General features: G+C 39.5%; 2 protein-coding genes and 1 non-coding gene across 8 annotated transcripts; 1 reads left to right on the forward strand and 2 right to left on the reverse strand.

Moving 5' to 3' along the window:
• Positions 1 to 57562: 57562 nt before the first annotated feature.
• On the reverse strand, positions 57563 to 92642 carry RRM2B (ribonucleotide reductase regulatory TP53 inducible subunit M2B). Of its 2 annotated transcripts, XM_070383068.1 has the most exons (10): positions 92132 to 92365; positions 82331 to 82423; positions 81518 to 81673; positions 76767 to 76883; positions 75889 to 76022; positions 75222 to 75316; positions 71919 to 72052; positions 68288 to 68392; positions 66434 to 66547; positions 57564 to 61516 (listed from the first exon to the last, which is right to left on the reverse strand). In XM_070383068.1, the coding sequence occupies exons 3-10, from the start codon at positions 81557 to 81559 to the stop codon at positions 61364 to 61366; spliced, it is 894 nt and encodes a 297-aa protein (XP_070239169.1). In that variant the 5' UTR covers positions 81560 to 81673; positions 82331 to 82423; positions 92132 to 92365; the 3' UTR covers positions 57564 to 61363. The 2 variants fall into 2 exon arrangements, with proteins under 2 accessions (XP_005899436.2, XP_070239169.1); XM_005899374.3 differs by lacking the exon at positions 82331 to 82423 and having other exon boundaries at positions 57563 to 61516; positions 92132 to 92642.
• Positions 82997 to 83103, forward strand: LOC138990816 (U6 spliceosomal RNA). The gene has a single exon (XR_011466929.1). It is a non-coding gene; the product is annotated as a U6 spliceosomal RNA (small nuclear RNA).
• An 8303-nt stretch (positions 92643 to 100945) lies between the features above and the next one.
• UBR5 (ubiquitin protein ligase E3 component n-recognin 5) lies at positions 100946 to 238651 on the reverse strand. Of its 5 annotated transcripts, none has more exons than XM_070383073.1 (59): positions 238055 to 238651; positions 193651 to 193695; positions 193001 to 193082; positions 192449 to 192525; positions 191626 to 191745; positions 182042 to 182231; positions 181332 to 181491; positions 180577 to 180726; positions 178628 to 178839; positions 168296 to 168412; positions 168101 to 168211; positions 167333 to 167487; positions 165707 to 165824; positions 161485 to 161669; positions 159170 to 159279; positions 157932 to 158044; positions 156483 to 156626; positions 156277 to 156388; positions 155955 to 156109; positions 155464 to 155661; positions 150927 to 151137; positions 149814 to 149940; positions 145758 to 145909; positions 145232 to 145276; positions 144733 to 144856; positions 139350 to 139447; positions 138539 to 138687; positions 138130 to 138221; positions 137147 to 137293; positions 136935 to 137053; positions 136724 to 136850; positions 136512 to 136641; positions 135450 to 135610; positions 135094 to 135333; positions 132759 to 132882; positions 132034 to 132145; positions 130878 to 131009; positions 130244 to 130501; positions 129439 to 129707; positions 129057 to 129268; positions 128053 to 128283; positions 127499 to 127572; positions 126147 to 126319; positions 125944 to 126057; positions 124929 to 125149; positions 123369 to 123489; positions 123141 to 123245; positions 120584 to 120827; positions 119132 to 119243; positions 118388 to 118532; positions 117016 to 117146; positions 112381 to 112441; positions 110239 to 110414; positions 109958 to 110042; positions 108475 to 108630; positions 108026 to 108139; positions 106467 to 106611; positions 104791 to 104876; positions 100946 to 101559 (listed from the first exon to the last, which is right to left on the reverse strand). In XM_070383073.1, the coding sequence occupies exons 1-59, from the start codon at positions 238114 to 238116 to the stop codon at positions 101347 to 101349; spliced, it is 8352 nt and encodes a 2783-aa protein (XP_070239174.1). In that variant the 5' UTR covers positions 238117 to 238651; the 3' UTR covers positions 100946 to 101346. The 5 variants fall into 5 exon arrangements, with proteins under 5 accessions (XP_070239174.1, XP_070239173.1, XP_070239172.1 ...); XM_070383072.1 differs by having other exon boundaries at positions 123147 to 123245; positions 145232 to 145327; positions 178628 to 178821; positions 238055 to 238650; XM_070383071.1 differs by having other exon boundaries at positions 145232 to 145327; positions 178628 to 178821; positions 238055 to 238650.
• Positions 238652 to 288358: the final 49707 nt, after the last annotated feature.

The raw sequence follows: 288358 nt of genomic DNA on the forward strand, positions 1-288358 counted from the left end.
ATTGGAATGAAAACTGACCTTTTCCAGTCCTGTGGCCACTGCTGAGTTTTCCAAATTTGCTGGCATATTGAGTGCAGCACTTTCACAGCACCATCTTTTAGGATTTGTTCATAGTGATGCTTCCTAAGGCCTACTTGACTTCTCATTCCAGGGTATCTGACTCTATGTGGGTGATCACACCATCATGGTTATCTTGGTCATGAAGATCTTTTTTGTACAGTTCTTCTGTGTATTCTTGCCACCTCTTCTTAATATCTTCTGCTTCTGTTAGGTCCATACCATTTCTGTCCTTTATTGTGCCCATCGTTGCATGACATGTTCCCTTGGTATCTCTTAATTTTCTTGAAGAGATCTCTAGTCTTTCCCATTCTATTGTTTTCCTCTATTTCTTTGCACTGATCACTGAGGAAGGCTTTCTTATTTTTTCTTGTTATTCTTTGGAACTCTGCATTCAAATGGGTATGTATTTCCTTTTTTCCTTTGCCTTTAGCTTCTCTTCTTTTCTCAGCTATTTGTAAGGCCTCCTCAGACAACCACTTTGCCTTTTTGCCTTCCTTTTTCTTGGGGATGGTCTTGATCACTGCCTCCTTTACAAGTCTCGAACCTCCCAGAGGTTACCCTCAGTTTCTGTCCACATGGGCCTCTTCAATATGGCAGCTTGCTCATCAAAGCCAGCAAATCCACTAGCATCTAGAAGTCATGACAAGCTACAATCTAATCACAGAAGTGATATGCCATCACTTTTGCTGTATTCTTTTGGTTAGAAGCAAGCAACTAGTTCTAGCCCACACTCAAGGGGAGAGGATTATATAAGGATATGAATACTAGAAGGTGGGGGACCACCGAGGGCCATCTTAGAAGTCAGCCTACCGTATTTGGACTGCACATATGTGAGATAAAATCTATAAGGCCTTGCAGAGACTGAATATTAAAGGGCTGAAAACTGGGAAAGCTAGAATGGAGAGACCTCACTGATAGCCAGAAAAGCCCCAAGTATTAGGAAATTAAACAATGCACTTAATAGCCCAAGAGAAAAAAAAATCACAAGTAAAATTAGAAAATATTTTGAACAGAATGCTAATGAAAATACAACATATAAAAATTTGTTGGACCTAAAGATTGTCATACAGAGTGAAGTAAGTCAGAAAGAGAAAGCCAAATATTGTATATTAATGTATATATGTGGAATCTAGAAAAATGGTGTGTGTGTGTGTGTGTGTGTATGTGCACTCAGTCACTTTAGTCTTTGTGACCCCATGGCCTATAGCTTTCCAAGCTCCTCTGTCCATGAGATTTTCCTGGCATGAATACTGGAGTGGGTTGCCATGCCCTCCTTCAGAGGATCTTCCCAACCCAAGGATTGAACCTGTGTCTCCTGCCTTGGCAGGTGGATTCTTTACCACTGAGCCACCAGGGAAGCCTGAAATGGTATAAATGATTTTATTTGCAAAACAGAAATAGAGACACAGAAGTAGAGAACAAAGATATGGACACCAAGCGTGGAAAGGGAGGTTGGGGTGGGATGAATTGAGAGACTGGGATCGACATGTATATGTCAGATAACTAATGAGAACCTACTGTATAGCTCAGGGAACTCTACTCAGTGCTCTGCTGCTGCCGCCAAGTCGCTTCAGTCGTGTCCGACTCTGTGCGACCCCGTGGACTGCAGCCTACCAGGCTTCTCTGTCCATGGGATTCTCCAGGCAAGAACACTGGAGTGGGTTGCCATTTCCTTCTCCAACTCAGTGCTCTATGGTCACCTAAATGGAAGGAAATGCAAACAAGAGGGGTTACGTGTCTATGTATAACTGGTTCACTTTGCTGTATACACTAGAAATTAACACAGCCTTGTAAGGCTACTATACTTCAATAAAAATTAATATGAAAAAATATATAAAATAAAACTCTGTTGGCTGAAACTAAAGCCTTAATTAAAAGAAATGTTATAACCTAAATGTTTATATGAGAGAATAAGAAAGATTTAAAACGTGATGAAACTTGACACCTAAAGACAATAGAAAAAGATACTCAAGTTAAGCCTAAAATAAGTGGGAAGACAAATATGATAAAGCTATAACAGAAATCAATGAAATAGAAAGACAATAGAGAAAATTAACAAAATCAAAAATTGAGTTTTTTGAAGAGATCACAGCTAATGACTCTCTAGGAAACCTTATCAAGAGAAAAATAGAGAAAACACAAATTACCAATATCAGAACTGGAAGAGTGACTAGCACTACAAAAAAACACAGTATTGAAAATATAACAAGGGAATAATATAAAGTTTATGCCAATAAATTCAATAAGAAATGAAATGGAGAAATTTCTTGAAAAACCTGAACTTACCAAGTGATGGAATTGGTACATGTACGAAGCTTTCTTGCCCCCTGTTTGCCACAAGATCTTAAACAGCAGAAGGAAAGTTATAAGAAATGCTAAAGGAAATGCTTTGGAATAAAAGGAAATGACACCATATGGTAACTCAGATCTACAAGAAACAATGAAGAACACCGAAAATGGTAGTATATGGATGAATAGTAAAACTGTGTGTTTTTCTTTCTCTTAATTTGTATAAAAGTCATATTTGACTATTTAAAGCAAAAATTATAAAAGTATTGTTAGGTTTAAAATATATATAGATATCACATCATTCCATTTACAAGAAATGTTCAGAATAGGAAAATCTATAGAGATAAGAAGTAGGTGAGTGATTGCCAGAGGCTGAAGAAGAGGGGAAAGGAGAGAGGCTCCTAGGGGGTTTCTTTTTGGAGTGATGGAATGTTCTGGAATCAAATAGTGGTGATGGTTGTACAACTTTTTGAATATAGGTTTTAAAACACTTAATTACATAGATTAAAGGGATAAATTTTGTGGTATGTGAACTGTATCTCAAAAAATGTATACAGATGTAATATATTTATGGTACAAAGAGCAAAAAGAAAGGGAGAAATGCAATTATATTATTGCAAGATTTGTACATCATGAAGTAATTCAATAGAAAGTCTAAGAAGGTCATGATAATTAAAGATGCACAGTGTAATTACCTAGAGCAACCAAAAATAAATAAATCAATAAACAAAAAGAACACAGGACAGTGGTCCATGAGAAAAGAAAATCTAACAACTGGGCCCTATACCTACCCCAGCTTTTTGCCTAGAGGCATAGGGAAGATCTCCTGGAGAAGAAAATGTCAACCTACTCCAGTATTCTTCCCTGGGAAACTGTGGACAGAGGAACCTGGCAGGCTACAGTCTACAGGGTCACGAAAGAGTCAGACAGAGCTTGGCAACTAAACAGCAGCAATTTCACAGTCACTGGTACAGCTAGGGGAGTCAAACAGAACCTATGGCCTCAGTGAAACAGATATGGAGTTGGAGTCTGGGGAGACCAAGGCAGGTAGGAGTTGTGGGCCTGGGATCTGCCCTGGAGGGAGCAATGCAAGAAGACTTGGTGATTTGCTCATGGTCTGCTTGAGTCTTTGATGAGTGCTGGGTTTGGCATGCATAGAGTAGAATTTCACAGAGAGGCAAAGGATGACCAGAGAGTTGCAAACATAAAGTTCCCCCAATATAGCCAATATTTTGTAATAACTGCAAATGGAATATAATCTTTCAAAATTGTATGGTTAATTAATTTAATTTCCCAGAGTTCACATCTAGTTGACAGACAAGAGATCTGACCAGCCACGGTGTAAGGTCCTCAGTGATCACCCAGAAAATCCTTAAATATGATCTCAATTACAGTGTCTTGCTTGGTGGGTAAAACCTAAACATCTAGCAAAAGAATTAATCCCAGTGTAAACTGTTTTCACCTCAGGAAACTAGATCTTTCTTCTCTTCTAATATATAGACACTCTCACACATTACTGGTGGGAGTGCAAAATGTTACAGCCGCTTTAGAAGACAGGCTGGTGGTTTCTTACAAGATCAAATATATTCTTACCATACAGTCTGGCAATCATAACCTTTGGTATTTACCCAGAGGAATGAAAACTTAGGTCTACATAAAAACCAACACATAGATATTTATAACAGTTTTATTCATAATGCCAAAACTTGGAAGCAACCAAGATGTCCCTCAGTAAGTGAATGGATAAATAAACTGTGGTACATCCAGGACAATAGAATATTAATCAGTACTAAAAAGAAATGCGCTATCAAGCCATGAGAAGACACGGAAATACCTTAATCATATTACTAAGCAAGAGAAGCCAATCTGAAAAGGTTACATACATACTAGCCATAGGACATTCTGGAAAAAGCAAAACTATAGAAACAGTAACAAGATCAGTGGTTGCCAGCGGCTGGTGAGGATGGCAGAGATGAATAGGCAGAGAGCAGAGATGACACCACCCTGATGACAGAAAGAAAAGAAGAACTAAAGAGCCTCTTGATGAAAGTGAAAGAGGAGAGTGAAAAAGTTGGCTTAAAACTCAACATTCTGAAAACTAAGATCATGGCATCTGGTCCCATCACTTCATGGCAAATAGATGGGGAAACAGTGGAAACAGTGGCTGACTTTATTTTGGGGGACTCCAAAATCACTGCAGATGGTGACTGCAGCCAAGCAATGAAAAGACACTTGCTCCTTGGAAGAAAAGCTATGACCAACCTGCTGCTACTGCTGCTGCTAAGTTGCTCCAGTCATGTCCAACTCTGTGCGACCCCATAGATGACAGCCCACCAGGCTCCGCCATCTCTGGGATTCTCCAGACAAGAACACTGGAGTGGTTTGCCATTTCCTTCTCCAATGCATGAAGGTAAAAAGTGAAAGTGAAGTCGCTCAGTTGTGCCCAACTCTTCGTGACCCCATGGACCGCAGCCTACCTACGCAGCATATTAAAAAGCAGAGACATTGCTTTGCCAACAGAGGTCCGTCTAGTCAAGGCTATGGTTTTTCCTGTGGTCATGTATGGATGTGAGAGTTGGACTGTGAAGCTGAGCACCGAAACATTGATGCTTTTGAACTGTGGTATTGGAGAAAACTCTTGAGAGTCCCATGGCCTGCAAGGAGATCCAACCAGTCCATCCTAAAGGAAATCAGTCCTGAATATTCATTGGAAGGACTGATGTTGAAGCTGAAACTCCAATACTTTGGCCACCTGATGTGAAGAACTGACTCACTGGAAAAGACCCTAACTCTGGGAAAGATTGAAGGTGGGGACGAGAAAGGGACGACAGAGGATGGGACGGTTGGATGGCATTACTGACTCGATGGACGTGAGTTTGAACAAGCTCTGGGAGTTGGTGATGGACAGGGAGGCCTGGCGTGCTGCAGTCCATGGGGTCGCAAAGAGTGGTACACGACTGAGTGACTGAACTGAACTGTACAGTGTCTTTGCAGCATGTACAGGATTTGATAAGTCAGAAAGGAAAGTGATCAACCCAACAAATGAAATAAACTATATGCAGAAAAAAGTAGAAATGGGAACTAGTAGCATGTCGTTTCTGAAGCAAGGCAAATAAATCATTCTGTCCCCCTGAGTGTGACTCTGGGCAGACACAATGGGATAATGATCCCACAGGTGGGATGATCAGGACCAGACTATAAAGGATTGGTGGATTGGACTTACTCTGGGAGGCAGAACAAAACCATGAGAAAGATTCTGGCAGGGAAATGACAAGATGAAAGGCAAAAATATTTTTGGAAGATAAATCCAGCCACAGTATGGGTTTAACCTCCAGGGCATGAGTGCACAGCTGCCTAGGGTTTAGCAGGTTGAGAACAGCAGAAAACAACTAGAGTTATTGTTATTTCCCACTTAAGGGAAAAATGAAGGTAGCAGAGCTTGGCAGGGAGGCCTGAGGCAGAGGCCCTGAGCTAGAGGAGGAGGAGGTAAGAACGGAGGCAGGAGGGGAGTCAGGGGAAGAGGAAAGGAGGGTGGCTTTCTCATCCCAAGCCACTGGATTGGAAACCTGGCCACATTTCCAATTCATCTGAGAACTCTAAAAGGACAGATCCTGGGACTTCCCTAGGGGTCCAGTGGGTGACCCTCTTGACCAATACAAGGGGCCCACATTCGATCCCTGGTCAGGGACCCAGATCCCACAGGGTTCAACTAAGAGTTCACATGCCACAACTAAAAAAAATCCCATGGCCACAACTAAGACCCAGTACAGTCAGATAAATAAATAAATAAAAACACAGAATTTCTCTTCCTGTCTTAAATCTTCTCAGTCGGAAGTGGAGAGAGGGAGAGGCAGTAAAAATATAGATATTTATACCATTTCCACCACTAGCCATCATCTCCCACCAAAAATATGAAAGGCCTGGGCTGGTCTCCACATCTCCATCCCTGCTCACCTTCCCACGGTGTCTAGGGTCTTCCACTGGATAATCCGAGTGATCCTTTAAGAACCAAAGTCAGATCTTATCACTCATCTGCTCAAAGCTTTCCATGCCTTCCTATTTCACCCAATGTAAAACCCTAAACGCTTTCAGTGGCCTCCAATCCACAGCCAGCCTCCCACTCCCTCTTCTCATTTACTAAGTCTCCCTCTATCCTAACTTGCTCCTCTTTAGTTGCTGGCCTCACTGCTGTTTCTTAAAGAAGAAGAAGAAGGGGGAAAGAAAGTGTTCTCCTACCTCAGGACCTTTGCACGTGCTTTTCTTTCAGCATGTTCATGCATGCTCAGCTACTTCAGTCATGCCTGACTCTTTGCAACCCTATGGACTATAGCCCACCAGGCTCTTCTGTCCATGGGGTTTCCCAGGCAAGAATACTGGAGTCAATTGCCATTTCCTCCTCCAGGGGATGTTTCTGACCCAGAGATTGAACCTGAGTCTCCTGCATCTCCTGCATTATAGCCAGAGTCTTTACCCCTGAGCCACCAGGGAAGCTCCATTCTTTCTGCATAATGGTTCTTAGTTCAGATATCTCCCCTCCCAGATATCCATATGCCTTCTCCTCTCCCTTTCTTAATCTTCTGTTCATATGTCACCTTATCAGAGAAGTCTCCTGGAATCATTTGTCCAAAACAACATCCCATTCTGTCCATGACCCTCCCTCTGCTTTATTTCTCTTCATAGCACTTGTGATCATCTGACATATTATCTATTTATGTGTTTATCACTTGCCTCCCCACACTCAATGTAATCTCCACATAAGCCAAACTTCGTTTTGTGAACTGCTGCATTCCATGTCTAGGTACATGTTAGAGACATAATAAATATTTTTGAATGGATAAAATTGTTTACATGCTCCCCCAAGTGAGTCTTATGCAGCCAGCCTGATGTGCAAGTACTGGTGTAGCTAATATAAGGTAAATTCTCAAATATTAAAATGAGGATTTGGTACAGTGTTTCTCTCAGCACTGCTTTCGTTGATATCTAGGGGACAGACATTACCCAAGTCTTGTCTTTTAAAACTATGCCTCCCCTTCCTGTGGAGTCAGGCATCAGCTTTGGGTGCATCATGGAGCAGAACTTCTGTTCATTTTGTTCCCTGTCTTGTTCTCCAAGGCAACCACATCTTCTGTTCTCATCTGGTTGGGAACAAGACAGCATCCCTGCAGACTCGGTGAAGGGAGATGGGCCAGCTTATCACAGGGGTCACAGACAGCTTGAAGAATTCAGAGCTGCTGGGTGCTACTTACTTTGATTGTGAAATCTGTCTCTTTTGATTTTTAATTATCTAATTTCATAGCCTTAGAACTTAAATGACATATCAGGAGTAACACAACAAGAATAAAATCACACTGAATATCAGTTAAAGGTACAACCAGATTAATAATACTTTCTATGTAACTAGGAGCTTCCCAGGGGGCACTAGTGGTAAAGAATCTGCCTGCCAATGCAGGAGATGTAAGAGACATCCCTGGGTCAGGAAGATCCCCTGGAGCAGCAAATGGCAACCCGCTCCAGTATTCTTGCCTGAAGAATCCCATGCACAGAGGAGCCTGGTGGGCTATAGTCCATGGGTCACATAGAGTTGGACATGATTGACCATCTGAGCACACAGAGCATGTAACCAGAGCCTTCTTGTTCACAAAAGGTTTCCACATATCTTATTCCACCTTGACTCTTGCAACAGTCCTGTGATGGAGAAAGTACCAGCATCAAGGCTCCCATTTTGTAGATAAGGAAACTGGGGGTCATAAAAGTTGCTTGCCTTCCTCATTAAAAATAAGCCAAAGACCCTGGAAATTCCCTGGCAGTCCAGTGGTTAGGACTCTGCGCTTTCACTGCTAAGGGCCTGGGTTCTGTCTTTGGTCAGGGAATTAAGAAACCACAAGCCATGCAGCAAAAATAAATAAATAAATAAAAAGTAAGCCAAAGACCTTAACAAACACTTCATCAAAGATATATAGATGGCAAACAGCTGGCATCAGTGGTAAAGAATCTGCCTGCCAATGCAGGAGATGCAAGAGACTTGGGTTGGATCCCTGGCTCAGGAAGATCCCATGGAGAAGGAAATGGCAACTCACTCCAATATTCTTGCCTGGAAAATTCCATGGACAGAGGAGGCTGGTGGGCTACAGTCACTGCCCTACAGGAATGAGTCCTAACCTGCTCTTTGAGGTTCATCCTTGCAGCTTCACATCACTCAGCCTGTGCTGCATCCCCACCACGATGTCACCAGACTTCTCTATGCCTTCTTACATAGCGCTCTTTCGGCATGAGATGCTCTTAACTGTCTTCTCCATCTGGCAGACTTGTACTCACGTGGACCAGGAGGTATAGTTTAGGTTGTGCTGTAGAAACAAGCAATAAACTGAGTGTCATAAAACTACATTCAATCTCGGTGACATCACACTACATGCTGATGATGAGTCAGCTGGGGGTTCTACTCCGATTTCTCCTTACTCCAACACTCAGGCTTATAGAGCAGCCCTCATTTGGAGTGTTGTCAGTCACTGCAAAAAAAAAAAAAAAAGCGATGAATTGTGCATTGATTTTTAAAGCTTCCTTTCAGAACTAACACACATCAATTCCAATCACTTTCATTGACCAAAGCAAGTGCAGGCACAGAGTCAGCACATATTGAATTTGATTAGGTTTGGGATTAGGTTAGGAGAGTGCAATGGAGGAAGACAGCCAAGGGAGGAGTGTTTGAGATGATGGACTTTGGTGTCTCACCTGGATAAGGAAAAAAGCTCATGATGAGTTGTTTGACAGTGGTGGGGGCCAGTGGACTGGGGACCTCCATAAGGCTGAAGATGAATGGTCTTGGGAGGAACCTCATGTTTATAAGGAAGGATACATGTAAACAGGCTTGGCAGGTGGACACAATTCAAACCACGACTACTATTTTCCTAGTACATACATATATATGTATATACATATATATGTATATTTAATTTTTCCCAATTAGAGTGTAAGCTGCACAAGAGCAAGGACTTTGTCTTACTCATCATTATTTCCATGATGTCTAGAACAGAGCCCAGCACAGAGTAGATGCTCAGTAAAAAGCTGATAATGAGTAAGTGAATAAATTAATGAGCAGTAGGTGTCTTCTACATCTATAGCACTCCTGAGAAAAGCTGATAAATGACCTCATCACCCTGGCATGATAGATAGACTCCAGAGATGATATTACTAGTTCTCCCCTCCTTGTGCCTTTCTCCCCTTGACTAGTAGAGTTTATTTTTCCTTCTTTCAACTCTAAGAACAACCTAGGACTGCTCTGATGAGCAGAACACAGTAGAACTACATTCTGGGACCACTCAGCCCAGGCCTTAAGACTAGAAGCTTCTATCCCTGACTTAGAATTCAGTTGTCATATTGTATAGATAAGCCACGTGGAAAAACTATATGAAGGAGAACCAGGTCCTCTGACAACTACAACTGACAGCCAGCACCAACTACCAGCCATATAAATGAACCTTCTTAGACATACCAGCCCAGTCTAGCCCAGTAACACCCCAGGGAAGAAAGCAACCTCTCAGCTAAGACCAATAAACCATCACCTTCACACACAAAAGTCTTGAACCACTAAGTTTGGGGTGATGTGTTGATTTGTTACACAGTGATGGATAACTGAAACAGCAATTGGTACCCAGTAACGCCACCTGGAAAATCCCATGGACGGAGGAGCCTGGTAGGCTGCACTCCATGGGGTCGCTAGGAGTCGGACACGACTGAGCGACTTCTCTTTCACTTTTCACTTTCATGCATTGGAGAAGGAAATGGCAACCCACTCCAGTGTTCTTGCCTGGAGAGTCCCAGGGACGGGGGTGCCTGGTGGGCTGCCGTCTGTGGGGTTGCACAGAGTCGGACACGACTGAAGCAACTGAGCAGCAACAGCAGCAGCAATGCCGACAAAGGTCCGGATAGTCAAAGCTGTGGTTCTTCCAGTAGTCATGGATGGATGTGAGAATTGGATCATAAAGAAGGCTGAATACCAAAGAATTGATGCTTTCGAACTGTGATGTTGGAGAAGACTCTTGAGAGTCCCCTGTCCTGCAAGATAAACCAGTCAATCCTGAAGGAAATCAATCGTGAATATTCACTGGGGGGACTGATGTTGAGGCTGAAGCTCCAATACTTTGGCCACCTGCTGTGAAGAACTTACTCATTAGAAAAAACCTTGAGGCTGGGAAAGATTGAAGGCAGGGGGAGAAGGGGACAACAGAGGACAAGAAGGGTTGGATGGCATCCCAACTCAATGGACATGTGTTTGAGCAAGCTCCGGAAGTTGGTGAAGGACAGGGAAACCTGGCGCACTGCAGTCCATGGGGTTGCAAAGAGTCGGACATGCCTGAGCACCTGAACAACAACAATGAAATACTGCTCTAAGAAAGATCTAGAACATGTAATACTGGTTTCAGTGGATAGAGGCCTGAAGACTTTTTTAAAAGGAGTATTAGTGAAGGCTGACGGAGCAGTGAGATCACTACTGATTGCTAGAGGGAGGGGGATGCCATGTATATACCAAAAGAAATTTTATTGAAACTGTTGCCTGTGGTAACATCACAAATAGAAAGGATGCCTCATGAACTTGTGGAGCTGACTAAGGAGATCTCCAGGAAAAATATAGGAAATATCAATTGGCCTCTTTTAGCTTCCTATGCTATGATAAAATACAAGAAGAAAGGAATGAGTGAAATAAAGAATCATTTGAGCAGAACTTAGAGGAAATATAGATGGTCCAGGGAAATCTCGGCAGCAAAATGAAATCAAAGTAAGAGACAGCCTTAAGGTAAAGATCAGATCTAGGATGCTGCCAGGAAAACACAGCTGCAGTGCAAAATTCAGATCAAAGGTGCAGCTCCAAGATCTTTTGCAAAGACCTTAGAAAAGATTTAAATTGTGACCAAGAGGCCCTTAGGCCAGACAAAAATACTTCTAAAAATCTTAAGGGCATGACTTGTAGACCCCCAACAACAGAGCTTCTAAAAAGGTTAAGGTTGTTTTTCCTCAGCACCTCAAATCAACTTTGATGCCATTGTATATCAAGTAAACTGGCAAAAATAAATAATAACATTAACAATCAAAGTGGATGTGGCTTCAGGGAAACATAGTGTTGATAATGGGTTGTAAAACAGTTTCAATCTTTTTAAATAGCAGTCTGGCAACAGGTAACAAAATGTTCATGTCATTTTTCCAAATATTTTATCTTTAGAAATATTGACCTAAGGAAATGACCCCCAAGAGATAATTTTAAAAGCCATTGGTCTAAACAATCCTTCACAGTCACATTATTTATAATAGAAAGAAACTGGAAACAGCCCAAATGGCCAAAAATAGAGATATGGATGAGCAAACTGCGGCATATTTACACGATGGATGGCTCTATAATCATTAAAAAGACAGGTTTATGGATTGTGTTGATTCAAGGTTATGTGGGCTTGAAATATTATTAATAACAAGCAAAGTACAAAATGGTAAGTGCAAAGCTATTTTAACTCCATAAAAATAAGTATTGTCTATTTTTAATAAAATATGTAACAATTTAACAATTTAAGGTTTAGTTTGTTTTAAACTTAAAGTGCTTGATACCCTAGCTTGAAAGGGGAAAGAGCATACTTTTGGTAATTACTAGGAAAAAAATTAAGGGAAGTTCACTTCAGTTCAGTTCAGTCACTCACTCGTGTCTGACTGCTTGCGACCCCAGGCACTGCAGCATGCCAGGCCTCCCTGTCCGTCACCAAATCCTGGAGTCCACCCAAACCCATGTCCATCGAGTCGGTGATGCCATCCAACCATCTCATCCTCTGTCGTCCCCTTCTCCTCCTGCCCTCAATCTTTCCCAGCATCAGGGTCTTTTCAAATGAGTCAGTTCTTTGCATCAGGTGGCCAAAATATTGGAGTTTCAGCTTCAACATCAGTCCTTCCAATGAACACCCAGGACTGATCTCCTTTAGGATGGACTGGTTGGATCTCCTTGCAGTCCAAGGGACTCTCAAGAGTCTTCTCCAACACCACAGTTCAAAAGCATCAATTCTTCGGCACTCAGCTTTCCTCACCGTCCAACTCTCACATCCATTCATGACCACTGGAAAAACCATAGCCTTGACTAGACAGACCTTTTCTGACAAAGTAATGTCTCTGCTTTTTAATATGCTATCTATATTGGTCATAACTTTCCTTTCAAGGAGTAAACATCTTTTAATTTCATGGCTGCAATCACCATCTGCAGCAATCTTGGAGCCCAGAAAATAAAGTCAGCCACTGTTTCCACTGTTTCCCCATCTATTTGCCATGAAGTGATGGGACTGGATGCCATGATCTTAGTTTTCTGTTTGTTTTTTTAAAATTTTATTTTATTTTTAAACTTTATAATATTGTATTAGTTTTGCCAAATATCGAAATGAATCCACCACAGGTATACATGTGTTCCCCATCCTGAACCCTCCTCCCTCCTCCCTCTCCATACCCTCCTTCTGGGTTGTCCCAGTGCACCAGCCCCAAGCATCCAGTATCTTGCATCAAACCTGGACTGGCGACTCATTTCATACATGATATTATACATGCTTCAATGCCATTCTCCAAAATCTCCCCACCCTCTCCCTCTCCCACAGAGACCATAAGACTGATCTATACATCACTGTCTCTTTTGCTGTCTCGTACACAGGGTTATTGTTACCATCTTTCTAAATTCCATATATATGTGTTAGTATACTGTATTGGTGTTTTTCTGGCTTACTTCATTCTGTATAATAGGCTCCAGTTTCATCCACCTCATTAGAACTGATTCAAATGTATTCTTTTTAATGGCTGAGTGATACTCCATTGTGTATATGTACCACTGCTTTCTTATCCATTCATCTGCTGATGGACATCTAGGTTGCTTCCGTGTCCTGGCTATTATAAACAGTGCTGTGATGAACATTGGGGTACACGTGTCTCTTTCCCTTTTGGTTTCCTCAGTGTGTATGCCCAGCAGTGGGATTGCTGGATCATAAGGCAGTTCTATTTCCAGTTTTTTAAGGAATCTCCACACTGTTCTCCATAGTGGCTGTACTAGTTTGCATTCCCACCAACAGTGTAAGAGGGTTCCCTTTCCTCCACACCCTCTCCAGCATGTATTGCTTGTAGACTTTTGGATCGCAGCCATTCTGACTGGTGTGAAATGGTACCTCATAGTGGTCTTGATTTGCATTTCTCTGATAATGAGTGATGTTGAGCATCTTTTCATGTGTTTGTTAGCCATCTGTATGTCTTCTTTGGAGAAATGTCTATTTAGTTCTTTGGCCCATTTTTTGATTGGGTCATTTATTTTTCTGGAGTTGAGCTGTAGGAGTTGCTTGTATATTTTTGAGATTAGTTGTCTGTCAGTTGCTTCATTTGCTATTATTTTCTCCCATTCTGAAGGCTGCCTTTTCACCTTGCTAATAGTTTCCTTTGTTGTGCAGAAGCTTTTAAGTTTAATTAGGTCCCATTTGTTTGTTTTTGCTTTTATTTCCAATATTCTGGGAGGTGGGTCATAGAGGATCCTGCTGTGATGTATGTCAGAGAGTGTTTTGCCTATGTTCTCCTCTAGGAGTTTTATAGTTTCTGGTCTTACTTTTAGGTCTTTAATCCATTTTGAGTTTATTTTTGTGTATGGTGTTAGAAAGTGTTCTAGTTTCATTCTTTTACAAGTGGTTGACCAGATTTCCCAGCACCACTTGTTAAAGAGATTGTCTTTAATCCATTGTATACTCTTTCCTCCTTTGTCAAAGACAAGGTGTCCATATGTGTGTGGATTTATCTCTGGACTTTCTATTTTGTTCCATTGATCTATATTTCTGTCTTTGTGCCAGTACCATACTGTCTTGATAACTGTGGCTTTGTAGTAGAGCCTGAAGTCAGGTAGGTTGATTCCTCCAGTTCCATTCTTCTTTCTCAAGATAGCTTTGGCTATTCGAGGCTTTTTGTATTTCCATACAAATTGTGAAATTATTTGTTCTAGCTCTGTGAAGAATACCGTTGGTAGCTTGATAGGGATTGCGTTGAATCTATAAATTGCTTTGGGTAGTATACTCATTTTCACTATATTGATTCTTCCAATCCATGAACATGGTATATTTCTCCATCTATTAGTGTCCTCTTTGATTTCTTTCACCAGTGTTTTATAGTTTTCTATATATATAGGTCTTTAGTTTCTTTAGGTAGATATATTCCTAAGTATTTTATTTTTTCCATTGCAATGGTGAATGGAATTGTTTCCTTAATTTCTCTTTCTGTTTTCTCATTATTAGTGTATAGGAATGCAAGGAATTTCTGTGTGTTGATTTTATATCCTGCAACTTTACTATAATCATTGATTAGTTCTAGTAATTTTCTGGTGGAGTCTTTAGGGTTTTCTATGTAGAGGATCATGTCATCTGCAAATAGTGAGAGTTTTACTTCTTCTTTTCCAATTTGATTCCTTTTATTTCTTTTCTGCTCTGATTGCTGTGGCCAAAACTTCCAAAACTATGTTGAATAGTAATGGTGAAAGTGGGCACCCTTGTCTTGTTCCTGACTTTAGAGGAAATGCTTTCAATTTTTCACCATTCAGGATAATGTTTGCTGTGGGTTTGTCATATATAGCTTTTATTATGTTGAGGTATGTTCCTTCTATTCCTGCTTTCTGGAGAGTTTTTATCATAAATAGATGTTGAATTTTGTCAAAGGCTTTCTCTGCATCTATTGAGATAATCATATGGTTTTTGTTTTTCAATTTGTTAATGTGGTGTATTACATTGATTGATTTGCAGATATTGAAGAATCCTTGCATCCCTGGGATAAAGCCCACTTGGTCATGGTGTATGATCTTTTTAATGTGTTGTTGGATTCTGATTGCTAGAATTTTGTTAAGGATTTTTGCATTTATGTTCATCAGTGATATTGGCCTGTAGTTTTCTTTTTTCGTGGGATCTTTGTCAGGTTTTGGTATTAGGGTGATGGTGGCCTCATAGAATGAGTTTGGAAGTTTACCTTCCTCTTCAATTTTCTGGAAGAGTTTGAGCAGGATAGGTGTTAGCTCTTCTCTAAATTTTTGGTAGAATTCAGCTGTGAAGCCGTCTGGACCTGGGCTTTTGTTTGCTGGAAGATTTTTGATTACAGTTTCAATTTCTGTGCTTGTGATGGGTCTGTTAAGATTTTCTATTTCTTCCTGGTCCAGTTTTGGAAAGTTGTACTTTTCTAAGAATTTGTCCATTTCTTCCACGTTGTCCATTTTGTTGGCATATAATTGTTGATAGTAGTCTCTTATGATCCTTTGTATTTCTGTGTTGTCTGTTGTGATCTCTCCATTTTCATTTCTAATTTTATTGATTTGATTTTTCTCCTTTGTTTCTTAATGAGTCTGCCTAATGGTTTGTCAATTTTATTTATCCTTTCAAAGAACCAGCTTTTGGTTTTGTTGATTTTTGCTATGGTCTCCTTTGTTTCTTTTGCATTTATTTCTGCTCTAATTTTTAAGATTTCTTTCCTTCTACTAACCCTGGGGTTCTTCATTTCTTCCTTTTCTAGTTGCTTTAGGTGTAGAGTTAGGTTATTTATTTGACTTTTTTCTTGTTTCTTGAGGTATGCCTGTATTGCTATGAACTTTCTCCTTAGGACTGCTTTTACAGTGTCTCACAGGTTTGGGGTTGTTGTGTTTTCATTTTCATTCATTTCTATGCAAATTTTGATTTCTTTTTTGATTTCTTCTGTGATTTGTTGGTTATTCAGCAGCGTGTTGTTCAGCCTCCATATGTTGGAATTTTTAACAGTTTTTCTCCTGTAATTGAGATCTAATCTTACTGCAATGTGGTCAGAAAAGATGCTTTGAATGATTTCTATTTTTTTTAATTTATCAAGGCTAGATTTATGGCCCAGATTGTGATCTATCCTGGAGACGGTTCCATGTGCGCTTGAGAAAAAGGTGAAATTCATTGTTTTGGGATGAAATGTCCTATAGATATCAATTAGGTCTAACTGGTCTATTGTAACATTTAAAGTTTGTGTTTCCTTGTTAATTTTCTGTTTAGTTGATCTATCCATAGGTGTGAGTGGGGTATTAAAGTCTCCCACTATTATTGTGTTATTGTTAATTTCTCCTTTCATACTTGTTAGCATTTGTCTTACATATTGCGGTGCTCCCGTGTTGGGTGCATATATATTTATAATTGTTATATCTTCTTCTTGGATTGATCCTTTGATCATTATGCAGTGACCATCTTTGTCTCTTTTCACAGCCTTTGTTTTAAAGTCTATTTTATCTGATATGAGTATTGCTACTCCTGCTTTCTTTTGGTCCCTATTTGCATGGAAAATCTTTTACCAGCCCTTCACTTTCAGTCTGTATGTGTCCCCTGTTTTGAGGTGGGTCTCTTGTAGACAACATATGTAGGGGTCTTGTTTTTGTATCTATTCAGCCAATCTTTGTCTTTTGGTTGGGGCATTCAACCCATTTACGTTTAAGGTAATTACTGATAAGTATGATCCCATTGCCATTTACTTTATTGTTTTGGGTTCGAATTTATACACCGTTTTTGTGTTTCCTGTCTAGAGAATATCCTTTAGTATTTGTTGGAGAGCTGGTTTGGTGGTGCAGAATTCTCTCAGCTTTTGCTTGTCTGAAAAGCTTTTGATTTCTCCTTCATATTTGAATGAGATCCTTGCTGGGTACAATAATCTGGGCTGTAGGTTATTTTCTTTCATCACTTTAAGTATGTCTTGCCATTCCCTCCTGGCTTGAAGAGTTTCTATTGAAAGATCAGCTGTTACCCTTATGGGAATTCCCTTGTGTGTTATTTGTTGTTTTTCCCTTGCTGCTTTTAATATTTGTTCTTTGTGTTTGATCTTTGTTAATTTGATTAATATGTGTCTTGGAGTGTTTCGCTTTGGGTTTATCCTGTTTGGGACTCTCTGGGTTTCTTGGACTTGGGTGATTATTTCCTTCCCCATTTTAGGGAAGTTTTCAACTATTATCTCCTCAAGTATTTTCTCATGGTCTTTTTTTTTTTTTTGTCTTCTTCTTCTGGGACCCCTATGATTCGAATGTTGTAGTGTTTAATATTGTCCTGGAGGTCTCTGAGATTGTCCTCATTTCTTTTAATTCGTTTTTCTTTTATTCTCTTTGATTCATTTATTTCTACCATTTTATCTTCTAATTCACTAATCCTATCTTCTGCCTCTGTTATTCTACTATTTGTTGCCTCCAGAGTGTTTTTAATTTCATTTATTGCATTATTCATTATATATTGACCCTTTTTTATTTCTTCTAGGTCCTTGTTAAACCTTTCTTGCATCTTCTCAATCCTTGTCTCCAGGCTATTTATCTGTGATTCCATTTTGATTTCAAGATTTTGGATCAATTTCACTATCATTATTCAGAATTCTTTATCAGGTAGATTCCTATCTCTTTCTCTTCTGTTTGGTTTGGTGGGCATTTGTCCTGTTCCTTTATCTGCTGGGTATTCCTCTGTCTCTTCATCTTGTTTAAATTGCTGATTTTGGGGTGTCCTTTCTGTATTCTGGCAGTTTGTGGAGTTCTCTTTATTGTGGCGTTTCCTCGCTGTGTGTGGGTTTGTACAGGTGGCTTGTCAAGGTTTCTTGGTTAGGGAAGCTTGTGTTGGTGTTCTGGTGGGTGGAGCTGTATTTCTTCTCTCTGGAGTGCAATGAAGTGTCCAGTAATGAGTTATGTGATGTCTATGGTTTTGGGGTGACTTTGGGCAGCCTGTATCTTGGAGCTCAGGGCTGTGTTCCTTTGTTGCTGGAGAATTTGCTTGGTATGTCTTGCCCTGGAACTTGTTGGCCCTTGTGTGGTGCTTAGTTTCAGTGTAGGTATGGAGGCATTTGATGAGCTCCTGTCAATTAATGTTCCTTGGAGTCAGGAGTTCCCTGGAGACAGGGTTTGGACTTAAGCCTCCTGCTTCCAGTTATTGGTCTTATTTTTACAGTAGTTTCAAAACTTCTCCTTCTATACAGCACCATTGATAAAACATCTACGTTAAAGATGAAAAGTTTCTCTACCGTGAGGGTCACCCAGAGAGGTTCACAGCATTACATGGAGAAGAGAAGAGGGAGGAGGGAGTTAGAGGTGACCCGAATGAGATGAGGTGGAATCAATAGAGGAGAGAGTGCACTAGCCAGTAATCACTTCCTCATGTGCACTCCACAACTGGACTGCTCATAGATGTTCACGGAGTTATACAGAGAAGAGAAGAAGGAGGAAGGAGACAGAGGTGGCCAGAAGGATAAAAGAGGGGAATGAAAAGGAGGGAGACAGATCCAGCCAGTAATCAGTTCCCTAAGTGTTCTCCACCGTCTGGAACTCACAGAAATTCACAGAGTTGGGTAGAGCAGAGAGGGGTTAGGGGGGAGACACAGGCAACCTGGTGGAGAAAAAGGAGAGTCCAAAGGGAGAGAGAGCAGTCAAGCCAGTAATCTTGCTCCGTAGTGAAAAATGGGTACTGAAGATTGGATTCTTAAAGGTATAAAATTGGTAACAAATACATAAAAGCGAAAATTAAAAATCTAGAGTAGAGTTTGGAATTTCAAAAATATGATGTTAAAGAAAAGAAGAAGGAAAAGAAAGAGAGAAAAAACGAACAAACAAAAACAAACAAGGTCACGAAAATTATAAAGAAAATATAGGTACAAAATTGATAACAAATACCAAAAAGCTAAAATTAAAAATCTAGAGTAGAGTTTGGAATTTCAAAAATACAATGTTAAAGAAAAGAAAAAAAAAAAAAAAAAAAAAAACAAGGTCAAAAATTATAAAATATATATATATGAAGTTTGCTGTAAAAAAAAAAAAGGTCTTTTTTTTTGGCAAAGTAATAGGTTATAAAAGTGAAAATTAAAGGAATAATAGAGGACTTAGAATTTTTTAAAAATTGAAAAAAAAAAGAATGAATGATTATAAAAATAGTAAAAATATATCTAGGACTTTCTCTGGTTTTGTTGTGAGTATTGTGGGTTCAGTTCATTTTTGGCTAGTTCCTTGGTCTGACTTATATTTCTCAGGATCTATAGGCCCCTTCCTATGTAGTCGGTAGTAACCACAGGGTTTTAATCTATTGCCTGTAGCTTCCAAGGCGATTCCCTCTGTTATAGCTTCTTCTGTTTGCTGGTCTCTTCAGTGTCTGGTTTCCGCCCTGACACAAAGGGGACGGTGGAGGACACTTTTTTTTTTTTTTTTTTTTTAAGGCTCACTTGTTCAGTCGCTCTGTGGGGAGGGAGGGAGGGATGCTGCAAACAAATAACACTGGCGTGTGTTCGCAGTGCCTCAGCCACTCTGGGTCTGCCCCCGCTCACGGCGCGTGTAGCCTCCCTGCCCACACTGCTCGGACTCTAGGTTGCTCCTCCGGGAACCATTCGTGGCCGGCCCTGGGCTGCCTGCACCTCCCAGGTCCAAGCCGCTCAGGTTCAGGCACTCGGGTAGTCCTCAGAGGTGCAGACTCAGTTGGGCCTGCGTTTTGTGCCCTTCCCAGGTCCAAGCAGCTCAGGTGATGAGGTGTTTGGCGAGTGCAATTGCTGCGACTTATCGCCTCCCTGCCGCTCGGTTATCTAGGTGTACAACCGGCGCACCTTCTCAGGCAGATGTTGACCGTCCAGACCCCCAAGAAGTTTTAGTTAGCAAAGAAGCCTGCTTACAGTTTTATAGATAATGTCTCTCTGGGGCTGCGATTGCCCCCTTCCGGTTCTGGCTGCCTGTCACTGGAGGGGGATGGTCTGCAGCCGGCTATCTCTGTTCAGTCCTTTGTTCCGTGCATGGGGCTGGTGGTGTCTTAGGTTAGGGCTGGCTTTTCGTGTGGTAGATATCCCACAGTCTGGTTTGCTAGCCCAAATTATTTCGCTCAGATAGCACTCAGGGTATTCAGGCCAGGTCCTTACTCTAAGCCATGCAGCCCGCGCCACGCCTCCCTGCCCAGCCCCCGCTTGCTAATGGCGTGTGCAGGCGTCTGCGCTGCTTCTCCACTGGGGGAGTTACCCTAGGTCTCGCAATCTGCGGGTTTTAATTGTTTATTTATTTTTCCTCCCTGTTATGTTGCCCTTTGTGCTTCCAAAGCTCGGCACAGATTCGGCAGTGAGAAGGTTTCCTGGTGTTTGGAAACTTCTCTCTTTTTAAGACTCCCTTCCCGGGATGGAACTCCATCCCTCCCTCTTTTATCTCTTTTTTTGTCTTTTTTATTTTTTCCTACCTCCTTTCGAAGACTTGGGTTGCTTTTCTGGGTGCCTGATGTCCTCTGCCGGCCTTCAGAAGTTGTTTTGTGGAATTTACTCAGCATTTAAATGTTCTTTTGATGAATTTGTAGGGGGGAAAGTGTTCTCCCCGTCCTACTCCTCCGCCATCTTGGCTCCTCCTCTTAGTTTTCTGAATGTTGAGCTTTAAGCCAACTTTTTCACTCTTCTCTTTCACTTTCATCAAAAGGCTCTTTAGTTCTTCTTCACTTTCTGCCATAAGGGTGGTGTCATCTGCATATCTGAGGTTATTGATATTTCTCCCGGCAATCTTGATTCCAGCTTGTGCTTCCTCCAGCCCAATGTTTCCCATGATGTACTCTGCATATAAGTTAAATAAGCCGGGTGACAATATACAACCTTGATGTAGTCCTTTAACTTGAATATTGTGATATAAATTTAACTTTTACTAATATAGCTTATGTTTGATGATAAGGGGATAGAGAGGGAAGAAAAAATATATTTGCTTAACATATATACAAACATATTCATAGAAACTAAGGAAGAAATACTTAAAATAAGTAGTCCTCATTCTTGCAACTGGTCACCCAATCATAGTATTTATAACTACGTTCTTCAACTTCCCATTCCACATTCTCTTTGCCCTCAGCAAGCACCTCAACTGGACATGGTTCTTTACCTGGTGGGGTGACCCAGGCTTTCTTTCCTAAAGGGTCAGGCATTAGCAATCTAGCCTGAATGGGTTGTTTTAGTTTCCCATTGACCTTGATTACGGAAGTGGTAGTACAAAGAGACACCCTTAACTTCTTCTGATTCCAGGCATAACCTTTCTCAACTCTCTCATGTAATGAATGCTCAATTTCTCCATGGTAATCAGAATCAATTATCCTTCTTTGCCTACTGATCTGGAGACATGGGGACCCCAAAATGACCAGGTGACCATGTCAACTTTCAGTTCAAGGAAATCATTGTGTCTCTTGGTAGAACTATACCTCCCTTTGAAATTTACATCTCTAGACCAGCAAAGCCTAAAGACACAGGGATGAGAAGAAAAAATCTGCTAGTGGATTACCAGCCACTCACATATCTACCGTTTGATAGACTCATGAATCCTGGCTATAGGAGACAGTCTCATATATTGGACACAGCTTTAGAGCATAATCAGAAACTTAGGGGTCCTTTCCTAGCCCTACAAGGTATTGTCACCTACTGGGTACTGCAATTGAGTCTTCAAAAATCCATTCAACTATTTTATCATGACAGCTGCTTCAGGAGGATGGATACTGGCAGCAAAATGGTGGCATTTAATCTCCAAAGGCAAGGTGGACATGGTTACCATGATGGACAACAAGTCAAAGCAGTAATCAGGATAGTCTGACTCACAGAGACCTGTGAATTTGACTAGTTGATCATGGGGTCACATGGAGCAGATCAGTAGTTGCCAGAGGCTTACAAGGGAACGGGGTTGTGGAGTGATTGTTAATGGGCGCAGGGTTTCTTTTGAGGGATGACAGAAATATTTCTGAAATTGGATAATGAAGATTATTCAAAACTACCTACAAAATCCCTAAACTGTGCACTTTAAAAGGGTGAATTTTATGGAATGGAATGAATGATATGCGGTCAAGTAAATAAATAATATTTGTTATTATTATATTATAATATTATAATATATTATAATATTGTATATTATATATATTATAATAATATTTATAATATTTTTATTTATTTTACTTTTAAAAAAAAGATATATCTAATATAGGCTCATTTTAGAAAGGAAGTACAAATAACACAAAAAAGAAATAAAATCACTTGAAGATTAAAATAAAAGGACAGAAGAATGAAACATAATTTCAACTTTGAAGGGACTTGTATTTTGGTACTCTATATCTTAATACACAAGCTAAATGCAATATGATGCAAAAAGCACTATTAAAACTATGACCAGTATACTTCAGGGATTAAGTGTATCTGGATATTCTTTTCCCAAATGTGCACAGATGGCATAAATTGCCTGATAGCTTCCCCACCTCCTGCAACCATCCATTATAATTAATGGAAAAGAAGCTAACAGTTGGTCCTATCAGTGCAGATCCACCCTCTGGCAATGGCCCATGCCTTAAGTTGGCTCTTGGAGTGGTTGCTAAACCAGCAGGGGATCTAGCAGAGAAGACTGAGGCAAGAAATATCAATGAAACTAACTCTAGTCAAAGGACTTTGCTAAAGCATTTTTGCCTTGTGTCATTTTTGTTACTTCATCTATGGTGTTCAGTCATGCCCACTGCTTGAGTTTGCTGCTGCTACCCAAGCTCTGGGGGAAGCTCCGAGGACAAACCCTGCAGCTTGGCAGGACCTCCTCCACTTTCCAAGGTACTCACAGCAATCATGGCCCACCTGGCAGCTCTCCCGACGGAAGGCGCTTCAGCAAGGCCTACGAGTATCTACCATTGTCCAGGATACCTAACGACAATGTTCACAGATGGAGTCAAGTCAAACGTCCTGCTAGGTCACCTTAGAGACTATTGTGGAGTCTCTTTCTAAAATGGCAATGAGATGTTCTGGAGCTTCAGAGACTTTCTATCCAGAGAAGCTGAGAAGAGATTCTCTGTGATCACTTTTCTCTCTTCTTTCAATGTCCTCCCCTCTCTTTCTTCCACTGCACAAAGTTCTCCCAGCAGCTACCACCACGTCTAATATGTGGGAGGCAGCCTGCAAGCAGTTCTCTATCAAGAACCTTGGGGTTGACTTATACACACTGCTGATACTGTGTGTAAAATAGAGAGCTAATAGATAGCTACTATACAGCACAGGGTCTCTCATCAGTGCTCCGTGGTGACTTAAATGGGAAGGAAATCCAAAAATGAGAGGAGATATATATATAATGGATTCACCTTGCTGTACAGTAGAAACTAACACATTGTAAAGCAACTCTTCTCCAATAAAAATTAATTAAAAAAAAAAAAGAACTTGACTACTTAATTGTGCATTTTCAACAGAGGATGCTGTGTTCATGATTTTGTTTTCTGATTCACCCTGCTTTCACTTTTGTGGTATGAGAACGTATCCCTTCCTCTGTTCCTTGAAACAGTTTTTTGCTTCTGATGGGTCAGCTGAGCACAAGGAGAATTAATTGGCTTTTCATCATGCGAAACTGCATTACAAAAATTTTAATCAAGTATTATTTGTAGCAAGAAAGAAAAAAGAGAGAAGTGGTATGGCATCTCTGGGAGGAGGCAGGAAGAGGCCAAACCTCCAGGCTTCAAAGCCCTATTTCCTAGTGTTCACTTCCCACTCGTTGCTTTAAATATCTATTCTTTTGTGTTTCTGCATCCTTGTAATCACTCCTTGTCAGTAGCTGTATTGTGAATTCACACCTTTAATTCCTATTTCTGTGGCTAGATGAGTTCTAGGACCTAAAAGATAAACCTGAGTAAGGTTCTAAGAGGAAAGATGGGGATAAAAAGCAAGTGAGAGACAATGGAGTGGCTGTCCCCAAGAGAAGGAAGCGACTTAGCGCTGCCCAAGGTCCAGGAGAGAGTGGAATGTTCAACGTGCGTGTGTTAGTCGCTCAGTCATGTCCGACTCTTTGTGGCCCCACGGACTGTAGCCCACCAGTCTCCTCTGTCCATGGACTTCTCCAGCAAAGACTACTGGAGTGGGTTGCCGTTTCCTCCCCCAGGGGATCTTCCCAATTCAGGGATCAAACTCGGGTCTCCTGCATTGCAGGCAGATTCTTTACTGTCTGAGCCACCAGGGAAGTCCAATATCCCTAATAAAGTTAGCAAGCTAGGGTTCTTGTTGGGATGTCAATTACATGCTGATCCCATAGAGCTGTGAAGGCATTATGTTCAGGGTAGGGATACAAGCGGTCAAATCAGACCTACTCTTAGTCGAAAGGGTCCAGCAATTGGACTAGTTTGCATCAGAATCCCTGGGGCAGGCTTTTAAATGTTATACACACACAGAGATACTCCAAGTGATTCTAGAATAGATCCCGGTACAGAAGGAAAGCAAGAGTGGTTTGCAAATCTCCCTGAGTTATCCTGCTGTATGACCTCATCCACAGCCAGCCATTTCCCTGGCTTAACCTACAAAGCCACAGGAAACTCTCCTTTCCTTCTCAACCACAAACACTGCTTCAGTCAACGTACCATTTACCACACTAAAAACACTAAGACGGCAGGCTCACTTGAGCACGTGGTTCAGGAGCAACCTGATCTAAGACTCAAACGATGCTCTCCATTTCGGTCTCCACCTCCTTGACCTAGGTGGTCACAGATGGCTGCAGCAGTTCCAGCAACCACATCCTTCTTTTTTCACATCCAATGAGAAGAGAGTAAGCCTTTTCTCCGGGATCCTTAGTGACTGTGTCAGTGCACGGCGTTGGCTCATTTCTGAACTGATCACTGTAACCAAGAGCGTGTGATCTGCTAACTAGCCAATCAGCCCACCTCTCCAGCTGGGCTTTGAAGTCAGTGCCATCCAAACTACACAGCTGGGAAGAGGAGAGGCAATTTCCTGCGAGAAATCTAGGACGGTTTTGTCAGAAGGAGAGATGGATGCTAAGCATCAAGTCGCTGGTGGCCACTGCATTCCACTCCACCCTCCTCCACTCCAAGTGTACAGTGAACCAAAGCAAGCAGCTCAGGGATCGCACAAAGCAATGTCAGACTGGCCTCATCTGGTTGTTCTGTATGATGTGCCATTTTTCTGACACATTGATGTAAGGCTGACAGAAGACAAACGTAAAGGAGACGTGCCTCTTGACCTCCAGCAGCTTACATTGTAGCCAACAAATATGTTTTTACTTTATAAATAAAAAGAGAAAGAAAGAAAAAAAACTGGTCCATCTAATTGGATATTCCCTTTCCTGGGGTTTAATTCTTAATGTCACAGCAAAGTTCTGAAAGCAAAAAAATATTTTAAGGGGCTATTTTCTTCAACCAGGCATTTAACCTCATTCATTTCAAATTGTCCCTCTGAGATTGCCCCCTGTTAAAATTATGTGAACTACCTCCACAGAGCCACCCGATGCCCTCACTTTCACATGAGGACATCTAGTGATGGGATTCCATGGACAGAGGAGACTGGTGGGGTACCATCCATGGGGCATACGGGGGACACTACCGAAGTGACTGAGCGCGAGCATAGTGGCAAGAGCAAAGAGTAATGAACTAGAGGCAGAAGACCTGGCTTCTACCCGCTCCTTAGCCATCACTAGTGAAGGGATGCTGGGTGAGTGGCTTTGTTCCCTGACTAGGAAACAGTTTTTAAAACTTTATAACAATATGGAAATCAAGGGATTGTTGTTCCTCTTAAGTAATGAAGCTACTCCAGTTTACTCTTAAAAGAGCTGAAGAAGAAAGGGCCTTCTACTTTCAGGAATATAAAGAGACTCATCAATATATAACTGTTGAGCACCCCCTAGGTGCAGGCCCAGTGCTGGGTTCTAAGATTAGAAAGATACAAAAGGTCCAGCTGCTGTGCTGGATGAACGCCCAGGTTGATCAGGGAGACAGATGGGTAATAAACAATTACAATGCAATGTGTTTCATGTGAGATTGAAATCTACACAGGATACTATTTGAATTGAAAGGTAGGACGTGAGTCTTGATGGTTGAGAATGAGTTATTATGTGAACAAGGCACAGGAAAAGGGATGGGGTCAGGTAAGCCTTTCTTGTTTCCCTTTCTTTTTTAAAAAAAATATTTAGTTACTTATTTATTTGGCTGCACAGGGTCTTAGTTGTGGCATGCAAACTCTTAGTTGCAGCATTTGGGATCTAGTTTCCTGATGAGGGACCAAACCCGTACCCCCTGCATTGGGAGCACAGAGTCTTAGCCACTGGACCGCCAGGGAAGTCCCCATGCAAGCCCTTCAAGCAGAAGGAAAAGCAAGTAAGCACAGGGGCTCATTGATGAAGCTGCAATGGGTATGCTCATATTGTTTGCCTCTCCAGAGCCACTCTACCCCTGTCTATCTTGCTCTCTGCCTGAGACTGGCCTCTGCAGAGTGCACCTTCAGAGCTCCCCTGCCTGCTGGCCTCTAACTGAGTTCAGCCAAACAGGATACACCAGGTGCGGGATGGAGGGAAGTGGGAGACAGTTCCCATCTTTGGCCCCCAGCTCCCTCCCTGCCTAGCAGCAGCGAGGCCACAGCTCTAGCCCAGAGATGACCCAGCTCATCTAGGTCCTGGGAACAGCTCCCTCACATTGGCCCCTGCAGCCCTAGAAGTGTAATGACCTTCCATTCTTGTTTCCCCTCGCCCTGTCTGCACCTTTGTAAATAGTCTAGTAAACTCTTCAATTATTGCTCTTGTGTGTCTCATCTATTTCCTGCCAGCCACCCTGACTCATAAGTGTGTGGATTTGGTGGAAATTGTAGGGCTAGAACACAGCCTAACATCTGCATGTGTGAGTGTGACGAGGACCCAGAGTTGGCAGGAGCTGGGTCTTTGAGGATCTTGGATTCTCTGGGCAGAGGGAGTGAAGATTTTATCTTGACAGTAATGGGAAGCTGTTTTCTGAATCATTAAATTACTTTTAGAAAAGTCATTTGTCATCATTATGGGTAATACATGCACTACGCACAATTCAAAAGCAGCTACTTGCTGCTATTAGGCCTTAAGTGGGTCAGAGTATCTTATCTTAGTAGAGTTGGAGCATGGAACAGCAAGTGAGCACACAGCCAGAGCTGCCTCTCATGAAACAGGTTCTGTCAAAGGTGAGCAGTGCATCCTAAGGGGGAAAGATCAGGCAAACCAGAGCCTGAGGCTACAAGGAAATGGCAGAAGCAGAAGGCCCCGAGTCCCTCTACTTCAGTTCATGTTTATGGCTAGATGGAGGAAGAGGGGAGCCGTGTTACCAGGTGAAAGGGGAGGGAAATAGGCTAGTCTTGGTTCTTGGGTGGGTTGGCTGGTGCTATGGACTGAATTGTTCCCTCCCCCAAATTTATATATTCAGGCCCCAGTGTGATGGTATTTAGAGATGAGTCCTTGGAGGAGTAACTAGATCTGTTGAGTTATTTGTTGTTTAATTTATTTGGCTGCCTTGGGTCCTAGTTGTGATGTGAAGACTAGTCGTGGCGCATGGGCTCAGTAGTTGGGGTGTATGGGCTCGGTTGTTCCATAGCATGTGGGTGGGATCTTAGTTCCTCTACCAGGGATTGAACTTGTATCCCCTGCACTGCAAGGCAGATTCTTACCTACTGGACCACCAGGGAATTCCCAAGAAGTAACTAGATTTAGAGGATATCATGAAGGGCTTCCCAGAGAATTCCCAAGAAGTAACTAGATTTAGAGGATATCATGAAGGGCTTCCCAGCTAGCACTAGTGGTAAGGTAGTACAGGAAGGTAAAGAATCTTCCTGCCAATGCAGGAGATGTAAGAGACAAAGGTTCAATCCCTGGGTTGCGTAGATTCCCCTGGAGGAGGACATAGCAACCCACTCTAGTAATTCTTGCCTAGAGAATCCCATAGACAGAGGAGCCTAGTGAGCTACAGTCCACGGGGTCACAAAGAGTCGGACATGACTAAAGAGACTTAGCATGCATATGTGCACGAAGGTAGGGCCCCCATGATGGGACTGGGGCCATTAAAAGAAGAGACACCAGACATCTTACTTCCTCTCTTTCTCTCCACCCTGTGACAAAGCAGGAAAGCAACTGTCTGCAAGCCAGAGAGCCTTCACCTGAACCTGACCATGCTGGCACCCTGGTCTCTGACTTTCAGCCTCCAAAACTGTGAAAACTAAGTTTCTGTTGTTTGAGCGACCCAGTTTGTGGTCATTCATTACGGCAAAACTGAGTGGGCTAACACAGCTTGACATGTTGACGTGAGTCTGCTGCTGACTTATGACACCACTTCGCAATGGCTCTGAAGGACAGGGAAGCCCTCTCGTGGCACAGCATTCCAAACAGTGTGCCCGGTTGCCCACTGTGTGTGAATAGAGAAGAGATCTGGGGTAAGAACATGTACAAACTCATCGGGAGTGGCCGCAGTTTGGCTGGTCAGGAAACTTGAAAGAGAACAATTAGAATAGCAGGGTCAGAAGAGCTCAGAGAGAGACATATGGGCTTGTGGGAATGGAAAAGTGTATCAGTGTAGCTTATGCTGATACATGACAGAGACCGTCCACAGTGGGAAAGGAACTAAACAATCAGACAGAATGACGGGCCAAGGGTCATCAGCCAGCCTCCAGCATCACCCATCCCAGTGCTGACACAATGGACTCGTGAATGACAGTCCTGCTGGCCAGGAGAGATTATGCCAGAAGCATGGACTTCCACTCACCAGAGCTCAGTGTCCAACCAGCCAGCAGCACAGCTAAAGCCCTTGAATAGAAACTATCTCTCACAGAGAACAACTATTCCCCCCTTGGAGAGAGGCAGCGAGTTGTATTGATGGACTATTTCAGACATAAGTTCGTCTTTGCTTCCTGCAGAGCCGTGGCCCAGAATCACCAGCCAAGGACTTGCCGAGGATTTGATCCACCAGAGCGTTAAAATGCCACATAATATTGCCTCAGAATGACGGACAGACCCTTCCGGAAAGAAGGTAGAACAATGGGAACATGACCGTGGGTGGCACCCATCAGTCTCACCACACTGCACGCCACCAGAAGCCATCAGCCTGAGTGGCAGGAGGGTCTCGTAAAGACGCAGCTGAGGCACTGATTTAAAGATAATAAACCGAAAAGGGTTGGGTGCCATCCCCAATCAATGACCGCTGTATGAAGCCATGTCTCAGGTGGTAGAATTCACGGGTTCAGGAGACCAAAGGATGAAATGGGGAGTAGCTCCACTTATCCCCACTCCCCGGAACACAAGGCCAACCAGAATGCCATGAAAGCTGTTTTGAAGTGGGGCAAACTTACTGTAAGAAGCAAGTCAATAGGAACAGTGCAAGCACTGGCTGCCATGGGTTCAACAGTGTCCCACCAAGATCTCCTCTTGGGGGCCATTCCCCCAAGCACCTCTGCACTTATTCCCCCATCTGCTACTACCAGCCACAGGCAACTCCCTGTTGTGGCTGTCACTGAACACTGTCCCCAGCCACAGGGACAAGGCTTGCTCTGCCTTGCTCAAGGCTATGCCGCTGCCCAGAGGGCAGCCCTCAGCCATGACTGGTTGATGCAGGTACGAAGGCCAGAGCCTTTGCCTCCATGAGAGACAGTTATGAAGGGCCTTCCCACCTCCAGGAATCAGCAAAGAAAGAACTGTAACCACATTGCTGGTTAGCTTCTGACTCTAAACAGTCCTGCCTTCCTCATGTGCTTACAAGTATGTGTCCCAAGACAACCCCCACCAAATCCCTTGCGTGCAACTCCTTGTCTCAGAATCTGTTTCCAAGGGAACCCAATATAAGATCTAAAACTTGCACTCAGTCTAACAAAGCAAACACAATGGAAAAGAAAACAAGGAATTACTTTAATTTTAGGTTAGTACTAGGTACAATTAGACTTTCATTTCAAAGTTAGGCAACTTTGTTGCTTTTTTAAAGGGAAATGTTATGCATAGTAACTATGTGAGATGGTCCTCTGTCCAAAGAATTTTCCAGGCAAGAGTACTGGAGTGGGTTGCCATTCCCTTCTCCAGAGGATCTTCCCGACCCAGGGGTCAAAACTGGCTCTCGCATAGTGACTAAAATTTTCACAGCCACCTGTACCTGCTCTTCCTTGACATGCTAGGCATCCATTAATGTTGTTCAAGCCATCTAATCAATGGCAATTCATTATGGGTAGTCTACACTAAGAAATACAGGCATCCCAGAGACTAGCCTGAAGGGTTTTCAGAAATATCCCAACATGGAAAGGAACGCTTGGTTCTAGCCAGCAAGAGAGAAAAGAATGTTGAGAATTTGTATTCCATATGGGTTTTATTATATTAAATTCGAAGTCTACTGTTTATCATCACTAGAAATTTATTTTGTGGCTGCCTCTTCCCTAGAGAGTTTTGCAGTGGCAAATGAGAGCGGGTATGTATCAGTGATGACAGGGGAGATTATACCAGGGCAGTAAACAGCTCTAAACACCTCGGTGGCTTACAAAAACAAGCCACCTTGTTTCTCCCTTATTCTACTTGTCAAGTGAGGGTCAGCCATAGTTTTGACCCAATTAATAGAACTTTGGACTCAGTCTAATGGGGAAGTCTCACTGTGGAACTGAACCACACATGCTGTCTCTCACAGCCTCTGCTCAAAAGAGGCCCATGCTAGATAGGCCAAAGCAAATCTCATGGCCACTGCTGAGTTCAACAGGCCAGGGACATATAATCTTCCCATTGACAAAGATACCACACAGAGGAGCACCAAAATTATAAACAGTAATATAGTCTACCACAATAAGGTGGTTTCTTTTGCTCCTTAAAGACTGGTCCATATATTCAGAAATCCAATCAAAGTAGGCCTATAACCATAATGATCTTTATTCCTGAGATTTAAAGATGAACAATACAGACATTTACTCTAAAGACACCACTTTTTTTTGGATGTGTGGTAGATAGCCTATGATTTTTCTCCTAAAAGAGCTTTCTTTTATTGTCTTAACATGTGATAAACATATTTTTATTTCTAATCATCAGAAAATTTGAATCTCAGAATTTGAACTATAAGGGGAAAAGTTAGTTAGATATACATATTTTTCCTGTAACATCTCCCTAATTCTTAAAAACATAAAGGGAGGGAGAAAAAAAGAGAAAAGGAAGGAGGGAGGAAAAGAGGAGAAAGAAGGAGAGGCCTAGCTAGAAAGTCAGCTCCATGTCTAACACCGGAAAGTCCTCCTTTGGCTTGGGAGTTGTTCAAGCGACCACTATGGACAGTTGCCATGGTGGGCTTCGGAGGCAGAGAAAGCAGCCATTCTTCTAATCATTGAGAGGTGCGCGGTCCTGGGATAAACTTTCCAAGTAGGTTTACCAGGTTCATAGCTAGGTAATTTATCATCTTTCCAAGTAAGAGGTCCATTTGAGTCATGGAAAGTCACCTCTAGTATCTAAAAATCCACATATACTTGGGATAAAAGCAGGGTATCTCCAAGTCATAAGGATTTTGACAGAGTTACAAACAATGCTGTATCTTTAGGTATCAGAGAAATGCCTGAAAAGTGATCCTGACAAGGCAGAGGATAATAAAAAGGTCTTTGTCTGTGATCCTATCTTGGCTATGTCCCTAGAATCAAGATGTGAGATTCAGTCCTGCTGAGTAGCTCAAAAGCTAATACAAGATGGTGAAGTTACATGACTTGGTCTAGCAAAGTCTTTGGAGTCAAGCATACCTAAATCTGAATCCTTTGTGGGACACTTATTATCCATGTGACCTTGAATAACCTAATTTCTCTGAGTCTTGGATTCCTCATCTGTAACATGAGGATAATAATAACTCTTATTCACAGAGTTGTGGTGAAGATTAAAGAAGATAGTACTCCTGGCACATGATTTGATAACTCTTAATAAGGTATAGCTATCATTATGATCAACTTCATCTTCATCATCATTGTGAAGAGCCAATCCATTGAAAGAGTTAGAGAGGTATGGAGATAGCTCCATCATGAGACGTTCCACACACTGGGGAGCCCATGTTTGTTTTCACAGATATGTTCATACTGTAATTACAAATGCTAGACTTCTGATTTCAAAAATATTGTGACACTATGTGTCCATGAACAGATAAAGAAGACATGGTACATATACACACACACGCGCGCACACACACACACACCATGGAATACTGTTCAGCCATAAAAAAGAATGAAATAATGCCATTTGCAGCAACATGGATAGATCTAGAGATTGTCATACTGAGTGAAGTAAGTCAGAGAAAGACAAGTGTTATGTGTATCACTTATTATAGAATCTAAAAAGAAAACGATACAAATGAACTTATTTATAAAACAGAAACAGATAAACAGACACAGAAAAAAAAATTATGATCACCAAAGAGGAAAAGGGAAGGGGAGGGGTAAATTAGGAGTTTGGGATTAGCAGATACACACCACAGATACAAAACAGAAAACAGCAAGCTCCTGCTGGATAGCACAGGAAATTATATTCAGCACCTTAGAATAAACTCCAGTGGAAAAACAATGTGAAAAAGAACATACCTGAATCACCATGCAGTACCCCAGAAACTAACGCAAATTAGAAATTGACTAAACTCTCAAAATTCGTGATAAATCTTTCCAGCAACCATTAATTAGCCATTAATTAACTGGCTAATGACTGAATGCTCTGTGTAAAAGGGTTTAGGAAAATCTGTGTATTACAATCCTAATTGTTTCTCCCATTAAATTTAGCATCAGTTGCTGCACCACAAAAATGAGTGTCTTCATAATCAAACTATTTCCATTCTCATTAAGAAGTGTCTGAAATTTGTGATTTCATGAACTGAAATGATTTCTTTGTCCTTGTTCAGAAAGAGAAAGCATCTGCTCACTAATAATAATGCAATGGAAAAAATTACCACAGAAATCAGTATTTAGTATTTCCTCCTTGGATACACTTGCAAAACTTTTAACTTTGTAGGGTTCCCTCAAGGGAAAAGACAGATTGAAATTCATCAAAAAAAAAAAAAAAAAGTTACCTTCTTAATTTAATTGCCATTAAGCTATTTTATTTGCACATGCCAACGGTACTGGGTGAAGCACAACTTGTGGGATGGTGTTTTTCAGAAAGTCACAGTGAAGAAAAATTAATTGCAGAGCTCCAGAGTTCATTCACCCAAGCACACAGAAAATATACACTAATAAGTGACTAACAGGACTTCCTGGTGGTCCACTGGTTAAGAATCCACCTTGCAATGAAGGGGATGGGGGTTTGATCTCTGGTTGGGGAACTAAGATCCCACATGCCACACAGCTTGGCCAAAATAAGAAAAATGGTTACCTATATTAAAAATAAACAAATAAATTGGCTTTAAAAAAATAAGTGACTAAGATTCATAGACATACGAGTATTTCCCTTCTTGAGATAGGAGTGAAGTCTTCTTAGGTGCCTTGATAGGGGTGTATAATCAGGATATAGTCCACAAATGGTTAGGTCATTTAGGCTTCAAAATGCCATTCTATGTCAGTTCTCTGTGTGGCCATTTCACTAAGAGTTTAATATAATTTAAAACTTATTTCTTACTCGAAAAGACAAAAACTGGAGACACATCCCTCACTAGTTCCCCTCTCTTACCATAATACCCCAAGAGAGTATTACCTAAACATGGACTGCTCATTAAAGAGGAAATACAGCTAGAAAAAAAATATCTGAAGGCATATTCAAAGAAGAACAAATTTTAGAAATTGTGATTTTACTTACTTGTACATTTATCACTTTAAAAATATACAGCCAATACAGGTAAGAACGTTGAGAAATAGTTTCCCTTATCCACTGTTGGTAAAACTGTAAACTGATTTAAAATAAAGAAAATCACTTTTTGAAAGGTCAGAGCTATGTCTCCACAACCAAGAATCTAGAAATGTTATTAAAGGTAGGTTCAGACCATGGGCTCAGGATTGGGAAGCTGCTGTATAGCACAGGGAGCTCAGCTCTGTGCTCTGTCATGGCCTAGAGGGCTGGGGTATGAGGGGAGAAGGCTCCAGAGGGAGGAGATATATATACTACATGGAGCTGATTCACGGGCATCCCTGGTAGTTCAGCTGGGTAAGAAGTCAGCTGCAATGCAGGAGGTCCCTGGTTTGACTCCCCAGTCAGGAAGATCCCCTGGAGGAGGGCATGGCAACCCACTTCTTATTTTTGCATGGAGAATCCCCATCGACAGAGGCATGGAGCCTGGCAGGCCATACAGTCCTGGGGTCACAAAGAGTCAGACACAACTGAGCAAGTAAGCACAGTACAGCATAGCTGATCCACACTGTTGTACAGCAGAAAAATATGACATTGTAAAGCAATTGTACTCCAATTAAAAAAAAAAAAAAAAGTCATAAGATCTGGCTTTTTTTTTTTAGTTCCTACTCATCACCTGCTTTGTGGCTCTGGGAATATTTCTCAACTTCTCTGAACCTTAAAATCCTCATTTATAAACACTAGAATAATATCATAAACTTCCTAAGGCTGCTGCAAAAATCAATTGAGATAATATCTGCCAAGTATTTATTACAGAGAATATTAGTTTTCTACTGCTGCCTGACAAATTACCACAAACTGTGCAGCTTACAACAATACATATCTCTTATCTCAGTTTCTGTGGGTTGAGAGTCTAAGCAAGGTTTGCCTGGGTCCTCTGCAAGATTTTAATCAAGGAGCCAGTCAGACAATTTTCATCCAGAGGCTCAACTGGAGAAGAGTCTCTTGGCTTTCGAATGAAAGACTTCTGTAGCTCTATGCCACATGGACCTCCAAGCACAGCCACTTACTCTTTCAAATCCAGCCAGGGACAAAGTCTCTAGAATGAGTAAGCTAGCAAGATGACACACACGACATAATAACATCCCATCACCATTATCATATCCTGTTGGTTGGAAGTAAGTCACAGGCCCTGCTTATACTCAAGGTGAGGAAATTACACAAAGCTGTAAATAAGTACCAGAGTTAATACCAGGACAAACACCAGGACTGCAGATTATGGGTGTTATCCTAGGGTCTAACCACCACAGAGAGCCTGGTAACAAATGTCAGTTACATGTGAAGAAGTTTGGCACAGAATTTTTTGTGACTTTGAAAAATGGGAAACAAACAGCTAACATTTAAGAAAAGCAAGCTCAACGTGGCTGGAGCTTACTGTGAACTGCCCGAGGACAGTGGAACTACCCAGCCAGAAGGGGCACATTAAAATTCTCCTAGCTCCCCCACTAATACTTTCGGACCACAAAACACATACTATTTTCTGAGAGTTGGCCTGGGTATAACAGTAGCACACTCGTCCAGTAGTAACAGGAGAAGCAATTAATAGTAATGTAAGTATAGCCTTCTTCACACACAGGCTATACCTGTCTCCTTCTCTCCTTTTCACTGACATCAGACCTCTTTTTCCATCCCTTCATTTCTTGAGGACGATGTCAGATGCCAAACTTCTGCTCTGCAATTCGGTGCTGTTATTATCCTCGATTCCATCAAAATCTGAGCAAAATACCCATCCGATATCCTGGCTTCACAGATCCTTCGATTCTCACCACTTCCGCCATCTTACGGCTGGGCTCTCCATTCTGACAGCATCTTGTAAATCCTACGTTCCATCTCTTCCTCCCTAAGCATACTGGTTGATCCTTCCAGTTCCCTCCATGTCTCACTCCCATTTCACCAACTTTCTCGTCACTAAGGCTTCCACAGACTGGGTCTCTTCTTTACCTCCTACTGCGTTAGATTCTTTCTATCTCTGTAACTTTCCCAATCCAACCAGGTCCAGTGGCCCATTCCTTCAGACACTCTCAACTTTGACTTTCTTGTCTTATGTTATTTTTACTTTCATATTGCTATTATTAAAACATATGCTTACATACACTGGTTATTCTCCTTTCTTCCTCTTGCACTTCCAACCCCGAATCTTCTCCACTCTTTTTTTTTTTAATTTTATTTTTAAACTTTACAATATTGTGTTAGTTTTGCCAAATATTGAAATGAATCTGCCACAGGTATACATGTGTTCCCCATCCTGAACCCTCCTCCCTCCTCCCTCCCCATACCATCCCTCTGGGTCGTCCCAGTGCACCAGCCCCAAGCATCCAGTATCGTGCATCGAACGTGGACTGGTGACTCGTTTCATACATGATATTATACATGCTTCAATGCCATTCTCCCAAATCTTCCCACCCTCTCACTCTCCAACAGAGTCCATAAGACTGTTCTATACATCAGTGTCTCTTTTGCTGTCTTGTACACAGGGTTATTGTTACCATCTTTCTAAATTCCATATATATGCATTAGTATACTGTATTGGTGTTTTTCTTTCTGGCTTACTTCACTCTGTATAATAGGCTCCAGTTTCATCCACCTCATTAGAACTGATTCAAATGTATTCTTTTTAATGGCTGAGTAATACTCCATTGTGTATATGTACCACTGCTTTCTTATCCATTCATCTGCTGATGGACATCTAGGTTGCTTCCATGTCCTGGCTATTATAAACAGTGCTGTGATGAACATTGGGGTACACGTGTCTCTCTCAGTTCTGGTTTCCTCAGTGTGTATGCCCAGCAGTGGGATTGCTGGATCATAAGGCAGTTCTATTTCCAGTTTTTTAAGGAATCTCCACACTGTTCTCCATAGTGGCTGTACTAGTTTGCATTCCCACCAACAGTGTAAGAGGGTTCCCTTTTCTCCACACCCTCTCCAGCATTTACTGCTTGTAGACTTTTGGATCGCAGCCATTCTGACTGGCGTGAAATGGTACCTCATAGTGGTTTTGATTTGCATTTCTCTGATAATGAGTGATGTTGAGCATCTTTTCATGTGTTTGTTAGCCATCTGTATGTCTTCTTTGGAGAAATGTCTATTTAGTTCTTTGGCCCATTTTTTGATTGGGTCATTTATTTTTCTGGAGTTGAGCTGTAGGAGTTGCTGGTATATTTTTGAGATTAGTTGTTTGTCAGTTGCTTCATTTGCTATTATTTTCTCCCATTCTGAAGGCTGCCTTTTCACCTTGCTAATAGTTTCCTTTGTTGTGCAGAAGCTTTTAAGTTTAATTAGGTCCCATTTGTTTATTTTTGCTTTTATTTCCAATATTCTGGGAGGTGGGTCATAGAGGATCCTGCTGTGATGTATGTCGGAGAGTGTTTTGCCTATGTTCTCCTCTAGGAGTTTTATAGTTTCTGGTCTTATGTTTAGATCTTTAATCCATTTTGAGTTTATTTTTGTGTATGGTGTTAGAAAGTGTTCTAGTTTCATTCTTTTACAAGTGGTTGACCAGATTTCCCAGCACCACTTGTTAAAGAGATTGTCTTTAATCCATTGTATATTCTTGCCTCCTTTGTCAAAGATAAGGTGTCCATATGTGCGTGGATTTATCTCTGGGCTTTCTATTTTGTTCCATTGATCTATATTTCTGTCTTTGTGCCAGTACCATACTGTCTTGATAACTGTGGCTTTGTAGTAGAGCCTGAAGTCAGGTAGGTTGATTCCTCCAGTTCCATTCTTCTTTTCTCAAGATAGCTTTGGCTATTTGAGGTTTTTTGTATTTCCATACAAATTGTGAAATTATTTGTTCTAGCTCTGTGAAGAATACCGTTGGTAGCTTGATAGGGATTGCATTGAATCTATAAATTGCTTTGGGTAGTATACTCATTTCCACTCTTAAAATATCCATGTGCCTGGATGGACCTGGAGGGTGTTATGCTCAGTGAAATAAGTCAAAGAAAGAAAATTATTGTGATATCATTTATATGTGGAATCTAAAAAATTAAACAAATGGATGTACCAAAACAGAATCAGACTCACCCACAGAGAGAACAAATTAGTGGTTACCCATGGAGAGAGGCAAGGGACGAGGAGCAAAGAGAGGGATCAAAGATTAAGAGGTACAAGCTACTATATATAAAATAGATAAGCTACAGGGATCTATTGTACAGCACAATATATACATATATTATATAGTTACTATTTTGTAATAACTATAAATGAAATATAATCTATAAAAATATTGAATCCCTGAGGTGTTACACCTGAAATTAATATAATATTGTAAATCAACTGTACTTTAACAATATATTGATAGATATCCATGTGCCAAGAAATAGGAGGAGAGAGGCAGAAGAAAGGGAGAAAAAGAAAAAATACTAACTGGGCTCTCAGTAATGCCTGGCAGAGTTCTCAGTCTTTACATGTATTACCTTATTTAATCCTCACAGCAGCCTTGCTTTTATTTCATTTAACACATGAGGCACAGAGGTTGAATAATAATCCCAGTATCACCCACCTAAGTATCTGAGCTACGATCTCAAGCCAGACATTTGGCCCAAACTCCTTCTCTTTCCCACTATGCTATATTACTTACAAAGAAGGGAGGAAAAAAGAACCCCTGTGTCCATAACCACTCATATCTCAGCAGCAATGGAAGTCCAAAACCTTAAGGAGCAATAGATGCCCCGACTTTTTTAAAAGAGACTGACAAAGGTTTCAGATGGAGGGCTCGTGACACTGACTTTCCATGCGATACAGGCACGTCCAACCCAGGCTCAACTCCACATCTGGTTTCCTTCGAAATGGCCATGCTAGCCCTAAGGTCACGTGTCCTCATTCAACAGCATCCCGGTACTTATCTATAGAATCCCCCTTACAGAGTAATACAAGTCACCTAGGAGGGCGAGGTTAGTCATAGAATATTTAAAAATAACATGTCATTTCTTTAGCCATAAACATCATTTCTATCAGTCATAGCAGAATTTGGCTCTAAAACAGTGGTTCTGAACAGAGAAGAAAGTTTATAAAGGGAAAAGTGAAGTCGCTCAGTCGGGTCCGACTCTTTGCAACCCCATGGACTGTGTAGCCCACCAGGCTCCTCCGTCCATGGGATTCTCCAGGCAAGAATACTGGAGTGGGTTGCCATTTCCTTCTCCAGGGGAATCTTCCCGACCCAGGGATCGAACCCAGATCTCCTGCATTGCAGGCAGATGCTTTAACCTCTAAACCACCAGGGAAGCCCCTATAAAGGGAAACAGCAAGATATAATAAATTAAGCATCTGTTCAGTGGCAAGAGGGACAGTCTTCTTAACAATGCTCCATCTCAAACGTATTTTTTCCTGCCAGAGATAATGGGATAAGTGTGCTGAGCATGTAGAAGTAAAGAATAAACAGAGCTTTGCCTTGTGTTTTGATTTTATTTTAACCACTACAGAAGGGAAGACAGAGGACTGGTATTTCACATACCAGAAATTAGAACATGGTTTTTAGAGTGTTAGAACAGGGAACTTAGCTTTTGGCAAGAACAAAATTTAAAACTCTCGGGAAGGTTTATTTTAAGTTCAATTATATCTGAATTGACTACCAAGCATAGTTAACCATTATTACCTCCTACACCAGTTGAGTTTTGTGACTTCTCATAATTATCGGAAACATACTTCATGGTTCCTGAGGGGCATACACATATGGTAAGTTTACAGATCAGATGACTAAAAATCTGACATCAACAGAGTCCTTACACTAAAGGGCAAAGAACTTTACCACCTAGAGTAGTAAAACCAAGTTCATTCAAGACCTTGCCTCCGTCTGTTCAATGAGTAAATACTTAGCTTTTGAAGGTCAAAAATATACTAGCTCCTTTGGTTCTTCTTATCAGCAGACAGAAAAGAAAGCAACTTACAAGTGGTGCCAGAATAAATAATTTGAGTGTCTCCTTCTGCTGCTGCTAAGTCGCTTCAGTCGTGTCCGACTCTCTGTGACCCCATAGATGGCAGCCCACTAGGCTCCCCTGTCCCTGGGATTCTCCAGGCAAGAATACTGGAGTGGGTTGCCATTTCCTTCTCCAGTGCATGAAAGTGAAAAGTGAAAGTGAAGTCGCTCAGTTGTGTCCGACTCCTAGTGACCTCATGGACTGCAGCCTACCAGGCTTCTCCGTCCATGGGGTTTTCCAGGCAAGAGTACTGGAGTAGGGTGCCATTGCCTTCTCTGGTCTCCTTCAGAGTTTTCCTATTAAAACTGATCTCTTAAAGGAAGACTTACATTCCTGTTTCCTATTGAATATTCTTCTTTCTCAAAGAGAGAACTCGTATTGCTCTCTTTCTAGAGAAGATAAACATACCAACAGACAAATGGGGAAAGGCAATTAGAATAAACTGTAGGTATGTGAGGAGCTTCCGGGGTGGGGCTAGTGGTAAAGAGCCCGCCTGCCAATGCAGAAGATGTAAGAGGCACAAATTTCATCCCTGGGTTGGGAAGATCTCCTAGAGGAGGGTATGGCAACCCACTCCAGTATTCTTGCCTGGAAAATCCCATGGACAGAGGAGCCCATAGGGTTGCACAGAGTCAAACACAACCTAATAGACTTAACATGCACGTAGGTATGGGACCTAAAGGGCAGGAACAAGAATACAGATTCCTGCTCATTAGGTCTGAGTGTCACCTGAGATTCTGCATGACTAACAAGCTCTCGGGTGACATCTACGCTGGTGGTCCGAGGACCACACTCAGAGTAGAAAAGGTGTGGGTAGTGTGAAGCCAGAGTTGGCTGAGAGGCTAAGCTGAACTAAGTGGACAGCAGAGCCCAGTGTAGTCAAAGAGGTAAGCAGGAACAGAAAGAGCTGGGAAACCAGTACAGACATTAACCTCACGGCCGTGTGATCAAGGCAGGCTCTACTAGAGCTGAAGACCCCACAGTCCCAAGACATGATCCCTTGACCTTCAAGTGACTGGAGTCCCAAGCCCCACCCTCTGCAGCCCCCACTGGGGCTCCATATCCATTCCAGTTTGTCGAAGTGGAAAACAAAAAATTTCATTTTCTTGGTATTCCGTGATTGGTAAAAGGTTGGGAAACAATTCTTTAAAGGTCTGAAGGCTGAAGATTGGGCTTTTATGAAGATGTGCCTAATAACAAGTCTTCAGAGGCCATGCAGAGGGTATGTGAACAAAATCAAGCCCAGCAGGATAAAGGCCAGGGAAAGTCAAGACTAGAGGAGCTGCATAGGAATGCGTTGCAGCATGGTGGCCTTAAGAGGTAAACATCAATGTGAAATTCTAGCAGTGAACACAGGCCAGGACAAGAATGACAGGGTTTGGAAAAGGTGGGCTAGAATCAAATTTGAGATTAGCTACTCATGGCTAGAAAAATTTGCCAAAACCTCTAGAAGGAATTGAAATTTAAGCAAAAAAAATCTATAACATATATTATATTTATTATTGACATGCATAGAATACTCTTTTTTTTTTTTAAGCAAACTGTATATCATTAATCCGTAGCTATGTTTTTGTTCTCAGCTAATTCCTTTTATTGTTTCCAAAGACTGCATGTGTGCTCACTCATGTCCGACTCTTTGTGACCCTATGGACTTGCAGCCTGCCAGGTTCCTCCATCCAGGCAATTTTCCAGGCAAGAATACTGGAGTGGGTTGCCATTTCCTACTCCAGGGGATCTTCTTTTCAGAGGGCTCAAACCCAGGTCTCTTGCGTCTGCTGCACTGGCAGGTGGATTCTTTACCACCGCGCCACCTGGGAAGCCCTTCCAAAGACTGGAGCATTAAATAATGTCTCCAGGACTTCCCTGGTGGCCCCATGGTTAAGAGTCTACCAGCCAATGCAGGGGACACGGGTTTGAGTCCTGGTCCAGGAAGATGCCATATGCCACAGGGCAGCTAAGCCCAGACACCACAATTAATGAAGCCCACGGACCCTAGAGCCTATGCTCCACCACAAAAGAAGCCACTGCAATGAGAAGCCGAGCACCACAGCTAGAGAGTAGCCCCCACTCACAGCAATACGAGAAAGCCCACACCCAGCACTGAAGACCGAGAGCAACAGAAAATAAATAAATAAACATTTTGAAATGTCTTCAGACATCATAAACCAGTCCTAGGTAGTGAACTCTGGACAGATCCAGCCAAGCACCTGGTCTTAATCTTGATGTCTTGGGTAAGGACTCTAATTAGGTTAGCCATTAGGTAACCGGTATTTGTAAGGGATCTCAGCATCTGGTTGCCAGCAGCAAAGGAACTAAGGGCCAGCACTTACATTCTCCTTTCAGACTTTTCCCTAAAGTCCTCTACCAAATTGAATCTATCCAGCCACCAGTTCCCACAATGAGGATGGCAGCATCGAGCCATGGTATTTGGCACGCTTAGTGTGACAATTCTATTCCCTAGAGAACCTCATCATCTCTCTCCCAGCAACATCAGTTGGTCTCTTTTCAGAGGTTCAAGTTTATCTTTCTTCATTGCCTTCCCCAAATCCTCCTTGATTGCTTGTAACTCTTCAACTTAAAGTCCCGCTACATGAATTAAACCTGTTTGCTATATTTTTTCCAATATAGACAACTGTTCAAATGTGTAAGGTCAATTCATTCAATTTAACCCACTTAATATTTCAGTCTCTGCTTTCTGCCTCCTTTTTTATATGTTGTTGCTGCTGTTTTAGTCACTAAGTCTCATCCGACCTTTTGCATATGTTAAACAGGCACAAACTGAATTGCAATCAAAACTTTTTGTCACCTCATGACCTTTTAAAAATTAATTTCATGAGCATACTATTTCCCTGGCCCTGGATGAAAATATTCCTATTCCTTGGATTATACCCTCTCCCAGTGTCCATAAATTGCAAATCCAAATCAACCCAGTGATGTTCAGTCTAAGATATTAATTAAAACTTCTAACTTGATTTAGCATGCTGCTGCTGCTGCTGCTAAGTCGCGTCAGTCATGTCCGACTCTGTGTGACCCCATAGACAGCAGCCCACTAGGCTCCCCTGTCCCTGGGATTCTCCAGGCAAGAACACTGGAGTGGGTTGCCATTTCCTTCTCCAATGCATGAAAGTGAAGAGTGAAAGTGAAGTCGCTCAGTAGTGTCCGACTCTTAGCAACCCCATGGACTGCAGCCTACCAGGCTCTTCCGTCCATGGGATTTTCCAGGCAAGAGTACTGGAGTGGGGTGCCATTGCCTTCTCCCAAATGCACCAAATACACCTCTTCCCCTCCCCCGTCCCCCAGGTCAAACGGGTTTTCTTACAATTTTGTCTCAGGATCATCACTTAACAAGTGTGCAAATGGAGTGCTGAACAATGCAGAGGGGGAGGGCAACCATCCATATTCACGGTGTTTGGCGTTTTAGTCGCTAAGTCATGTCCGACTCTTGCAAACCCATGGACTGCAGCCTGCCAGGTTCGTCTGTCCATGGGATGCTCCAGGCAAGAATACTGGAGTGGGGTGCTATTTCTTTCTTTCCCCTAATTTTCACAAAGCTGTTGGGCAAGGCACTTACAGTTCCTTCTCTCCCTCTTCCCCACCCAGGGAGGAAGTGTGGTAAGGAACTGGAAATCGCTTCCAGAAATTGGCTCTTCGCTCAGTTAGATTGGCAGCTGTTTAGCGCTTGCTCTTTCTTTGCGGGAGGTCTTCTGAAGATTTGGGGAAGAGTCCCTCCTAGGGGACTACCATTGTAATCCCACAGACTAAGGGAGGCAGCCTTCCTCTATTTGGCAACTTTCGTTTACACCCGCATTCCACCCCCTGCCTGACCGCCTCTGCTTTCCTGGGGGTCCACCCCACATGCACCCTCACTGATGGTGTGCCCTTCCTTTTAGCAAAAACCATCTTGGGTAAAACTCAGGCAGATCCAAGACAATCCTTTCTTCCTGGCCCATGGGAATTCCTGCAAGTTCATTCCAACATAACCACCTCAATTCTGAGCCACCACACTTGCATTCTCTCGCTTATGAACATAGATCCCTCCCCTGTGTTTCTCAAGTGCAAAGAGAACAGGTCAAGCTTGCCAGGGAGTCCCTTGAAGTGCCCTTGCTAGCCTTGAAATGGAAGTTCCTTCCCCTCTCCCTGCAGAGGAGCGGGGCTCACAACAGCAGAGCATTTCTCTCCAAAGAAATCCACCCAAGGTGCCTCCTCGTTCCACCCCATCCCTATCGTTCATCTGATCAAGAAGCCCAAGCGTCAAACAATTGTGCGTGATTCCCTATCTGGATGCTGCCTATGGGGGATTGAGCTCACATTCATTCAGACATCTGAAGCCCACTGTATTGTGACCTTTTGAAATTAAGCCCCCATTACATCCATTTTAGAGTCATTCCACTTTTTCCTTCCCTTCCTAACAAAATTATTGAGATAACTTTCAGAGAAAGCCATGATCCTCCTTTTAGATACAATAGGAAAGAAAGCAGCAGAATTCACTGGATAATGAAGCTTGTCCAGGTCCCTACAGAACCCACTGGGCAACTGAAGGACAGCTTGAGATTCTCTCGGACACCAGCTCCGTGAAAGACAGGCTGTCCTCTGGTCCAGTACATGATGATGTGATTCTGTCAGATTGATTACTGTCCCAGGGCTAGAGAACCAAGTGTTTTTTGTTTGTTTGTGGATTTTTTTTTTATGAAAGTATGATAACATACTTACAGGAGACTTGGAAAACACAGAACAAAGTTACATATAATTCTACTGTATATTGTAATTATTTCAAGAAGATAAATATTTTAGGTAGATAGATTTTTAGTTGTAGTTTTAATACCAAACTCTCAAAAATTAATAGAATGAATATACATAAAAGTAGAAAGATATAGTAGACCTGAAAACACTGTGAACCAATCCAACATAATTAAAATTTATAAAATTTTCACACAGCAGTAGGATACAAATTATCCAAGTTTCCACATACTATAAACTAGGAGACACTAAAACATATTCAGGGACATAAAACAAGACACAAAAACTTCATGGTCTAAAGGTATTGAAATCATAGAGTCTGTCCTCTTATCACTGTGAAATTATGTTAGAAATCAGTATTGTTCCTGGGAAAAAAAGAAATCAATAGCAAAAGATACTTGAAAATAACCCATATATTTTCAAGTGCAATGTGATATTTACCAAGAGAGATCATTGACTTAGCTGAAAGGCTTTGGTCTAACTCAATTAAGTTACAAGACTGATTTCAGACAGTGATTGCAGAGAAGAAAGCATTTAAATGAGAAATTAATATCAAAGTGAAAAATTAATACCATAGATACTTTAAAGACCCCATGTATTTGGAAATTCAGTGTCCACTTTTAAATGATGGATGTATCTAAGAAGCCATAAAGAGGAAAATTAGAAAATATTTTTAACAGAATAAAGATGAAAAGAGAATATACCAGAGAAGAACCAAGTGTTAAAACACCAAGTTGAAAACAAAACAAACACCCTACGAGCGAGACACACATACTCCAAAGCATTTAGCTATGAGATGAAAGCAAATTCTTATAATTACATTTTTATTTAACATTTTTAAAAGTCCCACTCAGACTCCCCCTTTTAACCACAGAAATATCTCCAAAAAGTATCTCTTCTCTGGTAGGGCAAACTTCAGCATCAAAGGGCTCCAAAGAGGCCATCTGTGCTCAGAACCCTATGATCAACCTTCCTGGGTGGATCTGAGTTTGCAGAGCAGATTTACCAGCTGTTCTCAATTGTGAGGGACCTGTGTAGGAAGGAAAGAGAACTCTGTGGCTACTGGAGTCCTGGCTACACTAGTGGACACTGGACAGGGAAAACTAAGGTCGGAGCCTTTGTGTTCTGCATATACCTAGATACCAGTTGTCCTGGTTTAGTCCAGACTGGAAAATGAAGTCTGGATCCTTGACAATTTCATGCACTCTTTAGGTGTTTATTTGCACGGGTTGGTAGACCTAAGGGGCTTTTTGTGTGTGTGTGTGTGTGTGTGTGTGTGTGTGTGTATGTGTGTGAAAGAGAGATATAGAGAGAGAGAAAATGTGTACAGCTACCCAATCCCCAGGACTATTTTTAAGCCTCTCTGAAGAAAAATTGGAGGCAGATGCTGGAGGAAGCATTTTCACGAGGGAATTTGTAAGACCCTGTGCACACACAGTTCTGCTTTGGGACTTTGGTGATAAATCAGATGAAAAGTTTTAGATGGAACGATTCTCCCCACCTCTGCGTTAAGATGATACCTTGACACAGGCGCTGGTGTTCTCACACTGGGCACCTCTGGAGTCTCTCGCTGAATGGAGGACAGTGTCAGGGCAAGTCAGGGACAGAGAGGAAATAGCAGCAGACTGCTGTGGTGGCCATGCCTGGATCATGAGCTACAAGAGGTGGCGTTTGCCCACTTCTCAAAATATCTGGGTCTGAGGGTTTCACAGGAACAGGTGACGGCAAGAGCAGGAAAAGTAGAAGAATGACTTTAGTGGGGCTTTTCTTGTGCCCACAGACTGACTCGGCCTTGATTTCCCAACAGCCAAGAAAAAGCATTTACAAAATGGGGGCATTTACAACAGTTGAGCCTGGTTGCAACATGACTCACACTACGTGGATTATTCTGGGTTAAATCCTGACTAGAAATAAATCAAATATTCAAACCTTGGGGGTGCATAACAAATTACTTCCAGATTCTCTCTAAGCACGTGAATTCTGGGTCCACCCTCAGAAAGTCTAAATGAGCAGGTCTGAGCTGAGGCACAAGAATCTTCTAGTCACTCAGGCACTTCCCAAGCCATTGAGTGAAGGCCGATGTTTTGACAAATATTGGCTTACAGCTGTATCCCACCAGGCTTGCACACATAGCCAAAAGTTGGGGTCATTTTCACTTTCACACTGAAAGTAAACGACATACCTCAATTGCCGGTAAGGCTCACCAGCCAGGCCCTCTCCTCACACAAGTTACCTCTGGTAGCAGGAATAACCTTTGAAGAAAATGATGCTGCTGTGAGTCTCAAAGGTAACAAAAGTTCCACCTGGCTACCAGGTGAAGAGCTGTCCTTTTTAAACAGCAACTTCTCATCAGAGGGCCTCGGCAACTCCCCATAGAGTTGCATTTTTATTAGAACGAGATCACAAGTGAAAGGATCCTGGAACAAATGAAGTAAGCAGATAAGCCAGGTGCCATTGCTTTGCTCTGAGGGTTGGATGAAGAAAATGTAACTTTGGATTTTCCTGGCAATCCAGCGGTTAAGACTCTGCACTTCCATTGCAGAGGGTGTGGGTTCAATCCCTGGTCAGAGAATTAAGATATACCACATGCTGCAAGGTGTGGACAAATAATAAGATTTTTTAAATTTAATTTAAAAAAAGAAAGAAAATGTAAGTTGCCCCATGGTAGGGAAGACAGAAAGGGGGGACACAAGGGAAGTTCCAGTGATGGGAACGTCTGTGTAATCATTTCCATGAGCTTGTAAGAGAGAACTAAATGTTCAAGGTGCTAGGCCTCCAGGATTTCAGAGACGCAGAACCAAAATCCAGGGTGACAGGCAGGAGGAGGCTATCTAGAAAACAGTGTTACCAAACTGAGGGGCTGGGGTCTGCCTCAGCTTAGGGAGGAGCCAGAGTGCATGAAGGGCCAGCAAGAGGCACTGAAAAGCAAGCCAGGCAGAGGCCCAGAAGCCCTAGATGGCAGGGCAGGGGCCAGGCAACAGCCCAATGGGCAGCCCTTGCCAAGATGCCAAGCTAAGTTAAGCTAATGTGCAGGGCATGCTACGTGTAGCATGTCTGGCTATATCACAGCTAACTTACTTCCTGCCATTATCTAGCTAATATTCCAACATTCTCCCACAGGCATAAATTACTGATTTACCTCTATTCCATAGTCCGGTAGTTCTCAAACTTGGATGTGCATCAGAGCACCTGGAGAGCTTGGTAAATCTCAGATCCACGAGCCCCAGCCCAGGTTTTCTGACTCAGTAATCCAGGCAGGGCTAGAGAATTTGTGCCTCACAAGTTTCCAGGTGATGCTGATGCTGCTCACCCAGCTACCACACTTTAAGAACCACTGATGGGGGGCCTTCCCTGGTGGGCCAGTGGTTGAGACTGTGCTTCCGAGGTTGGGGCTGCAGGTTTGATCCCTGGTTAGAGAACTAAGATCCCATGTGCTGCAGGGTCTGAGGCAAAAAAAAAAAAAGTAAATTTATTTTGTAAAGCAACTATACTTCAAGAAAAATTAATAATTAAAAAAAAACTGCTGATTCAGTCCATTCTTCCCTCAAACAGATGAAAAGAGCAGGATGGTAGGAGAAAGAAAGGAGAAAAGGGCCTGAGAAGAGGCAGTATGTGACAATGTGGGCAGGGCAGTTTACTCCGTGGATACTGTGATTTCACTGGCCATGGAAAAGTTAATATAAAGAAAAGTTTGTACCAGCTGATTGATGCAATAAATTTTATATGCAGAATTTATTGCACTGATTTGACAGTAAATACTTCTGTGAGAAAATACTCAGACATCATCAGTCTTTTGCACTTTATTGTGAACAAGTTTAAACATTCATATCTACATGTAAACTTGTCAACTGCAAAAGAGACAGTTTTACCTCTTCCTTTCCAATTTGGATGCATTTTATTTCATTTTCTTGCCTAATTACTCTGGCTGGAACTTCCAGAATTATGATGAATAGCAACTGTAAAAGTGGACATCCTTATCTTGTTCCTGAGTTTGGGAAGAAGATTTCTATTGAGTATGAGGTTAGTGGTAGGAAAATTCATAGCTGAGAAAGTTGAGAGGGTAAGGAATGGTGGGAGGGCGTGAAGGGTGGGGATTGCCTGAAATTTATTCATTTTACCCTTTGTGGGCTTGAGACTGAAAGCTTTAAAAGTCAAGTTATCAAGCAAGGTTTAAAGTTAAAACTGATTGCCTAGGTCTAGTTCCAGTTATTGCTGCTCTAACTTGAAAAAGCTGTGAAACCTTGAGCAAGGTTCTTGACTCTTCTGAACCTTAGTTTCCTTTTCCGTAAAATAAACCCGTGGGTGGCACGAGGTTATCTTGAGAGTAACACAGCTTTAAAGTAGGCCTAGCATAACCACCAGAGAAGGCAATGGCACCCCACTCCAGTACTCTTGCCTGGAAAATCCCACGGACGGAGGAGCCTGGTGGGCTGCAGTCCATGGGGTCGCTAAGAGTCGGACACGACTGAGCAACTTCACTTTCACTTTTCACTTTCCTGCATTGGAGAAGGAAATGGCAACCCACTCCAGTGTTCTTGCCTGGAGAATCCCAGGGACGGGGGAGCCTGGTGGGCTGCCATCTATGGGGTCGCACAGAGTCGGACACGACTGAAGCGACTTAGCAGCAGCAGCAGCAGCAGCATAACCACACAGGAGTCAGCCACCACTTTAAACTATTTAACAGTTAAAACCCACCACCACCTGCTAAGGCCCAAACTGAGACCTGACTCCTCTCCCACCTCAGCCCCCTTCCCTTTCTACACCCAGATCAGATCCAGGTTCCTTATTTTACTTCAGTGAACTGTTCACCTCATACTCTTATAAACCTCAAATCAAAAGGCATCCCCAGGATTTCCCTGGTGGTCCAGTGGTTAAGGCTCCATGTTCCCAATACAGTGGGCACTGGTTTAGTCCCTGGTCAAGGAAACTAAGAGCCCACATGCTGTGTGATGCAACCAAAAGATTTTTTTTTAAGGCATCCTCACTTTACAGATAGGAAAACTGAGGTGTGGAGGAGCTTAAACCACTCATCCAAGGTCACATGGCTAATGGTGGATCCAAGATCGTTCCTCATCTGTCTGACCAAAGTGTTTCATCTTGCCACTTTTCTTTGTGACTCTCAACCCGGCAATTTTCACCGTACCACATGCTGGGAACCTTGATCCCTGCCAAGTGCACCCGCGATATCTCCACCCGAGCCTCTGCCTGACCTTCCACTCTCTCCTTGGGTATCCAGCCTCAAACCAGGAAGGGGGCATTCCTTACCTGCCTGCTCCTTCCCACTCGACACAAGCACATACTTCCACAGTCTCCCGCTAGGCCGCTTGTTAAAGGTCTAAGCCCTGTCATTTATTCCTGTCACAGGAAACTTGAATATTAGTTAAATCACAACAGGAAACCAGCCATTCAGGGGTAATGCAGTCAAACATTTCACTCAGTCCAAACATACCTGCGGAAGGGAAAATGATTCCGGCTGCCTTTGAAAGAATCCTTGAATTCTTTGTATTCCAGGCACAAGCACCTTATGTACTATTTTCAGAACAAAGGTTCTGGTTTGAACATTAAGTGTTTCTAACATGGTCTCAGTTAGAGGCAGTAGCATGGAGATCCCATCCACCGTGAACTCCTCCTCAGGAAGGAAGGGCGCTGGGCTTCAGCCCCCGAAATGAGAAGCAGGCAGCGTAGCCCAGTAGCAGGACCCAAGAGTGCCTTGCACACCCCTTCTGGCCTAGCTGCCATGGGGAATGGGGAGTTGGCGGGGTGGCCGAGTGAAGCCACGAGGAAGATAGCTGACTGCTTAGAGCTGCCTTCTGTCCTCTGCCAAAAGGTGGGAAAGCTGGGCGGAGCCAGAACTGGGTGGGAATGAACATGAGTGAAGGACACCAGAACTGCTGAGAAAGGGACCTGGGTGTCTTCACCTTTTTAGATGTTTTGTCAAGAATGTAATCGCAGTGGGAGTATTGAGACCACGCTATGGGTAAGGAATGCAGGATGAGAGAAGAGGGATAATGATCTCAACTTAAAGTGTTTAAATTTGCTTTTTTCAGTTAAGATACAGTTGTTATAAGTAATAGAAGCCATGGGCTTTTCTGGTGGCTCAGATGGTAAAGAATCCGCCTGCAATGTGGGACACCTGGGTTCGATCCCTGGGTTGGGAAGATGCATGGCAACTCACTCCAGTATTCCTGCCTTGAGACAGGAATCCCCATGGACATGGGAACATGGAAGGCTCCAGTCCATGGGGTTGTAAAGAGTCAGACACAACAGAGTGACTAAGCCCATGATAGAAGCCATGATTAAGAATAGCCCAGGTCATCTTGATACTTACTGTCTCATAAAACAGAAAATAGGAGGTAGGACATGGCCTAGACGTGTAACAGCATCTTCAAAACTCAGTCATCTTTTGCCTTTTACCTCTTCCATCACCAAAATCTTACCCTTGCTGTTCTTCCACGGGCTTCTTGCCTCATGGTCACAAGGTGGCTGCCACTGATCTAAGGATGCGATTCTTTGAAGGTAGGGCTCAAAGAAGTATTTTTGGTAGAGCTTTTCTTTTCATAAGACTCACTCTCAGTGGAGAGGAAAACTTTCTCTATAAAGCCCCAGAAGATTTCCTTCATGTTTTATTAGCCAAACTGGGCCGGTTAGCCATGCCTAGCTACAAGGGAATCTGGGAAAGGAAGTACATGGCTTTTCAATTTCTGTCATTGGAAATAGGCAAGGGTTGGGGATGGCTTTGGAGTAGACAGCTAAGACTATTTGCCATAGGAATAAGTAGCTGCTGCTGCTGCTAAGTTGCTTCATTCGTGTCCGACTCTGTGTGACCCCATAGACAGCAGCCCACCAGGTTCCCCCATCCCTGGGATTCTCCAGGCAAGAACACTGGAGTGGGTTGCCATTTCCTTCTTCAATGAATGAAAGTGAAAAGTGAAAGTGAAGTCGGTCAGTCGTGTCTGACTCTTCGAGACCCCATGGACTGCAGCCCACCAGGCTCCTCCATCCATGGGATTTTCCAGAAGTGTGGCTAAAACAAAAATTCCTCTTCTAAGGCCAAAGAAAAGGTTTTAGAATATGTCTACAGTTTTAGTTTTTTAAAAAAGGAAGTTTTGTATATAAACATCTCTATTATTTAAGGAAAAAAGACAGACCTATCTATGTGTGCATATTTCACTTCTGTACAGTTTTTTAAAGCAGGACAGCTTCAGAATCCTGCATTTCTTTGACCCAGTTTGTCCCAGGGGAAAATCGTAAATATGTATAAAGTTGTATATGGATGCATCTATGTATTAGAGTGTGGTGTGTGTGTATCTACAACAGCAAGAAGGTGGAAAAACCAAGCACATCCACTTTTTACTGCTCTGCCAGGCACCAAAGTTGGCTACAAGTTGGCCTGGGAGGGCCCCTGGACCTCTCCTTTTCGTATTCGCCTCGGTGTGGTTTGTATCGTAACATGGGCAGGATGAAGCCACTCTTTCTAGCTCTACCTTCACCCTTGTCCTTCCTGGGGGGGTTTGATTCATGCCCTCCACACTACATTCAGAATCTCTGCCTCGTCTCAGCACTTGAGTCAAACCCAGCAGACCTGTCTCCTTGCCCCAGGGTTGATTCCCTCCCAGGAAATCCCATACAAAGAAACTTCAGTTGAGCCACCACATAAGTTCTCTCAAAATACCAGTCATTCCCCCCATTGATAGGGCCTAGGCTCAAACTGAGGTCCCTACTGCAAATGAAAGCCAGTCTGAATCCCAGCTGGTGCCATGAGAGGCTTCATAGGCCAAGGAGCAGCAAATCTGGACCCTCAACCTCTCAATCCAGTTGAGGGAACAGCAGGGGAATAATCTCCTGGGACTGAGGTCTCTTCTTAGAGCCATGATATATCGTGGCACTAAAGTTACTTTGCTGCTTGTAAAATGAAATGGGAATTATTCATTATGAAGGCTTGTGATTTGTTCATTAGCCTTAAAAGGGAATGTTAGTAAAAACAGCAGTTGCTGCTGCTAAGTCGCTTCAGTCATGTCCGACTCTGCATGACCCCATAGACGGCAGCCCACCAGGCTCCCCCATCCCTGGGATTCTCCAGGCAAGAACACTGGAGTGGGTTGCCATTTCCTTCTGCAAGGCATGAAAGTGAAAAGTGAAAGTGAAGTCGCTCAGTCGTGTCCGACTCCTAGCGACCCCATGGACTGCAGCCTACCAGGCTCCTCCGTCCGTGGGATTTTCCAGGCAAGAGTACTGGAGTGGGGTGCCATCGCCTTCTCCGAAAAACAGCAGTAAGGGTTGCTAAACCCATATAGGTGATTAAGGTGAACTGAGTTTCACTTGCTCCTGATGTTGTAGGCAGAGTAAAGCTATCTTATTTGCTAAGGAAACACACAAATATATTTCCTAGCCAACTAAAATGCTAGATACTAAGACCATTTAGAAATTTATACTAAAAAAACCCAACAGTCTGTACAATGGAAATGAAACCTAGCCAATGATGAAATTATTAAAGCTGACATAGCCTTGCAGAAACTATTGATTTTAAGGTCTCTCTAAGCTAATGGGAATGTTCCAGGCATAGAGTTAGAATTTTAGAGCTAGACAGAGCTTTGAGATAATAACATCAATTGTTGAGTGCTTACTATGTGCTGGGTGCTATTTTAGGTGTTCTCTATACTTACACAGCAACACAAGTCCACACTGTTTTTCTTCCTACTTTTACAGATAGTGACTTGCCAAAGTCCAGCCAGTAAATGGTCAAGCATCAGGATATGAGTCAAGTAGTCTATGGGTCGCACAGAGTCGGACACGACTGAAGCAACTTAGCAGCAGCAGCAGCAGCAGCAACAGTTTAAGTCTAAAGCCTGTGCTCTCTCACACCTCACAACAGCACAGTGTCCCACATTTTGAGGTACTTTCTGTGGGCTGCAAATGGGTTAACTGGGTCAAGACAGATTTAGGCCAGAGAGAGGATTGCACAATGGTGTCCGTCAGTGTCTGTCTTTAGGGAGAGCTGCAGTCTCCAGGAGCTCTCCAAGACCAGCAGATATTCCACCAAATTCCACCAGGAGCAGAATTTCCAAATGCAGATTCTTGAGCTCACACACATGAGAAGCAAACACTGGGAGGCCCAGCTCTCTGTGTTTTAATAAGCTTGTAGCTGTGCCGCAGGTGTAGAGGGTTGTCAGTGGGGTCCTGCTCTTCACAGGGAGTAATAACACAATATTGGACACAGATTCACTCCCAAGTAATAAACCTAGAGCTTCAAAAATAAAATTTGTTAAGGAAAAAAAATTAGGTTTCATAGGATGAAGCATCATTCAATGGCCCCTAACTCTCAGGAAATCTGCTTCCCATAACCTGAATTGTGAAAATACCCCATCCTGCCCCAAATGTAGGTATCACCCTCCTCAGACCAAAGTGGAGGAGAGTGTTGGGTATCCAGGGCCAAAGGAACACACGTGACCTTTTCAGGCGCAACAGATAAGAGCTAGTATGTTGCCTCCATCCCCAGATCCTCCCAGAAGGGGCTAGAGGGTCAGCACCCCCTTTCTGCCATTTCCAACCCTCCCCTCTCCACCACCTCCTCCTCCAAACTGATGGAGAAGAAACACCAAGTCACAGGTGACTCTGTGACTAGTTCTGGGGCTCCTGATATCTCACAAGAGGTGTGTAGTTTGTCAGTTGTGTTATAACTGCGTGGCATCTGTTTATAGAATGAGATTTCTCCTCTTTCAGTGGCTACCAAAATTTGCACAACCTCCTCGACGTTCATCTCTATACAGTCATCCAGGACTGAAATCCCCTGTGGGCTCCTGCTGGGAGTTTGCCCTTCTAAAGGGCCAGTGCTGAGCGTGAGTTTCTTGCATGTTTCTGGGCGCCATGCTCCGGCCAAGCAGCCGAAGCTAAACTGGAAACAGAATAGTCCCTTAAAATCTAACTCCTCAGCTCCTGGGTAAAGAAGCAGCACCTGAGCTGAGAAACCAGTGGCTCAAGGGCACCACCATGAGGAAGCCAGGAGATGTGACCCCAGGCAAAAACGTTTCCTGAATCTTCCAGAGCGAGTACCACCCACAGGAAGCCAAGGGCTTCCAGCAGTAGAAGGAATAGAAATTTGGGTGCACTCAATGAAAACATGGGATTTAAAGCCACAACAGCTGGGTTGGAGTCTTGCCTCTAACTTTTACTAGTTGTGTGGACTTGGGCAAGTAACTTGTCTGAGCCTCAGATCACTTAAAAACTACCGGTTTGGCTGAAAATTTCCTTCAGGTTTTTCGAAAACCCCAAAGAACTTTTAGGCTAAACCAATATTACTATGATACAGTAATTCCGCATAAAATCAGGGAGCCATTGAAATGATTGCAATAATATGATTGCAAAAATCACCTTATGGTATGTACAAAGAATATTTTATTAAGAATTAAGTGTTCAAAATACAGTGAAGCACACATTTTTCCTCTTAGAACCTGGACACCGTTGTTACTGGTGAGGCACCATTGAGAGCATACTCACACACACTGGAGATGCTTTTTTCCTATGATGTGTGAACATACCAACCTGGAGAAATGAACAGAGAGCAGCTATGGTTGTGAGAGGTGGCATATGGGGCAGAAAGCCCAGATGCACAAGTCACCTAAAAAGGTCACGTAAAGCAAGGACAGCTGGTTTTTGTTTTTTTTTTTTATTGCCAACTGATCATACAGGCCTCAGACACCACATTCTTTTGAAACAGTTGTGCTCTTCTGAGACTCACAACTCAGCTCAGCTCCTCTCTTGTCCTCCAGACAGTACTTCCCTTCCACTGAAGACTCAAACACCTGGCTCTCGGGGTCCACCCAGGTGCAGATTCCAGACTCTCAGCTCCTGGACTGAAACACACATGAACACCCAGTTTCTTTCCCGTCACTTGGTTTCCAGAACCATTTTCTTCTCTAACTATGGTCCTTTTGGTTGCAAATCAAGAAACCTGGGCTTCCCGGGTGGTACTAGTGATGAAGAATCTGCCTGTAATGCGGGAGACACAGGAGACAAGAGTTCGATTCCTGGGTCTGGAAGCTCCCGTGGAGGAGGAAATGGTAACGCACTCCAGTGTTCTTGCCTGGAGAATCCCATGGACCGTGGAGCCTGGGGGGCTACAGTCCAAAGGGTCACAAAGAGTTGCACAAAACCACTGAGAGACAAAGCACACACAAGAAGCTTAACTTGAACTATCTCAGGCAAAATATAGGCTTTTATTACCTACACAATGAAAAGCAGCAAAGAATTGGGATAAGATTGGACTTTGCCATTAGACGTAGGACCTTTTCTCTAGCTTTGTTATTAGAATAAAAGTGACCTTTTCCCTTTAGTTTCATTTAGAAAACACCTTAGCTAAGGACCTGGCCCCGCGAGGATCACACACATAATGCTGTGCCCAGACAGATGCAGTGTGCTTTGTGCAGACGAAGGAGCTTTGGCAGCCCTGTGAGAATCATGTGGTGGGAACAGAAGCAAGACCTCCCAGGGTTAAATGGCTGTTACTCCTGGAAGGGGGAGCAGAAGAGATATTCTCCTCGATCACTCTCTGCTTGTAATGAAGCAGAAGTCATGCATAGAAATTTGTATCCTGGATTCTACTGCCAACTTCTTAGGTTCTAGGTTCAGAACTCCTATATTGTTAATCTTTTCTTCTGAGAATCTCTAAGTGCCCAGAGCCCAAAAAGAAAAAATACATGAGAGCGGTACTTCTTTGGGGAGCAAGGGTAGGAGCAGAGCGTGGAAACTGTGAAAAAGCAGTTGTGGAGAATGGAGAACAAGTTCACCGGGAAATTGTAGTATGATTGTCAGACAGTGCTGACGTAGGTGCTATAAACTGTATGTTTGGGTCCCACCAAAATTCATATTGAAACCTAGTCCCCAAACAAAAAGGAAAAAAATTTTTTTAAAAATGAAACCTAATCGCCAGTATGATGGCATTTGGGGGTGAAGCCTTTGGGAAGTGAATGGATCATAAAGGCAGAGCCCTTATGAATGAGATTGCTGTTTAGTTGCTAAGTCATGTCTGACTCTTTTGTGACCCCATGGACTGTAACACACCAGGCTCCTCTGTCCATGTGATTTCCCAGGCAAGAATACTGGAGTGGGTTGCCATTTCCTTCTCCAGGGTATCTTCCCAACCCAGGGACTGAACTCATGTCTCCTGCATTAGCAGGCAGATTCTTTAATGAACTGCACGAGGGAAGCCCATGAATGAGATTCCATGAAGTTGCTCAGTCATGTCTGACTCTTTGCAACCCCATGGACTGTAGCCCACCAGTCTCGTCCATCCATGGGATTTTCTAGGCAAGCATACTGGAGTGGGTTGCCATGTCCTTCTCCAGGGGATCTCCCCGATGAATGAGATTAGCGCCCTTGTAAAAGAGCCTTCAGAGATCACCCCCCTCATGTGAGGGCACAGCCAGTAGACAGCTGTCTATAAACCAAGAAGCAAGGTTCACCAGACATTGGATTTGTTAGCATCTTGATCTTTGACTTCCTAACCTGGATAACTGTGAAAAATAAACGTCTTGCTTAAGCCACCCACTCTACAGCAGTTTTTTGTATAGTGGCCCAGATGGACTAAGACAGTAGGTAATCATGAATGTAAAGTAGATCCAATTTGTCTTATACAACTTTTTCTCTAGCAGTATTTGGCTGCAGGGGTACAAACAGGGAAAAACTGGATTGTTGTTTCATAACAGAATGGAGAATTGCTTTGAGTTTTCTCTGTAAGGTAGAAAACGCAGATAAAGAACAGAGTTCAGGGTACTGATAAGAATGTTACTACTAGTAATATGATATATTGTAGAATCTCAGCTGGATACCAAGAGACAGGAAGAAAGGCTCATGGATTGAGAGAAAGTAGATGAGAGACAGCTGAAGGGGGTGCCACTTAGGTCAAAGAGTGGTAGGAGGAATAGTTAAAGTAATACCAACATGTTTATCTGTATACACAAATAGGAAATATATACAGTCCTTCACTAGGATAGCCCCTGCACCTTTAAAGAAACATTCTTACTCAAAAGGCCATACACGAAATGACAGAGACATGATACGGTTTATTTCAACGTACTAACGCAAAACAATGAACAAAACAACTCATTTGTCAAATTGCATATATGCAGGGTTGGCTTGATTTCACCACAATGTAAAATACATTAAAAATGTTTGCATATAACATATTCAATAAAGCTTTCTATGTACATAGTAGATACTTGCTTTGCTAAATGACCAGACATTTGGAAAAATCAAAACACAGTTGTCAAACAGAGTCAAATACATAAGATTCTTGTAAACTTAGAAAAAGACTGAATTGTTCTATTTTTACCTGTATAAAAAAAAATTCTTCAGCCTTTCATTTTCACCTGTATTTTCTTTAATAGAATTAAGCCCCAAATTTGAAGGCTTAAATTCTTTCATCCTAATGCCTTGGGACTATCAGATTTTCCTTTGAACCTGTAGCTGTCTAAAAAAGGAACAGACCATTTAAAGGGAGGGAAAAATAAAGATATCCAGATTTCCAATCTGTGCCACTCATGTAGATTATGAAGAGTTCCTGAGTTGGCTACCCATTCACTCATCTTAGTTCAAAAACATAACAGCTGGTTACAGGATTAAACTGGCATTCTCGCAGCCCATCAGCTTTCTTAATCACCAAAAATTATTGACATGTGGCCCTTAGCTTAATCTGAATAACTGTAATTTAGGAATTCTATGACATGATGTTAGCATATTTAAATGTAAAATTCAAAATTCTGAATATTAAAGAATTTATTTTTTAAATATATAAGATGGTGTGTTTTCCATGAACAAATGAAAATCAAAATGGCAAAAGAAGCTGAAACATCTGAATGTTTCAAAATGAGTTAAAGGAAGCATTTCATATACAAAAACATGACTGAGGTAAGCTTAAATTATAAGAACAGTTGTTTATTTCACTTCGTACATAACTGAACAGCAAAACAGCCCTGTCTGACGCACTGGAGCAAACAGTCTTCCTGAGTCCTTTCAAGTCATAATTTCTACATGCTACAATGAAACATTTTTAATAAATGCAATTTGTCATTGAATGACTAGTTTTTACATTCTTAAATAATAAACTTAACTTTAACTACTATAGCAATGATTTAAATACATGTGCTGTTAAAACAAAAAAGTTATAAACATGTTCTGAATTACTTTCTTTGCTTGTGAGATAATATCAAAAAGAGATTCTACAAGTTCTTGACTCCCTAAGAACTAAGAACCAAAATACTAAACATAATAAATAAATATGAAACCTGGAAGCTCGGAAAAGGGGATAGAGTACTGAATATAATAAACCAGTGTATTATAAAATCCAGTATTTCAGTATTAAAACTTCATCTCACTACAGTTAGGTTTATTGCTATGATAAATAAGCTTCATATTAAGGCACCTGTCATTACCTATGAGAAAGAGGTGGATTCAAAACAAAGGGCATATACAATCTAAAACTTTTTTCTTTTATTCTTATGTCACTACCGATATATTATCAACTTTAAATGTAAGTTTTTGTGTTAGCAGTAGATGAATATCTTTGAACTACTACCTGAATATAGTTATGTTTATGATACAATAATTAATATATGTGATATCTTAATTGAACTATATGATACTTTAATGGGAAAATAGGCAAAATCAAGTCAAGATGAATAGAAAGGACTAAAAATTAGAAACATGGTAACTTCTAAGAAAAAAATGATATATCGTAGTGACAGTGACTACGAGCAGATCTTGGCCAAGCCATTGAACCTGACTGAGCCTCACCCCCTCCATCTATAAAATTCCAATCCTGCCTGCTCTGGCAAACTCATAAGGCTGTTTTGAGATCAAATGAGGTGATATAAAAACACTCAGCAAACTCTGAATCCTTGAACAAGTATATGGTATTATGATAGGCCAAAATAGCTCATTTCCAATATTCTAACAGATAAAGTCATGGCCTGTTCCTTTGCATCCACTTGAAAACTCCCCGTTTTAATGCATTAGGTAGTTGTGGACTGAATGGAGCAAAAATTATTCAAAGAGAAAATCTCTAATCCTTATTAACCAGAATTGTACGCAACAGTTGGCTGTGAGTGGGGAAACCCACTGCTTGCTTAGGCTCAGACTACCTCTTGACACTTCCCTCCCATAAAGGGAGCAGACTTCTCAGAGACCTCGTGGGCTGGCCTTTCCTCAGTCTCCCTCACCATCTGCTGTCCTGGGACATGCATAGTTCCAGAAAAAAATTGAATCTCAATAACAGCATAAGAGAGTTTTAGGAGTATAAGAAATATAGCTGCAGTCAAATACAGGGACACTTCTCAGCTTGGCACAAAGTGGAAATGGCTCAATAATCCCCACCAGGCCCTCCCTTGCTTGGTCCACAAGCCCTTCTTCCATGTAGAAAATAGTCCTGGGGCAGCTTTTTCCAAACTATGTTCTGAGGAACATTAGGTGAGATGTTAACAGGTGAAAAACAGATCTTTGTTAAGTAGGTCTGGAATATGCAGTGGGGTATACGTTGATGTCCCCACTCCGGTACTCTTGCCTGGAAAAATCCCATGGATGGAGGAGCCTGGTAGGCTGCAGTCCGTGGGGTCGCTAAGAGTCCGACAGGACTTAGCGACTTCACTTTCACTTTTCACTTTCATGCACTGGAGAAGGAAATGGCAACCCACTCCACTGTTCTTGCCTGGAGAATCCCAAGGACAGGGGAGCCTGGTGGGCTGCCGTCTATGGGGTCCACAGAGTCGGACACGACTGAAGCGACTTAGCAGCAGCAGCAGCAGACATCGATGTACTGCAGAATTTCTCAGTGTTTGACGTACCAACTCCACATTCCAAAGAGGAATGGAGCACAGAACATTTCCCAAACTCATTTGACCACAGAATCTTTCTTTTTCTCCCCACAAAATACCTAGACAGGCTAACAGCTCTTACAATACTCTTTGAGAAATGCCATTCTAGCTAATTCACCCTGGTTTTAAACATTTCAGGGCTACATCTGGCTAAAATGATCCTTTTGATTTCTAAAGGAGCAGAATCATTTTGCTTACAAGGTCAACTCTCATGAAAACGTCAAGGATTCCACTCTTAAGTATTCTGCCCAAAGCAGCTAAGAACCAAATTTCCTTAACTATAACACTGAGAAATTCAAAGAAGTTATTCTCATATTAAAGAGAAGTACAATCTTTTTGAGGAAATATTTACATTCTTCTAAAACATTAAAAACACAAAGATATAATTCTAGATCTTAGGACCTAGAATCACAGTTACTTTGAGGAGATGGAGAATTTTATCCCATCACTGCAATTAACACTATTAATAACAATAATAATAACAGGAGAGGGAGAAGGGGGAGAGAGGAGGAGGACACAACAGCAGTATTGGCTGAGACCCATGCTGTGTCTCATCCTCATACATGCTCTATGAATTTAGGACCTGCTATCACATTCACCTTAGGGTTTACATTCATCTGAGGTTTAGACAGATTAACTGACTTTCCAAGGGTCACACAAAGAAGGACAGAACCTCAAATTCTATCTGACCCCTCACCCCATGCTCTTGACAACTACGGAATGCCATCTTATATTTTAGGGATGAAACAAAAGCATTTGGAGGTCATACTCTGACTGATAAACAGTAAAATTAAAGGGTATTTCTATAAATCCAACTTGATTGATATTTGGTTTCAGATTTCCTTTTGAGCAAACTCCTAAGCCCTAAAGGAGATACTTTAGGTTTGTGTTTTGTTTTTAAGCAGAGAAAAATAGGCTGTTATTTACCAATGATTAGTTTCGATATGGGGAGGGTTTTAAAAATCTGCATCTAAGGTGAAGACATTATCTGTAGTTTCTGCCATAACTGCAAAACGCTGATACTCTGAAACTCGTTTCTCAAAGAAATTTGTTTTTCCCTCTAAGGAAATGTTTTCCATAAAGTCAAAGGGATTTTCTGCTTGAAAAACCTGAAAGGAAAAGAAATATTGTTAGACATTCTGAAGAAGCAAATTGCATCACATAAGAAGAGCAACAGATAACTTGGGTCTCCCAACACCATGTATCATCACCTGGACATCACATATTCCCTAGGGTCCTGGAGGCAGTCAAGACTGATACATTTTAGGATGACTAAGATCGCCTGCTAACCTCTTAAAGGAACTATACTAGCAACTCTGGTATTCTCAGAAATTGAAAGAAAAAAAAAGATTATATCAGGAAATAGAAGATTTAATACCAAACTAAAATGTTTTCACAGCTTGAGAACTCTAAAACACCAAAGGTATTATAGGCATTTTCCACAGGTATTACTACTATGCGAAGAGCCAACTCATTAGAAAAGACCCTGAAGCTGGAAAAGATTGAGGGTGGGAGGAGAAGGGGGCAACAGAGAATGAGGTGGTTGGATGGCATGACTGAATCAATGGACATGAGTTTAAGCAAACTTCAAGAGATAATGAAGGACATGGAAGCCTGGCACACGGCAGTCCATGGGGTCCAAAGAGTTGGACATGACTTAGCAACCGAACCACCACTGCTAGGCTGTCACATCTACATGATACCACAGAATATTACATTATCAACAATGTACTGTGGACCTACATGCTTCTTAGTTCACAGGAGACGTGTAATCTTCAAACTGCTGTTAAGGAACCATGATCAGGGAAGACAGACTAAATGCTATCTATTGTAACCCCAAACAAAAAATGGAACACATGTTGACAAGAAGCTTTTTCACTGCTTCTGAATTCAAGAAGCAGGCTTGGAGATACAGCTTGATAGGCATACTGATGATTCATGAGGAACAATAAAAGAGAATTCTTTAAATTTGGAATATTCAGGCAGTAATTATGAATATCACAGAAAAGAACATATTCGAATAACCCAATTAAAATGGGCAAAGGATCTGAATGGATAAATGCTTCTCTAAAGAATACCTACAGAAGGTCAATAAGTATATGAAAAGATGCTCAAAATCATTATCCATTAGGGAGATGCAAATCGAGACCACAATAAGATACCGTTTCACACCACATCACACTAGGACGGCTGTTGAGGCTTCCCTGAAGGTTCATATGGAAAAGAATCTGCCTGCAATGCAGGAGACCTGGGTTCAATTCCTGGGCTGGGAAAATCCCCTGGAGAAGGAAATGGCAACCCACTCCAGTATTCTTGCCTGGGAAATCTCATGGACAGAGGAGCCTGGCAGGCTATGGTCCATGGGTCGCAAAGAGTTGGACATGACTTAGCGACTAAGCACACAGGATGGCTGTAGGTGTGTAATAAAACAGACAACTTATTGTGGTCATCACTTCATGATGTATGGAAGTCACATCATTATGCTGTATACCTTGAACTTAAATGACACTATATGTCAATTATATCTCAAAACTAGAAGGAAAAAAAAAAGACAGTAACTGTTGGTGAGGATGTGGAGAAACTGGAACCCTCATATACTGCTGGTGTTAATATAAAATGATGCAGTGGCTTTGGAAAACAGTCTGGTAGTTCCTCTAATGATTAAAGATAGAGTCACTATATGACTCAAGAGTTTCACTTCTAGTTATGTATCCAAGATAAATGAAAACATATTTTCCCACAAAAACTTATACAAGAATGTTAATAGCAGCATTATTCATAATAGCCAAAAAATGCCAGCCAAATGCCACCATCAACCAATAAATGGATAAACAAAATGAGGTATAATCATACAATGCAATATTATTTGGCCATAATAAGGAAAAAAGTACTGATACATGCTAACATGAATGGAACTTTAAAACATTATATTGACTTTGTATATACCATATACCAGTATACAGTATATACTATATATTGTATGATTCTATTTATATGAAGTAGGGATTACAGAATAGGCAGATCTAAAGAGACAAGAACTAGATTAGTAATGCCTAGGCTATGGTGGGGGCTTCCCTGGTGGCTCAAGGGTAAAGAGTCTGTCTGCAAGGCAGGAGTCCGGGGTTCGATCCCTGGGTTGGGAAGATCCCCTGAAGGAGGGCATAGCAACCCACTCTAGTACTGTTGCCTAGAGAATCCCGTGGACAGAGGAGCCAGGCAGGCTGCAGTCCATAGGGTCACAGAGTCACACACAACTGAAGCAACGAAGCAGCAACAGCAGGGCTACGGGGGATGGAAGAAGCAAAGGCAAGTGGCTGATCGCTAACTGGGATAGAATTTTTTTGTGGAGTGATAAAAATGTTCTCAAATAGATTGCTGTGATAGTTGCACAACTCTGCAAATATACCAAAAACCATTGAATTGTTTTTCAATGTTTTTCAAATAATAAAAAAACATTTATTAATAGGCATATTGCATGTTCTGTCATTTATATCTTAATAAAGCCATGTGTATTTTTTTCCCAAAAAAAAGCAGACATGCTGGGTGTGGTTGATGTAGTGGAACTCTGTGAAACTGTGTCAGAAACAGTGTTCAAGGCAGTAAACATGTGAGTTTTCACTCACGGCAGGAGACAGTGCAAAGTACACTGGACAGTGGTCATAGGTTCACTAGACTTTACAACTGAGGCTCTTCCCAATCATTCATGGCGGGAGCAAAATAGCTAAGACCAGCCTAAATCAAGCAGCTTGGTTGTGACACACTGAAGTACTTGAATATTTATTGACTAATCCAAAACTAAGTTGAAAACAACATTAATGTGGCTTCTGCTTGGAATTCTGTATGTGACAACCATTCGCTAATTTAAATAACCTCTTATTTTACCAAAGTGTGTCGGTCCCTCAGTTGTGTCCAGCTCTTTGAGACCCCATGGACTGTAGCCCGCCAGGCTCCTCTGTCCATGGAATTCTCAGGCAAGAATACTGGAGTGGGTTGCCATTCCCTTCTCCAGGGGCTCTTCCCAACCCAGGTCTCCCACATTACAGGCATATTCTTTACTGTCTGAGCCACCAGGGAAGCCCAAAAATTATCATTATAAGAATAATTTCTTTTCTAGCTCCTTGAGTTCAAAGTTTTTTAGCTTATGCATTTTAAATTGTCTTGCTTTCTTAATATATGCCTATAAGGATACAAATTTTCCTCTGGGGATCTGTTTGGTTGCATTCTACAGATTGTGATATACAGTAATCTTATTGTCATTTAGTTTATATTTTCATTTTTAATCTCATTTTAAAGGACACAGTTTTGACTTCTAAGTAGATGGAACTTTCTGGTAATCTTTTATTATTCATTTCTAATTTTATTGCATTAAAATCTAAGAGTCAGTATAATTTCTGCTTTTTGGAATTTACTGAGATAGTTTGAAGGCCTGTGGAGACTGAGGTTTTTGTACTGTGTCCAGATTTTCTCCTTAGGAGGCATGTTTTGTATACCTACAATTAGCAAACTTTCCAAGGAAGACTAGACCCACAGGTCTGTAATTTTCCAATAAGTAGAAGGTGGATGTGTGGGTGTAAAGATATGGTGGTGGGTTAAAAGACAGTGAGTTCATTTTAAGGCTGTAAGTAAGCAAATTAATTTTATTATGATAAACATGTAACTTAGAAACAGAAACAATTTCTTTTAATACACAAATTATAAATTTCAGAGGTCATATTAATATAATTAAAATCTTTGTTTATCTCATTAATGATCAGCAAAAGAGATGATCTTGCAACAAAAACAATATAAATAGTGATATTTTACAATTTATAGTTACCAAAAACCTTTGTCCCATCTGATTCTCATCACAATATTTTTGTAGCTACCAGAAAATAAGTGCATTATCAAGAGAGTTAATGATTACCCATAAGCATCATGGATTTTATAAGGCTTCTCAATAATTTAAACTTCCATTTCCATGAGAAATCAGAACCTAACATTTCTAATTAACAATAGTAATATACAGGAGATTGTGATGAATGTTACACTTATGATGAAAACAACGTGACCACTGAGTGTTCATTTACTGTGTGTGTGACACTATTATAAGTGCTTCAGGTGCACCAACTCATCAGCAATCACTTGTGGTGTGTGTGTGCTCAGTCGTGGCCAACTCTTTGTGATCCCGTGGACTGTAGCCCAGCAGGCTTCTCTGTCCATGGGATTCTCCAGGCAGGAATACTGGAGTGAGTTGCCATTTGCTTCTCCAATAATCTGTGGTAAGGATTATTACTATTATCTTCATTTTACAGATAAGGAAACTGAGACAGTGGTTAAGCAATTTGCCTAAGGTCACATTGCTAGTGAGTGGTGGAATCAGGACTCAAACCCAGTTAGTCCGGCTGCAGCCTCCATCTCATGTGAAAGACACACATGAAAATTCAGGTACATTATCTCTGATAAACAAGAAATAACTTAAAGACAACTGAGTTCAAAGAGTCAAATTATGACAGCTAATGTCTTCCTAATAATGATTTCCTATTTAAAAATATTAACCCTCAAATTACAACACAGACACATGGGGATCTACCTGAGGATAAACATATATTGGCATGTTAAATCCAATTATTTAAAGAGAGTCCTATTAAATAGTACCTACAATTATTATAAAATAATTTATTGAGCTTATTAGTTCTATGATTTATCAGCCTCCTACTTCTGTTAATGAATTTCATTTTAAGTTTCATTTAAGGATTTTGCAAAATCAACTGGTTCGGGTAAAACAAGCCTGTCATGGACAATTTACAAAATAGACTAGTTTGGGGAAGAATGGATACATGTATATGTACGGCTGAGTGCCTTTGCTGTTCACCTGAAACTATCACAATATTGTTAATCAGCTATACCCCAATACAAATTAAAAAGTTTAAAGTTAAAAAAAAATAGACTAGTGTGTTACAAACGCTTTCAGTGAAATATAGTATGTATTTTAGAGTCCTTACCTGACTATAACATTTTAGCTAGTAGTAATGTTTGAAACACCTTACCTTTGAGAATCCAAGTTCTGTAAGCAATCTGTCAGCTACAAACTCAATATACTGTTTCATCAGAACACAATTCATTCCAATGAGGCCAACTGGCAAGGCTTCTGTTAAAAACTCCTAAGACATAAATAAAAACAGAATAAAGTACAAAAAAAGAACAATAAATAGTATATATTTTCCAAATAAAAAGAGGGTTTTAGCTTTATTAACCTTCTAAATCACTGATCTTGTTTGAGGAAAGTACACTAGCATAAATTCTTGCAACATGGCAAACAATGCCCATTTGCTTAAAAGGTTTGGGGTGCTGCTACTCACACTGATTCACATTCTCAAGTAGCCAGAGTAAATTGAAACTATTACATTACTGGTATTTTAAAGTAGCACTTGTAGGACCCAAATTTATATGCTTTCTCAATAGAAAGAAAGGAGATATTTTGTTCTGAAATATCTAGAAAAAGATTCACCTAAGATGATTGCTGTGGTGAACATGACTTAAAAGGGAGCTGGGAAAGAAAAAACAATTAACAGAGAAAATGAGAAAGAAATAGAAATGGATCTGAGCATTGGGAGATAATCTGAATTCCAATTGTATTGAATGACAGTGAAGTGAAAGTCGCTCAGTTGTGTCCGACTCTTTGCAACCCTATGGACTATAGCCTGCCAGGCTCTTCTGTCCATGGAATCCTCCAGGACAGAAGGAGTGGATTGCCACTCCCTTCTCCCTCCCAGGGATCTTCCCAACATAGGGATTGAACCCAGGTCTCCTGCATTGTAGGCAGATTCTTAATGACAGTGGTAAAGTGTTAATAGAGAAAAAATAAAAACATATTAACCATTTGGATTTAGTTCTAAAAGTGATTCAAGATACCAAAATCTGGGATTTCCCCGGTGGTCCAGTGGTTAAGAATCTGCCTTGCAATTCAGGGGTTGCAATCTGATCCCTGGTCGGGGAAGTAAGATCCCATATGCCTTGGAGCTACTGAGCTCTCGGGCACATGCTGCACCTAAGACCCAACGCAGCCAAAGCAATAAATAAAAACTAGACTAAAAAAAAAAATCCATTTTATGACTTTTCTCTCTTCAAATATGAAAGCTATTTTTTTTAAGTTTAAAAACTTACTTATTTTTCAACTAGCTCTTTCAAATGATAAAAATACATTCTAAAGTGAAGCATCCATGTCTTTCTAGTTAGAGATCTTTACATGCCCATAAATCACATTTTACTATTCACTAATTCATTTATTTCCTCATTCTATGAACATAGGATGCATGCTTAAAGCTAGATACCTTGCTGGTTTTTTAAGAATACAACCAACAAGGACCTACTGTATAGGAAAGGGAACTCTGTTCAGTGTTATGTGCAGCCTGGATGAGAGGAGAGTTATAGGGGAGAATGGATACATGTACATGTATGGCTGAGTCACTTTGCTGTGTACCTGAAGCTACCACAACATTGTTAAGCAGCTATGCTCCAATTTAAAATAAAAAGTTAAAAAAAAAAAAAAAGAATACAAAACAAGAAACCATCACTGCCCTCTAGTAGCTAAAAATCTAAAGCTAAGATAATTAGAATAGTTTGGTATGGCACGAAATTTGATGTATAAATGAAATTTAAAAATAGTCCTGAAACAAATTTTAGTATACATAAAATCTTAATATATAATAAAGACTGGCTTATAAGCCAAATTTTAACATGACATAATAATTGTAATACATCATCTATTGGTACTTCCAGGTTGACCATATAATATTTCTGATATCTATTCTGACCTACAAAATAGCAATTTCATATGAGTCAATCTAATGCAGTCAAACATCAAAGAGAGATGTGCTACTTATATAAGCGTCCCTGCTTACCTGCTCAATTTCAACGGCATTAACAATGATCTCCCTAACCCTTTCTTCCGAAGGCTTATTTACCAAGTATTGAAACATCAGGCAAGCAAAGTCGCAGTGAAGCCCCTACAACAGAAGAAAAATACCACTGTCAAAGAAAATTTCATCAGTTATTTTCACACAGTGATATATCAGGCTTTATATAAGCTAGGAATGCAACACTGAACTTCTGGAAGATGGAAGAAGGATTAATAGGGCCAGGATCTTCTTTTCTCCAAATCTTATTAAAATGCCAATCATAATAACCTATAATGAAAAATTTTCAAGGCCGGCAAATCTCAGTTAATTAACATGAAAGAAGAATTAATGAACAACAACAAAACCAACAAATCTGCAATCAAAAGCATTTTGGAAGGGAAAACAAAGTAAGAAAAACCAAAAATAAAATTAATTCATTTTTAACTTTTTAAAAATTAAGACAGATTGAAAAACTCAGATTTCAAAAACACAACAGTTATATTAAACAAGAATGGTTCGAGATAAAAATAAATTCAGTGCAAGGAAAATGGAAACTGAAGAATTAAGGATACCATCTGAAGCTGTGTGAAGCAGAAATGACATTGCAGGAAACTCAAAGACAGAAGTAAACAAATTTGTGAAATACCTTGAGAATAGAAGTGTTGTGCAAATACATGAAACGTTATAGAATCTTAAATAATTGGAAAACAGTGCAAGGAGGCTCAACCTACAATAACTGGAATTTCAAAACACAGAACAGATGGTATAAAGCTGAAAACAACTGAAAAAAATTTCAAAAAGTCAAAACAAAAAAGAGAAGGAGGTCAGAGACAGAAGGATGATGGAGTTCTAAACAAAATTAACAATTAGATACTGACAACAAGGCAGAGTCAATTAACATTTCTAAACTACACAGAAAAAGAAATAATTTTGTAAGCCAACAAGGGAGGAGAGGAAGGAAGGAATATGCACTTTAGAGGATTAAACATCAGAGCTGTCTACCTTTTCCTAAAAGAATCAATAAAAAACCAAAGACAGTTGAAAGATGAGACTCAAAGGCTGTATTCCAAGGATTATTTTCCAAGTTAAATTGTCATTCCCAGAAGAAATCATTAAAAAGACAAGAAAAAGCCTCTTTAAATAACTAATCTTAGAAAATTTACTAGTAAAACATACCCCTCCTACTCGACTCAAGAGGATATTTCAAATTACCAAAGGCAGAATTTCAGATATAGTGCTGAAAGGTGATAATGTAAATATCGATTAGAACCAATAGCTACCTACCAATTACAGAGCTGAGTATGAAAAAGGAAAGCACTTGTAATTGTTAAATCAATAAGAGAATAAAATTAATTTTCAGGTTTAAAGCGACGCCAATCAAAATCCCAGTGGGACTGTTTTTAAGTTGAAACATTAATCTGCAAGACTAAATGAGCAGAATCTTTTAGGAATACTTTAAAAGAAAAGTTATGAGATTTAGCCTACTAATTATCAAAACATAAGAGACTGTAATAATGAAAATAGTTTGTTACAGCATGAAATTTGTCACACAGGTTAAAGAAAAAGCCCTGAAATAGGTGTTAGTATACTTGAATCCTTAGTATATAATAAAGAAGATACCAGAAGTCAATGGAGAAGGAAGGATTACTTAAGGAGAATTGGGAAAACTTCCCAATTGTGGTAGAAAAGACATGTTCATATATTGTTAGGTGGTGCTACAAATTGTTATTGTATTTCTGGAAAGAAATCTACAAGTAAGTATGATGGCCTTTAAAATGTTATTGTTCAGTCACCTAGTCATGTCTGACTCTTTGCAATCCCATGGACTGCAGCAGGCCAGGCCTCCCTGTCCCTCACCATCTCCTGGAGTTTGCCTAAGTTCATGTCCATTGCATTGGTGATACCATCCAGCCATCTCAGCCTCTGTCACCCTCTTCTCCTTCTAACTTCAATCTTTCCCAGCATCAGGGTCTTTTCCAATGAGTCAGCTCTTTGCATCAATTGACCCAAGTATTGGAGCTTCAGCTTCAGCATCAGTCCTTCCAAAGAGTATTCAGAGTTGATTTCCTTTAGGATGGACTGGTTTGATCTTGCTGTCCAAGGAACCCTCAAGAGTCTTCTCCAGCACTGCAGTTCGAAAGCATAAATTCTTCAGCGCTTAGCCGAGAGATTGAGGGCAGGAGGAGAAAGGGACGACAGAAGATGAGATGAGATGAGACAGATGGCATCACCGACTTGATGCACATGAGTTTGGGTGAACTCCGGGAGTTGGTGATGAACAGGGAGGCCTGGTATGCTGCAATTCATGGGGTTGCAAAGAGTCGGACACAACTGAGCGACTGAACTGAACTGAAATGCAGAAAATAGTCTAGAAGGAAATATCAATACAATATGAAAGGTGTTTTGAGACTGAATGATTTTATTTTTTTAATTCTCTGTAATAATCATACATGACATTAATTAAAATTACTAGAAATTTAAAGACATGAAACAACAGAAATGTAATTACACAAAGCATTTTGTTGCACTTGAAAAGTACTTTCATATATACTATTTCATTGCATTTTAACAAAACCCTGTTAAGATGTATAGTTGAAGAAACTGAGGCTCAGAGAAATTAAATAACTTGACAAGGTCAATATGGAAATAAGCTAAGAAGCCAGGATAAGTCAATCAATGTGAGCAGAATGGCTGTAACAGTCTAAACCCTGAGAAAATAAGATCAATGACAAGGTTTCTGCACTTGAGGAGCTTAGAGAGACAAGTACAATATATGTTACTACTACTACTACTATTACTACTACTATGTCGCTTCAGTCGTGTCTGACTCTGTGTGACCCCATGGACGGCAGCCCACCAGGCTCCGCCATCCTATGGAACCTAAATAGGGACAAGCTCAGGTTTCAAAGGTATATGTAGAAGAAAGAGTGGTTAGTTTTCCTTAATTGGGTCAGGAAAGTTTCAAGTGGCAACTTGTGAGAAGGTAATCAAGAGCTGGGAAAAAAAGGTGGGTAGTAAAGATGGAAAGAGTGTTGCCGACAGAGAGAGACAAGATTTAGTTACTGAATGTGGCTAAAAAAATAAAGAAGCAATCTAAAATGACTCCCAGATTTCAAATTTGGATGATTGGATAGAAGATGGATTTGCTCAATGACATAGAGAAGACAGGAAGAACATAATTTGGGAGAAAATGATGAGTTTGATTTCCTGAAATACTAGGCTTGAGATATCTATGGAGCCTTCCAGGAGGAAATATCTAAACATGCACTTGAATATATGGGTTTGGACCTCAGGAAAGAATGACCAGGCTAAAGGTAAAGTTTTAGCTTTTATAAGCACCTAAGTGGCAGCTGATTCCATGGGAATAAATAAGATCAACCAGGAGGCCATGTAGAGGGAAGCAGAGAGGCTAAGGTGCGAACTCAGGAGTACTTTGGTGCATAAAGATGCTCAGAGGCTGAGGAGGAACACTAAGAGAGCTAGGAGGAAAACACAGACTTAAATCCAAGGAAGAAATGACTTCTTATTTTAATCACCAGGATATTTGTGTCACCATAAGCATCTCCAAGGGAAAGAAAACTAAATGAACACCAGCTAGGAATACAAATAGAACTAGAAGAACTTCACTCCTTACTTCATCTCTGCTGATGAGCTCATTGGAAAAAGTGAGTCCAGGCATGAGTCCTCTTTTCTTTAGCCAGAATATAGCAGCAAAAGATCCCGAGAAGAAAATTCCTTCTACAGCGGCAAAGGCCACCACCCTTTCCCCTAGGGGAGAAAAAAATAGCTTCACTTTCTGAAATATTAATATATACTGCAGACATGTTCAAGCTTACCTATGGATAATATATATTTTTACATATATATTTTTTTAACAACCATATCACAACTGTTTTGCCAAGAAATAAAATCAACAAGGTCGTTGATTTTAAAATCAACAAGACAGCCAAGTCTTCGGTGGAGAAAACTTGCTACTTTAACCTACTAGAGCAGAAAAGCACCTCTACTTCAGGTGCTATGTCCAACACTGGACTCCTGCAGGTCTTGAAATCTGGAGAGCCTTCCACACTCAAAAAAAGAAAAAAGAAAAGGTGATTTATCTGTGCTACACATGCCTGTGGGTATGGGTGCGGGTACATGTTTTTGAATGCAGTATGTATATACATGTATGTTTGCATACTATGCTCTGTTGACCCCTTTGAAACAAAAATAACTCTTTAGACTAGTGAACTGCTTGTTTTAGGATGGAGCTTTATCATTTATTTACATAGATTACTATATTTTCATCTTACTGTTAATAAGAATGGATAGTTAAAATTGAGACATTTTTAATCAACATAAATGTGATGTCATGTGAACATTTATCTGTAAAGGAACAAGACTATAATTTTATACATCTGTGATTAAGAGGAACATTGTCCTTTTAACTATTCTATGCATTCACATGAATGCTACAGAATGAAAATCATAACAGAAATAATTACAGAAGGATATTCTTTTTGGAGAGGATTATAGGATGATACGGGGTAAATGTTACAAATTTTTCTTTTTTTTCTTTTTTTACAAATTTTCAAGAATAGATGTGAACCACAAAGAGACTTTCAAAATGCTTCTTATAAAAGCTATAATGAATTGCAAAGGCATCATGATTTGTCTTAGAGATAGGGAAGTACTATGTATTTTTAATATACAGCTAACCTCTATGATGCAATGCATTAAGATTGTGTAACTCATACTTTTTTTGATGTTTGAAATGTAATTTCATCATATATATTAAAGTTGAATCTGTATATTTAATGTTTTAAAGTTCTTTAAAGATATTTTTAAAGTAAGCAGTATATGACACTTTTTAAAAAACTAAGCAGATTGCCATGGGATGACTGCTGCCCTCCTGCATTTTCTCTCTTTCTAGGTTACTTCTCTGGTGGTGTCATGACAACATGCTTCCTGCGAGGCACACCATCATTTTCCATCATTTTCTAGACACGCTAATCTTTTCATTCCATATTGAACACTCATGTTTCCCTTTGTTTTTCTCTAAAGCCAGTTTCTCACCATGTGCCTCTCAATCAATTTTGAGATAATTCAGTTTAGTTCAGTCTCTCAGTTGTGTCCGACTCTGCGACCCCATGAATCGCAGCCTGCCAGGCCTCCCTGTCCATCACCAACTCCCGGAGTTCACTCAGACGCATGTCCATCGAGTTGGTGATGCCATCCAGCCATCTCATCCTCTGTCGTCCCTTTCTCCTCCTGCCCCCAATCCCTCCCAGCATCAGAGTCGTTTCCAATGAGTCAACTCTTCGCATGAGATAATTAGCTGGGTATAAAATGCAGATCACTCTCTGGTGAGAACCAGGAATCTGCAGAATTTTTCCAAAATTCTCCAGGTGATTTTTATGCACATTGAAAACCACTGCTTTTCTCATCATCAAAATGAACTGAAGGCAATGCCACATTTATGTTTCTTCCCTGATATACTACGTACTTGTCCACATCCTACACTGATCACTGGTTCTCAATGTGTTAGCCAGGAATCCCTGGAGATCCACAGACCAGGAGGTCTGTGAGGTGAAAACAGTTTTCATAGTGATACTAAGGCATTATTTATCATTATTACTATCATTCTGTCATTAATATAGAGTGGTGTTTTTCCAGAGGCTACATGACATATCATAACAATCCGAAAAATCTGGTAAAATACTCCTCCCTTTTGTAACTACGTATCTGAAGGGGGCTAGATTTTCTTCATATAATTCAACCAAAACAACAGTCTGCAAGAAATTGAATGCAGAAGCAGATATAATCCAGCCATCCTCCTATAAAGCAGACATTAAAAAGATTTGCAAAAATAAAAAAACTAGGTTATTCTCACTGATTTTTTTTTAAATACAGTGTTTCTTTGCATAAATATACATTATTTATTTTAAAATATAATGGGTTGTTACTGCTAATTTAATATCCATTAATTAGTAAATATTTTGAAAGTTTCTTGGTTTTAATTTCTAATATGTAAGTGTCTGCAGCCTACCAGGCTCCTCTGTCCATGGGATTTTCCAGGCAAGAGTATTGGAGTGGGGTGCCATTGCCTTCTCCGCAATAGATACAACCATATAAATAAAAGCAGTTTGGAGTCCTCAATAATTTTTAAGAATGCAAAGGAGTACAAACTGAAAATTTTTAGATCTCCTTCTGCGCATAATGAATAAAACCAGAAAGTAAAGACAATCAATTATGAAATAGATAAGAATAAGAAAGGTACTTAGGGCTACTTATATTAAATATCTGAATATTTTAATTAAATGTAATAAATATTTATTGAGCAACTACTGTTTATGAGACAATGTTAATTCTTTCCTTAAAAAAACGTTATTGGATCTCAATTAATCCTACAGGGTGTCTGCATTTAACTTATTTGAAAAATAAGCCTGTTATTGCAAACTGTTCTTGCCTTGAGTGTACTAATCTATATATTTGTTCCCTGAAAAATATTAGGACTCTGACTTGCTTTATTTTAGGGAAAAAAATAAACATTACTCAAAGTATATAGTCTTGCTCTAATATTCTTGTCTGAGTCTATGTGACTGATTCTTTGATTCTTCTTTTTTTAATTAATTAATCTATTTTAATTGGAGAATAATTACTTTACAATATTGTGATGGTTTTTGCCATACATCCACATAAATTGGCCACAGGTGTACATGTGTCCCTCCCTCCTCCCTCCCCACCCTATCCCTCTGGGTTGTCCCAGATATTCATCTTTACCTGAAATTATGCACTGACCTTTTACTCTTTCAACTTTTAATTTAATAAACAGAATATATAACAGATTTAGATTATTTTTTCACCAGCTTCCAATTAATTCTTAGGAATAGTGATATTACACCATGTAAAATATAACCTAAGCAAATTTGATCAAATATAAATTAAAGTTACATACCAAAAGTAGATTTTCTATCTGCTATCCACCGCAAGGCCCAATCTGCTTTTTTCTTAACATATGGCATTGTTTCAATTGCATTAAATAAAAATTCTCTGTAAAAACAGAATTAATGGCAAAGTTATTCACTTGGGTTTTTTTTGTTTGTTTGTTTTCATTTTTGGCTGCACCACGAGACCTGTAGGATCTTAGTTCCCCAACCAGGGATCAAAACCTGAGCCCACAGCAATGAAAGTTCCAAGTCTTAACCACTGGACCACCAGGAAATTCCCAATTCACTTGTTTTTAATCCTACTATATTTGATTCTATGAAAATTATGGTATGCATAGAATCTGGAGTTTCTCTGTATTTTGGCAAGTCCATAAACTATAGAAGTCAAAATAAAACTCAAATTAGTGGTTTGAATCTGGTCTGATACAAACTGACTAAATTAGAATATTTAATTTCTAAACAATGTGTTGATGAACAGTTTTTTAAGTTATAATTTCCAAAAATTTATTGGTCCTATGCAAGTTTTTTTTTTAACCCAACACATTACTGAGTAATAGAAAATAGTGTATTCCTAAACTCCCATATTTGAATAATCTTTCCCTATATTTAGTTTCCTAATATTAACATAACCAAGTGATAGACAGAGCTTTGTAAATAAAATCTCAGCAGTAATACCTTTTCTTGGGATCTCTGATGTAAGTGTCTATTAGCAAACTGTACATCTCTGAGTGAACATTCTCGATGAGAATTTGAAAGCCATAGAAACAGCGAGCCTCTGGAACCTGTACTTCCTGACTAAAGCGCTCCACCTAAAAAAACAAGGGAAATAAATACATCCGATTCTATGGGCTCTCATTAAACACTGCAAATCAGAACCTGAACATAAGAATTATCACATAAGAATCACCTGTGATGCCACAAACAGGTCAGAAAGACCTTATGAATTATTCTAAGTGGTACTGTTTAATCCATCAACCCTCCACAATTAGTTGCATACTGTATTCTTAAGCAATTAAATAAATTGACCTGTTAGTTGGAAATACTACCTATAAAGCCAAATAAATTTTAGAATATCTACCAAAAATAATTATTTTGCTTTGTAGAATTGACCTTAAGTAGATCTACTGAAGCCTCTACCAGTTGACAGCGAAAGTTTGCATCTTCCCATTCTTTTTAGTAAGAAAGCATGCCTTCTAACCAACCATAATACAGTGGGGAGCCAGACCCAGTGTTCTATTAAAGAGCTCTGGAAAGGTTATTAAGGTGCAGATGCTTTATTAGGATTACTATCTAAGAGTAAACACAAACTCATGCTTATGCCTTGTAAGCAGTCTTCATTGGTACAAAATGCTTGGTTTGATGATATTTGTGGGGGGTGGGGTCAAATATAAATGAAAACTTGCCTTTGACACTTCATCAGAAAAAAATTTTTCAAGAGTTAAGCTTCATCTAGTTCATTTCTTAGACTTTTTTCAGGTTCAGTCTGATTATCTTACTGCCATCACTGTCATTTAACTGCTGAATGAGAACAAAAGTAGAACCAAAAATCTCACCAAATTTTCATTCACAATTCCATCACTGGCTGCAAAAAAGGCTAAGATGTGAGAGATAAAATACTTCTCTTCCGATTTAAGCTTGTTCCAGTGAGGAAGATCCTTTGATAAATCAACCTGAAATAAAAAGATTTTCAAAAAATTTAACTTCTTCTCAAAGTATAGAAAACTGACTTCTGTCCCAATGTTAAGTGGGACATCTTTGCAGTAAAATGTGAAAAATGAAAAAAGTCATCATTCTTGCTAAGACTATTTGTGCCCCCTCAAAATCCATATTGAAACTTAATCCTCAATGTGATGATATCTGGAGGTGGAGCCTTTAGGAAGTGCTTTGTTGTTATTGTGCAGTCACTAAGTCGTGTCCAATTCTTTGTGACCCCATGGACTGTAGCCCACCAAGCTCCTCTGTCCATGGTATTTTCCAGGCAAGAAAACTGGAGTGGGTTGCCATTTTGTTCTCCAGGGGATCTTCCTGACCCAGGGATTGAACCCACATCTCCTACATTGGCAAACAGATTCTTTACTGCTGAACCACCAGGAAACCCTGAGAAGTGATTAGATCACCCTCATGAATGGGATTAGTGCCCTTATACAAGAGACCTCAGAGAACTCCTTTGCCCCTTCTGCCATGTGTGGACATAGTACGAAGACAGCTGTCTATGAACCAGGCAGCAAGCCCTCATCAGATATCAAAACTGTAGGCACTTGATCTTAGGATCTCCAGCCTCCAGAACTGTGAGTAATAAATTTCTGCTGTTTGAAAGCCACTCACTCTATGATATTATTATATCATCAGCTCAAACTAAGACAATTACAAAGGAACACAACAAAATCAAAACATTATGAAGAATTCTATCTTTTAGCTAATTGAGAAGCTGGCCAGGATGTCCTTTCAAAACATTAACCTAATCTATTCTCACCACAAAAAAGAAATGGTAACTATGTGATGGGATACAGGTGTTAGCTAACACTATGCTGGTAATCATTTTGCAATACATAAGTGTATTAAAGCAATATGTTGTATACTTTATAATTACACAATGTTATATGTCAATTATAGCAATAAAGTTGGGAGAAAAACTGCAATCTGGAAGAAATGAAGGAAGGGGCAAAATAGAAAGAGAGAGTAGAAACTGATCAAGAAGGAACTGAGGTGAATATACTAATGATTTTCAGCAGCCAGGGCTTTAACATTTTATATAATACTTACCATTGTGTTAGATAACTAGACACCTGTTAAGCAGTTGTACTTGCTACTTTACTGCTAGTTAATCTACTTTTATACCCAGAAGTAATGTCAGACAGGTAATAATCTGGGTTTTAAAACAATTTATAGGTACAGCTTTCTCTGAGAGTAGAAATATTTTGAAAAGTGTTTATTGGAACTAGTCCTTGGAATTAATAGTAATGTACTCTAGAGTTTAGTAGAATCTACAATTTTAAAATTGTCTCTAAATGTACCTTGTAGATTTTGTCTCTGGAAAATCTCTTACAAATGTTTCATAATAATCTCACAAACATTTGAAATGTGTTTTGTCAACAAAGGTCTGTCTGTCAAGGCTATGGTTTTTCCAGTAGTCATGTATGGATGTGAGCGCAGAAGATACTTTTGAACTGTGGTGTTAGAGAAGACTCTTGAGGGTCCTTTGGACTGCAAGGAGATCCAACCAGTCCATTCTAAAGGAGATCAGTCCTGGGTGTTCATTGGAAGGACTGATGTGGAAGCTGAAACTCCAATACTTTGGCCACCTGATGTGAAGAGCTGATTCATTGGAAAAGACCCTGATGCTGGGAAAGATTGAGGGCAGGAGGAGAAGGGGATGACAGAGGATGAGATGGTTGGATGGCATCACCGATTCAATGGACATGAGTTTGGGTAAACTACGGGAGTTGGTGATGGACAGGGAGGCCTGGCGTGCTGCAGTTCATGGGGTCACAAAGAGTCTGACACGACTGAGCGACTGAACTGAACTAAATTGTCTTTTGCTCTTTATTTATTTATTCTAAAAACCCCTAATCTCTTTGACCCTTCCAAAAAAGACTAAAGTTTCATCTCTTCAATCATTTGTGTTCTTTTCCAAAATCCTTTCCCATTACTTTATGTTTTAAATGTTTACTGAACACCCACTACATGACAGACACTGTGCTAAATGTCGGGGATACAACGGAGAAGAGAGGAAATATTTGCATACGTCTTTTAAAATATGCAAGCTAAAAGTCAGGTCCTATTCTATAATGTTAAGAGTTCACTCAGGTTAAACTGACATCTTCCTGGTTTTTGTGTATTATACTCCTAACACTAAATTTTAATATTACAATATGCTCCCTCTTAAATATTAAACTTATCTACATTATTTTCCATTCCTAAAAGGTAAATGTTTTTGCCCAGCTTTGTTCATTTGAATAAATTCCCAATTTCACAATCTGAAGATTGATTGCAAACTATTGGTAACAGAACTTCCTAAGTAGCTTTAAAAAAAAAAACAAACAAACACCAGAACTTTGTCTTCTGAATCAAGTCTTCAATGACCAGTCATATTTAATAATAAAGGTAAATCACTGGTAAAGCAATGAAATCTAAAGATGATTAAACTGTAACTTACATAATTTGTTTAAATGAATAATATATGGAACTAAAAATGTGTTTGACTTCCCAGTTAATTATGTATTTGAATCTTCCTGTCAGCTGTCTGTAAAAAATGTGCATGCATGCGTGTGTGCTAAGTCGCTCAGTCATGTCTGACTCTTTGCAACCCCGTGGACTGTGGCCCACCAGGTCCTCTGTCCATGGGATTTTCCGGGCAAGAATACTGGAGTGGGTTGTCATTTTCTCCTCCAAGGGATCTTCCCAACCCAGGAATCAAATCCACATTTCCTGCCTTGACAGTTGGATTCTTTACCACTGAGCCACCTGGGAAGCATAAAATATGTACCAAGCTGTACATTTTAATTTTTAAAAAGTAGTATTTTTAAGTCGTAGTGCAACACATAGTACAGGTCTTAAAAGATGCAAGAAATGTCTTGATGAAATGTAATTACACAAGTATCACAAGTACCTTTTTAACATGATGACTGAAAAAGCCACCTGTGTAACCTATTTGTTCTCTTAATGACATCTAACGAAAAGCTTTCTAAAAATCACGGTTAGGGACAGTCAGGTGTGCCTACCACTATGGCTCGATATGAAAATACTGGGTTTTTGGTTTGGTTTTTTTTTTTTTTTTTTTTGCTCTACATGCTAACTACAATATAACAAAAATGTTAATAATGTTAACAGATATAAAATAACAAAAATGGGTGGGGGGATAAAATTAGTGTAACAGAAGGTTCAAAAATTGGTACCTTCTGATATCTAGTATAAATCTCCTCCATTCTGTATAAACTAGTAGCTTGCATTTATTTGGTTCTCACTACACGCCAACTACCATTCTACACATCTAATGAATCCACACAACCACCCAACGAACTAGGTACTATTAGCCCAGTTTACTGACGAGGATACAGAGCGGCTTCCCAGGGCAACTTCCCCAGTGGCACAGCTAGTACGTGGTAGACCCGGGATTTGTACCTCAGCTGGCTCCAGCACCTGCATTCTTAACAGTGTGTATAAAGAGCCAATCTCAACAACAACAACAAAAGTTCTGATCGATAGATATCAATAGATGGATAGATCCAAATATATCTACACAAATAGTTATATCTATGTGCAGTATACAGGCGAATATCACACCCAGAGAACAGAGTGATACACAGGTATCATCCATCATATTCAAATACGAAGATAAGGATTATTTGCAGACTATGGAGCAACTGCTTGCATGACCAACTGTCTTTACCAAACAGCGAGCATTTTCTAATTTGCTGGGTTCAATTCATTTCCTAGGCAGAAATTGCCACACTAAGAGAAAACATTCCACAGCTGTCCTGTCTGCTCGGGCAGTTGTGCCAGGTTTGATGTGGCTGAGGGCAGAGCCAGACAGGGTGGAGCATGGTGAGTTCCGGTACAGTAGTTCAGAAGTTGAGTACATTGCCCGGGCAAATTCCTTGTGTGGCAGCTCTTTCAGCACCATCAGCTATAGCTGCAAATTTATTTATTTATTCGTTTATTCCACTGACTGGAAGTAAAAACTAGTCTTATTTGGTCACAGCAAACCAAAAGTCTGTTCAAAAATGGAAAATGGGACTTGCCTGGTGGTACAGTGCATGAGAATATGCCTGCCAGTGCAGGGGACAAGGGTTCGATCCCAGGTCTGGGAAGATCCCACATGCTGCGGGGCAACTAAGCCAGGGCAGCGCAGCTACTAAGCCCACATGCTGCAACTACCGATGCCCACGTGCCTAGAGCTTGTGCTCCAGAATAAGAGAAGCCACCACAATGAGCAGCCTGTGCGCTACAGCAAAGAGTAGCCCCCGCTGACCTCAACCAGAGAAAGCTCGTGTGTAGCCACAAAGATTCAGCTCAACCAAAAATAAAAAATACCAAAAAAAAAAAAAAAAAAGGAAAATGTTCAAAAACATATTAGAGGTAAAAATCTGGCAGACTGAGATGACGTTTTTGCAGAAGAAAACTTGTTTATAGGTAGAAGTCTAAACACAAAACATTGGAGAACCCTGTATTCAGTCTCAGGAATTTCAAACATTATCATATACAACTGATCTTATCCAGGGTACCTTACAATGTAAGTCCTGTGATAGAAAATGTGAACACTACCCTAGAGAACATGTTTCCTGATGACGGCGATGCTACTTACCTCTTCTGCTGTCCAGAAGGATGCCTGTGCCTTTTTATACATTTTCCAAATGTCAGGGTACTGGATTGGAAAGATGACAAATCGACGAGAACTCTTTCTCAGGAGCGGCTCTTCATCTGACTTTGCTTCATTTTCATTGGTATCTGAAGATAACCTCTTTGAAAAATAAAGTACAAACACCCATTTTATGTAGAGATTCCCCTTTACTCACATCTAACACACGTCTGGGAGAGTTAGGGAGACAGCACAGTTTGGGAGCCCGTCTCCCCAGCTCGAATCCTTACTGTGATCTGGTAGCTGGTCAATGGTGTTGGCTTAAGTGCGTGGCTATAGGAAGTTCCTTAACTTCTCTGAGTCTCAGTTTCCTCATCAGTAAAATAACACCTACCTTAGAGATTAATTTTGATGATAAAAATGCTTTAAACAGAGCCTGGTGCATAATAATCACTCAAAATATTATTGCCATTATTATTACTCTGAGGATAAGCATAAAAAACTAGACCCATAAATGTCACGGGGGCAAATTTCTAAAGTTGTGGACAAAATGTCCCTTCAGGGCCTCTCACTGAGACAGAATGCTGGCATGAATAGGCTACTATTACAAGCTGCTTTTTAATTTTAAAGTTTTCTTGTCTAATCTTAACTGAAATATTATCATACTCATCTGAAAACTCTTTACCAACAACTTAGCAGTCTTTGTCTGAGCCTTCCCATGTACCAATTGGTTTTTGCTATTTACGTGTTAATATTCCTGTATGGCATATGGTCTCACTGGGACTGTCTCAAAGCTTTGTGGGATAAAGAAACACATACCTAAAATGCATACTGCTTGGAAAGAGGATGGCACTCTAAAGGAGGAAAATGTCTTTTCATGGCTGCAATCACCATCTGCAGTGATTTTGGAGCCTGAAAAAATAAAGTCATATGTCTGACTGGAGACCAGTTTTTATATATTGTGGTATTTCCAGAGTACTATGTCAAGTAAACATTAGTTTCCCTGGTGGCTCAGCAGTAAAAAATCCACCTGCAATGCAGGAGCTGCAGGAGGCAGTTTCAGCCCCTGGGTCAGGAAGATCCCCTGTAGGAGGGCATGGCCATGCACTCCAGTATTCTTGCCTGGAGAATCCCATGGACAGAGGACCCTATGGGCTACAGTCCATAGGGTCACAAACAGTCAGACACAACTGAAGCAACTTAGCACCCATGCACAAGTAAGTGAATGGACTGTTAATCTCTCTTTAGCCTGTGCTCTGATTTTTGGATACCTTTAGATTTTAAAAAATTTAACATAAGACCGAAATGTATCAGTGAAATAATCTAAAACCATTCAAATCAAGCCTCCTCTGAGTACCCTCTCAAAATCCTCCCCTCAGCACACCAAAGGCCTTGATTATATGCCTAAGAAAGCATATAGATCACTGCAATTTAATTCTCTGTCTACAGTTTCCTCTAGACTCTGCTTCTTAACAGTAAAAACCAGTGCTCGCTTCGGCAGCACATATACTAAAATTGGAACGATACAGAGAAGATTAGCATGGCCCCTGCGCAAGGATGACACGCAAATTCGTGAAGCGTTCCATATTTTTAATTAAATCCTATTGGAAATGTAGAAATTATTAAAGGAAATTTATGCCAACAAAAAAAAAAAAAAACAGGAAAAACCAGATTTATACTTGTGGAATCCTTAGAGCTTAGCATACAGTTTGGTATTTACTCAATATTTATTCCACAAATATTTAGGTAAATTTCTAAAATGGAAGTGGTCAAGTTTTTTGTTTATTTGTGCTGCCATTGAGGACTTTGCTCAAAACTGTAACTTGTACTCAACTTCTAGAATCCAGATTACCGGGAGAAGTATCAATAACCTCAGATATGCAGATGACACCACCCTTACGGCAGAAAGTGAAGAACTAAAGAGGAGCTTGATGAAAGTGAAAGAGGGGAGTGAAAAAGTTGGCTTAAAGCTCAACATTCAGAAAACTAAGATCATGGCATCTGGTCCCATCACTTCATGGGAAATAGATGGGGAAACAGTGGCTGACTTTATTTTTTCAGGCTCCAAAATCACTGCAGATGGTGATTGCAGCCATGAAATTAAAAGACACTTACTCCTTGGAAGGAAAGTTATGACCAACCTAGACAACATATTAAAAAGCAGAGACATTACTTTGCCAACAAAGGTCTGTCTGGTCAAGACTATGGTTTTTCCATATGGATGTGAGAGTTGAACTATAAAGAAAGCTGAGCACTGAAAAATTGACTGTGGTGTTGGAGAAGACTCTTGAGAGTCCCTTGGACTGCAAGGAGATCCAACCAGTCCATCCTAAAGGAGATCAGTCCTGAGTGTTCATTGGAAGGACTGATGTTGAGGCTAAAACTCCAATACTTTGGCCACCTGATGCGAAGAGCTGACTCATTTGAAAAGACCCTGATGCTGGGAAAGATTGAGGACAGGAGGAGAAGGGGACAACAGAGGATGAGATGGTTGGATGGCATCACCGACTCAATGGACATGAGCTTGGGTAAACTCTGGGAGTTGGTGACGGACAGAGAGGCCTGGAGTGCTGCGGTCCATGGGGTTGCAAAGAGTCAGACACAACTGAGCTACTGAACTGAACTGAGGACTTTGCAATCTCAAAAAAGCTGTAAGATTCTGAGACACTGCAGTTCCAGGCTCTAGAACAGGAGGACACATAAGAGCTCGTCCTCTAGGTCTGGCACTGAGGCTGCTTTTGAACTGACACCACACAGATGCTTTATACACATTTATTCTGCTTCATCTGTACAACAAGTTAGTCAAATAGTTATAGTATTCCAATTTTACAGATGGGAAAACTAAATCTTGAAGTAGGTAAATAACATACCCAGGATTCCACAACTGGTAACTGGCAGAAATAAGATTAGAACTGAGATAGGTCGGAATTCTAAGCCTTGCCTTACACTACATCTCTGTATGTGTGGATGGCAGCTAGATTAGGGCCAGTGTGACGTGAAAGTGTTAGTCCTTCAGTTGTGTCCGACTCTTTGCAACCCCATGTTCTGTATGTATCCCGCCAGGCTCCTCTGTTCCTGGAATTCTCCACGCAAGTATACAGGAGGGGGTAGTCATTCCCTTCTCCAGGGGGTCTTCCTGACCCAGGGATCGAACTCAGGTCTCCTGCACTGCAGGCAGATTCTTCACCATTTAAAAACCTGAATTCAAAACAATAAGATAAACTAAAGTTAAAAAGAGTGCATGCATGCTCACTCAGTTGTATCCATCTCTTTGTGACCCCATGGACTGCTGCCCACCAGGCTCCTCCATCCATGGGATTTTCCAGGCAAGAATATTGGAGTGGGTTGCCATTTCTTCCTCCAGGGGATCTTCCCCACCCAGGGATTGAACCTGTGTCTCCTGCATTTTCTGCATTGGCAGGTGGATTCTTTACCACTGAGCCACCCAGGAAGCCCCTAAAAAGTGTATACACTACAATTAACCCTTGTGCAACACAGGTTTGAAACACATTGGTCCACTTATCTGTGGATTTTTTTCCAATAACAACAATACTATTCCATCTGCAGTTGATTGAATCAGTGGATGCAGAACAGTAGATATAGAATGCCAACTGAAAAGTTATATCAGGATTTTCAACTGCCAAGAGTCAGTGCTCCTAACACCCCTGCTATTCAAGGACCAATTGTACTGTCTCCTGCTAAACAAAGTTAATTTAACAAATGGTACTGATGTAACTAAACCAGTCAATCTTAAAGGGAATCAACCCTGAATATCCATTGGAAGGACTGATGCTGAAGTGCCAATACTTTGGCCACCTGATGCGAAGAGCCGACTCATTGGAAAAGACTCTGATGCTGGCAAAGATAGAGGGCAGGAAGAGAAGGGGATGACAGAGGACGAGATGGTTGGATGGCATCATCGACTCAATGGACATGAGTTTGAGCAAACTCCTGGAGGTGGTGAAGGACACAGAAGCCTGGCGTGCTGCAATCCATGGGGTTGCAAAGAGTCGGACACGACTGAGCAACTGATCTGATCTGATCTGATCTGATCTGACGTAACTAGTGAAATGACAGGAGGACATCATCAAATATGACTTTAGGAAAAAGTAAAAATAAAGATGAGTTCATTAGAAATAAAGTTGAAAGAACCAAAGTGATGTGAAGCTGGTGAAAACCAGCCAAACTGATAAGGCTTAAAGCAGTGGTTTTTAACTGGTGCAAATTTCAAAATAGAGTAAAACTTTCTCAGAACGCATTTGCCTTCCCCTTCACCAGATTAAAATCACCATGTACAATGAGATCATGAAGTATGTTGTTGAGGAGGATGTGTTTCACAGGTGAATGATAAGACAGTAAAGATGAGATTAAAAATCAACATTTTGGAAACTGCTACCTCTACATCAGAACATGAAGTAAACCAAATGACCATATTTCACTCCACAGTGTTCATTATAGTACAAAATCATGTTCACTTACAGTAAGCACTTAATATTATTATGCATGCTTTCAGGCAAGTCATTTAATCTGATCATCATCACCTGTAAATTAAAGACTAACATTTGTCCTACTTGTTTAAAAGGAATGTTATAAGGATCAGAGGAGCTAATATAAATAAAAGTGCTTTGCATACTCTCAAGTGTTACGAACGTTTTAAATTGTTATTGTGTTACTATTAATTGTTGGGATGTTTCTGGCCTTAGAAAGGTGGTCTTCTATAATTCATGAAGTAATTAGAAAATTGCTGGAAAGGCTTTAAAAGTGAAATATTCAAATCCCAATTTAAAACGTTGAGATCTGCAGTCAACAAATACTGCAAACTTATCTTGGCCTGCATTGTTCTTCCTTGAGTTCTTGTAGACTGCACTTGCTTTTATCACCACTATGCAGCATTTTGATACGGTTTTGCATTTTTCTTTTTGTTATGTATTTTGTCCCAGGGGTACAGATCTATATGCAGAGCTAGAATTCTTTCCTTTCACTCTATTTGCTGTGTGCACCATACTGACAATTGGGAATGACAGCGTAAGCAGCAACCCTTTGGCACCAAGCACCCTTGCTCTGAATGGAGTTTGAAAATGCTGATAATTGATCAACATCTGGATCTGCAAAAACTGCTGACGACAACTATCTTTAAACAATTTTCAAATGAAAGTCACATTTGAATACACATATTCTTCCTGTTCCATCATGGTAATATGTGGATTGTTAAGAAGCTGAATTAGGAGGCTATTGGGAAAGATCCTGCCTTGTGAAGTGAGGAGCTTTAACGAACACAGATCTTTGAACTGGGCTATAGATGATAATACTGCTTATTTTCCTGATGATAAAAATCCACACACATTTTAAAATACCATCAAGAGGATCATATATCCCCAAATTCTAGGCTCTCCAGGGCATTCTCTGTGGATGTGGGCTAAGAACTCATATTTTAGAAGTAAAGAACAATATGAGAAAAGTCACGATGGCATGGGCCATTTTTAAGAACTGGAAAACTTTCTAAATCTGGACTTATGGTATGTGGGGGACAATGGAAGAAAATAAAACCAGAAAGAAGGCAGTAAACACTTCACAATTTTTCCAAGTGTGCTCTGAAGAACTGTGTGGTCTCTCTAATGTCAGAAAGTGCTCAGCACCTGGAGAATAACTGAATAAATCAGACAAAAACTCTTGCTTCTCACATTACATGTTTAACAAGAATTTAATATGAATAAACACCCCCACCAACCCAAGTCATTAATAACAGTAAGAAGTTACAAACACAAAAGCTTTTAAAAATCAATTTGATCAATAAAGAAGATAAGGGGTTCAGTTTCAAGATATCAAGAAGAAAGCTGAAAATATAACACTATGGTAGGTAGAGCACTCTCTCCACTCCTCTCTCAGGGCGTGAAGATCCTATTGCTGCTGCTAAGTCGCTTCAGTCGTGTCCGACTCTGTGCGACCCCATAGATGGTAGCCCACCAGGCTCCTCTGTCCCTGGGATTTTCCAGGCAAGAACACTGGAGTGGGTTGCCATTTCCTTCTCCATTGCGTGAAAGTGAAAAATGAAAGTGAAGTCGCTCAGTCACATCCGACTCATAGCAACCCCATGGACTGCAGCATACCAGGCTCCTCCATCTACGGGATTTTCTAGGCAAGAATACTGGAGTGGCTTGCCATTGCCTTCTCCAGAAGATCCTATTAGTAGTTGCCAAGAGGATGGATATGATTATTCAGGGAGAAGATACAAAGCAGCAGTACAGCTGAGAACACAGACCAGGGAATGCAGGTCTCTTGACAGAAAGAGAAAGGGCAGGTGGAGAAAGAGGTAGCTGGGATTAAAAGTGACAGAAAAAGACATAAAGCAAAGGCAGCGGTGACCTGACTTGGCTAAAGCAAACGATCGAGATGAGATGAAGAGGAATTCCCTAAAGTATCCACTTTGTGGGTATCAATGGGACTAAGGCATGAGGAATTTTCTGGGTCAAAGGTTTTCAAACATCTCGGGGAGCTAGGAGGCTCAGACTTCAACTCTTCCCACTTGCCCCCACCCCCAGGTGCTGGCATTCATTGTGGAGCACAGTTTAAAATCATTCCTATGGAGAGTCGTGGAAAGTTTCTGAGTAGGAATTAATACGAACAGGGGTACCACGAGAAAGAGAAATTGAATATCCATGTGTAGGCTGAATTAGAAAAGAGAAAATCCTAGGTTTTGGTAGCATCGATAGTGTCCATTTCAGAGGTGGAAATGACAGCCTGAATTAAGATGTAGCAGTTAACATGAAAAAGCTGCTTTGCCAGTCCGAGGAGCTGGGCAGTTTGGTGTGGGAATTAAGACTCTTTGAGGAGTATTTTTGAGGGACGTGACATGGAGGCATAGGTTTATTGATGGACTAATTTGGCAGTGGTAAACAGGATTGGACAGCTGGTAAGACTGAAAGTAGACAGACAACTAATTTGTTGTAACTGCACAAATGCTGAAGTGAGGAAAACGTGAAACAGTTTCTCATAGGCATTCCTTGGTAACTCTCCATTGTCTTTTTCAGAATGGTGCTTCCTGATTCTGGACACCTGGTCCCAAGAAGTGCCAGGACATGTGAGGGCAGCCATCTGGGTTAAGACTCCCCAGCTGGCATTCACCCTGCACTGATCTAGACGGGCATTCTACACAGCCCCTTCCTCCCATCCACCTCCAATTACACTACTTTCATTTGCTTGCCTTCACCTCTCCTTCTCCTCGGGTGTGGTAGAATGTTCGGATGCCGTCAGAGTTATACACTATTCGTAGGTGTTTTCACTTTCATTTTCCTATTCCCACCAAACCTGACAAAACAGGTGGACTACTGGCCCAGGAGTGAGAACTTGCTTTTAAACCTGGATCTTGGTTTTAAACTTGAGTTGTGTGGTCCTGGGTATATCATTTCGAAAACAGGGACTATCAGTTAGATTAAAGATAGTTCATTTGGGGAAACTATCAAAATTTTGGACCCCCTTTCTCTAGATATTCACAACTGCACATATGACACCTACAAACTTCAGGAGATTCATAAACCCCCTTCAAGCTCATCTATAAACTCCTCAAGACAGTGTTCTTAAAATATGTGTACCATGATCCAGTGGTTAAGACTGTGCTTCCACTGCAGGGGACACATATTTGACCCCTGGTAGTAGTTTTACATGCTGCTTGGCATACCCTAAACAAAACTGTGTACCAGGATCATCTGAAGTGCTTGTTAAAAATGCAGTCCCAAACCCATCCCAAGAGACTTTGATTCACTATATGTGGGGCGTAGACCCAGATATTTACATTTCTCACAACGTTTTCCAGGTGATTCTGATGCAGGTGGCCCAAGCTGCACCAATATATCTATAGAAATAAAGTACTTAAGCCATCCTTGCATCTCAAGTTAAAAACTGTGAAACAGGTGCTCACTGAACTTCATTCTAGATCTAAAGTTCTGCCTCTGTCTTTGTGGGTGTGTACCAAGATAGGCATAACAAATAAAAATTAACTTCCAGGTCTTAAGTCTGAACTGTTGGAGCTACCACCACAAACAAAAATATCTGAATTGTTCCATTAGAGTAGGAAAATGTTTGTTTCAAAAGAGGAAGAGAAAGTTTGAGGGCTATTTACAATTTGTTAGTTACTAAATGTTTACAGAGTCAAAGTAAAATCCCAAATCTGGAATCTACAACTTTCTGAAGAAATGTAAGAATCTCTGTGAATCTGAGAGCTGAATCTCTGTGAGCTGAAACTCTATTAAAAATAATCTTTATTTTTAATCCATTTTGAGTTTATTTTTGTGTATGGTGTTAGAAAGTGTTCTAGTTTCATTCTTTTACAAGTGGTTGACCAGTTTTCCCAGCACCACTTGTTAAAGAGATTGTCTTTAATCCATTATATATTCTTGCCTCCTTTGTCAAAGATAAGGTGTCCATAGGTGTGTGGATTTATCTCTGGGCTTTCTATTTTGTTCCATTGATCTATATTTCTGTCTTTGTGCCAATACCATACTGTCTTGATGACTGTGGCTTTGTAGTAGAGCCTGAAGTCAGGCAGGTTGGAATGCAAACTAGTACAGCCACTATGGAAAACAGTGTGGAGATTCCTTAAAAAACTGGAAACAGAACTGCCTTATGACCCAGCAATCCCACTGCTGGGCATACACACTGAGGAAACCAGAACTGAAAGAGACAAGTGAACCCCAATGTTCATCGCAGCACTGTTTATAATAGCCAGGACATGGAAGCAACCTAGATGCCCATCAGCAGATGAATGGATAAGAAAGCAGTGGTACATATACACAATGGAGTATTACTCAGCCATTAAAAAGAATACATTTGAATCAGTTCTAATGAGGTGGATGAAACTGGAGCCTATTATACAGAGTGAAGTAAGCCAGAAAGAAAAACATCAATACAGTATACTAACGCATATATATGGAATTTAGAAAAATGGTAACAATAACCCTGTATACAAGACAGCAAAAGAGACACTGATGTATAGAACAGTCTTTTGGACTCTGTGGGAGAGTGAGAGGGTGGGATGACTTGGGAGAATGGCATTGAAACATGTATAATATCATGTAAGAAACGAGTCGCCAGTCCAGGTTCAATGCATGATATGGGATGCTTGGGGCTGGTGCACTGGGATGACCCAGAGGGATGGTATGGGGAGGGAGGTGGGAGGAGGGTTCAGGATGGGGAACACGTGTATACCTGTGGCGGATTCATGTTGATATATGGCAAAACCAATACAATATTGTAAAGTTAAAAAAAATAAAATAAATAATCAAAGATACCACACACAGCAACAGGTTTAGAAATATTTACAAAATAACAGGCTAAGAAAATTATAGCACAACAATTTTAACTACCCTACAGTCTAATGAATCCCAGTGTGTTGACTGTTGTTATGTACCTCTACTAATATAGACGGAGAAGGCAATGGCACCCCACTCCAGTACTCTTGCCTGGAAAATCCCATGGACAGAGGAGCCTGGTAGGCTGCAGTCCATGGGGTCACTAGGAGTGGGACACGACTGAGCGACTTCACTTTCATTTTTCACTTTCATGCACTGGAGAAGGAAATGGCAACCCACTCCAGTGTTCTTGCCTGGAGAATCCCAGGGACAGAGGAGCCTGGTGGGCTGCTGTCTATGGGGTTGCACAGAGTCGGACACGACTGAAGCGACTTAGCAGCAGCAGCAACTAATATAGAAGGGCTTCCCTAGAGGCTCTGACGGTAAAGAATCTGCCCGCAATGCAGGAGACCCAGGTTCCATCCCTGGTCCATCACCCAAGGAAGATCCCTTGGAGAAGGGAATGGCTACCCACTCCAGTGTTCTTGTTTGGAGAATCCCATGGACAGAGGAGCCTGGTGAGCTACAGACAGCCCATGGGGTCGCAAAGAGGCAGACACGACTGAGCGACTAACACTTTCACTAATATAGAAGCCAAGAAGACGAACACGTTAAGGTAGGTTTTATTAAGCACCCACAACTTCCGTGGCACTTTGCATAAAGCACTTAATTCTTTGTGAAGCAAGCATCATTTCCACTGTAGAAATGAAGAAAGTGGTACCCCCCAAAGATTCACAGCTCGTTTAGCGGGGTCTGAGTAAAACTGGTCTGCTAACCTTATCGTTGCCATTGTTAGGAGGATTTCCTGAAGTCTTTCTACTGATCAGCTAACCCCATCCACTTGTGTCAGTTTCTACACGCATCCTTCCAAGTCCTATTAACCATCCCAGAGATGGAATGCATTTCTCCAGTAGGGCTACCAGTCCTCGGCCCTAGCCTCAACCTCCCCTGCCAGGGCTCCAGAACAGGGAAGGATGGAAGAGGGTGCGCCTTGCCCGGATCTGAAGTCTCAGAGTACTGCCCTCGGGTCGCCCCAGAGCAGTGGAGCAGAAACCCGGCTCCTTCCTCACCCCTCCGAGGGGACGGCCTTCAGAGCGCTCGAAAAGACGAAACCAGGCTGCAGCGAGAGCTCGAGGCCAGGCCTACCCCGGGTCTCAGGAGGCAACGAGTAAAATCTACTACAGAGATCCTGCACTTCGCAGGTCCCCCCCGCAGCTCGCAACCCAGAGGCCCGGCGTGACCGCGGGGCGGGAGAGGAAGCGACAGCGCTGTTTACCTCCTCTGGCTGGGGCCTGGCCGCTTCCGGCCTTTCCGGGTCTCCCATCGCGCAGACTCCGCCAGAGCTACCGGAGCAGAGGGAACCGAGAGCCTCGGGCCACTCCAACTGGGACAGAACCAGGTGGCCGGCGGGTGCTCTGAGTAGGCCCCGCCCCCTGGCGCAGGGACCGCTCCTACTCCGGCCGGTCCCGCCCCGCTCCTCGGCGCTGGCCGATCCCGGCTTTCTCGCCTGCCCATTGAGGACCTGGCCCGGCTCGGGCCTGGCCCCGCCTCCCCACCCACACTGGGACGCGCCCACTCCGACTGCCCCGCCCCACCTCTCTGCGCCGGCCCCACCTCCCGCCGCAGCCAGAGTAACATAGTCTCGCCAAAATTCGCCCAGCGCCACTGCGCGGGCACCGCCTTCCGCCTTCTCAGTGAAGGTCTCTTCTTTGAGCCTGCCAAACTCCGCCCACTGAACCTCGGGCCCCGCCTCCTCCACTAGGTCCCGCCTCTCCAGCCGGCCCCCCCTCTCCTCCCGGCTCGCTGCCTTTGGCTCCTCCCGCGTCGCCGTCTTCTAGCCTCTCAGTGCGGGAGGTGCCCGGACCTCCTATGATCGAAAGTGGCCAGCTAGTTCTGGCCGTGCGTCAGGAACACGGTATATGTCGCGTTAACTCGGCCTAAATTAAAAGACGCTTGCTCCTTGGAAGAAAAGTTATGACCAACCTAGACAGCATATTAAAAAGCAGAGACATTACTCTGCCCGTCTAGTCAAAGCTATGGATTTTCCAGTAGTCATATATGGATGTGAGAGTTGGACTATAAAGAAAGCTGAGAGCTGAAGAATTGATGCTTTTGAACTGTGGTGTTGGAGGATACTCGAGAGTTCCTTGGACTGCAAGGAGATCAAACCAGTCCATCCTAAAGGAAATCAGTCCTGAATATTCATTGAAAGGACTGCTGCTGATGCTGAAAACTCCAATACTTTCGCCACCTGATGTGAAGAACTGACTCATTGGAAAAGACCCTGATGCTGGGAAAGATTGAAGGCAGGAGGAGAAGGGGACCACAGAGGATGAGAGGGTTGGATGGCATCACCGACTCGATGGACATGAGGTTGAGCAAGCTCCAGGAGTTGGTGAAGGACAGGGAAGCCTGACGTGCTGCAGTCCATGGGGTCGCAAAAAGTCGGACACTACTGAGCGACTGAACTGAACTGAACTGAACTCGGCCTATCCTGAGAGGATGCGGGGTGGTGGTCGGACCGCACACTGGAAGAGCTGAAGAGGAGAGAGCGCTCTTCGAGTGTGGAGCGGTGGCAGAGGGAAGCCACGCTCTGGGTGGGAAAAGGGGACGTCCCTGTGACACCGCGAGAGAGGAGAGAAGGCTGCCCAGCTTTTCTCCGAAGCTCCCGAGAAGCAGAGGTCGGGGAAAAGTGTGCGGGACGAGGCGGGGGGCGTGCGGAGGAGGAGGGGGAGAATAACGGAAGAGGGCGTGACACTTGCCGAGCTCTTAGCAAGTGCCAGGCGCCGCGCTCGCTGTGAGCCGGGCCGCAGGGTCCCGGGACGCCTCTGCGCCCTGCACAGAGAAGCCCCCTCCCTCGGCCGGCCCACCAGGAGCCCGGGCTTGGGATGAACGACTGAGGTTACCCAGCCCGAAGTAGAAGGCGCCCGGGCTTCCCGCGAAACGCTCTTTTCCAGGCCCAGAGTCGAGGAGCGGACAGAGAGACAGACGCTGGGCTGCCCATGGGCCTGTTTCTCAGGGGAACTGTCTACAGGTAAGTGCCCACAGAAAGAAAAAATAGTGGGGTCTAAAAACCAAAACTGAGGCGAAAGAGATTTGCTTAAGTCGTCTGAAGCTGAAATGTCGAGGGAACCCTTGTCAGGCCTTGACAACAGGCACCTGCTTTGTGATTAGTTGAGGGAACTGTGGTTCAGACAGGATAGATAACTGAGCTTTGAAAATGATGAAGGTTTATTCTCAATCCTGCCCTAGAGTGGGGGATGAGCAATATCCATTCTTACTTAGACAACTACTAGGGGCCACGTGCTGAGTAAAATAAATTCCCACAGGTTAACTTTAAATAATAGTTAAATAAGTTCTGTGAGGAACCTGAGTCTTGAAGAAGCTAGAAAATTTATCACAGGCCATGTGGAAAATAAACTAAGAGCAAAGATTCTACCATTTAAGTCATCAGACAGTATGTCTCCTATTTATCAAGCTTCTTATGTGTATTGAACGTACAAAAGTGAATGAGTCTAGTGAAAAAGAATGTGGATTCTGGAGCCATATCATCTGGGCATGAATTCTAGCTCCCTTATTTATTAGCTGTGCTGCCTTGGACAAGTTACTTAGCCTCTCTGAGACTCAGTATCCTCAGTTCCTTCCGCATAAGACTGTTGCATGGATTTACTAATATATTACATGTAAAGAACCTACTGGGGCAGAAAATTACAATGGTAGCTTTCAAGTACACTACTCATCAGAGTATCCTAGAGGTCATAGAACAGAAAGGCTCAACTGAGTCGCTTGAATCACATGGTTTATTAATTGAAAACATACATTAAGGGGAAAGAGATGGAGTAGCTAACCTATGTAAGATGGGATTCAGAAAGGGAAGGAAGTGGAAGGATCATTCAAGTTAATCATTCATACTCATATATCTTGTCTTTGCTGCATCAGCCTTCCCAGCTGGTGGAATGATTACAAAGGCCAGAGTTGAGGATGGGCATGGGGAATCTCCGCAGTAGAGCCAACATACCTTTGCTCTTTTGGAGGGATGCAGAAGCTAGTAGGCCTGGTGGTATTTTGGGGATCTCAGTTGTCAGTTTTCTGGATACAGCCAGCCTGGGGTCTAGTGCTGTTGATCAGCATATGGTTAACTTCCTCCACCTGGTTGGGATTTTAATGTCTGCAGAATAACTACAGGGTTTGTGGTAAAGAACCTGGCTGCCAGTGCAGGAGAAATAAGAGATGTGTTTTCGATCCCTAGGTCAGCAAAGATCCCCTGGAGCAGGGCATGGCAACCCACTCTTACCTGGAGAATCTCATGGACAAAGCAGCCTGGCGGGTTACAGTCCATGGGGTCACGAAGAGTCAGACACTAATGAAGCGACTTAACACATGGCTCAGGATATTAACTACAGCCCTTGAGAACAATTAAAGGTCCTCAACTTTGTTTTATAGCCAAATTGTTATTATTTTGTCTTGTTTGCCTGCTTTCCTTTGTTTCTGCATTTTCTTACTTCTCTTATTAAATCTGCTCTTTGAAACGCAGGGAAGGCCTAGGAGGCTAAAGTTTTTCTACCAACAAGAGTCAAGGGTCACAGGAGTTCTGTCCTTTAGAAGGCCCTGCAGGGTCCTGCTTGGTTTCAGAATTGCTGGATCATATAGTAGATCTATTTTTAAGTTTTTGAGGAATCTCCATACTGTTTTCCATAGTAGTTGTATCAATTTACAATCTCACCAATAGCACACAAGGGTTCTCTTTTCTCCACATTCTTGCCAACATTTGTTATCTCCTGTCTTTTTGGTGGGCTTCCCTGGTGGCTCAGACAGTAAAGAAGCTGCTTACAATGCAGGAGACCCAGGTTCGGTCCCTGGGTTGGGAAGATCCCCTGGAGAAGGGAATGGCTACCCACTCCAGTATTCTTGCCTGGAGAATCCCAGGGACAGAGGAGCCTGACAGGTTACAGTACATGGGGCTGCAAATAGTTGAACATGACTGAGCTTTTTGATGCTAGCTATTTTAACAGGTGTGAGTTGATATCTCATTGTGGTTTTGCCTTGCATTTCCCTAAGGATTAGTGATGTTGGGCATCTTTTCATGTACCTTTGGCCACTTCTACATCTTCTTTGGAAAATTGTCTGTTTTGCCCAACCTTTGCCCAACTAAAAATTGGCCTGTTGGCTTTTTTGCTGCTATTTCAGTTTTCTTACTTTGGATATTAACCCCTTATTAGATATATGGCTTGCAGATATTTTCACATTCTATGGGTTATCTTTTCATTTTGTTGATCACTTCCTTGGCTATGCAGAAACTTTTTAGTTTGATGTAGTCCCACTTTTTTTTTGCTTGTGCTTTAGGTATCATATCTGAAAAATCATTGCCAAGATCCGTATCAAGGAGCTTTTTTCCTATGATTTCTTCTAGGAGTTTGATGGTTTCAGATCTCACATTTAAGTATTTAACCCATTTTGAGTTAATTTTTGTGAGTGGTGTAATATTCTAGTTTCATTCTTTTACATGTGAATACCCAATTTTCCCAGCACCATTTCTCCATTCAGTATTCTTTCTTCCCTTGTCAGATATTAGTTGACTGTAAATGCATGGGTTTATTTCTGGATTTTTAATTACGTTCCATTGGAATGACTGACTTTTAACAAAGAGAATACATGGCTTTTAAGTCTAGTACATAAAGAACAATATGAACAGCTTTTGCCTGGTTTTTTCTACCTTTTGGAAAGTTTGCCTTAGAACTAAGGTACCATTCTACAGGAATCCAGAAACTGGCCTACAAAGAAAGATGGCATAGAGAAGCCATAGGAAGGAACTGAGGCACCCAATCAATAGGTACTATCAACTTCTTGATGTGTGAATGAACAAACCATTAGAGGATTCCAACTAGCAGCCACCAAGTCTTCCTTCCACTTGAAACATCAGAGGCAAGCCATCATGATCATGTCCTGCACAGATTCCTAATACAGAGTCCAGGAGCATAGTGAATGATTGTTTTATACCACTAACCTTGAAGATAATTGGTTGTGCAAACGTAATAACTGGAATAACCTCCATTGTACTTACAGAGATATGTGTGGTATGACTGAAGCAAGCAGCTGAGCCTCTGGTACAGAAAGTGTGTAATTTCATGCTACTGATGGCTTACAGTGTACCAGTTAAGATGCACAGACCCTCATTTCTCCAACTTAAATGATGTCTTAAATTCTTTTAAAATTTTAGTATATATTATGTTTATAATAAAATGATGTACAAACATAAGACAAGTTATAGACTATTTCATTATTCTATGTGGTATTGTGATTTATAATAAGCAATACGTATTTGGTCTTTTATCCCTGTTTCTGGCACTAAGCTCCCCAAATCCTCAGAATTTCCTAATAATAAAATGGTGACTTTTTGGACCACTCATTAGGATAGGTTCTGGTTGCCAGGGGCACCAAGCAACTTTCCCTTGAACTCCCTGTGGATTGGTTGTTGGCTGTTTGTTGGTTTAGTCGCTAGGTCATGTCCAACTCTTGCAGACCCCATGGATTGTAGCCCAACAGGCTCCTCTGTCCATGGGATTCTCCAGGCAAGAATACTGGAGTGGACTGCCATTTCCTCCTCCCTCCAGGGGATCTTCCCAGTCCAGGAATCAAACCCGGTGTCCTGCATGCAGGCATTCTTTACCAACTGAGCTATAAGGGAAGCCCTATGGGCTGGAGGTTGAATCAATCACCAGTGGTCAGTGTTTTAATCAATTATGCCTGTGTAACGAGGCCTTCATAAAAACCCGGGAAGACTGGATTCAGACAGCTTCAGGGTTGGTGAACACACAGAGTTGCAGAGAGAGGGCATGGAAGCTCCACACCCTTTCTCAGGCTTTGCCCAGTGTTAATCTTCCACCCAGCTGTTCCTGAGTTATATCCTTTTATGTTATCTAGTAAGTACAATGTTTTTTGAGTTCTGTGAGCCACTTCAACAGATTCATCAAACCCAAGGAGGTGGTCATAGGAACCCCTGATTTATAGCTATTCAGAAGTACAGGTAACAACTCGGGCTTGCAATTGCTTTCTGCAGTGGAGGCTGGGTCTTTGCCTTGAAATTTGATGCTATCTCTATGTAGATAGTGTCAGAATTGAGTTGAATTATAGGATCCCCTGGAGAAGGGAAAGGCTACCCACTCCAGAATTCTGGCCTGGAGAATTCCACAGACTGTATGGTCAGTCCATGGGGTCACAGAGTCGGACATGCCTGAGCAACTTTCACTTTCATGTGGTGTCAGCACATTGCTTGGTAGTTTGGGGGAACCCCTCGCCATATATACACACCTACATGTTGGAACTGGGTGCTCAGGACCTTTAATGGCCATGACTGGCAACTCACTTAATTATAATCATACATTCCAAAAACTAGTGTACCTGATGTTTGGGAATGCAATCTCCAGAAGGGCTGGAGACATCTGACTTCAGCACTTACCAGCTCTGTAACCTTGAACAAATTATTTTAATCTGTGCCAAATTTCCTCTGTGTGAGGATGGTAATAGTGCCACAGAATAAAATGATATAAAAGAAAGCATTTGACAAGCTGCCTAGCACACGGTAAATACTCAATAAAAGAGAGCTTTCATGTTTGTGAACAATCCAGTGATTTTTAATTTTATGAGGTAATATATATAAGATTCTTTGCTTATACTTAATTCATGGTATTTTGATATGACTAAGTCACATTTTAAATACATTTCTGTATTAATCAAACGATGTTTAGGGAAGAATTAATCTCTATGTTCATGCCTATCTTTAGGTTAATGTAAACAGTGAAAATCTTTTTACCCAGGCACAAGAGGAAGAACCTAATCCAGGAGTAGATGATTTAAAAGTACTTTTCCCTAAGAAGGAATAATAAGAAGGAAAGGTTTGGCTTTGGGGTATTTACCAATAGGGGGCTTTATATTCACGAATACAACGAGTGCTCTGGACAGTGTTTCAGAATCATCTGGGATGCTGTTAAGAATAACGATTTCTTATATGAGTTACTAAGTCGAAATGGGATTGAAAGGATGAGCAAAGCTTAGAAATTTGCATTAACAAGACAATCACACCTTCAGAAATATGAGAACTACTGCCTCAAGGGAAGCTCTCCGTTTTAGACCTAGACATTGGTTCATTACCTCTAAATAGATAAAAATATTATCTTTAGGAGATAAATTTATCTTTAGGGGCAAGTACTAAATAGTGAAATTAGCTATTTAAAAAGCCTCTCAAGTATTCCCCAGGAAGCCATTTATAGGGAACAATCTTGATATTCAGATAATTCAGGGGGGAAAAAAAAAAGTAACAAAACTTTGAAAACCTTCAGTAAAGTTCATTCTTGGTCTTCGCTTCCTAAATTTGTTTTCAAATCCATTAGATTTAATCACTAAACAAGACCAAAAGAGAACTTTATTTTATATGATTTTATTTTACATTTAGAACCATTTTATGCTTTACTTTAAAAAAAAAAAAAAAAAAACTCACTCTGCTTTTAATACTCCTAAAAGCATTTTAACCAAATCTTGATTTAGGAAGACTTAAGACATTGTGCATTATTTTAAATACTTTCATTCTTTCAATAACTATTAAAAATAAGTTCACAATTAGGTTTTCAAATGTCCTAATCATATCTAGTTTGTTCTCATTTAATGTTTTATCAATTCCATCATGTGCATACAGAAGTTTTTCAGACACACTGATGAAAATCAGTTCTTAATCTAATTACTATTTCATTTATTCAGAAATAGCATTTAGACATAAAACCAATGTCTCATTTTGTAAAATAAACTTTGGTTAATTTACACATCTAATACATCATATTAAGTTTTAAGTAGTACAATGAGTTTCACCACTGTTGCTTTAGTTTTTAATATTTATTGTGTCAGCAGGGCTGAAAATAATGTGGTTCAGTCTTCTGAAGGAAGTTTGTTTTTTATATATATATATATATATATACACACACACACACACACATATATATATACACATACATGTATAATAAAGCACAGTGCCTTTGAATGTGAAAAACATCCCAAAGGCCAGGAGTCCTACAAAGGAACTACAAAGAAGGAAAGACTCCAGAGACTCTCTCCTCATTTTCAATATGCAAAGTGACTGGTTTAAGTCACTTTATTGAAGACATGGTGAAGAAAAGTGTTCCTTATTATGCCACTGAATAAAGCTACTAAAACCACAAGAATTTAGAGATAATGATCCTAAACTACATAGTTAATGGATCATCAAAAAAGAACTTCTCAGTTATTAAATACAACTGGATTGACTTCTGATGCCAAGTAAGGCTCATTTTACTTCCCCCATTTGTATAAAAGAAAATGTGGCCTGGCCAGTGCCATTCAGGATTCTCTGCTAACTGTAAAATGTGGACCAATTTCCTTCTGTTTCTTATAGTCCGTGTGTACATTCAGTTTTTTAAAACAAAATTTTTATGCACATAACCGTGTCAGGTACTGTATTGCCCTTAGTTTAAAAAATGTACAACTACATAAATAAAAACTATTGTTTCTTCAGTGTTACTTGACATTTCTTCTGTAATTTATTTAAAAAAGTAAATGTAACAAGATACTTTAAAAAGGCTAGATACAAAAGTAGTTAAGCTGCTCACGAACATTTAAAATTTTCCAAAATGTATCTTCAATAATCATGATCTTATAAAACATTTTACAGTTATCAGAAAGTGCCCAGGCTGAGTTTACATAACTGAAATGCCTTAGTACAAATGTCTAGTTAGAACTGAAGTGCAGTATACCTGACTGACTGCTCATTGAAATAGGGATACAAAGAAAAAAGTTGATTGTGATAAAGTACTGTGCATTGGCCCCCATCGTATGTACAAAAAAGTGCCCTCAAATGAACAAATTACATGCAAAATATTAGTGATATCATTTAATATCCTAGAGCTCAATGCAGTCAAACCTCAATAAAAGTGGTTTTTATAGGTAAAAGTGATTTCATTTCTTAAGATCTGAATGTTCAGAACTTTTTTACAAGTTCCATATACGATACACAACCGCAGCCAACCACAAATTAAACACCGTAAAAAAAGTTAAAATGAAACACAGAACATACTTAATTTTTTATTTTGAAATTCCCTATTCCCTCTATACAAGAACCTTTGCTGAAACACTTTCCACAAAGGCAGCAGTGAATTTTCAGAACGTTTTACATTTTTTCCCCTCAGCAAAAAGATAAATCACAGTGTAAATTATGTTGTTCTGCTGTCATCTTTGGCTGGGGTTAGACCCAGAAGTTGTTGACTAGCAAACCATTATAGTCAAATGTTGCTAGTGCTCCTCAGGCCTTTAAGCTACAAACTCAGCAAGGAATGTTTGCATTCATCTCTTTAAGGTAAAGGTACCACAGGGTATGCGACAGCATCAATTTCCATAAACTCTTATAGACAAATGGGAAAAATCTACAAAATTAGCGAGTAATATTACACAGCAATACACACGTTTTATACTCTACACAAAACCAAAATTCTTGGTCTTAATGGCGAGTAGCAATTTCTGTTTGAGAATCTGTTTAGAGGAATAGAGTGGGACGTAAAGTCGAGAAATGCAAGTATTTGCAGTAGGAAGGTGCTGGTCGTCTGGTGGTCTTATTGTGATGGAGGGCATAGGCTGAAATCCTTCTTCACTGGCTGGTAATGACGGGCTTGATGTCCAAAAGTAAACCTAAACAGGAGTATGATAATTACAAGTTTGGCTTTTAAGAGATTAACCCTTAATTCTGGCAATTATACATACAGCCCCATTCTTGTGTTAAAACCTACGAAGAGGTATTATTTAGAAGTGTCTTTTAAATTTCTTGTATTGAAAAGGAAAGTTTCAGGGTTGGAAAAGAAAAAAGTGTCAGGTATGTAGAAAAGTGACTATGTTTCAATGCTTCAGCTTCTCATTTGCAACATGAGGCTACTTGATCAAATGCTGTCTAAGGGCCCTTCCTGTTGCTAAATTTCGCAGGGCATGTCTTAGTAGGAATAAGGTACAAGGTCTCTGAAAAAGGTTCAAAATTCACAGAGGCTATCAAAAAGTTATTCTGCATTTTATCTACTAGCAAAACCACCCAATACTTTTCAGTGGTGCATTGTGATACACAGTAATTTTGTAACAGTAATTTAGTGTCAGACAGCATCTACTGTACATCAAAATCCACGCAATAAGCCATGCTAACACTGAGTTTTAAAACACATCTAATTTGTGTAATATAGTGTAAATTACTTTTTCTTTAAATATAACCAAAGATATACTTTCCTGAAATATTTTTATTAAAACATACTTTTCCTCATTGATAGTAGACAGTGACTATCTCTTAAGGTAAAGCTTTTAAAATCTTGCATTTATAGTACACAACTAAACAGACAAACAAAAGGGCTTCCCGAAGGTGGCACTAGTGGCAAAGAACCGGCTTGCCAATGCAGGAGAGCTAAGAGCTGCAGGTTCAATCCCTAGGTCGGGAAGATCCCCTAGAGGAGGACACAGAATCGTACTTCAGTATTCTTGCCTGGAGAATCCCACATACAGAGGAACCTGGCGGGCTACAGTCCATAGGGTCACAAAGAGTCAGACACGACTGAAGCAACTTAACACATACAAACAGACAAATATATTCATTATCTCAGAGTGACGAGGAACCCTAAACTAGTTATGTGAGAAATCTCATCTAGAATTCTATAGGAGGAGGCAGGGAAAAATAAAACTCTTCAAGTGTCAGGGTCTCCAAAATCTTCAAAGAATTTATAAAAGGGCTGGAAGGTACTGTAGACATACACCTGGCCCAACCTACTCATTTTACAGGTAAAAAACAATGTAAAGTGTTTCTCCAAGGATAAATGTGGTTACCCAGAGCCAAATTACTACACTGCTGGACCTCCAAGAAGTTGGAAAAAGATAAATACATAACAGAGGACTTCTCAAAACTTTTACTAGTGAACTATGACTTTCCAAGAGGGAAATATACTATGTGTATAGTTTTGCTGCATAACCCTAGGGCCAATAATTCAAGGGAGAAGAGTTTAGGAAACCCTCTTATATTCTTATGACCCTGAGACACATATGGAAAAGCCTAACAATATGTGAAGGATAACCTCCCAAAAGAGGAAGAGGAGGAGGTAGAAGACACCACGATATACTGCTGCTAAGCTGCTAAGTTGCTTCAGTCGTGTCCAACTCTGTGTGACCCCATAGACGGCAGCCCACCAGGCTCCCCTGTCCCTGGGATTCTCCAGGCAAGAACACTGGAGTGGGTTGCCATTTCCTTCTTCAATGCATGAAAGTGAAGTCGCTCAGTCGTGTCCGACTCTTCGCGACCCCATGAATTGCAGCCCACCAGGCTCCTCCGTCCATGGGATTTTCTAGGCAAGAGTACTGGAGTGGGGTGCCATCACCTTCTCTGATATACTGCTAAGCCCAAAGAATACAGGAGTTTAAAGAGTGAAGCTCACAATTAAAGCTGTTGCTGGACATTTTGAGGCCCCCACAGAGGGAGGTAGTCTCTGTCTCTCTTTTGTAAACAAGACTGAATAGTTAGCAAATTTCTCTTCTAGGAGATGGCAGAAATGCAGTGAGATTTAACTTGACTGACTAGACAGGACACACTGGTTTTGCTCTGAATCCAGATTGACTACAGAAACCCTAGTAAGCAACTCAGGTACTCCTAAAACCAAAAGGTGCAGATACAGTATCTGCATTGGTAGGGACTTCAGTATTGGTCTACAAGTTTGTCAAAGTCAAAATACATGGAATTATAAGGAATGAACCTAGGGAACAGCCTAGGAAACTACCAGATGGCTACGTCAAGAACAAAAACCAGCTGGCAGCTAGGACTGCTGGACAACCTGTTGTGCTATAGTAGGGAAACACTGGGAGGCCTGGGGCCACGTGAAGATGAAGGAATGCTAAACACGTGGCCCCTACCCCATAAAAAACAAGTTACTAACTACCTTTAAAGGTAAATCGGAAACTGCATGCTTTCCTGCCCAACTATTTCCCCCTCTCAAATAAAATTGGGGGATATATCTAGAAATTGTATCATTTTTTATACATTCCATAGAGGTTTGGTTTAGAATACTAAGAACTAAGGCTGGTTCAACAGGGGAAATGTCACAGGGAACTATGAGGTATGAATAGAGATTTTCTGGATAAGGAATGTCCCTCAAATTTCTACAACAAAGTCTAGAGGAGGCTATCTTTTAAGGCCACTGGACAGGTTGATTCGGATATACTCACAGTTGGACATAAACTTCACAGACTTGATAGACTTCAGTATGATCAAAGTTTATACTGTCTTAATTTATGATCTATTAATTTATGTCTTAATTTATTAACTTAAGTTAATAAGTAATAAGATTAAAATCATAGACCATTCCCTTCTCCAGGGGATCTTCCCAACCCAGGCATCGAACATGGGTCTCTGGCATTACAGGCAGATTCTTTACCATCTGAACCACCAGGGAAGTCCTACTACTTTAAAGATTAAAATCATAGACCTAGTACCCGTAATTAAGTTACTCTATTCATAGTATACAGAGCAATTACGATTTAATTAAAAAATTTTGCAAACACTTGCAACTAGTGAAAAAGATTAAGGATGGACGAAAGAGGCCATTAACATACATCAGCACTCACTATAGGCGGAAAAACAGGTCTCAACAGTAAGCTGGTATTATATCTTCAGGACTAAGGATAGCATTTTAATAGCTAAGATGTATTTCACTCTATTTATAGTTTTACTCATACTTCAGATGTCCTTATTATAGAATAGAGAAACAAAATTGCCTTTTATTTCTGACCTTCAATTTCCTTAGCCGAAATTAAAATCATTACCAATTTAAAACAAAAGGCTGTCTTTCATACAGTATTTAAGGTTTTTACAGTTTTTTCTACAAATTTTATGAAAACACTTACAAGATCTTGTCGTTCTGTCATGCTCATCTTCTCTACAATTGACCAGAACCACCGCTTGAACTGCAAGAGCTTCTCAGCATTTTCTCCTACAAATAAACATAAATTCAATAAATACTATGCATCAGTTGTATTTTTAGAATACTACTTATAAAATTAAAATGTGAATGGGGGGGTGTCTAATCCTAATACAGGAAATTAAGACCATTTGTACAATGTGAAACTTCTACAGTTCATTAGCCTATCCCAATGACCAAGAAAAACAAACCACTAGCCTCAAAAAATCACATGACTTTAATTCCATCACTAAGTCATGATTCTTCTCCTGATGTTAAACCAGTGCTTCTCAAAGTTTAATGAGTTTACAAGTCACTTGGGAGATCTTTTTAAAATGCAGATTCTCATCATTCACTAAGTATGGAGGAAGAAAGGGGAAAGAAACCAGAGATTCTGCATTTCTAAAAAGCTTCCAGATGATGCTGATATTGTTGATTTGAGGATCATACTTGGGAGTGTCTTTAGATATTTTTTCCCCTTCTAGGTTTTTGGTTTATATCAATAAATAAACCAAATTCTTATGTCACAAATATTGTAAACTATATTATTATTTAGCACAAAAACTATTATGCAGTGATCTGCATGTTACCAAGCATGAAGGAAAAACAAGAAAATTTACCCAAATTTAACTTACTATTTGGCTGAAGCTGTTTGCAAAATATGAAGAATAAAAGGGAAAAAACTGGTACATTCATGCATGGAATTAATCTTGGACTAGAAGTATAGTCTTCTCATGAATTTCTTGGAAGTTCCAGTATTTTATTGTATGTGTTAGTCACTCAGTCTTGTCTGACTCTTTGCAACCCCAGAGACTGTAGCCCACCAGGTGCCTCTGTCCCTGGAATTCTCCAGGCGAGAAAAATGGAAAGGGTTGCCATTCCCTTCTCCAAGGGATCTTCCCAACCCAGAGATCAAACCCTGGTTTCCTGTACTGCAGGCGAATTCTTTACCATCTGAGCCACTAGGGAAGCCCATTTTATTGTATAGTCACAGCTAAAAAGTCTACTCCTAGAATATGGGACTTTGCAAAGAAAAAGTTGCAACAAATCAAGCACTGAAGACAAATATTATTCTAGAATTATCACTACCTCTTGTTACTCTTTCTAGATTTTTCATGTGGTTGTGTGTTATATATCTTTCTAAGTGTGCTCTGGGTTCAGTTCTGAAGTTCTAAAAAGTGAAGTTCTGTATTTTTGAGTTTCTTATTAACAAATTCAAAAGAGAGGCAGAAGGGAAAAAAGGCTACATTATGCAATCAAATTCTTTAGAGGACTTAAGAAACATGAATTGGGAAAGGCCAACAGAATTGTCATATGGATTATTTTTTTCTAAATAAATAAAAACCCTTTCAACACAGTTGTTCACCACAAAGAATTTTTACTATTTCATACTAAACCATACATTCTTTAAAATATAGAAAAATAAAGCAATAAAAGAATTAAGAATAACCTAATAATAAGCTATCATAGTTCAAACATATCTTAAAATATATAAAAACCCAAGTAATAAACAGCATTTCCTAAGTCCCTATAAATAGATTAAGAATTAGAAACCCAGAAAACTGACTGACCAAATTATCTGTATAGTTTATTTGTTACGTAAACATTTAATAAATTTCATACCTGATTCATCATTGAAAGAGGTGAAACTGATCAGCATCTGCACGTTAACCTCACCACAGCCATTTACCAAAAGCCTAAAGTCTTCTGCTGTTAAATCTTCTAATGAATTTTTTGGAAGCACATCCAGTAGACCTTTCCTCATTGCCTAGAGGATTTCAAAAATTACCTATTTATTACTATCAGTACTTTATTTTCTACATAGCAGTTATTATCATTAAAGCCCAATGTCTAATTTTAATAGCCTAAGAATACTAAATAATACTAAAAAGTGAAGTTCTGTATTTTGAGTTTATTAACAAATTCAAAAGACAGGCAGAAGGGAAAAAGGGCTACAGGTTCAACAGTAAAGGACTATTATTTTATCTCACGAGTTAAATAGTATTTAAAATTATGCTAGTAACAAACAGGCTGGTCCTTAAGAAACAATCTGTTAATCATGTTATCCTATCAATATCCTAGGAAAAGTATGATGATGACAAAAACCAATATCCCTGACACAAACTTACTGAGAAATGCCAAGAACTGTTCTAAGCACCTTACATATGTGAATTAATTAACGCTAACCTCATCCTCATTTTGCAGAGGAGGGAACAAAGGCATAAAGTACTTGAGTTGTTGCTAATGTTATACAGCTAGAGCAGGCTGCAGTCATGATTTGCACCCTGACAGTATTAATTCCAGAGCCCACACAATTATTCCCAGCACAGGGATCCAAACCACTTCATAAACACTTTTCACCAGGAGGAGAAACAGTTAACGTAGTGGGCCTGATGCTGCTCTTTAGAAGAGTATGATGGGAGGATGGTCCTTGACAGGCATCTGGAAACTTGGCTTTTGGAATGTTCCCTACATTATTACTAACTGATGTGGGAATAAGCTCTGCAGTAACAGCTTGCCTAGACTATCTGTGCAAAGGTGATTTATGATGAACATGTGTTTTTCCTCTGGGAGTCTGACAGGACTCTGATATTTCCTCTGCTAGTAGGACTGGTCTCCAATAAAAAAGCTGCGCCCCGACTCTTAAGTAGGCTTCCCTAAACACAAACACTGCATACGCACTGCTGTAATTCACTGCTGGAGGAAGAACATACTGTTTCTCTGTGACAACTCATACCCCCAGAAAGAGAGCTTTGAAGCTTGTACCTGGATTCCTCCAGACTCCATCTGATGTAAATCTCCCCTTGTGAGAGTCCTTTTGCTATAATAAACCATACCGATAACTGCCTCCGAGTCTAAGGAATCCACCTAGTGCGTCACCAGAGGCATGGATGGTTGCAGGACTCTAAAACAAAATCATCTGAGTCCCATAAAGAATCCTTTCCAAATTTTTACTCACCAGATCTACTTTCTGATGATTACATGGTTTTTCCAAGTAGTTTTACCCAAAAAGAAAGGAGTTGGTCTGGACTCAGGTACAATTTATACTGTGCGTAAACTCATTTTGGTTTTAAAAATTTTGACCCTTCATAAGCAAGCTGAATACACTGTAAGCTAGTTTAAAACACAGAAGATACAAATAGCCTCATCAGATCAAGTAACATTTTTTGGAAAAAACTTACATGTAATGGCTGTTCTGCAACTACCAACATTCTATGTTCAGCATATTTCCGCACATACTCATAAACATTCTGAGGAGTGACTGGTATATTTACACCATTAGGAATAAGTTCAACCTGTGGAAAATTTAGCAGTGCCATTTAAAACCAATTTTGACAAAGCAGGAGTAAGTTAACAGTTCATAAAACAATTTCCTGAAATTTTAAAATCTAAAGATAATTCTGTATTTGACAACTAAGAAATGCAGACATTCTAGGCCTAAGTAACTATAAACTCTTCAACCTCTCAATCTGTCTCACTAACTCTCCATCCATTCATATCTTTCTCTCCATCTCCTACTGTGTCTTTGTGTGCATGTGTGTGTGTCTCTTTCTCTTTCTTGGTCCCTATCTATCTAAATTGTTTTTCTATGTATCAAGCACAATAGACTAACCAAATTCATTTGTTTTACCTGTCCTCCACCTTCTTCTTTACACAGGTCAATTGCAAATGCCAAATCCATTGCTGAGAAAACAGCATCAGCATCTGAACTCTGAGAAGCAAGAATAAGTTGCCGCAAACTCTCGTACATCACAGGGTCAAAAAAAGCAAAATCGTGCCAATTGACCTAAGAGAGTAATCATATGAAAACGAATTATGAAAGAAACATCTTAATTGAATTCATTAGTTAAGTTGAAATCTATGATAAAAATTTTATCTAATTTGAAGATACATGATACACTGATATAGAATAATATCCCACTAATATAACTGATCTAAAGAGGTAAAATTTTAATAAGTCTTTGGCTCTGATAATACATTTAATTTTCAAAGTATGAAAAGTATATATTTTTAAAAAATTTAAAGCCAGGAGTGTAAAGCTTTAAGTTCTAAATTTTTTGCAGGAACCAGCACTAATTATTAAAAAGTGATTATGCTGAGCAGCTGATCCTAAATACACATCCTGTAATTCCAGATGATAAATCTAATGCTCAAAGAAATTCAGGAACTTGCTGAAGATCATATATCATTGGGTTATAACTTGAGTCTGTTTGATTTCATGACCTTTTCCATAAACCTTGCTAAAGGCTCAACATTTCTATGCTGCTAGCTTTTAAGTCCAGTTCTTTCTCTGCACAAGAGCATTTTACCTGGAACACGTCAACAGAGTCAGCATTTAAAAAAAAAGGAAAAAATATATATTATAGTATGATATGCTGTAAGAGAAAACAATATTCACTATTGGGTTTAAGCAGAGAAAATTACTGATAGACCACAGCGTTAACAATGCTAACTCATATCAGATGTGTGGTGTGCATCTGTAGCAAAGACCATACAATATTTTGTTGTTATAGTGTGTAATTAGTATTATGCCTTAATTTAAAGAATGTGTTTTTCTCTTCCTACCTTCCCCATCATAAAGGAATGTACAAGTTGGCAAACTACCAAAACACAAAAGAAAATATGCTAATTCTGTCACCAAGAGATAATTATCAAACACTGCTGAGCTAGATGTTCTTACCTTTTCTCCCTTCTACCAACATACATCTTACATACAGTTTTGAAGCTAAGAGTGCTCTTTTCAATACAATGCTGCTTCTATTGCCATTACTTGCTAGAACAAATAATAATAACACTTACTGAACACGTACTATGTGCCAGGCACTATACTGTTGTCTTTACCATTGTATAAATGAGTAATAAATGTCCAAGGATTTGTCTGCAACAGGATCCAGGTCCGCCAATCCCTCTAAACTCACCTCTGTGTTTCTCATTTTCCTATGCTGTCTCCTCCATGTATTGAGATTTTCCCCCATGTCATTAAATGCTTGAACATGACTTTATAATGACTAGAATGCTTTAAAATTTAATATTAAGTTAATGCCATAACTATATATTTTATAAAAAAAATTTTTGCAACTGTAAAAGCAGTTAGATTCATTAAAATCACTTACTTTCCTACCAAGCAACACTTTAATCACATGTCTATTCAATGTGATAGGACACAGTTCATTCTGTAATAGACACAGTCCAAGAATCCTAAAAATAAAAACAAGCAAATAGTAATTAAATAAAAAATTCTAGACCACATAACCCCATATACATAATATACACACTTAAATAAATTTTTATAGTGGAAGATATATATACACATTTTACAGACTAAAATATTTTAGAAAAATCTCATAAACTGAAATTTAAAAAAAATTCAAATATAAGATTAGAGTGACTTTACCTGCCAATATTTCTGAAACAATTCAATCTTGCTTCTGTGTTTTTGCCAGGCCTTGGAGTATAAAATCCTCTTTTTCCAGGTTGATAAAACAAAGGGGCATTGTCGTCACCATCATCTGTATCATCTAAATCCATATCTACTACACTTCGACTAGAACCATGACGCTTTCGGTTTTCCTAATAACAGAGTATCAGAGATCAAGTCCCAAGATTTTATTTCTATTTTAGTATATGTGTATACAAGAGAATGATTATTATTTAAAAATACCATTATAACCCTCTTTAAAATTAGTAATAATCCAGGTACCCACTCCAAAAAAAATGAACAGTAATATTTTTAACATTACCGAAGACTGATATTTAACAAAGCATACAAACTGGTTCTCTTAAATCACTTAAATGTAAAGTTCGATAAGTAAAACAAGTTTCATATTTAAATGTAAATAAACTTTATTCATTCTTTCAGAATTGTGATATACAAAGCTTGTGCCTGTTAATTTCTCTGTCCATTCAAAATCACTCAATGAAACTCTGGTAGCTTCTTTTACGTTGATTCCTTAAATTTATTTTCCCTTGATAGAATTCTGGATTGACAATTTGTAAGGATGATGCTGCAACTGTCTTCTGGCCTTCTGATGAGAAATCCACTGCCTTGCACATTACTGTTTCTATGTAAGGCACTATTATTTTCCTATTAGTTTCACAGCAGCTTGATTATCCCTAGTCAGATTTTTCTCTCAGTTTATCCTGTTTAGGGTTCACTAACCTCCTTGAATCTGCAAATAAATATGTCGCGCACCAAATTTGGGAAGGTTTCAGATACTATTTCTTCAAATATTTTCCTGTAGCAATCTCATTCTCCTCTTCTGGGCACTCCAATGACATTAATGTTTAACATAGTCCAACAGGTCTCTGAAAACTTGTTTGAGATCTTTTCTCTTTCTATTCTTCAAAATGGATAGTTTCTATCTTCAAACTGACTGATACTTTTCTATATCATCTTCGTTCTGCTATTGACCTATTCAGTGAACTTTTTAATTTTCATAAGTACTTTCTATAATTTTACCTTGGTTCTCTTTTTCTATTCCACTGTTGTGAATCTTTACCTTTCCATTCATTTGCTTATCTTACAGAACATGAGATAAAGTGTTTGATAATTCCAACAAGTGGGGTCACCTCGAGGTTAGCATCACTTGGTTCTTGTCCCAGGAGAATTGGTGAGTCTCTGCTGGTTCTTTGTATGTTGAATAATTTTGGAGTGTATCCTGGACATTTTTTTACTAAGTTATAAAACTCTGGGTCTTGTTGAAATGATATAGAGAATGCTAAATTTTTTGGCCTAGGTAAATAACCAGATAATAACCTGGTTAGGTTCAGACTGGAAGTATCTTCTGGGTGCGGTGGTCCCAGTGTCTGCCTCTTTGTGACCCCATGGACTGTGGCACTCCAGACCCCTCTGTCCTCCACTATCTCCTGAAGTTTGCTCAGATTCATGTCCACTGAGTGAGTGATGCCATCCAACCATCTCAACCTCTGTCACCCCCCCTCTCCTCCTGCCCTCAATCCTTCCCAGCATCGGGGTCTTTTCCAATGAGTTGGCATCAGGTGGCCAAAGTATTGGAGCTTCAATAACAGTCCTCCCAATGAGCAGTCAGTGGTTCCATTACCAAAAGCCTTTTAATTCCACTATGGGTCTGTTCTGCATATGCACCATGTGGCACAGTCTGGTAGTATAGTTTATTTCTTAAAGCATGTGCTATCTTCCAGTTAAGAGAGAGCAATGGGGATCAGCTTTACACTCCTGCCTGAAATAATGCCCCAACAGTTGTTTTTCAAGTTTTGACTTCCCTCCAATTTGTGTGCTGCTGTTTATTTTTCAGAATTCTCAAGCAGTTCCTTTCTTAATTTTTTCCAGAGTTATCAGTTAAAGAGATACGATTATCACTGGCCCTGAAGTTCTTAGGGAGCTTACAAATTGAAATACAGCATGCACTTAACAGACAAGAAAGAATACTAGAGTGGGTAGCCATTCCCTTCTCCTGCGGATCTTCCTGATGCAGGGATTGAAAACCTGGGTCTCCTGCACTGCAGGTGGATTCTTTACCATCTGAGCTACCAGGGAAGCCCACAAAACATCCCTTACCTGTACTTTTTCTGAAGAGTCTAATAATCCAAGATCCAGGATACTATCAGCTCCATTTTCCCTAAAAACAAATAATATTCCAGATAACTGAAATTTCTGAATTTAGTGTAGAGAAAACCATATGCATTTAAATTTGTAAGACTTTATCAACATACTTGTTTTGAAGTAAATAAGTATCTAGGACACTTTACTCGTCTTAATGCAGTTCTAGGAGCAGAAATGTCAATAATATACACAAAGATACTACATGTATGATCCAAGACAATGAACTAAAGGCTATCCGATTTAAGACAAAGTAAATGCAGTCTTCATAGGGGACTGAAATTTGAGCTCAGGGAAAACACTGTAAAAGAACAGGAAAAAGTTCAGAAGGCAACCACAATAGGAATCAAATGTTCCAGTGTATTTAACTGTTCTAGAATACTAACAAATTCACTGTTCAATCCATAAAGGCAGGTGAAAGCAGTCAATATTCTGTATTCTTGTATTCAACAGAAAATACTACTAAAATAGCAACTCTTACATATATTTACAAATGTCTTTCCCCTCCCCCCAAAAAAGGCACATTATTTGCAACTTTTTATATAGCAGGCTAAGCTATACTCAGATCAGATCAGTCCCTCAGTCGTGTCCGACTCTTTGAGACCCCATGAATCGCAGCACGCCAGGCCTCCCTGTCCATCACCAACTCCCAGAGTTCACCCAGACTCACGTCCATCGAGTCAGTGATGCCATCCAGCCATCTCATCCTCTGTCGTCCCCTTCTCCTCCTGCCCCCAATCCCTCCCAGCATCAGAGTCTTTTCCAATGAGTCAACTCTTCGCATGAGGTGGCCAAACTACTGGAGTTTCAACTTTAGCATCATTTCTTCCAAAGAAATCCCAGGGCTGATCTCCTTCAGAATGGACTGGTTGGATCTCCTTGCAGTCCAAGGGACTCTCAAGAGTCTTCTCCAACACCACAGTTCAAAAGCATCAATTCTTCGGCGCTCAGCTTTCTTCACAGTCCAACTCTCACATCCATACATGACCACAGGAAAAACCATAGCCTTGACTAGACGGATCTTTGTTGGCAAAGTAATGTCTCTGCTTTTGAATATGCTATCTAGGTTGGTCATAACTTTCCTTCCAAGGAGTAACCCTCTTTTAACTTCATGGCCGCAGTCACCATCTGCAGTGATTTTGGAGCCCAGAAAAATAAAGTCTGACACTGTTTCTACTGTTTTCCCAACTATTTCCCATGAAGTGGTGGGACCGGATGCCATGATCTTTGTTTTCTGAATGTTGAGCTTTAAGCCAACTTTTTCACTCTCCATTTTCGCTTTCATCAAGAGGCTTTTTAGTTCCTCTTCACTTTCTGGCATAAGGGTGGTGTCATCTGCATATCTGAGGTTATTGATATTTCTCCCAGCAATCTTGATTCCAGTTTGTGTTTCTTCCAGTCCAGCGTTTCTCATGATGTACTCTGCATATAAGTTAAATAAACAGAGTGACAATATACAGCCTTGACGAACTCCTTTTCCTATTTGGAACCAGTCTGTTGTTCCATGTCCAGTTCTAACTGTTGCTTCCTGACCTGCATACAAATTTCTCAAGAGGCAGATCAGGTGGTCTGATATTCCCATCTCTTTCAGAATTGTCCACAGTTTATTGTGATCTACACAGTCAAAGGCTTTGGCATAGTCAATAAAGCAGAAATAGATGTTTTTCTGGAACTCTCTTGCTTTTTCCATGATCCAGCGGATGTTGGCAATTTGATCTCTGGTTCCTCTGCCCTTTCTAAAACCAGCTTGAACATCAGGAAGTTCACGGTTCACATATTGCTGAAGCCTGGCTTGGAGAATCTTGAGCATTACTTTACTAGCGTGTGAGATGAGTGCAATTGTGCGGTAGTTTGAGCACTCTTTGGCATTGCCTTTCTTTGGGATTGGAATGAAAACTGACCTTTGCCAGTCCTGTGGCCACTGCTGAGTTTTCCAAATTTGCTGGCATATTGAGTGCAGCACTTTCACAGCATCATCTTTCAGGATTTGGAATAGTTCAACTGGAATTCCATCACCTCCAGTAGCTTTGTTCGTAGTGATGCTTTCTAAGGCCCACTTGACTTCACATTCCAGGATGTCTGGCTCTAGGTCAGTGATCACACCATCGTGATTATCTGGGTTGTGAAGATCTTTTTTGTACAGTTCTTCTGTGTATTCTTGCCATCTCTTCTTAATATCTTCTGCTTCTGTTAGGTCCATACCATTTCTGTCCTTTATCGAGCTCATCTTTGCATGAAATGTTCCTTTGGTATCTCTGATTTTCTTGAAGAGATCCCTAGCCTTTCCCATTCTGTTGTTTTCCTCTATTTCTTTGCATTGATCGCTGAAGAAGGCTTTCTTTTCTCTTCTTGCTATTCTTTGGAACTCTGCATTCAGATGTTTATATCTTTCCTTTTCTCCTTTGCTTTTTGCTTCTCTTCTTTTCACAGCTATTTGTAAGGCCTCCTCAGACAGCCATTTTGCTTTTTTGCATTTCTTTTCCATGGGAATGGTCTTGATCCCTGTCTCCTGTACAATGTCACGAACCTCATTCCATAGCTCATCAGGGACTCTATCAGATCTAGGCCCTTAAATCTATTTCTCACTTCCACTGTATAATAATAAGGGATTTGATTTAGGTCATACCTGAATGGTCTAGTGGTTTTCCCTACTTTCTTCAATTTAAGTCTGAATTTGGCAATAAGGAGTTTATGGTCTGAGCCACAGTCAGCTCCTGGACTTGTTTTTGCTGACTGTATTGAGCCTCTCCATCTTTGGCTGCAAAGAATATAATCAATCTGATTTCGGTGTTGGCCATCTGGTTATGTCCATGTATAGAGTCTTCTCTTGTGTTGTTGGAAGAGGGTGTTTGTTATTACCAGTGCATTTTCTTGGCAAAACTCTGTTAGTACTTGCCCTGCTTCATTCTGTATTCCAAGGCCAAATTTGCCTGTTACTCCAGGTGTTTCTTGACTTCCTACTTTTGCATTCCAGTCCCCTATAATGAAAAGGACATCTTTTTTGGGTGTTAGTTCTAAAAGGTCTTGTAGGTCTTCACAGAACTGTTCAACTTCAGCTTCTTAAGCGTTACTGGTTGGGGCATAGACTTGGATTACTGTGATATTGAATGGTTTGCCTTGGAAACGAACAGAGATCATTCTGTCGTTTTTGAGATTGCATCCAAGTACTGCATTTCGGACTCTTTTGTTGACCATGATGGCCACTCCATTTCTCCTGAGGGATTCCTGCCCGCAGTAGTAGATATAATGGTCACCTGAGTTAAATTCACCCATTCCAGTCCATTTCAGTTTGCTGATTCCTAGAATGTCGACATTCACTCTTGCCATCTCTTGTTTGACCACTTCCAATTTGCCTTGACTCATGGACCTGACATTCCAGGTTCCTATGCAATATTGCTCTTTACAGCATCAGACCTTGCTTCTATCACCAGTCACATCCACAGCTGGGTATTGTTTTTGCTTTGGCTCCATCCCTTCATTCTTTCTGGAGTTATTTCTCCACTGATCTCCAGTAGCATATTGGGCACCTGCTGACCTGGGGAGTTTCTCTTTCAGTATCCTATCATTTTGCCTTTTCATACTGTTCATGGGGTTCTCAAGGCAAGAATACTGAAGTGGTTTGCCATTCCCTTCTCCAGTGGACCACATTCTGTCAAATCTCTCCACCATGACCCGCCCGTCTTGGGTTGCCCCACGGGCATGGCTTAGTTTCACTGAGTTAGACAAGGCTGTGGTATACTAGTGTTGCTGTATCCAGAAATGAGGAAGAGGAATGAAAATGTAGTACATAAAAGTCAAGAAGTGAAAAATAGTTAACAGCAAAGAAAAGAAACTTCTAGCAATAGTCTTTGGCTTGGACCATTCAAAAGCTCTGAGACTGGTAAATAGCTAGAATAAATTAAACGGCTGTTTACTTCAGGATTTAGCCAACCCACTTATCCATTTCTAGGACCATATCTAATCTTGAAGTTCCTCATTCAATATCATGACTAGGAGGAAAAAAAAAACACATCTTCATTTAAAATAACACTTCAAAGCCTCAAACTGGATATTAGAGTAGCCCCAGGATAGAAGGGCACAGATTAAATGTATCTTCTTGTCACTTTAACCTGTCACTTGGGGAAAAGAACAGTAAGTAATTTAAATTAGGTATTTTTAACTTTTATATTAAAACAAATATATTGCACAATAAAAGCAAAGATTTGCATGATTTCCAAGATAAATCAGGATGCCTAAAAGAAATTTCTTATTTACTACAAAGACTCAGGGATTACACCCAATTCCTTGAGGTATCTGGCCTTTGCCATTAGAGGTATTCAGGTGGAGAACGAGATGTACTTCTTATAAGTTAATTTATAAATAAGGTTCATAAAATTTATCTTCAAACCTAAAGTAACTGCTAAAATTCAACCCTTCTAGTAACATGTGAAACTTGGCTGTCTCACTCAGATTTTTAAGCCATCTCCTAAAATTAAAACCATTCAAGTCTTGCACTATTTAATATAGATGATAAGATATGCGAACACCTGTATCCTAAAAATAAAGTAGCTAATGTTTTTTAAACTAAAATGTCTTCCCAAATGTGCGTATTACCGTCCATGTGCAATAATGAGTTCCATGGCTTCATCTACTCTTGCTCTCAGAGAATCTTCACTTGCTAGAAGCAGCAGCAGCTGAGCTGGGGATAACTCCAACAGCATGCCAGTGATTTTACTTGCAAATGCCTGTAAATGACAAACAAATGTTACTTGCCTCTACTCTCTGAAACCTCTTGTTTAAATTAGCAATGTTTTATCAAGGGGCGAAAAAAAAGGAGAAAATATAAGAAACTTGGATAACAAACTAAAAAGTTTCCAAAATATTTTCTAAGTGGAATCTATGAAGAAGAGAAAGGGAGGAGACATTAATTTTCCTGATAAGGAAATTATTAATTAGCCTGATAAAGGACATCTATGAAAAAGGCCACAGCTAACATGATACTTGATGATGAGAATTGTAATGTTTCTTCCCATTTGACATTGTACTGCAAGTTCCACTTAGTACAAGAAGGCAAGTAAAGAAAATAAAAGTAATCCAGATTGGAAAGAAGAAGTAAAACTCCTTTTTTACAGGCAACAGATTCTCCATGTAGAAAACAATGACAGATATCTACAAAGATGTCACTAGAACAACACATGAGTTTATATTAGGAGATTAGAAACTTAATTATAGAAAACTTTGGTAAGGAATAAGTAGTCTATGCATTAGCAGTCTTATTAAAGCTAGTTTAATATTTATTTGTTGACAAGCCTTTTTAAAAGACTTCTGATATTCATGAGTAAACATAAAAATACTCAAGGTCCTTTTTTCCCCCTTCTTCATCAGAGGCCTGGAAACATTTTTTTTTTCATTTAGTGTAGGAAAAAAGAGAGGGAAGAAGTGAAGGAAGGAGAAGCAGAAAGAAAAAAGATGCCCATACTTAAGGCTAAGGATTTACTGAAATGTAACTTATTTATTGTTTTATTATTCTTTTGCTCTAGTATGTACATGTAGTTATGTACAAACACAAAAATGAAAACTAGATTATGTTTCATATTATATGAAAGAAACCCCTGACAGAACATTCAAAATAAAACCTTCCTGTCATATTTATGGAGTGACATTGTTCAACATGTTCCAGCTACAAGCTGATAACAAAGTTAGCTTTAAAAAGCAACAGTAATTTGTACAAATAAATACAATGCACAGACAATTCCTTAGCATAAAAGGAAATTATTAGGTAGAATGTTAACCTGGCATATGTAGTAAAATAAACATCAAGCTATATACAATTACTCTCCAGTAAATGTTGCTTCTTTCCCTCCTAAGCTTCCTTTTTTGGCAGTCCTCAAATCACAGTAGCTGACAACTTCTTAAGATATCAGCCTTAATTCAAAACCTAAAATGGCACAGCCAGTTAAGAGGTAGCCAAGCACGCCATACGTACTGGTTGCATTGCTTGTACACGGGGGTAAAGTCTCTCTCCGAGCGCCTGACGATGTGCCGGCAGAGGGTCAGGGTCATCACTAGGATTTCCTTCAGAGGCTGGTCTGAAGGGCCTAGTGTCGATGGAAAGCTGTCTTCTAAAATCCCTGAAAGATGAACAAAGCTATGATGACTTCATTTCCCTTGTCTGCAAGATGGAAAATATCACTGCGACAAAGTGGGAAACCAGAGCATATAGTTAGCTCCAGTTATGGTACCAGGGCGGAAGAATGCCTAAAAAGAATGATGCTTGGAAAATAAAATTTATCTAGATTTTGCCACTTAAAAATCTGTAAGTCTGCAATGCATGTATTAATTTGATTTTAAGAGAACAGGACCTTTAAATACCAGAAGTCAAGAGCCCACCCATATTTCCTGGAAATTTTAAGACAAAAGTAAAATGCCACTCATTCTAACATGTGAAAAACTGAACCTTTTAAATAATACAATTGCCACAAGTTAAAATTTTTAAAACAAATTTAGGAACTTGGGTGATAAATAAAAAGCCAATGTAATTTCAACTGCCCCTGGGTTTTTAAAGCAGAACATGTTAACAGTTGGTTAGACTATTTTAGTTAAAATGCATCACTTATCCAATTATTAAATTTCATTTTCTAAAAGTTCACAATTGAGACTCTTATTTTCAGGCCTAGCTCCAATTCCTCCAAAACGATGGTACTCAATAAAAGATACAAAATCACCTCACCTATCCCGATCTCTCCGAGAACCTGCTCGCAAGCCGCTACTCCTCCTCATTTCCCTTTCTCTCTCTCTTTCCCGATCCCTCTCTCCTCTGTTTCTTAATCTCTGCATTAAACCTGGAAAAAAGTGAAATACACTTTGTTTAGATGAATGTAAATGCAACTACTTTAAATGTTAAAAGTCAATGCGAGGAAATGAGACAACACAGTAAGAACACGACAACTGAAGATCATTCTCCTTAGCATCTGTGTTAGTGCCTTTCTGCTATTCTCCCTATGGTTTTGAGTGTTGGGAGTGATTCTGTAGAATGAATTTATCTCCTTGTCATGTCAGAGCTGTGAAATAAAATGTAGCAACCAGGACTATGTTAGTTTCAACATAAACAATGCTGATATTTCTTACATATTTGAGTATCTTCTCTATTCTTAGTTTTGGGCATTAAAAGCATTTAAAGACACTCGGCTATTACTCTTTTTAAAACCTTAAGCGCAAACCAGGGTATGGTTTCCTAATGACTGTGCAGAAAAATGATTTCTGAAATGTCATGACTTCCTAGGTTTCCTCATTCACATTTTACAATTTTTTAAAAAACTGTAAGACTATAAAAAGTCAAATGGTTAAACTAATAATGAAAGGCTGGGGTACGCCCCCCCATCTTTTCATCCTTAATTCTTTCCAGAGCTCATTCAGCTTCTATGGTGCAGTTTACAGAACCACAGTAAGATACAGCTATAGCCTAGGTATTAATAAAACACAGGATTCTGTTAGTTAACTCCTTCTCCCTCAATTAGTGGATCCATTCACCTACGAGATTGACAATTTCCTTACATGAACCCCGAGTTTCAACCTTTTGTAGTTTTCACATTTTAAAATACACTATCATAATCTTGAAAATCAGGTGAGAATCCTAACCCCAAAGTGGTGATCATTCAGGAGGTAGAACTTGCACCAGGATGTTAACATAGAAAACCTTATTACCAAAAAACAAAGTCTTGTTCAATTAAACAGTGAAGTTAGTGACATAGCCAATTTACCTTTGGTTGCAAAATCCACCTCACTGGAGACTGGTAGAAACTGTGCAAATCATACTTTAAAAAGCACTGTTCTAGGTAACAGCATTTTCTTCTCAATATCTGTACTAATTGGGAAATCCTGCAGTTTGCTCTTTGAATTTTTACATTGCCTTAAACCTCCCATTTCCCAAACATTAAAATGGAGATGAAAAACTCAATCGTACAATCATAACCATTTATGAAAATGAATGTGGCAGTAAAAGAGCCAACTGGTAAGCTGTCAATTAGAGTAGTTTTAACAAGGTTAAGTAATTGATCTAGAATAAAATAGTATAAAAGAATAAATATAAACTTCTCCAACTAAACACACATGTAACCATGATCATCGTTTCAATCAAACAAGGAAAGAATTTTTATGAGCTTGTTACCTCTAGGGTACTTACTTGTATGAGTGCCTTTGTTGGCATTTTGAATACAGTCTAAATTTGGCAGTTTTTCATTTGACAAAAAAGCTTGTGCAATGGCTGTATAAAAGCTTCGTGCTACGCCACTGCCCTCTCCTGGTTCATCCTTAAATGTGACTTTTACTCTGTGTACAGCCATAGGTGTGGTAGCACATCTTCGACCAAAGTGATTGTTAAGTTGCCTCATGGTCTGCTGAATAAGAAGATCTCTATCCCGATCAACCTATTGAAATTCAACAAAAAGCAGTAAATTCAGTGCTGGAAACCACCTTGACATTTTTCTGTGTAAAATCTGAAACTAATTTTTGCTTTTCCTTGACAGTTGAAATAGCTATGAAGTATCTGGGTTCTCAAGAGCTTATATATTCCAAATAGGACTCTAAATCACACAAGAATATCTTACATTAAATCAAGATAATGGAATTTAACTCAATTAGAACATTTTCTTAAAAGATCTACCAGAACACAGCAATTCATCCAGTTTGGGGATATAGCAAGATAAATTGCAAATAGATCAAAGTGTGAAATTTTTTTCATAGCAAATCCTTAAAGAAAAGATAGGATATTCCTTTGCTATAGAATACCATAGCAAAGTAAAAGAAAAATGACAAACTGGTAAAAATATTTGCACCTTCTATTATCAACAAAGATTCATGAATAGTGTATATGTATCACTTAGCGCTTCTAAAAAAAAAAAAAAACTGAGGAAAAAACAATAGGAAAAATGGGCAAAATATGTCAACATACATAATAGTTACCAGAAAAAGCAGCAGCCACGGTACATGAAATCTATGTAACAATGTTTAACTTTGATCAAAATAAGAGAAATACAAATTAAAATTATACTGCCAATCAGATTGGCAAAAATCTAAAAATCTGACAACAAACTGCTGGCAAGACTTTGGAGAATCAGGCACTCTTGTATTGATGCAGAAAGTGCACAAATACACAGACATTATGTAGGAGTATTTGCCAATATTTAACAAAATTATATATACACATGCCCTCTAACCCATATCTAGGATTCTATCTCAAAGACACGCAAGCCAAATAGAGAAACACACATAAAGTAATTCATCACACCACTATCTGTAACAGCAAAAGCACACCACTATTTGTAACAGCAAAAGACTGAGACCGGAAACAAGCCCAAATGTCTATCAACAGGACACCGGTTGAAAAAAAAACTGATAAAGCCATAAAATGTGGTACTAAGACTACTAGGTAGTTAGAAAACAGAAAGCAGAACAGAACATTTCTCTCTCTATAGCCACGATTTTCTCTCTAGGATATACTGTTAATTGGAAAAATCAAGATGGAGTAAAATGTGTAACATTTCACTTGGGGTGTAATGCTCGCAGTGGGGAGTGAGGGACAGAGATGAACACATATACATGATTAAGTTTTTTAAAGGTGGGAGGGAAATAAGCTGGGGGTGGGGGATCAAAAAACAAACAAAAAATCCCAAAAGGGGGCAGGGGGAACCCAAAGTAAAGAGATAGAAATGTAAACTAGATTTCTCTGAATATAAACTTCTTCTACAGAGTTCACTTTGCAACTGTAGATATTTTACATTATGAAACAAAACAAAAAAAAAAAAAAAAGGACAGCAAGCCCTAAAAAATGAAGGCAAAATGAACCAAGACCGTAACTGTGTGGAAATAAGATGGTAGGTACGAAAACCACACAACAGAAATCATCTCAAGTGACTTTAAAACAATGTAATTTGACTACAATCTCCAACTGGAAATGCTCTAAGAACAAAAACTGCAAGTAAATCTTAACTCTATTTTCAATACTCGTTTTGTTAGTAGTAGTGTTGACATTACGATTCTAAGACTGCTATATGCATGCTGTGGTATAAAAGCAAATGAGTGATTTTAGCGGTGTTGCTGGAAAGCTGGATATTATCAGTTCAGAAGAAAGGAAGACTAAAGGGTGAAAACAAAACTTGTATTTCTAAATCTTAAATATGAAATGGGAGTATCAGTGTGAACACATGGTATAATTTTCTTATTTTTTTAAAGAAGCATTTCCTAGTTCTATCCACTAAAAGGTCTGGAAACAATGACCAACCCTATAGGCAGTGAACAATTTAAAGCCCAGATTATAATCTCAAAATACAATTTCCTGTTAAAAGGAATGGCTGATTTAAAGACTGTGACAGAAAATACCAGAAAATGAGACACATAATAGTAGGGAAGATATCAAAGACTGGATGGACTCTCACTACAGTGAGAGTCTCACTTTCTCAGCTAAAGAAAACACTGTTTGAGCATCAATGAAATGAAGCACATTAACAGTTTAAATCTGTGTATTCACGATACTTAAACAAACCCACTGTTCCTCATTACATTGATAATGGGAAACCAACTGCCAGAGATACCCACTACTCTAAATTCGGTGACTACCATTTTCTTTAAATTTTTAATTACATAGTATGCATCTACTATTTTTGTTCTCAAACTTTATATAAATACTACATGTATAGTATTGAATAGTATACTATATGTATATTATAAGAAACTCTAAATACCTTTACCTCTAGTGATAAATCTCTTGACTGCTGATTTCTCAGTTTTTCCATTTCTCTACGGAATTTTGATTCTTTTACCTCAAAACCACCCAATTCAGTTAGGATCTTTAAAAAGAAAAGGAAAAAAAAAAACACAAAATGAAAAAAACCCATAAATATATGACAGAACTATTCTCTGAATATGTACTTATCAGGCAGAATAGAATGTAAAGTGTTCAAAATACATACTGATCCAGGTTCTGCTCCAACATCTTCCATGAACACCCGGCCAAATAGTTCTAAAGAAAGGCGCCAACGTCCTAGCAGCATATCATGGGAAATTACCATTCCCATGAAGCTACACTGTGGCCTGTGAGAAATTTAAGGGGAGAGGAAGAACAGTTTAGCCAATTCTTAAAAATTTCCTTGTTTTTGGTCAATAACAGTAACTTACTTGGTCTTTTAATATTCTGAGATCTTAATTTATAACCACATACTATCTAATGGCGAATTTTCCTGTAACTACTTGTTCCTTGCAGAACTTCTCATTTTTACTCTATTATTCCTTCTGTCCTTTATGTAAGGATACATCCCCAGGCTGCCTCCTTATCTTCATCTTTAATTTACCTCCTCTCCTTAAAGTCCCGTGTCCATCTCCACTGGGTGATTCCCAGACCCCTTTAGTTCAAACTTTCACAATGGACCAGAATTTCATTGCGTGAAATATATCCACTTCGATTACACTTAACTCATACTCAAAATTAGTAAAACTGAGCATGACCTCTTCACTGCAATGACACTGCCTCCTAATTTCCTTCAAAAGTACTGTCTATTTTTCTGTTGCACAGACTTCAACAAATTTTATTCTTCCCTTGGTTCTTCCAAAGTGATCAAGCCCCTCATGAGTTTCTTTTCTTACCCCATGGTTTCTTTTTCATCCCCAAAGACAATATTCTACTTCAGTCCCTTTTTCACCACTAGCCAGAATGAATAATAGCTTCTCTCTCTACCTCTAAGTTCTCTCCTTTCAGTCTATCTGCTTCTACACTTTCTAACCATCTCAGTTCAAATCATACTGTCTCTAGGAAGGTGGGGCCATCTCAGTCCATAATTCTTGTTTTTTATGGTTGTAGATTGCTAGACTGTGTATATATGATGTACATAGTTTCCTAAACTAGCTCAACTCCTCCTAAGCAAAAAAAAAAAAAAAAAAAAAACCTGACATTACATAACCAAAAAACCAAAGAGCACAAAACAGTTACTAAACAGATCATTAGGTGATGAGCCATACTGAGTCACACTATATACTAGGGCAAATTTTTACTGGGAAAGCAAAAAACCTATCCTCTTACAAGAGAATTACTAAGTGTGAATTTGGTAAAGGAGTGAAACCAAGCAAATGTGAAGGTCATAAATCTAGAAACTCCTTTTTTCACACGCCATCCTCTCCCCTCAACCACCACATCTGAGCTCCTGCTAACAAGCGTGTAACTGGCAATTTGATGTGGATATATACTTTAACTCAGCACTGAACATTAAAAACAGAGTCAGAATTTCTTCAATAAACAGAGAAAATCAGAACGCCAATCAGTGACAAAACAGTCACAACCCCCTCCCCCAAAATCCAGAAAACTTAATATTTTAAATATCTGATTATAAACTAGGGAAACAAAAATAATAACATTTCATCCTATTATTTATATACAAATGAAATACATAGATTATAAATTTCCTAAAGAAAAACTCTTATAAAAATTATAGTAGCCATAAAGGAATAGCACAGAAAAACTGCCTTCACTTAACAAATACCTGAAAGATGTGAGAGGTGGCCCTTCACTCTCAGTCAGCCCTATTTCTGCCAGTAAACTGCTTTTCAACTGTGCCGCGAGGTCATGAGCAGATGGGCCTGGCTTTGAACTCTCAGCTTCCTCTGGCACCACAGTCTGTTCTTCTCCTTCCTTTTTTTGACGATTTTGCATGTTCATTACATTTTTCAAATTGGCAGCGTAAGACATTTTAGTTGGAAGAACCTATGAATTTTTACATTTAAATGTTAGACATTAAGAACAAATTGACTATAATGTCCTTTTCAACTTACTAATATTCAACAGAAATCACATGGAAGTTCAATAATCCCTTTCTGGCACTTCTAGTTAGGAAGATGCAACCTATTTCTTGTCTGATTCCCACAGCTGAGCACCAATTCCATGCATTTACCACAGCAGCCTTAGAGAACTTTAAAACGCATCTTTATAACATTTATGGTTACTTAAGTGTCTTAATGTACATCAAATCCTCCCTTGTCACTTAGATAATGAAGAAAATTCCATTAAATTCCATTCTTCTATATGCCTGCTCTTAAACATGTTATTACTTTTTCACTGGAGAAACAGGACAGTGTAATTTCAGGCTCAAAAACTAGATCTGTCTAGGCAGTGCCCAGGAGATAGAATTTTTTAACAAATATTAGGTATCATTATTAATATTACTTTATTTATTCCCATTCTAGATTCAAAAAGAAAAGTTACAAGTCAATATATATGTTCATATGTGCAAAAATTTAAATATTCAGTAGCATTACAACAAACGACCCTGAAATAGGTGAAGCACAAAATGAAACTACCATTTTATAGGTGCATTAGCCTGACATACAGCAAGCCTCAAAGCAGACTAATAATACTGTTGAATTCATAAGGAAAGAATTTCTGATACTTCTATTTGGGTAAATACAATATTCTGAATTAATGCATTTCCAAAAAACTGAATGCCTGGATAAGTGTTCAGCTTACAAGCATCATACTGCAATGATTTTTTACTATCTTACCTCAAGGCAGTTTCTATCCACTGTAACCTCCATTAAGCATTTCCCACTGCTGGCAGATGAAGAATAAAGACCCTGACTTGGGCGGCCAAAAAGATCCTCCTTTCTAGCATTTGGCTGGAATTTTAACAAAAATACTACAGTTACACTGAACACTTAAATAAGTTCAACTGAAAAGAAACCTTAAGGTAGTTCCTTTAAATCACCTGCAACAGATGTGGCTGATCAGCCAAAGGGATGGCTTCAGCCAGAGGCACTTCAAATGGATTTGGGGGTATACACCCAAGGAACGTCATGGAGTCGGAGCGTCGGAAAAACGGATGGCTTTGGCCAGTTTCTGCGGGAAGAGAGTCATCATCCTTATCATTCAAAGTAGCACCTAAACACGAAGAGATAAAATGTGTTTTTTTTAGAAAATTACCTATTGGGGAAGGGTAAAAGAATTTTCATCTGCTCAATCCAAAAATCCTATTATCTCTTGATAAAATTTTAAATGTCACTCAAAAACAACAGTCTAAAATTGTGTTAATATTTTCAAGTGGTAATTCAAAATACTGGTTTTAAATGGTTACAGTGATAAAATTTAAGTGTATTTCAATATAATAAAAACTTGCAAAAAGTATTAGCAGTAACAAATACTGTTCCATTTTGCATTGGGTGGACACCTGCCACATCTACCTCTTAGCTCCCTGGAGATTCAGACCTGAATATAGCCAATTTCCTGAGCATATTCAGGATCTGGCGCACTGATGACTCCAAAAGGAGGAGAAAATAAGGAGCTAAAATTTAAGCATTTGCTTACTTCTAAGTTCTGCTTCCTCTACAAGCAGATAAAAAGAGAAATGTCTGGGCAACTCAAGTAACCCAACAGGAAATCAGCCCACCAACACCAACTCCCATTAAAGGAATAAAACTTTTGTCAGTGCTTACAGTATGCTGTGAAAATAACAGTGAGCTATGGCTGGGTTCTCAAAAAGCAGAAATTAAAGGAAAGCTGTCTTTCCCAGGGTTGAATAAAGTAATAAAGTACAAGGTGATATTAAATAACAGGTAAGTGGGCCGCACTAGAAAAATATTTTAATTCTACTTGAAATAATATCAGAAAACTATGAAAGTGCAGAAGGTCCCAAAATTTCTCAAATTTGGGATATTTTCTCTCTTTTAATTGCATTAACTGTTAAGTTCCAATGAAATTTATGAGTTCCATTTTCTTGACACACTCTATTTTGCAGCAATATTAACAAAAGTTCTGCTAAAATTCTATTTAAATGTATGTATTACCAACACACGTAAAAGTAAACATAAAAGATGCAAAGGAGAGATACAAAATCAAAACAGAAAAAATATTAATTATTAAAAAGTTCATTAATTCTTATTTATGAAGTAATTAATGCAAGAACATATAAGGGAAAATGGACAGAAAACGCAAGAAACGGGACACAGAGAAGAAAAGAGAAATTCCCACCCAGACAGAAAATAATGAAGTTAAAAAGCTTGAAGGGGAAATACTGAGGCAGCCATTTCTTGAAGTAGGTTAGCAGATTTTCTGTACACTAACTTTGATTGGTGTCATCATCATTTTCATGTTCTGAATCTTCATTATCAATACCAAGTTCCAAGAGTTCTCGTGTCCTTAAAAAGACAAGTGAGTCATTTTACATGAAGTATTTCATGCTGTATGAACAGGAGCAAAGATGATATCAAAATACTGAAGAGGTCAGTTTAGTACCTAACCAATTTTGATTAGTGTGATAAAAGTTTCAGATTCTAGGGATGGCAGACTGATCAGCCAAATGTACTACAATTACAAAATAGGCTCAAAAGAAGCAAAAGGCTAATCACATCAAGAAAGAGTTGAGTCCTTACACAAACTCAGAAACATGATAAACAAATCGGGACAAACTATCTCAAACATAAAGCCTAAATGGATTCTTAGGTTTCATAATTTAAGTGAGGAGTGGCTATAGAGAAAGGCTGGATGGACTCAAGCTAACCTGCCTACGTGAAATATTCCTGTACTATTTCTCCCTACTCCAAAAATCAGACAGTGTACTAATAAAGATCACACTGATCAAGTATTTCTTATATCAATTTCACAGCAGGTATGAATACCTTTTGCGTTCCAGTTGAGGTGTATCCAATGTTGTCTGCTGATTCATCGCTTTAATCCAATATATAAGTGCTTGAAAAACATAGGCCACATGCTTCAGGGAGCAAACATCCAAAACTGGAAGAACATCGGAATGCTCATCATTATGAGACCTCATTAAAGACAGAGCGTAATTGAGGAAGTCACCTCGAGCAGACATCATTCCCTGACGGGCACTAAGCAATGTGGCACGTCTACAGGGATAAAAAAAATACACGATGTTTACAAAAAGAACACAAATATCAAATTTACCACTGTTATAAACATCCAAAATCACGAACTGAGACTATCCATAAATAAAAGCTAATTACGCCTGGGCTGTACTTTAGAAATAGAATCACTGAGTATTATTTACAGTACTGTACATTTATAAAGGTAAGAAATTCCCATGTCCTTTGGATTGCCAGAAGGTATTCCTTCCCTAGATACAATGGTTCTCAAACTTGTGTCCACCAAAATCACTTGGAAGGGTTGTGAAAACAGCTTGCTGGACCCAGCCCTTAGTGTCAGAAGAATGGGGTGGGACCAAAAATTTGTATTTTTAACAAGCTCTTAGGTGATCCTGATACTGCTCTTCTGGGAACCACACTTTGAGAACCACTGCCTAAAATGACACCAAAAGCAAAAGAAAATGAAGAGCACTAGCCTTTACCCAAATTAAAAAACATATGTCCTTCAGAGAACACCTCAAGAAAGTGAAAAGACAACCCACAGAACAGGACACAGTTTCTGCACATCCTGTATCTGATAAGGAACTTGTATCCAGAATATATAAACAACTCATAAAATTGAATAACAGCTTGGATTATAACTTGTTTTGTTTCAACTACACAACTATTTAAAAGAAGTAACACACGGCATGTATTTCCCCCTTTACAACAGAGTGGGGTCTCATATAATGGCAATCAAAAAACTCTCAATTTCTAGGCTAGAAGGTTTCTGTCTAAACAGACAAAGAATTTCATACCGTCTGCCTTCAAGGGTTCGTAAACTAGCCTCTTCTCGTGCGGTCATCCTTTCTCTTCGAGCTGAGTTCTGAGAAGCATGGAGAGGGTGATTGGGATGTCCTGGATCACCAGCAGATGCTAATGCAGAACCATAACGTAATTGAGCTTCAGTAGAATCCATAATACTGACCATCCAGTTCCAAGTGGGAATAAGCTTTTCTTCTACATAGTTCTACAAAGACCAAACTAGAACAGTTAAAACTACCCAGATAAAGTTAAATTTGATAGTTACATGATATAGACATTTAAGTACTTGTAACATTCACTCCCATCATACTGGAATTCTCATAACAGATGGCCAAAAAATATATCTGAATGAGTAATTTTTCAGTGGTTTCATACCTGTAAATTTACTGCATCTTGGTAAGTCAGCTTCACAGCTGCTGGAATCTGAGAGTAAACTAGGTGATTATACTTAGGAATAAGGCCCATCAAGTCCGAGATTTGTCTGATGACAATGCTATACGCCCTGGCTAAACTGCTTGCAGATGTTAAGTAGCTGCTGGCATTGCTAGCTTCCAAAGCAGCTGCTGCAGCGGCAGCACTCGTGCTGATGGTACCGCTCCGGCGTAGGTTGGAAGGATCGATATAAATCAAACCCGCTGAACTTGCTATCAGGAAAGAAAAGACAACCACAATAAATTAATGTCACATGCTAACAGTTTCTCTAACACGTACATACGTGAAGTAAAAGGTCAATTATATTAGTAAATATGGCAAATGAGCATTTCCTTTAAGCCACACTAATTTGGGGAGGGGAATGATGAAGGTAAGAATTATTAATATTGTAATGTTCTCACCTAGGGCAATTCTGCCACTGCCTCCCTATGCAGACACGGGCAGTGCTGCAGACATTTTTGGTTGTCACAACTGGGGAGAGAGTGCTCCTGGCATCTAATGAGTACAGATCAAGAATGCTTCTAAACACCCTACAGGGCATGATCATAAATTAATTATTCAGCCCAAGGTAGCAATGGTGCAGAGACTGAGAAACCCTGCCATGAGCAATAAGTAAATAATTCTGTATTTGAACTCAGCAAAACAAAGAAAAATTATTATGAAATTATTTAATTTGTTCTTCAGAGGAAAACGTGTGATTTTTAAACCTATTTAAGCTCTCTCAGGAACACCAAGTTTAAAGACTTGCCTGCTGGAGTGGATGTGCTAGAAGGCGCTGTGCTAGCTGCCCGCTGGTGCTGGGTGTTGCGGACAGCCCACTGCATGGACCGAGGAGCTTGGGCAGCACCATTGGCATGTGAGCTATTTGTGGTTCTCTCCAACGGCTCATCAAGCATAAATGTCTCTTGTTCTATGTCGTCACTCTGACTACTGCTGCTATCAGAATCACTTGAATCATTTGATTGCGAGTCATCTTCAGAAAAGAAGGCAGGAACACTGCTTGCACCTAAATTTTTAATTTTTAAACCAAAACCACTGTGAGTTTGTTTGTATTTAAAATTACACTGTACCCCTCATTTAGGAAAATATATTAAACAGAATGCCAGACTATGTCCAATATTTCACAAAACCCATCATTGAAATATTCTGGAACTCTTCAATGAACCTTAAAATTAATTCATTGTTTAAAAATCATAAAAATGAAACAGAAAAAAGAAAAAAAGAGTCACTGAAATAATAATCTTCTTCACTAATATCTCTGGAGAAACAAAGTTTTAAAAAAAGGGTTAGCCACCCTTGGGAATATCGTACTGAGCACAGTTTAACCAGTTCTTCACACATAACCTTAGTATAAGCAAGAAAACTGCTAGAAGGTAACATACCTGCTTCTGAGCCAGCAGTTGCTGCAGTGACAACACTTCTACGCCCACTAGCATTATCTTGGTTGCTATGGTTACTTTCACTGTCACTTTCTGTTTCAGCTGCTGCTAACAAGTCCAGCTCCATGTCGCTCCCTAGCAAATATATTTAAATAACAAGAAAATAAGGTACAAACTCACTATCGATCAAGACAGGATGATAAGACAGAATACTGTAAGGGTAGGAAGGGAGAGGAGCGGGGCAGAGAGAATTGGTAATACTAGAGTATGCATAACTGCCCACTTAGCAGAAGAATGACCAGGTAAATCATGGTACTCAGTGAACACAGACACAAAATTTGGCCTGCATAGCCTTAGGTGAAAAATATTAGGCAGGAGGACTTCAACAAGTGGACAGAGCTCGGGGTTAGGGCCACTGCTCAATTTTCATCAATTTTACATACTGGGATTCCAAGAAGGGAAGAAGGCTAATAAACATGTGTATCCTTTGTATTTCACTGTATATACACACACGTCATAACATACTAAGTTATGAATTTTCAACATATGTAGTTTAGTGCATGTCAATTAAACCTCAATAAAGGTGATCCCCAGAAGTCTATCCTATGGCTATTAAGAAGAATGATGACTATGTAGCAAAAAGGCCTACATGAAAAATCAAAGTAAAAAATGTACACACAATATGAATGACACGCATGGCAATGGGGCAGTACAGGGGAGGACTGAAAGTAAAAACACAGCTGTTAGCGTCTGGGTGGGATTATGGGTTGTCTTCCCTTTTTCCAATTTTCCAATGTTATGTTGGTTATGATTATTTTGATTTTCAAAAGACTTTTAAGAAAATAGAAAGTGTAAACCAAATGGTAAATAGAGAGATGATAAATTATTTTATACATGTAAACATATAAAAGTCTATACATTGGGTTGGCCAAAAAGCTTGCTTGGGTTTTCATAAGATGTGGAAAAGCCCAAGTGAACTTTTTGGCTAATCCAGTATTTATATTTATGTATGTAAAATTCTGACAGATACTACAGAATCCCCTGGCAGAAGTATGCTGAACATTTCACTATACATCAAGTACTATTTCCTCTGTATTAATATCTCTTTAAAGGCACCCGGTTTTCTCATACTGAGTAATTTCGCCAATAACCTGCATACCGTCTTCATCATGCTCGTCGTGCTGTCCCTCTGCCTCAGCATTTTCTTCCCCATGTTCTTCCTGTTCGTCATGGTGATCCTCTTCTCCAGCCACACCCTCCACCACCTCAACCTAAATCCAGATCTTATTTGTAGACAATCAAAGTACATAATAAACCCACATCTCTACTGTATTCCCCCACAGCATTTAGTAACTAAAATACAAAGATCACTAACTATAGGGAACTGTAACACTAAGCAGTTTTGAAATTTTTCATTTGCTAGCAAAAATTTGGTATCAAAAATTATGCCAACATATCCCGAAGTTTATGATTACTATCCATACCCAGAACCCTAAAATTAGAAATATAAAAACTGTGGGGAGTACATGTTTTTAAACTTCGGCAATTATAAAATTTATATAATAAATACACAGCAGCCTCTCTACCTCCGAATACACTGCACAAAACTACTAAAACTTTTTTAACATTGAGAATATCTTTTCTGTGAACCCTTAAGTAGAGTTACGTTTATTTCTAATTTCTTATTAGCCAATGAAATAAGGATTATTAACATATTTTAATATGTATAACTACAAATGAGAACATATAACAGAAGTCTAAAAGGTAGAAGCATATACATGTAACAGTGGTAAGCTACCATTAATAAAACTTCTAGTGACTACTTTCCCCTTCCCTCCCAAATAAAAGCCTCTCATGTACCACAGTTAAAACAATTAAAACCACCTCTTCCACATCTGCTGAAACAATATCATCCTGTTCTTCATCTCGGCCACGAACAGGCTGTGACTGGCTGATGCGCCTCTGCTGTGGGTTCCGGATGATGTAGGACGACTGAGACTGACTGGAGCTGTAAGGAAGCAGCTTATGAGCACGCTGCGGCCACCACCCTGACAGACAGTGCAGACCTCGAGGTGTTATTCAACGTGGTTCACAACCTGCTCTTTCCAATCTGACCAAATGTTTCTTGGAAACTGACAATAATTAATCTATGGTATATCAGAAAATGTGTAGCCCCAAAGAAATCATCTGACCTGGTGACTGCAGCCATGAAATTAAAAGACGCTTACTCCTTGGAAGAAAAGTTATGACCAACCTAGACAGCATATTCAAAAGCAGAGACATTACTTTGCCAACAAAGGTCCATCTAGTCAAGGCTATGGTTTTTCCAGTGGTCATGTATGGATGTGAGAGTTGGACTGTGAAGAAAGCTGAGCACCGAAGAATTGATGCTTTTGAACTGTGGTGTTGGAGAAGACTCTTGAGAGTCCCTTGGACTGCAAGGAGATCCAACCAGTCCATTCTGAAGGAGATCAGCCCTGGGATTTCTTTGGAGGCAATGATGCTGAAGCTGAAACTCCAGTAGTTTGGCCACCTCATGCGAAGAGTTGACTCATTGGAAAAGACTCTGATGCTGGGAGGGATTGAGGGCAGGAAGAGAAGGGGACGGCAGAGGATGAGATGGCTGGATGGCATCACTGACTCGATGGACCTGAGTCTGGGTGAACTCCAGGAGTTCGTGATGGACAGGGAGGCCTGGCGTGCTGCGATTCATGGGGTCGCAAAGAGTCAGACACGACTGAGTGACTGAACTGAACTGAAGATTTAACTTATAAATCTGAGAATGGTTTTTACTTTTTAGTAAGGCATTTCAAATTGTGTTAATGCACATACTTTTTCGAGTTCTCCCCACTGAAATATTTCTACAATGTTTCCTTTTCCATCACTAAACCTTTCAACTTCCAAAGGCTCTGGTAGCAGCATTCACCCGCTAAAGAGAGTTCCTTATTTACAAGTAACCCACTCTTTAAGAGACTTGACTAACATGACCTACTTTGCATCAGCTTATTAACCACTGACTTGCTGATGAGTGTGGGGAAAAAAATAAGTTCAGAAGTACAATTATAAAATAAATCATAACAAAAGATGGGGTGGCAAAATACTGGGTTGGCCAAAAAGTTCAAATTTTCTGGCCAAACCAGTAATTTCACTTTCTTAAAAATGTGACTCGGAAACAGCCAAGAATGGACAGATGTCTCCATTATAAAAGATGTCTAAGATGTCTCTTGTACATCTTAGAAACTTTGCAACTCAAAAGTGTGGCCTTGAGAGCAGCTGTATTGGCATGGTCCTATCTGCGAGTTCACAAGAAATACAGACTCTCAGGCCCCACCCAGACCTCCAGAATCAGCCTCTGCATTTTAATAAGATACCCAAGAGTTCTGCATGCATGTTAAAATTTGAGAAGCACTGTGATAAAAGACACCAGAACATTTTAGTTGCTAAACACTCTGACTCAGCCAACTTACAGCCTAGTTAGGTAAACTATTAAACAAATGGAAAAATGAGATTTAAGATTAATGTTGTAACTAGAATTGAATTGTTTTAGTCTTATCCTATATAACAAGGATCCCCGAACTTCAGAATTGAATGTGGGATAGTCTGAGGTGGAGCTGATGTAATAATAACAGAAATAAAGTACTTAAATTAGCCTCACTCCAGTCCATGGAAAAACTGTCTACCACAAAATCGGTCCCTGGTGCCACAAAGGCTGGGGACCACTACTATATGAGTGCACAGAATATTTTAAAATTCCATCATTCTGTTATTTAGATTATATAATAACCTGCCCCCCTTGCCCAAAGCTTTGGACACAGAGAAAGTTAAGAAGTCTTTTCATTCTTCAGCTTGGCCTTCTAGCAGGCTATATTTAAAGGTAAGGAAAAAAAAAAAAACAAAAGTAATGAAGCACAGAAGCCTAAAGTAAACTTTCTTACCTGATTACTTTTTTGGTATAATAAAAAGTGCCATTCTGAACAAACAAACAAACCAAATTGCACCCCCCCGTTATATGTCTATTACTTTAGACGTACAGACATGTAGTTTTTAAAGTGCTTTTCACATGTTCCAAACAAGATAAAATCTTTACCATTTGTTAAACAAATGATCCTGTACATAACCAGAGTGCCTATGCCTCAGATTTAGTTCAGTTTTAGGTTTTAGTAACATCTGTAACGTTTGCAGAGAAATAATCAGAATGTGTTACCAGATAGAAATTTACCTGCTAGACTGATCAGACGAAGGCCGTGGTGGCAGTGGTTCCACTGAAAATAATTCCTCGCTGCCTTGCATGGCATCTATGCTGGTGCTTGCCAGAGTAAAAGGGGCAGTTGGACGAGCAATACCCATTCTGACAGGAACAATCAATGACTCTGCTACATTGCACAGTTCTTCTACTGCGTAAGGCAGCAGTGCTTGGAATACACGCTTACATTTTCCTATTGGCTGTGGAATAAAGTTGCTAGAGCAAAAAGGGAAATATAGAAATCTTCTGAATCTTTTCATATACATAATTTTATCATCACAAAAAAATGCGCATAAAAAATATAAAAGCCAAAATCAAAAAGAATGCCTTACTTTTTCTTTTTAGATGAAGCCATTTCCACACTGAGAATGACAAAAACTCTTGCAACTGATCGCAAAAACCTCATTGTCACAGCAATCGCTTCTTCTCTACGTCCTGGTGTGTACTTGTTCTGGAGTTCTTTTACTAGTGTACCTAGCAGAGTATCTAAAAGCTTTAAAACCAGTAATCACTCTGTTAATGTTGAGACATCTTGTAAGATGTAGGCATTCATAAATAAAAAGTTCTAACATGTTTTCAATATTAACATTTCATGATAAAAATATAAAAATATATTGAATCAACACAATGCCAGTGATTAACTTTGTGCCACACTCACTACTATGCTTGACTTATAGTGGGTCTCAAATGTCTGATTTCTTGTTTCTTGCCTTAAACTCCTACATATAACCATTAATATTTAGAAGACGAATACCTAATATGTCCAATCAAAGAAAGAATATACTTCACTCAATATATAGGATACTTAACAAAACATCAAAGTAGACTCAGATGTTTATTTTGATGAATTCATAATCCCGTCCATCTCATATTGTTTTGTGACATAATGTTTCTCTTTCTCATATCATAGATAACTTCTTTAGGACAGTTTCTAAGGGCAATGTTAGTTTTATGGCTCCTGACATTGCCAAATTGTTTTCCAAAGGAGTACCAAAAGAAGGGTCTCCTCATCGGTGTATAAGTATGTTCTTTTTTCCATAACCTCTCCAGCAGTGGGTTTAACAGTTTATATTCTTTTCTAAATTCATAGCAAAAGGAGATATTTTTTAAAAATCTGCATTGAGTTATTACTAATTTAGAACCCTGCTTCACACATTTTTATACTGTATTTTTAATACACTCTAGGATTTGTATTTAGAATGAAAAAAAGGAGCTCTCACTGATTGACTGATTTAAAATGAGAAATTTAAATCACCTCCAAAATTCCATCCCCCTTAATGTAGTATTTGATTAGTGCTTACTGGTCCATGGGAGCTTGAATTAGTAAAATTTTGGGAAACTACGTAACACGTGCCCTTTTCATGTGCTTGTAAATAACCATTCAAAGGACTTACCAAAATGTCTGCTGTACACTTGACTATAAGGCAGTGAGTGAAACAGTCCAACCGAATTGTGCCACTTTGTTGATTGAGGTACACTTGCTCCTCTGGCAAAAGATGGCCTATCCTGCTGCTGGCACTGAGACTTGAGGGGAAAGAAAGAATGCACTGTAATTGCCTACACTAACACAGGAAACAAGTCTAAAAAACTTTCAATGGATACATACGGGTCTTTATTCTCCTGTGACCCAAACATAATCATAGATTTCAAAGCATTCCAGTCCTGCAGAACACGCTCCAAAGCAAGCTGGGCAAATCTTGGGGGCTCTAAATCATGATCAGGCATATCTGAATCTACAAAGAAAAGAAGAAACTGTGGGTAAGGCAGAAATACACATGCTGGTTTTCCTGGGTGTCATAAGCGTCAAATCAACTCACCCTCAGGACTGGCTGTCTTCCGGTTACGATCCTCCCTGATTCGAGGCGGTCTGTACTGGCAGTGCTCCACCGTCTGCCTCGCAACTGTCTGCACTAAAAAGAGTAAGAGGTGCTCTCCTCTGCAAGACAGAACATTGTTATGAGGAAGAAGGCTATTTACCTGTGCTGTGCTTTCACAACTTAATTTATGCCCTAAAAATCCCACGACTTGCCTGCTATTTGGCAGAGTGACCAAATTAGTAGCAGTGAGCAGGCGATAAAGTAGATCAAGACGAGCAGATTTCTGTCCAGCAATTAGAGTTTTACATTTACATTTCTCCCAACAATCACAATAGGCTGTCGGTGATGTACGTTTGAGTCTAGAAAGAATTCATATACAAATACAAACACAGAAATTTTTAAAAAATACAAAGGCCTATACTGATATTACAGAGGCCTAACTCATTGAAACTCAAGAGAAACCTTGTTAACTTTCAAATAATGCAGCAAGGATCACTTCAGTGGTATACAGTCTGTAAAGCAGTACGAGAGACGAGGCATCTTAACTGTTTTGTCCACCACCACGTAGTATCTAGCACAGTGACGGCACTTGTTAGTAAGCAATCAGTAAATAAGCAGATTATCACTTTGAGATATTTAAATAAGATAAACATATTAGCCAGAATTCTTTTAATAAAAATTATAAGTATCAGTATAGTATCTATAAAAAATTTCCACTTCTCCCACATATTTATTTATTTTAAAGCACAATAGATGGTTTTTACAAACCAGTTCTCTATTAACTATTACATCTATAGCACAGCCATAGGTGATGTCCCTATTGAGACCCTGAGGCACTGCAAATGTTAGTGCTGGGGTATTTTATGCTTCTTAGGTCTATGAGTGTGAAAACTAACTAGCCATAGCAACTCTATTGCTAGATGAAGGTTATTATATTTAGTTTAAGAAATAAACAAGGCACAGGCCAAACCATGACTCCCTTAATGCCTTAATGCCAGCTAACAGACCACACTACAGGGGACCTGAGACTTTGGCTGGAGAATACAGACAAAAACATTCTGTATATATATGTTTCTTAAAAGACTGATCCTAGTTACAATGTATGATCACATATTTCTTGCATATCAGGCTATTTTTAATACGGCAGTATGAATCTAAGTAGTTTACAGCATTAAGAAACTAAAATCGCACTCACTTGCAATCATGACCTTTATGACAAACCCTTGCACATTCCGTACAACAACAGAGCGACTCCAACAAGCCACAAGTACGACACTCAAAAATATCCTAAAATTAAAAGGATATACTTTTTAAAAGAATGATATGTATATCTCAAAAGGATTATTTCTGGTATTTTCTAAATTCAATCACAACAACAGTAGAGCAAAATTAATATGCTCTGGAAACAGTCACAAATGGATACACAAATGGGAATCAAAAATTACCAGAAGAGCAAAAATAATTTATATCATCCAAAAAAAGTAGCATAATTAAACATTAGACTTCCAATTCCAAAGCTAAGAGCTATAACTCCAGTGATGGTCAAAGAGAAGAAAAGAAAATCTGAAGATAGCACAAATATAGGTAAATGTAAAATAACTTACCTGGTTAATGTGCTCTGCTCCAGTCCATGTAAAACTGCAGGTATCATTACAACATAAGACATATAAAGGAGAGTCATCAGGGTTGGTACCTGATGGGCAAACCATGCCCATAAATACATCTTCCTCTTTTTCACTTGAGGATACTTCAGCTAAGATTAAAAACACAGTAGTTCACACATCAAGAAAGAACTTAAGCACTACTTTCCTCAAATGGAAAAGTTCTAACATGTTCACAGTATAAATCAGAAACTACTACATATTAATAAAATAAAATGACATACAAAGTTAACATTGCAAAGAAATCCAGTCAATTCTGGTGCAAAGTAAAGCAAAGTGTAATTACATCATAACCACACAAGAGAACAATACAAATACATCAAACATCAGCCATCTAAGTGCTCAACTCTACATTATGCAGTTAAGATTCAAGTTCTAGCTCTACTGAACAAATTATACAGATAATCACATAAATTAGTCACAGCCACTATTTTTCAAAAGATAGTCAAACTTTTACAGATTCACAAAACTACTGAATCTTTTAAAGGCTGGACGGCAAGAACTGATATTCCTTAACACTTTCTATTAGGCGGTAAATCCCAGTCAGAAAGAACAATAAGACATCTGGTCTGTTCTTTCCATAAAATTTTATCACCAATACCAATTAACAGGCTGACAATATATGCTTGAAAAAAGTACATGAATTTTATACATATACACAAAAGAATTAACTTGATAGTTTCTAATCAATTATAGAAGAGAATCTAGTCAAATTAAAAAATAAGCAACTCATTTAGAACTTGAAATAAATTACCTTTTGCAATTTTCTGGGCTGTTTCTAAGATGGTAATTGCAGCAGGATAAGCTCGGCCACTTACAGCAGACATAAATGGGGTCATACCTCTTGCATCCCTAAAATAAGAAAAATTGTATATAAAAATAGTATCAATTATTTTCCTTCCTGATATTATAAAAGAAACATATGTTCAGGATGAAACAAAAAACTAGTTATGTTTTAGTAAATAATGTCAGTGCTCAAAGAAAATCATTGGTGATATTTTCTGATCTCATATTATCTCTTAAGAAAGTCACTTCTGTGGAATCTTTGTGTCTCTAAACCACGCTTTCCTTTTTTGGCTTTAGTGACTTTAAAGAATATAGCAAGGGTTCTGGAGTAAACTAATACTTTCTAGATGTGGGCATAGTAACAGGCTCTATCTCATACAATTTTGAGGAAGAATAAAAGAATTATTACTTCAATTCAACAGACTGCTTAGCAAAACACATGTATTCGGTAAGTGTTAGCTATTATTATTACTAAGAATTTTCACTTTAAAATGTACTTTAAATATTCTTCACTGAATTTCTATTCCCTTCTAGACCCTTGCATTTCCCAAAAGTCAGTTTCTCAGCCATTTGTACCTCCCTCTCTTCCATTATAGCAACTACCACTTCTCTCACAATAATTCAGTTCCAACATCTACACTTGCTTATTTGATAAGGCTATTTAAGATTTCCCAATGATACTTTACATTCAACATATCTAAAACTCAAATAATCTTTCTCTTCAAAACCGCTCTCTATCTAACTTATTTATGTCACCCAACAGTATCACTGTCCCAAGTAACTTCAGACAAAAAATGTGGATTCTTCATGAAGTCTTTCACCTAAACCATGTTTTAATGCATCTTTCTTTTCCACTTTCAACAACTCTTTAATTCAGTTTATTGCAACACACACATTAAAGGTTATAACAAACATATAAAACATACTTGACTTGACTCTCCTTTTTACTCTTGCCTATTTTAATCTCTTTTATACCACCACTTTGATAATATTACAGTCTAACAAAGGCAGTTATTCAGAGCACTGAAGCTCAAAGAACAGAGACCAAAGTGGTGATTGTGACCCATTTTTTTTTTCCAGATTCACTCGCAATTGTTCTCTTCTAATCCTTCACTCCGAACTGGATGAATTATGATTTCTTAAAATACTCATACTTCTCAATGTTGTTGTTCCTTCTCCCTATTTTTCATGGTTCTACTCAAACTTAATCTTCATAAGGCTGCTTTCTGTATAATGAACACATTTCTCCCTCCTGTTACTCCAAAGTATACTTATGTGTCCTTTTAGCCAGAGTCAACCAAGGAAAAAGTTCAGATAAGTAAAATCAGAATTCAAAGAGAAGTTATACCAAACAAGTAACAAAGCATCGTAAGAGACTTACTACAAACAACTGTACACCAATAAAATAGACAACTTAGAAGAAATGGATAAACCGAGAGACATACAATCTCCCAAGACTGAATCAGAAAGAAATAGAAAATATGAACAGAATGATTATCAAGAATGACACTGAATCACGGGTTCCCTGGTCTAGTGGCTAAAACTCTAGATAAAATACCAGCAAGCCAAATCCAGCAATACACTAAAAGGATTATATACTATGATGAAGTGTGTGTGTGTGTGTGTGTGTGTGTGTGTGTGTGTGTGTGTGGGGGTGTGTGTGTGTTGGGGGCGGGCACGTGTGGCTTTATCCTAGGATGCAAGTACTGTTCAATATCCACAAATCAACCAACATAATATACTATATCAACAAATTATAAAATAAAATGGTAAGATCATCTCAGTAGAAACAGAGAAGGACTGAGACAAAATTTAACATATGATAAAACCCTCTAGAAAGTGGATATAGAGGGAATGCATCTCAATATAATAAAGGCCATACACTGACAGGCCCACAGCTAACATCACGATAAAAGGTGAAAAGTTGAAAGCAAGTCCTCTCAGACCAAACAAGGATACCCACTCTCACCACTTTTATTCAACAAGTATTTTAAGCCCTAGCCACAGCAATTACACACACACAAAAAAAAACAAAAAGTATCCAAATTGGAAAGAAGTAAAATTATCACTATTTGTAGATGATATATACTATATACAGAAAATTCTAAAGATGCCACCAAAAAGCAATTAGAACAAATAAATGAATTAAGTTGCAGGAAACTAAAGTAATATGCAGAAATCTGTTGCACTTTATACACTAACCACAAACTATCAGAAAAAGAAATTAAGGAAACAGTCCCACTTATGATCGTATCAAAAATAATAAACTACCTAGGATACATCTAACCAAGAAGGTAGAAGACCTATACGTGGAAAACAGTAAGACACTAATGAAAGAAATTTAAGATGACACAAATGGAAAAATTAACCTTGCTCATGGATTGGAAGAATTAATATTACTGAAATAACCATACTATTCAAAGCAATCTACAGATTTAACGCAATCTCTATCAAAACAGACATGACATTTTCCACAAAATAATAAAACAAAACCATGAAACATCCCAAACAGCCAAAGCAATCTTGAGGAGAGAAAAAAAAAACAAAGCTAGATGCATCATGTCCCCTGACTTCACGCAGCACTAACAAAGCTACAGTAATCAAATGGTGTGGTACTGGCACAAAAACAGACACATTCTGTCAATGGGACAGAACAGAGGACCCAGAAATGAACCCACACTTACATGGTCAATTAATCCACGACAAAGAGGTAAGAATATACAAAGAACAAAAGACAGTCTTTTCAATCAACAGGACTGAGAAAACTGGACAGCTAACAGCAAAAGAATCGAACTGGCCTACTTTCTCACAATATATAATGAACTCAAAAAGGATTAAAAACTTAAATGTATGACCTGAACTCATAAAACTCCTAGAAGAAAAAAGAAAACAAAAATAATATGCTCTTTGACATTGGTCTTAGGGTTTTTTTTGGCTCTGTCTCCTCAGGAAGGGAAACAAAAGCACAATCAAACAAATAAGACTACATCAAACTAAAAAGCTTTTGAATACCAAAGGAAACCATCAACAAAAGGAAAAGGCTGCCTACTGAATGGGAGAAGATGTCTGTACATGGCATATCCATTAAGGGGTTAATATCCAAACTATACAATTTAACATCAAAAAAAACCCCAATCTGGTTAAAAACTAGGCAGGAGACTTGAACAGACATTATTCCGAAGGAGATGTAACAGATGGCCAAAAGACCCATGAAAAGATGTTCAGTATCACTAGACATCAGGGAAATGCAAATCAAAACCAAACCATAGTAAGACATTACTGCACACCTGTCAGAATTGCTATCAAAAAGACAACAAATAAGACGTGCTGGCGAGGATGTGGAGAAAAGGGAAGCCTTGTGCAGAACAGACTCACAAATACAGAGAACAAACTGGTGGCTGCCAAAGGGGAGTGGGTTAAAGGAATGTGTGAAATAGGTGAGGGAGACTGAGGTATAAACTTTCAGTTACAAAATAAATAAGTCATGAGGACCTAATGTACAGCATGCTGCTGCTGCTAAGTTGCTTCAGTCACGTCAGACTCTGTGAGACCCCATAGACAGCAGCCCACCAGGCTCCCCCGTCCCTGGGATTCTCCAGGCAAGAACACTGGAGTGGGTTGCTATTTCCTTCTCCAATGCATGAAAGTAAAATGTGAAAGCGAAGCCGCTCAGTCGTGTCCAACTCGCAGCGACCCCAGGGACTGCAGCCCACCAGGCTCCTCCATCCATGACATTTTCCAGACAAGAGTAACGCAGTGGGCTGCCACTGCCTTCTCTGAATGTACAGCATAGGGAACTATAATCAATTATACTGCAATAACTTTCTATAGTGGGAGATGGTAACTAAACTTATGATCATTTTGTAATATGAAAAAAATATCAAATCAGTATGTTGTATACCCGAAACAAATATAATTTTAAGTCAATTCTACTGCACTAAGAAAAAACAAAACAAAACTGAGTTATCTCCATGGTAAATAATACACCACACAGGAAACTGTTAGCAACTCTGGAAAATTCTCCTATTTTGCAGTATAAAAAAAGCAAAAAAGGGCCAGTTTGATAATCTCTACACTTCTCACCTAAATGTCAGGCAAAAGAACACCACCTGTCTTAATATCAGCTTATTAACACATCAGTTTATTAATCCGGTGTTTTCCAGATATATATTTTCTTAAAGAGGAAATAGTAAACCGTTTTGAGGGTACTAAAATAAAGGACTAGCGAAAAAGAAATTAATTGCAGAAATACAAGATGGATTAATAACAAAGAGAAAGGGAACAAGAACATAGAATAACTTTTCAGACACCACCACGAGAAAATCATAAAAAGATAATATACTTAGAAATACCATAAATGCAACAAAAATGACAACTGAAATGAAAGCAGAAAGTTGTATGTGTGTGTCTATATATATATATTTTTATCTATGCCTCAAACTACAAATTAGTAAGATGCTTCTGTAGTAATAACTATATTTACAATCCAAAGACTTTATCTTACTAATGGGGCAGCCTTCATTAAAGTAATCAAAATTTCATAAATGTGGTCGTTCTCATCCTAAGAGTAGTAAGGCTTAAACAGGAAAACTCCCTTGCCCTCAAAAATACAAAAAACTCAAAACATCTTCTTGTACTTAAGTAGGAAAAGTGGCATAAGGGTTAGGCATAAGGGAATTTCAGTTCTGTAAAAAAGACACAGACCAGGTCTGAAATTCCAGCTATGCCACTCACTAGGTTTTGGGATCCTGAGCAAGTTCCTGCAAACTATCTACTCCAGACAGTTATATCTAGAATAAAAGAATTAATGCAAGTAGAATTTGGCACAGATTAATAACTATTAATCTGTTATAATCATTAGTAACTATTATATAATTATGAGTCTGTAAAGGAAGATAAACAACCATACTAAAAGTAGAGATGTAACCTATTAATGGTTAATGAGCATTTACAACAGAATATTTACCAAGAAAGTCATACTTCTAGTATAAAGCTTGGGAAAGAATCTGTACAATTTTTAAACTTCTCCAGGTGACAGTGATATAACTAACTTATGGATTCAACATCTACGGGTAACTATACTGTGATCTTTTTAACAAATAAATATACACCCTGATCAATCTAACATATAAAGATACACCCTGTATTCACTTAGTTTATCTGTATTATATTCAGAAAGCTTTTTTCACTAAAGATAGGTTAGTAACAGAGAATACAATGCTAAATTGTGATAAATTATCTTAAATTCAATTAAGATAATTGTTGTTCCATATACTGCAAAAAGACTGACCTAACAACACAAAAAGGAGTTAAGCCAAATCTTTATCTCAAAAGTATATTAAACTTCTTACTTGGCAGAGAGGAGTTCTCGAAGATAGGGCTGCAGAACAACACTATCACATAACAATTTTAATATAAAATGAGCATTGGCCTTTCGATCCTTGGATTCTACTACAGCTGGCTCTGTGGAAGGACCTGTAATTAAGCACATCCATTTGGTAACAAAACAAGAGTATACAAAACAAGAGTGAAAGACTATTCTAGAATAACATACCAAGGATCTTTAAAATATACCACCAAAACAATATTCTGGTATTAGTAACAAGTTAATAACTTCATGACAGAAAATTTAAACATACTAACACATTTTACAAATCTCAACTGATGAAATGCATGCCCATACACACCTTAACTTCACTGACATATGGAAGGTAAGTCAGAGGATTAGACATATTTCAAGCCAAGAAAAGTCTCCTTGAGATAAAGTGTAGATCTCTAGAAATATATATATACAAAGTGTGTACTTTATCTTCCAAATACACAGGTAGATAAAATAATAGAGATTCTCACCTGGAATGGTGGAGGTGCTTGGTCCTTGACCGGTGCCAGTCGCTGCTGTGGTAAGAGATCCCACAGCAGGGGCCAGGATAAAATCAATGTCACCATCTTTCAGTAAACAGAACAGCAGGATGTACATCATTATAGGAAACATATCCCTACCATGCTCATTTAACTGGCCTTAAGGCTTTTCTCTGCAAGCCAAAGGTCAAATCGGACAGAGGTTTCAGTGGAAACTTTTTTCCCAAACTATAAGAGGATGAACACACTAGACAAATTATTGACTTGATATAATACTAATTGGCTTCTTATCAGTATAGAAATACATATTTCAGTAGGAGAGGGCTATCTAACAAGACTTTCTAGAATTTTAATTTTTAACTTACAAACACCTTAAACCACATCTTCATAGACTAGTTATAATACTCTTTATGCCAATTTTTAACTATTTCAGATTTCTAAATACCCCACTGAAATGTTTCTTTTCTTTCATGACATTATCTTTTTGTTTAACACTAAACAAAATAACAGGTCTTACCAGGATCCATTGCAGGAGGGTCAGGAACCCAACTAGGGGGAGCTATAGGAGGTGAAACTGGATCTTGGTGGTCACTGGATGAAGCTCCAGCTTCATGTCTACCCAAACCAGCTGCTCTCAACGAACGTCTCATCATTTCCCGTAATCTCAAACTAGAAGAACATGGACAAAATCAGAGCTCACTACTATGTCTAAATGTAACAATAAGGTGCACAGAACTTCTCATCTGAGAACAAAGTTTGTTCTACAAGCAAATACTCCAAGCAGGAAAGTGACACAAATGCCAATTCTGGAATCACGAAATAAGTCAGCAAGGAACAGAAATTCAACTGGGGGATCCCAGAACCGAGTTCAGCACTTAAAACCACTGTATTAAGCTCCCACACAAACTTAAGCACAGGGAACAAAAGTTGCGGTGAAGTAAAATTAGAAATAATCTTTTATACAGTAAAGATAAACGAACACCTGAACCTTAAAACAAAAAATTCTGTCCCCTGCTTATTACCAGTAAGAATTAAGTTTAATATATACATTAACAAAACATATGTATTAGCACAAAACCAATATTTTTACCCCACCAAATCCCTTTTCTGTGATCTCAAAAGCAAGTGAACTAATATCCACACAGTAAGTAGTTTTCAAACAAGACCAATTTAGATTAATTTTTTTTTTACAAAAAAAAATTTTTTAACAGTACAACTTCATCCCAAGGAAATCAAATAATGAAATTGGAGCTTATAAAATATGTTATTAGAATACTGTCTGGGCATGGATATATTTTTCTTCCTGCTATACAGAAAAAAATATGGCACAGGTGTGCACATCACTAAAAAATAATCACAAACACAAGACTTCATTCGGGAACTAGTGTATTACTTGTACAAAAATCTGTACCTCTGAATAAAAGCTTACAAAAGCTACAAAATTAATACATTAAGAACTAGCAGCAATTGAGAGAGCGCATAAGGCAAATCCCTTCACTCGGCCATGATTTTAGAGCTTTTAAATGAATAAAAAGTAAGAATTTAGATTTAAAAGCCAGGCCACACATCAGGGACTTCTTTCTCCTAGGCAGATTTAATCCCAAAGACATGACACTTCTGATGTGAAAAACCTAACATCTTACCACGTACACATTATATGTCTGCAAATAAGTAATTCGGAGTAATTTGTATTAATGCTTGAATTTAATCCAAGGGTAAATGTGTTTCTCCAGACCAATACACTTTCAGTTTCATAAAGAAAAAAAATTTTTAAAGCATTTACCAAAATATCTTTTAGAAGCTACCTTCAGGAACATACCTACTTTATAAGGCTTGTATATGATAATATATCTTTCGTTAGAGTAACTTTTTTGGAAGATTCTGCAAAGTAAATTTTAATGTCTAAAAAATATGTTAGTCATTATAGTATGCACTATTAAAAAATACCTACAGTTAATTGTTTTATGGTAACATGTCTTCTCTCTCCCAATTTAGAAGCTTTTATAATATGGAGGGGAGCAGGGCACAGTGATTTATTTCAGTCAAGGTCACTTCCTGTCCAAGACATCACCCGCAGACATTGGCAGTGCTACCCAAACAGCACCGCCCGGGTGACTGTTCACACTGTGATGCTCCAACACAATTGTAATTAAGCTCAACACAGACATTTAGTGTCCTGATGTGTCTTACTCAAAACAGAGAGAGAGAGAAAGAGTCAGCAATAATTGGGAAGCAGTGCAAATCACCTGAAAATAAATGCATGTTTTGGGCTTATCAAGAAGGCTTACACCAGGGTCACAAACGCAATGCCTACTGGGCCTGGAAAGTAAATAAATTGAGGAAAGGACAGTTAGGTGTAAGAAGTAGGGGGTCATGGCAAACTAGAAGTGTGCATGCTCGTCTAAAGGCATTCAAATGTTAAAAGAAAAAAAAAAATTTTAACATTGCACAGGCCAAACAAAACATATGGGCTATTTTCCAATCTCTAGCTTAGAGCAGATTAAGTATGAAGATAAACTGAGACCATAGTCTCATCTTGAACTTGCAAACTCCCAACTTTGTTGTTGTGATGTAGTCAATTCAATATTAAATGAGGGGTCATTCCTTGTCATTTAAAAAAATTGTCCTTAACCTCTTTTCTTCATTAGGTCTCGGGAACATTTTTAAATACAATGCCCAGCTCCTCTTACCGATTCTTTCAAAACAAAAAAAACAAAAAACAAAAAACAAAAAAAGAAAATTATTCTTCAAGATGTTGTACACAATTCATGAAGATTCACCTGTATCCTCAGTGGCTGAGGACAATACTGAGGAGATACCACCTTGGCTGCTAAGATTCAGAGTTTTGACATTTCTTCGTATAGGCTTGCCTGGAGTCATCGTATTTTCTGACAATATGGAAGAATTCAAGGATGATGTAATTTCCTCTTTGTAAGCACGTTATATCCATGCTACAGAAGCCTTAGAATCCAGTCATGTTCAAACATACCACTGTGACAAAAAAGCGAAGGTCATGTGTCTTCCAGATTAATAATCTCTAGAGTACATACACCTGTAATCAGATGCATCAATCAAGCCTTCCACTAAATCTGCCCTTTGAACTCAGGCACTATTCAGTCACATAACAAAACTTCTCAGTCAAATCATCATCTGAAGGCATTTAACAGTACTCCATTCAATATTGAAACTGCATCGGTTTTGAGCTTACAGCTCATGAATCCCAGCCTGCATAATCATCAAGGGGCATCGCCTAGAAAATCCATTGTAGGCTAGAGGAGGGTTTCACTTCAATGAAGCAGAGTCTGTGGACTTCCTACTGCCCGGCGTGGATAATAAGACTCCTGTGCTTTCATCTGTTCAACCGGCAGCCCTGAGTTTGAACTGGTTAAGAGCACTGCAGTGAAATCTTCGGCAAATGCCTCAAAGGAGCTTACTCTGCAAATTATTTCTGTGAGCAACACATCACCCACTCTTGAAGCTCCTTTTAGTCTTTGCCTTCAAAATAATCCTTACATGAAAAAAGATGGCAGCACTGGTATTGGACAACCATATCAGAGTCCAACTTGATTTCAACCTGTGTTTTCCCTGAGGAAATGAAATACCTGAAATAATTCAGACACTAATTTCTTCATGAAGAATTTAAGTCGCTTTCCATTTTAGACCAAACACTTTGTCTGCCTAGTGAAGTCCTGAATAAATAAGCTGGTGATAATTTCCATTTTGCATAGTCTAGATAATGTTTCTGTATGGTTTTAAATTATAATTTGGTCATCCATAAATAGTTTTTGATAAATCTCACCTCAGAATGTTTTTGAACCTGGGACGCTCTCAGGTTGGAACCAATTTTAGAAGAATCATTTTTAAAAGGGAGAGTTGAATATAGAACAGCAAATAGGCAAAGAGAGTCTTCATTTTAAGTTGACTTTACAACATGAGCAGAGTAAGCAGTGCTTCCACATTAATGATTTGTGAAGCATCCAAGAATTCTGGCTCTCATGTCTAATATAAATGTGCTTTTTCTCTTCAGGTAAAAAAAGAAACACCTATATCCTGAACTCTTTATAGTCTTCATCTATTCAAACATCTAGTAATTTTTAATGTGTTGTAAGTTTTGTCCATCCCAGAACTCTGAAGGCCTGAAAATTTTAAATACCGAACATTCATAATATACACCAGCTTTTCTTTTCTTCCCAGATCATTAGTACATCTGAGAGACTGAGCTAAGTAAACAATCTGAAAATAAAAGATTGAGGTTCTTTCAATTATTATTTGTTCTCCAACTAAAGAAAATAACTTCCTAGGAAAAAAGAATGACGAAAAATTTAAAACACATTCAAAGAATCAAGTTTAAACTACTTGTCTAAATTACCTCAAATTTTTTAAAGATCCTAGGTCCTACTATTCTATACCTAAATATGAGATACTGTCAAATATTTTTCCCAGACTGATATTGGTAGGAACAAAAAACAAAAGGACCCACCAATTCATGTATACGAGAAGTAACAGATACGTTTCCTTCTGTACTTGGATTACATTTCCATCAACTGAACTTCCCTGGTAAAAATCACATTACCTTCGGCTACTTGATGATCCAGCCCGATTACCTGGGCCATTACTTGAAACAACTGATATTGCATTTGCAATGGCCTCAACAGCAGAAAGTCTTTCTGCAAATGTGTTTCTTTCAGAGCGCTCTGCTTCTGAAACATAAGAGAAAAAATCAGGATCAATTTAAACTTCAAAAAATAACTAAGAGATTAAGTATGTACAAGCCATCAAATGCTAACTGCTGTTTTAGTGTTCTAATTCACATACTAGGGATAACAGCTTAATTTTGCCTCCTCAAAGGAATAAACACTTAAGCTACATTGAACTATGACTTTTAACATGAATTATTTCCTTATTCTGCCTTATTTTTCAACCTCAAAGATAAAAAGTATTATTCACAAGTAGGAGGAAATGTAGCTCTCACTACCAAGGAAGAAAAGACTGACATACCAGTATCTCAGTCTTAGTTTCTACACTGCTTAGAATCCTTTAGTCAGTCAATGATAATGAATAAAAAGTCAGAAACTCGCAAACCACTCTTCAAAAATGTAGCTACCAGGATGTCATCAGTAGAATTCAAAATAAGGAAAACCATTATGAATTACACAATTGCACTTCAGGTTTTCAGTTTCCTCCCTTTAATCAGCCAATTAAAAACTTTATGGCAAAAAGAAAAGCTTATTTACTTCTCCAAAAACATCTAAAAACTATTTCATTTTCTCCTCTACATTCTAAAAACTGGGATAAAAGTTGCCTCCATATAATTTGACTTAACTTGCTAAATAAGTCTCATGGTAATAAAAGTCACCTGTAATTATAAAACCAGTCAAGCTCTTAAGGATTCTATGTATATAGTTTTGTACTAAACAAAGAGAAGAGAATTTAAGACAAAAGAAACACACTGATGAAAAATTTACTTACTCATGTTATATACTCATCCTATCAAAAGAACAGGCATTTTTACCTTTTGAGAATGTTACCTTCTGAAACTCCAAGATTTTACAAAGCCAAGTGAAAATACATATACAAAGCCATACACAAATTCTTTACAGTGATTTTCTTTTCTTTCAGTAATTTTTCTACTTTCAAAACTGCCCAAAATTCCTTTTAAAGATCATGTTATAGTTCTTAATCTCACCCTCTTCTTCTTTAGTTTCCTTATTGCTGGTTGGAAAGCAAACGGATACACAAGCATGCAAAATATTTCGATTTCCATCACATCTGTGGCTGATGAATGTCTGCAGCATCTGTAGGTTCTGCTCTAAAACCACCGCTTGCTCAAGATTCATAAGATACTGTCGACAGGCCTCATAGTCACAGCGCAGGATGTGCTGCATCAAGGTTTGTTTCTGTGCTCAGACAAATTAGGAAAAAAACTTCAATGCATTTGCATACCACAATACACATGTCAAAAATTTCACATGGCCAACACAATAATAAAATCGGCTCTGCAGAAAGTAGACAATTTAAGGTGACCTGGCAAAAGAAGCTGAACTTAAAGATACCCTTAAGCAGAGACAACAACTGACAGGAATGGAAGAGTGATCTGCAAAGGATCAATAAATATTTTCAGCTTCTGCAACTAACTCAACTCAGTAACTGCAGCAGGAAATCAGTCAGATACACAGTGTGCAAATGATGAATGGGAGAGGCTGGACTGGACCTACAGATGGCAGTTTGTGTGTGTGCTGTTGCTTCAGTCATGTCCGACTCTGTGCGACTCTATGGACTGCAGCCCGCCAGGCTCCTCTGTCCATGGTTTTCTCCAGGCAAGAATTACTGGAGTGGCTTGCCGTTTTCTCTTCCAGGGCATCTTCCCGACCCAGGGACTGAACTCGTATCTCTTAAGCCTCCTGCGTTGGCAGGTGAGTTCTTTACCACTAGCGCCACCTGGGAAGTCCCACAGATCGTAGTTTATAGAACTCTTATTTACGTCATATACAAATAGCAAACTAGAACCCTATTACTATTGTTAGCCAATCAAGCGCAGGGTATACATTTCACTCCAAGCTTATTCTCACCCTCCTGTGTGCTCCAAGGTTACATCACACTATGAAAACGAAAACCTTTACCTCCCCAGAATCACGACAGATGCACCTCCCCAAAGGTGACAGCTAAATACACATTTCATTGTCAAAGACAAGGTAGTAATGATAAATTACTTATGGATCATACCATTTTCTACCTGAGAAACAGCATGCTAGGTACTGAGTATCTGTTCCCTCCCACTTCATGCTGAAGCCTAATAATCCCCAAGGTGATGGTATCTGGAGGTAGTGCCTTTGGAGAGTGATTAGGTCGTGAGAATGGAGCCTTCATGAAGGTGATCAGTGACCTTAAAGGGGCCTGAAGAGACCAGAGCTCCCCTCTTGCACTGTGTGAGGACACACGGCCATCCATGAACCAGGAAAGAACACATCAGACCCCAAATCCGCCCATGCCTTGATTCTGAACTTCCCACCTTCCTGAACTATGAAAAGCAAATTTCAGTTGTTTAAGTCACTCCGACCTTAGCAGCCTAAACAAACCAAGACACAGCATTAATATATCAAAGAGTTGAAATGTATTTTTTCACCATGTAAATTATAGTTATAGGGTACTTACTGGACTGAATGTGAAGCCTTAGGTTACGGAAAATAAGAAAATTTGTTTAACTAAAATTAGGAACTAGAGGAAAGCAGGTGGGAAAAGAATATATGGAAATACAAAGGAAAGAAGAGAGATGCTTCTGAACTTGCCACCTCTTTACAAATTACCAAAAAAACTGTTTTTAGTATGTGACACATGTGAGACACGCCATTTGGAGTGTGGGACTGACTACGGCTCTGAAGGGACCCCATAAATTACAAACTCCAGTTTAAGAACATGAGGTGGGCCACAAAGGACTAAACTTGTCAAAATCTAGTGGCAAACACGCATTAATCAATACACTGAGAGAGTATGTCAAAACCTCTCCAAAGAATAAAAAGCACAGTACATTCTGAAATAACTAAAATTAAGATATTTTGCTGCACATGGCTGTGATATCGAATGTTTTCAAACAAATCGGTCGTCTGGTTGGAAGCAGCTACTCTATAGGAGCTCTCATCTCCAACCTGCTAGACCATGCAGTGGCCATTATGCTGACAGTATCAATACCTCACTTACTATGTCTGAGCAAGACAGTTTTTTCTGCATCACTATATGCTGTCACTTATTCTTATAACAAAAGGCAGCATGTGTGCATGCTCAGTCGTGTGTGACTCTTTTACAAACCCATGGACTATAATCTGCCAGGCTCCTCTGTCCATGGGATTTTCCAGGCAAGAATACTGGAGTGGATGCCATTTCCTCCTCCATTTCCTTCTCAACTCAGGGATAAAACCCACGTCTCCTGTGTTTCCTGCACTGGCACATGGGTTCTTTACCTGAGTTACCTGGGAAGTCCAACAAGACACAGAGTTTGGCAAAAATTTCTTGCATGTCTACTGTGCATCAAGTCCTGGTAAATGAGGTACAAAGATAAATGATGACACGCTTCATCCCTACCCCTAGGATGACAGCATGTTTTATCTTTACCATTGAGACGCTGACAAAGTGCAGGGTTCATAGAATTATTAGGTCTACAGAAGCACTTGGAATAGTATAAAATGAATGGAGGAAGCTGGCTGAAAAAACAAGGTAACATAAACCACGTAATAAATGGTGACTGACACTGAATGCACAGCAACAAATTTTAAACATTCTCTGCAATGAACTGGAGAGACCATGCATAGCCCCCTGAAAGGAGCAGATTAATGTTCTGTGATGGCCCAATGTCATCAGGTCTTCTAATTTTTTAAGAGCAACTGAAAATCTGATTTTAAATATAAATCCTGTGACTTGGAATGTTGGCAACAAATCAAGAATTTTTAAAGGATGTGAAGGCTCACTGGCCTACAGCACCACATGATGCACTTGAAACAACACATCCTGCTTGACACATGCTCTTGGCTTAGCTTCCAAGACAACACTCATTCTAGTTTTCCTCCAACTCCTTCTCAGTCCCTTTATACAGGTTCCTCTTTATCTCTTGGCATTTAAATGTTGAGACTACTCCAATGGCTAAGTCCTTAGGTTTTTCCTTCTCCAAGACTTGAGTAATCTCATGCCATTTAATTCCTTTAAATATCACAGATATCCAGACAGCTCCTAAATACACTTCTCCAGTTTGGTCCTCTCTCTTCTGGTCTTCCAACTTTCACACCCAACTCTCTCTTCACTAACTCCTCTTAGATAATCTAATACAAAACTTAGAGACTTCCGTGGTGGTTTAGTGGATAAGAATCTGCAGATTCCATCCTGATTGGGAAACTAAGATCCCACATACTGTGGGGCAACTAAGCCCGAGCTTCACAGCTCAAGAAAGCTTCTGTGCCACAACAAGGACCCAGTGCAGCCAAAAACAAAAGAAACTTAAACAAACTTGATGTTACCCTCCTGAACCTGCTTCATTCATCCTTAGTGTCCTCATCTCAATAAATGGCAACATCATTCTTCAAAACCGTTCTCCCTCTTACTTCCTCTAAGAGACACCCTGTATTTGGCCATAAGTAAATCCTGTTGGATCTACTTTAAAACATTTCTAGTATATCTAGAGTCAAGTCACTCATCATTCCACTTTCTGGGCCAAGCCAACAGCACCTTCCACCTAACTGGCCTCCTTACTTCCAAACTATCCCCCATGTATTCTCAGCATGTCAGCAGTGGTATTCTGAAAATGTTAGGCAAATCAGGTCAATCTCTGCTCAAACTGCTCCAATAACTTAGAGCAGTGTTGCCTCCACATCTAACAAATAAAAACATCTCAACCACAGTGTGTTCAAAACTAAACTCATCTCGCCTTATCCCATTTGTTTCTCCTATTTCTCATCTCCCCATCAACCACACCTAAATCAAAGCTTTAATAACCCCTTCCTTTCGTTACTGCTGCCATCCTGTCATCAAGCTTCAAAGCTTCTACTTCCTTAAGATCTCTTAAGTCCATCCCCTCCTCATTTCCAAGACTTCAAGCTTACTTTGTTTCTAACATGAATAATTACATTAGCTTTTTTATCTGGTCTCTAAACTTCTGCTGCTTCTCCATCCACTGCTCATCTTCTTTAAAAACAAAAACAAAAAAATACAGCAGCTTAAAACCCTCTCCTCCTAGCTTTCAGGGGAATGTTCAGGTCCTGTAGATTAATACACAAGGCACCCCAATCCCTTTCCCTGCCTTATCAGTTGCCACTCATAGATCCATATGAGCCCTATCTTCTAGTTTTAAAGAATCAAAAGAATGTATAAGTTCTCCCAATATATTACTGAGATTCACAAAGGCTACTCTTCATGCCTGGGATAACACCTCCTACCTTTATCCTGTGTCTAGGAAACACCTACCTGACTATTTCAAATTATGTCTGGGTAACACCTCCTCAGAGAAGCCTCTCCAGTCACAGTCTAATTTAACCCCTCCCTTCTGTGCTTCTACACCTTTGTCCATGCCTTACCAACACTTGTATCACACTGTGACCAACGGCATACTCCTCTCTCTTATCCTAATATACTCTTAGCTCCTATAGGGAAGGGGCAATAAATACTCTACTGAAAACTGTCTCCCTAGACTCCAGCAGGGTCTTCTCAATTGAAATGCTAAGTAGTTTAAAAAACCAGATTACCTCTACAGCCATGATGATAATAGCAGCTTTCTTTTTGATTGTTGAATTGGCAGGAAGATTTATTAAAGAATGTACACCCATTCCAAGACTACTAATAGGTGGAAGATCAAGCCAATCGGGATCCCTTATTCCTCCCATGCAATCTTTGGCCATTGGGTAGATAGTACCATTTCCATCTCGAAGAATAATAGGAGACTCCTATAAGAGAGGGGAAATCAAGTTTGGCTCCCAATCAAATACATGTCTGATTTTTACAAGAGGTGTATTTATTTTTAAATTACATTTTACATATGCTTGTAACAGTGACCAAACAGAAACTTAATATTAAAAATGTGCTGAGTATTCTAAATTCTTCTGTTTAATTCTTCTAGTTCTTCTAATTCTTCTAAATTCTTCTAGTTTAATAACAAGCAAACTAGAACCAAACTCAGCTTCACAAAAAAGCTGATGTTGTCATATACATTTTCAAAAACAAAAATAAGCCTCTATACCTGTCCAGCAGTGAAAATAGCTACATTCCTCTCGTTCTGACCAAGGAAAGCAATGCTGCTTGTAGGGAAATTATTCTCCTGTTCGGCTTTTCCTGTGGCAAGATCAAAGATGCAGTACCGTACCCAATTTCCAGTCTTCAAAACAGCATGGACACCTTCAGAAATACACGGATGTTAAAAAAAATTTGTTACACATCTTTAGTAAATGGCAAGTACCCACCAAATTATATATCCCCAGTCACATTTCAAATACAGACACATTTCATTCCATACTGTTACACTTCATAGAGTACGCCAGTTGGAAAAGTTACAAAACCTTTACCTTTGGAATCCACATTCACTGCTAATATTTCTGTCTTCTCAGGTATACAAAGCTTCTTAGGAGTTCTCTGGAAGCAGTCAGGAACTTTTGGTGTTCCACCAGTTTTGACAACCTGTGTGACACAAAAATGAATTTTGCTCTCAAATCTGTAATATGCTCAAGGTCCCAACATTCAACTGGTGAGTGGGTGACTCCTTCATACTTACCTGCAGTTCATCAATTCTAAGTAACCTACAATCCTGCAGGAGAGAAGAAGGGTCAGCATCTGAACCAGAGTTGCTCTGACAGTTGGTATTGCTGGATGTTCCTGGAAATTTTACAGCAACATAGGCTCCATCCACTTTTAGCACCTAGAATACAGGTAGATATGATAAATGTTAACACTAACTCATATGAAATCAATATGCAAGTTATATTATTGAGTAAATTTAACACTGAAGGCATTAAATTCCTTATGAGTATATTTCTTCAATGATCATAAAGTTATAAAATTAATCTGAACACACTCAACAAATTTATCGTTGATGTCTATATCCAAGACATATTTTCTGTAGGAAAACTGACCCACACAACCAGTGATTAGCATGTGGATGTTTAGCAATCAAGCACAATCCACAAATTCCTCCTACCCTCCCTCGTTATTAGTTTAGAACTCCACTGTGCAAAAGAACTTCTATGATGATGGTCTAACACTCTACATCCATGCTGTCCAACATGACAGCCATTAGCCAGAAGTGGCTACTGAGCACATGGAGCTGATGTGACTGGAGACTGACTTTTTAAATGTTACTAATTTTAGTAAGTTTAATTTGCTACATACACCTGGCCAGTAGCTACCATAATGGACACCATAAGAGTGAGCAATGCACACAAAGCCGAGCACAGCACTTGAAATCAGAATACCTGAGTCCCACTTTTGTTACTTACTTCTTTTAAGCCAGTGGGCTCTTCTTAGAGGAAAAAAAAGGTGCCCATAAACTAGAGTTCTATTAAAGAAACCAAATGGAATAGTATATGAGAAAGGCCTTTGTAAATGGCAGGACATAAGTTATCGGTCCTTTAAGTATAAAGGAAAGACCATCACATTAAAGAAAGTAAAACGCCATCCGGAAAAGATGTACACTGCAGATACTCTATAGCTATCATCCCATTTTGTATTAAGAATGTGTGAAGATAAAGGTGAAGTTAATAACATTCCAGCTGATGAACTCTATCCATTCGGTTTCTCAGAGAGCGAGACCCTCACTCTAGGAAGAACAGAAGAGAAAGTGGAAGCTTAAAGATAGTAGTAAGATTTATAAATGTTATGAAAGATCAACTCCATGAAAATGGTGTATTATTAGTCCCAAAGGATACACTGTACCAAAAAATGTTATCTTCAATTTTTCTGTAAATCTAAAATTATTTCAAAATAACATTTTTTAAAAAGCAGCCTATCACCATTAACGCTCAAGGACAGGCAGCAGCATCATCAGTTCCTCTGTCCAGGACAAAGACAGTGCATCAGGTGGGAGGATGGGGCCCAAGAGATCAGAGGTGACAGACAAGGCAGCCTGGAGGACAGGGCTGATGAGCACTCACCAACCACAAACTCCTTGATAATCGATACCACTAGAGTTCACTTAGTGATTAATTCTTAGATATTTGGAACAAACCTTGCCCACAGGAACATTCTTAACATCTTCCACAAAAACGACTTCCCGAAGAGACCACTGCTCTTCGTTCACCTTTTCCTCCTCTTTGGGGGCAGGGGTGGACCGTCGTCGTTCTTAGACAACAACAAAATGGTAAGTACCAAAAAGAAAATGTGAAAGAGACTTTATAGATTTTATCTAAATATATGAAAAAAGATCATTTGTAAAGGGATACATATTTGAGATATCTGAACATATTTCACAAACTACTGCCTTCTGAATTCAGGCTTCGTGACTAACTTTCACTTAGGTGAACTCATGGTTAAAAAAAAAAATTTCATTAATGCTTAACGATATTAACACATAGTTGCTGCTGCTGCTAAGTCGCTTCAGTCATGTCCAACTCTGTGCGACCCCATGGACAGCAGCCCACCAGGCTCCTCCATCCCTGGGATTCTCCAGGCAAGAGTACTGGAGTGGGGTGCCACTGACTTCTCCGAACACATAGTAAACAACTGCAAAAAATTTAAAAACTTAACACTTGTTTTGGACCCTCAAAAGTAGGGCTATGGGACCAAGGTTTAAAAAAGGAAGATATGTTGGGCTTCCTTAAAATTAACACAAGACTATTAAAATGACTATTAACTTTCAATTTCAAGTATGAAGCAACCACAACTAAAAAATACATTTTGGAAAGCTTTAAAAAAAAAAAAAATTCTTTATATCCAAGGTGCAGTAGCAAACCTCAGTTTGCAAATTCTACAAATTCTGAGCAAAAAAAGTTGTGACCAGACCATAACCAATTTACAATAACAGTTTCAACAAAGATAGGCAGATATTCTAGAGAGTGGCCGTTACTTCCTTCTATTACTGCAGTGCATTTTATATACTGTGGAAAATTATAACTCTCAAAAATATGAATATTCGACACTATAACTATTGTTTTTACATTTAAATAAGACCACTGGACTTCCCTAGTGATCCATTGGTTAGGACTCTGAGTTTCCACTGCAGAGGGCACAGGTTTGATTCCTGGTCAGTGAACTAAGATCCTGCAAGCCCCATAAGCCTTGTAGTTCAGTAAATAAATAAATATGCATATTTTAAAAAATCAAACTAGCAGGAGCACAATTTAAACTAAAAGATTTATACTAAAAATAGTCTGAGCTGTCTCCAATCAGAAACACAAACTGAACACAGCTACACAGCTGTGTGCCTGGCACCTATTTTGACCAATGTATACTACACATAAAACTTACTATATGGCATTGATGCACTGCTGGCAATGGAAGATGCATCACTGCATGTAGATGCTGGAGATGGTGGGGGACCCATTTCTGTTTTCACTGGTTCCTGCTTACTTTCAGGCCTGCAGTTAGAAACAACATTCTCTTTATAATTAGGAAAATAAAACATTAGGAACTTACAAATGGCTTATATAATAAGACTCAAGTTTATTCTCAAAAGGGAATGAAATAGTAAAAACTCGTACAAACTGTATTATTCTTTAGAATGCAAGGTACTAAAAAAGATACACAGTGCACATCTCAAATTTTAAATAATGTTTTAAAGCAGGAAAGAAATACACTGTGTGAAGCTATCAACAACTTGGAACAATGATTCAGATAAGCCCTATCTAGGAATAACAACAGAAGCTACACTCAATTTGTCTACATAGCTGTATCATAAGCCTCTTGAGCAAACAAGTTTCACACTTTACTGAACCCTGACTTGCATACAGCAGTTTAACTGAAAAGATGGTAAAGGCAAATAAATAAAAAGTCCTCCAGATCATTAATTTCCTAGATTTCAAAAGAAAAACTCTACTTGCAGTGGTTTATAAAAGTTTGTTAAACACCAGACAGTTCAAGAATAACCACCTGCTGCAACTGAAATGGAAAACTATAGTATTAATAAACTATCCCTCTTCCTTCAGTTATTTCATTAATGCTATACTTGAGAAGATAACTACAGCAACTACAGATGATAAAAAAAAAAACATTTTTATTCATTAAATGGCAGAAGTCAATTTTTACACAGAAAAGTCATGTATTACTCAGAAATTTGTCATATACAGATCATTCTAGTATGTATTATAATCAGGGCCATCATCTTAATTCTCTCATCTGCTATTTTTCCTGTCAGGAATTTCACCTGAGTTTAAAAAAAATAGTCCAGGGAAAAACAGTGTTATGTTCACAAGCATCTTAGCAACATGTGCCGTACAAGCATACGTGGATACTCATGGCTGCTCTGCACATCTTGTGACGGTGGAAGCCAGCCAGCACTGACTCATCACCAGCACGCTTAAAGTCAACACATTTCCATGACTAGAAGAGGCTATTGACATGAAAATGATTATCGTCTCAACATTTAATTTCACCTTAGCTCTTTTACTAAGTATATTAATATAGATGGCAAATTTCAAGGAAGATTTTGAAAATCTTAATAAATCACAAAATATAAATACAACAACCTATTTTAATTTCATTTTATGCATATCAAAAAGATTTCAAATACCCTTTACAAAGTTTCATAAATGCTATTTTTAAGACTTAAAAAAAAATCAATATAAGCAGAGGGAAAATCTATAAATCTATTTTTAAAAACAAGACAGTCTAAAGCACAAAGCAAAGCAAAATATCTTAACTGGGCATGAATTACAAAAGAATATTTTTAAACTTAGCAGTAATCCTTGTATAATCATTGTATTCATTTGAACTAAAAAGTTACAGAAATATAAAAACCCTGTAGTACAGGGTTTTTGTGTAGTACAGTCCCAATCATTTCTTTTCAACTGCTTGTATACATTTAGAAAGAGAGTACATCAAAATATTTAAAATGTTATTTCTACAATGTGATATGTTACTTTTCCATATTTCTATAATGTTCATGTATTTTTATAAAATTAAGAAAAAAGCTATTTTGAAACTTTATTAAAGCTCAAGTACCAAACAGCCAAATTATAATACACAGTATTTTTAAAGATGAGTAGATGCTTCTAAAAGTACAGGTGTTAAGATCTGTACATGGCTCCCAAATAGTAAGCTAGCTCCAGAATGTAGGTTTTATATAATTCAGTGCTATTTCTGTTCACATTATCCCCCACCCCAAAATTCACAAAAATCCTTTATAGAATTTCCCTCCCCAGTACATTAACCTATAAAACCCTTCCAGTGATCAAGATGCAGGCAAGATGTTAGGTGATTAACATGATTATACAAGAAGAGAGTAGGCAAAAGTCTGCCTAAGACAGTAAGGCTGAACACATTGTCACTGCTATATACCACCTTCGAAGGATACACTCTATGATCAAACACAGACATTAAGAGAGAACTCTATATTGGCCCTTCTGGCCACTAAACATTAAGAATAACTAATATACAAATATTAACGAAACTGCAAATAGTAAATTTTACCAGTTCCTGTCAAAACTCATGGGGATCTTAACAAGACCCCACATGTTAACACTTTTATAAGTCACCATATAGCTCTCCTAAGTCTCCCTTGATTATCCTCCTTCATATACAGAGCAAACTAGAAAAATCAAGATTAGTTAAGACATAGTACTTACTTAGCTTCAGTAGTTTTGCTAGCTTTGTCCATGCTTTTCAAGCTCTCAGGAGATCTAAGTTGAAATCTACAGCTATCATTCATATTCCAAACCGACTCCATTAAGACACCAACTTTAGGAATCCCAGCACTAATTGAAAATGCAACTGCTCCAGCATGATAGAGAGGATTATTTCTTAAGCATACCTAGCAAACAAAAGAAAAATCACCATCAGAATGACATAATTTTTAAACAAACTAGAAGAGTTATGTGTTCCCAAAATCAAAGAGCAGGAATAATTTTAGCACACTTGCTAAAAACAAACTAAAATACCCTGATACTGAGAAAGAGTGAAGGCAGGAGGAAAGGATGAAATGGCTGGTCACCGACTCGATGGACATGAGTTTGAGCAAGCTCTGGGAGTGGTCATGGACAGGGAAGCCTGGTGTGCTGCAGTCCATGGGGTCACAAAGAATCAGACACGACTGAGTGACTGAACTGAACTGATATTTCACGCAGCAAATACCCTGACCATTCTGCTACAAGGACATAGAAAAGAAACAGCACAGAAGAAACTACAAAGGTTATTATAAGTAAAATGTAAACAATTATTTTTTTTTGTTTCTTATAATTTGCAATTATTTTCTCCCTTAATTCATGATGCTATATATAGGCTCCATAAACTTCATCTGTACAGGTATTTGTTTCCCTCAGAAGACTGTTTTCTATAAGCTAGAATTTTAACTAATGTAAGTTTTCTCTTACATTAAAAAAACAGAATATGTAGACATTAGTGTTAGAAGTTAACTGTATTCAAGAGTGAAAAACCTATAAATTCTTATTGCCAGGGAGCACCCCCAGGTCATACTCTAAAACCAATTAACTTGTAACGTGGCCCTGCCAAATGCACCAACAAAAGCTACTACTGTGATATGAACATTATTTCTGGAAATCTCTTTTGATTTCTAAAGTAGCCCAAAACTTACTGACATTCTGTTCAGTCATTCAATAACTAATGATTACCTTATACTTGACAGTGGCATACATAAAGATTTTGGGGGTGGGAGTTATAATTAAATATAAGTCATACAGAAGAAGGTAACACACAGGAGTACAGAACTGGAAATACTGACAAAGAGTAAAAGTTCTGTCGTTAAATACAGTTCTGTGGCATAGAATGAGTAGTTAAGAGACAACTTCTTGAAAGGGTATGCTTAGCTTGACTTAAAAGAGAGGTTTCATCCATAAATTTTCAAAAAATGCCAGTGAAAGCTTAAATCCTGAAAGAGGATCAATAAGAAGGCTATAATTATAAAAGAAATATGGCAAACTATATTAGAGAATAAGTTATTAATATCTTAGAATAAAAATAAATGCAGCTTAAAGACAAGGAGGTATGTATCCAGTACACAACAGACATGCAAGGAATATTTGCTAAATATACTACTCTCAACAGTTAGAATCTGTGAATGCAGATGCTGCTGCAAACTCAGAAGTGAAGCCGCTCAGTCATGTCCGATTCTTTGCGACCCTTTGCACAGTAGCCTATCAGGCTCCTCCGCCCGTGGGATTTTCCAGGCAAGAGTACTGGAGTAGACTGCCATTTCCTTCTCCAGGGGATCTTCCCAACCCAGGGATTGAACCCAGATCTCCCGCATTGCAGGCTGATGCTTTACCATCTGAGCCACCAGAGAAGTCGATCAACAATTCTTTCTGATGCAAACATATGAATGCTTTCCCCATTCTGTGGCCATGGCTGCCTTAATCCTCCTGCTTCCTACACTTTAAAACAGAACCTTAGTTCTGCACTAAAGTACTGGAATATGCTCTTTTCCAGCAATTTAGCACCAAGCTATTTTGCTTAAAGCTTTCCTTCGGTGCACATTTGAAGGATTTTTTCTTTCCTCCCTGTCTATAGTAATGCCATCCTTCATGCTAATAAGGCATCTGCTACGGTATCTGGCTAATACGGGAGTTGAATAAATAGGGAATTTTGGAAACGTAAGAGATCAGTATGTGAACTGAATAAGTAAAGGGTTGCTACTAGAAGTGAGAGATCTGTCTGAAGCAACTGACATAAATAATTAAGACTAAACAAAAAATAAAATAATGGGTCATCACTAAAAACTTCCTAGCTGGAAGGTTACAAAGGAGCAGGAACAAGACAACCACAAATAGGAAGCCCAAACAAAAATAACAAATACATTATTAAACTGAGTTTTAGACAAAACAGCTAAACTAGTAATTACTTTCTAAGAAATAGGTAATGTAAATGATACCATCTTTAGTGAAAAAGCTGAATTGAAAAAAAAAAATGTTAGATGAGGGAATTAGTGCCATGTCATGCAACAAAAGAGACTTAAAGTCCTTAAACAATCATTGCAGCACTTGCTATAATAATATAAACATCAACTTTTATCCTGAAGATAAATTCCTATAAAAATCTAATGAATCAGAAGTATAACAGTAGTTCTTAAACTTTTTCGGTATCAAGACTATCTTACCCCATTAAATATTTCCAAGGACCCCAAAATGCTTTGTTTATATGGGTTAGAGTTGGTATTTAACATGTTAGTAATTAAAACTGATAAACTTTAAGTATATACTTAAAATTAATAAACCCCATGTTAATATGCATAATTTATTTAAAAAAAAAAACATTTTTAAAAAAACTAGCCAAGAAAAGTGGCATTGTTTACATTTTTGTAGATCTCAATGTCTAATTTAATGTAAGACAGTTGGAGTCCCAGGTATGCTTTTTGCATTCAATTTGCCATGATATGTTACTTTAGCTAAAGTATATAAAGACAACTCAGCCTTAACAAAGATAGGTAACTGGAAAAAGAAGGACTCTACAGATCCCCTGAAAGGGCTGAGAAGGCAGCAGGAGTCCTTGGATCACACTTTGAGAACCACTGGGATACTAGAAAAATCACCTTCCATCAGATATATATGAGCCTAAAGCTGAGGTAGAAATTGTTAGGCAGTGTAGGACTCTGAGACCTTGTTTTCAATATACATCTCCCTCCATTAGCCTAAAGCTATACCCTTTGTCCCCAATTCCTGGAATGTATCCTTGGTCTGGGTTCCCAGGTAGTGTTAGTGGCAAAGAACCTGTCTGCAATGTAGGAGACATAAGGGAGGCGCGATGGATCCCTGGGTCGGGAAGATTTCCTGGAAGAGGGAACAGCAACCCATTCCAGTATTCTTGCCTGGAGAATCCCATGTACAGAGGAGTCTGGTGGGCTACCATAGGGGTCACAAAGAGTCAGACACAACTGAAGAGATTTAGCAATTTATGTCCTTGGACTGATAAATTATCAACACGCAGATCCAGGGAACAGCAGTGATTAACTTCTGTTTCATATGCTGAGGGAAAAACAACTGGTGATCATTAATCTTAAACCCATACATTTGGTCCATTATAAAACGTCCAGTGGGCATGAAGAAGGGTGGTGATTTAATCCTAGGATCAAGAGAAACCATAAAGATGTTAAGCATCTGGACCTTTAAATTGATTGATTAAAAATAACGGATTTTAAGGACAGGAACCAACCAAAAATGTACAGATTAATACTGGTAAAGATATAAAGCTGCTGTAATCCCCGTGTTTTGGGGGGACTCTTTACCCCCTCCCTCTCAGTGTCTATGCTGAGAGCTTTGTACTTTCCTCTTCTCTAATAAATCTTATTCACTTGCTACTGTGAGCATTTGTGTGTTCATGGATTTCATTCTTTGGCTTCGCGAACAGGAACTCTGATTCCTGCTTCAAAACCATCTCAGAATCAAAACACAGAAACTAGTAGAAGCACAGGGATCTGATGAAGCCTCCTGTCTCATGCTGACAGTATGACCAGAGAGCAAAATCTTTCAAACTGCTTGGTTGTTAAGAATCATCTGGTGTTTGTTAAACACAATGAAGCCTGGGTCCTACCACCAACCAACTGAAGGAATGTTTCAGGTAAGCAGTTCCTGGCTATACAGTTAAGTACAGAATGATTCCTAAAATCAGGCAAATCTAGGATCCCGGCCACACAGGAAAACCAACTGACATCAGGGCAGAATCTATACGTGACTCAGTTATTGAATAAAAAGTGATGTGGCACATACATACCACTGGAACTTAGTCCTTCAAATGACATTCATTTATAAAACTGTCTATGGGGGAATTAACTACAGGGAAAGAAATTGATTTTGAAGAGCAACAATGTCCCTTAAGATAGACTTAATTCTAATCACTTACCTGGGTACCAACAGTGATGTTCGGCATTGAAGAAATACCAGCACTAGATTTGGGCTTTTTGTTTTTTGCTCTAGCTTTCTCTAACATTTTTTTCCTTTGACTAAAAGGCACTACACCCCTGAAAGTGAAAAGCAAAAATTGGACAAATAAGCAGCAAAGAAGCCATTAAACAAATCTAAAATTTCACACATTGTATTTAACTATTACTGTTATTGAAAGTGAAGTCACTCAGTCGTGTCCGACTCTTTGCGACCCCATGGACTGTAGCCTACCACGCTCCTCTGTCCATGGGACTTTCCAGGCAAGAGTACTGGAGTGGGTTGCCATTTCATTCTCCAGGAGATCTTCCCAACCCAGGGATCAAACCCAGGTCTCCGCGTTGTAGGCAGACGCTTTACCGTCTGAGCCACTATTTCTTCTCTAACATTTTTGCCTCAGTATAATATTAACGTGTGCAATTTATTAATAATAACTTGATCACAGGTCTGACAGTATATAATTGGACCAACTTTTATTATTAACCCTTATTTAATCATTAAGGATTAAAATTTACAGGAAATTCATCATTTGACATTTTCTTGTTTAGTTTAACTAATTTAATTCTGTTTTAATTAGTAGATCTCCCTATGTTATTTTTACCAATGCAAAGTTGCTGATTTCTTAAAACACAACAGAAAACATATTTAAAGTCCCTTTTGAAAACTAAAGGAATAAAGTGAGGCACAGAATATTCAGGCAATGAAATACTTTAATAAATTTCTATTTTATGTTACTGTTAAATGAAAAAAGTATAAGAAGTACTGTTTTTAATTAAGCAAAAGCAAAATACACATTTATACATACAAAAAAAGATTAATAAAACATACCCAAAATGTTAACAGTAGTTATATTCAGGTTGTAGGATTATAAGTGATTTTTATTTCTACTTATACTTTTTAAAAATTTCAAAATTATAGTCACTAAGTATATATTATTTTTGTAACCTTTTTTTAATCTTAAGGTTTATTTTTAATGTTACTTTGCTCCAAGGTGAAAATTTCCCTCTGTATAAGCATCTTTTTTTTTAATAGTTGATTTACAACGTTGCATCAGTTTCTGGTGCACAGCAAAGTGGTTCAGCTACACATACACACAGAACAGGAAAAAGAGTGTATGTATAATATGTATACAGTATGTATATATTTTTTTCATATTCTATTTTTGCTTCACCATTATGGTTTATTATAGGATACTGAATATAGTTCCCTGTGCTATTCAGTAAGAGCTTGTTGTTTACCTATTTATAGTAGTTTGAATCTGCTAATCCCAGACTCCTACTTTATCTCTCCCCTGCCCCCTTACCCCTTTGATAACCACAAGTTGTTTTCTATATCTGTGAGTCTAAAGCATTATCTTTCAACTGACCTTCTCTATTGCTTTGACTACTTAAAGCACCTATCTATGTACATAAACATCACCAACTCAATGGACATGAGTTTGAACAAACTCTGGGAGATAATGAAGGACAGGGAAGCCTGGGGCACTTCAGTCCATAGGGCTGCAAGGAGTCAGACATGACTGAACAACCACCACCATAATGTACATAAAAGCCTCCAATGGTAAGAAATACCCCTCTGTGATACTCACCACCAGTATAAATTGTTCTCCAGCTGTGCACAGGTGTAAAGGGCACAGCAATGTAAAGAAACAATCCGTTCACCCTGAAGTTCTGAGTAAGTCTGGGCAGTGTGCTCTAATTTAGAAGCCACAGAACTTAAAGTTTCATCAACCCAGGTAGCAACCTGAAGAATAAAATATCACAAGCTTAAGTAAAAACACGTAATCTTTTCCAAGGGACTGTGGTCAAAACAAGGGCAAGGAATATCTACACTGTGGACCAGAATTCTACAGGAAAGAAAAACAAGTAATTAGGAAAAGGTTCTTAATGAGACTAGAAACTAAATTACTTCCTTCACACAAATCAATCAACATAGTACTGAAATAGATGGTTCTAAGGCATTAATTGAAAATAAACATCTGCTCCAACAATTTTTAAAAGAATTTAGTGACTCTAAAGTCAAACTGATAATCTGAGGATAGTATAATAGCTATACTTCCTCTATCTATTATAGCTCTTCAGTATCTCTTTTGTCAGCACTTAGCTTGAATATTTTTTCTTCCCTTAAGTAGAAAGATCTCTCTGAAACTGTTATAAAATAAAAACTATTATAAAAACTATTATAAAATAGAGATAAAACAGAAAAGATTATACACTGGATTACAGTACTAAGGCCTAAGACACTTGGTATTTGTAGGTTTAAGTTAGACAGAAAGATAGAAATGAAAAGATGGAAAGGGGGCAGGGAAAGGAAGAAAATCAAGAATTTAAGAAATGTTTATCACAGGATGTCTTACCTTATTATTTTCTGTAGCTACAGTTGCTCTTATGCTATTTGCAGACAGGAGAACTATCTTTTCATTGGTTAGCCCCAAAAATGTTGCTCGTGGGTGATGTAAGGAAGGATTCTTTGAAAGCATAAGAAAAGTGATTGTCATTTTGCATATTGATTTGGAGAGCTACTTAATGAAAGATTTAATATAATGAAATACCTGTGCATTTCTGTAAGGCTCAGATTCACTCCACTTCCACTGATAAAGTTCTCCTTTACTGCTGACAGCCAAAAGCTCAGAATATAGAGCCCCAATACAGATGAATTTTGTTCCATCCTATAGTGAAAATAATATAGTAGTATAAATATAACAACTGCCAAACCTGATGATTTGGGTACATCACATTAATTACTACATCTAATCTGGATTATGTGAACACATAAACCCCTTTAGCAAGGTCCCCTCCCTGAACTCACCCTTTTCCAGTCACACTGGCCTTCTCCCTGCTCTTGCCAGGATCCCACCTTATTGGTCCTTACTGGTCTCTTGCCCTGTTTTTCAGGTGACTCACTCTCTTTCTCCTCAATCAAGTTTGCTCAAGTGAGATCTTCCCTGACCACACTATCTCCAAAATCAGTACTCTAATATTGCCTCTCCTTACTCTGCTGTCCTTTTGGTTCATAGCATTTCACAACTTGACAGATTATATTTACTCATTTATAGTCTACTTCAGGCTTCCCTGGTGGCTCAGTGGTAAAGAATCCACCTGGAATGCCAGAGACGTGGGTTTGAAGCCTGGGTCAGAAAGATCCTCTGGAGAAGGAAATGGCAACCCATCCCAGTATTCTCGCCTGGAAAATCCCATGGACAGAGGAGCCTGGAAGGTTACAATCCATGGGGTCCCAAAGAGTCAGACACGACTGAGCATGCATGCATAGTCTATTTCACTCAGATATAAGCTTTGTCTTGTTCACCACTGTATCCCCCATTCTTAGAACAGTGAACACAGTAGACACATGATAAACATGTTGAATAAATGAAGAAAAAACAGACTAAGGCACTGAAGCTAGGAAAGTCGAGTATCATAACAGAAGACTCCGTCCCTGGAGGCCATTCCAAGCTGCTGAAACAAGTGTCTGCATTGCTTTTAAAGGTAAAAGCTCACTTAAAGAATGTACAAGTAATAAGTTGGAATGCAATTAAATTTGCAAAAGTTTAAACAATAAGTGTAAATAAATATCAATGATAAAGTGATAAATTTTTTAATATTAAGGCCAGAGAGATCAGTCATAAAACTACCCTGAAATCTCACAGCAAAACTTGCCAATAACAGATTTTATGTTGTATTTTTGCTACTGCAAAACTTCTCTGTTCAATTTGAAATTCTGGCTCAGGAGTACATGGAACTAATAGTATCTTTAAAGTTTCTATCAAATTCCAATCTCAGATGGGTTATGGGACTCAGCTACAGCCTGCCAAGACTGATAACAGGTTACACTTCAGAGCCATACAAAAACAATACTAATTTTTAATCTTTTATTCTACCAGTGCCAGTCAGCTCTACTTTCAAGTCATATCTGTTACACCTATGGAGGGATGCAGAAGAGACCAAATTTGAAATTTTCCAACTTAGCAATTATACTCTTTCCTTCACCATAGGTATCTGAAAACCACTGTCTACTTTCTCCAGGATGACTGCATCAAATTTTAACACTTCTAACCTCATAATTCCTTCTCAACCCCTTAGTTAAAAAGATGATGGAATTGGACCAATTGACTCCCTATCTCCCAATATACTTAATGAAAAAACACCATTCTCCCCTCCCCACAATCTCAGAGAAAGAAGTGTCCCTCTCCACTGCTTAAGGATAACTCATAGACACAAGTGGATGCAACTCACTCTTATTACCCCAACAACCATCCAAACTAGTCTTCCCCTCAGTCTTACTCACAGTAAAGTGAACAATTACTTGGCATACATTTCACCTCACTGGCTTTCACTGACAATGACACTTGGTCTTGCAACAGCCACATCAATGCTCCATGTGTCAGGGAGTTAAAATAGGAAAAAGGAGTTCAAAATGGCAATAGCTAAAAGACAGACAAAGAAAGGGAAAAGCCGGAGAAAAAGGAATAAAGGAAAAATCTGCGGACCTGAGTGAGAACCTCAGGTGAAACACACACACCCCCTTCCTGGGTAGCCCTAATTTGCATAGGGCAGGCGGGGGTGGGGTGGGGGTAGTGGGGAAAGAGACAAAACTATAAAAAGAGGAAGCCAAGAAGAGCTGACTCCTTAGAAAAGACCCTGATTCTGATCTAGGAAAGACTGAAGGCAAGAGGAGAAGGGGACTACAAAGGATAAAGATGGTTGGATGGCATCACCGACTCAATAGATGTGAGTTTGAGATAAAACTGAGAAAATCACACACTCTCCCAACACATGCATTTACTCAATCAGTTCATCTTCTCTTTCAACTCTGAACCATGTGACTCTATGCATCACAAGCTCTAGAACCTCCCTTCTCTCTTGTTCACAGGTCACTACTGTCAGTACTCTCTTCTGGTCTTCCTTTTATCTTCATGATTGTTTTCTCCATTTCCTTTGTACCACCTTGTACTCCCTGACCCAGATTCTGATCTTGTCCCTTTATTCAAATTATGCTCCACCTTCAGGTTTATATGTGACTGGGCACCATGCTGTTCAACGTGTCATTCTCCTATCTCCAGACTAACCTGCAGACTAAACTACCTGGATGTTGTAAAAGCAACATAACATCTCCAAAATGAATTCATCACCACCTCCAAAGCTGCATGCCCCTTGCAGTCCCTATCTCCATGAAGGACCTCCACCCACCCACCTACCCTGTAATAGGAAAGCCACAAAGGAGTCTGAGCCCTCTCTTCAACTTCTCTCTTCTCAACCATATGGTGATTAGCAAACCAATGCTATCCTTGTCTCACCTTCCCCTCAGATTCTTTCCTTCCTCTGTCCTCACTGTCACTGCTTTGGTTGTTCAGTTCAGTCGCTCAGTCGTGTCCAACTCTTTGTGACCCCATGGACTGCAGCACGCAGGGCCTCCCTGTCCATCACCAACTCCCAGAGTTTACTCAAACTCATGTCCATTGAGTTGGTGATGGCCATCCAACCATCTTATCCTCTGCTTTGGTTGAGATCCTTGCAATTCCCCTCTCTATAAACAATTTTACCAGTCCTTAACTGTTAAGAATAGGCATAGAATTGTTCCTATTCCTATCTTTCTCCGATACCAATAGTGCTTGTCTACTTAAAAACACACAAAACAAAACCCCACCAATCTCATCATGTCATTTCTCTAAGAACTTTGTTGGCAGAACAACATCCTAACTCTTCATCTAGGGCCCTCTGGTCTTGCTCCATCTTGCTCTTCTCTTCTTCCCACCACACAGCAGTAATTCCAAATTTCTCATTGTTCCACAAACACACCCTGTCCTTTCGTGACTCTAGGCCCATACTGATATGCTTGGAATGCTTTTGCATCTTGGTTAACGCTCACTTAACTTTAAAAATGCTGCTTAAAAGTCATCTCCTCTGTGAAGATTTTGCCAAATCTCTCAATCTTAATCTAATACCAGGTGGTATTAGTCATTCCCCACTCTAAACCCCTAAATACCAGATTCCCAGCTTCAACCTAGGATTGGTGGTACTGTGAACACATTTCATATTATGTCAATGTTTGTCTTCCATATTGAGTTCCCTACGGGCTGCTGCTGCTGCTAAGTCGCTTCAGTCGTGTGGGCTGGTCCGTAACAAATCTACCTCTATGTTCCCACAGGCTAGCTTGGCACCTGGCACATGGTAGGAGCACACTGATAACCGAACAAACGCATCTCAACTCGAACTTTCTGAGTAAAAGCCCTGGCAGAGCAGTACAACCCTGAACAAGTCGTGGTATAGCAAGAGTATGGTGTGTGAGGCTCTCTCAGAACTGACTGGCCTGCACCCCTCAATAATGGGCCAGGGCTCCCCAGCTCAGGAGTCCTGAGGTAAGTGAATCCCGAAGACCCTGAACATCCCCCGAAGACCCTGAACATCCATTATGGACAAATGTGGATGGACAGCACAAACCACCAACCAAAGGAAGATGGAAAAAATCACCTATTGTTTCTCGCCTGATTGAGATGAGTTTGTAGAGAAATACAAAGCAATCAAATACAGTAGCACAGTATTTTAGCTCACACACTTCAGAATATCATAGAAAACAATGTTTTTATTGTTTTAATGAAATACTAATGGCTGCTGCTGTGCAAGCTAGGGCCTGTTTCAACCTGGAAAAGGTGGATATGCATATTTCCTTAAAGATTGGTAGTTTCTAGCTTTTTTATTTGTAAACAAAATCAAATTATTTAGAAGCTGAATCTAATCAACAAATTTGCAATTCTCTAAACAATAAACAGGTCATCACCCAAATGAGCAATCTCTCCCCAAAGGGGATGAAAAATGCTAAAAATATAATACAAATTACCTAATGGCCAAAGTTTAAGTCATTAAGCATAGCAACTTGAACTCCTACCAATTTTGACTTCTGTTTTTTAAAAATTGGTCTTATTACTCCTAATTTTCTCCCCACAAAACTTGGTTTTTGTTTTTTTTTTTAAACTTTCCTGTTCTCAACAAACACTAGTTTTCCAACTTAAGTAGCAGCTCTAACAGCAGACTGTACTGTGCACTATGGCTGAAACAGACATTACACAACTACAGGCTACACGGCCCAATCTGATCAACTGTCCTTATTCACACTTCATTCCCCTCACCTGCCTATGTTTCCATTTTCTCCGTATGCCTGGCTTCTTTTCTGTTTTATGATCACTTCCCCCTTGCTCTTACTTCATTATTAAATTACATTTGTGATACACTTATCCAACTTTTGGAGAATTTTGAGCATTACTTTACTAGCGTGTGAGATGAGTGCAACTGTGTGGTAGTTTGAGCATTCTTTGGCATTGCTTTTCTTTGGGATTGGAATGAAAACTGACCTTTTCCAGTCCTGTGGCCACTGCTGAGTTTTCCAAATTTGCTAGCAGATTGAGTGTAGCACTTTCACAGCATCATCTTTCAAGATTTGAAATAGCTCAACTGGAATGCCATCACCTCCACTAGCTTTGTTCGTAGTGATGCTTTCCAAGGCCCACTTGACTTTACATTCCAGGATATCTGGCTCTAGGTGAGTGATCATACCATCGTGATTATCTGGGTCGTGAAGATCTTTTTTGTACAGTTCTTCTGTGTATTCTTGCCATCTCTTCTTAATATCTTCTGCTTCTGTGAGGTCCATACCATTTCTGTCCTTTATCGAGCTCATCTTTGCATGAGATGTTCCCTTGGTATCTCTAATTTTCTTGAAGAGATCTCTAGTCTTTCCCATTCTGTTGTTTTCCTCTATTTCTTTGCACTGATTGCTGAGGAAGGCTTTCTTATCTCTCCTTGCTATTCTTTGGAACTCTGCATTCAGATGCTTATATCTTTCCTTTCCTCCTTTGCTTTTTGCTTCTCTTCTTTTCACAGCTATTTGTAAGGCCTCCCCAGACAGCCATTTTGCTTTTTTGCATTTCTTTTCCATGGGGATGGTCTTGATCCCTGTCTCCTGTACAATGTCAAGAACCTCCACCCATAGTTCATCAGGCACTCTGTCTATCAGATCTAGTCCCTTAAATCTATTTCTCACTTCCACTGTATAATCATCAGGGAACTGATTTAGGTCATACCTGAATGGTCTAGTGGCTTTCCCTACTTTCTTCAATTTCAGTCTGAATTTGGCAATAAGGAGTTCACGATCTGAGCCACAGTCAGCTCCCAGTCTTGTTTTTTGCTGACTGTATAGAGCTTCTCCATCTCTGGCTGCAAAGAACACAATCAGTCTGATGGTGTTGACCATCTGGTGATGTCCATGTGTAGAGTTTTCTCTTGTGTTGCTCGAAGAGGGTGTTTGCTATGACCAGTGCATTCTCTTGGCAAAACTCTATTAGCCTTTGCCCTGCTTCATTCTGTACTCCAAGGCCAAATTTGCCTGTTACTCCAGGTGTTTCTTGACTTCCTTCTTCCTGCAAGGAGATCCACCAGTCCATCCTAAAGGAGATCAGTCCTGGGTGTTCATTGGAAGGACTGATGCTGAGGCTGAAACTCCAATACTCTGGCCACCTCATGCGAAGAGCTGACTCATTGGAAAAGACCCTGATGCTGGGAGGGATTGGGGGCAGGAGGAGAAGGGGACGACAGAGGATGAGATGGCTGGGTGACATCACTGACTCGATGCACATGAGTTTGGGTGAATTCTGGGAGTTGGTGATGGACAGGAAGGCCCGGAGTGCTGCGATTCATGGGGTTGTAAAGAGTCGTACACGACTGAGCGACTGAACTGAACTGAACTACCTAACTTTTCACAAACATTTCTTGGTAGCTTCTACATGACAATTTAAATTCCCCACCCAGCTTTCACTTTTAGAACCTTGAAAGCAAAGCATCATGACCAACAAGTTTGATCAACTGTTCCCAACAGTGAAGCTGCTCCAAATATCTTAAGGAGCCAAATATCATGGGACTGTTTCCTCTCAATACCATTCAAAGAAAATTGAGAATAATGTACAACTCTACAATTCAAAACGCTGGTGGGAAATACATTTTATTATTTCCCCTAGACTCTATGAAAACACACCCAGAACAGTAAGGGACATGACTGTAAGTTAACAATACTGACTACTTAAATCAGTTGTTTCCTCATCACCTACCATACAACCTTTATCAAGTTCTTCTTTGGGAAAGAAAAAAGAAAGTGAAGTCGCTCAGTTGTATCCGATTCTTTGCGACCCCATGGACTGTAGCCTACGAGGCTCCTCCATCCATGGGATTTTCCAAGCAAGAGTACTGGAGTGGGTTGCCATTTCCTTCTCCAGGGGATCTTCCCAACCCAGGGATCGAATCCAGGTCTCCCGCATTGCAGGCAGGCACTTTACCATCTGAGCTATCAAGGAAGCACTTCTCTGAGAGCTTACTTAAAATAAAGGATGTGTGCATCTCTTAAACTGAAGGTTTGTTTTGTTACAGAGCACAATGGGGAAGTTCTTACGTTCAACTTCAGCAGACTGACTTAGCATGAATTACCCTGCAATTTTTCTCCACCCTTTCACCTTCAGCATTTTATCACTTAGCTCTTATCTTTACAGTCTTATTTCTAACAGTCTTTGTTACTATTGGAGATGCATTTTTTTATTCCCTTGTAAGTCACTTTAAGATTCTTATTGTGAGTAGGTTGGTGTGTGTATACACACACATACATATATATGTATATATAACTACATATAGATATATATATAGTTACAACTTAAATGTAGGCATTCAGCAACATAGAACTAAATTTCTAATCAGAGAAAAGTAAATTTCAAAAATGACCAAGACATGAAAATGGATCCATGTTAATGGAAGTAACTCTTAGTAATCACTCTGGCCTCCTGTGTTTCCCCAAAGCCTCTTGTACCTAATTCTATTATAGTATTTAGGCAGAACAATGTTACGCCTTCCTACAAAATTCTCACCCTAACACCTGAACAAAAAGCCTAAAACACAATATATACTTAATCAAGACTACTCAAGTTACTCATTGGATGACCCTCACTTCTGCCTCCACAGATCTTTTAACATCTCTGTAATTATCAATTATGGTTATTTTTTTTAAAAGATGCTGAAAGTTAATAAGGGGAAAAAAATTCATTGATTTATTTTTTTCTTTCTATCTTTTAATCCCTTTACCCATTTTCCCTACTTCCCATCTCTGGCAACTATCAGCCTGTTCTCTGTTATATAGGATTCCTTTTTTTTTTTTTTAAGATTCCACATTTAAGTGCCATTATATGGTATTTGTCTTTCTCTAACTTCATTTAGCATAATGCCCTCAAAGTCTATCCATTTTGTCAAAAATGACAAGATTTCATTCTTTTTTTATGGCTGAATAATACTCTTGTGTGTGTGTGTATCAACCCACTGATGGACACTTAGGTGGCTTCCATATCTTGACTATCGTAAACAATGTTGCAATGAACATGAGGATACATGTATTTCCAGTTAAGTGTTTTCATTTTCTTCAGATAATACCCAAAAGTGAAACTGTTAGATCATACAGTGGTTCTATTTTAAGTTCTTAAGGAATCTGTTTTCCATAGTGGCTATACCAATTTCCTACTCCACATTTCACCATTGAAGCAGCTGTATTAGCCTAGAAAATGGTGAAACTTTGAAGAAGTAGCTGTTCCTCTAAATAGGTGATGGCAAAGTCAAGATTATTCCAATTAATTTAACAAAGGAATTTCTCAGGTACCCTAACAAAAGAAGGAAAAATACCATGGACACTAACCAAACTTAGAATTTATAAATACTGAATTAGGTCATTTCTGAAATTAAGCTAGGACAACTCCTTTTTCCTCCTACCACCAAAAAAAAAAGCAAAAAAGAGAGACGATTTGCAAATAGTGTGTGCCGACATCCTATATCTCCCTGCACTCTCCGTCTCCTATCAAGCACCCCGCAAAAACCTTTTCCACTCCTCAGGGACCACCATCTCCAACTACGGAGGACATTTAAATATGGGCCTCCATAGTGCCTATTTCTTCATGCGGAATTTATCCTATGTTCCTGTACGATAATTTTGCACACTGTTCCAAAAGCAAGGTTTTTTTCCCCTTAACAATTCTGCATTCTCTTTCTGACTATAGCATTCAGCCTTACAAATCATCTTAATGGTTTGCTGAAAACCAGGATAATACTTATCAGTTTAGTTAGGCTTATGCTATTTTCTTTCTCTAAACTGAAATTTTTGATGCCTAATTTCAGTCACAAGCTAATAAAAAGTAGTTCTTATTCAGAAAAAACATTTTAAATTAGGTTTTTCTTTATTGGGAAAAAAAAAAAGTATAGGTACGGCATACTCTGTTGCACATACTGCTATTTCTCCTTCATTCAACGTCTAAACAAACCATGGAAATATACACTAAGTCAGGCCTATACAGTGTCAAAATTTTATGATGAACTTAGTAACTGCCTCTGAAAACAAGCTGTACTTAAAACCATGCCTATCAGTAAAGGCCAACTAAGACTGGCTAACTCTTAACAAAGTGTACACTGGCCAGGAAAAAGTCCTGCTAAACTCCAACTGCTCAAAACACTTTCAAATACATGCTGAAGAAGACTAGACTAATATAGATGTGCTGGCACTATTAAACAAGATTCAGGAGTCCTCCATTACTTCCTGTCAATATGAAGTAGATGCAGCCCTAATACGATCAAGGCTCTCGAGAAACAGGAAACAAAGAACAATGTATAAAAAAAAGAAAAGAAAAAGCCCAATGGTTTAAGTCACCTTCTACCATATGAAGTAAAAGTAGAAACTGGAACATTTCTGGTTTTATGGAAATAAGTAAGAGAATGCAATTCAGGGAAACTTTGTCAGCTGCCAAAGAAAACAGAATAACCTTTTGCTCACAAAGAGACTGATTAAAATTCATGTTCCTTCTTGCATTCAAGCTTTCCACATGAGCTGAATACAGAGGAAAATTAACCACATCAAGATTCACAATAACTATTAAAAAATAAACAAATTCAGAAAGTTAAATAATATTTTCCCTTTAATATTCCAAAGTCAACTTCAAAGAAAGAAAAGAAATGCACATCAGAACGTCCTTATCTGCTACAGATAACCAAGTTCTTATCTTCTTTTACTTCTACTTAAAAGAATCTCTCATCCAACTGGATCTGGAAATAAACAGGCACTCCAAGAAATACATGGACAGCATATGGCCTCCTACAGGAACCTGAGAAAATGAACCACCTGCCTCTTAAGACAGTGAAACCTACACACCATCATCAGGATGTGTCCTTGCAGCAGTGATGGAGTTTTAAAGGTTCACACCACTTAAGTCCTGGCTGCTATCTAGAAGCCCGCCATGTACCACTCCTCAGGATGCAGAGCATCACTCCCTCAGTTTCTTCCTGTCCAGCCTGCTTTGTCTCCCAAAGTTTTTAGAGCAAAGAGCCTGTCAGAATTCGCTGACATCAATCAGGAAAGCTACCTAATCAAAGAAACACAGATTCCTAATCTTGCCCTCATATGCATGTCTGTATCAATGAAACCTGCTCTGCAGACACTGGGTCCATTCGACAGCACAAAACAAATTTCTATCAAGAAATATACCATCAGTTACTGGTGCGAGTGTCACTAGAAAAGAAATCCTGAAACAGAATGCTTATGTCTTATCTGAAACTGCCATCCCGATGCCTCTGATTTACTTCATTAAGTAGAAAAAAGAAATAGCACCACTGAACACATCTCGTTAAAATGATTCCTGCAGTGTCAAATCAAGATTATTTATATTTTAAAAGAAACAAAAACATCACTTTATGTCTGCATTTTAAATGACAGTACAAAAACCTGAAATAAAACAGAAACCTTTTTGGGGGGGTGTTGGGGGTGGTAACGTGTGTGCCAGGCATCCATTTAAAATGGAAGAGATGGGGATTTTTTCAAATACCTTATCAGGCCACCACTGCAAATCTTCTCCAAGAGACACGGGACTTTGAACAGGCGTATTCTTCTTATCCAAGTTTGGCTCTCCTTCCTTGCTGGTAGAGCCCCTTTCATTATCAAATGAGGCTCCATCAAGCCACCTTCGCTCACGTAAACGTAAAACGGATTCACGTTCACGCAACAGCTCAGAGTCTCTCTCTAAGGGAAGAAGGAGAACTGGTATGCAATTGGGTCACACCAGTGGGATAAAAGTAAGCCACTCTCTAGTAAAGACCCTTCAGGATGCAACTAACAGCAGTTTATCCACCCACAAGAATTTAATGTAACTATATATCTAATAAGCCTGACATGCAACATTCAAAACATTTAACTCTTTCAAGTGAACGTATGAAAATTGTACACTAGTTCTTTAAGCATTTTTCTGAATTCCAAATATGTGCTTTTAGAGCAGAATTGCCTCAAACTGGATTCTGGACATTTTACATGGAGTTTTAAATTTCTAGTTTTCATTAAAAATGCTTACCACAACTTTTTAAATTTATCTATTAGAAACTATTCATAAATTAAAATTTTGACATGTTAGATACATAAACAAAAAAAAAGTATTTGTTAGAGATTCTACACATGGGGGGGAAAAAACTTTAAAAGGGCAAAATAAAAATCCATTAACTGTAAAATTTTTGATAATCTTTGTTTAGAGTAATTTTACAGACTAGATTTTTGTGATTTATCTTATCTTTTGTGATAAGATAAAAAGTCTTATTTAAAAAATTTTGAGAAATCAGAAATTTTTTTCTATTTTAAGAATCTTTATAGAAAGACTATTTTATAAAAACGCTACCACTGAAACTGGCTTACAAACTTTTTAAAACAAATTTTCAGGTTGCTCACACATTACTGTTTTAACTAGGCAATTAAACTTTCAAAGACTTGGATATTAAGGATTAAAAACAAGTTGAACCATATAAAACTGCCATCCATGCAGGTCAAACATGGTCAAGTACCACCAATTTCATATGGTTCAGACTGAAAGAGATGCCCACATAGAATGACCTAAGGAAAAGCAAAAGGAAGAAATTTAGAAGGAGCTATTTGTTAAATACTGAATATTTGAAATGTAATTCTTGATGCATTTAAGGCAGTAAAATATTCACTTATTTTTAAAGAATTTGTAAGCTATTACGTAACAGTTTCAGTATACTAAAAGATCATTTTAAGACTGTTGTTTTAAAACTGCTTCCAAATAGTAGGCATTTGCAGTACAGTCTTAATGTAAAATGGCATCTTTTCCAGTTTACTAATGATAAGTATATAATACAGCTGATTCCTTCCTGTTATTTGAATCAAGGAGTTTTACTTTCTGAAAAGTAAATATACTGACTTTAAAAAGTTAAAATATCAGTTAAATATATGTCAACATATACAGAGAAAGGCTTCTGTTTGTACGATTTCAAAATCTTTCTAAATTCTACTATAAACTAAAGCTTTTCAAGATTTTAACTTCTGAAAATACTATTTTAATAAGCTAAGTATTTGTATGTATTTATTATGGATCAATCTCATTCCAAAAGTTTTTTTTGGATTTAAAATGAAGAAGATAGTCACCTTATTTTAATCAAATAAACTAGAGAGACTTATTTTATGAATGCTGCATGTCATTGTTAAGTAGAATTCTGCTTTTAGTTCAGAATCCATATTCCTAAATTCAAAAATATAGTTAGATAAAATATAATCCTTTATATGTGTTCTATAATGCATTAATAGATAAAATCATCTATAAAGTTCTACTGTGGCTCTTCAAAAATCAAAAATAATTATTTTAATGCCAAAGCTTCCGAGAACACTAATAAATAATGATTTCATCTAGTGTAATATTAAAAGTTCAAATACAAAGAATTCTACCACTAGCTCTCCAGTCAGCCAATAATCACCAAGAAATAAATGCACAATTACCTCGAGATGAGCCTAGCCTGGAAAGTGACGACCGACGAAATGAAGGGTAACCAAAATAGCTAATGTCTTCAGAAAACATGGCATCTGCATCGATAATGACACTTGGGTGGGCAGAATGAATGTCAGCATCAAGAAGAGACATAAGATCCTCTATAAAGTGAAACAAATATAAATGAAACAGATACAGAGAAAAAAATCTGTAGACCACCAAAAAAATCCCTTAAAGTTAAAACATTAAAATCAGAAGCTGACTACTGACATAACCTGAGAAGAGAAGCAGTAACTACCTAAGAAATACAGTTAACATCATTAACACAGAGTTTAAGAACATCAACTGCATGATTATTGCTTGGGCTACATCCTAAATAATCACAAGAAAAAAGGATCATTATTTAAGATTCTTGTGACATCACAGAGATGATACAGTCAAAATCTAAATGCAGTTATTACATATTCAGTAATAATAACAGCATCAGAACAACATTCCAGAGGCATCTGTCAGTCAGCAATAAAGCTATGCATATACATCCATGCCTTTATTAGGACGAAACACAAGTCCACTGAGCAGAAATACGTCCCTATTTTCCCTTAAAAAAGATTTTACAATCAAACACTATAGGGAGAAATATCTACCACCTTAGAAAGAACAGTCAGAAAACCCACTGCACTTTCATTTCATTTCATTCCCGTCAAAAAAAACAAACAAACAAAACACCTCTCCCTAGATAAGAGAACCATGATGGTGATCCACCAACCTCCAGGCAAATAAGATTCACTAGCTGTATCATCACCATCATCTCCATCTTCATCATCCCGGCTAAGTAAATTATTTACAGCAAGGTTTACATCAAGATTTGTGCGCTGAAGTTCTCGAATAATGACACTTCTGGATTTGCCTTGTAAAACAACTTGGGCCTGAAATAAAAAATAAGGAGTGCTATGTTAATTTTCTTTTTTGTAACTTTTTTAAAAATCAAAATGAGTTTTCTAGGATCAAAACAGAAAAGCAGTATTTCACAACTCATGATATAAATCATGGCTACAGCCCACTATATTTGGGTTTCCCTTGTGACCCAGCTGGGCTTCCCTGGTGGCTCAGAGGGTAAAGCGTCTGCCTGCAATGTCGGGAGACCCGGGTTTGATTCCTGGGTTGGGAAGATCCCCTGGAGAAGGGAATGGCAACCTACTCCAGTACCCTTGCCTGGAAAATACCAGGGACAGAGAAGCCTGGTAGGGTTACTCGCAAAGAGTCGGACACGACTGAGCAACCTCACTTTCTTTCTTTTCTTGTGGCTCAGCTGGTAAAGAATGCACCTGCAAAGCAGGAGACCTGGGTTCGATCCCTGGGATGGGACGATGCCCCAGAAAAGGGACCCGCTACCATAAACCATGGCTACAGCCCACTATGTTTAGTTAAACCTCACCCTGTCCTGCTCTTATGTTAAGTGTTCCACAGGATCCATACCTGTGAAATCAGCTCCTCTGGAATCACAGATGCTGGGATAACTGGCTGGGGCTGGCTGCCCAGAAGCCCAGATCCTCGATCCCGTCCCGTTCGAATAACTCGAGTCTGTCGGCGAGAATCTCGCGCTCCAGCTGATGACCTACCAGAGGATCCTCCTCCACTTCCACCCACTCCAGAACTCCAGCGACTTCTAAATTATTGGAGAATTTATAGAATTAGCATTTTAAATAATCATTCAGCAAGATTCTTCCAGGTCTCATTTTCATTCTCTTAGGACAAGCTAAAAGCTATTTTTCTAACTGACATGGTATGTTACAGTGGTATTCTGACAGAACAAGATAATAGAACTGAGCTTTAAAATAACAGTTCTAATTTTTTTAATGCTTAAATATAACTTCACTTTTAAAAGATAAATACCACGCATCTGCTTTTTTAAAGAACCACATACCTAGCATTTCTAGATACGACTCTAAAATGAGTTATAATACATTTCCTCTTTGCACGAACGACCTATCGGACATAACTACCAACAGTCTGTAATGCAAAAAGTAAAATTCAAAGCTTAAATTTTAAAGACACAAATAAATGGAAAGACACCTGTATCCATGGCTTGGAAGATTTAAAATTGTTAAGATGTCCAGACTGCTTAAAGTAATCTACAGATTCATCACAATCCCTAGCAAAATCCCAGTGGATTTTATGCCTCCAAGGACATAATCAAGAGTGAGGACGCAACGTACAGAATGGAAGAAAATATCTGTAAATCATGTATCTAATAAGAGGTTAATATCCAGAATATATAAAGAGCTCTTACACTCAACAACAACAAAAATCAAATAACCTGACTTAAAAAATGGGCCAAGAACGTGAATAGACATTTCTCCAAACATAATACACAAATGGCCAAATAAGCATAAGTTCAGCATCACTAACCCTGAGAGAAATGCAAATCAAAACTATAACATATCACCTCACACACATTAGAATGGCTACCATGAGAAAAAAAATAGAAAACTACAAGTGTTAGCAAGAATGTACAGAAACTGGAACCCTCATGCACTGTTGCTAAGACTATAGAATGGTGCAATGCTATGAAAACAGTACAAAGTTTCTTAAAAAATTAAAAACAGAGCCATCATGTATGACTCAGCAGTTGCATTTCTAGGTATATATCCAAAAGAATTGAAAACAGAGTCTCAAAGAGATATCTATATACCCATGTTCAAAGCAGCACTATTCATAAGAGCCAACAGGTACAAGCAACCTAATATCCAATGAAAAATGAATGGTTAAACAAAATGTGGGATATACATATACTGTAATATTATTCAGCATTAAAATGGAAGGAAATCCTGACACATGCTACAACACAGATAAACTCTGAAGATATTAGGCCAAGAGAAATTAAGCCAATCACAAAAACACAAATGATATCCAAAGTAGTCAAATTCATAGAAACAGAAAGTAGAATGGTGGCTGCCAGATGTTAGGGAGAGGGATAGAGGGAGCTGTTTAATGGAGATAACGTTTCATTTTTACAAGATGAAAAAGTTACGGAGACTTCCTTCACAACAATATGACTATATTCAACTGAGGTGTGCAGTTATAATTGTAAAGACGATAAATTTCATGTAATGTGTTTCTAAACATGATTTAAAAAATATAAAGTCATGTGTTATCCAAAAAAAAGCTATGTTCTAGAAAACAGACATGTTTTCAACTTATATGCTTTGTGACAATTATGCAACAGAAAATAATATAGGATCAATGAAAGATACAAATAGATATTAAAATAAAATATTAAATCAGCATTTCTACTTCATGGTTTCCTGAAAGCTGTCAAAATTAAGTCAGGTGGAACTACTCTTGTAGAAGTTTTTAACAGTCAAAAGCTAAATTTATTATCTCAACTTGAAATCAGGAGGAACCACACTAGAGTCTTAAAGAGATTTCATTAGTGTAACTGTTCTGTCCCCAGTTTGCCTGAGATAACACCAGAGTCAGCATACTGTCTGAGCCTATTATTATTATTTTCACTCCCAAATTTCCCAGTTTGGACAGTAAGTTATACGGCCAATTTGCAATCTCTGTTACACAAAACCTCAACTGAGGTTAGTTGAAAGACAAAGGTCAAAATATCTCTGGCTTGCCCATTCATTAACCTGACTGTTACCATGGAAAATACCACATTTTCCTACCCACACCCACAGTGCAGGATTTCTTCTGCTGGAATCCAAACAACCTACTAGACTTCCTACCTCAACCAACGCTAAACATTCCTCTATCCAGCTTGCTGTCCAGAGAAAGAGCAAGGCGTTTGACTAAGTATACATTAACAGAGGTTTATCAGTGGTTTCAAAAGAAAAGTATTGGAATCCTCTCTTTGTCTATGATTACAGTGAGCTCTGTCTCTCTCTCTCGCGCGCACGCTATATATATATACACACACATATATAGTGAGATATACATATTTTTAATATTAACCTCAAAAATAATGTAAAAACCAGTTTCTACTATCCACACCTCACTCATCAAATTAATCCTACAATTTGACCCATTATATAATACTCAAGATACACAAAGTGACTCCAATCAACTGGGAAAATCACGCATAGTATGGAATTAATCCACAGTTTGCAATCTTAATACCCATGGGATAACAATCTTAATACCCATGGCATAAGTCCTATCCATATACTTGGCTAGTTTAAAAAACTATACAGCATCAAAAACAAGAAAAGTCTGAGAAACTGTCATAATCAAGAAAAGCCTAAAGAGAAATCACAACTAAATCTACTGTGGTATCCTGGATGGGATCCTGGAACAGCAAGAGGACACTAAGAAAAAAATGAGGGAATGTGAACAACCTACAGCCTTCAGCTGATGATAATTTACCAACATACATTAATTATAAAAAGTGTACCAGGCTTATGTTACATGTTAATAGTGAAAACTGGGCATGAAGCATACAAGAATTCTCAGTACTACCTCTGTAATTTTTCTGTAATCTAAAACTGTACAAAAATATGAAGCTTATTTAAAAGAAAATATACAAATACACAAGCATACAAACACACATACTAGATAGGTATGTGTGTGCCTGTGCATATGTGCACATTTATTTCCACGGAAATATCAACTAGTTTCAACACTTAAGTCAGAAGATTTCCCATTAAAAAAAACAAGTTTGCAGCTTTTCTTAAGATTAAAGGGCGGGGGGTAGGAGAGAAATGGAGGTTTACATTTGGTAACAATGGCCCTGTAGACTTCTATGGTAACATGAGCTGTTTAGCTGCCTCCTTTAAAAATGGGTGATAACAAACAATGGATGAAGAGACTTTAGAAACTAATATTTCCATTTTAAACATTCTTTAAACACACACTCTCTTTCTCCAAAGTTGGTGTTCTTCCCCTTCAAAGTTGGTGTTCTTGCCCAACTGAAATGCGCTTAACAAAAATATCCTGGAGATTTTAAAAATATCTCCCAGGATAAATTTGAGTAATTATGAAAGAGAAAAAAAACGCAGCTAGAAAGCCTTAGCACACTGCCAATTAGCAAAAGCCCCAAGGGAAAAACATTAAAAGTCCTAGAAACATTGACTGTTATTTATTCCTAAGAATGCTCAGTCATAATACATGATCAATTCTCAATTACCCACACTGACAGCAAAGAAAAACAGTATTAATTATGCCAAAATCTTTCAAATGCAGTTCTCAGAGACCACCTGATTCACAACTCCTCTATGAACCCAAAGGGAACAAGCCAGGACTCTGAAGGAAGAGGCTGGGGACCAAGGTCTGTGGGGACAGTCTTTCAGATATGACTGCACCTGTATGTCTTAGGTTCTCTAATAAATAGCAAGCTTCTTTAAAGTTTACTATAATCAACATAGGAATGTGAGGAGGGGGGAACAACACAACTCAGAGAAAGAAAATTTATTATGACAGATAACATTTTTGACTTTAAAATTTCTTAATTTAGAGAATACTGGTTACAATTTCTCCATCAACAAACTGAGAAAAATTTTCATACAGGCCAAGAGAAACAATCAGCCTTTAAGTGCTTACATTTTGTGGACATCTGCAAGACCAAATAAAGGTAAACATATGGCTTAGTCAGGGGGAACACTGTGACGTTTTTCAGAATTGCGATCATGAACCCAATGCGAAAACACAGAGTCTGTTGGGGTGGGGCAGGTTTATAAAAACATGATTCAAAAAAGGAATACAATCAAGCATAAGTAAGAGGAACACAAAAACTAATGATTCTCCCCGCTTTCCAAAGTCTTAAAATTAGCCTTAACCTTCTTTTGGAGCAGCTCTACTAAGGTTTTTATTCAAGCTCAAATGTACTCCTTTATTATCATCTTTGTTGTGTATTTTATTACCAAAGACATAAAATTCCACTACTCTCTTCCAGTCATCTTGTCATGTAGTCTATTATAACTGGTTATATCCAAGCTTTATTTATAAAGAGAAGAGGATTTAAATAGGATAATTTAAGCAACAGAAACAGCAATGGATTATAAACCATAAAATAAAACAAATATCCATGAGACCATAATAACATAAATAACTCAGCAGTAACAGAATAAAATAGAATAAATAAGAAAGAAATGGGGGAGGAGGAAAAGTTCTTCCTTACAGTCAAATTTCAATTAATGAGTGTAAAAGAAATAATAAAAACATATTTTAAAAAGCACTACTTGGCCAACACCACAGTAATGAAGGAAGAAATTATCAATGGATGCTAAAGTTAATGAGCAAAAATATGATAGAAAATGGACTATTTACATAGTCAGGAAGCATCCAGCTGAGCCACCAGGGAAGCCCATCTCCCCACAAAATACATTACAAAGGCGGCACTATTAATAGTAACTTTAAAAGGGGAAATATTAATAGTAACTTTATACTTGAGAAGCTTGGCAAACATCACTTTAACTAAGTGGTCAGGGATAACCATCACAGTAATGAGACAGGTCAATATCATGTGCCTCCACATATGATGCAATGAGGTCACATCATCACTTCTGTGGTATTCTTGCCAAAAATGCATCATCTGTAATCCCAATCAAAATCCCACCACGTTTTTTGTATCAACAAACTGATTCTAAAATGTATAGGGAAAGGCAAAAGATCTAAAGAGCCAGCACAATACAGAAGAACAAAGTTCTTTTGACTGACTGGACCCTGACCAACTTTCAAAGACTGACTATAAAGCAACAGTAATCAAGACAGTGTGCTACTGGAGAAAAAACAAATAGATCAATTGTACGGAATAAAGAGCCCAGAAACAGACCCCTATAAATACATAAATACTGATATTTGACAAAGGAGCAAAGGCAATACAAAGAAGCAATTCAATCATTGCAAATGATTCAATCATTGCTAGAATAACTGGACATCCACATGGAAAAAAGACACAGACCTTCACAAAAATTAAAACAGATCACAGACTTAAATGTAAAATGCAAAACTATAAAACTCCAAGAAGATAGCAGAAAAGAAATCTAGACAATCTTGGATTTGGCAATGACTTTTTAGCTATGACACCAAAGGCACAATGAAATAAATAACTGATAAGCTAGCCTTCATTAAAGTCAAAAACTTTGGCTCTGTAAATGATGCTTGTCAAGATAATGAAAGACAACTTACAGACTGGGACAAAATAACTGCAAAAGACATTATCTGATTAAAAAATGGTTATCCAAAATATATCAACAATCTGATGGAAAAATGAGCCAAAGACCTTAAAAGAAACCTCACCAGAGAAGAGCTACATTGGGCAAATAAGCATACGAAAAGGTGCTTCATATATCATCAAGCAAATGTGAATTTTAAAAAAAAACAAGCCACCACTACATGCCTATTAGAATGACCAAAATCTAGAACACAAAATTCAGCAGTTGTGCTCCTTGGCATTTAATCCAAAGGAGCAGAAAACCTACATCCACACAAAAATCAGCACACAGCTTTACTCATAACTGCCAAAGTTTGGAAGCAACCAAGATGTCCTTTAGTAGCTGAATATGTAAATCAACTGTGGTACATCTATACAATGAAATACTGCTGCTGCTGCTCAGTCACTTCAGTCGTGTCTGACTCTTTGCGACCCCATAGACGGCAGCCCATCAGGCTCCCCCGTCCCTGGGATTCTCCAGGCAAGAACACTGGAGTGGGTTGCCATTTCCTTCTCCAGTGCGTCAAAGTGAAAAGTGAAAGTGAAGTCGCTCAGTCATGTCCGACCCCCCGCCACCCCATGGACTGCAGCCCTCCAGGCTCCTCCATCCATGGGATTCTCCAGGCAAGAGTACTGGAGTGGGGTGCCATTGCATTCTCCGAATGAAATACTATTCAGCACTAAAAAGAAACGAGCTATCAAGCCATGAAAAGACATGGAGGAACCTTAAATGCATACTACTCTAAGTGAAAGAAGCCAATCTGGAAAGGCTAAATATTGAATGATTGCAACTATATGACATTCTAGAAAAGACAAAACTATGGAGATGGTAAAAAAGATCAGTGGATTCTTAGGACAGTGAAACTACTCTAAATGATGCTATAATCAAAGATGCATGTCATTATAAACTTATCCAAACCCAGAGAAGGTCCAACACCCAGAGTGAACTCTCATGTAAACTATGGTCTGTGGATGATGATGTGCGGGTGTAGGTTCATCAAGTGTAACAAATGGACCACTCTGGTGGGGAGTACTGATAACAAGGGAGGTTATACATGTGGTCAGGGGGAATATGAAAATCCCTGTACAGTCAGTACCTTCTCATTTTTGCTATGAACTCGAAAACTGCTCTTAAAATATAAAGACTTAAAAAAAAAATGCATCACCTGGGTTTAATCATGAGGAAATAAGAGACAAAATCAAACATTCTACAAAATAACCAGTTTTCAAACTCATCTAGATCTGGAAAGATTGAGAAACTGTCCCAGATTGGAGGAAACTACAGAAACATGACAACAAATGGCAACACAGGGTCCTGGACTGAATCCTAGAGCAGAGAAATGGTACTCGTGGGACAGGTGATGAAATCCGAATAAACTCTACAGATTAAGCACTGATCACTGTTAATTTCCTGGTGTTGATAACTGTACTATGATTATGTAAAATGTTAACATTTGGGGAAGCTGGGTGAAATTTTGCAATTTTTAAAAGTCAAATAATTTTCAAATGAAAAGTTAAATTTAGAAATAAAGAGCACAGCATTAGGAACAAATGCCCCTATGTAAATGAATAAACTAAAGCAGGGATCAGCAAACTGTAAAGTGTAGAAAAGTAAACCATTTATTTAGGTTTTGCAGGCTCACCAGTCTTTTGTCATGACAACTCATCTCTGCCATTTTAGCACAAAAGCAACCACAGAGAAAGTATCAAGTATAGTTGTCTCAATGAAAATAGGAGGCAGTCAGGACAGATTTAGCCTGTAGGCTATAATGTGACAACCCCTCAACTAAAAAAAGAACTAAATTTTAATCTTTAAACAGGTAAAGTTTGATGTAGTATGATATGTAAGAGCATGCTTTCTTAAATAAAATCAAACATTTGCAAGTTTATCAGATAAAATGGGATCTCAACTTTTAAATCTAACTTTACCAAGAGAGTCAAAATGTTTAAAACCATCTTCCTCTCCTTAATTATATTTTGAAACAGTTTAAATTGCTTCTATTTCTCTGCTTAGCTTTTGAATACATATGCTAACATCATTGCTTTGGCATTATCTAACCACTAAATGGGTAATTTCAGAAGATCTAGCTATTCATAAATCAAGGTATAAAATGAATAAAACCATCTGGCTTGGAATCTGTATATGATTCTTTTAGTTCAACGGCATACCAGCTTTAGAGAATATGGACTTAAGAGTATCTAGTGTAAAAAGTAAAAATTTTACAAATAATTTTAAAAGTAAAAATAAGGTACAAACTTTGTTATAAAATAAATGTCACAGAGATAAAATGTACAGCAAGGTACTGTACATTTGAAAGCTGATAAGAGAGGAGATCTCTAAAGTCCTCATCACAAGAAAAAAATCTGTAACCAGATTTGGTGATGGGTGTTAACTGACTGTTTCATTTCACATTACAGTTGACCCTTGAACAGCAGAGACTTTAACTGTGTGGCTTCCCTTATATAATAATTTTTTTTCAATAAATATACTGGAATTTTTTTTGGGGGGGGGACTAACAGGAATTTTAAAAACTCAGATGAACCATGAAGCCTAGAAAAACTCCAAAAATATTAAGAAAAAGTTATGTCATGAATGCATAAAATATTTGTAGATAATAGCCTATGCTTACATAGGCATAAGGTGAATGATATTTAATATAAAACTAATACTGTTAGTTTTCTTACTGTTGGCTGCTCAATGACAGTTTTCTTACTGTGTTACAACTTTGCTTTCGTAGAATTACATTACCATACAGTATGCTTCTCTTTCTCTTAATTGGAGAAACTGTGTTTCTATCATCACAGGTAAGTAGTTTCTTTTAAATGAACAACGTTTCTAATATCATATGATAAATATGACTGTAATACTACATGCCATAAAGTTTTTATAACCATTCATTCATTAGTGTTTAAGTTAGGCTACCATGAAGTAATCATATTGCTGCTTCTTCACTATCAATGCATCAATCACTGTATCTATAAATACAATAAATATGAATCTCCCTTTCACATTATCTTTTCATTTTTGATGTCTAGTGTAAGTAATACGTATACCATCTAGAGTTTTGTATCATATAGCAAAATACTGACATAGGTAATGACAGACAATTCATTTTGCAAATAGATGGTACAAATTTACAGTATTGATAAGAACAGTACTGTAAATGTATTTTCTTCTCAATGTTTTATTTTTTCCTATCTTACATTATTATAAGAATACGGAATATAAAACATATAACACACAAAATACGTATTAATGAACTGTTTATGCTAATCCTAAGGCTGCCAGTCAACAAGAGACTATTTGCTGTTAAGTTTTGAAGGAGTCAGAAGTTACAAGTGGGTTTTTGACTGTACAGGATCAAAAATGTGCCCTAAATTCCACATTGTTCAAGGGCCATAAACATTTGTATACATGTATACACAAATATTGAACTGTTATGTTGTGCACTTGCAACTGTTATATGTCAAGTATACCACAATAATTTCTTTAAAGTAAAAAAGATTTCATTAAAGGCAGTAAAATTTAGTTACGTAATAGTTTGAAGCCTCACTAAATTTACTCAGAAAGAACTACCAGATTTGGCTACTAGAAAGAAATGTTAGAATTTTTTTTACCTAAGAATTAATCAAAAATAAGACCAAAGATAATATAACTGAAATTTAAAAAATAACATAGATGAATGACATAAATGCATATAGCCACTATACATTTTTAAAAGATGAAAAATCTAGGCTAACAGTAATTAGCCTATGTAGGCTTTTTTAAGTCATGGTGGCTCATTCTAAGCAACAGGACACCCTGCCCAGAGTTCCCTGGCTTCGTCACTAGGTAACACTGAGATGACCACTCGCAGTGACAGCACTCACAGACCAGTGGATGCATCATCAGGCCACAACTTACCCCAGGGTGTTGCCAGCCAGCCTGCCCAGAGTCTCAGAACCTGAGAGAAACCACGGGGAGTCGTTTGTCCTACCAGGTCTCGATGTCCTCCCTGCCCCAGAGCTGCTATTCAACTTTGACCTGGGAAAAAAACAAGAGGTAGAAAAATCACGGAAAAGTCCCCAAATGCCTAGGAATTCCAGGCTTCACTACATAAAATATCAGCTTAACAATTCTGATAACTCTCATTGAGATGGACACTTCAGAACAAAGAGCAAATCTAACAACTTGTAACCTGGTAACAATCCAGCTCCTGTCTGAACCTTTTTCATGGTTTAGCTGCAAACAAACTGTTCCTCAGATTTTTAAAAGTAATCATACTTTCTTCAGAAGCAGTCAACTGAAAGTCATCATGCATTATCTAGCAATGTTTTTTACATGTCATACTTTATAAAGACCAAAACTTTAAAGACTTCAAAAATTTCAAATTGAGTTACCTGATTTGGGAATATTAAGGGGGAAAAAAAATGATCTGAAAAGGCAGTTCACTCAAAGAGCAGATCTGACTTGGAACCTACCAAATACATATCATACTTCTGGTAACCTATTCTGGTTAAGTGATCATTGATTCCTCTGCTACTGTTAATGTGAATATTTTAGCTATAAATCACTGTTTGCATAAAAATTAAAATCAAACTATAAAGTAACCACTGCATTCTATTTTAAGCACCTGGTTTTCTATAATGCTTTTTAACTTGACGGTTCCCCAAACCAAAACACAGATGGAATATTATACCTTTAAGAATTAAATTATTAATTAAATATAAAGGACATAATGACTTACCCATCATTATTGTCAGGTTTACCCAATTCCAATCGGTCTGGCTGTACTGAAAAACCAATCCTGCAAACTCTACCATCCTAGAAGCAAAGAAAATAGAACTTTCCCAAGTAAAAATGTGCATTAAAACTTGAGTTTATTCAACAAACAGATTACGTACCTATCACTGTCAATTCAAAAAGCCAAAAAATAAGCTCCCTTCCAGAAGGCACTCATAATGAAGCCAGGGAAGTATATTTTATATGCGTTACCATGAAACCAGTGAAGATAATGTAAAATATCTCAATCTAACAGAATTCAGAGTAAGAAAATAACTGGATATCAGGAACTTCATTCTCTTACTAACTAGTTTCAAGCTCTAGTAAATCATTTACACTTTCTCTGGGCCAGAGAATTTATACAATAAGAAAACGGAACTGGGTGAGCTCTGAAATAATTATCGTAAGAAACTGCTCTTTTCTTCATTTCTTCCAAAAGGAAGACACATGACGATGCACAGTTGTATTTTAACACTCATTTTCACTTCCCTACCTTAAGAGTAAACAAACAATTTACCTCAAGAAGGAAGGCAGCGTGATTTGGTCCCACCACACACTGTTTAATAGTAGCCTGCTCCAATACATTCAAAGGGGGATGGCTGAGGAATAAAGAAAAATATGCAAGCAAAGTTATTATTTTTTCCTCCAAAGTCATTGTATTTACTAGAAACTTTTATTACATGGTATACACATATACTCACACATCATATGTATGTGTGAGTGTGTCTGTATATATAACGAACATATATATACGTGTGTGTATATATATATATAAAATGAAAATAATAACACCCTATCATTACAATGAAAAGACCCAACAAAATAAATAAGAAAATTATTTTTTAAATGGCAAATACACCCTTGAGGGTTTTTTCAATTTCAATTAACAGAAGAACTGCTGGCAAAACTCATTTTTAAAAACTAATATTTATATATTTTAAAGCAATAATTGAAATACATTATCTTATAGCTCTTTGGTATGGCAGAGTTTTTAAAAATTAGTATGAACACAAACTATAATTCAAATGAACTCACTCATAAAAAGCTGAGAGCTAGATTAAAATATTCTTAATAGCTGCTACCTAAACATGAGTACGTTTTCCTAATTTTTGTCTTTTAAAAAAAGCTATTCTCCTCAGGAAATGTAAAATATTTTAAAACTCTTACCTGTTTAAATTGTATTTGTTCAGTTTCTCTGAAACTTCTCGTAACCTTTAAAAACAAAACAAAGCATGAATAAACAACACATACAGAGCCTTTGTAAACAAAAGAGCTCTCATCTGGAGATCTCTAACAGTATGTGTGTGCGTTCAGTCATGTCCGACTCTTTTGTGACCCCATAGACCACAGCCCGCCAGGATCCTCTGTCCATGGGATTTCCCAGGCAAGAATACTGGAGTGGGTTGCCATTTCCTTCTCCAGGGGATCTTGCTGCCCCAGGAACTGAACCCACGTCTCTGCATCCCCTGCATTGGCAAATGGATTCTTTACCATTGCACAACCACAAAAAATTTACTAAGGCAAAATGATTTGTATATTATCTTTAAGTTCTGTCTCTAAAAAGGTCATAAGTCAACCCTGCAGTTGCTTTACCTCACCACCTCATTTGTAACTTCAATCATCATCTTATTTTACAGAAGAGGAAACAGGCTTCCAGATTTTAACAAACCAGCAGTAGAACTGGCAATTGGATCAATGCTCAATGCAAAGCCAATTTTTCAAACACTGTACTACATACGCTGAAAGAGATTCTTGAAGGTACAGGTATGCCACAAAATGAAACTATTTGGAAAGTACGTAACTGTTAAAGAATTTAAGATAACAAGGCAGAAACAATCCAAAAGCCAAACTGACTTTAAGGTGAGAATAGTCTCAAAAGTTCTGAAAGAAGGGCCGTGTGACACACGATTGTACAAATTAAAACCTTGGTGCCCAGGTTGGTATTCTGGTGGAATTGCAAAAATAAAAAGCAAAACCTTAGTGACCACATCTGTAAAACAAGGGTAACACCTGACATTTTTAAGAGTTATTGAATATGCTTAGAAAAATCTCAAAGGGCTATCTAACAAAGACATTAACTCATGTTATTTATCACCATTTTGCTGTTTCTCTCAAAGAAACTCTTAAATTAATATAAAGAACTGTAATATTCATTTAAATTAGGTACTTCTGTCAACCTAAGGAAGACATTTTATAATATAAAGATGTAATCAAATGTAGAGATTTTAAGAGTTCAGTTCTATTACCTAAACAAATGCCTGATCTTTGAAAACAGTATTTGTTTTATTATTATTAATAACTGAAAAATAATTTTCAGAAATTCTTTTAAAAATAAACTGAGAATTTTAGAAAACAGGGGAAAAAACAGAACAATAAATCAACAGGAAATTTCATGAAGTTTGCTTTGTAAAGAGTGACAAAAATACATAAAATCAAATTTCAGTCATTCGTACTAACAACAGATCAAAGTGGTATACATACTCAAAATTAAACATACTTAAAGCTAGTTTAGGATTTAAAAGCTACCACAAATCATACAACATATGGGCAAATAAGCTAATTATTCCAATAAGAGATTCTACTAGGTACCAACTGTCCTTCAACTTTATCTGGTAAACTTCTATCCTCTGTTCTTTACAAGGAGCATCTTTGAAACACTAAAATGTGTATAAGCAAATGGTGCTATGCTAAGCCGCTTCAGTCATGTCCGACTCTTTGCAACCCTATGGACTGGAGCCCCCAGGCTCCTATGTCCATAGGATTCTCCAGGCAAGAATACTGGAGTGGGCTGCCATGCCCTCCTCTAAGTATAAGCAAATGTCCAACACTAAATCATATTCCTATGCAAAAACAGGGCTTCCCAGGCAGCACCTGGGAACTCGCCTGCCAATGCAGAAGACATGAGATGATGGTTCAGTTCCTGGGTTGGAAAGATCCCCTGGAGAAGGAAATGACAACCACTCCAATATTCTTGCCATCCTCTGTTCCATGGACAGAGGAACGTGGTGGGCTATAGCCCATGGGGTAGCAAAGAGTTGGACACGACTGAGCACCCCACTCCAGTACTCTTGCGTGGAAAATCTCATCGACCGAGGAGCCTGGAAGGCTGCAGTCCATGGGGTCGCTAAGAGTCGGACACGACTGAGCGACTTCACTTTCACTTTTCACTTTCACGCACTGGAGAAGGAAATGGCAACCCACTCCAGTATTCTTGCCTGGAGAATCCCAGGGACGGGGGAGACTGGTGGGTTGCCGTCTATGGGGTCGCACAGAGTCGGACACGACTGAAGTGACGCAGCAGCAGCAGCAGGGCGACTAACACTTTCAAGCAAAAGTAACTTTCGAATGATGTCATACTTAATTTTCACTCCAAAACAGCATCTGATCATCTCTGATTTGGCTCTCAATAAAATAATTTTTGTTTTTCTAGTCTTTCATTAACAAAAAATGTTTTCTTCAGTCCTTTGAAGTCAAGCTTTTTTACCATATCTCAGTCTGCTCATTTACAATGCACATATCTCTGCTCCAAGACAAGAGAAAACACCGGAAGAGTAATGCACTGTGGAACTCAGGAGCTCTGGAAGAAGGCTGACTAGAAAATGGGGAGAAGAAAATAAACTGGGAGGCCCTGTTCTGGGCAATAACCACAGCCTTGAGAAGACCTGGCAGGGAGGCATGAGTTCTCACTCTCCTCAGCTCACATTTACTCTGAGCCACGTATAAAACTCTTTACCAGACAACAGAGTAGAAAGACTGTGAGATAAGGCCAAGGAAGGCTTTACTTCCCAAAAGCCATAATAGTGACACTGTCAAAAGATACTTGTTCACCAGCATTCAACTAAACCCCTCATTTCCATTCCTTTTTTCTTAGCCCAACACTGGCTCCAGAGTTTTCACAAAGCATAAGGGAGTGAGGGGAGAATAAAATTTGTCAAAGTGTTCTCAAAACTGGACAACTGAGATTAAGAATTAAATGATGCTTTCATGGCTCCAAATACCACTGCAGGTAGTATCTATAAAACTAAAGTAGGGTTTGAGGATATCAAAATGCTAGAAATAAAGAGAAATAAAATAACAATTCAAGAACTCAAAAGCAAATTTCACGTTAGGAAGGGGATAGAAGAAATTGTTACAGACATAAAACTTTCTATTATTAAAAATCATGGTGGACTCCTAACTGTATCTGAAATGTACACCCATTCGTACTGGAAATGATACCCACTGCATGACAAGAAATCCAGGCTTTACTCCCAGCTCATCTACCACTACTAGCCCATTAAGTTTTCTGTCTCATCTATGTGAAGCAAGACTAATCAGTCCTCTCTAGTTCTTTTTAGTCTTGAAACTGTTAAGAATGTATGAAATGCAAATATATCAGTGGAAGATATTTATGTTAATGTTTATATTGAAACAGCATTTACTGTCATATTCAATTTCATCTTACCCATCTGAAACTCTCATACACAAATTTATTTTAAATAGATACTTAAGAATGCTTTTCTAAATATCAAATTTGTTTAATTTCTTAATTCAATCCCCCAAATTTATAGAAAATATATGCCATTTTTCCAAATTTCAAGATAGTTATTATAACTAAATTGGCCCCATACACCTTTTTCTACATGGATCCCAGATAACAGTAACAAAGAAATCTTCAAAGCAAAAAAACAAAAACAAAGTACTAACTACAAAATAAAGGCTACTTTGTTCCCCTTAACATTATAGAATCCTGGGCAGACATGCAAAACTCAGAATCACTGCAGGCTACTGATCACATTCATTTAAATTTACTAAGTTACTGCATGTTTCCCCAAAATTATCAGGCATTCACCTATATTAAAGGATCCTCCTCCAAAAGCTTACAATGCTTAAAGTTATTAACTGTTTAGTTCAGTTCAGTTCAGTCGCTCAGTCGTGTCTGACTCTGTGACCCCATGAACTGCAGCACGCCAGGCCTTCCCGTCCATCACCAACTCCCGGGGCCTACCCAAACTCATGTCCATTGAGTCAGTGATGCCGTCCAACCATCTCATCCTCTGTCCTCCCATTCTCCTCCTGCCCTCAATCTTTCCCAGCATCAGGGTCTTTTCAAATGATTCAGCTCTTTTCATCAGGTGGCCAAAGTATTGGAGTTTCAGCTTCAACATCAGTCCTTCCAATGAACACCCAGGATTGATCTCCTTTAGGGTGGACTGGTTGGATCTCCTTGCAGTCCAAGGGACTCTCAAGAGTCTTCTCCAACACCACAGTTCAAAAGCATCAATTTTTCGGCGCTCAGCTTTGTTTAAAGTCCAACTCTCACATCCATACATAACCATTGGAAAAACCATAGCTTTGACTGGATGGACCTTTGTTGGCAAAGTAATGCCTCTGCTTTTGAATATGCTGTCTAGGTTGGTCATAACTTTCCTTCCAAGGAGTAAGCGTCTTTTAATTTCATGGCTGCAGTCACCATCTGCAGTGATTTTGGAGGCCCCAAAAATAAAGTCTGACACTGTTTCCACTGTTTCCCCATCTATTTGCCATGAAGTGATGGGACCAGATACCATAATCTTAGTTTTCTGAATGTTGAGCTTTAAGCCAACTTTTTCACTCTCCTCTTTCACTTTCATCAAGAGGCTCTTTAGTTCTTCACTTTCTGCCATAAGGGTGATGTCATCTGCATGCATCTGAGGTTATTGATATTTCTCCTGACAATCTTGATTCCAGCTTGTGCTTCACCCAGCCCAGCATTTCTCATGATGTACTCTGCATATAAGTTAAATAAGCAGGGTGACAATATACAGCCTTGACGGACTCCTTTTCCTATTTGGAACCAGTCTGTTGTTCCATGTCCAGTTCTGTTGCTTCCTGACCTGCATACAGGTTTCTCAAGAGGTAGGTCAGGTGGTCTGGTATTCCCATCTCTTTCAGAATTGTCCACAGTTTATTGTGATCCACACAGTCACAGGCTTTGGCATAGTCAATAAAGTAGAAATAAATGTTTTTCTGGAACTCTCTTGCTTTTCCGATGATCCAGCAGATGTTGGCAATTTTGATCTCTGGTTCCTCTGCCTTTTCGAAAACCAAGCTTGAACATCTGGAAGTTCACAGTTCACATATTGCTGAAGCCTGGCTTAGAGAATTTTGAGCATTACTTTACTAGCGTGTGAGATGAGTGCAATTGTGCAGTAGTTTGAGCATTCTTTGGCATTGCCTTTCTTTGGGATTGGAATGAAAACTGACCTTTTCCAGTCCTGTGGCCACTGCTGAGTTTTCCAAATTTGCTGGCATATTGAGAGCAGCACTTTCACACCATCATCTTTCAGGATTTGGAATAGCTCAACTGGAATTCCATCACCTCCACTAGCTTTGTTTATAGTGATGCTTCCTAGGGCCCACTTGACTTCACATTCCAGGATGTCTGGCTCTAGGTGAGTGATCACACCATTGTGATTATCTGGGTTGGGAAGATCTTTTTTGTACAGTTCTTCTGTGTATTCTTGCCACCTCTGCTTAATATCTTCTGCTTCTGTTAGGTCCATACCATTTCTGTCATTCACTGAGCCCATCTTTGCATGAAATGTTCCCTTGCTATCTCTATAATTTTCTTGAAGAGATCTCTAGTCTTTCCCATTCTATTGTTTCCTCTATTTCTTTGCATTTCTGTATTTCTTCCCATTGTAATATTAACACAAGTTTTCTGTTTTTAAAAGAAAAAATAAGCCACCCTGGTGGTGGTAGTGTAGTTGCTAAGTCGAGTACACTCTTGCGACCCCATGGACTGTAGCCCACCAGGTTCCCCTGTCCATGGGATTTCCCAGTCAAGAATACTAGAGCAGGTTGCCATTTCCTTCTCCAAGGAATCTTCTGAATCCAGGGATCAAAACCACATTTCCTGCACTGCAGGCAGATTCTTTACTGCTAAGCCACCAGGGAAGCCCACCTTAGAGCTCACCAAATTCCATTTCAGAATAAATCTTTACATGTGATTGTGATGGGAAACAAGAACACAGCATTACATTACAAAATAACCTCATAACTCAGCATTTAATCTCATTTGGAGACAAGCAGGAAAGTCTTTGTGAGGTGGCTATAACACACAATGGATAGGTTAGCAGTATGTTTCTGACAATCCTTAGTACTCCGACACCAAAGATTTATTGTGTATTCCGATTCAATAATCTATTCTATTCCTTCAGATTTATAGACAGATTTACAGATCCACAGGCTGGAAATTTTTCAAGCACCAAGGTAAGGTAACAGCAAACCAGTATTAAAAGAGAAATAACTATAACAGTACCTGCTAGAAGGTAATGTATTTCATAGCTGCCCTTGAAATTCCCTACAAGTTCAATCTCATCTCCCCCAAATTTAACATTATAATTTCTATGACCCGCAACTGACAGCAGCACTTAATGCAGGGTCTTCAGTTTTATAATTCTCTGCCCTAATACTGAATCCCCTGCCACCTGTTCAATAAGCACATCCCCAAAACAAATGAAACCTGCTAGATTCCTAGTTACATTTCTAAATGTAAAAAATTTAGGTGCGTCTAGACCCCTAAAAGGCTCCAATTCTCCAGCATGTATTTCCCTCAGTCCACCTTCTACAAGATGATGTTTTTTCCTTTACCTGGAACTGTAAGACCAGGGATACCTATCCATGTTTCACGTTTATCAGTACTCACTTTAGTGGTAGAAAGTGGCGTAATTCTTCTGCCACCCATACATTTCCTCTAGTCTTGTTCTTATTTCTTCAGGCCCAGCTCAAACACTAACTCCTCTCCATGAATTTTTCTGGTAGCTCTAATTTTCTTCCTACATAAACCTACAGCTTCTCCCTCATACAGGACCCTTTAATGGTCTACTTGACATTCTACAGTCATTTGTGTTTCGATCTAAACTGGCTTCAGACTTAAAGCAAAGAAGAGATAAAACTTACCAAGTATTTCCCCACTCTTCCATTTCTTTCCAACAGTGAAAAATGTACAATAATACTTGTTATAATACATTTCAGGAGCAGAAAAGATTCCTGATCTTAAACTAAACTACTCCTCAGGTCTTCCACCTCAAATTGAAGTTTAGAACAAGCAAGAAAAGTGTGAATATACAGATCTTTTTAGGACAGTTGCCCATATTAACTCATTAACAGACCAGTTGACACAGTGAAAACATCTGATAATTCACCAGTTACCCAATAATCATATTAGCAAACTACCTTTAAAGTGACCTCACACCACTCTCTAGATATCCATTCATGGAAATAAAACTTTTACCTATCCACATAATTTTATTTTGGAATATAGGGCTTAATAATCCATATGAAGAAACAACAGTGAATCAGTGAAAGGCTACTTGTAACACTAAATCATAAGATTCCTACAGAAAATGTCTTAAAGAACACCTGTCATCCACATCAGAGAAGGCAGGTACTGCCAAAACTTAAATGCACCCAGATTATCTTTTTGTAGAAAAAGAAATACTGTAGGAATATTTCTAGCATTTCTCCAAAAGCAAACTCTCTAAAGCTTAAAATTCAAGAAGCAATCAAAGCGCACTTTTTTCTTTTTTTCTTTTGGAGCAATGGCTATGTTACCAGATTGATGGCAGAGAGAAGAGTCAAACCCTCCTCTGACCACGGAATATGGTCTCTGCACTGTATCATCACACACCTTCCTGAGTATCGGGAGTCCCCCCACAACACAGTTCTTTTATACCACTGTTGCACCGCACCATACAAACTGCCACCTCTGAAATGCTTCCTTGCATGCCAACTGTTCACATTATCAACAATAACAATAAATTCAAGCTATTACATGGTGGTGCTGCCTGGCAGCAGGACTGTACCTGGGAGAAAAGAATGTACTTTCGGCAAAGGTGCAGAGAGCATTCTGAGACGGTCATTTACTTGTGCCAGCATTTAGTAAGTACATTCCCACCCCCACCAGCAAACTGAAAGCCTGGAGTTAGCTTCTTCAATCCTGCACAGTGGGTATCCCAACCCCAGGTCCCTCTGCACACAGCCCTGGAGCAGGCCACCTGCTCAAGGGGAGCCCCTTGAGGTAGTTTTGGGTGTCAAGACGGAAGGGATAACTGAGTCTCCTCCTCCTGCTGCACTGTGGATTTGTTTATGGGTGAAGGAGATGAAGTCTTTCAGCCTACCTGCCCACTGTGCTGTGACTTAAAATATTAGGAGCTACCTTGACCTGTGAGCCTGAGAAGAGCTTAGCGGAATTAGGGTTGCTTTGGCCCAAACAAGAAGCACCAGCACTTTAGGGGTGATTCCCTTCAACACAATTCCCTGTGATTATGAAAGACTCTCTTACTGTATGTCTGAAATATGACTTCAAGACATTCAATTTTCAGATACAGTTTTAAAAAATTCATTCTGTACTGCTTATATCTGAATTTAACCCTGATCATGCATTCCTAGCTTCAGAATTTCTCAGGAATTGGGGGTGGGGGTGGATAATGAGAGAAGCAGTACAGGTATTTAGACAATACATACAGAGAAGAAAAAAATCACTACACCAAAACTCAACAAGTGATGGTTTCTAAAAGGCTGGTTACAATGGAGGGTCTGAAACACTATTTATGAACTCTTAATACTGTTAAAACTAAAATCCAGGGGCTTCCCAGTGGCTCAATGGTAAAGAACCCACTTGCCAACGCGGGGGACACGGGTTCCATCCCTGATCTGGGAATATCCCACATGCTGCAGAGCAATTAAGCCCGCGAGCCACAACTACTGAAGCCGGCACCCTAGAGCCCGTGCTCCACAAGAGAAGCTAATATAATGAGAAGCCCGCACACTGCAACTAGAGAAAAGCCCGTGCAGCAACAAAGACCCAACAGAGACAAAAATTAGTTAATCAACTAATTTTTAAAAATCCACTCGTCTATTTTGCACTCAGAATAAATGTATCCATGCATGATTCTCTAGATGTAAAATGACATGGTAATGCAACATAAAGCATATGAAAAATGTAACCCTGCCTCCCTGATAGCATTAAATTTCTCATGAGCACTAAACGTTTATTTCAGTAGGGGAAGGTGAGGCAGTAGAGGCAAGGATCAGAAAGAACTTCTAAGATTTACATGCAAAAGCTACAGTCAATCAGTAAAAGGGGTGGGGAGGGGAAGTCTTTAAGTCTAAGTCACAAACTGCCAGCCTACAGGTGTACACAAGATATTGAATCACATGGCCTTTTAAATTTTTAAAAGACTGTTAAAGAACTTGGCCAACATGTAAAACTGGAAAATTTCAGATACTCAGATTTCTAGCTTCTTTTGAAAAATGAGATCTAACAACCAAGCTTCTATTGACTAGTGGTGACAAGAGGTACCCTTACCTGCCTAGCACCTGGAGGCATTTGCATTTGAGACTACTGATACAGATTATTCCTCCCACCCTCTAAAAGAGGGTATTTCCTTGTGAAGAGTAATCTGTTCAGTTTTATAATGCAAATCTCAGCTTGTACTTTGATCCATAATATATCTTTGCTTAGACATAAATCTTAGCCACTTTTTCTTTAGATTTGAGTTGACTTTTCTCTTTTTTGCCTACCAAAGAAAATGGTGCCAGGTAGCAAACACTTTTTTTTTTTTTTTTTTAATTTGGTTGCACCGGGTCTTAGTTGTGGCACACGGGATCTAGTTCCCTGACCAGGGATTGAACCCAGGCACCCTGCACTGGGAGCAGTCTTAGCCGCTAGACCACCAGGGAAGTCCCCTGACTTTTAAAAGACTCCAAATCACCCAAATGATGGCTTTTATAGGAGGAAAAAACCCATCTGTCAGCTTCCTGTGTAACCAGTTATAGTTAGGATTTCTATACACTTTGTGCTTATGGACAAAACGAATGTCTGTTTATATAATGTGTTCATTTTACCTTAAATAAATAAACACAAGACATTCAGCCTCAAGATACATTCAAGACCAAAAAAAAAGTTTCCAGATAAATACAGAAAATGATATAAATTTTAAGTGGGAAATTTAATTCTTACTCCTAAAATGGTTTTCAGGTGAAACAGCTCAAACATTTCTATACAACTAAGATGAGAAAATTCCACGTTATAGACATACTCTGCAACTACAACAAAGAAAAATACATTATACTTACAAATAATTTCTTCCCTTAACATAAGAAAATATTCTAGTTAGAAATTCCTATAAAACGAAAAGGAGACCAAAATCCCAAAATACTGTGCCATTCGAAAGATAAACACATCTCTGAGAAACTAGCACAAGAAAGTGAGTCATTTTCCTTTAAAGCAAAACCATCCATGTTATTTTCAGCTCCATTCAAAACAGGAAAAGGGAAATACACATGCCAAATGGACAAGAAATTTGGTAGGAAAAGATAAAGATTTGGCCTTTACACATTAATCCTTCTTTATAATTTCCTGTGTCTTTGTCTCACCTAATTTCAATTTCTTAACAGTAAGACTACACATACATACAAGAGTCAAACTTGTGTTAACTTGCATGCTAACAGAGTAAGAAGACTTCTTCAGTCCTTCTGTTTCAAAAATGTAGCATCCAGCCAAAATTTTAAGAGAAAAGTCTTGGTTTTTCTTCACTCTTAGGCCATATCCACATTCTGAATAACTACAACATCATTCAATAAAGTACCTGCCAAATGCATATAATGTATTCGAACTGTTACAAACCCCATTTTAACTCCACATGCAAATCAAACGTCTCATGAGAAACTAATGCACTTTGTAATATAAATACTACTGTTCGGCAAGGTACTCAGTTCTTTAAATAGAGCTATATACCTATGATTAAATCTGATTTTTCCACAAAACAAGACTATAAGGAGGTTAGGTTCCTGACCAAGGATCCTGATGCCATTAGACTCAGGAAAGCTTCTTTAAATGACAGATAATGGGATGGATTCTTGTTTGCCCTTTTAACATCGAAGATGAAATAGTAGTTTTACTGCCTCTGAAACGGTCACTGGACATTCTTGAGCTGCCATTCCGTCTGCTCCAGGAGCCATCCTGCAGTCCTGAGGGGCAGCATGGTGGTAGGGAAAGAAGGGGCTGTCAGACAAACCAACCTGGGTTCAATTCCATCTCTTCCATTAACTGGTTCTGCAACCTTGGGCAAGTTCACTTTAACCTCCCAGAGCATGGAAGGTTTCTTGCTCTGTTAAATGAAGATCAACCACTTGTTTGGTAGTGCTGCTATAAGGATTAAAGGTAATTTTGCAATGTACCCTGGAAAGAGCCAAGCACTTAAATGCTCAATAAATGGCAGCCATTATCATTATCACTGAAATATACTTTTCATCCTTGGATAGCTTGCTCTATAGACTGCTGCTTCCAATCAGCCAACTTCTAGCTTGAACCGGTTGCCAAATTAAACAAGGCCCAATTTGAATCTGGAGATCTGGTAGGAACCCGAAGAACCAGGGAATGACAACTAAGTCTGGGAATTCCTGGAACCAGAAATCTGTAGGCACACTGTAACTCTTTGTATCCTGTGCCTGGGCTTTTATTTCACAACAGTAAGAGATTCCTTCTCTTCTCTCCCCTACTACTTCCAGTCTCATCTCCTAACACTTCCAGAGCACTGCATACTCCAGATATCACTACTGCATACTCCAGATATCACTATGCTCTCCCAAGTTCTTAACTAGATTATATTCACAAACTACTCTATTTTTCTCTTTCCTTTTGGCACACTGTATAGCTTATGAGAGCTCCCCAACCAGAAGTAGAACCCAGGCCACAACAGCAGAAGCACAGAATCCCAACCACTAAACCACCAAGGAGCTCCTTACTTTATTTTTTTGTACACACCCATTTCTTCAGCCTAGAATAAACTATACTCCACTGCCCTCTACACATCTATAGATACTAATCCCTCAAGTTTTGGCTGAAAGAACCTGTGGGAAAATCTTAACTAATCTTTCACTCCAGGCTATACTAGGTCTTCTTCTGACCCCCCTGGGGCATACTTCCTCCACTGTACTTATACCGTATAACTACTTGTTTGGTGAAATATCTGTCTCTTTCCCAGCTTATGTGTTATATGCCGAATACACCATGAAAAATGCCGGAATGGATGAAGCACAAGCTGGAATCAAGACTGCCGGAAGAAATATCAATTACCTCAGATATGCAGATGACACCACCCTTATGGCAGAAAGTGAAGAAGAGCCTCTTGATAAAAGTGAAAGAGGTGAAAAAGTTGGCGTAAAACTCAATATTCCGAAAACTAAGATCATGGCATCTGGTCCCATAATTTCATGGCAAATAGATAGGCAAATAGAAACAGTGACAGACTTTATTTTTTTGGGCTTCAGAATCACTGCAGATGGTGACTGCAGCCATGAAATTAAAAGACACCTGCTCCTTGGAAGAAAAGTTATGACCAACCTAGACAGCATATTAAAAATCAGAAACATTACTATGCAGACAAAGGTCCGTCTAGTCAAGGCCATGGTTTTTCCCCTAGTCATGCATGGATGGGAGAGTTGGACTACAAAGAAAGCTGAGCGCCGAAGAATTGATGCTTTTGAACTGTGGTGTTGGAGAAGACTCTTGAGAGTCCCCTGGACTGCAAGGAGAGCCAACCAGTCCATCCTAAAGGACATCAGTCCTGAATACTCATTGGAAGGACTGATGTTGAAGCTGAAACTCCGATACTTTGGCCACCTGATGCGAAGAGCTGACTTTCCTGAAAAGACCCTGATGCTGGGAAAAGACTGAAGGCGGGAGGAGAAGGGGACGACAGAGGATGAGACGGTTGGATGCCATCACCAACTCCATGGACATGAGTTTGAGTCAGCTCCAGTAGTTGGTAATGGACAGGGAAGCCTGGTGTGCTGCAGTCCGTGGGGTTGCAGAGTCGGACACAACTGAGTGACTGAACTGAATAGCCTGTGTGTTAGTCACTCAGTCATGTCCGACTCTTTGCGACCCCATGGACTATAGCTCGCCAGGCTCCTCTGTCCATGGAACTCTCCAGGCAAGAATACTGGAGTGGACTGCCATTTCCTTCTCCAAGCCTGAAACTCTACAAAGGCAAGAACCATGTTTTCACTAATTTCTAAACCCCCAGCACCCAATACATAGTAAAACCCTTCTGTGCGCTGATGGATGGGTGGCTGAACAAATGAGTAGACGTTCATATCCCTGCGCTAAGTCCTACGGTGCCTCAAAATGCTGAATTCATAGCTTTTTAAATTCTTTTCATAGTCGTTCTTAAAAGATTTTAGCTTTTCTGCTATGAGAACAATAGTACGAGACTAGGTTTTTTAAAACACACTAAGGAATACTGTCCTACAAAATAAACCTATGGAGGCTCTGCCCTAATTCACATGGTCTTACAATACTCTGAAGAATCTGTCTAAACTCTTTTCTTTGAGAATCATCCCCAGAAAGAGTTTACCAGACAGGAAAACCACTTGGTACTGTAAGCCAGGGATCTTCTCCTAATCCCTCCACTTAGCGAACAGTCTTCTTTCTCCCTCCATCTTACCCTCCTCCACAGTGTAATTCTGGTTGGTATAAAGGAATGTACTGAAAGGCCAAAAAGAAGCTGGAAACAAAGGGAAGAGAGAAGGTGAGCCATCAGGAAGTAAAAGTACAGATAAAAGTCTGTGTGCAACTCACCTGAATGTAAGTGCCTGAAACTGTAACCTGAGTCTAACTGGTTAAGCGCCTTAAAACCAAATGAGTGAAAGTCTAATTCCTAGCTATCTTTTGGCAAGTAATGCAGTAAAATATTTTAACATTTTAATGCTGTGCCAACATAAGAATTGGATATAAATACTCATATTATTTTTTTATTTGTTTGGGGTTTTTTTTGGGGGGAAGGAGGGTTGTTTAGCCAAACATCTGCATTGTAGCCATGAAAAGGCAAAATCAGTGCCAACCCAAGTCCTACCTAGATACCAAAAAAAGCCCTGCTTTTTTTGAGTCTCTGCTTCACTATTAAAAGAGGAGCATGACCTTGAGCAGGTCATTTTAAAATCTGCTCTCATGTTTCCACCTCTGCCAGAAATGGTGCCTACCACAGCTGCTTCAGAGTTGTTTTAAGAATTGGAAAATATGTCACATGCAAAAGTAATGTGTACCATCTAAAATAATAGCATCTAAACCTGGCTAATCATCCAATCTCTAAGGAACATTTTAAAAGACATAGTACCAGACCCCACCCAAACTTACTCAGTCAGAAATCTCCAAATACAAGACTCAGTAATTTATGTTCTAGCTAAATAAATTATGACACATTCATAAAATATCTCTGGAAGGAATAACATCTTAGTCATCTATGAGGAAAGGAAGTAGGCAGCTAGGAAACGGAGCAGGAAGGGAAGTTTTTCACTGAGTGCCAATGTACACTTGGTTAAATTTAAATCACATAAACATTCTATCAACTCAAAATTGAAAAAAAAAAAAGGTCTAAGAAACCCAAAGTGATGCTGATGATAAAATAAGTTTGGAAATCACTACTCTAAGATATCACAAATACATGTAAGCATTTCTTAAAATAGTCCCAAGATTAATAGTCCATGTAGGACCCTACTATTTCAAGTTTTGGAAATGTTGCTTAGGAAAGTCCCTTCTTAGAAATTCACAATCCACATACCTCTATTAGACTCTGGTAAGTCCTAAAACAAAGAAACCTGATTAACTATGCTTAATCCTGTGTTTTCCAAACTGAAGTGAGCACTATTTGGGAAACACTAAACATGGAACACAAACAGGCCATTCTTTCTAGTAAGGTTTTAGGGAACCAGAGGACACCGATTTAATATCTAAACTCCCAGAAACAGAGACCACGTGTTATTCATCTCTACCCCCACGAAAGCCTACAGCTCAGTAGTGACAAAATGCCTTTCCTTTTTTCTTTATCTAAACAAAAATGATTTTCCAATTTCCTTACTGTTTAAGCAACTTCAAGGATTAAAAAGAGAAACAGCATAAACAATCTTACTCTACGTAAAATTACATCAACATATATCACAGCAGACAGTTTTTTAAATCCAAGTAACATGGCAACAGCATTTCTATTTCTCTAAGTAGAAAAAATTAAAGATATTTAGTTTTGATTCAAACTAATCTACTTTTAGGAGACAGCAATAGATTTCATTATTTTCCTTCTACAGTGTAAGTAAACCTTGCTGGGCATCTTTATTCCCATGAAGCCAGACTAACCAAGTGGGCTTTACACAACAACCTTGCTTATTACCTGAAGCGTTATCATCAGTATACCCAGAGGGGGTCTGAAAGTTGTATCTAATGGCTTCTTTGAAATCTGCACCTACTAGGGTTCTTAACACCAGGTCTCTATCTCAGAAAACCTGAAGGAAGGTTTTCTGAACTAGAAATTCGAAGATACAAACTGAAATTATTTTTTTTAAAAAAAGGTCAAAACTACAAGCCACCACAGTCAAATTTAAGAGCCCTACCAGATTCCTTTTATCACTACGGAGCACTAATGAACACAAATCTTTCCTCTCTGGCAACACAGCAAAGGCTTGCCTCCCCACCCCCATTTGGCCTTCAGAGATCTACCAATAAAAGTTTCCAATTCCTCATCTAACAATAAATATTCAACACAATATTAGCAGACACAACAGGCAGTCTCTGATTTACAGACTGACATCAAAGATAGAGAGGGCTCTCATCCCATCTCAACCTCCAACCACTTAAAAAACAAAAGCCAAACACCCATACACACACAAATGTGGTGTTTTTAGACAATGTGTGGATAACTAAAGGTAGAGAGCTAATCCTGAGAATGACCATGAAGGACATCAGTCTATCGAACTGCCAATCCTTAATTATCACTCCCAGACTGCTAGTTTCTTTCCCATTAAAAAAAAAAAAACAAAACTCAAAGCTCACTTCCTAGTCACAGATGCAATATTCTCAATACTGCAGCATCAAGAACTAACAAGTTCACTGGTTTAATTCTTTCTTCATAACTAACTTCAACCTCCTGAAAAAGGAAGATGATGGAGCAGAAAGCGAGGCAGAGCCAAACACTAGCCTCACCTCCAGCCTGGCACGCCTGTAATTAGCACCATCTCAGACTGTCCTACCAAACACTAGGCAGAAGAGGAATGCTTCCCACATTCAGTCACCATTATCATAGCAACAACACAGCTACATATAGCACAGCTCTCCTGGTTCCCACAGAAGTAACTGGCATCTGTAGTGAAAGACAGAGCTGAAGAGTTAACAAATATAACAAAATGGAACCAGCCTAACAATGAGATTACTATTAATAAATACTACCAATACACAGTAGGACTCGAAAGCTGCTTGTCCCAGACTAACTACATTCTTGACACCTCCTTTCTTAGCACTGAATACTCCATCAAGTCTGACGTGGGAAGTCAATGAAAAGGTCTTCCACAGATTTGGGTGGGACTGTTCCCTCTACTTTCCTTTCCATATAAAGCTGAAAAGAGTAAAGTGAGTAAAACTAAAACAGAAAGAAGAAATGTATAAGATATGTAACAATTAACAAACACTGACTGAATATTATGGGCAGGTATGCGTATCAGTGGGCTAGAAGAATCGTTGCAATAGAGTTGGTGTACTTTGCTCTCTCTGGAAAACCTCTCCCACTCTTAATATACAGCCATGAAAGACACCTGTAAAAAAGAGAAAATCAAAAGACATAGCTGAGATCAAATAAAAGATAAATATCTCCACAGATGGGAAATAATGCTCAAAGTGCTCCCCAGTGAGAGACTGGGTTCATCCTGGAAGCTGGAGTTAGACTCATGGTTTTGTTATAAATGTTGTGACTGAAAAGCTTAATAGCAGCCACTAAAAGAACAGAAATAGCAATCTATGGTTTCTAGTCAAAAGCAGAGGGAAAAAAGAAAGAAATGCAGGAAACTAGCAATCTAACAAAGGAAAAAAGGCAGTGAAATAAAAGGTTCAGAAAATATAAAATTCAGACAGTAGAAATAAACCTGCTTATTCAAATGGTTCATCACACATATTAAAAGTCAAATATTATCAGATTGGAGGAAAAGGAAGTATGATGGAAGGGCTGAGAGACATTATATAACAATAAAAGGAATAATCCACCAAGAACAAGTAACATGCAAGACTCTGAATGCTCCTAATACCACATCTCAAAAATCATCTCTAGTAAAAACTGACCACTTGAGGAAATGTCAACTCCAATGAGAAATACACTTCTATCAGAAAGTGATAGTTAAAGCAGAAAAAATATCAGTAAAGACAGAAACTGTACTGGAACTTTACTGAAAAGGAACATTAACAAGCTTAGTCTAACAAATAAATACATAGAAATCTGTCCCCAGACTGGGCTGCCACAGGTTTTAAGGCATAAAGAATATTCCAACTTCTAGACTTAACAGATAAATAAAATTTCCTTCAAATTAAAGGAATAAATGTAAGGTTGCCAACTTTTCATCTTGCCAAGATGTGGTACCAATATTTTACTGAAAGATAAATTTAAAATTTAAAAAGTAAGAAAGACAAATCTAAATAACTGGCACCAACACAGAAGTGTACTTAATTTGATAGTTTTATTTGATGTCATAACAACAACTATACAGATTTTTTTCATTTAATATCAAATTCTTGATATAATAGTCTTTGTTTTCCATGAGAAAACAAAAGACTACAAGAGGTTGATTTACCTATAATTACTCAAATAAGAGGTGAAAGAGAGGAGGGGAGACAAAACCTCTTGAAGCCTCTATTCTTGTCATGGTATCGCACTTGCCATGGGTCCAATTCAATCAACAAATACTTCCTGACAGCCCAGAGGTAAGTATTACAGGAAATAAGCTGCACTATATGATACACTGGGAAGAGAGGGGAGACAAACAGCACCACCTGAAGGGGTCTCTACATACTTGGGATGATCACCTTAATTATGCACCACAGCTACAGAAAACTGTGCCATCTACCCCTTAGGAAGCCTGAGAAAGAAAGGGAAGTTGAGAACCACTATTTCAATCCACACATCTCAAGTAGTGTACTATAATCTACTTGTAAAAACAAAAGGCATCCATAAGGAAACAAACAAAACACTAAACTGGGAGCCAAGATAAGTGCTATAACCAAAACTTACTGTAAGAGAAGGCAGCATTCATTTCAGGTTAGAAGAATCAGTGAATGCCAGGGCTTCTGGGGAGTCAGGATTTTGAAATGGGCTTTGAAGGGTGTTGAGATTCATCATCTCAGAAAAGGGGACACATGTCAATGAAAACATAAGTATTTGTCTACTAAACTAAAAAAAAAAAATGGCTCTTATACAAATAAAAAGGCTACAATTACCAAAAAGCCGAAAAGATCCTAAGAAACTGAAATTATTTTTCTTACAAATAATCTAAACAGTAGATAGTGCCAGAGTGTCTGCAAAAAAACAACAAATTGTATACCACTTCCTGTGATCAAAGTATTATTCTTTTAGGAACTGAATCTCCCTTCCAAGTAAGAGTGAATAAATATAAAAATTGACTCCCCTGGTAGCTCAGTGGTAAAGAAACTGCCTGCAATGCAGGAGACCCAGGTTCTATCCCTAGGTTGGGAAGATCCCCTCGCTGTAGGAGGGCAAAGGACCTCTGTCCCATGGACAGAGATCCGGCAGGATACAGTCCACGGGGGTCACAAAGAGTTGGACACAACTGAAGCAACTGAGCATGCATGCATGCACTGAAAGAAAACTGACATGAAAACAGAAAAAAAAGGAAGTCCAACATACTTCACAGAAGCAGATCTCATTAGCTGGACAGCAGATACAAGATCTGACAATCTTTCCACTTTGCTACCTCTTGTGGACATGAAATCAGACTCAGGGAAGACTTCAGAGAAGAACCTGAGCTCCCTGAAGAGAAACTTAATAAATGGGGAAGCATAGTGAAAGAACACCTTTCTTCCTGCTCTTCACTAGACGGAGAAGAAAATGAGGGAGAAAACATTTCAAGAAAGGTAGTAAAAGAAAACACAAGCCCTGACTACAGTAAGTTTTAAAGAACTTTCCCCATGCCTGAAGAACAACAGAGGCTTCCAAAAATTAAATTTTGAGACAGGCTTTAGTCCATTTTGGAAAGTTGTCAAACCTGCACATCCTGGGACATTCATTCTCAGGAAGAAAATGCAGGACCACTGCTAAGCCAATAGCAAGCTTCAAACCTCCCCTGAGAGCAATAAACCATAATGGAAAAGAACATGAAAAAAGAATATACATACATAAAAGTATAACTGAATCACTTTGCTGCACACCAGAAACTAACGCAACACTGTCAATCATACTTCAGTAAAATATTACATTACGTTAAATTGAATTTTAAAATAAGAGAAAAGAAGAGACAGGACAAAAGCTTGCTTCCGCTTCCATGGAAGAATACAAGAAGACAGTTATCTACAAATCAAGAAACAGGCTGTCACCAGAATCTGACCACTATAGCACCCTGGCCTGGGAATTTCAGCCTCCAGAATTGTGAAAAATATTATTAGGTTGGTGCAAAAGTAATTATGGTTTTTGCATTGTGAAATTTGCCATCTGATATTTAAATATATTCTTAATAAATGTGGCTATGTTATATATCATTTTAATGTACATTTCTTTATGTTTTTTGCTAATGACTTATTATTTATTGCTTATATTTATTGTAGACTATGGAAATGTTAAAAAGCAAATTTGAGAGATTTCCTTATTCGAGGAAATGGGACTTATTTCCTTATTCAAAATGGACTGTAAAGCAGCAGAGACAACTTGCAACATCAACAATGCATTTGGCCCAGGAACTGCTAACAAGCATACAGTGCAGTGGTGGTTCAAGAACTTTTGCAAAGAAGACAAGAGCCTTAAAGATGAGGAGGGTAGTTGCCGGCCATCAGAATGTGACAATGACCAATTGAGAGCATCATCGAAGCTGGTCCTCTTACAACAACACGAAAAGTTGCCAAAGAACTCACCATTGTTCATTCTACGGTCATTTGGCATTTGAAGCAAAGTGGAAAGGTAAAAAAGCTCGAAAAGTGGGTGCCTCATGAACTGACCACAAATCAAAAAAAACTGTCATTTTGAAGTGACATCTTCTCTTAGTCTGTGCAACAATGAATCCTATTTCTTAATAGGATTGCGATGTGTGCTGAAAAGTGGATTTTATACGCCAACTGGCGACGACCAGCTTAGTGCCTGGACCAAAAAGAAGCTCCAAAGCAGTTCCCAAAACCAAACTTGCACCAAAAATAAACAGTCATAGACACTGTCTGGTGGTCTGCTGCCTATCTGATCCACTACAGCTTTCTGAATCCTCGCAAAACCACTACATCTGAGATGTATGCTCAGTAAATCAGTGAGATGCACACCAAAAACTGCAATCTTGCAGCCAGCACTGATCAACAGAAAGGGCCCAATTCTTCTCCATGACAACACCAGACCACCCATCGCACAACAAAGTAAAACGAATTGGGCTACAAAGTTTTGTCTCATCTGCCACATTCACCTGACCTCTCGCCAACCAACTGCCACTTCCTCAAGCATCTTGACAACTTCTTGCGGGGAAAATGATCGCACAACCAGCAGGATACAGAAAACGCTTTCCAAGAGTTCATCCAATCCTGAGGCATGGATTTTTACACTACAGAAATAAACTTATTTTTCACTGGCAAAAACGTGTTGACTGTAATGGTTCCTATTTTGATTAATCAGGATGTGTTTGTCCCTAGCTATAATGATTTAAAATTTATGGTCCGAAACCCTAATTACCTTTGCACCAACCTAATAAAGGTACCAGTTAATAGTATTTTGTTACAACAGCCCAAGCAGGTTAAGACGACTGGTATGGAGAACCAAGAGTATTCAGAATTAAGTAATTTTCTTGTACAGACTTCTAGTTAAACATGTGTGTACCTCCATCACCTCCTATGACCTCCTAAAATGACAACAAATGAATGTTAAGATTACAAGGACAACTAGAGAGAAGGCTACAGCACTTAAAAGCAAGAGATGCCAACAAAATCTGGAAAGCAGACAGAGAAGTGGCAAATGACTTAACCAACAAGAGAAGGCTGAAAGCTAAAGTCTCCAGAAGTAGGAGCCGAAAAGGAACAGGTTAACTCTGAGAAATTGGGAGGCACCAGGTACCTCTGAAGCCTGGGGGTGATCCCAAGCAGGAAGTTTGCATAAGGAGCAGTTAAGATCCCCACTCTATAAGCAGGAGACTGCCCCTCCTAGACCCTGACAGAACTGTTCTGTACTTAGAGAAATTCAACCAGAATAACAGCCTAGGGATACCAGGCCAGGCAGGTTTAGGCACACTGGAAGCCATAAAAGCTGTCTGCTGAAATGTGGAGTCTACCAGTCCCCAGACCACCATGCTCGCAGCCATGCTCTTACCTTTCAGGATTCCCTTCCCTAGAAGCTGGCCCAAAGGGAGAAAAAAGAATCTTCAGCATAATATAAAACAAAAAGTCAAAGCGATAGACAACAAAGGAGAAACGATAAATAAATCAGAGTGGCAACAGAGGGGTCAAACATCCAACTCTTAGGAGTTTAAAAAAAAAAAAAGAAAAATGAGAAAATGGATGAGAGAAAAATGTGTGACAAAATTTCCTAGAACTACATGATAGGAACTTCCAGAATAAAGGCACCTACCAAGTGTCTGGGGCCCAAAATACAATGAATGAGAAGAGGACCTACTACGAAGAGGCACATCAGTATGAAACTTCTCAGCACCATAAACTGAGAAAGCTTTTATGGGGAGGACAGGGGGGATGGAGGTAGGTCATGTAAAAGGATTAGGAGTCAAAATAGTACTGAACTCCTCAAAATGAACCCTGGAGGACTGGAGGCTATGTGACAATGAAGCACCGCCTTCAAAATTTTGAAGAAAAATTATTCCCAGCCAGAAATTTTATACCTAGCAAATAATAGTGAGGACAAAACTTAAATGTGCTTTCAACTAAATATAGTAACAAAATGGCACACCAAAGACAGAAAAGGGATAAGCTTTTAAAAACTAACTTTTAAAACAAACTATCAAAACTAGATCCAAAAATCTTAAAATTTCACCAAAACAGTTAACTAAGTTAGAAACAAAAGCAATTTACCCTCTCCTGTCTTTTGGGATACAGAAGTATGCAGACTCACTTGTCCAACCAACTTCACAGCAGTGGATAGAAAAGTAAAGGTACTATTTGTGTTTAAAAAGTATACGTGCCACTTGAAACATCTTTAAATATTCTGAAGATTACTGAATGTCCACAGAGACAGAGGCTGGGATGAGGGAGAAGGGCAGGTAACAGAGAAAAGACCAACAGCAAGTAAAGAAATGATGTGTGTGTGCTGGGGGTGTCTGTGTGAGCTGGATGTGTGTGTGTGTGTGCGTGTGTGTGTGTGTGTGTGAACAGAACTCCTAGGGACAAAATTTTCTTTTTAAAAATCTAAGGGTGTCTGTGTGTGCTGGATGTGTGTGTGTGTGTGTGTGTGTGTGTGTGAACAGAACTCCTAGGGACAAAATTTTCTTTTTAAAAATCTAAGGGACGCTCTATTGAGCTTGTGGAGGAGTTTCTTGCATGCTCTCCCTGAAGCCAGCAAGTTTAAAGGGCCTTGACCCTAATTTTTCAAACTCTATTAATGGTGTCTCAAGTTATTGGCTTGGCCATAGTCTATAAAGTGGTCAAGCCGGAAAAACCTAACCACAACAATCAGAACTTAAAAGCCTGACCTTTAAACTAAATCAAAATTTTTGATCTGAAATACTAGAAAAGACTTGAGTCCCTCAACACATCCAGTAAATAATATAAACCATAAATTCACTTCCACGATGGTAAAGTTTACTTACACACTGAACCAACAGGGTACCATAGCATACAATCTGCTTAGTACAGAGCCTGGTGCAAAATATTAAAGGCTCCTGCTCTTTTTGCTGGCATTACCACTTCTGACTGAAAGAAAGAAAAGGAGCTGGGAAAGAAAAGGAACTGCTAGGTAACTGGTGAAAAGGAATTTGGGGCGCCAGAGCCACTGGTAGGCAGTACCACTGTGAAGAGGGCTTCCCCAGTGGCTCAGTGGTAAAGAATCTGCCTGCAATGCAGGAGATACAGGTTCAATCCCTGGTCGGGAAGATCCCCTGGAGTAGGAAATGGCAACCCACTCCAGTATTCTTGCTGGGAAATCCCATGAACAGAGGAACCTGGCGGGCCAAAGTCCACAGGATCGGCAAAAAGTCTAACACAACTGAGCGACTGAGCACACGTGCACCACTTCGAAGACAGCAAAGAATGACTCCAAATATCGACCACTGTACCCCATTAAAAAACACTGAAAGACATCTGAAATACATCTTGTAACTAATACAAAAGACCAACTAGACCAACTGAAGCTCAGGGATGAAACTGTACTTCTTAGCTTAACTGTACTGCAAAAATCATGTGAATCCACAGCATCTATTAAAATCCTGGTTATCTCAACATTTCCAAATTACATTTAGAATTACCTCTGTCTTACCCAGTTATATATCAAGCAGCTACATAAAGTGTAATTAAGATACCATGGCCCAGTGGACACTTTGTTTGACTTTTCCAGAACTTCCTATCAGTTCTACTCAATTTAGCAATTAATCATTTATTGCTTTGTCTCTAATACTGCTGTCCTACTTTTTACATTCCTATTTTTTTAATGACACAGTAATCTCCTTAATGATAAAAATCTGTGACTTAGCTTTTGCACATCTGGGTATTTAGTACATTGCAGATATCACACAGATTGACTAAAGATACTAGCATATTACACAAAAGCAGAGACTAACTGTTCACAACACTTCTCAGCCAAACAACACACAAAGGATGGAAACGATTTACCGTCACTATGGTAATGATTCTAATGTGTCCCCAGTCCACCATCTCACACCCTAGTGTGTCCAGATGGACAAAGGAACAAAAGCTGACTCAACAGGAACCAGCATACTGGCTTCAGAAATGAACAACAGTCCTAGTTTCAACACTTAACTGAACACGGACACGATCTGTCACTTGATGGCCCTCGTTCCTCCATGAAACCCCAGGCAGAGGGAAGAAAAGACACAGGAGGAAGAGCCTACATCCTCTGCAAACAGATCAAGATCTCAAAGCCATGAAAAAGCTGCATTCATGCAGGCACAAGATAACATTAATGTACTGCCTTCAGATGCTGGAGCACAGTCCTTTACTATGACACTGATTTTATCTACAAATGTTAACTTCAGATCACATAACCCATGAGCCTCTGCAGCAGACTCTGTTAATGGGCCTTAATAAGGAAGGGCCTGTGCTCAGAGACCTACCACCCCACAGCTGTGCAGCCTGAGAGCCACGCTCAAATGCCTTCAGCGCAAACTGCCTCTGCAACAGCACTGCCAGGCTGCCGACATCTCAGAGCTGCTAAACGAGATGATGTTTCCAAAATGCAGTGCTTCACACATGATAAGGAGTAACAATGCTAAAAATGTTTAAAATGAACAAAGTGCATAATTTTCCAAGTCCGAGATCAGCTTCTAAACATTACATAATTCTAACCCAGAAAGTTACAATCCTCAATTTCCATAACGGGGCCTCCACAAAACAAGGACTTCTCATTATAACTTCAGATTTTACCAGTGCTCACTTTAGTTATAAAGCTGTGTGTACTATAAAATTCACTGTTCATTGGGGTTTTTAGTAGCCCTAAATGTAAAAAAGATTCAGTAAAAATGTATCTCAGAGCATGATTAAGAAAAAGTTTCTCTCTGATATAACATGATAAAAATTAATTTTTTAGCCACTGCTCTTTTTAATCATGGCTTGCAGGAAGTCCAAAATATGATTCAACTCAAACTGACACTTCACTGACATTTCCTACCACCTTTCTCATCTAAAACTTCCACCCACTCTCCTCCATGCTTTTAGTCCTGGGAAGGCCCTTAGAAACTGTCTACCCCACATCTTCATTTTATAATGACAACAATAAAGCCTCTTCTGGCTAGAAACAGTAAAAAACAACAAAAGCTACTGCAGGCACAAAAATAAGATGCAGGGTCTTTCTTTTTCACATTCACACAAAAGACGATGCAATTTCATCATATATTCCATTTAATAAAAACTGCAAAACACCATGTAAAATGATACATGACCAATATCACTTTAAAACTGACCACAAATAATACACCTAATAACAAGATTTATTTCTTACAAATTTTACATGCAAATAGATGTCACCTTCATATTAACCTTACTGGTAGCCTACATTTATGCCAACAATAACCCTACCCAAAAGACTTAGAACTCTCCTCTGGAACTGTCTGTAAAGCTTCTTTTAAATGCCACTAACTAGGCGGTAGCTAGTACAAGGCCTGGTATGGAGTAGGTATGCAAATAAATGATAATTAAAATAGATTCTGCAGCAATACCTAGTCATTTCAAGACAGACGTGCCTCTGGATATAGAAAAACATTCAGTCCTAAAGCTGACTAATCAAAGGGATGGTAAAGCTGAGTAGTTTCTGTCCCAAGAAATTTCTGTTTCACAGGAAATACCCACTGCATTTGAGCAGTCATAGTGAACAACTTATCACTGGCCCACATTTCAATCTTTAAGTCTCAGGACACAGCAAATGTTTCACATTTCCTAAACAAACCACCTGACTCTAAGTGGAATACCAGTATTCTGGCCTAGAGAATTCCATGGACTGGGGTCACAAAGAGTTGGACACGACTGAGCGACTTTCACTTTCAGTGAGGTCAAAGAAATACATTTCCCTTGGTTCCCCTAATGATTCTGACTTGGATGTTTCTGGAGCGAGGTCTATGGTATTGAGCTGTTTAACTGTCTACTTTAATACTTCGGTCTGGAAATATTATGTGCACTAGTAGTTACTGCTGCCATAAAATGCATTATGTCCAGCACAATAAATATCAAATCTTCACTGTTTCTGTTGTCAAATACATGGTATCAATCTTTCCTAAAACTCCATTGTACCCAAATCTCCTCCTGAACAATTACACTTTACTATTAGTTTATCATTGTTTTTAATGGTTGTGGTAGTCTTTTAAAAAAAAATCCGTAAGTTCTTTGGTATTCATGCCATCAAGAGGTGAAGTCTAATCCTTCTCCCAAATATGGGCCTTATGATTTGTTTCTTGAACAAACATCTGGGCTGAAGAAATACTGCATGACTGCTAAGGCTATGTCAGGAAAGGGCATTCTAGCCTGGCTCTCTGTCTTCTGGGACACATGTCTGTTAAACTTTGCGCTACCTGGTAGACCTCACAAAGGTAGAGATGCCTGAGAAACATCAGCATTTCACATCCCAGCCATCTGAATCTTCTAGAGGATTCCAGCTACCATCTGACAGCAGCTGCATAAATCTAGTTAAGAACCACCTAGCTGAGTACTGTCAATCACCTGAAATAATAATAAATGAGTACTGTTTCACACCATTAAGTTTGGAGTGATTATACAATAAAAAACCAGAATGATGGTCAAAAGAAATCTCAGCATTTTCTTTGGTCCTAGTTCCACTAGTATATGAATAAAGCCTCATTTTTTATTCATCTCTGATAATCTTCCTACCAATTTCCTTTAACTGTGCCAAGTTTAAAAACCAAAACTTTATATACCTAAACCTGTGAACTTTCTTAAATGTTTATATCACCTATCTTATTTACAAATCTATTTAACCTTAGACTCACCTGAATAGTAAATCTTTTCTCAAATGCCAATCTTTACATAATATCAATAGAAATTCTATACTTCTATATACTCTAGTAACTAATACAACATTGACGAGCCAACTCTCCTGTCAATCACCCAGTAACATATACTGACAGAATGGTCTCATGTCCTCATTCCTTCAGTTCAGAGACCACATAAGGAAACAGAAGTGGACAAGGCCAAAACCTTCACCATCTGCTGATCTCTTATTAAAGTGGTCTCCAAAAACCCCTGCAAGTTTTACAACTGCACAACGCCCACATCTTTTGAAGTCAAGCTGGTGCTCATCATAGGATGTTACCTGACAAACAACATGTAATCCAATGCAAGACATGTGCAGAGTGAAACTGCAAATCTTGCAAATACGCATGATTCCATCAGATCTACAGAAAGCAACACTGAGAAATTCATTAAAATACAGACTGCTGACAAATGAAAATTATATACACAGACCAATTAAAAGTTCATAAAAATTGGAAACAATGACACAACTATAAACGGAATAATTTTAGTATTTCAATAATTAAGTGCAGCCCTTGGAAAAATCACAATTTTTTTTTTAAATGACTCCATGACAAAATTCAAATGAAGCCAATACAATGCGTGGGCCCTGACTGAATTCTGGTTTGAAAAAACTAAGCTAACTAAGCATACAGACATTTTAAAGACAAGTGGAGAAAAGCTAAGGTATGAAGGAATCTTTGTTAATTTTCTAAAGTGAGAATGATGGCTGTACAGAAGAAGGCGCATGCTGTTGGTGATGCAAGTCCACCATGTATTTGAAGTTAAAAAAAGCACCAGGATGACTGCAACTTCTAAACAGCTCAACAAAGTCATTTATATATACATGTGTATTCTGCAAATTTGGAAAAAATAATTACCAAAACAACAATTACTGAATGGATAAGGTAAAAACTCCCTGTTACCTTCTTTCAATTTTTCTGCATATCTGAAAATGTTTACAATAGAATGTTGGGTGGGAAAAAGAATATCCGCCTCACCAAAATTACATACACATATAGAGTCAAGACTTCCTCACTGAAGGAAGGTCTCCTCCTACATGAAAAGAAATATGGGGGGAGGGTGGAGGAAGGGGGTGTCAAGTGAAGTTATAATGTGGTATCTTTCAATGTTACTAAAACAGTACATTCAAAAAATCCATACACTAAATTCATTCCTTATTCTAGAGACTGGAATATAGTTCTAAACTAATTTCTATTAAAATAAAGTACTTTATTTTGCTTACTTTTGAAGTTCAGATTAATTTAACAAAAATATGTACTAACATATGTCAAGCACTAGGAATGCAGAGACCACAATCAGCCTGTCTTCGAAGAGATGATCACTCAGCTCCCCTGATGCCACTCACAGGCTCAAACTGAAGGAAGGACAATTTAAAGAGTGGTTCTGCAGGATAATGAGAATGTTTAAGAAACCATTTAGGGATACCGCAAAGAGTAATTTGGTGGGCTTTCCCATCATTCCTAACTGATTACATTTTTAACAGAAATACATTTCAAATAGATGTGACATATGGAAATTAAACACCACACATTTCAAAAGAAGTGTTTCATAACTAATAACTCAAAAAGTACATCACTAAAATGTAAGCTCCTCAAGGGCAAGAATTTTGGCCTCTTTAGTTCACTGATACAGCCCAAGTATCTGGCCCAAAACAAGCCCTCAGTACATATTTGTTGACTAATAATGAACGAATGAATGAACTGAAGTTGAATTTCTTTTCATGTTCATTTAAATTATGGTGAAACTTCTGGTCAATTTACTAGGAGGAAAAAAGTGCTTAACTTTTTTATCACAATGTTTTTGCCTGTCTTCTCCCTGGGTGAAATCTGAATATAAAATGGAAATGGTAAGCTTTAGCCCAAAATCCAAAAGTCTTTCAACACATACAACTTCTTTGAGACATGGCTGTGAATAAATATTCTGTAAACTCAAGTCAGAAATTATGTCCATATATCTGATGTCATATATAGGACATAATACATATTATATGACATAACATATATGTCATATATTAATGGCTCTGTTCAATATCAAAGTTCAAAACAACTTTTAAAAATAATTATTTGTAGAATCATTCCTCAGTTTTATACAAAGAAATTATACTTCATGTAAGAAGTTTCTAAAGAAAAAACTAGTGAAATTTCCTGCTTTACATGAATAGCTAACTAAAACACTTTCCTAGGGATTTATTCTTTTTCTATTATTAAAATAATATATACTCACACAGAAGTATATAAAATACTAAAACATATTAAAGAGACATCAAAAGCAACCATTCATAACCCATAAACAAGCACACTGTCTTTTTCTTTCACCAGTTCTTATGAAACTTTTATCTTTTAACCTGGTTAAGACCATGAACTGTTTAACACAAAAAAATGTAGTCTTTTATTTATCTCAGTGATATTATTGGTCCGTTCACAGGATTTTCCCAACAGCATTAAGGCATTTGAACTAAACCATCTATCCAAGCTTGTTTGTTCCCGTTAACACTAACAAATACTAACAACTTGGCTGGAGAGAGGTTTAAGGATGCTATTTGTAGCCATGAAATCAAGCAGCTGGCCAAAACTAGGATGGAATTCACACCCTTAACTGCCCTGAACTGGTTTAGTTGCTCTATGTCTAACCCACTACACACATATAAGAAAACTATTCAACTGATGTAAAACCCTATATATGATCATTCTCTCACCTTAGGGGCTTCACATATGCTGTTCCTTCCACCTAGGAAGCTCTTCTAGTCCTCCAGGCCCTACCCTACATCACACATCTCCCCACCAGCTCCTCAGCCTACACCATCTTCAGAATCCTGTCCTCCTGTTAAACATTTCTTCTTCCAATAAGATTTCCTTCTTTGCAAGACTGGGCTATGTGCCTTTGGTGAGGAATCTTTTACTTCATCTTTCCCCGTATTATCATACTGCACTCTAATGGCCTGTCTTTACAAAAGACTAAGCTCTACCACCATATACCCAAGGTTAGAACTAGCATGTAGCAGAAGCCCCACAAAATCTGCTGAATTAAACGATAAGATACTATTTAATGGCACACATGTGCAAACATACAGTGTATACATATTAATATTTAATTGCATATGTGCATATATATATACACACGCTAAATGGTGTGCATGTGTGTATATATATACTAACAGGTATGTGTGTATCAGAAAAATAAGTTACTTCCCATGCCCATTCCAAGAAGAAAATAAAAAGCAATAAAGCTGAATTACTGTAGCATCTAGTCTGCCACTTCACTAATCATCTGGGCATGCTAGCACTCAATTCCCTCAGCTGTAAAATATGAAAATCCTAAAATCCTCCTTGATGTAAAATTTTGAACATCTCAAAAATGACTTTCTACTCAGCAAAGTCAAGTAGACTTGTAATCTACTCAAGTCAAAAGGGAGGATCAATTATTAGAGCCTACCATAGCATGATAATAGGTACCCTAGAAAACAGAAGATAAATTCCCACTGAGCACTTAAAAGGTTAGCAGGACTGCTCAAACATCCTCCCCAAAGAGAAAAGCCTCAACCCACCCCAAACCAAAGGTGAGCAAACACTCCCAAGCCCAGGAGGTATATGCCATCAATGAGCTTTTGCTTTATCACACTTTATTTCAAATAACTTTTTGCTATCCAGAACCTTCTCCCATTAAGTTTATATGGAAAGTATAATGAAAAGATAACATAATTTTATACTAATTAAATTTACTCATGTCAAATCAAATACAAGAGCCCTATCAGTTAAAAAATTGAGGGGAATAAAAAACAAAACAGAAGAGTTGGGTTGATTTTGAAGAGATCCACTCCAGTTAAACAAACAAGGTGTTCAGAGTTTAGAATGTCCACTGCTTCTAAATAGAGGCTTCCCAGGTGGCTCAGTGGGTAAAGTATCCGCCTGCAATGCAATGCAGGAGACCTGGGTTCGATCCCTGAGTTGGGAAGCTCCCCTGGAGGAATGGCAACTCATTCCAGCCTTCTTGCCTGGAGAATCCCACGGACAGAGGAGCCCAGAAGGCCGCAGTGCACAGGGTCACAAAGAGTCAGACACGACTGAAACAACTGAGCATTGCTTTTAGATACCCATTAGAATGAGTTCAAAGAACAGAACAGAAGGTCTGAGGCAGGAAATAAAAATCAAATCTTAGAAGAGCAAAGCTGACCAATACATATTAAATACAATTCATAAAACAGTATCTAAAGGCCAACAACCACACAGACTCAGAGAGATGAACTTTCAGACGTCACATACATCCATCCCCTCATCTTACAAGTGAGTAAACTAAAACTCACTGTAAGGAAATGACTTGCCCAAGATTACATGACTGATAATAGAAGAACCAAATGTCTCCTGACTCCAAATTTAGTGTCTTCTCAGTTTTCAGAACTCCTTCCCCATCAGGGCCTGCCTACCAAACACAAAGTCTTTCAGAGACACATAACACTGTAAGAACTGTAATACTTGATAATGAATGTCATTATCACAAAACAAACCTTCTGAAAACAGATAAAAATTAGAAAACTTAAAAGATTCAGAAATGCATTTTTGATTTTCATCTCATCTTGGGGTCTTAAATCCCGTATGAAATGCAAAACCCGTAAAACTGATCACAAGTATCTAGACCCATAAATCTGAAAATATTCATTGGCAGTGTACTACATGAAATTGTCATTTTAAATGACAGTAACAATGAAAGCATCAGAGAACACCAGGTTGCATTTTGAAGTTTCTCTGTGCTCCGACACTGCTCTCCTGGCAGCATTCAAGGCAGCCACTCCAGTACTCTTGCCTGGGAAATGTCATGGACAGAGGAGCCTGGAGGGCTACAGTCCATGGAGTTGCAAAGAGTCAGGAACAACTTAGCAACCAAGCCCAGCCTGTGTAGGCATAAACAGAAAGGAGCACAGACTCCCCACATAAGCTCTTCAAGCATCCCCTAGACCCTCCCTGCCACTTTCCAATATCTCTTCCACAACTAAATCAAAGCACTAGAAACTTGTTTTCACACCCCAGCGGGCCATTAATCTCTTATGTTTTTATCCCTAGACAGATCTTTTGCAAACAAAAAGCAAAGGAACGACAACAACTGATTTAAAAAAAAAAAACAAAACCCACTGTCTGTATGTAAACTGTTCTCAAAACAATTCAACAGTTCTGGACTACTATTGAAACTCTGATTATCAGTATCAAATACAGACATCTATGATGAACCTCTGGTTGCTACTGGCATCTTCAATGACTATAAATGAAAACTCTTTAGGCTCAAGAGAATGGAGGTAAGAGGATGAACCAGTACCCACACCCTGAAACCTTGTCTTCAAAGCCTTTTGCAAGCACCAGGTTAAATCATCAGATCCTTCTTCTCTGTCACTTACAGTCTCCCTTAGCACTTAATTCTTTATTTACAGGCCTGTTTCCCCATTAAACTGAAAGCTCCAAGAGGGCAGAGGCCATCATCTTTGCATCACAATGTACATAATTTAGTTGAGAAAACAGTCACTGAATTGAGCAAAAGAGTAAAATTTTCCCACTTTGCCTCTTTATTTTTTCCATTTATCAACAAAATTTAAGTAAAAGAAACCATGGACAACCTTAGACCCACAGTCCTTTCTTCCTCTGAGCCATTCTACAATACAAAAATCCTTTTCCCTACCACAATCCTAAGAGCACAGAAACTGGAGCAGAAAAATCCTAATAATCTGGTCCAATTCTCTCATTTTACAAATGAGAGTTACAGCATTTATTAATGGTCACACACCCAATTAGTATCAGACACACATGCAAACCAACAAATCCCCAACCGCTTCCTCCAATTTATATCCCATTATCACTGTATCAAAAACAGACTGACTGCCTACTGTGTGTGTGTGTTAGCCACTCAATCGTGTCCAACTCTTTGCAACCCCAGGGACTGCAGCCCTCCAGGCTCCTCTAGCCATGGGACTCTTTAGGCAAGAATACTGGAGTAGCCATTCCCTTCTCCAGGCAACCTTCCCAACCCAGGGACAGAACCAAAGACTCCTGCACAGCTGGCAGACTACCGTCTGGGCCACCAGAGAAGCCCTGATTGCCTACTATATATCCCATCAATTCAAAATCATCCAAGAATACCAAGTTTTCTTTATGTTTGTGTCTTCTAATCTATATTTTCTTAACAGACAAAGACTTCTTAAAAGTGCATATGCAGAAAATACATCTTCCCATTTCTAGTACTTTGACAAGGATGTGAAAAATACTTGGCATAATCAAGATGTTACCATTGGGAGAAGCTGGGTTATGAGTACATGGGTCCTTTTCTGCATTATTTTTTCAACTACTTGTGAGTCTATAATTATTTCAAAGTAAAAAGTTAAAAATAAATTAACAAACATGGCCCACCTACCTGATGCCACTCCAGGACCCACTAACCTATCACTTCACTCTTCTACAAACTTTCCCAAAAGAGCCAGAAAAAGTTCCAAATGCTTCTCAACCCAAATTCCAGGAAGGGTTGGTGCAGCTACCCCAAGCCTAGCACAACATTTGAGAAGCACACAAACATTTACTGAACAAGGGAAACTCACCTAACATTGTTCTCGACTCTGCCGGCAACACACAGCAAATATTGACACGGGGCAAACTCTTCTGTCAGTCTTTCATAGTTTGCTAGTCGCCTGTGGATCAGTGTCACTCCCCTAACCAAGACTGTAAGCCTATGAGCACTGACATGCATTTTTAAAAAGCTACCCTCTCAGTGTCTCTCAGTTCTGGGGAAGACCTGATTTTTATGTAACTTATTTCAAATTTTTTAAATTTCATTTGTAAAAACAGAAAAACAAATAAGAATTACTCTGGCCTCAGACAGACGGCTAGAGAGCCTACAGTCTGATGGAGAAAGGATGGCTGGGGCAGTGAGGAACGGGCAAGTTTGGCCCTATTTGCTGTCGTCATTGTTGTTTAGTCGCCAAGTCGTGTCGGACTCTGCGACCCCACGGACTGCAGCACACTAGGCTTCCTTCTCCTTCACTACCTCCTAAAGTATTATCAAACTCATGTCAATTGAGCCGATGATGCTATCTAACCATCTCATCTTCTGCCAGCCTCTTCTCCTCCTGCCTTCAATCTTTCCCAGCATCAGGGTCTTTTCCAATGAGTATTCTCTTCACACCAGGTGGCCAAAGTATTAAAGAGTTTTAGCTTCAGCATCAGTCCTTCCAATGAATATTCAGGGTTGATTTCCTTTAGGACTGACTGGTTTTGCTGTCATTGATGAATTTTAAAACAAAGAAATATGGGTAAGAGCCTTTTATACCAGGATCTTCAAACCTTTTGTTCCTGATGATGGCAGTCTATTTAGACACTATGAGAAACACTGCTTTAAATCAAAAAACCTCTTAATCAGAAAAGGCTACCACAGTAAATGTTTTTACTACAATCTGGTTAGGTTATATTACTTACAAAACTTTAACACTATTGCCAGAAAAATTTTCCATTAAAAAAAAAGATTTTAAATATATCACCCTCAAAAATAAATGCTATCACCTCTCAAAAATATCAGTTGAATTTACAAAAAAAAAAAAAAGATTGAATCTTCATGTCAACTGAAAGCTTTTTACATTTCCAAAGAGACTTCTGAGGAATCAAGAGACCCTGGAGAAGAAAAGCAAAAGACCAACTGGCCTAGAATCCCTGCCATTCCACAGGGTTTTATGAAACCAAAGTCATTCTGGATGGTATGGGAAGGCTGCTAACCACACACTGACTGGAATCAGGTGTTGTATTTCTTTTTCAGTATCTCTCTGCTCTCCGAAGTGGCAGAAAGATGAGCAACTGCCAACAAAATCAGCCCCCATGTCATCTCTGACCTGCACACCATGGGTCGCCAACCTCCCCTATAGAAGACAGCCATTCCTGGTTCTGTGTCCCCTCGGCAGTGACAGAAACCCAACAGAAAATCAGTAGAAACATGTGGCAGCAATTTGGATTCATCCCTGCTGGCAACTGCAAGAAGCAAAGAAAAAGTAGTTCCTAGAGGGCAATGGCACCCCATTCCAGTACTCTTGCCTGGAAAATCCCATGGATGGAGGAGCCTGGTAGTCTGCAGTCCATGGGGTCGCTAGGGTCGGACACGACTGAGCAACTTCGCTTTCACTTTTCACTTTCAGGCATTGGAGAAGGAGATGGTGGCCCTCTCCAGTATTCTTGCCTGGAGAATCCCAGGGACAGGGGAGCCTGGTGGGCTGCCATCTATGGGGTCGCACAGAGTTGGACACGACTGAAGCGACTTAGCAGTAGCAGTAGCAGTATACTCTCCTAAAGAACCACCATAGCAATGGTCCACAGCATCCAAGGACTCCCTCACTGTTCACAGCATCCAAGGATTCCCTCCCCCCTCAATATTCTTGATCTATAATTATCACAACACCTGATAAGCAGAAAAATGCAGTTACTTAAGGAAAACACCCAGGGACTTCTCAAAGATGAAGTTTAAAAATGAAAAAGTTTAAAGTGAAGTTTAAAAATTACTAAAAATATAAGCATACGAAGAGAATGAATGTTTAAACTAGATTTGCACAGACCCACACAAAAATCACCTGTCTGGTGCTTCCCTTAAAGTTTCCATATGCAGATGATGACACAGAGCAACAACTTGACTACTTCAAATTCCTTTGGACAGGAAGCAAAGTCACTCCCACAATGGAAGAATGTAGACAGTGAACTATACAAGTTCATATACTCCTCCCCTCAAAGCTTTTCATATAAAACCCTATTTTCATCACTGAGACATCAAAATAACCCTACCATATTATCTCTGCTCTTTTGACATTCTTCATCAAGTTAACTTCCTGATCTCAAATTTGGCTTTTGCTAAAAGCTTACAAAAACCCATCATCCTCCACTTTTCACATCACAGCAGCAGGCTGTTTCTCCACAGGAAAACACTCAGGTGAACCTCCACCAGGCCTCTGAGAAAGTCTTAGAGCAGGTCATAAAGAGCTACACCACCTTGTCATATGAATTCTAGAATGGCATATTCATGCTGGGGCAGAGCCAGTTTCTTGAAATGGTAGTTTCTCAATACTTTTCCTTTTATACTAAAAAAAATGGGGCCTGAACTGATGAGAAAGGAATCTATCTATTCATTCAATTCACAGTGCTCCCTAGACTGGACACTGTCATAATCTTTATAACTAGTGATCTAGAATACCACTATTACTAATGAAATTCCAAACTATATAATCTCTTTTATATATGTGTATGTGTGTATATATATATATATACACACACATATATACATTAACATGAAAATTTGCTATCAAGAAAAACGTACGTTTGAGTAGCTTTTTCCTAATGCAGCATGATCACAACTATATTTTAAAAGAAAAATCTATGTATAGGGAAAAAAGAGACCAGAAAGTCACCAAAATACTACCAGTGATGGCACTCCTGCTAGACTTTATAAACTGATTGTGTTTTCTGAATCTTGTGTAAAAATGCTTTTTATTTTTTATATAAATTTATTTATTTTAATTGGAGGCTAATTACTTTACAATATTGTAGTGAGAATGCTTTTTAATAGTAAGGAATTTTTGAAAACTATTAACAGTCAAAAACTTGAAAACAGCTCAAATTTCCATCAACTAGAAAACAGATAACAATATAGTGATTATCCAAACAATGAAATACTACTACCACAATTAATGTGGCATCTGGTCCCATCATTTCACGGCAAATAGATGGGGAATAAATGGAAACAGTGAGACTTTATTTTCTTGGGCTCCAAAATCACTGTGGACAGTGACTGTAGCCATGAAACTAAAAGACACTTGCTCCTTGGAAGGAAAACTATGACAAACCTAGATAGTGTATTGAAAAGCAGAGACATCACTTTGCCAACAAAGGTGTGTACAGTCAAAGCTGTGGTTTTTCCAGTAGTCATGTAATGAATGTGAGAGTTGGACCATAAAGAAGGCTGAGCACCAAAGAATCGATGCTTTCAAACTGTGGTCCTGGAGGAAGACTCTTGAGTCCCTTAGACTGCAAAAAGATCAAACCAGTCAATACTAAAGGAAATCAGTCCTGAATATTCACTGGAAGGACTGATACTGAAGCTCCAATACTTTGGCCACCTGATACGAAGGAAGAGCCAACTCATTGGAAAAGACCCTCATGCTAGGAAAGATTAAAGGCAGGAGGAGAATGGGATGACAGAGGATGAAATGGTTGGATGGCACTACTGACTCAAATGGATATGCATTTGAGCCATCTCCAGGAGATAATGAAGACAGGGAAGCCTGGCGTGATGCAATCCATGGGGTCCCAGTCAGACATGACTTGGTGACTAAACAACAAACATAATTAACAAAAGAAAAAAAAACTGTTACATGTGCTAAGGAAAAGTCACCAGACACATGATCCCTATTCCATGAAATTCTAAAAAAGGCAGAATTATAGTGAGAGAAAGAAGAATAGCTGTTTTTCAGGAGCGTGGTGAATAGCTGTTTTTCAGAAGGGGCTCAAAAAGCAAAAGGGCACCAGGGAACTTTTGGGATCATGAAAATGTTCTGTATCTTGATTGTAATCATGGTTACACAACCATACACATTTGTCAAAACTCAAACTGTACACTAAAAATGGGTGAATTTTATTGTATGTAAGTTAAACTTCAATAAAGCTGAGTTACAAACTAAATAAGAATAAATAAAGTTGAAAACATTTTATTAAGGTGAATGATACCATTGGAAACTGAACAAATAACATCACTTTGCTGTTTAAGCTTATATTTTTATTTACACATGAAGTAACATTAATTTGTAATGCTTTACTCAATATCCTGGAAAAAATGAGGATATCAGAAACCAGTTACCTAAGAATTTATCATATTTCTCATTTTGAAGGAGTTTATTACCACTATAGTGATCTTATCAAGAAAATAATATAAAATATGATCTCACTAGAGAATAATTTCTAATAGCCAAATTCAATTTACCAGTAATCTTACCTCTATGAAAGTGTTAGTCACTGAGTTGTGTCCAACTCTTTGTGATCTCATGGACTGTAGCACACCAGGCTCCTCTGCCCATGGCGTTCTCCAGGCAAGAATACTGGAGTGGGTTGCTATGCCCTTCTCCAGGGGATCTTCCTGACCCAGGAACAGAATCTGGGTCTCCCACATCACGGGCAGATTCTTTACTATCTGAGCCACCAGGAAGTCTTACCTCTATATTAAGTTAGAAGAATGTTGTAAACTTTTCACATGACTTATGCCTCAATGTACCCCACTTTCAAGAACTCTGTCTTTCCATCATTATTATAAGCAACTTGCTGATCAAATGTTATCCCACTACAGGTTAAAGATGTGACAACATCTGTCAGGAATATTTCCAATGTAATCTTGCCTATCCATCTAAGGCTATTATCCAAACAAACTTCTCTTAAGAATGTCAAATTTTATAACATGTTAAAATTTAATTAGTTCTATTATGTAAAATTGCAAAACGGTCAATCATCAAAAATAAGCTTTCATGTAACAACAGGAAAAATCTAAACAGACTGAACTCTGAGATTAAGATAATATTTTTAAAGCTTTCAACTTTGAGATATATAATGAAGGTATATCAAATAAATGATCTGAGGGAAAGGAATAAAGAGGGAAGAGACTTGAAATCAGATTGGCCATGAGTAGGTAACTGTTGAAATGGGTGCTCACTATACCATCCTCTTTACTTTTGTATTTGCTTTAAAATTATTTAAAATAATTTTCAGAATAAAACTTAAAAACCAATTATAAAAACAAATCAACATTTCAAAATTACAGTGAGCCAGGAGGCAGGCTGTTGTCATTTGCTCAGAATGCCAAGGTGTCAAAATGACAGAAACACAGACTATAATTAGAGTTTGTTTTCTTAACTAGAAATACAGTTGGCCCTGTGTCTCCAAGGGGTATTGGTTCCAAGAGCCCCGGCAGGTACCAAAACCCTTGGTTGCTTAAGTCCCTTTATAAAATAACTAGTATAAATAGTTAGCACTTGGTATCTGTGGATATGAAGGGCCTAGTGTATGTATGATGAAAATGGGGCATAAAGACATAAGTACATTCTCCTGTAACATAAAATTACTCCCCTCAATACACTCTGCAAGATCTACTTACATGTAATTTGACACAGTCCTCAGTGACTAAACTTTCCTTTAAAGACTATTTTCTAAATAATGTTAATTGTTAAGGAAAAATCCTGACCTTTCCTAAAGTTCATCCCATTATTCCTAGTTGTACTCCTGTGTACTATGTAATTGCCTTCCCAAGTATCTGTTTACTCCTAGACGTACAATTTAGTCACTGAGTTTTTGATTTATAAAACTAATCTTCCCTTGTCTTCATTTTGAATTTTTTGTTTGGCTATTCCATACCCTGTCTTTAATCTTACTTTCCTTAAACAACTTAATCATTTTAGTGAGGCTTGCCTGGACTTTCCCAGTAAAGTCACTCTAGTATTATTGTTTCTAGGTAACTATCTCAATAATCATATAGTCAGATTTCCCACTGGTTTGGTGACGTGATTTTTTTTGGTGTAGCACAATGAAACTGTAGGCAGCTTTCAGCTATTATAACCTCTACCCACCACAATCTTTGTTCAGCTCCACATAAACCCAGGCCTCTTTTCTGGATCCTACTGAAGGGATGAGGATATGCCCGAGTCTATAAAACCCAACAGTTCCTAATAAAAATAAGATGCACTTACTAAATGCCAGGTATTGTGCAAAAAGCTCTTTCTGTGTCAACCCTGCCCAACAGAATTTGCAGTGATCATGGCACTGTTCTGTATCTGCACTGTCCAATACCGTGCCACTAGCTACATGTGGGCACAGAGCACTTGAAATGTGGTTACTGTTACAGTTCCACAGTAACTTGTTAATTTTATTTCTTTTCAACTAATTTCAATTTAAGTAAGTCATGTCTTGAGACTAACTTATATTGCTTGAATTTTTCATAAATCTCCCTTTAGTTTTATATCTGTATATATTCAAGATGATCTATGATAGAGTTTCTGAACCTCACCACAACTGACATCATGGACAGGTTCATACTTTACTGTGGGGCTGTCCTGTGCATCACAGGGTGTTGAGCACCACCTCTGATGTCTACCCAACTAGAGGCCAGTAACAATGCCCCAACTAGGACAATCAAAAAACGTCTCCAAACACAGCCAAACATCCCCAGGGGGGCAAAAACTACACCCAGTTGAGAACCACTGGTCTAAGACTAACAGTCTGGATTCTGTACTCAATGCTAAGGATATTCTAGTGCAATTCCTCTAGTTCCTATTTTTCTATTTGGAAACCAGGCAAAATGTAAAAGCAATAAAAAGTAACTATCTCTTTATAATATTTTCCACAGAACCTATAATATTGTGCTTCCCACCGGCTATCTCAACTATTCTTCACCAACCAGGGTACTATACCTGATTTAGAAACTGAGTCTGAAGGGGGTGGGGAGAAGCGACAGGGAGTGAGACTGTAAGTGCTTGAACGACTCGCCTACCACAACATAGTTAATAACTAGCAGGGCTGAGACAAACCAGATTTAGGAATTCCTAATTTTAAACTCCTATCTACACTACCTTATTCTGTAGCCTTATAGCATCTAAAGGAGGAGCTCCTCGGAGAAAAACATTTTTGATATAACAGTCTCAACCCCAATTGTTTCTGGTCACACAGCACATTATAATGCCTAAGAACAAAGTTCACAGGAAAATTCCACATCCAGACCAACAACGTGAACTGGGTTTCAGTGTAGTCAACCTGCATCCCAAAGAGTAATTCAAGACAGGGACTAGCCTCAGGGACACATATCACCTTAAAAGGCCTCTCCTAACCTAGTACTAGGAAAGCACTAAGAGGTTCCGGGCTCTGACAAAAGGCCCAAATCAATTTGAAGCACAGGAGGGAGGAGTTGAGGAGAAGGGGAAATCAAAACTCTAAGACAGGTGGCTGCACAAAGGCTGGGACACCTCAGAAAGCAGAGATTTCCTAGAATACAGGCCATGTGGGACAGTGAAGAGACCTAGACTTCAAAAATCAAAGATCCATCATGTGGCCCTCATCTGTCAGTACCCTGGATAAATTCCATAAACTTAGGCCTGGTTTTCCAGCACATCTGTGAAAAGACTGGTCTACTGACTTCTTCAGCACCCCAGAGTTTGGTGAGTTGCACTTCCAGCTCTCCTCTCAATCTCAAAATGCAGTACCATGTTCTTGGTATGGTTTTTACTACTGATATTTCTTGAGATGTTTTAAGCAGGAACATAGCACTAACTCAAGGAATTCACTAGAAAGAAAATCAAAATGTCACACAAGTATCTGAGCACTGAGTGGTTTCAATTCCATACAAAGAATATTTGCTGAGGGGCCAGCTCTCTGCACCAGGGACCTTGTAATCATTCTGGAAATCCACAACCAACATCCCAGGCTCTCGGACTGCCTAGCCATCCCCACCTGTATTCTACTACTGCATTATTTGACTCCCAGGGCCAATAATTAAAAGATTTTAACCCAATATACCAAGACTGTCACAGAAATGCATGAGTGCATGCTTAATCATGTCCAACTCTTTTGCAACCCCATGGACTGTAACCCATCAGGCTCCTCTGTCCATGGGATTTCCCAGGCAAGAATACTGGAGTGGGTTGCCATTTCCTTCTCCAGAGGATCTTCCCAATCCAGGGTTCGAACTCATGTCTCCTTCATTGGCAGGATTCTTTACTGCTGGGAAGCCCATCATAAAAATAACAAGTATAAAAACAGAGGAAACGCACTCCAGTATTCCTGCCTGGGAAATCCATAGATAAGAGAGACTGGTGAGCTACAGTCCATGGAGCGGCAGAGTCAGACTTGACTTTAGAGACTAAACAATTTTTAGCTTTAGCTTTTTTGCCTCCACATCACCCTGTTAGTATCATTCTGCCATTTGTTTTGTTTTGCCTGCTTCTTTTATTCCTCCTGCTAAAAATGAAAAAAAAAAAAAAACCACAAAGGGAAAAAAATCAGATTTTTTTTTAATACTGAGTACATTTTAAACGCTGACATCACATTTCTACACTAAACAAAATATATGACTTTTAATAGGATGCAGCCATTTTAAATAGAAAACTTTATTTGTACAGCAAAATATTGGTGTTTTGAGGCATTTTGACTAAGCAATTTATTTTCAATACCATGCTGCCAGTCCAATCTTACTGCTTTTCAGGTAAATACTAAAGTATATGTATTTATAGATTTTTTTTTCACTGAAACTATCAATTATCATTTCATTTGTGACTATCTTTTCTATTACCAAAACTTTCTTTAAACCTTGGTAGATTTTTTTCTAAAGGCAAAAGTTTTCTGGGCTCATTCTAGTTAAGTTAAAAGGTTCCAGAAAGAGTCTAGTGTGGAAAAAGATTTCCCTTAAACAATGCAGCAATGGGTTGATCTATTATTTTCCAACTAGGTATGCAAACAGGATCTTCTTCTGAAGGGGAGACACAGAAGAGCTCCACAAGTCAACTACTAAAAAACTGGAAAGCATGACTATCTCAAATGCTGCTTTCACAAAACAGACCAGACATTTTACTGCTACTAGATACAACTACAGGTTCCTAAAATTTTATCTAAGCTATTTTTTTAAATATCTACACACATTATTGATGCACATATTTTACGATCCCATTTTCGGAACCACCTGTCTTTATTTCTCATGAAAGTTGAAGACGATCCAAATAGTCTCAATATTGTATACTGAGAGTACAGGAGTCAAAGCTGATTATTTGTTTACACCAAGAATGAAAAAAGAAAAGGTACCTTTAAAAAGAATACATGTAAATTTCTAGACTAACTGAAAGAGGAATGCTCAAAAATTATTCAAAGTGCCTAACAAAACCGCAAAATAGGTTTTGGCATGCACGATCAATTGAGTAAGTTAGTTTGGATTCCTGGTATATGAAGTTAGGATTAGTATAAAAAATACACTGTACTTCTCTCCTGGTGCAATGTAACAAGCTGCCCTACAAGCATGGCCAACTGGGTTCTATGAATGACAGGCAGTACAGCTATCCTCACTACAAGCCTGGTTCTAAAATTTAAAAAAAAAAAAAAAAAACTTTATGTAAAAGTCTTAACAAAAGATTTGTAATGAAATAAAATCGGAGTAAGACTGCATTATAAATGACTTGAAACTTATTTTCGTACTTAAAAGAACTATGTGACCACTCCAAATTAGTATTTTAAGAAAGTATTCCAAAAGTTTTACAAACATGTTAAATACAATATGGCTACAACAGCAAAGATTAGACAAATCCGAACCCAATGCCAGAAACCAAGCCTCCAGCTTCCCGGATTGAAAGGCTGTCCGCCCCACCTGAGGCGGTTAGATACCCCGAGACAGAGGCCAGTATCTCAGAAGCAAGTTAGGCCTCTTCCTCCCTCGGGGAAGTGCATGACAAACAGGGCTTCATGCAATTTATGTCACCCGGTCACTTAGCAAAAATCGTATCTAACTTCTAAAAGTGGGCCCTGACGGCCTTCTATATTTACGAGGAAAATAGAGAGTAGCGAAAGTTTGGGGATAGAAACTTAAAATGCCCCACTTTCTGACCCTGTAAAACATTTAACCCTCATTAGATCTGAGTCCTAGCTTCTCAGCCTTGCCTAATGGAGGTCTCCCTCAACCTCTTCGGAATCTGTTTTGCAACGGGGAAGGAACTTTTCCTGCTTTATCTCAGTTCCCTGAGAGCATGCGGCCTTGCAATTCAATATCCTAAACTGGCAGGGAACGGTGGAGGAGGGAAGGGGAGGAATCCGGAGTCAAAACAGCCTCCTTATGAAAGACCAGAAAAAAAAAAAAAAGAAAGAAATCATAATTCCTCCTCCGCCCACAGCAAAACCCATCCCAGAAATTTACAGCGTGTTAAGAAAAGCAGCACTGAGAACTGCAAACGTAAGAGTTTTCCTTTGACTCTACGCACGGTTTTCAGCTGTCAAATTACAACTCAGGAAAACACTATCATTAGAATAAAAAAAGGAAACAAAAAAGCTCGCACCACAGGGACTGGGAAGCAGGAGCTGCCAGCACCGTTTCGAGAGAAAACAGAGCAAAGGGAACCCAATCCACTTCCCTCCCCGCCCCCCACCCTCGCCTAAATTCATCCCCTCCCCGGACCGGCAAGCCTCACTGCAGGGGCTCAAATTTAATAATAATAACAATAATCATGGCGCTTCCTCCCTCCCGCCACCCCACCCGCGATCTGCAGGGAATCAGCTTCTCCCACCCGGGTCCCCCGACCCCACCCCGCCCCGCCTCCCCTCCCCCCGGGAGCTCCAGGCCCCCGCCGGTCCGACCACCCCACCGGACACAGCTCCCGGGGGCCCGGGCGAACCCAGCCTACCCCGGGGCCTCTCGCCCGGCTTCTCCGCTTCCCTCTTTTTTTTTTTTTTTTTTTCAACCTCCACCATCCCCCATCCGCATTGTCTGTCTCAATTCAACTTTGACTAATATGGATTCCTCGGGCCTGGCCCGGGCGGTGATGAAGCTCCCCCCACAGGGAGCTGGATACCCACCCGCCGCCCCCACCGAGTTCAACGCGGCTCCTGCGTGGAGGCGGGGGGACCGGGGGGCGTTAGAGGGTGCAGTGCGCTTCCCCGTCCACAGCTCGCTTCCCCCCACACCCCCCCGACCCCGCGGCCCCGGCCCTTGGGACCAGAAGTTTGCCCCGGAAGGGACCTAGCCGGGGGGCAGTGAGGACCCCCGCCCTCCCCCACCGGCCGCCGGTCCGGCGCGGCCCCGTGGGGGAGGGGAGGGCGGGGAGGAGCCCCTCCCCCCGCCGCCCGGCCCGCCCGCCGGCCCTATTACCTGTCATTGAGCTGGTCCTCGGTGCCCGGCAGCGGGTGAACCACGAAATGGATGGACGTCATGGTGCTTCCTTCTCGTCGTCCTCTCGAGGACGGCCCCCTCCCGCTCGGCTCCCCCCACCCCCGAACCCCTTCCCCTCGTCAAAACCCACAGCCACAGCCGCCGCCGCCTCCCGGTCCCCAAATGAGAGAAGCAAATGCGCAGGGGCCGCCACCGCCGCCGCCGCCTCCCTGCCGGGCGTGTGTCCGCGGCGCGGAGGTCCGGCGGGGCGGGCAGGAGGGCGGATCAACACGCCACCCCGCTCCCTCAGCGACAGCGCGCAGGAGTGCGAGGCCGGCGGCCGGGACCCGGGGCGCGCCGCCGCTGCCGCCGCTACCGGCAGCCGGACGTCGGGAGAGGGGCCCGACTGAGGAGGGGAGGGGGACGGGCTGCGGGCTGTGGGGCCGGTGTGTGGTCCCGGCGGCGGACGGGGTCCGGACTAAGGAGGTGGGGAGGGAAATGAGCCCGCTCGGCGCGTCACTGGCGAGAAGCCGCCGCCGCCAGCGCCGCCGCCGCCATCTTCACTTCTGCCCCAGTTTCTCCGTCTCGCAGGCTCCGCTCCCGAGCGGCGGGGGAGGGGCGAACGGGAGGAGGAGAAGGAGGGAGGGAGGAGACCGGCAGGCGGGGGGCACGGCCGCGAGGGGGCGGGGCTCCGGGAAACGGGCAGCGAGGCCCTGCCGATTGGGCGGCTCAGCCACGGCGCTGTAAGGCGCGCGCCGATTGGGCCGTTCGGCTCCCGAGCCCGGCCCCCCCCCCCCACCGGGGGGCGGGTGGGCTCGCTCCCGAGTGAGTGTTCAGGAGAGCACGTGTTCGGGACAGATGAGGCGGAGGGGCGAGCCGGCTGGGGCGGGGAGTCCGGGAGGGAGGCTAAGTGTGTGTCCCCAGCACGATGGTGGTGGGAGGGAACAGGGGCTCCTCCAGTCTCGCGCTCTGATTTCTCTTGGGGCAACCCTAATTATTTTGCGGACCCTTAGGGGTTTTCTCTTGTTGTTTCTCGTCCTTCACATCCGCAGTTATATTTAAAGTGGAAGTGTAGAAATCTGTTAAGGGGCAAGGAACGCACAGCGTTTTATTGGAGAAGTAAGGTAGTTATGTAAGGGCCTTTCCAGAAGGTCCAATCGTAGGATTATAAGCTGACTTTGCAGCAACTTCTTTTTATCACCCTGATTTCCCCAGTCCCACCCGCCACGCAACTGCCACCATCACGTATCCACACAAAGACAAAATGTGGAAATTTCCACCGATTTCCTGATTTAAATGACTCATGAATTTTAATTCTTTTAAATGAAAGATGAAATATCTCTTTCATCGAAGATGTTTCGTTCTTCAGCTTATGATCCGTGGGATCATAAGGGCTAATTCTTGAATAGATCTGCCTTTTTCTAGGGAACCAGTTAATAGATTTTTTTCTCAAAGGCTTCTCTGGCCCTTTCAAAAAATCAAGTACCTCTTTCAAGAGAAAAAAAGTGAAAACATGAAGCCTCTTTCTCCAGTATGTTCGGTTAAATTAAGGGTCCTGTGAAACGTTCTTAATTTTAAATATCACTTTTCTTCTGTTAGTGCATTACACATACGCGCTTGCTTAGAAGTTCTTTTGAACAAAATATGTGACTATTTATAAATCAGGATAGAGTAGGTACCCCTTGAGACAGATAATGGAACACTTTTGTAGGTCACCAGCTCCAAAATGGCCCAGATTAGACTAAAAAGTGATTTCAAGGCCTCTATTTATTAGAAATTCGTGGGAGCCACAGGGAAGCAGAGTAAACCAATGGACACTGTTAGTTTTGGAGCCAGACGGACTTGAATTTGTGCCGTTTCTAATAATTATTAATTGTGTGGACTTGATTATATCATTTAACCTATCATAGCATCTTTTTTTCCTCATTTGTGAAATATTCCATAGTAATAGATCTACATAGGGTTTTGGTGAGGCCTAAATAAGATAGTGTATGTCAAGTACCTAGAGCACTTCATAACATACAGTAATCTCAGCAAGCGGAAGCTTTTATTTGTCAAGTTGCTTACTGTGTGCCACTTGACAAATATACCACTTGACTATATACCACTTTATACACTTATGTCTTTTATTACTCAAATCACATTATGGAGTAAATAATATTATCCCCATTATATAGATGAGGATACTGAGGCTCAAATACCTTATAAGTGCTGAAACTGATTCCATTGCTCTTTCCACTATACCACAACTGTCATCTACTTAATAATTTAGAAGGAACAGATTATTCAAAGTCAATGGGAAAATGTGATATGATAAATGCAATAAGAGTGCTGTGAAAGTTAAAGGAGGAAGTGGTTCCAGCCAAGAGAATTAAGAAAAGTCATTTCGTTTAAGCTTTCAAGAATGTTCTGGGAAAACAGAACATCCAGTTTAAACTTAGTCATTTTAGTTGTGCCCCTGGACAAACTCCAAAGTCCATGCTTCATTTCTCTTTCCTCCATATCTGCCCTCCTTCATCTTTTCATTGTGCTTCCATCCTGCTTTCAACTTGATTTACCAACTGAGATTTTCTATCCTGGTTGAAGGCTGGTCTCATCACTCTTCAGCAGCCCATTCAAACTACCCACTTGGTCTGTGACTGACAACTATCTTGGCATTGTCCAGGCTGCCATGTTAGAACATTCATCTCCCTAACACTATGGTGGGTCACACTTTGAACCCGGAAGAGTAAGAATAAAGGCACAGAGTTGTGCATCACATGGTTGGGGAAGGAGGGAATACAGATAGGGAAGGGAAATAAGCAAGGTTCAAGCAGAAGCTTCTTGAAAAGCCAAAGTACAATACAAGTTGAGAAAAGAAGGCTGGAGTGAGCTTCTTTTCTAACAATTTGAACTAATTTCTTTGAGGACAACTAAAAAGTTAACCAAAAATATTTCTCTAAACCTGCTTAAAGGAACAGGAGAGTTAACAAAATAATGATGAATTACCACACTAGGATCCAAGGGATGAATAAGACACAAAGAAGTGAGTCCTGTGTTTAGAGCCACTTTTTCCCCTGGGATGAATGCCAGTTCCAGAAAGACCTAGTGAGAAGCCAAGAAGTTGAGCAGTTTTTCTGACAAACTCTCAGAGCTAAAACAACAGACACTGATGTCCAAGGTTCCCTAATGCAGTAGTGAGTGAGTACTAATGAACTCCTCTCACTTTGTGTGGGGCCCTAAAGGACTGCAGCTCTGAAATAAGCCATGTCTTAGAATTGGTTTCCCCCAAGACATACCTTGAGTCAAGGATGTGGCCACAAGTATTTAGGAAGTGACCGCAGGAAGCACTGTATGGAAATGGAGAAATGAGACAGCGAATGGAGAAAAGTCAATAAAAGCAGGTTGATGAACGTTTTGCCACTGTAGACAACTAGAATTCGATCCCACTGTGGACAACTGGAATTCAGTCCCACTGGGGGTCATCAGAGAGGCTGTTAGGACATATCTTAGAATTAGCCCACTGAGCGGAGAGGAAGCTAGAGGTATTTATCCATTAATTCTACCTCTCAGTAGTTGAGGATTGTTCCTGGGATGTGAATCCCCTTAGACTTCAAGCTTTCCCCACTTGTGGGCAAAGCACACTCCTAAGGCCAAAAAATAGCATCAAGAATGAAACAAACAGACAAACAAAAAAGGAGTGAAAGAAACATAAAGGTACTTTATGGGGGTGGGGCAGGGAAGAGGGGGCAAAGTGAGAAAGAAAAAGAAATGTGAGAAATTTTAAGCAGTTGACCCATACTTAAAGGTATTAGGTAAAAGGAAACTGATTTCCTGGTATAAGCTCAGAGAGGCATAAAAGGATGAAAAATAAGAAGGGAAAATATGTAGGTATATGAATGTTGACTGAATAAACAATGGACCATAAAATTCCAAAACACCGACTATACCAAATGCTGGCAAGGATGTAGAACAATTAGGACTGTCATTGATTCCTGGTGGGAATGCAAAATAGTACAGCTATCTTAGAAGATAGGTTATGATTTCTTAACAAAACTAACATACTCTTAACATGTGATCCAGGAATCATGCTCCTCAATATTTACCCAAAGGAGTTGAAAATTTATGTCCACACAAAAACCTGCACATAGATGCTCACACCAGCTTTATTCACAATTGTTAAAACTTGGAAGCAACAAAAAAGTCCTTTAGTAGATGAATGTGTAAATAAACTGTGGTTACATCCATACAATGGAATATTATTCAGTACAAAAAGGAAATAAGCTGTAAAGCATAAAAAGACATGAAGGAACCTTAAATGCATGTTACCAAGTGAATCTGCCTGCAACGCAAGAGACCCGGGTTTGACCCCTGGGTCGGGAAGATCCTCTGGAGAAGGGCATGGCAACAAATTCCAGTATTCTTGCCTGGAAAATCCCATGGACAGAGGAGCCTGGAGGGCTCACAGAGTCAGACACGACTGAGCGACTAACACTGCTACTGCTAAGTGACAGGAGTCAATCTGAGGTTATATACTGCATGACCCCAACTATATGCTATTCTGGAAAAGGCAAAGCTGTGGAGATGGCTGAAAGATTCATGACTGCCAGAGGTCAGTGGAGATGGGAAGAAGAACAGGCAAAGCAGAGGATGCTTAAAGCAGTAAACTACTTTGTATGATCTATAACAGTGAATACATATCAGTATAAACTTGTGCAAGCCAATAAAATGTTCAAAACCTAGAGCGAATCCTAATGTAAACCATGAACTCTGGGTGATAATGATGTATCAATGTAGGTTAACCAGTTTTAACAATTGGGTCACTCTGGTAGAAGATGTTGATAATGGGCAAAGCTATCTATGGCAGGGGGGCAGGGAGGATATGAGAAATCTTGGTATCCTTTCAGCTTTGCCGTGAACCTAAAACTGCTCTAAAAAACAAAGTCTGTTTAAAAAATCTTAAGCAAGAAACTCCCTGGCAGCGGTTAGGAATGTGCACTTCCGCTGCCAAGGGCCTGGGTTCAATCTCTGGTTGGAAAACTAAGATCCTACAAACTGCGTGATATGGAAAACAAACAAACAGGTATTAGCAAAACAAATTCAACAGGATATACAACAAGGAGTAGATCACAAACAAGTTGGATGATTTGACATATGGAAATCAAAAAATGTAATTCACCATATTGACATAATGCAAGAGAAAAATCATTAATTGAGTAAGAAAAATAATGTTACAAAATTCTGTAAGCATTCATGAAGAAAATTTCTTAGCAAACTATGAATAGAAGGGGACTTCTTTAATTCGATAAAGAGTATTTTTAAAAATCCTATAGGAAGTATCTTTTGCAATAGGGAAATGTTGAAAGCTTTTACCCTAAGACTGGAAACAAGGATGCCTAAGCACTCCTTTTCAGCACTGCACAAGAGTTCCAGCTAGTGCAATAAAACAAGAAAATGAATTTTAAAGGTCAGGGATGAATTTTCTGAGGCAGCTGCCAAAGTTGTCAGTGGGACAGATCATGCTAGTCAATGGTTTAAATCAGCTCCAGGGCTACTGGAGGCCATGGTGAACAGGCAAGTACTGCTCATCTAAGAAATCAGTGGTCATGCACTGTGAGGACATTAACATTTCTCACAAACGTCTACAGAATTAAATGGAGGTGCCAGGCCTTGACCTTTTCCGCAGGCCCCTAGACACCAACCCATCCAATGGTCCTTTCCAGTTCTGGGTCCCCAAGCACATCTTCAGACATACTGTGCAAGACTTGCTGCCCTACAAGATCAAGCATGACCAGGAAACTCTAGAGCACCTCAAGGTGTTTGATAAGACAAAGCAGATGATCATTTCTGTTCAGATTTGTGTGTCTGAAGCCACTTCTAGGTTTGCCTGCCTGGGCTACTTGACCTATGAATCTGGCTGGAAGTACCAGGTAGTGACAAACACCCTGGAAAAGAAGAAGTATGAGGCCAAGAATCACTACAGGAAGAAGTAGCTCAAATGAGCCAAGAAGCACATGGGGAACAAAACCAACAAAGAGAGGTCCTCAAGACTAATAGACTTCTGAGTCCAGTAAAAAACTGTTTATCTCTCAAAATATATATATATAGGCTTTGGAAAGGAAGATATAAAAACATCATTATTTTCACAGGACTTATTTTAATATATACAAATTAGAATAAACAGGTTTACCAAAACAGAAGTAAAGTTAATATCCAACAAAAAAAATTGTTTTTAATATATTAAAAAATTAGAAAATGAATTAGAATTAGAAATTATAGCAATTAAAGTGATATAAAACTGCAAAGCTTCTAATATCTAAGAACAAATTCAATGAAAGATGTATAAAACCTCTACCCAGAGAACTTTAAAACATTTCTGAGAATTTGGCAAAACTAATACAATTATGTAAAGTTTTAAAATAAAATAAAATTTAAAAAAAACATTTCTGAGAGAAATCAAAGATTATCTAAATAAATGAAGGAATATACCATGTTTATGGACCAGTACAACTAATACTGTGAGGTTGTAAAGTCTCCCTAAACTGATCTATAACTTTAGTGCCATCTTAATCAAAACTCTTCGACTCCAGTAGAAATTCACAAGGTGTTTCTCAAACTTATATGGAAATGTATGAGGAGACAAGAAGATCAATGAAATAGAATAAACAGCTCAGGCATAGATCAAAGGTTTAATGAACACATGACTTTGATAACATAGGCACCTAAGAGCAATTTGGAAAGGAAGATGTTTGCAATAAGTTGTGTTGGGATGACTGGATATCATTATTTTTGAAAATTAAACTTAACCGCTGCTGCTGCTAAGTCGCTTCAGTCGTGTCCGACTCTGTGTGACCCCAGAGACAGCAGCCCACCAGGCTCCCCGTCCCTGGGATTCTCCAGGCAAGAACACTGGAGTGGGTTGCCATTTCTTTCTCCAATGCAGAAAAGTGAAAAATGAAAGAGAAGTCGCTCAGTCGTGTCCAACTCTTAGCGACCCCATAGACTGCAGCCCACCAGGCTCCTCCATCCATGGGATTTTCCAGGCAAGAGTACTGGAGTGGGTTGCCATTGCCTTCTCCGAACTTAACTGCTACCCACAGGCAAACTATAGATGTAAATGTAAAAGGCAAATAATAAAATTTCTAAGAAGACAATATAAAACAATATCTATATAACCTTAGGATAGGGGTAAACTTCCTATACTGGGCATAAAGGCTCTAATCATAAAGAAAAAGAATCATTATGTTAGACTATATTATAAATAAGAATTTCTATTCATCAAAATGACAACATAACATTAAAACACTGAAAATGACTTTCCTGGTGATCCAGTGTTAATACACCATGCTTTCAGTGTCAGAGGCACAGGTGTGAACCTTGGTTGGGGAACTAAGATCCCATGTGTTGTGCTATGTGCCCCCCCCAAAAAAAAAATTGATAAAAAATATGATTACCAAAAGGTATGGGGAGTGGAGATAAATGAGGAATTTGGGCCTAACATATATATACACACTATTACATATAAAATAGGTAAATAACAAGGTCTTACTGCATTGCACAGGGAACTATATTCATAAGAACCTATAATGGATAAGAATCTGAAAAATAATATATATGTATAACTGAATCACTTTATTGTGAACCTGAAACTAACACAACATTGTAAATTAACTACACTTCAATTTTTTTAATGGTTAAAAAAAAATAACAAAAAACTGAAAAAAATAAGCTACAGAATAGATGTTTGTGATACGTATTACTGAAAAAGAACTCATATTCAAAACATATTTTTAAGTTCCTAGAAATTACACATTAAAGAAAAAACTCATTTTTTCTTTTTTGCATTGCTTAATTGAAGTAAGTTAATGGTACAGTATTATATGTTACAAGTGTACAATATAGTGATTCACAATTTTTAAAGGTTATACTCCACATTTATAGATATTATAAAATGTTGGCTGTATTTCCCATCTTACACAATATATTCTGGTAGCTTATTTTGTACTTAGTGGCTTGTCACTCTTAATATCCCCTCCGCCTATATTGTCCCTCCTTCCTCCCCTCTCCCGACTGGCAACTGCTAGTTTGTTCTATCTGTGAGTCTGTTTCTTTTTTTTTTATTATTATTATATTCACTAGTTTGTTGTATTTTTAAGATTTCACATATCAGCAATATATGTAGTATTTGTCTTTTTCTGTCTGATTTATTTCCTAACACTGTCCAAGTTCATCCATGTTGCTTCAAAGAGCAAAATTTCATTTTTTTAATGGTTGAATATATTTTTAAATGCCTAGAAATATTACATAGTACATATTCTTCAATATTACATATTGAAGAAAAAGAAAACAAACAAAAAACAAATGTTAATGGGCAGAAGACTAGAATAGGCACTCCAGGAGAAGGAAGTGGCAACCCTCTCCAGTGTTCTTGCCTGTAGAATCCCAGGGACGGCGGAGCCTGGTGGGCTGCCGTCTCTGGGGTCGCACAGAGTCGGACACGACTGAAGTGACTTAGCAGCAGCAGCAGCAGCAAGAGATACACAAATGACCGATAAATATAGCAACCTCATTCATCCTCAGGGAAAAATAAATTAAAACCACAATGAGATATTACTACGCACCCTCCAGGATGTCTATAATCAAACAGACTGACAATAAAAAGTGTTGGTGTGTGTGGAACAAGAACTTATTTATAGCTGGTGAGAGCTTAAACTGATACAATCACTTTGGAGACAGTTTTGTTATTTATTACTAAAGTGAAACATACAATTCCACTCCGAAGTGTACATCAAATAGATGGGCATGCAGAGTGTACCAAGAGACAAGGAAAAGAATGACCATAGCAGCACTATTTATAAAGGATCTAAATTGTAAATTGCCAAAATGACCAACAAAAATAGAGTATCATGGTATGTCTATGCAAAGTAATGCTATACAACAATAAATATTAATGAGCTACAGTGACTTGCAAAACTTAAATGAATGTCAAAAAGTAATATTGAGTAAAAGAAGTCAAAGATGGCACAAATCCATTGATAAGAGCGTTAAAAACCAGCAAAGTGAAACTATACTTTGAGGGATGCATGTTTAGGTAGTAAAACTAAGGAAAGCAAACCAAGGTGGTAGCAGATACGTCATGAAGAGGGAGGTGTATAAATCAGGAAGTTGAACCAGGAGACCTGCTGAATGCTGACAGTTGTCTTTTCTGCTATGGGTGTTAGTTACAGCGTGTCTGTCTTATGATAATCTATTTAGCTTAGCACGCAAATTCAGACTTAAATTGAAGAAAGTAGGGAAAACCACTAGACCATTCAGGTATGACCTAAATCAAATCCCTTATGATTATACAGTGGAAATGAGAAATAGATTTAAGGGCCTAGATCTGATAGATAGAATGCCTGATGAACTATGGACTGAGGTTCCTGACATTGTACAGGAGACAGGGATCAAGACCATCCCCATGGAAAAGAAATGCAAAAAAGCAAAATGGCTGTCTGGGGAGGCCTTACAAATAGCTGTGAAAAGAAGAGAAGCGAAAAGCAAAGGAGAAAAGGAAAGATATAAGCATCTGAATGCAGAGTTCCAAAGAATAGCAAGAAGAGATAAGAAAGCCTTCCTCAGCGATCAATGCAAAGAAATAGAGGAAAACAACAGAATGGGAAAGACTAGAGATGTCTTCAAGAAAATTGGAGATACCAAGAGAACATTTCATGCAAAGATGAGCTTGATAAAGGACAGAAATGGTATGGACCTAACAGAAGCAGAAGATATTAAGCAGAGGTGGCAAGAATACACAGAAGAACTATACAAAAAAGATCTTCATGACCCAGATAATCACGACGGTGTGATCACTGACCTAGAGCCAGACATCCTGGAATGTGAAGTCAAGTGGGCCTTAGAAAGCATCACTACAAACAAAGCTAGTGGAGGTGATAGAATTCCAGTTGAGCTATTTCAAATCCTGAAAGATGATGCTGTGAAAGTGCTGCACTCAATATGCCAGCAAATCTGGAAAACTCAGCAGTGGCCACAGGACTGGAAAAGGTCAGTTTTCATTCCAATCCCAAAGAAAGGCAATCCCAAAGAATGCTCAAACTACCGCACAGTTGCACTCATCTCACACGCTAGTAAAGTAATGTTGAAAATTCTCCAAGCCAGGCTTCAGCAATACGTGAACCGTGAACTTCCTTATGTTCAAGCTGGTTTTCGAAAAGGCAGAGGAACCAGAGATCAAATTGCCAACATCCGCTGGATCATAGAAAAAGCAAGAGAGTTCCAGAAAAACATCTATTTCTGCTTTATTGACTATGCCAAACCCTTTGACTGTGTGGATCACAATAAACTGTGGAAAATTCTTCAAGAGATGGGAATACCAGACCACCTGACCTGCCTCTTGAGAAATCTGTATGCAGGTCAGGAAGCAACAGTTAGAACTGGACATGGAACAACAGACTGGTTCCAAATAGGAAAAGGAGTACGTCAAGGCTGTATATTGTCACCCTGCTTATTTAACTTCTATGCAGAGTGCATCATGAGAAACGCTGGGCTGGAAGAAGCATAAGCTGGAATCAAGATTGCTGGGAGAAATATCAATAACCTCAGATATGCAGATGACACCACCCTTATGCCAGAAAGTGAAGAAGAACTAAAAAGCCTCTTGATGAAAGTGAAAGAGGAGAGTGAAAAAGTTGGCTTAAAACTCAACATTCAGAAAACGAAGATCATGGTATCCAGTCCCATCACTTCATGAGAAATAGATGGGGAAACAGTGGAAACAGTGTCAGATTTTATTTTTTTGGGCTCCAAAATCACAGCAGATGGTGACTGCAACCATGAAATTAAAAGACGCTTACTCCTTGGAAGGAAAGTTATGACCAACCTAGACAGCATATTCAAAAGCAGAGACATTACTTTGCCAACAAAGGTTCGTCTAGTCAAGGCTATGGTTTTTCCAGCAGTCGTATATGGATGTGAGAGTTGCACTGTGAAGAAGGCTGAGCGCCAAAGAATTGATGCTTTTGAACTGTGGTGTTGGAGAAGACTCTTGAGAGTCCCTTGGAATGCAAGGAGATCCAACCAGTCCATTGTGAAGGAGATCAGCCCTGGGATTTCTTTGGAAGGAATGATGCTAAAGCTGAAACTCCAGTAGTTTGGCCACCTCATGTGAAGAATTGACTCATTGGAAAAGACTTTGATGCTTGGAGGGATTGGGGGCAGTAGGAGAAGGGGACAACAGCAGATGAGATGGCTGGATGGCATCACTGACTCAGTGTGAGTCTGGGTGAACTCCAGGAGTTGGTGATGGACAGGGAGGCCTGGCGTGCTGCAATTCATGGGGTCGCAAAGAGTTGGACGCCACTGAGTAACTGAACTGAACTGAACACGTTTTTATTGTGTGTTTTTCTACACAGTATTTCACTGCAGAAGGAAATGGCAACCCACTCCAGTACTCTTGCCTGGAATATCCCGTGAACGGAGGAGCCTGGTAGGCTAGACTTCTATTTTTAAGTGGCTCAACTTCACGTCATATAAAAATATTAACTAAAAATGGATTATAGACCTAAATGTGAAGGCTAAAGCTTTAAGATTCTTAGCAAAAACATAGGAGAAAATTTTTGTAACTTCAGATAGGCCAATCCTTTCTTACAGACAAAAGCATATACAACCAAGAAGAAAACAGATGCATCAGACTTCATCAAAATTTAATATTTTTGTGCTTTAAAGAACACCACTAAGAAAGTAGGAAGGCAACCCATGGAATTGTTACCAAATTAGTCGAGTGGACCCTTGTCAGGGTTCAAGCCCAGGCTAAGACCCCTTGTCTTGGTCAAGGAGGTTCTTTTCCCACTTGGGCTCACTCAGTCAATAACAAAATCAATACTGAGACTGAAACAGCACAAACTTTATACAATGGCCAAAGAATGAAGAAGAGGGAACTTAGCTTGCAAGTCAACTTCTCAACCCAGCTCAGTGGAGATACCACAATACAGGAGGAGCACAGGGAAATGTGAGGGAAATGGAATGAGTGGGAGGAATATTCATGACTCATCCAGAACAGGAGTGCGGTTTGGACCCAGTTCAGTTCAGTTCAGTCGCTCAGTCATGTCCGACTCTTTGCGACCCCATGAATCGCAGCACGCCAGGCCTCCCTGTCCATCACCAACTCCCGGAGTTCACCCAGACTCACGTCCATCGAGTCAGTGATGCCATCCAGCCATCTCATCCTCTGTCGTCCCCTTCTTCTCCTGCCCCCAATCCCTCCCAGAATCAGAGTCTTTTCCAATGAGTCAACTCTTCGCATGAGGTGGCCAAAGTACTGGAGTTTCAGCTTTAGCATCATTCCTTCCAAAGAAATCCCAGGGCTGATCTCCTTCACAATGGACTGGTTGGATCTCCTTGCAGTCCAAGGGACTCTCAAGAGTCTTCTCCAACGCCACAGTTCAAAGGCATCAATTTTTTGGCGCTCAGCCTTCTTCACAGTCCAACTCTCACATCCATACATGACCACTAGAAAAACCATAGCCTTGACTAGACGGACCTTTGTCGTCTAGTAATGTCAGCAAAGTAATGTCTCTGCTTTTGAATATGCTGTCTAGGTTGGTCATAACTTTCCTTCCAAGGAGTAAGCGTCTTTTAATTTCATGGCTGCAGTCACCATCTGCAGTGATTTTGGAGCCCAAAAAAATAAAGTCTGACACTGTTTCCACTGTTTACCCATCCATTTCCAATGAAGTGATGGCACTGGATGCCATGATCTTCGTTTTCTGAATGTTGAGCTTTAAGCCAACTTTTTCACTCTCCTTTTTCACTCTCATTAAGAGGCTTTTTAGTTTCTCTTCACTTTCTGGCATAAGGGTGGTGTCATCTGCATATCTGAGGTTATTGATATTTCTCCCAGCAATCTTGATTCCAGCTTGTGTTTCTTCCAGTCCAGTGTTTCTCATGATGTACTCTACATATAAGTTAAATAAGCAGGGTGACAATATACAGCCTTGACGTACTCCTTTTCCTATTTGGAACCAGTCTGTTGTTCCATGTCCAGTTCTAACTGTTGCTTCCTGACCTGCATACAGATTTCTCAAGAGGCAGGTCAGGTGGTCTGGCATTCCCATCTCTTTCAGAATTTTCACAGTTTATTGTGATCCACACAGTCAAAGGGTTTGGCATAGTCAATGAAGCAGAAATTGATGTTTTTCTGGAACTCTTCTTGCTTTTTCTATGATCCAGCAGATGTTGGCAATTTGATCTCTGGTTCCTCTGCCTTTTCGAAAACCAGCTTGAACATCAGGAAGTTCGATCAGCAAACTAAAATGGACTGGAATGGGTGAATTTAACTCAGATGACCATTATATCTTCTACTGCGGGCAGGAATCCCTCAGAAGAAATGGAGTAGCCATCATGGTCAACAAAAGTCTGAAATGGAGTACTTGGATGCAATCTCAAAAATGACAGAATGATCTCTATTCGTTTCCAAGGCAAACCATTCAGTATCACAGTAATCCAAGCCTATGCCCCAACCAGTAATGCTGAAGAAGCTGAAGTTGAACGGTTCTGTGAAGACCTACAAGACCTTTTAGAACTAACACCCAAAAGAGATGTCCTTTTCATTATAGGGGACTGGAATGCAAAAGTAGGAAGTCAAGAAACATCTGGAGTAACAGGCAAATTTGGCCTTGGAATACGAAATGAAGCAGGAATACGAAATGAAGAGTTTTGCCAAGAAAATGCACTATTCATAGCAAACACCCTCTTCCAACAACACAAGAGAAGACTCTACACATGGACATCACCAGATGGTCAACACCGAAATCAGATTGATTATATTCTTTGCAGCCAAAGATGGAGAAGCTCTATACAGTCAACAAAAACGTGACCGGGAGCTGACTGTGGCTCAGATCATGAACTCCTTATTACCAAATTCAGACTGAAATTGAAGAAAGTAGGGAAAACCACTAGACCATTCAGGTATGACCTAAATCAAATCCCTTATGATTATACAGTGGAAGTGAGAAATAGATTAAGGGCCTAGATCTGATAGAGTGCCTGATGAACTATGGACTGAGGTTCCTGACATTGTACAGGAGACAGGGATCAAGACCATCCCCATGGAAAAGAAATGCAAAAAAGCAAAATGGCTGTCTGGGGAGGCCTTACAGATAGCTGTGAAAAGAAGAGAAGTGAAAAGCAAAGGAGAAAAGGAAAGATATAAGCATCTGAATGCAGAGTTCCAAAGAATAGCAAGAAGAGATAAGAAAGCCTTCCTCAGCGATCAATGCAAAGAAATAGAGGAAAACAACAGAATGGGAAAGACTAGAGATCTCTTCAAGAAAATTAGAGATACCAAGAGAATATTTCATGCAAAGATGAGCTCAATAAAGGACAGAAATGGTATGGACCTAACAGAAGCAGAAGATATCAAGAAGAGGTGGCAAGAATACACAGAAGAACTGTACAAAAAAGATCTTCACGACCCAGATAATCATGATGGTGTGATCACTGACCTAGAGCCAGACATCCTGGAATGTGAAGTCAAGTAGTCAAGTGGGCCTTAGAAAGCATCACTACGAACAAAGCTAATGGAGGTGATGGAATTCCAGTTGAGCTATTTCAAATCTTGAAAGATGATGCTGTGAAAGTGCTGCACTCAATATGCCAGCAAATTTGGAAAACTCAGCAGTGGCCACAGGACCGGAAAAGGTCGGTTTTCATTCCAATCCCAAAGAAAGGCAATGCCAAAGAATGCTCAAACTATCGCACAGTTGCACTCATCTCACACACTAGTAAAATAATGCTGAAAATTCTCCAAGCCAGGCTTCAGCAATACGTGAACCATGAACTTCCTGATGTTTGGATCCAGAACTAATGCAATTCTCCTTTTCCTGTATGGGCTATTCTGACTGCTGTCTTGGCAACTGTCAATGGTCCTGGTACAGGTGGGGGTATCATTTAGCATGCTAAGGTATTACAATGAATGCATAATCATGCTCCAAGTCTACTGGAAGTTAGATCTTCTGTCACCTTGGGCCTAGTTGGTTCTAACCAGCTCTTGTTTTTCCCTTTGCAGTTTCCTCCTGAAACTTAGATAAGAACAATTGGTTTCCATTTGAGGGAGGGGCAAGAGTAGGATTCTGGGGCCATAGCATTGGTAACAGAATGGGAGATAATATGCAAATCATATATCTGATATGGGGCTGCTGCTAAGTCGCTTCAGTCCAGTCCATGTCCAACTCTGTGCGACCCCATAGACGGCAGCCCACCAGGCTCCCCCTTCGCTGGGATTCTCCAGGCAAGAACACTGGAGTGGGTTGCCATTTTCTTCTCCAATGCATGAAAGTGAAAAGTAAAAGTGAAGTCACTCAGTTGTGTCCAACCCTTAGTGACCCCATGGACTGCAGCCTACCAGGCTCCTCCATCCATGGGATTTTCCAGGCAAGAGTACTGGAGTGGGTTGCCATTGGGGCTAGTGTCCCAGATATATAACCAACTCTATTTTTTTTTTTTTTTAATTTTGGCTGTACTGGGTCTTCGTTGCTGCACGTAGGCTTTCTCAAACTCTGGTGAGCAGGGGTTACTCTTTGTTGCAGTTGCCAGGCTTGTCACTGTAGTGGCTTCTCTTGTTGCAGAGCACTGGCTCTAGAATGCGTGGATTCAGGAGTTGTGGCACACAGGCTTAGTTGCTCCACAGCACACGGGATCTTCCAGGCCCAGGGATCACTCCTGTGTCCCCTGAATTGTCAGGCAGATTTGTCACATCTGGACCACCAGAGAAGTCCCAACAAAATCTTACAACTCAATAAGAAGACAAACATCCAATTCAAAAATGAGCAAAGGAGAAAGAGGAGGCTGGGAATGAGCTAAAGCTTATGAATGAAGAATAAGAAATAGTAAACCTCCAGTTTGTAAAGCTGTAATGTGCTAACATGGGGAAGGCAATGGCATCCCACTCCAGTACTCTTGCCTGGAAAATCCCATGGACGGAGGAGCCTGGAAGGCTGCAGTCCATGGGGTCGCTGAGGGTCGGACACAACTGAGCGACTTCACTTTCACGGCAAAATGTTTTATTCCTAACTGCTGCATCAAAGAGTGCAGTATAGAAAATATAGGAAAATAAATATTGTGAAGGTGAAAAATTAAAGCTCCTATTACGTTAAAAACTATTAGAGAGCCTTGGGTTGTTGTAAATAAAGTGAGGCTTTCAGCCCCAGATAAACTATATGCCATGGTGTCTATATGAAGTTTTAAAAATCCTAGAGGGGGAAAATGGCCAAAGGATTTGAATGACATTCTTACAAATGGCCAATAAGCACATGAAAAGATGCTCAACATCATTAGGGAGATGCAAATAAAACCCACAATTACACACTACTTCTCACCCACTGGCATAACTAAAATTTAAACAGATGGATAATAACAAATGCTGGAGAGGATGTGAAGAAACTGAAACCCTCATACATTGTTGATGGGACTGTGAAATGAAGGGGTCACTTCAGAAAAATAGTTTGACAGTTTTGACAGTTTCCAAAATGTCATACAGTTACCATAAGACCACACTTAGGTGTGTACCCAAGAGAATGGAAAACTTATATCTACATAAAAACTGGTACACAGGGACTTCTCCAGTGGTCCAGCAGTTAAGGTTCCACACTTCTACTGCAAGTGGCCCAGGTTTCACCCTTGGTGAAGGAACTAAGGTGCCACGGGGCTCAGCCAAGACAAAAACACAACAAAGAGAAAAACTGGTACATGAATGTTCCTAGCAGCATCATTCACAACAGAGAAAAAAGTGGAGACAACCCAAATGTCTACAAACTGATACATAAAATGGACTATTATTTAACATAAAACAATAAAGTACCTATACACACCACAGCATAAATGAACCTTAAAAACAGTATGATAAGTGAAAGAAGCCAGACATAAAAGACCAAATATTTTGTTTTCGTTTATATGATGTCTCCATAAGAGACAAATCCATAGCGACAGAAAATGGGTTATCAGTTGCCAGAGGGCAAAAGGATGAGGTAATGAGACATGGTTGCTAACAGGCCTGGGTTGTTTTGAGGGGATGAAGAAATGTTCCGGAATTAGATAGTGGTGATGGCTCTACAATTCTTTGAATATACTAAATGCCATTGAGTCATATACTTTAAAAGGATTAATTTTATGGTATATGAGTTATGTCTTAATAAATTTGTTATCCAAAAAAAAAAGGGAAGAAAAGTGGTTGTATGACTTCATACTTCCACTAGCAGTGTATTCAGTTCAGATTGGTTTATACAAATTTTGGTTAGCTAAGCTAGCCTCTACCTTGGAAGTGTATTTTTTATTTTTATTTATTTATTTTGGCTGTGCTAACCAGACCTTGCAAGAAAGACAATGTTAGTCACTCAGTCATGTCCGACTCTTTGAGAGTCCGTGAACTGTAGCCCACCAGGCTCCTCTGTTCATGGCATTTTCCAGGCAAGAGTACTGGAGTGGGCTGCCATTTCCTTCTCCAGGAGATCTTTCTGGCCCAGAGATTGGACCCTGCATTGCAGGCAGATTCTTTACCATCTGAGCCACCTTAGTGGTCATTAACCCAATGCCCTCATTTTATAGAAAAATCTGAGGCTCAGAGAGGTTAAATTGCCCAGTGACACATGCAACCAGTGATATGAGTTTAGGAGTCCAGGGGGGCCCTAGAAAACTGTTCCAATAACACAACAGGCCTCGGCAGTTTAAGACACCCTTCAGAAATGGGAGAGCTTCCCACATGCATTCAACAACTGTTCATTGCTGACGGCCACACGCCAGGCCTTGTGCCACACCCTGGAAGCCCAGCAGCGAGCAAGACAGATGACGTCCTCTCCCGTGGTTTCATGGACACTGGCAGTTCTCAAGTGCAAGTTGACAGCTGTTTCAGTGACTGCCTGAGAGTCATCACGGGAGGCAAAGACACCTACAGATTTCTGGAAACTGTCAAAATCAAAATGCCACAGACTGTGATTTCATGGGCCTGTAGTGGGCCTTTGGATCTGCATTTTAACCCTCTCCCAAAGACAGCTCTGGTGAGCAGTCAGGTTTTGTGACCACTGACCTAGTGTACTTCATGACTTGGCTCTTACAGTTGAGGCGAGACCTGGAGAGACTCACTGAATTCCACAAGGAGAGAAAATGTGTTTAACACCCTGGGCAAAGCACTTATTCATTCTTAGGCAAATATTGAGCCTCCACCATGTACCACGCAATCTACTGGGAGTTAAGGATACAGCAGAGATAAGACAGTACAGCTCCTGCTGGACTGGGCTTACAGTTGTCCTGGTGGGGGTGGGAGGCGGGAAGAAAGCCAAGAAAGAAAGAAACCAGATCATTTAAACTCTAATAATGAGAAGTGAGTGCCACGTCAGCACCAAGTCAGCAGAAGAGAATTCGTTAGGTTGAACCATGGAAAACTGTCCATATCTGACCATTTTTGATCTACAGAAACAACAATTTCATGTGGTTCTGGTTTATAAACAGAAGTTAGAGAGAGTTAGAGCCCTTTTTCCTCAGGAAAAAAAAAAGAGGAAAAGCGATCTCACGAGATGGATATGACTTGACCATGAGAATGACAGATAAAAGCCTAGAGGAAGGCTTTTATTTAGAGCAGAGTCTCTGAGGAGAAATTGTGGCAGAAAAGCTGGACAGAAGGGACATTCATTTCATAGCAGGGCAGGGGATGTGGGGCAGTGTATAGAAATGGCACAGTCATCAAAGAAGGGCAATGTATAATCACTATCCTTAACATTTATTTACTCTTTGATTATAGACACAATCAATAAAAATCTTGAATAATAAAAAAAATATCAAATACTTCCACAAAGACTCATGCTATACCCACTGCTGCAAACATCCTGCCCAGAGCTGCCCATCCTCAGTCCCTGACCGAATGCCACTTCCTCTGTGATGCTATCCATCACCTCCTCAGTCAGGGGAGACTGCTCCCTTCCCCAGAACCTGCCTACCACAGGAATTTCCAGGCTTAACTTGTTTCCACTGAATGGGTTCCTTAGGGAAAGGACTGTCACATTTCAGTTCAGTTCAGTTGCTCAGTCATGTCCGACTCTTTGCAACCCCATGGACTGCAACACACCAGGCCTCCCTCTCCATCACCAACTCCCAGAGCTTACTCAAACTCATGTCCATCGAGTCGGTGACGCCATCCAACCATCTCATCTTCTATTGTCCCCTTCTCCTCCCGCCTTCAATCTTTCCCAGCATCAGGGTCTTTTCCAACGAGTCAGTTCTTTGCATCAGGTGCCCAAAGTATTGGAGTTTCAGCCTCAGCATCGGTCCTTCCAATGAATATTCAGAACCGATTTCCTTTAAGATGGACTGGTTCCTGGGTTCTTCTGCTGGTGTGTGACTGTCACTAGGACCAGTCAATGGAGAAGAAATGAATGACTGGATGGATCCGAATGAATGCTGACCATCTCTGAATTTGCTTGTTTTGAAGGTGATATAAGGCTACAGTAAACTGTCCCAAGTAACTAATTGAGGGATTAAGCGTAGTTCAGGTCTGGGGTGAGCTACTTATCAGAGCAAGGTCCCTGTCCTAAGGGCACCTTTAAACTCCATCTCACGACGATCAACCTTTCCCTGTTAGAGGTCGACCCACATGGGCACAACACGATAAACCCCATGACAGTGTCTGCCCCCCAGACTGGGTCTGGGAGGGGCCATCAGCTTGAAGACATAACCAGGTCACAGTCCCTCTGGTGCTGGTTTTGGCCTGCCCCATCGCCCCAGGTACAGAGATCTTCCATCCTGCTGACCCCGATAGATCCTCATCCTGGCCACCTGCAAGTCCTGTTTTCTGTGAAAATGGCACACAGCTGCTGGCCACATTTTCCACAGTCGTCCTGTGTGTACTTGGAGGTCATTAGCTTCCCTCCCACGGATCTTTTCTGTAGAGGAAATAACCCCTTCCTTTTCCTCATAGACCCCTTTTCCCAGCTACTGAAGGGGCCAGAGGGGCTCTATACTGGACCTGGCCTGGCCAAGTCTATATGATTCAGAAGCTGGTTAAACCAGTTTGCCAATTACCTAGGACTTTTGCTTGTTTTTCTGCTTCTGCTCTTTAAGTGTGAGGAGATTTTACCGCCCAGTAGCATCTCCCTCAGTGTCTGGGAAGAATACTAATACTCACATTTGTTTAGTGCCTTCCAGTCTACAAAATGACATTACATACACAAACTTATTTTAGCCTCCTAACAGTCCAGCAGAATAAATTTCATTATTCTCTATTTCCAGCTAAGCAATGATAAATGACTTGTCTGCCTCACACAGCCAGAAAATACAACAATTGGGTCTTGAACCCAGCTTCTGATTCTCTGACTGCTGTTGTTACTTTTAAATCCTTCAGGGAATGCAAATTTCTGCTATCCATTAGAAGTCACAGAAAGAGCTGGATGGGAGAGTGGTTTCCTGATGGTACATTAGGACTTATGCACAGATTTAATTCCATTGGCTCTGCTGGCTGGAACTTTCCATTTTGGCAGCAAGGCAGTGGCATCTACCCTTGAGTGGTCCATAGTTTCAACAACCGTATGGCCTTGGCCCCAAATGGATACTTTTTCTGAGATGTATATAGTGTCAAATTTATTATCAGTCCTGGGAGTAATAGTATGTATCCTGTTGACATTCTGTCCGCTGGATCACAGCGCTCTAATTATTCAAACAAATGAAATGCAACATTTAAATTAATTGTGCTTTACACTTTTCAAAGCATTTTGCAACAACTCTCTGAGCTGTGTATGGAAGGAAAGAACAATATTAATATCCCCACTTTAAAGATGAGAAGAATGAGGCAGCCAGGACATGGAAGCAACTTAAAGGTCCAAGGACAGATGAATGAATAAAGAAAATATGGTACATATATACAGTGGAATATTACTCAGTCACTAAAAGGAATGAAATAGGGTTATTTGTAGAGATGTAGATGGACCTAAAGTCTGTCATACAGAATGAAGTAAGTCAGAAAGAGAAGAACAAATATAAGGAGATCCAACCAGTCCATTCTAAAGATCAGTCCTGGGTGTTCTTTGGAAGGAATGATGCTAAAGCTGAAACTCCAGTACTTTGGCCACCTAATGTGAAGAGTTGACTCATTGGAAAAGACTCTGATGCTGGGAGGGATTGGGGGCAGGAGGAGAAGGGGATGACAGAGGATGAGATGGCTGGATGGCATCACCGACTCACTGGATGTGAGTCTGAGTAAACTCCAGGAGATGGTGATGGACAGGGAGGCCTGGCGTGCTGCAATTCATGGGGTCGCAAAGAGTCAGACACGACTGAGCGACTGAACTGAACTGAATGCATACATGTGGAATCTAGAAAAGCGGTACAGATAAACCTATTTCCCAGGCAGAAATAGAGATGCAGATATAGAGAAAGGACATGTGGACACAGCAGGGGAAGGGGAGGGTGAGATGAACTAGAGATTGGGATTGACATAGATACACTGTTGCTGCTGCTGCTGCTGCTAAGTCGCTTCAGTTGTGTCCGACTGTGCGACCGCAGAGACGGCAGCCCACCAGGCTCCTCCATCCATGGGATTTTCCAGGCGAGAGTACTGGAGTGGGTTGCCATTGCCTTCTCCTACCATGTGTAAAATAGATAGCTAGTGGGAAGCTGCTATGTAACACAGGGAGCTCGGCTTCGTCCTCTGTGATGACCTGGGGAAGGAGGTCCAAGAGAGACAGGATATAGTATATATATAGCCGATTCACTTCATTGTACAGCAGAAACTAACACAACATTGTAAAGCAATTATATTACATTAAAAAAAAAAGAATGAGGCTCAGAAAGCAAATTTGAGCAAATTTTCAAGGTCCAACAACTGGGGACCCTGAAAGGGGAAGCAGGTTCTGACTCCAAATCTTATGCTCTTTTCAAAAAGACTAGTTATCCACAGTATCTATATATGATGATAATAATTAACATGTGTGTAGGACTTTAAGGTTTTATCAGGCATTTTCACAAATAGTAGTTCATTTTCAAAAACCTCTGTAAGTTGATACTGTTATTAATTACCCCAATATAGCTTCTAAATTCTCATATTATCATTATACCCTTTCACCTCAGGGGAGTAAATGCAAACCTGAAGAACGTCCATTTATGCTTTCAACAGATGTTTTTGAGCACCTATGTGTAAGACCCTGCACTGGTTCCTGGGGCCAGGGCCTGTGATTTCTGCACTCCTGATCCTACTAGAATATTGTTAACAGAATTGGAATATTATAGCTGTGATGAGTTGTGAATGATGGGGGGCAGGTAGATCAAACAGAAGTGGGATGAAGGGAAGTAATCTCCCACAGCGCAAAAGAGACAGCCTCTCCAATTGCCCCAGATGCTTCAATTAGTGACTGTTTCCACAGACTAGAAATTAGATTTTACATGAGCAGCCTAAAAACGGAACATCAGCCTAGCCTTAGTCTATACGCCATGGCCACACACAAAGATACCAATCATTATGAGTAATGTCATTGTCAAATGCTGAGAATAACATTACAGGCCACAGTTATTGAATCAACAAAGGACGGAAGGTTGGCTCTGGAGCCCTGCACTGACCAATCCGAGCACTCATGGTCCTGTGCATAGCGCAGTTGACATCACATTATTTTAACGATTAAGAGAGGAAGAGGACAAGGGCACACACACTCTTTTCCTTCCTTCTCCTTCCTCTTCTTTTTGCTGTCTTTCCTTGATAGCTACCAGATAAGGAAAGGTCAGTGATAAAAGGGAGACACAAGAGATTAAACTGGAGAGGGTGTCCTAGACAGGAGTGGCCTGGGATACACTTGATTCTGTGGTCAGAGCCTACGGTTTCCACACTCCTGATTCTCCCGGACACTGGGGAAATGACCAGGTTTCTGGAGTTCTAGATTTGCCCTGATATTTTAACCCTTGTGAGGGCAATTCACCACTGTCTCTACTGTTCAGTGCCACTCTGATGTCACCAGGGCTTGATTTTTGTCATCTTTCCACGAGAAGTGGAGCTGGGAGGGGCAAATGGGGAATAGGGAAAGCATTTATACCTCCTGAAGACAGGCTCCCCAACTGGGGCCTTTTCAACAGTCAATAAAGTACTCTTTTGACATGAAAAGGCATTAGCAGAATGCAGTGTGAAACAAGGCTGTGAAACAGGAGAAGGAAGAAGGAAGTCAAAGAGCGTCGACTCCACATGTTTGTGCACCGGTTCCATGTGTTTGCCCTGCCCCCACGCTAACCCTCAGGCTCTCCAACCAGCGGTGCAGTCCCACCTGAGCTGGACAGTCTCCCTTCCTCTCTGCAGCCACTCTCTACCCTTCTGCGCAGTGCCCTTGCCCTCAGAGGCCCACCTCCTTTGACTGCATCCATGGGGCTCCCTTGCCCTCTGTCTCTAGTGGTGTTAGGCCAGTGGGTGGCACTAGCAGGAGATCAAAGGAGGGAGAGCTTAGCCATTTATGTCTACAGTCCCTCCCAGGGTTTGCATTCCTGGCAGAAGGCCCTCTCCTCTAGCTCCGGCTTTCCCCAGATCCCAGCCACTGTCCCCTTCCCTGGACTCTTCACAGGCTGCAGGTGACACAGCTTTTAGCTCTTGCTTACCCTCAGGGCCTTCACCAGGTCTTGTTGGTTTTTCTAAACAGTCCCATCGTTAAATATAATTGCTCTTCTGAGCGTGCCATCCAATTGCAGGCAGGCCCCTAACCATTATACATCCCAAAGCCTGCTCCTCCTAAGGTTTCAGCCTGTCTGTCCACTGCCAACCCCTTGGCTGAAATCCTACCTCATTTCCCTCTTTCTTTCCTCTGTTCCTCACCCTACAAATTCAAAGCTCCCAATATTTTTCCTTGTCTTTAGTGTTCAGCTGGGTCATTTCAATTTATCTACATGAAAGTGAAACAACCTAAGGCAATGTTTCTTGACCTTAATAACAATAATAACAACAAAATTCCCTCAAACAGGATTGTCAGGCTCTCTTTTATAGTGAATCTCAGCCAAGATAAATGTAAGCAAATCAAAGCAGTAGGTCAAAGGGCAGCTTTGTGAACTAAACCTCTCACTTTAATATGCCTTCCCACCTCCTGGGAATCTCTAAAATATGGATGAGATAGAACCCTAATAGGGGGCATATGAATTTTTCAAAAGACTTTAAAAAAATTCTAAATGAACCTGTGAGAATTAGAATGAAAGAAGTACTGGGATACTTTCTCTGGAATCTATTCCCTGGGTGGCTTCTGGTTCTCTCTGATTAACTGTAGCTGGTATAACATATTTAATCCAGGAGATCGGCATGGGATTTATTGTGTAAGAAAGATGCCAAACCAAGCTTGGAACTCCCGTCCATAGTCTAGACTTGGGAGTCTTTGGTCTGAAAGAGCCAATGGAGAAAGAGAAAAAGAAGGAAGAATAGAGAAACTGTGTGAGCTTCCATTTCCAGAACCCACTGAGGAAGTCTGTTGCTGTTGTTCAGTTGATAAGTCATGTCCGACTCTTTGAGACCCCATGAACTGAAGCACGTCAGACTTCCCTGTCCTTCAATATCTCCCCGAGTTTGCTCAAATTCATGTCCATTGAGTCAGTGATGCCATCCAACCATCTCAAGCTCTGTTGCCCCCTTCTCCTCCCGTCCTCAATCTTTCCCAGCATCAGGGTCTTTTCCAATGAGTCGGCTCTTCACATCAGGTGGTCAAAGTTGAGGGGGTTAGAAAACATCAAAACCTTTCTGTTACAAACTCCTTTAAGTGTTGGATAAAGTGCAACAAACACCCTCTTGAATATGTAGCTGAACTCCTGAGAAAGCTAGAGAAATCTCCAAAGGCCCAAAGGAAAGATGGGCCTGAAACTACAAGGTGAGTGCTGAGGCTGCTGCTGCAGCAGCTGGGATGAGGGTATCTGTCCCTACGGAGGAGACTGGGGCACTTGGGATTTGATGGCCACAAGAGGACAGTAGAGTCAGCAGAGAGTCGGAACTGGGAGCCCTGCCAATGGCTACAACCTTGAAGGGCGATGTCTTGGGGAAGGGGAGAAATAGAAAATATCCACCCAGCAGTGGGGGGAGATGAGGAAGCATATAGGTTTCAGTCCAAGGCTCTGGGTGGGGATAAAAAGAGGCAGAGCTGATCAATTCTCAAGGAGGCTTATCTCCCCAGGGAGTCTGGGGCTCCAGAGTGTGTTTTCTACTTCTGTGATTTGCAGCTCTTTAAACAAAGCTAGTGAAGGTGACAGAACTCCAGCTGAGCTATTTAAATTCCTAAAAGATGCTGCTGCTCAAGTGCTGCATTCAATATGTCATTCAAAACTTCCCTAACGTGGGAAAGGAAGAAGGAAATGGCAATTCACTCCAGTATTCTTGCCTAGAGAATTCCAGGGACAGAGGAGCCTGATGGGCTGCTGTCTATGGGGTTGCACAGAGTCGGACATGACTGAAGTAACTTAGCAGCAGCAGCAGAAGCAACATGGGAAAAGAAAGCCACCCAAATACAGGAAGCCCAGAGAGTCTCATAGAGGATAAACCCAAGGAGAAACATACCAAGACACATATTAATCAAACTAATGAAAATTAAACACAAAGAACAAATATTAAAAGCAGCAAGGGAAAAGCAACAAATAACATACAAGGGGATCCCCATAAGGCTGACAGCTGATCTTTCAACAGAAACTTTGCAGGCCAGAAGGGTGTGACAGGATATACTTATAGTGATGAAAGAAAAAAAAGTTACAACCAAGATTATTCTATCCAACAAGGATCACATTCAGATTCAAAGGAGAAATCAAAAACTTTATAGACAAGCAAAAGTTAAGAGAACTCAGCACTACCAAACCAGCCTTACAACAAATGCTAAAGGAAATTTTTTAGACAGGAGACACAAGAGAAAGAAAAGGCCTACACAAGCAAACCCAAAACAATAAAGTAAATGGTAATAGGACTGTACATATCAATAATTACCTTAAATGTAAATGGTCTAAATGCTCCCACCAACAGATTGGCTGAATGGATACAAAAACAAGACCTCTATGTATGCTGTCTACAAGAGACCCTCCTCAAACCTAGAGACACAGATAGATTGAAACCAACAGGCTGGAAAAAGATAGTCCATGCAAACAGAAATCAAAAGAAAGTGGGAGTAGCAGTACTCATATTAGATAAAATAGACTTTAAAATAAACACCATTATAAGAGACCAGGAAGGACACTACATAATGATCAAGGGATCAATCGAAGAAGAAGATATAACAATTATATATGCACCCAACATAGGAGCACCTCAATATGTAAGGCAAACGCTAACAACTATTAAAGGAAAATCAATGGCAACATGATAATAGTTGAGGACCTTAGTACCCCACTCACATCAATGAACAAATCATCCAGACAGAAAATTACTAAGGGAACACAAGCTTTAAACAATACACTGGACCAGCTGAACCTAATTGGTATCTATTTCATCCAAGAACAGTAGATTTCACTTTTTTCTCAAGTGCACATGGAACTTTCTCCCAGATAGATCACATCTTGAGCCACAAACCAAGCCTTGATCAATTTAAAAAAACCGAAATAATTTTAAACATCTTTTCAGACCACAACACTATAAGATTAGATATCAACTACAGGGGAAAAAAAAAAACCCTACAAAAAGCACAAACACATGGAGGCTAAACAATACACTTCTAAATAACCAACAGATCACTGACGAAATAAAAAGGAAATCAGAATATACCTAGAAACAAATGAAATGAAAATACTACAACTCAAAACCTATGGGATGCACTAAAAGCAGTACTAAGAGGAAAGTTTATAGCAATATAAGCCTACCTCAAGAAACAAGAAAAACATCAAATAAACAGCCTAACCTTACATCTAAAGCAATTAAAAAGAGAAGAACAAAACCCCCCAAAGTTAGTATAAGGAAAGAAATCATAAAAATCAGAACAGAAATAAATGAAAAAGAAATGAAGGGGACAATAGCAAAGATCAATAAAACTAAAAGCTGGTTCTTTGAGGAGGTAAACAAAATTGACAAACCATCAGCCAGACTCATCAAGAAAAAGAGGGAGAAGACCCAAATCAATAAAATTAGAAAGAAAAAGGAGAAGTTACAACAGACAACACAGAAATACAAAGGATCATAAGAACCTGCTCAAGCAACTATATGCCAATAAAATGAACAACCTGGAAAAAATGGACAAATTCTTAGAAAAGTTTAACTGTCCAAAACTGAACCAGGAAGAAACAGAAACTATGAACAGACCAATTGCAAGCATGGAAATCAAAACTGTAATCAAAAATCTTACAACAAAAACTCAGGTCCAGATGGCTTCTCAGGCGAATTCTACCAAAAATTTAGTAAAGAGCTAGCACCTATCCTGCTCAAACTCTTCCAGAAAATTGCAGAGGAAGAAAAACTCCCAAACTCATCCTATGAGGCCACCATCACCCTGATATCAAAACTAGACAATGATGCCACAAAAAAGGAAAACTACAGGCCAATATCACTGTAAACATAGACGCTAAAATCCTTAACAAAATTCTAGCAAACAGAATCCAACAACACATTAAAAGGATCTACATCATGATCAAGTGGGCTTCATCCCAGGGATGCAAGGATTCTTCAACATACACATACCAATCAGTGTCATCAGTTCAGTCACTCAGTTGTGTCTGACTCTTTGCGACCACATGGACTGCAGTATGCTAGGCTTCCCTGTCCATCACCAACTCCTGGAGCTTGCTCAAACTCATGTCCATTGAGTCGGTGATGCCATCCAACCATCTCATCCTCTGTTGTCCCCTTCTCCTCCTACCTTCAATCTTTTCCAGCATCAGGGTCTTTTCCAATGAGTCAGTTCTTCACAGCAGGTGGCCAAAGTATTGGAATTTCAGCTTCAGCCTCAGTCCTTCCAATGAATATTCAGGATTGATTTCCTTTAGGATTGACTGATTTGATCTACTTGCAGTCCAAGGGACCCTCAAAAGTCTTCTCCAACACCACAGTTCAAAAGCATCAATTCTTTGGCACTTAGCTTTCTTTATAGTCCAACTCTCACATCCATACATGACTGCTGGAAAAACTATAGCTTTGACCAGATGGACCTTTGTTGGCAAAGTAATGTCTCTGCTTTTTAATATTCTGTCTAGGTTGGTCATAGCTTTTCTTCCAAGGAGTAAGCATCTTTTAATTTCATGGCTGCAGTCACCATCTGCAGTGATTTGCATCAGTGTCATATACCATATCAACAAACTGAAAGATATAAACCATATGATCATCTAAATAGATGCAGAGAAAGCTTTAGACAAAATTCAATATGCATTTATGATAAAAACTCTCCATAAACTGGCATAGAAGGAAGATACCTCAACATAATAAAGGCCATACACAACAAACCCACAGCAAACATTATTCTCAATGATAAAAAACTGAAAGCATTTCCTCTAAGATCAGGAACAACACAAGGGTGCTCACTCTATATTATTCAACATAGTTTTGGAAGTCCTAGCTATAGCAATCAGAGAAGAAAAAGAAATAAAAGAAATCCAGAATGGAAAAGAAGAAGTAAAACTCTCACTGTTTGCAGATGACATGATACTATACATAGAAAGCCCTAAATATGCCACCTGAAAATGACTAGAGCTAATCAATGAATATAGCAAAATCCCAGGATATAATATTAATACACAGAAATCCTTTGCATTCTTATACACTAACAATGAAAAATCAGAAAGAAAAATTAAGGAAACAATCCCATTCAACAAAAAGAATGAAATACTGAGGAATAAGCCTACCTAAAGAGACAAAAGATCTGTATGCAGAAAACTGTAAGACACTGATGAAGGAAACCACAGACACACAGACAGGTGGGGAGAGACCATGTTCCTGGACTGGAAGAATCAACATCATGAAAATGACCATACTACCCAAAGCAATCTATAGGTTCAAGGGTAGCCCAACCAAGCTACCAGTGATATTTTTCACGAAACTGAAACAAAAGTTTCACAATTTGTATGGAAACACAAAAGACCTCGAAGAGCCAAAGCAAGTTTGAGAAAGAAGAATCAACCTTCCAGACTTCAGACTATACCACAAAGCTACAGTCATCAAGACAGTATGGTACTGGCACAAAGACAGAAATATAGACCAGTGGAACAAGACAGAAAGCCCAGAGATAAACCCACGCACCTATGGGCACCTTATCTTTGACAAAGGAGGCAAGAACATAAAATGGAGAAATGAGAGTCTCTTCAATAAGTGGTGCTGGGAAAACTGGACAGCTATGTGTGAAAGAATGAAAGTAGAACACTTCCTAACACCATGCACAAAGATAAACTCAAAATGGATTAAAGACCTAAATGTAAGACCAGAAACTATAAAACTCTTAGAGGAAAACATAGGCAGAACACTCTTTGACATAAATCACAGCAAGATCCTCTATGACCCACCTCCCAGAGTAATGGAAATAAAAACAAAAATAAATAAATGGGATCTAATTAAACTTAAAATTAAAACTTTTGCACAGTGAAGAAAACTATGAGGTGAAAAAACAACCCTTGGAAAGGGAGAAAATAATAGCAAATGAAACAACTGACAAAGGATTAATCTTCAAAATACATAAGCAGCTCATTCAGCTCAATACGAGAAAAACAAACAACCCAATCAAAAAGTGGGCAGAAAACCTAAATAGACATTTCTCCAAAGAAGACATACAGATTACTAGTAAACACATGAAAAAATATTCAACATCACGCATTATTAGAGAAATGCAGATCAAAACTACAGTGAGATATCAACTCACACAGATCAACAAAAATCTACAAACAATAATTGCTGCAGAGGGTTGGAGAAAAGGGAACCCTCTTGCACTATTGTTTGGAATGCAAATTGATACAACCACTATGGAGAACAGTATGGAGAGTCCTTTAAAAACTAGGGATAAAACTACCGTATGACCTAGGAATCCCACTACTGGGCATATACCCTGAGAAAACCATAATTGGAAAGGACACATGTACCCCAGTGTTCATCGCAGCACTATTTACAATAGCTAGGATATGGAAGCAACCTAGATGGCCATCAACAGATGGACGGATAAAGAATTTGTGGTACATATACACAATAGAATATTACTCAGCCATAAAAAGGAATGCATTCGACTCAGTTCTAATAAGGTGGATGAACCTACAGCCTATTATACAGAGTGAAGGAAGTCAGAAAGAGAAAGACCAACATCATATATTAATGCATGTATATAGAATCTATAGAGATAGTACTGATGAACCCATCTGCAGGGCAGCAATAGAGACACAGACAGAGAGAACAGACTTGTGCACACAGAGGCTGGGGGAGGAAGAGAGGATGGGATGAACTGAGCCAGTAGCACTGAAACATATCCATTAGCCTATGTAAAATTAGACAGCCAGTGGAAATTTACTGTATGATGTAAGGAGCTCAAATCCGGTGCTCTGTGACAACCTAGAGGGGTGGAATGGGGTGGGAGGTGGGAGGGAGGTTTAAAAGGGAGGGGACATACACATATCTATGGCCAATTCATGTTAATATATGGCAGAAACCATCACAATATTGTAAAGCAATTCTCCTCCAATTAAAAACAAGTAAATTAAAAAAATTTTTTAAAGTAATGGTGAACAAAAAAATTAGTAAACAGGGGAAAATCCAAACAATCAAATTTTATATGATTGTATAGATCATATAAGAACAATAGGGGCTTCCCTGGTGGTCCAGAAGTTAAGAATCCACCCTGCAATGGAGGGGACCCATGGAGGGGACCCGGGTTCCATCCCCGGTCTGGGAGCTGAGATCCCACATGCCGGGGACCAACTAAGCCAGTGCAGCACAGCTACCGAGCCTGTGAGCCACGACCAGAGTCCACACACAGCAATGAAGATCCTGCATGCCATAACTAAGACCCAAGACAGCCAAATAAATAATAAATAAATATCAAGAAAAAATAAGAATGATAATAGCAACTACTTGGGGGGTATAAAAAAGTGAGACTAAAACATCAGGCAATGTGTAAGCTGGGGACAGAATGGTCAGAGTCAAGTCTCCGTACTGTCCTTACATGGTGTAGGACAGCAAGAAAGATGTGGCAATGTTTATGAACCCAGACTTTGCCAAATTACATACGCTTAATTAAAAACTGAAGAGTAGCCAGGATAATAACAGAAACGGAATGAATGATTCTTACATCAGAAGAGAAGAAAATGCACAGTGGTCTCAGAGAGGATACAGGCAATTCCTCTAGGGCGGATCTTAAAGGAATTTCCCACCCACACTGGCCAGAGCTCATGGAGAAATCCAGGCCCAGGATGAGAGGAAACTTGTTCTCAGATGACAAAGGCATCCAGAGTGGGTCTGCAAAGAGACCAAGGTCAGCGGAATTCAGGAAACCTGAGAAGCTCAGGGGCTAAGGGTGGGATAAATGATCATTTAGTGGCCAGAGTGTCCAGGAAAACTGTTTCTCTGAGCTGTTTACATACTTAATGCTTGGATTGTATGTGCTGTATGTGCTTGGATAGTATGCATGTCTACCGATTACACTTTAAAAATAAGCATTTATTTCTGATTTTAGAATAATATATGTTTAAAATTCAGAAAGTGCAAAGAACTCAACTTCTTAATGCAATGTTGTATGGTTACTGTATGTGTGCTAACTCGCTTCAGTAGTGTCCAACTCTTTGCAACCCTCTGGGCTCCTCTGGAGTGGGTTGCCACGCCCTCCTCCAGGGGATCTTCCTGACCCAGGGATCAGTCTCGCGTCTCTATGTCTTGTATTGGCAGGCGGGTTCTCTACCACTAGCACCACCTGGGAAGCCCACGATTAGAGCATCCCTCCTGTATATTTCAAGTGCTGTATTTAACAACTCAGCTAGAGGTCCTTGAAAACTTTCCCTTTTGTAACTTTGTATTCAAAGGCGCTGTCAGAGGATATTCCTGCAGTGAGTCACAGTATCTCTGTAGGTCCATTCCCCTCTCTTCTACTGTGAGTGGAAATGCAGGAAAAGCAGGATCATAACTCAGAGAAAGAAGCTGGAGCCATCTCCTAAAAACCCAAGTATTTGAAACAGGAAATCAAATTCACAAATGCTGAGATCTCGCCCCATGTTCAAATTGTTCAAGGAAGGCTAAGTAAAAACATGACCTTATTCACACGATCTTCTGTAGGTTTGTGTTTGGTTAAATGACAGTTTCATGCTTGATTTTCCCCCCTTATTATTAAACAACAGATATATGGTAGGTCATTTGTGGTCCATCTACCCCTTGAGTTGTTCGTTTTTCCTATTTGACATTTTGCTTCCCATGGGCTTGATTATCAATGACATTATTTGCTGAGTTAAATATCAAGAGATGTCACATAAAATCCAAATATCTAAAATCATTAAAAAAATTTTGAAGATCCTGTTACCCGCTTTCCCAGATGTCAACAGCTGCCTTCTGCAGATGAAACACACACTCCCAGGTGGTCCCTCTCCAGAGTTCCCCTTGTTCTCACACCCGGCCACCCTCATTTACTGTGTCCTCTGCCTGGCCCCTGCAGGCACTTGACGTTGACATGATTCTAATCTTTTATTTCCTGTCCTGGCTGACTGCCTAAAATAAGTCCTCAACAACCCAATACTTAGGGTGAAACAGTCTTGTTTAAATGCACACAAGTTACAAAATGTCAAAAATCTAAAACCCCCCACTATGAGCAACATCTCATTTTCACCTTGGTACAAGATTACACTATCAAATATTTTTATCCTCAATATTAATCATCAATTCAGGAATAAGTTGCCAATTTGCAATAATTCTAATTTGTCTTTCTAGATATTCCTGCCTCTGTTTCCTATTAGTGAAAAAAATCCCTCCTAATCACATCCTGCTTCGAATGACATAACATCACAAGACAGCCCCTGAAATACTTGTTTCAATATCTTTAATCTTCAGAAAATTCAGTAACTCTCCAAAACATAATGTAATAAGTGAATTAATTTTTAAATCTTTTGGTTATTGTTTGCTTTGAACTATGAAGCTGAACTTGTTCTGGACTTTTGGTTCTGATGCATTTCAGAAAGTTAGTTACATAGTTAGTTTTAAATTTCTTATCAACACTACAACTCTGTAATTTTCTTATACAATTATGTACTTACAGTAGGTTTCATGAAAAAAGATATACAACTAGAATCTAATTTTATACTGCTGACCTATTTGCTTTGTTTTAGTTGGAGTTTGGCAGACTTTGTAGAACAAAATGAAACCTCACCCTAAAATTTTTAACACTGAAGTAGTCAAAATACACCAGAGTTTTACTCTGCCAAAAATCTCTGTGCTACGATACTGGATGCTTGGGGCTGGTGCACTGGGACGACCCAGAGGGATGGTATGGGTAGGGAGGAGGGAGGAGTGTTCAGGATGGGGAACACATGTATAACTGTGGCGGATTCATTTTGATATATGGCAAAACCAATACAATATTGTAAAGTTAGAAAAAAAAATCTCTGTGCTAATGTTCTAATGCAATTAGCTGTACTAAAGAATATATGCAGCTTTTCCTCAAAGGGATTCAGAAGTCATTTAAAATTAATTTCTCATCAATGATTAGAAAAGAATCTCTCAAGAAGAATTCTTCAAAAGCACATGGAAATTTTTCATGACCCTCTACAGGGTATAAAACAGTATTTAGAAAGTCATTGAATATAATTTGAACTTACTTTTGAGCAGACTGTGTACCTACAATCTAGAAAACTGTATTTCCAAGTTAGTGAAAACAAATGTCAAAGGCCTCTTTTCTCTTTCAAATTGTGTGTGTGCTTAGTCACTCAGTCTTATCTGACTCTTTGAGACCCTTGGGACTGTAGCCCACCAGGCACCTCTGTACATGAGATTTTTCAGGCAAGAATATTGGAGTGGGTTGCCATGCCCTCCTCCAGAGGATCTTTCTGACCCAAAGACCAAATCTGGGCCTCCTGTATCTCCTGCACTGCAGGCGGATTCTTTACCTGCTGAGCCATTGTGGAAGCCTATTTCATATTTCAAAGGCTTTTTTTAAAATATAAATTTATTTATTTTGCTGCTGCTGCTGCTCAGTCACTTCAGTCGTGTCCGACTCTGTGCGACCCCATAGACGGCAGCCCACCAGGCTCCCCCGTCCCTGGGATTCTCCAGGCAAGAACACTGGAGTGGGTTGCCATTTCCTTCTCTAATGCATGAAAGTGAAAAGTGAAAGTGAAGACGCTCAGTCGTATCCAACTCTTAGCGACCGCATGGACTGCAGCCCACCAGGCTCCTCCGTCCATGGGATTTTCCAGGCAAGAGTACTGGAGTGGGGTGCCATTGATTGGAGGCTAATTACTTTACAATATTGTATTGGTTTTGCTATACATCAACATGAATCCGCCACGGGTATACATGTGTTCCCCATCCTAAACCCCCCTCCCAGGCTTTTTTCTAATTGCCTCTCAAAATTCTTATTTTGCTCTTGTTTCTTAATTTTTATTTCTACCTTCTTCAATTTCCCCTTATCTTTCCTTTTCTCAACTTTCTCTCTACAAAAATGTGTAAGTCCTCTCAGACACTCTGGTTCCTTCTCTGTATGACAGTACAGTATAGTGACAAAATAGCATATTAGTTATTTACTAAAATGTTGGGGGAAATGTTCTGCTATATTACAAAATACAACTTTAAACTAATTGTAATTAATATACTTTTTAGTCATTCAAAAAATTCTATATACTTTTGTACGTAAAATGCCCATTAAAAATGAAAATTAAAAAGGAGATGTAAAAGGCAACTGATAGTGGGCGTGAAATTAGCATCAACAATCACTAACACTGACTCAACGGACATGAGTTTGAGAGACAAACTCATGGGAGACAGTGAAGGACAGAGGAGCCTGGTGTGCTGCTGTCCATGGGGTTGCAAAGAGTCGGACACAGCTTAGCAAATGAACAACACAGTCATAACAGGCACTTTACTCTCTTTTTAGCACTCACTCTGGTTTGTCACTGGACTTCCCATTCCCTGTTACTTACACCCATTGATGTCACTCTCTCTCTCCTGGTTTTCTTATTTAGGTTACCTGCCTCACCCCAAAAGCATTTCAGTTTGCAGTCCCAGAGACAGTAAAAACCTGAAATGCTGAAGCCAGGAACATGTAATCTCAGGAATTCAAGGACTGTGCAGTGGGGAAATTACTTCAGGTCCTACCCAATTCGGCATCTGAAAATTCTGGTGAAAATTCATGGCATCCAATGAAACTATCTCACACTTACAGCACGGGGACCTGCAGACGGAGCCACAGGAAAGGAAAGCACCCCCTCTGCTCCCTCCCCCTCCCCCCAGGATAACAGGTATCATTCTGCAGAGAGTTCATACTGAAAGAATCATTACACACACCTAGTATAGCCAGTGCAGAAGGCAATGGCACCCCACTCCAGTACTCTTGCCTGGAAAATCCCATGGATGGAGGAGCCTAGTAGGCTGCAGTCCATTGGGTCACTAGGAGTCGGACACGGCTGAGGGAGCAACTTCACTTTCACTTTTTACTTTCATGCATTGGAGAAGAACCCACTTCAGTGTTCTTGCCTGGAGAATCCCAGGGATGGGGGAGCCTGGTGGGCTGCCGTCTATGGGGTCGTACAGAGTAGAACACGACTGAAGCGACTTAGCAGCAGCAGCAGCAGTATAGCCAGTAACAACAGGAGCCTAGAACTTTAGGAAAGCAGTTGATGATTCATTGGCTTACAGGAGAAGTTCTCTTATCAGAGGCAATCAGGATTTGTCTGTCAATTTAAAATTTTGCTTAGAGCATGGAATCTTTAAAAAATGACATATAGACACCTTATCCATTTTGCTTTAACTTAACACATATAAATCAGTTCAGTTCAGTTCAGTCATTCAGTCATGTCTGACTCGTTGCCACCCCCGTGGACTGCAGCACACTGGGCTTCCCTGTTCATCACCAACTCCTGGGGCTTGCTTAAACTCATGTCCATCGAATCAGTGATGCCATCCAACCATCTCATCCTCTGTTGTCCCCTTCTCCCATCTTAAATCTTTCCCAGCATCAGCATCTTTTCCAATAAGTCAGTTCTTCACATCAGGTGGCCAAAGTATGAGAGTTTCAGCTTCAGCCTCAGTCCTTCCGATGAATATTCAGGATTGATTTCCTTTTGGATGGACTGGTTGGATCTCCTTGCAGTCCAAGGGACTCTTAAGTCTTCTCCAACACCACAGTTCAAAAGCATCAATTCTTTAGTGCTCAGCTTTCTTTATGGTCCAACTCTCACATCCATACATGACTCCTGGAAAAACCATACCTTTGACTAGATGGACCTTTGTTAGCAAAGTAATGTCTCTGCTTTTTTAATATGCTGTCTAGGCCTGTCATAGCTTTTCTTCCAAGGAGCAAGCATCTTTTAATTTCATGGCTGCAGTCATCATCTGCAGTGATTTTGGAGCCCAAGAAAATAAAGTCTCTCACTGTTTCCATTGTTTCCCCATCTATTTGCCACAAAGTGATGGGACTGGATGCCATGATCTTAGTTTTTTGAATGTTGAGTTTTAAGCCAGTTTTTTTCACTCTCCTCTTTCACTTTCATCAAGAGGCTCTTTAGTTCTTCTTTACTTTCTGCCATAAAGGTAGTGTCATCTGGGTATCTGAGGTTATTGATATTTCTCCTGGCAAACTTGATTCCAGCTTGTGCTTCATCCACTCCAGTATTTCTCATGATGTACTCTGCATATAAGTTAAATAAGCAAGGTGACAATATACAGCCTTGACATACTCCTTTCCCAGTTTGGAACCAGTCTGTTGTTCATGTCCAGTTCTAACTGTTGCTTCTTGACCTGCCTACAGAGTCCTCAGGAGGCAGGTAAGATGGTCTAGTATTCCCATCTCTTCAAGGATTTTTCAAATTGGTTGTGATCCACACAGTCAAAAACTTTAGTATAGTCAATAAGGCAGAAGTAGATGTTTTTCTGGAACTCTCTCGCTTTTTTAATGATCCAGAGGATGTTGGCAATTTGATCTCTGGTTCCTCTGCCTTTTCTAAATTCAGTTTGAACATCTGGAAGTTCTTGGTTCATGTACTGTTGAAGCCTAGCTTGGAGAATTTTGAGTATTACTTTGCTAGCATGTCAGATGAGAAGATTCTTTGGCATTGCCTTTCTTTGGGATTGGAATGAAAACTGACCTTTTCCAGTCCCATGGCCACTGCTGAGTTTTCCAAATTTGCAGGCACATTGAGGGCAGCACTTTAACAGCATCATCTTTTAGTAGAGGCAAATGTATATGGCTAACTTGAAACTGCATATATTTAACATCAGTCTTTACATGTAGAGTAAGTCCTTTTCTTTTAGTATAGATTAATGGATCTCTGAGTTGTCCTTCCTACATAAGCCATACACATCACTTATTGCCCTCAAATTCTAATTTGGGTGCTATAAAGTTATGGTTTTTCCAGTGATCATATATGGATGTGAAAGTTGGACTGTGAAGAAAGCTGAGCGCCAAAGAATTGATGCTTTTGATCTGTGGTGTTGGAGAAGACTCTTTAGAGTCTCTTGGACCGCAAGGAGATCCAACCAATCCATTCTAAGGGAGATCAGTCCTGGGTGTTCATTGGAAGGACTGATGCTAAAGCTGAGACTCCAATACTTTGGCCACCTCATATGAAGAGTTGACTCATTGGAAAAGACTCTGATGCTGGGAGGGATTAGGGACAGGAGGAGAAGGGGACGACAGAGGATGAGATGGCTGGATGGCCTCACCAACCAATGGACATGAGTTTGGGTGAACTCTGGGAGTTGGTGATGGACAGGGAGGCCTGGCGTGCTGCAATTCATGGGGTCGCAAAGAGTCGGACACGACTGAATGACTGAACTGAACTGAAAGTGGAACAAAGCATAAAGGGCATTTGTGAAGCAGATGTAATGTGTTATTCTGAAAGACTTTACAATCTTCTGTCCAGTCTTCTATGCTGAAGTCCATGGGGTCACAAAGAGCTGGACACGACTGAGCAACTGAATTGAACTGAATTGAACTGTCCAGTCTACTACAATTGTCATGGTCATATCACATTCAAAAATAACTTTTTTCAGCATCTCATCTTACCAACTTACCTTTTCAAGGTAATAAATTTAGTTCTCAATAGTGTATTAGTTCCTAGTGCTGCTGAAACAAATTACAGCCACCTGGGTTGCTTTACACAAGGCCCACTTTCTGTCTCATAGGTCTTTGGTCAGAGTTCTCTAAGCTCTGCTCAGGGTCCCACAAGGCTGAAAGTGTTGGCAAATCTTCATTCCCTACTGGAGGCTCTTACAGGTGAATCACTTCCAGAATTATTTGTGTTATTGGCAGAATTTACTTCTGTGAGGTTGTAGGACTGAAGTCCTGTTTCCTGGTGGTCTGTTGACCGTGGTCATTTTCATCTTCTAGAGACTGCCCACACCCCTGGCTCGCAACATCTCTTCTCAGTCTTAAAGCCAGCAATAGTGGGGGCTTCTTCTCACACTTCCAGTCTTTCTGCTCTCCTCTTTTACCTCATCTCTTCTGCTTTTAAGGGTTCATGAGATTACTTTGAACCATCTGGAAAATCCAGGATAACCTCCTTATTTTTTTTTTAAATATTTATTTATTGGCTGTGTCAGGTCTTAATTGTGGCATATGGGATCTTCAATCTTTGTTGCAGCATGCGAACTTGTAGTTGTAGGATCTAGTTCCCTGAGCAGGGATTTAACCTGGGCTGCCTGCATTGGGAGCATGGAGTCTTAGCCACTGAACCTTCAGGGAAGTCCCTACCTCCCTATTCTAAGGTCAGCTGATTAATAATCTTAATTCCATCTGTGAAGCCCCTATAAAACAGTACCTAGATTAGTGTTTCGGAGGAGGCAATGGCACCCCACTCCAGTACTCTTGCCTGGAAAATCCGTGGATGGAGGAGCCTGGTAGGCTGCAGTCCATGGGGTCGCGAAGAGTCGGATATGACTGAGCGACTTCACTTTCACTTTTCACTTTCACGCAACGAAGGAAATGGCAGCCCACTCCAGTGTTCTTGCCTGGAGAATCCCAGGGACGGGGAAGTCTGGTGGGCTGCCGTCTATGGGATCGCACAGAGTCGGACACGACTGAACCGACTTAGCAGCAGCAGCAGCAGCAGATTAGTGTTTGAATATCAGGGGATGAGAATCTTGGGGAAAATATCTTTAGAATTCTACCTACTCCAAACAGTATCAATAGCTCTTCTGTTTCATATTTATATCTTGCCAAATTATGAAATATTTTAAATCAAATATTTAAACAAGCACAGGTGGCAAAAGACAATTTGGGGACAGAAAACAAGCAAATAACTTAATTTGTAGCAACAGAAGTATGTGATTATATTAGAAAGTAGCCTATTAGCCATGAGCAGACAATATACTATAAACATCTGTCAGGAGTTTTTCCTGAGAGAACGTGAGTATTGGTCAGTTAAACATAAGTTGGTTAAAGGAGTTCTGTTGTAACAAACGAAAGGTGAAAAGCCATATGATCATTTTGATAAATAATGATCGGAAGCTCTGAGTGGTTGAGGATTGTTCTGATGGTATTTTCTGAAAGGTAATTGAATGGGGTCCCAGTCTCTTTTTGGCAACCCTCCCCGATTAAAGTGTCTGAAATTTCTTCTTTGTGGCTGATCACTTTCTCTGGAGGGTAATCTTCCAGAACCTTCTGGGATGGAACTGGTGATAGGAAAAAGCCTAACGTTCAGTGCTATAAGAGCCAAGCTTGGGCATGAGGCCAATGGTTCAGAATGTAGACTTTTACAGTTCTTTCTGCCATTGTCTGCAGCCTTAGCTTTATCCTGTGTCCAGGATGACCTCATGCCAGTTTCTTGAGCTCTGCTGGTTGTATGTCTTGCCTGAAATGACCTCTCTCCTCCCTGCTAGGTCTCACACTCCAACATATGCTTTACAGCTTTGAAATTTTTGTTTCCTATTCTGTTTCTGCAACATCTGGAACACATGTACTCTTACTTGGCGCTTAGAGTACTTTTCAAAATGTCTACACATGATTTGGACATCTTACTTATTGGGAACGCAACTTGCTACTTCCTTGCATGTTAAAAAATACTGTACTGACTTTAGGGAATGTAAATACAATCTTTTTTCCTACAAAAACATCAGCCCCCCAAAGTTGTATTGTTATATATTTATGTACTATAACATTTGGATATTAAAAATCAGGAAGCATTCTATTGATAAAACATGGACTAGAGAGGCAGTCTGTAGGATATACTTGCTTCATGAGAAGAAAAATTTTTCCACTCAAAGGAAAGCAGGAAAGAAGAAAAAAAGTTAAAGATAATAGTAGAAATGCCAGGAAAGAAACAAACCCTAATGTAATATTAAGGTAGATGTAAATGGTAAAGTTACTGTATTAGAGTTTGCCAGAGAAACAGAATAAATAGGTCAGACAGACAGCTGTGTGTGTCAGTCACCAGGTCTCTCTGTTCATGGAATTCTCCAAGCAAAAATAATGGAGTGGGTTGCCATTTCCTTCTCCAGGGGATCTTCCAGATCCAGGGACTGAACTTGGGTCTCCCGCATTGCAGGCAGATTCTTTATCATCTGAGCCACCAGGGAAGTCAGACAGATAGATAGACGCTATATAGATAGATTGATTGTAAGGACTTGGTTCATGTGATTTTGGAGGCTGACAAGTCCCTAGATCTACAGCCAGTGATCCAAGAACCCAGGAGAACCAATGGTGTAGCTCTAGAACAGATTCAGTAGTTATGAGACCCAAGAAGAGACATTATTTCAATTCCAGTCCAAAGGCAGGGGAAAAAAATTCTAGCTCAAGATAGTCAGACAGAAAGAAATTCCCTTTCACTTTCTGGAGGGTTGATTGAATGAGACCCACTCACAGAGGGCAATCTGCATTACTCAGTCTACTGAGTTGAATATTAATCTTGTCTGAGAAAAACCCTCACAGACACATCCAGAATAATGTTTGGTCAGCATCCGGGCACTCTGTGGCCTAATCAAAGTTGACACATGAATTAGCCATCATAGTTACTAATTCAAAAACAGAGAGGATTAAAAGAAAGACATCATATATAAAATACACATTTTACACAGAAAAGCATCTTTCAACTTGAATCCAAATGGGCATGATCTCTTTGTTAGTGTTTTGCTCATACAATTTTGAAAACATCCCATGGTTATCAAACAAAGGTCAGGAACAGCAGAGGTCAGTGCAGTGAATTTACTCTGATAAATCATTTCCCCCCCACCCAGCTTTAAGCCCTTTCTAAATATCTAGAAGCTGATTCAAATATGTCACACAGTGGGAAGGAAACGAACAAGAGAAATAAACGATCATTTCTTGAGAAACAAAACAAAACAGAAAGGCACAGAAAAGTTAGAAACAGAAGGATAGAAAAAGATATACCAGGCAAAAATAAAAATTTAAAGGAAACCTGAGGCAGCAATTTTCAATAATTCAAATAAAATTCAAATAAAAAATGGAATTAAAATTAGTAAGGAATGACATATCAATAAATACAAAATGATACAACCATTCACATATAAGCACTTCATAAAACAGTCTCAAATATATATTAAACTAACAGAAATAGATACATAAATAACTATAGTTAGAGATTTTAACTGATAGATCAAGCAGATAAAAAAATAATAGAGATGTAAGCATTTCTGAAAATATAATTAATAAGCTTGAGCCGATCAAAAAAGTAAAAATGAGAATAAGATCTTCAACACAACAGAAATTGTATAGATTAAAAATAAGTTCACAGAGAATAATAAAACATATTTTACTGGGAGACATACATTGTTATTTTATGGTAATATACCACAGTAAAATGACTGCCTAATGGAAGGAGAGGAAGAGAAGTGAGGAATGGAAATAAATACATTTAAGAAAACAAGAGAGAGGGCTTTCATGAACCAATACTTACAGTAATATTAGCTCAGGTCTTTAAAAAAATATGACAACACTCCTATACCCATAACTTTTCTAACCCCTCCCAAAGAAAACAGCCTTATGCATGAAGTCTAAAACAGTGTTACAAATAAATTGAACTTTTTGTTTCAAGGTAGTGAACATGAATAACGCCATGAAGTGATGAGAATTTCCAGAAATTTTTGTAGACAAAAACCAGGAAATAGAGCAGTGACTGATGAAGCAGGATATAGGAAACAGTTTCTTGACATACCTAACATGTGGCCTGCAATAAGGAGGCAACTGATTTGTCCAGAGAAACTGAGAGATTTCAAGTGGAGCTAGTGGTAAAGAATCTGCCTGTTAACGCAAGAGACTCAAGAGACACGGGTTTGATCCCTGGGTTGGGAAGACCGCCTAAAGTAAGAAATGGCACCCCACTCCAGTATTCTTGCCTGGGAAATCCCATGGACAGAGGAGCCTGGTGGGCTACAGTCCATGGGGCTGCAAAGAGTTGGACGTGACTGAGCATAGCACAAGAGGGCAAAAATGAAGTGTAGCAGAAAACAGGAGTCTGTATATAGAATCATCACCCTGCCTGCCCCTGGCAATAGAATACCAGACTGCCTAGTATTTAACCTCAAGTTTAGAAAGGAAGCTACTTCTCTAAGGAAATTGACTAACCTGCCTGGAGACAAGAAGATAACAATGCAGGATCCCTGCATTTCGTATTGGCTGATCTCCAACTGCTCACCTGAAGACAAAGACTGTCATTCAACAAGTTCATTCACACAGCCAACCTCCCCAGTAATAGGCTTTTCTATTGCCTCATTTTTAAATATAAATGAGCAACCAAGGACCACTAGAGACTGGAGAAGAGACTGTAACAAGAAAACAGAAGGACCAAATTAAACAGAGACATCAATCTGACAAGAGACAAATAATTCAGAGAATGGTGGACAAATTAAAAGAATACCCCTTTCATATTCAGAACTATCCAAAAAATCAAAATTACACCTCTAAAACAAGAAAAGGATGCTGCAAATGTGGTAGAATTAGAGAACAAGAAAGAAATCTTGGCAATTTAAAATGATCGTTAAATTTTAAAAATTCAATAGAAGGAAGAAGAAGTTGAAGAAATCACTCAGAAAGTATGAAAAATAAACAGAGAGAAAACATGAGAGTAAAAAAGCCTCATATTCAATTAATGTGTTAATTAGAATACAGGAAAAAAAAGAACAGAATCAAAAGAATGGAGATGATGAGAAAAAATTGATTTTTGCTTAATTCTCATACCGGTTGCTGCTGCTGCTGCTGCCTCAGTCGTGTCTGACTCTGTGTGACCCCATAGATGGCAGCCCACCAGGCTCCCCCGTCCCTGGGATTCTCCAGGCAAGAACACTGGAGTGGGTTGCCATTTCCTTCTCCAATGCATGAAAGTGAAAAGTGAAAGTGAAGACGATCAGTCATATCTGACTCTTAGTGACCCCATGGACTGCAGCCCACCAGGCTCCTCTGTCCATGGGATTTTCCAGGCAAGGGTACTGGAGTGGGGTGCCGCTGCCAGTAGACAACAGCAATTTGCAACTAATGACTATAATTTCAACCTGAATGTTAGTTAATATTTTTCTTTATATTAATGAGTAAGATGAAAGTGAAACAGTGAAGAGGTGTGTCTGAACTTGACTCATTTGTCAGTGATGTGAACACCTTTGCTGAATTAGATAACAGTTTTTAAATATTGGAAGAATATTTTCTCATTTTTCTGTTCCAGTTACAATGTAATGGCTACAGACTTGATGTACTTTTAAGTTCAATCTGAATTATTAATACTTTCTCCATTACTCTCCTAAGTCTAGAAAAATCAATAAAACTCAACTCTTGACTTTTTAAAGATTTATTTATTTATTTTTGGCTGCACAGGGTCTTCATTGCTGCGTGCAGCTTTTCTTGAGTTGTGGTGAGCAGGGACTACTCTTCAGTGCAGGCTTAGTTGCTCCATGGCATGTGGAATCTTCCCAGACCAGGTACTGAACCCATGTCCCCTGCATCAGCAGGCAGAGACTTAACCACTAGGTCACCAGGGAAGCCCTCGAGTACTGATACTATGCTTGTCTATTTCTGTGGTGCAGATGGAGTCAGCTGCCATGGCCCATTTCAAACTATGGACATGATGTCACTGACTGAATGCCATTTGCAGCAACATAGATGGAACTAGAGATTATCATACTTGGTGAAGTAGGTCAGAAATAGACCAATACTAAATGATATCACTTTTATGTGAATTTTAAAATATAGCACAAATGAACCTATCTACAAAACAAAAGCAGACTCAGAGGAGTCTTGTAGTTTACCAAAGAGGTGGGGGTAGGGAGGGGAGTGGAAGGGATGGCCTGGGAGTTTGGGGTTAGTAGATGCAAACTATTACATATAGAATGGATAAATAACAAGGTCCTACTATATAGCACAGGGATCTATATTCAATATCCTGGGATAAACCATATGGAAAATAATATAAAAAAGAATGCATGTATGTGTATAACTGTCACTTTGCTGTACAGCAGAAATTAACACAACAAATCAACTATACTCCAATTAAAAATTAAAATAAATAAAATTAGCAAGAACTGTGAAAATAAAGTTTGTTTCATTCATCTTTGTTTTCCAACATGAATCCTCAGTCCATATTTGAGATATCTGCTTTTCATTTTGGTTACATCAGCTCTTGGATTTAGAGCACAACCTTTGTGTAAGAAATGGGTGCCCAAGCCCCAAAGGGTGAAACTGTATGAAGCAAGGAATACTACCAGTCAGGGAGCTCTTCCTCGGAACCTGGGACTATAAGCCCTAGTGGGTATTGTTGTGTTCCCTGTCCTCACTACGAGGTGTCATTAGCAGACAACAGTGGCCATTTAAGCTGATCACATTGCCACTCCTCCTCAGTTTTTCTATGAGGGTAACACACTGGCTTTGAGATCTGGATTTGCACGTGAAATGATTCATGCTGTCTCAAGCTCATCTCTGAAAATTCTTAACTACAATTGCCTGTGAAACCGTTCTCTGGGCCTCTGTGATATCCCCACTCATTTGTGGATTGATGGCAAATAAGGACACTTGATATTTTGCTACTAAACTTTGCTTTCTTTCTAGCTCTTTTTATAATCCTGTCATTTCCTCTCTAAAATCATTGTCAAATGCACTTGAAAACATATTTTAAAAAATCTCACTGTCTCCTAAAAGAGAACACCAAGGCCTCCCCTTCTTAACTATGGAATGATACAATACCTAAGCTTTTATAAAAAAAAATGTCATACACTAAAAACCAGGCTTATGTCTAAGTGGGTATTATTCAGTTTCTGAAAGAACTGCATAAATATAATGTATGGCAAGAAGGGGGCAGTGGGGGAGATTGGGGTGCAGTAAGCATGGGCCCACCCAACATTCCAGATGGAACAAAAATTATACCTCTCAAACCAGCTATGAGAATTATAAAATGTAAATCATGGTCCTATTTGTCTTGTGAAAATGTAAAAATATACATTGTTTTTTGGCTTCCCTGGTGGCTCAGCAGGTAAAGAATCTGCCTGCCATGCATGAGTCACAGGAGACCTGGGTTTGATCCCTGGGATCAGGAAGATCCCCTGGAGGAGGGCATGGCGACCCACTCCAGTGTTCTTGCCTGGAGAATCCCGTGGACAGAGGAGCCTGGAGGGCTACAGTCCACAGAGTCGCAAAGAGTCAGACACGACTGAAGCGACTGAGCACGCATGCACATGTACATTTTTTCATGTCGACAAAAAAAAAAAAAAAAAAAGAAAAGAAAAACCAGGGATGTCTTATGGGCCGAATGTCCACCCAAAATTAACATGTTGGAACTTTACCTCCCAGTGTGATGCTATTAGAAGGTGGGGCCTTGGGGAGGTAATTAAGATTAGATGGGGTCATGAGGGTGAAGACCTCATAAATGGTCTTATACCAGCCATGAGAAAGCCTGCTTCCCCACTCAGCTCCCTGCCAAGTGAGGATACAATAAAGAATTAACCATCAATGAACCAAGAAGTGTGTTCTCACCAGACACTGAATCAAATGGTGCCTTGATCCTGGATTTCCAGCCTTCAAAATTATGAGAAATAAATGTCTATGTTTATAATCATCTATTTTTATCATTTGATAATTTTGTTATAACAGCCTGAATGGATTCAGGGTGCTATTGAGCATCTCACCTCAAACAATGGTGAGTCCTGGCATCTTTTTTGCTGTTGATGTTTCGCCTATGACCTCATGCGGACCTATTTGTTCCTGCCAACACTGTACAGTCTGCAAGGCTTGGTACGCACATTTTGTTGTTATTCTTCTTTAGCAGCATGATTATTCCACCTGTGGTCAATTGCATATCCCTGTGTGTGTTTTGTTTGTTTTGGAACTGTGGTTATTTTAAAACATTAGCTGAACAAAAGTTTTTGGCAATCATTTACAAAATGTGCTAATATTCCATTGTAAATCGAAGAACAACATCAATGACAGCAACATGCAACAGAGGGCTTTATGGTCACCAGTAATTATTCAGTTTATCTACTGGCCAGAGAATGAGTCAGCTTCCACTTAGGATCCTATATATAGTTTAGAGTTCATGACTTTACATGATTGGCAACATCAACACAAATTTACCTAAGGATTACAAAACATCCCAGGTAAACTGCAAAGCTTTAAGAAAATTGTTCAGTGGTTGGAATATGCTATTACAAAGAACACAATATTCTGTTATAGTTATTGGTCTGCGCTGTGCTTAGTCGCTTCAGTCGTGTCAGCCTCTCTGCAACCCAATGGACGGTAGCCCGTGTCCATGGCAATATTCCTGTGTCCATGGCAATATTCTCCAGGAAAGAATACTGGAGTAGGTTGCCGTGTTCTCCTGCAGGGGATCTTCCTGACCCAGGAATTGAACCCAGGTCTCCCGCATTGCAGGTAGATTCTTTACTGTCTGAGACACCAGGGAACACCAGTTATTGATATAGTTCACTTAAAAAAAATCAGTCATGAAGAATTTCAGATGGAAAGTAGCTTTGAAAAATTTCCTAAAGCATGAAAAAGTTTAAAAAACATTTGAAAACACTGCAACTCAAAGACTGAATGCTGATTTTTATGGTAAAACCATTGATAATAGATTATCTCCACTCAGTTTAGACAAGTGAAAAAGAGTATAACATACCTGACATGCTCAAGTAAAAATAATTTTATTTTTCTTAGAAAATAGCATTTACTTTTAGGATCTTATTTCATATATACATAAAAGCAATTTTTTAGCACGCAAGAGTTGATTTCTATTAATGTACAAATTCACAATCACCGGAATAATAAAGACAGAACAGTTGCAAGATGTGATAAGAAGATCATTTTTCTCAGCTTATTCCAATTCTATTTTACAAGAAGACTGATGATGCAAAGAAAAAAACAATTATTGATTTATGCAAGACAATCACAGAAAACATCAACATCTACATTTAAAGAGTTTCATTCATGATAAAGACATGGCCAAAACTAGCTCTTCATGGTTATCAAGTTATTTGCAGTAAATCAGAGTCTATATGAATAAAATGCAAAACTACGCCTCTGATGCTGTATATGGAAGGTTAACAGAATGGAAAGTTAACAAAGGATTGCGGTGCAGAGTAAGTAAGAAAAGCCACCATTTCCCCATGTGCCTATGCCATGCTTATCCTCTAGATTAGTCATGAGTCCAGAGAGAAACAAAATCAGTTTTCTGAATACTGTCAATTCTTTGTTTTCTACTACTCATGTGTCTGTGAAAATAATGGCAATATAAAAATGTCTATAAATGCGGTGGAAAGTGTAACACACTGGAAGCTATGTGATCCTTTCTAAACCTGTAAAACTGGACATCATCGTTCATTATCAGTAGGGAGAAACTTCCGAGGATTTCTGGAAGGACTCAAAAACCTTTTGCAATTGGCTCTTTGATTACACAGATGATTAGTGAATGGAGCATTTGGCTGGTGTAAATTTCCAAATTTGACTTTCTGCTTGATTAAATTATCTTTTCACATGCCAACTGAATATGTGGTTGGGTAACATACCATTGTCACTGTTGCCAATTTTAGGATTTCTAGAATAGTTTACCACTGATGAGAATAAAATACACTTTATCATTCTGAATAAAAATATCTGCCTTTGCTCTTGTTTTTAATATGTCTAGCTTAAACTGGAACTGTTGAAGGAAAGTATAGTAAGACCAAATTTCTGTGCTTTTGGCGTTTCCTTTCATTGCTGAGCACAATCGGACATCAAGTCTTGGTGCTTTGGATGAAACATGACTCAGCCAATGTAAACCTAAGGCTGGAGGAGTTGAAGGAGCTCTGACACTCTACATCTTAAAATATATCTCAGACTTAAAGTCATGAGAATCCTTTTTTGGAAATGTCAGCATCTTACCAAATGGATTCACCTCAAATCAGAAGGCTTTTTTTTGAAGTATCCTGCAAGATCACTCATGAAAACCCATTGTTCATGCCAGAATCCAAGAATCCCCATGGGACTGAAGACACCTTGGTAAAGCCATATATCCTGAAATTGGTCGATCTGGGGGCTTGAAGCTGAGGGGGAATATGTCAGTCGATGACCACACTCCAAAATGTGTAATCTTCCTTTCTTGTATTTTGAAGGAAATCTTTGAATAATTGAAAGTGGTAACATTTCTCGTTAGCATGGAAAAGAATGGAACTAGAAACATTTCTCTGGGTTTTGTTCATTATTATTGACCAGGACTATTAGAGGGGGAAAAAATGTTTTCTGAGCCCATTTTTTAAAAGATAGATACCACTAATTCTTTTAAAACTGTGAAAAGGCTTTGCTAAGGAAACTGATGAAAAGGACTCCCAGCTCAGTTTCTAAGTGGTGTCCTGGAAGTACAGCTGCCCATCTGGTGACACTGCCTTTTAGAAGGAAGTAGCTCTGCTTGTTGGCTGGGAGTTTGGCATCAGTGCCAAAGACCCTGAGAATAGCCTTGCCTAAGCTTTGAATATCTTTATCTTCTTCCAAGCCATGGCCTTGAATCACCATCTTTTCAAGAGATTTTGTCAAATAACAACAGCAGAATATTATGAACAGATCATGAAGTGCTTACTGAACTTGAAGCAGAAGTTGTGTATGCACTCAAGAGAAAAAGAAAAGGAAAGTCAATTATCCAAACAATTCAACCAGGAGGGGTTTGTTAACAGCGTGGTTTATTACGCAGATAGATTTGGTAAATATAGTGAATGAGGTAAGTCTTTCAATTCAAGGTCCTGGAGTCACTAACCTCATTCTGCTGAAAAACAAAACAAACATAACAAGCTTTTTTGGCCAAGCCTATACACTTGGAAGAATAACTTGGGAGGGATGAAGCTTCAAACTTTCCATCATTGAAGCAAATGCTTCTACGGTCTGGCAGTGCAAGTGACAAAGAAGAAGCTTTTACAAAAGCTTCAGTCAGAAATTTGTAGTGACCTCAAAGCCCTCAGAATACTTTTGAGTGTTGCTGCTGCTGCTAAGTCGCTTCAGTCGTGTCCAACTCAGTGCAACCCCATAGAAGGAAGCCCACCAGGCTCTGTCGTCCCTGGGATTCTCCAGGCAAGAACACTGGAGTGGGTTGCCATCTCCTCCTCCAGTGCATGAAAGTGAAAAGTGAAAGTGAAGTCACTCAGTCATGTCCGACTTTTAGCGACCCCATGGACTGCAGCCCACCAGGCTCCTCCGTCCAATGGATTTTCCAGGCAAGAGTACTGGAGTGGGTTGCCACTGCCTTCTCCATTTGAGTGTTGCTGCTGCTGCTGCTAAGTTGCTTCAGTCGTGTCCGACTCTGTGCAACTCCATAGAAGGAAGCCCACCAGGCTCCCCCATCCCTGGGATTCTCCAGGCAAGAACACTGGAGTGGGTTGCCATTTCCTTCTCCAATGCATAAAGTGAAAAGTCAAAGTGAAGTCGCTCAGTCGTGTCTGACTCATAGCAACCCCATGGACTGCAGCCCACCAGGCTCCTCCATCCATGGGATTTTCCAGGCAAGAGTACTGGAGTGAGGTGCCATTGCCTTCTCCGACGTTTGAGTGTTACTTCTGCTCAAATAATCTTCAGGTGGAAAGTAAACCTACAATCCCTTCCTTATTGACAGATGGCAGTAGTGAGGTTGACTTTGCCAAAGATGACTTCCATGACTCCAGAACAAAGGAAATGACGTCACAAGAATTCAACTTGAGGAATGGTGGAGAATCTGGTGTTTGAGATCCCAGCCCATCCTTGACTGACCATGATTCCATTGGCTACCACAAACTGGAGTGAGTCAGGGTGTGAGCCTTTATGTCCATCAAAGCAAAACTTCAAGTCAACC

The sequence above is a fragment of the Bos mutus genome, chromosome 14 (assembly GCF_027580195.1).
Source record: "Bos mutus isolate GX-2022 chromosome 14, NWIPB_WYAK_1.1, whole genome shotgun sequence".
Taxonomy (NCBI): domain Eukaryota; kingdom Metazoa; phylum Chordata; class Mammalia; order Artiodactyla; family Bovidae; genus Bos; species Bos mutus.

Excerpts from the sequence above, each read along its gene's own strand:
- RRM2B (XM_005899374.3), bottom strand. The coding sequence starts at position 92,179 with ATGGGAGACCCGGAAAGGCCGGAAGCGGCCAGGCCCCAGCCAGAGGAG. Across the intron at positions 72,053-75,221 it reads AGATAGAAAATCTACTTTTG|GGGAAAGGGTGGTGGCCTTT; the intron begins GTATGTAACTTT and ends TTTCTCCCCTAG. Across the intron at positions 68,393-71,918 it reads AGCTCATCAGCAGAGATGAA|GGGCTTCACTGCGACTTTGC; the intron begins GTAAGGAGTGAA and ends CTTCTGTTGTAG.
- UBR5 (XM_070383069.1), bottom strand. The coding sequence starts at position 238,116 with ATGACGTCCATCCATTTCGTGGTTCACCCGCTGCCGGGCACCGAGGAC. Across the intron at positions 156,389-156,482 it reads TTAGAATTGATGAACTGCAG|GTTGTCAAAACTGGTGGAAC; the intron begins GTAAGTATGAAG and ends TGTGTCACACAG. Across the intron at positions 101,560-104,790 it reads TGACAGAACGACAAGATCTT|GTTTACTTTTGGACATCAAG; the intron begins GTAAGTGTTTTC and ends ACTCCTGTTTAG.